Genomic DNA, 288,358 nt, shown 5'->3' on the forward strand with positions numbered 1-288,358 from the left:
AGTTTTTTTAATCAATCGCTAGGAAATTGAGAGTCCTCCAGCCACAGTCTCGGATTAAGGAAGAAGGCAGATGTGACGTTAATGGGTGACACCATCTTCACTATACGTATCACGCCAGCCCAATGTGCTGCAGGCTTTTGTTGCTACACCAGGGAGAGTGGTGTGACCCTTTTTGGGTTTCAAAAAGAATGGGCAAAACAAGAATGACAATAGAGCGTTTTTTTTTTTTTTTTATCATGTCAAATACTGGGATGATGGCACATGATTTAATAAGGCAGTGGCTTGCATTTTGTGGGTGACAATGCTCCCTGTCAACCGAGAAGGCGGGAGTAGCCACTTTCCTTGGCCAACGACTGGCGGCCTGTCGCACACCATGGTCGATGAAGGGGGGGGGGGGGGGGGGCGCTGCTCAGGCAGTCACGTCTGTGGCTCTCGATTGTGTAGAGACTTCTACCCCTCTCGGCCCTCTCCGTGTGCTGGCCGAGACAGCGCTAACCTCGGCTTGGGCTCAGGCAGCCACGCGCTCCAACGTCGGCCGGTTTGTCCACCAAGAATGCACCATTTTCGGGGTTCATTCCCCAGCTGCGTCCCCAGCTCGCCACCGGGGGCTGGCTGATCAGTCAAGGCAATCACCCCTGCCGCCAAGTGTGACATGAGTCGGGGTAGTTTTGTGTGATTTTTCATGTTCGGAAGGCGAGCAGGAGACTTGGAAGAGCCGCTCGGTTCGAGTTAGCAAGTAGCCTAGCTATCACACTCCTCTTTTGTTACCTAGTGTTGCTTTAACTCTAATTTTCAGGGTCGATGATATGATGAAAAAGATCAGGTCAAAGAATATGGCAATATTTGGAATTTGGCTTCTTAGGCGGAGTTGGGATCCCACCGGAGGAGTTGGTTGAAGTAGCTTGGGAGACGGAATGCTGAGCTGCCCCTGTTAAAGAGGCTGCCCCCGTGACCAGACCCCTGATTAAGCAGCAGATAATGGAGGGATGGATGGATGGATGAAGGCAGAGTACTGCTGTTTAAGAGCGCTCCTCTAGTTTAAAATATTTGAGTCACGAGCTCAGACGCAGAGTAAAGTCAAGGTAAAACTGCATTCATCACCACATATTAGAACTGGTTCTCCTTATATGGGGATGAACACAAATTAAAATTTAGCCTTACATAGCTTTTTGAAATGCATCTTGATGCAGCAAGAAAATGTTAAGAAGAAATACAAGAAAAAATACAATGTTGATCCAAAAAGATCGTGACAAGCTGAATGCTGCTGCATTTTTTTTACCTTGATGGAGCTATTGGAAAACCGGTTTCACTAAGACAGAAGTTTGCTCACTTTAAGAGAAAATGTAGTTGAGGTCACAGAAGTAACAGCTAGCATTAATGTCCACATTCTCTGTGTTGGTCTTCTCTCTGCCGGTAGTGGAAAAGGCTGCTGGAGTCAAGCTCACCTGCATAGCCAATTGCCTCGGCAAACAGCTTTGCAACCTTAGCCAAGGAAAGGGGGAAAACATTGTTTTGATCCATCAGAAATACAGACAGTCGACTGTACTTTTGAATTTACAAGAAGAATTTAGTCTCCAAATTGTACATTTAAAACTTTCAGTGCTATTGACAATGAAAGGAAACCTACCAGCTCGAGCCGTGTGTGGCTCTTTTTATCTGCTGTGTATTAGAATAAGTTTGTCACAAGTACATGTCCAGTCTGTCTGAGCTAAGAGGTCATATGGTTTGGGCATCTTATCACCGTCAATAGCAGTGAATAAGACGAAACAGAAAAGAGTACGAAAGACCAAACTCGAACTAACCTGATCATTTGTGATCAGAGGTACGCCGTAGTCAACAGCCATTCTGCGAATGAGGAAGTTATCCTTCAAGTGGCGTGTGTTGTTAGTAGGCAAGTTCACCACCAGGTCAATATGACCCTCACTGATCAAGCTAGATAAACACACACACAAAAACAGACTCATATGATTATATATAAACACCTATAAGCGCCTACAGTCATGTGAAAAAATTAGGACACCCGTTGAAATATTCAGTTCTTTATTAAGAAATGTTCACATATCAACGTCTGATCTCGTTTTTATCTCTGGGAAAGAAAGTGATTTAATTGTAGGTAAACAACAAAAATTACATTGTTTTACTCATTTAACCAACTATATAAACAAAAATGCATTTTCTAACTGGGGAAAAAGTTAGGACACCCAACCACCTAATAGCCAGTGTTACCCCCATAACTTCAGTGAGACGCATTTTGTAGCTACCAGTCTTGGAGATCGGTCTGAAGAAAGTTTGCCCCACTTTTCAACGCAGAATACTTTCAGCTGCGAGATGTTTGAGGGGTTTCTTGCCTGTACAGATATTCCAGGACTCTCCATTTCTTCCTTTTTAGCCAGTCCTTGGTGGATTTACTAGTATGTTTTGGGTCATTGTCATGTTGCAGGGTCCAGTTTCGCTTTACCTTTAATTTCTTTCACAGATGATATCACATGTTCCTCAAGCACCCTCTGATACACGATACAATTCATGGTGGATTTTATGATGGAGAGCTGGCCAGGTCCTGCAGCAGTAAAGCATCCCCAAACCATGACACTTCCAACTCCATGCTTCACAATTTGTATGGGGTTCTTTTCCTGGAATGCTGTATTGGGTTTACGCCAAACATGTCCTCTGTTCTGGTGTCCAAATAATTCAATTTTAGATTAATATGTCCAAAGAACATTATTCCAGAAGTCCTGGACTTTTCATGTTCTTCTTGGAGAGCAAAGGTTTCCTCTTTGCACACCTCCCATGAAGGTTAAACTTGTGAAGTCTCTTTCTGATTGTAGCGGCATGCACTTTTTTCACATCAACAGTAGCAAGAGCCTGCTGTAGGTCCCGTGATGACATTTTAGGGTTTTGGAGACTTCTTTGAGCATCTTGCGGTCTGCTCTCCAGGTGAACTTGCTTGGGCGGCCAGACCAGGGCATGTTGGCAGTTGTTTTGAATGTCCTCCACTTGTAGACTATTTTCCGGACGGTGGAATGGCTTATTTCATATTATTTTTAGATCTTTTGAAATCCCTTACCAGACTCAAAAGTGTCTGCAATCTTCTTTCTGAAGGCCTTAGAAAGCTCCTTTGATCTCACCATGGTGTTTTTTCCTCACTTCCAACAGTCAGTCCCTGTTGAAAGTATTCTGCGTTGAGGGGTGGGGCAAACTTTCTTCAGACCAATGTCAAAGACTGGTAGATGGCTACAAAAAGCGTCTCACTGAAGTTATTTCAGCCAAAGGGCGTAAGACTAGCGATTAGGTGGTAGGGTGTTCTCACTTTTTCCTGAGTTAGAATATTTATATTATACATTTTGTTGCTATGTTTGGTTTAATGAGTAAAACAATGTTAGTTTTTGTTGTTTACCTGTAATTCAATCACTTTCTTTCCCAGAGATAAAGAAAAACAAGATCAGACATTGATATGCGAACATTTCTTAATAAAGAACTGAATATTTAATGGGGTGTCCTAATTTGTTCACATGACTGTATCCTGTATCAAGTTAGCAGGTAGACTGTATGATGTGTAGTCTAACTGGGTGTGGATAAAACATAACATGCTATTGTGGTAAACAATTAAGCTCATTTTCATCACAGGTGTCAGCAGTATTGGTTATTTCTATGTTTTATGTTATGCTTCGTGGGTTGCATCACAAATAGATGCAGACAAATAGCCTATGTTAGCAAGATGAAAGTGACTTAATTGGTTCGAGAGGACACTCTCATTTGTGTCATATTGTTTTGCGGCAGCGGTTTCATTTGGGGGTCGCACAATTTTTTTTTTCTATTTTTTCTTTTGATTGTTAACTCATTGGCTGCTAATGACAGCGGTATACATCCAATGCATTTAAGCGGGAGTGTTGGAAGCGAAAGAGCGAACGTTCATTTGCAGCCACCCGCCCAGTTAAAATGGATTTTACATCTAGTGGTGCTAAAGTCACTGTAGTTCACAGCAGAATGATGAAAATAGTCACAAAAATGGACGTATATCATTGTCGACGGCAGTGAAAGAGTTAAATGTCCCTATTTTTATCCATGCATGACTTTTATACATGCATGACATGTAAAGTGGTATGAAAAAGTATCCGAACCTTTTGAAATTTCTCACATTTCTGCATAAAATCACCATCAAATGTGACCTGATCTTTGTCACAATCACACAGATGTAAAAACAGTGTCTGCTTGAACTAAAACCACCCAAACATTTATAGGTTTTCTTATTTTAATGAGGATAGCATGAAAACAATGACAGAAGGGGGAAAAAATAACTAAGTGAACCCTCTGCCTAGGGAGACTTAAAGAGCAATTGAAATCAATTTTTACCAAACAATTTAAGTCAGGTGTATGCCCAATCACTGATGAGTGGTTTAAAGCTGCCCTGTCCACTATAAAACACACAGCTGGTAAGAATTGTCTTGATGAGAAGCATTGTCTGATGTGCATCATGGCTCTGTGAAAAGAGCCTTCTGAAAACCTGCGATCAAGGATTGTTGATTTGTATAAAGCTGGGAAGGGATACAAAACTGTCTCTGAAAGACTGGATGTTCATCAATCGACAGCCAGAGAAGTTGTTTGGATGGAGAGAGTTTGGCATTGTCGCTTCTCTATCAAGGAGTGGCCGTCCACCAAAGATGACGCCAAGAGTTCGCGCAGAATACTAAGAGAGGTAAAAAAAAAAAAGAACCCTAGAGTGTCTGCTAAAGACTTACAGAAATCACTGTCACAGTCCAATATTTCTGTGCACACATCAACTATATGTAAAACTATGGACAAGAATGGTGTTCATGGGAAGACTCCACGGAGGAAGCCACTGCTGTCTAAAAAAAAAACAATGTTGCTCGTTTAATGTTCGCAAAAAGGCACTTGGACACTCCACAGAAGTTTTGGAAAAATATTTTGTGGACTGATGAAACCCAAAGTTGAATTGTTTGGAAGTAACACACAACATCATGTGTGTAGGAAAAATGGAACAGTTCACAAACATCAACACCTCATCCCCACCAAGAAGCATGGTGGAGGGATCATCATAATTTAGGGCTGTTTTGCTACCTCAGGGCCTGGACAACTTGCAATCATTAATGGAAGAATAAATTCAAAAAAATTAACAGGATGTTTTTGCAGAAAAACCTGAGGCCGTCTGTCAGACAGTTGAAGCTAAAAAGAGGATGCTGCAACAAGACAATGATCCAAAACACAGAAGTAGATCAACTTCAGAATGGTTTCAGATGAACAAAATACACGTTCTGGAATGGCCAAGTCAAAGTCTAGACTTGAACCCCATTGAGATGCTGTGGCACGACCTAAAGACATCCCAGGAATCTGTTTGAAATACAGCAGTTTTGTTGACAAGAATAGTCCAAGGTTAGTCCTGATCGATGTGCCAGACTTATCTGCAGCTACGTTAACCCTTGAGAGTCGAAGGACGCGCCGGCGCGTCCTCAGCGCACGTCGTCTTTGAAGCGCCCTCACGTTTTAATTGCGTCACCCATATGCCGTTGGTTGGTCTCGTTTTAAAGTGCGGAAGTTGCGGTTTACTCTCGTTATTATTTGAAGTCAATCGACCAACTAAAACGTGAAATATTGTCATTTAAGTTTTATAGTTTTATTGTCCTCTCAAAAAAACATTAAAACGCTGCATGGATCATTTGTTTATGTCTATATTTCCATCATTTCTTGTCCTTTTTCAAAACGGAAGCTCCATGAAAAAAACAAATCAAACGAACCCTTTCGAAGTCACAGTGGAAGCACAAAATGCGTTTTTTTTTTTTTTTTATAAATATAACTGCCGTGCGAGGTTCCACCGAACGAGAGGGAGGAGTGTTCTGAAGCAGCGAGGTGGCGAGCGACGGCCGTTTGGATCGAGCGAGGGACTTTGTGTGATTTTGAGAATGAACGGAAAACTAAATTTAGCGCAAGCAATTGTGCTTTTTGATCAACTTGAGGAAGAGGATGGTCCAAATTCGTCATCATCGTCTTCTTCGGAAGAGTCCTCGAGTGAAGATAGTGACAGATTTGAACACGTGGGTGACGCCATCGACGAGCAGAGGTAAGCCAACTCACTTTTTTTTTTTTTTTATGCTGAAAAAGTTTCTTTTGAAAGTTTCTTTTTATATTGCAAGACAAAGTTAATTTTGATGCAATATAAGTGTGTGTTTGTGTAGATAATAATAAAATGTGCATATCAGATCGAAGTCGTACGTGCACTGTGGGTATCCCAGGCAGGAATTTATAATTTGTGGTGTTCTTCTTTCTATATGAAGATTAGGGATGTAGCACATATTCAGCTATGGTATTCTTTCTATTGTCATACATATAGATTTCCATTATTATTTATTGCTGTATATATTTTTATTTTATACTTTATTATTTTCTTAAATACTGATTTTTTTTCATGTACATTTATAGTGAAAATGAAAGTAAAGTGAAATGAAAATGGAAGGGTGGAAAGAGGACCGACACCCCATGGAAGTGTGTGCTGTGTGATGTAGCCCTGTGTCTAATTCCAGGACAAAACTGCTTTTCGGAGTGGCATGCCTGAAAAAAATTTAACTTGTTTATTGTAAATATTTTTGAAAATACTTTTTTTTCCAATGTTATATATATATATATATATATATATTTCTCCCCCCCCCCACCACCAATCAGTCTTCTCAATTTGTGTATACAAATGTGTGTTCAAGAAGCTTAGTGCATAGTTTTCATCAGGTGATGGGCCGCAATACCTAAACTCATAAAGAGATGGCCTCTAAACACTTTTTGTGTTAGATGGTATATATTTTTTCACTGTTCTTCACGGTTTGGTCTGCTGTATATAACCTGTTTTGACTAGAGCATGTATAAAGGCAAAAAACGCCTATGGCTATACCTGTTGTTTATGTTGAATTGTCAAACATAAGACTATTTATTCTAAATTTTTTTGGTTGAATTTTCATCCTAACATGTTTAATAAATATTACAAAGTTTCAAAACGGTTCGTTACGCATGTTTGGTTGTCAATTGGACATCAATACTAAAAATTTTGACAAAACAATTTTGGAATTTTTGGTCTTTTTGGGCCCAAAATGATGATTTATAATTGGTCAGAGAAGGAAACAACAATTTGGACATGAAGTTCAAGGTGTCACAAAAAAAAGGTACCAAACCAGGCCATCGTAAATAATTCTTTCTTTGAAATATAAAGGCAACTTCAAAGGCATGCAAAATCAGACAGAATAGGCCCAGACCCTAAAGGGTTAAGTGTCTGGTTGAAGTCATTGCTGCCAAATGCAGGGTAAAAATATCAAATGTGATGGTTCACTTATTTATTTCTCGCCCTTCTGTCATAGCTTTCATACCTACCTATCCTCATTAAACTATGAAAACCTATAAATGTTTCTGTGGTTTTAGTTAAAGCAGAAACTGTTTTTTCATCTGTGTGATTTTGACAAAGATCAGATCAAATTATTTTATGCAGATTTTATGCAGAAATGTGAGAATTCCAAAAAGTTAAGATACATTTTCATATCACTGTATTTCTCTGTATTTTTTTTTTTTTTTTAAATACACTATTCCTTAACCACAGTCACATATGCTGTGGACGGCCTACTTTTACATGCTTGACAAAGGGTGGAATCACATCTGGGCTCCAAAAGAAGATGTGACAGACAGATGACGGTAAGAATACAGGTCATGTTCCTCAATAAAGAGTTGGCCTGTGTGCCACCTTGCACAGCTGATGCCTGCCAGACTTGTGTGTTTCAATGCGTGTCAGTGTAATCGCAGCAACAACACATTTCAAACAGATGGCATCACTGTTGCATAGTCATATTATCTTTGCGGAGGCATTGCCCTAGAACTAAAGTAACCTTCAAGGTGCGTTGTACACAGAAATAAACTTGTTCAAAACATCAAAACTGAACTGAAGCACCAATGGAGTACAACGCATTGTCATGATTACAAATATGTCATTGTGAGATTACAAATATGAAATATTTACCTTTGAGTGTATATTATAACAATTAAGTGCATCTTATACAAATTAAACATTTCGTAATGATAATAATAATGCTACTTTCACCTCCTATTTTGTGTTTCACATTGCTGTCATGCTAGTGTAGTAGAAAGAAGACTGTTTTCATTCTCCATATTCCTCCCCAAATCCAATGAAGTGGACTTCTGAGTATTCTGCTCTGACTTTGATCTTGGCAGCATATAACAGAGATAATGAAGGAGTTTGCCCTCAGATCTCAGCATCATATGCTGATCAGATATCCTAATTTGGAATTTAAAAAAGGTTTGCTTATAACTTTGGCAGCCCTTCAGGGATGTTTGGCTCTACTTGTTAAAAGCAGACTTTGTTAGTACTGTATATGAATGGCAAAGACAATAAATCAGGGTCAAGATAAATTAAACCAAACCTCTTAATACTGGGCAAACTGCTCTGTCCTTTGGTTGGCCAGGCTACTGGAGTTGCTGGCACATCGTTGGCGCAAAGCCAAGCTGAGGTGGATTCAGTAGCATAGAGCTGCAGGACAGCATAGGGGAAAATAAAAATAGTCTTAAGTAATGGCAACATAAAGTGAGAATGCTGATTCATATACACTGGAACCTCGAAGTAAAATGTGAAGTTTTATCATGGCTTAACAGGAGCAACCTTATAAGGTTGAAAGTCGATCGCAGAGCATGCGAAAAAAAAGATTAACATCCACAACTATGGACAAGTCATAGTATTTACTTAAAGTGCGTACAACATGATAAAAAAGTCTTAAATAGCATTATTATGTGAATTAGAATCATATTTTGAGACGATTCAACGATATACAACAATTTGGCAAAGCGCAGATTACGAGAATTTAGTGTTTTAATTCGCCGTCTAGCCACGCCTACCATTATAGGGCTCTAGCGTCCCCAACAGATGGCTAACGTCAGCGGGAGAATGGTTTCATCTGATTTAGTATGCAGCCCATTGAGGGGGAATTATTCAGAACGAGGATAATGCGACGAAGAGAGCCGCAAAAAGTCATTGTTTCAGTCTCTCTACTCCAATCTTTTTAAAGGATATTCTTTTTATCGAAGTATTTTTCCCAATTGCTAAATAAATGGTATGGTCATGACAAATAACATCTTGTGCTAAATGGAATATAAAATAATAAAAATGCATTTATTCAGTACGGCATGGCAAAATTACTCCATAATGGTCAAAACTGTCGACTTCACCTTTACTGTCCCATCTCCCGAACGCTATATTATGGGCAGTTGTTAGTCAGGCTTTCGACATTTCTCTGCCCCCCGCCTTCCGCGAATGTAAACAAACCAACAAACCAAGACTCGTGACAGCTAGCTGACATGCTAACCCGAAAGGAGTGACGTCTCAAAGCGTGATTTTCATTTTTGAAGCGAAAAACTAGCCCGGATCATGTCACACTGTTGCAGGGTTGTCGATTGTCTTCGCCGATCGGCAACTCGCCCGGGGGAGAGCAAGTTACAGCTCGTTCCCCTACTACTACGGACAGGAGAGCTCGCCGAGGAAGCAGCTGGAGAGTACCACCAGACAAACTGGCCGACGTCGGAGGAACGCGTAGCTGCCACATGGTCAACACTAATATAATTAAAAATAATGCTTTACTACACGGTGACGCCATAAACAAAGAGCGGCGTGCAGTTGTTGTGCAGCCAACATGACAAACAGAATGTGTCTTAGGAGATCTTTTCTACCTGCCCATCCATGATGAAACGTGAGTAAATAGTCCTTTATTTAAAGAAAGTTTTTAGTGTTTACTTTGCAATCGCTGTATTCGCGGCCATTTTTTAAACAAAGTTGCAATTTCTGATGGGGTTCAAAGTTTGACAGAACACTGGGCAAATTAGGAGGGCAATAAACCGAGTATAGTGCTCTCCTGGCGGGGGGGATGTGCGACAAGCCGCCGGTGTTGTCAGCCGAGTGGACAAGGAGCATGTCAGCCACAAAACGCAAGCCACCTACATATTAAAACGATCCCAGTATCTGACATATTACAAAACACGATGTTTACTCACTTCCTCGTAAGTCCAGTGGTCCCACAGTAGTAGGGCTTGTTTTGGCCAATATCCACCGGTGAATGGGAACCTTTTGAAACCCCAAAAAGGCTCACACGCCTCCCCCTGGTGCGGCAAAATTTTTCTGCAGCCGTTGGCTGGCGTGATGCGAAAAATAAACGGATTAATCCGCAAAATCAGCTGAATCCTTAGTCCTTCTCATACAACAGTACGGCTGGACAGTGAAGAGGACTCCTTCTACCGTACACATCACAGCGCCCTCTTTCTCAACTCGAGACTGGAGCCGGAAGTCACTCATTTTCATGTCACGGGATTCAAAAAACTAGATACAGTAAATATAGCGATCGCTTCCACACACATTCAAGCGGTCCATTTCATTCAGGAGCATAAAATACCGCGAAAAATATGAAAAAAACATGCTTTTTGCTGTCATAGGCACTTTAAGCTAATACTCCTAAAATCGTGGGTTGCAACCCGTAACTCCTGGGAACATGCTTATTTAGTTGGCCATACTGGAATTAAGGGTAACTGCACATCTACCAGACACAATGGTATCGTTGTTGCTATGGTGTAGGGATTTCTCTTTTAACATTGTGTTGTTGCTGGCATCAACTGCCGTGGACAGTTGGCGTGTTGTGTTGCACAAGCTCTTGAATAAATGATTAAAAACTTGACGAAGCTGGCAATGTCTTTGGCGATCTTACCACAATAATAATTGTCATCTTAACTTATAAAGACTGGCGAATGGAGGTCGGAGTATTGTCAAGCAGTTCACGGACACGCACCCTACGTTCATATTTTTCTATCATTTCGATCTTCATTTCAATGGTAAGCCTCACATTATGTCTTTTTTACCAACTGTTTTAACATTCTTGGAACCCATATTGATTTCTCCCACAAGAAAATCTGCAGTGCATCCGTCTTGCTGTCATAAATCGTCGTATTTGTAGTATTTCGTCGGATGTACAAACACATGGCGAGACAAATCTTACGTCGGATGTCGAAATGATCGTGTGTCGAAACGATCGTATGTTGAGGTACCATTTTTATTTATTTATTTTTTTTTTTTTTTAAGCATTTCAAATGTAATAATTAGTTTTAAGTTTTAAACATGTTACTGTCACACCGAATTATTTTTAAAAAAGAAAAAAGTAGTAGAAAAATGCTTGGCTTCATTAAATGCTTTATTAAGTGAGTCCACTCAAATCTGTTGAAGCCGCTCACTTACACATAATGAGTTGCCACAGCAACTGTTTAACAAGTTAAACGATGATTGACGCATGCGGCGCTTTGAAGTTTTGGCTTACAAGCATCTGTGGCAAGATCAAACCCAAACATCTGTCAACATCGTTAACTTTAAAAAGCAACCCCAGTGCACGAGCTGACGAACAAAGAGCAGGGAGAGGGATGGAGGGAGCGAGAGTGAGACTATGCGATCGGCTCGGGACAGCTCATCTGTATTTTGTTTTTTTTAATAATAAAAAAAAAAAATCAGCGATGGACTGAGGGCGCGAAGTTTGAATCGTGAAGTAGCAAGGGCTCACGGTTGTACTTTCTTATTTAAAGTTCAATGCTTCTTGCTTGACAGAACTGATTTGCAATGTTGGTTCGCTACAGGTGGATAATTTAAGTCTTACTGTAGTTTCATGAAGAGTGAAGGACTCAAAAAGACGTTTGATCTTCTACTTAATAGTAACCTTCACTTAAATTAGTTTTGAGTTCAAAATATTTTAGTTTCATGCAGATATAAATAGGGATGGGAATTGATACGATTTTTACGATTCAGATTCCATTATCGATATTGCTTAACCATTCGATTCTTTATTGATTCTCTTATCAATTCTAATTTGAGGAAAAAGAAGAACAAACGTTTTGATTGGCATCGAGTTTGTTTAATCAGAAGTCACAACCTTACAAACTCACAACGAGGTCAAAAGAGGCCCAAGATCTCAATGTTAACTGTGGAAATAAGTAGCATATACACGAGAATGTGTAACATTTTACATTTTTCTAAAAGAAATAAAAAATAAATGGTATATATTGGCAGAAAGATTGTTGTTATGCCTTTGGTAATATGTGTTAAAGTGTATTATTTACAATTAAATTGAAATACATGCCTTTTAGTTTTTAGTGTGCTTTCACGCTCAAGTGGGGGCGCCCTTGCGCTTCCTCACGCGAAGAAGAACGCGCTCACGTGAAGAAGAGCGCACTTAAACGCGAAGAAGAAGTGCAGCTACAAAGCATGCGAGTGAGTGAGCGAGTTAGTGAGCGAGGGAAACACTGCTACGAGCCTACGTTCTTTGTTAATGTTTGTAAAATATCTACAGAGGCAACGCCTGTATGTATCATCTTTTGTGTTGTTGTTGTGTGTTTCCACTCACGATTGGACACAATCCAGTTGTGTATTGGTTTGAATGATGTGCTAATGCAAGCTGTGTGCAATTGTTATTACTGTATTAGCATCTGATCATCGCTGATTTACGTTGATGCGAACCTGTTTGTTATTGGGGACGAAATTGATTTGTTTCATTTCTATTTTTAGTTTCACTCTTCATGTGACGGTTTCATAACCACGGCTGAATAAAGTCAGCATATTATACCAACGTCTTCTGCATTGTCATTTAGGAGTTTAGCTTGCTGTATAGCCAGGACTGAGCCTTAGCTTCTCGGTGAGGACAGTACAGTTGTATTCCCTCCCGATGCAGTTAACTCCGCCTTGCAATGACTGCAAGTCGCTTTGTTGTAATTTTTCCTCGTGTGAAGTGAAGACACACTTTCGAGCGTTTGAACCTACATGCTGTCGTTGTTATGTTTACGGCTGCAATGCTCGTGCTAAACCATCGTAACCTTTCATTTTTACCCTCTTTCCTGGTGAAGTGTAGCCAAACTTTGGAGCAAGTGGTTCTTGGCGGAATGCTAGTTTGATGCGTCTGGACAACAAGACACGTCACGTCATGTGATGACGCAGTACGCGTCTTTAGGAATCGTTAAAGGGATCGTTAAGGCTTTTTCATTGTGATGTTGAGGCCTCGAAACACTAGGAACCGGTTCGGAATGGGAATCGGAGTTCGATTCCCATCCCTAGATATAAAATATGTCCTCAACAGTAGTTCATTAATTCAATAAATGCAAAAATCACAAAAATTATTTAATCTTAATGTGGATTGGTGACTGTCAATGTTCATCTTCTTTGGGAGAGAGTCACAATGGTTCTTTGAGAATTTAAAGTTGTCAAGTTCGTATTTTAAAGACAAAATATTTCTGGAACCCACCTTGAAGCCATCCTCTTTCAGTTGATGGGCTGTAGCCAGGAAATTCGGTCGGAAAGAATGCTGGCATTAAAAAAACAAACAAACAAACAAACATAAAAAAAGGAGAAAGAAATCAACAAAAAAAGGAGCTCACATTTCAGCATAAAACCATAATGCCAGTTTTGTCAGACTACTTCAATATGTACATTCAAAGCAAATAGCCTTCATACCAAAATCCTTCTTAAAACCTCTAGGAAAACTCACATGAGCGTTAAGAGTTGTGTTCTGAAACTGTCAGTCATGTTGGAGTGCATTTGTGACCCCAGGCATTTGCCTTGAAGTGGTCCACTTCCCCAAGGGTGCCAATTACACAACCTTTGTAATGAGTGCTTTGTTAAAGTTGGATTAGTCAAACTCACAGTTTGACAGGTCACAGTGACAGCGGGATTTAATTACCCAAACTCATGTATGTGGTGACATGAAACAGTTCATCGGCAAGCTTTTGGTGACTGGCCATCTGTGTAATATTTAATGTTCATTTTTATTCTAGAGCTGTTTTAACCATTTATATATCACTCACTTAACTCATTGGCTGTCATAAATAGCGCAATATGTGCAATTCATTTTGACTGGGAGAGGCTGACAGGGAATGATCACTGCTAACCCTCCCAGTCCAAATTGATTGATTGTTCAGTGTTGCCAATGGCACTGAAAGATGAACATTTATAGCAAGTCCTTACAGTTTAAAGTAATTGTTGTCAATGGCAGGCAGTGAGTTAATTAATACACTATATTAAATAATACATATTGATTGATTGATTGATTGATTGATTGATTGATTAATTTATTTCGAGCAGTAATAACAAAAACAGCAAGAATAGCGAAAAACAAATAACAATAGTTCCAGTAATGTTGATTTTAACAAAAATTAATAATAAATACATACATACGTAGCTCGAAAAGAAGTGGGAAGAAGCCAAGCTTTTTTTTGGGTCCCGCCCCCAATTTACTCCCCAAAAATTCAATGTAAATACAGTCACTTCCCAACATCGTCATCATCATTGCACTATCACCACCACCATCACTCCCACCGCTATATTAAAAAAAAATTGTAAACAAATACTAATTAATATTAAACATTAATACACACGCACACAATGCATGTGGACATCAGCATTTTGGGTATATCAAATGTTAATCTTTTGTATTTGAGGGCCAGGTCTTTAAAGGGCTACTTTTTGTTTTTGTTATTTAAAAAAACATCTAAATAATTTGCCCATTAAAAGGTTGAAAGTGATTCAGGCAGGACCAGTATTTTAGAATCAATGATTCAAGATAGGAAAACTTTTTTTGTACAGATAATTAAAAGGGACTCATTTGCACATCTATGTTAGCTCAAAATTCTGTGGTCAAGTGATACTTGAAGTAAAACAGCCTTACCTGAATCCCAATTAGGATGCCATTTTGTGGCAGCTTAAAGCCTGTGGAAAGCATAGCCTTCAGAAAGGCTGAATAAATATTTGGTCCAAAACAGGCAACCTAAAATGAACAAATAGGTATGACTCCATTAAAATTTCTACTGAGTAAGTTGACTTACATCTTGCATGCATGACGTACAGTGGTATCAAAAAGTATCTGAACCTTTTGGAATTTATCACATTTCTGCATAAAATCGCCATCAAATGAAATCTGATCTTTGTCAAAAGCACACAGATGAAAAAAACAGCATCTGCTTTAATTAAAACCACACAAACATTTATAGTTTTTATATTTTAATGAGGATAGTATGCAAATAATGGACAGGAGGTGGAAAAATAAGTAAGTGAACGATCACATTTAATATTTTGTACCCCCCCTTCCCCAACTTTGGCAGCAATAACTTCAACCAGATGCTTCCTGTAGCTGCAGGTCAGTCTGGAACATCGATGAGGACTAATCTTGGCCCATTCTTCTCGACAAAACTGCAGTAGTTCAGTCAGATTCCTGGGTTGTCTGGCATGAATCGCTGTCTTTAGGTCATGCCATAGCATCTCAATGGGGTTCAAGTCTGGACTTTGACTTGGCCACTCCAGAACATGTATTTTGTTCATCTTAAACCATACTGAAGTTGATTTACTTCTGTTTTTTGGATCATTGTCTTGTTTCAGCATCCATCCTCTTTTAGCTTCAACTGTCTGGCAGACTGCCTCAGGTTTTCCTGCAAAACATCCTGATAAACCTTTGAAAGATTGCAAGTTTTCCAGGCCCTGAGGTAGCAAAACAGCCCCAAATTATGATGCTCCCTCCACCATCCTTCACGTTGGGGAGGAGGTGTTGATGTTGGTGAGCTGTTCCATTTTTCCTCCATACATGCCGTTGTGTGTTACTCACAAACAATTCAACTTTGGTGTCATCAGTCCACAAAATATTTTGCCAAAATTGCTGTGGCGAATCCATGTGCCTTTTTGCGAACATTCAACAGGCAAAAATGTGTTTTTTAGACCGCAGTGGCTTCCTCGGTAGAGTCCTCCCATGAATACCATTATTGGCCATAGTTTCACATATAGTTGATGTATGCACAGAGATACTGAACTGTGCCAGTGGTTTCTGTAAGTCTTTAGCAGACACTCTAGGGTTTTTTTTTTTTTTTAGCTCTTTAAGTAATCTGTGCTGAACTCTTGGCATCGTCTGTGGTGGACAGTCAGTCCTTGGGAGAGAAGCAACAGTGCCAAACTCTCCATTTGTAGACAACTTCTCTGACTTTCGATTGATTAACATCCAAACTTTTAGAGATGGTTTTGTATCTTTCCCAGCTTTATACAAGGCAGGTCTTCAGACAGCTCCTTTGACTGAGCAATGATACACATCAGACAATGCTTCTAATCAAGACATTACTTACCAAGTGTGTGCTTTATGGTGTGCAGGGCAGTTTTAAACCACTCATCAGTAATTGTGCCACACCTGATTTAAAATGTTTGGTAAAAATTGGTTTCAATTGCTCTTTAAGTCTCCTTAGGCAGAGAGTTCAATTACTTATTTCCCCCTTCTGTCATTGTTTGCATGCTATCCTCATTAAAATATGAAAACCTATAAATGTTTGGGTGGTTTTAGTTGAAGCAGACACTGTATTTTCATGTGTGTGATTTTGAAAAAGATCAGATCACATTTGACAGTGATTTTATGCAGAAATTCCAAAAGGTTCAGATACTTTTTCTTACCACTGTACGTCATGTCAGGATCTCTTGCAAACACAACAAGAGGAATACAACATGACACTAACATTACGAAAAATTGTTTCAAACTCAAAAAAGCAAGCTCAGACTGTATTCAACAGTGGCTGTTTCACTGCACATTCAGCAAACAAGACAACTACAATCTAAGAGATGAATGGGTATTGTCACTTTAAAGAATATACTTCTCCTGTTGAAGCCATCTCACAACGAAGTACAGGATCTGCTTCCCTCAGGCGCGGCCAAGAGAACATGGGTGCCTAGTGAATGGAAAGATGAAGAAAGTTGTTTTTTCATGCTTAACAGTTGAGTTTCAACCAGTCTCGGAATATTAACTTACTGTATAAAACTCTTATCAACAACTACCGGTAGTTTACAGTAAGTCTGAGAATGCAGTTCAACATATAAAATATTCCAAATACATAGGAATTTCCCAGATACTGCTGCCACCTACAGATAAAACTTGTTGAGTGGAAGGGCAGTGCAACTGAATGCCAGTGTTTGAACACACACACACAGACAGGGGCCGCCAGGAAGAGTCATCCTTGAAGTGAGTTATCTAATCAGCTGAATGTAATGTGAGCATACTAATATCCAAGGGAACAATGTGAAGGGAACGTGTTAAAGCTTATCATGGCACTGTTCAAAGGCTGCCAAAAAACTAGACTATACGCTTATTCACACAATATGAGATAAAATGACACTTTTTAACAAAGAGAATAACATTTCATCGAGGCCAAGGGGTAACATTGTGTGAATTATTAGAATTCATTGGCTGCCATTGACCGTGACAAACATTAAATCCATTTAAAGTGGGATGGATGGCGCTACCACCCTCTCACTTCAAATGAATTGGATGTCTAGTAATGACAAACTTACTTAAATTCACAGGTTACTCAACACTTGTGTTATATACTAGTGTCGGTGTCAGTACTGATACAGCACTAAAATGATGCAATCGACGAATACAAAGAAATAACGTGCAGATGCTGTGCATTTTTTACTAGTTTCCAAACGCTGGTTGCCTCGCCCAAGATACCCGCCAGCTATGCATGGACAAAAATGCACTTTGTGCACAGCCCAAGATGATGATCCAGTCGTGTGGCATTCAATCATCTTTCTGCTGTGAATTTAAATTAGTTTATCACTAGCAGACATCCAAGCCATTTGATGGATTTGGACGTCTAATGCCGTCAAAAAATAAAATTTGTTGCATCCTCTGGCCAAGATCTGCATATGTGACGCCAACTAAGTGGAAGTCATTCGCTACCAACGCTCCTACTTCAAATGGATTAGAAGTCTAGTGCCGTCACTAGCAGACAATGAGTTCAGCGGTCTCTGAACAAGCCTTGATAGCAATTACTTTACATTCAACTGAGTACTGAGTAGGAGTGGGAACCTCTTGGTACCTCACGATACGATACGATTTGTGATACAAAGCTCACAATAACGATGATCTGACGATATGTCAATACAATGATTATCAATACGTTGATCAGGAAATCATTCAATGATATTCTACAAACGACTAATAAACAGAATAACAAGCTTCTGCTGTGAATTGGAATGAGGTCTAGCAGACGTCCAATTCGTTTGAACGTCGATGGCCGTCAGTGGGAACCAATGCCAGGCAATGAGGTAATTTTGGGCCATTTAAGGTACAGTACCTTGCAAAAGTATTCGGCCCCCTTGAATCTTGCAACCTTTCGCCACATTTCAGGCTTCAAACATAAAGATATGAAATTTAATTTTTTTGTCAAGAATCAACAACAAGTTGGACACAATCGTGAAGTGGAACAACATTTATTGGATAATTTAAACTTTTTTAACAAATAAAACTGAAAAGTGGGGCGTGCAATATTATTCGGCCCCTTTACTTTCAGTGCAGCAAACTCACTCCAGAAGTTCAGTGAGGATCTCTGAATGATCCAATGTTGTCCTAAATGACCGATGATGATAAATAGAATCCGCCTGTGTGTAATCAAGTCTCCGTATAAATGCACCTGCTCTGTGATAGTCTCAGGGTTCTGTTTAAAGTGCAGAGAGCATTATGAAAACCAAGGAACACACCAGGCAGGTCCGAGATACTGTTGTGGAGAAGTTTAAAGCCGGATTTGGATACAAAAAGATTTCCCAAGCTTTAAACATCTCAAGGAGCACTGTGCAAGCCATCATATTGAAATGGAAGGAGCATCAGACCACTGCAAATCTACCAAGAACCGGCCGTCCTTCCAAACTTTCTTCTCAAACAAGGAGAAAACTGATCAGAGATGCAGCCAAGAGGCCCATGATCACTCTGGATGAACTGCAGAGATCTACAGCTGAGGTGGGAGAGTCTGTCCATAGGACAACAATCAGTCGTACACTGCACAAATCTGGCCTTTATGGAAGAGTGGCAAGAAGAAAGCCATTTCTCAAAGATATCCATAAAAAGTCTCGTTTAAAGTTTGCCACAAGCCACCTGGGAGACACACCAAACATGTGGAAGAAGGTGCTCTGGTCAGATGAAACCAAAATTGAACTTTTTGGCCACAATGCAAAACGATATGTTTGGCGTAAAAGCAACACAGCTCATCACCCTGAACACACCATGCCCACTGTCAAACATGGTGGTGGCAGCATCATGGTTTGGGCCTGCTTTTCTTCAGCAGGGACAGGGAAGATGGTTAAAATTGACGGGAAGATGGATGCAGCCAAATACAGGAACATTCTGGAAGAAAACCTGTTGGTATCTGCACAAGACCTGAGACCGGGACGGAGATTTATCTTTCAACAGGACAATGATCCAAAACATAAAGCCAAATCTACAATGGAATGGTTCAAAAATAAACGTATCCAGGTGTTAGAATGGCCAAGTCAAAGTCCACACCTGAATCCAATCGAGAATCTTTGGAAAGAGCTGAAGACTGCTGTTCACAAACACTCTCCATCCAACCTCACTGAGCTCGAGCTGTTTTGCAAGGAAGAATGGGCAAGAATGTCAGTCTCTCGATGTGCAAAACTGATAGAAACATACCCCAAGCGACTTGCAGCTGTAATTGGAGCAAAAGGTGGCGCTACAAAGTATTAACGCAAGGGGGCCGAATAATATTGCACGCCCCACTTTTCAGTTTTTTATTTGTTAAAAAAGTTTAAATTATCCAATGAATTTTGTTCCACTTCACGAGTGTGTCCCACTTGTTGTTGATTCTTGACAAAAAATTAAAATTTTATATCTTTATGTTTGAAGCCTGAAATGTGGCGAAAGGTTGCAAGGTTCAAGGGGGCCGAATACTTTTGCAAGGCACTGTACTTTACCTGTTGATTTTCAGTTACTTCCTGTTGAATTTGGGGTAATTTATGGGTCACTTCCTGTTTATTTTGTGCTACATAACAGGAAGTGACCTGGGAATCACCCAAATGAATAGGCAGTGACTCAAACTCAACAGGAAATGACCTGTAAATGTCCTAAAATGAATAGCAAGTGACCGGTAAATGCCGTGAAAATCGGACTAAATGATTGAATGCTCTGGTTTCGAACGAACGAATGTTTCTAGTCTAAATGGATTGGGCGTCGAGCACCGTCAATGCAGCCTTAGAGTTAACTGAGACACTATTATAGTGGAAGATTTTGGTAGCAACTTGTTGGTTTATTTGTTTATTTTTTTAGACATTGACACATTTTTAAAACGCTATCTCGATACTTGGCAGGAGCATATCGATAACCTTTGAGGATACAAAGTAACATGATATATCACCATTTCGATATTTTGTCACACCCCGACTACTGAGTATGAAGAATATTCAGTATTAAAGAAAAAAATATGTAATTTTTTTTCAAAAAGCGTATCGGTACAGTATTGGCATCGGCGGCTACCAAACACCTGGTATTGGAATCTGTATTGGAAACTAAAAAATTGCATAGGTGCAACAGTCACGGAGCGTCACTAGACCTAATACAATATTGGGGCACGGGGGGTACTGGCAAGTGAGCAAATTTTTTAGCACTTATCCGACATAAAAAGTCAGAAATACAGTTATAAACTATATGCAGTATAACCAAACGAAAATCCAAGTTTTTGTAATAAAGGAACATTCTTTTTTTTTTCAGCCATCAGTATTCAAAACCAAAATTGGGACATCCCTTGTTGATAGCAAATTCACCTCTGCTCATGTTCATCAACTTTCATCACTCCTTCACCTCTTCCTACACTCTGCTGCTCTACTTTGTCTGGACAGAAATGGGAATATATCACTAAGTGTTATGCAATGAATCAGTGCTTCTCAACTGGTAGGTTTTTACTTAAAACTGGTTTATGTTGCCTAGGTGGGCTACCTAGCTTACCTCTCATTCCTCCTTGCTGATTTATCCTTGCTGCAAGCAAATAACTTTCTAATATCTATTTGCAAGAGTAATGCTGTTTGAGTCAAATAGAAATTAAATTATGATACATCATGTTACAGAACACAGGGACTGCAGGAACAAATAAAAGGCTTCTAAAACAGCTGGAAATTATCGTAAGCACACACACAAAATTGTTAGACGTTATTAGGCAATTATTTCATACAGATTGATTCTATTCATTGTGGTCATATACAGTAATCAAATAGCAATAAAGAGCATCAGTGTTGATACAGTTCAAATACCACATATCATATTAACAATAGTAGACAAAGCTCGTGAGTCAGAGCTTCTCACTCAAATTGCATTTAATTGTCATTGTATCCATTGGCAGTTAGCTAAAGGACGGCAGCTAATCTGATACTTCAATTTACGACCAGAGTAGTTTACCACAGTTAACTGCCTGATACGTAAAGAGTAAAGTGAACCATATAAATTCACAATTCAACCAACCAAACAAACATCAACACTGAGGTAACGAACAAGATTGATGGGCAGTTTATCTGACACTAACCTGTAAAGCAGGTTGGAAGTTGTCATTTGTACCGTCGACTGTATGACTGGCACACACATCGTAATATTGATGCTGAATTCACGTCTTGTTGGAGTAATCAAAAAAAATATTTTCTATTACATGGTGTCTACAAACAGTCACTCAACTTGTGATGTATCACTGGAGCATTAAAATAAGTTACTGTTCTTTGTAGCAACCATGTTTTTATCCGACATCACGACTTTACAACACATCAGAACAATTTTCCAACTTAGGAACTCAGATCTCCCGACACATATGAAAGCAGCATATCTCCACAAGGTGTTTCGCGGATGTATCAACTCATATGCCTATCACAGCCAAAGTTACGTGGATAAATGACCATATTAAGCAGCCATGTGCAGATTGTGTATATGGAGTGAATAGAGTAACATGACTGTATTAAATAGGCACATTGTGTATTTTATGTTATGTAGACTGAAGAATCCAAAGTATTTTATTTATTTTTACGGGTTAAATTTATACTGGGGCAGGCGCTCCAGTGAAACATTCTGGCGACGCCCATGGCAACAGTACAGTGGTACCTCAACATACGAAGTTAAAGGCCAAATGTGAAGTAAGGTTGGCCAACTATGTTTTTGAATAATATCAATGGCTAAACAATTATAAGCATGTTTTCGTTTTTTTTTTTAAACACAACCCTTCCAGATTCTTTGTTTAACCCACAGCAACGCCCTTGACAACGAAAATGCTTTTCTTCGACAATCTTCGGAAATCTTTGGAATTGACGTCACACAGAGAACTGCGAGGGAAATCCGCCATACACACAGTATTGTTGCATTGCTTCTCGGTAAGATGCCACAGCGGTGTATGAAAGAAAAGATGTATGAGTGGCTGAAGGATAGCAGTGCACGTAAATGGACATCTTTTGTTCGCACTAAGCGAATGAATTTCAAACCATCATCGAGTAGTGTTCTCTGCTACAAACACTTCGAAGTTGCCTGCTTCCTCAACCGGTCTGCTTATGATCAAGGATTTGCCTAAAAGTAAGTGTGATTTTTGAATAGATGACTGATGACTTTGTCAAAGCAAAGCTGCCAACTGTTGTGGAATGAACAGTAGAAGCTAGCGATGTTAGCCGAAAGCTAACTCGTGGCAATCCCCGATCATAGTTGTTGTTGCGTTCGCTAGGTTAAGCGTGTTTAAATTGTGCGTCATCGACGATCTTGTCCGAAAGGGTTAATCCACTGTCAATCGGGAAAGGGGTGTGGATGTGCATATAAGCGGGTCAGCGTCGCGGTAATTCACGGTCACGTTGCCGTAAGAGACACACACCGCCGGTGAGTTTGTGCACATTTATTTGTATTTGTATTATGTATTTCCACCTTCATGCTTCAAGCGTTGCATTGCTTTTGGACGGTTCGGCGTTTCTGTCATGGTGATCGCATGATAGCCTTCTAGTTTGTGTTTTTCAAGAGCCGCTGACAGGTGACAGCTGACAACTAGCGTGTTGGTTTAGCGTAGCTATTGAATCAATCTCGCAGCGAATCAGCGAGTGGCGCAGGTCACGCAGTGAATCATGGGAACTGTAGTCTCGGGACAACACTGAAGTGGTAATCTGTTCGCTTGTGTGGAAAAACTACATTTCCTCACGCCATTAGACGCCACTTCTACAGGCTCTATCTATCGCTCCGCACAGCCTGCCGAGAGCCCCAAGCTGTGTTCGTACTGCTAGCTCCATGTGTTAATAAAGAAACAAAGTTGTCAGCACGTCGTGTGTTCGAAACCTTTGTCAACAAAAAACTCATAACAAGACACTACTGTATGCACGATCCGTTTAAGAGACGCTGGGACTGGAGAGCTGTGAGTAGTAGGAGGCGAGAGGGTGAGATGAGCATGAAGCAAAACTCTGTGGTTGAATGTGGTTGAATGCAGTCCGCTATTATTTTGTTTTCTTATTGTTGCCACAATAAAGTGGAGAAAGCCATCAACGACTCATCTCCTTCTTTCCCCCCAACGTTTTTATATTATTATTTTATATGCACGAGAGCTGCCGGATCTGCCAAAATGAACATGAAGTCTGATTATTATTTTTTTTAAACAATGTCATCAGATAGACAAAAACATAAAGTTATGTGCAAATGCCTGCATCTTCAAATCATGAAATTAATAACAGCCTATATCTTACCAATCTTGTAATCTCCATGGGTCTTGTCTCCATTCCATGTCAGGTAGTCTAGGCGCACTGTTTGCATCCTGATTAGCGTCTGGCTAACACATGTTAGGTCCAATATAAAATTCCAACCTCTTCTTTTTCCTCCAACTCTTCAAAAACTTGGATCTCCTCCCTTGTGCTCGATCTATCGCTTATATCGCTGTTTGAATCAATGTTTGAAGGGCTTTGTATGGCGGCCGTATGGAGCGCTGCCATCGCTGTTCTCGGTGTGACGTATCACTTCCGGGTTCTTCCCCTTTCAGGCTCGAACTTCGGAAACGCGATTATTTTGTCAAATATACAACATATAAATTATTTCTTCATGCTTTATTTGTTGGACAATGTTTAATTACTTTAATTGTGACCCTATTTGGCATGTTATGAAATTACTTCACATTTGGTCTTTAATTCGTTCCAGGACCTTGTTTGTAAGTTGAAATGGTCGTATGTCGAGCAGGATTTTACCATGAGAATACATTATAATTCCATTAATTCATCCACAGCCCGAAACCGACACTAAATTCTTATTAAGTGCTGCTGTTTCTATTGCAAATAGTAATTACAAAGAGCAAAACAAATACATTATGAATAAAAATCGTAATAATAATATAATAATAGTAATAACAATACTAATAATGCCTGTAATAATGTAACATTCGGGTTCTAATGTGGCAGTTGTATTTTGCATCATGCACCTAAACGCACCGCGGGGCCGACGGCAGAGTGAGAGAGAGTGCAGTTGACATATTACTTTCTCTTTTAACGTCCTGTTGTTGCTGGCAGTTGGCGTGTTGTCTTGCACAAGTTCTGAAATAAATAATTAAAAACCTGACGAAGCTGGCGATCTCTTTGGCAATGATACCACAATGAATAATTGTCACCTTAACTCATAAAGACTGGCCAACAGAGATCGGAGGAGTATTGTCAAGTAGTTCACAGACCCGCGCCTCACGCTCATATTTTTCCATCATTCCATCTTCATTTCAATGGTAAGCCTCGCCTTTTTTCTTTTTTCACCATCTGCTTTAACATTCTTGGAACCCATGTTGATTTCTCTCACAAGAAAATCTGCCGTGCCTCCGCCTTGCAGGAAAACAATGAAATTGCGATGCCGTCATAAATAGTCGTATTTCGAGCATGTAGTTGGATGTTGAAATAAATGGCGAGTCAAATTTTACGTCGGATGTCGAAAAGATCGTGTGTCGAAGCAATTGTATGTCGATGTACCACTGTAGTTCTATCACTTTAAGGCGTGTCTAATAAATATGTAATACAGTAAACTTTGCAATACACATTGCAATAGTTTTATTCTAAATACAGCCACATAAATACTGAAAACTAAAACTACTTTGTCTTGATTATAATTCTTAGAGTTGCAGTTTTGTATTTTTGTGTCTGTATTGTAAGCACAAAGCCAAACACACAATTGTAAGAACAAAGCCAAACACACAATAAAAGTGCTTCCCCATCTCCATATCCCCACTAACCACCTAGGCCTCAGAGACTGAGAAATTGTGAAAGCTTCTCGACAATTTTATCTCAGTCAAGCTGAGGAATATAATAAAGTCAAACATTTCCACTTCATATTGTTTCTGACAGTGAACCTTGTCAGAGGCGGAAGTAAGTAACGTCTTTTGAAAGACACAACAGAAGATGGGCAAGATGAATATTTCATATTTTCAACACTATAAAAACTTTAAAGAAACGGTGAAAGGATTCTTTACATGAATATATGAATAGTTTTAGGGGTTTTGGGGTGCTTTGAGAACAATAATCCTTTGGTCCTTGATCAAACTCCAGATTTTTTTTCTCCCCTATGAGCATGTTTTCTATGTTGTGAACAAAAAAACCCAACAACAACAACAATCACATCTGGGTGCATGCTATTAACTCTGTCAGTGTTTAGTATAAGCGTTACAACCTTAAGCCGCAGCAACTGTCAGATGAATAAATAAGGTCTGACCTGTAAGTGCATTATGTTGACACAATTGAGTAGTGTGTGAACACGCAGTAAGTCAAACAATATACTGTATTCTTCCTCTTCAAAGTACAATGTTAAGTATAATGACTTTTGCCAGGAAAAAACAAGTGTCCAAGTTTGTTCTCTCAGACATCAAGTAAACTCTTGAAAAGACTTAAAGTCTGGAGAGTTGCGTATTTAGAGCTCTGATTAATATTCCCCACCACTATGCAGACTATAAATTGAAAACTTTGGGTAGCTGGGAAAGAGGAGGATTATACCTGCCTGACTAGCTTCAAATGAAAACCATTGTTACAGCAGCTCAGCCGTAATTAGAAAGAGAAATTACTTTGAAAAAATGGCTTTGGAACAGCTGGTGACACATAAACGCTCTCTAATCCAATCAAAGTAGCAAGGCTCCAGGCTGGTATGGTAAAGTACCTACTACTACTCCCCATCATTCTCAGGTATTAGAACGAGTCAATGATTGCTGTCTTTGTAACGTGAGCCAGTAGAAGCTAAACTTGCAATGCCCAAAGTATGTATAATACCTACTGCCAGGAGTTCTGAGCGCAATAAAATGCATTTATGTTAACTGATTGGCTGCCATTGACTGCTATAGATGTTCATTCGTTGCTAGCCCTCCCAGTTCAAATGTATTGGACGTCTACTAGTGATGGACTAATTTATTTTGCTGCAGAAAGATAAAAAGAAACCACATGATTGGCTAATATAGAAGACAGAATTCAACAATTTTAAACAGATCCACCGATAGAAAGACTTGTAATTCTTAAATGATAAACGTTATTATGAGTTAAAATAATTTGATATTGAAACCCCTCTTGATGTTTTCATTTTTATACAATTTGAATTGAAAAAATTTAACTAGTAGGCCGCCATTGTTGTTGACGTCACATGGTTAAGCTGCCGGGTTTCCAGAGTATGACTCTAGCGACATAAACATGTCATCGGTTTAACCCTTTCAATTTCAACCCTATAGGAACGTAAACGAGCATGACAGCAGTGTAGATATTTCACAAAACGAGCAGCAAAAGCAAAATGAACAGGAAAGACGGGATGAGGCGAGAGTAGGAAAAAGAAAACGGTGTTCTGCCAAAATGTGCTTCACCGGCGAAATGTCCTATAGAGGCGAATTTGACATCCAAAGTACTACCGTACACTTTAAGCTTCTTTTGTTTAGATGCATACAGACAGAACATACTAAAGATGCCTTAAGAAAATACTTAAACGTGTCAAATATGGGTGGTTTAAATATGCTACGTGACTAATGTGGTCAACAGATCAACAATCTGCTTTGAAGCTACCATAAGAAAACACAATGCATAAAAGTATGAGAGGGAAACACATGCAAAAGGTATTTTGAGGTAATGCAGGTCAAAACATGTACAAAATATTATAGATTTTTAATCATTGGCAATATTTTTTGTTTCTAATAACATATTTTAGTAAAAGAGAACAATTGTGGCATATTAGAGCCTACAAATCTTTAAGTCCGAGGTTTCCTTTAAAAACTATCCTCGTTATTTAGGGCCAACAATCTGGCCTGGATTTGCATGAAACGAAACCAGATCATTAGTGCCTGCTTCTCAGATTTCCAAAAACATAATCATCTTATACTTGTCTTCATTTTTATTTAACAATGCCACCAATCAAGTCTCACCTTAATTCCCACGTAGTCTACAGGAACAATGGGTCGCTCTAGCGTGGGCAGTTTGGCCTCGTCCACATCCTCTCCAACCATCACTTTGGTGGCTACATTTATGAAGTCCACACCAATTGTTTTCGATACAAAGGGGAATGAACGTGATGCCCGCAGATTACATTCTATCACCTAAAAAGAACATACAATAGACAAACAACAATGCATTAGGTCTATCTTCAGTCTTTACACAGCCACACCAATGGAATTGATTACCTACCATGACATTGTTTCCTTTAACCAAAAACTGAGTGTTAAATGGGCCTGATATTTCAAATGCTTGAGCTATCTTCCGGGTCACCATCTTGACCTGAGAGGATTGAAAAATACACAGGACATATGGTGATTTTGTATTAACACCAAGTGACTATTATTGCTAATTAAATACAACAACAACAAAAAAACGCATTAATGGTGCTCACATAAATGGATATCACATTTTGAGTCATGTGGGCTAAAATATATATGCATATATACTGTATATATTTTTTTAATTAAAAAATAATGATAATACATTAGAAAGATAATACTGACAATTAGCTCATTGGCTTCAATTCGTGGTGTCCAATCCATTTTTATTGGAAAGGTTGGCAGAGATCATTTAATTGTTAAAAAAGAATTATTTTTTTGGTGGGGGGGGACTCGTTTTTTATTTAAAAACATTTTTTATTTCAATTAAAAATAATTTTAAAAAAATAATAGTTTTCCCCTTTCTATAAAAAAATGAAATAATGAATGATACACATTTTACTTTTTTTTTTTTTAAAAAGCTCATATGACAAGTTAAGCTTTTTTTAATGAATAAGCAAGTACTTACTAGTTTTCTGTTTTATTATTATTATTATTTTTTTTTTTTTTAATTTTATTTTATTTTATTTTATTTTATTTTTTTAAGACAATGCTATTAATTCACCGGCTGCCACTGACAGAGCTAGACGGCCAATCAATTTTGACTTATCGCCGCGAGTCTCTTCAATTCAAACTGGATTAGACGTCTAGCACTGTCAGTAGTAGCCAATGAGTAAAATAAGTGCACTATGTTTTGGTTCTATTTCCAACAACATTCCAGGAAAAACTAAATTTCAAATGAGGTTTATTGCAGTATGATTTAATGTTCAGTGGTTTAATGGTGGTGAAGTAATTCGGCCCCAAAACCCAAATTTTTCCAGTCTGCAAAATAAAGTCAACTCAGTATACTATATAAAATTATGTTGCAGTCATTTATCAAAAGGAACTAAAAGGTCTTTGGGGGAATTATAATTGCTCATTAGCATCGAGCCAGTATTTACCTTCTACATTGTTGAGCACAGAAAATGTGCCACTGTCTGTGCTTTTGTGGAGCATAACTGACCTTTTCTAAGGAACCTTGGCTAATGGTCTGTGTTGGCAGCATTAAGGTAGCGTCTCCTGAATGTACTCCGGCATCTTCTACATGCTCTGTTATCGCATGGACCAGTACCTAGACACAAAGATTTGGTCACACCTTGATAAATCCTATATGTGGCACTCATTTAAATCGTTGGTTGTCATTGGCGGCGCTAGACGTCCAATACAATTATCGTACAGACCAAAAGTTTGGACACACCTTCTCATTCTTGCGTTTTCTTTATTTTCATTAGTATTTGCATTGTAAATTCTCAATGAAGGTAATAAAGCTATGAATGGAATTATATGCTCAGCAAAAAAAAGGTAACAAAACTAAAAACATGTATAATATTCTAGTACAGTGGTACCCCTACATACAAAGTTAATTCGTTCCAGGACCCTGTTTGTAAGTCGAAATAGTCATATGTCGAGCAGGATTTTCCCATAAGAATACATTATAATCCCATTAATTCGTTCCACAGCCTGAAAACCTACACTAAATCCTTAATAAATGCTGCTGGTACTACTGCAAATACCAATTACACAGAGCAAAACAAATAAATTATGAATAAAAATCAGAAAAATAATATAATAATAGTAATAATAATAATAATAAAAATAATAATACCTGTAATAATGTATAATGTATAATGGGGTTCAAATGTGGCGGATGTGTTTTGCGTGGTGCACCTGAACACACCACGTGGCTGACTTGACAGAGTGAGGGAGAGAGGACTTATTACTTAATCTTTGTCCAAATGTGGCGGACAATAGGCATATTTTGTTGCACAAATTCTGAAATAAATAATTAAAACCCTGACGAAGCTTGGGACTTTTTGGCGATGTTCCCACAATAATAATTGTAACCTTAACGTATAAAGACTGGCGAACGGAGGTCAGAGGAGGAGCATCGAGATTCTAGACATTCTACGGCGGTATTGTCAAGTCAGCTCACGGATGCGCCCACCATACTCATATTTTTGTACCATTTTCATGGTAAGCCTCACCTTTTTCCTTTTTTTGCCACCTGTACTAACATTCTAGGAGACCAATTTTATTTCTCTTACAAGAAAATCCGGTGTGCGTCAGTCTTATGGGAAAACAAAGTAACTGCGGCACTGTCATAAATCGTCTTATTTCGAGCATGTCGTCGGATGCAGAAACAAATGGCCAGTCAAATTTTATGTCGGATGTCGAAAACATCGTGTGTTGAAGCGATCGTATGTCGAGGTACCACTGTATCTTTTAAGTAGCCACCCTTTGCTCTGATTACTTTTTTTTCCATACTCTTGCCATTCTCTTGATGAGCTTCAAGAGGGAGTCATCTAAAATGGTTTTTGACTTCACGGGTATGCCTTTTCAGGGTTGATTAGTGCAATTTATTGCTTTATCAATGGGGTTGGGACCTACATTTGCATTGCATTGAATGAGGTGTGTCCAAACATTTGGCCTGTACTGTATATACTGCATATTAATGCATTATGCATAATGTTCATGTAGTGCATTTTGTCACTGAAGCCAACAATAACAGTATACATAGATGCCCTAATAAAGAAAAAGCGGTAACACTTTACAATAAGGGTCCCTTAATTAAGATTAGTTAATGCATTTTTAGACAATAACTCATGTTTAAGTAACATAACAATAATTCATTCAATCGCTTATCTAACATTTATTAATATATTAACATGAATTAATCCATTAGTTAATGCATTTTAAGACAAAAACTAATGTTTAAGTAACATTACAATAATTAATGTAATTGCTTATCCAACATTTATTAATATATTAATTAATGTGAGTTAATGCATTAGTTAATGCATAACCAGACAGTAACTAATAGTTTGGTAAAATTAAAAATATACTGTATACAGGCCTATATAGGGCTAGGGTTAGTTAACATAAGCATTTATAATTTTTTAGTTTACGGACACACGTGCTTCAATTGGGGGGGGGGGGGGGGGGGTATCTTAAGCATTTATAATTTCTTCGTAAAGGGACACATGTGCTACACTTTACAATAAGGGTCCAAAAAGCATTCATTCCTTTAACCTTAATTAAACATTACTGAATGTTTTTGGACCCTTATTGTAAAGTGTAGCACATGTGTCCCTTAACTAAGAAATTATAAATGCTAAGTTAACAAACTCTAACCCTAAACCCTAAACCCTAACCCTATATAGGCCTGTATATATTTTTAATTTTACCAAACCATTAGTTACTGTCTGGTTATACATTAACTAATGCATTATCTAATGCATTAACTAATGCATTAAATAATGCATTAACTCATGTTAATTAATATAATGTTACTTAAACATTAGTTATTGTCTAAAAATGCATTAACTAATGTTAATTAAGGGACCCTTATTGGAAAGTGTTACCGAAAAAGCTCGTGTACTGTGAAGAATTTAACACAGCAAATAATATGGAAATACTATACCTTCCCTTTACTAGCAACAGCATCCACTTCCACCTCTCGAGCACCACAAATAAATTTGGTTATCACCACCGGATGCTCCTAGAGAAAAGAAAGAAGATACTTTTACTTTAATAAGAAAAGAATCAATGGATGAACTCGCTCCAAGCCATGCATTTCGATTAGGCGCATTAGAATTCCAAAGGTCATGGTATGTTTTACTTTATCTGTCATAAAACCTGAAAGAAAAATACAAAATTAAGAAAGTAATATTGAGAAAGTTTATGATACTCACAACAACAGGAAATTTACTAATGTGAAGCTTAAATCCCATTGCCTAAGAAAAGCTAACAAAACAACAAAGAGTCTCGCTTTGGTGCACTGCAGGTATAAATGTGTGTGCATAAAGTACAAGATGTGTGTATTCTTCTAGCCCCAGGTATTGTATTGGTTTTTAGAAAGGGACAGCTGCCCCTGAACCACTTGGGGGTGCAGTGAAGAAAAAAAATGGGCACACTCGACTAGCCAACAGCTACATCAGCTGCTAGCAGCAGATAATTGAAAGCAGAGGGAGAACTCAGCATGAAGTGTACATGTACTGTATGTGTGTGCGTGCACGGTACCTGTTAGTCCATGTACATTAGAACCAAGGACATACCACTTCTCTGTCTGTCTTTTTCTTGCTCTCTGTCAAAAATGCATACTCAGTCAATGGGCACTGCCCCTCACCTGGGACACCTGGGTGGCCTCCTTCAAAAAGCGCTTCATCTCATCCTCTCCATGTGCGACGTTCATTGCCGAGCCACTGATGAAGAAACACAGGCGGAAAGAAAATTATTGAGGCAGAAGGCCACATGAGAAGAGGAGATGCAAAGAGAAGCGCATAAAAGCTTCAAACACTCATTATCTTTCTGTTGCATCACCATCGGGAACAAGGTCTGGAAACAGCAAAAGTGGCGAACAAGAGATGTACCAATTGAGATGAAAAGCACTGCGGGCTCTTGAAACCAAGTTCATAAGTTTTTCTGGGAATTTGCTTTGTGATGTTAGAGTGCTCGTTTAGTTCTCCTTCTGAATAGAAAGAATGGGCTGGACAAAAGACGAAAAGTAATAAAGGCCATTGGTTTGGATGAACACAGCCTGAATTATTCACATATTCGGTAGTTCCAGAATGTTCTTATATTGTGATATTTATTCAAACCATAAATGTGTGGAACATAATGCACATTATATATTCAGTATGATATTTCCTCTTGAACAACACACATATTTTGCACTGTGTTACTTGTTTAAAATATTTGCTCTCCAAACAAAATCTTTTTCCAGTGAGTAGATTTTCACATTCTGAATCAACTTGTTTACATAGAATACAACATTATCACTACATCATGGTGGTAGCGTTGTCTTGCAGATTTGACATGTAATTCAAGTGGTTTAAATTTACCAATGGTAGATTTTTGTCTCCCTGCAGTGTCAGGGGTTTGTCTATTTTCTGAACATTCTGTCAAGCATGTTCCCAGCAAGAGTTTTGTCGAATACCAGGAAAATAAGTATTTGAAAACCCTGCGATTTTGTAAATTCTCCCACTTAGATATAATGGGTGGGATTGAAATTTTCATGTTAGGTGCTTGTCCACTGTGAAAGACAATCTAAAGAAAAAAAATCCAGAAATTCCAGTGTATGATTTTTTTTTTTTTTTTTTACAACTTATTTGTATTATACTGCTGCAAATAAGTATTTGAACAGCTGTCTATTAGCTAGAATTGTGAGACTCAAAGACCTGTTAGTCGCCTTTAAAAAGTCCAACAAATAAGTGGAGTGGAGGTAGAATTTTTGAGTCCGACTTTTTAACCTCTTTGAGACGGTTATATAAATACCTGTCCAACCCATTCAATCAGGAACTCTCCAATTACTAACATGGTCAAGACCAAAGATCTGTTCATAAACACCAGAGCCAGAACTGTAGACCTCTACAAGGCTAGAAAGGGTTATGGGGGAATTGCCAGGCAGCTTGGTGATATAAGACCCACCGTTGGAGCAATTATTAGAAAATGGAAGAAGCTAAACATGACTGTCACTCTCCATCGGACTTGGGCAAGATCTACCTTTTAGAGTCTCAATGATCCTAAGAATGGTGAAGAATCAGCCAATAACCCCACAGAAGGAGCATGCTTTGGGGGTGTTTTTCTGCACATGGGACTGGACAACTGCACTGCATTAAGGAGAGGATGACTAGGGACATGTATAGTGAAACTTTGGGAAATAACCTCCTTCCCTCAGTTAGAGCATTGAAAATCGCTCGTGACTGAGTCCTCCAACATGACAATGGCTTGAAGCAGACAACCAGAATTACCAATGAGTGGCATCGTAAAAAACATATCAAGGTTCTGGAGGGGCCTAGCCAGTCTCCAGACCTAAACCCAATAGAGAATCTTTGGAGGAATCTAAAACTCTGTTTCTCAGTGTCAGCCCAGAAACCTGATTGATCTAGAGAAGATATGGGTGGAGCAGTGGTGCAAAATCTCTACTGCAGTCTGTGCAAACCTGGTGAAAAGTTACAGGAAACGTTTGACCTCTGTAATTGTAATCAAAGAGTACTGTACCAAATATTAACATTGATTTTCTCAGGTGTTCGAATACTTTTTGCAGCAGTATAATACAAATACTGTAAAAAAAAAAAAAAAAAAAAAAAAAAAAATTAAAATCATACACTCTCATTTTGGGGTTTGTTTTTTTGTTGTTGTTGTTGTTGTTGTCTTTCACAGTTTACAAGCACCTACCATGAAATCTCAAACCCGCCCATTTCTAAGTGGGAGAACTTGCAAAATCGCAGGGTGTTGAAATACTTATTTTCCTCACTTTAGCTGTCAAATATCAGTTAAACATTTTTATGTACCGTATGTGTGTCATGGGTGGAAGCTCAAAATAACATTCTTAGTAGTAACATACTACTAGCAAGTATTAAACCTTCTAACCTGAGCACTGAAGTTTACCTGAGAACATAGGATGGACGCAGTAGGCAGGGATAGCCAACCCGGTTAGCGAAGGCAAATGCATCTTCCTGAAAAATATATATATACACACAATTATAACTCCGGTTAACTTAAGGTACATCACTTTTCGAAATATTATCTAGAATTGCGAAATATAGCTGTACTTTTTGAATTGCAATGCAAATTGCCCATTTTAAAAAAAAAAAAAAAAACTGAATTAAAAAAAATAATAATTGAAAAGGTAAAAAGGATGTACTTCATCAACAATCAAATTTAAAATACTTGAATTTGAAAGAGAATGTGCATACTTTCAAAATGTGCAAAAGATCATAAAGAAAATTCAAATACATCTATTCTGATGAAGTCTAAAAGATGTCAAGACACAACCATCTACTGCATTCTGGAACAACAACTTAACATAGTCTTAAAACTAAAGCTAATGTATGCAATTTTGACTTGGCGTAGTTTTACAGTCTTCAAAATTAAGGTCAGTTTATTCATATTGATCATGACTCAGTAATTGAATGAACCAATCTTACCACAAAAAAGTACGTTTTCGCCATCTAGTGGTATAAAAAATAAAAACACCTACATGTTCCTCCTGTTTCATTCACTTTACACGTGGAACAGAGGGTGGAAGCAATCTCGCAGTGAATGATAGTCTGACGCTCTTTATTCACATCCTCATGTATTGTGTGTGTTTCTATATGGCATAAAAGCACCAACAACTGTAAGTGCTAGTCTGTGACAATTCAAATAAAGGTTTAGCTGTTTTTAATGGCCATCTAAATTGAATCAGAGAAAAAAGATGAAACATGATTAAAGCAACAAAACAGCACGAAATGTGTTGCATGGAACTGTGTGTTTGCTTGTAGCAGGACGCACCAGATGGACTGTGAGATGAATAAACGTATGCATGAATCCATCTCATCTTCCCTGCATGCATAGTAGCACTGTGGCAGCATGAGGTGAGAGATGACAAACATAGCATTCCTAGATTTTGGATGAGACATTTACACTACTAAATACACTTATGTAAAACTGAGCCACCCAAATGGTGATGTGTAGATGTAATTTTCTATGATTGTTTTTTGTGATGTAATAATCTTGGTTTTAAAAAATCTAATTATCTTAATAAAAAGATGGTACTTTGCTCTTTTTTGCATAGCGTAATATGATATGGTCTATGTAGTTTAAGGAGTTATGAACAGCAATCTCCAGGGGCCATCTACAGTACAATTGCATTAGTTCTAATTCATCAATTCCTCTTTTTTCTTAGCCAACTCGCACCTTTGCCATTTCTCAACATTCAATCATAATCATGCAGAAAGACAATCTTGACAGATGCAAGCACGCCACAGATCAGATGACATTATTCTCGCCAAACATAAATAACCTCTTTCAGTCATTCGGGGAAATAGATAGACAGAACAGTATCTGTGTACAATCTAATAGTTTTGTGGAAAGTAGCATGAGAGAAAAGTAATTGAAGGGACTTATTTTAGAAGATCTTCATATTTTTCAGTGTCCTTTATGCTTCGCTGAATGGTTTTCTATTCCTCCCAGGAATGTGGTTGAAGTCAAATGTTCAAAAGTCAAGAAAAGACTAACGCTTGGTTGATAGTCCAAGACAAAAAGGATACAGGACATTGCAAAACCAGAATAACATAACAGCCAATATAGTACATACAGTGGTATGAAAAAGTATCTGAACCTTCTGGAATTTCTCACATTTCTACATAAAATCACTATCAAATGTGAGCTGATCGCTTTCAAAATCACACAGATGAAAAAACAGTATCTGTTTAACTAAAACCACCCAAACATTTATAGGTTTTCATATTTTAATGAGGATAGTATGCAAACAATAACAGAAGGGAAAAATTAGTAAGTGTCCCCCCCCCCCCCCCCCTTGGCAGCAATAACTTCAACCAGACACTTCCTGTAGCTGCAGATCAGTCCGGCACATCGATCAGGACTAATCTTGGCCCATTCTTCTCTACAAAGCTGTAGTAGTTCAGTCAGATTCCTGGGATGTTTGGCATGAATCGCTGTCTTTAAGTCATGCCACATCATCTCAATGGGATTCAAGTCTGGACTTTGACTTGGCCACTCCAGAATGTGTATTTTATTTTTCTGAAACCGTTCTGAAGTTGATTTACTTCTGTGTTTTGGATAATTGTCTTGTTGCAGCATCCATGCTCTTTTTAGCGTCAACTGTCTGACAGACGCCCTCAGGTTTTCCTGCAAAACATCATTTTGAATTGAACAACTTTTGAATTAATTTTTCCATTAATGATTGTAAGTTGACCAGGCCCTGAGGAAGCAAAACAGCCCCAAATCATGGTGCTCCCTCCACCATGCTTCATGGTGGGGATGTGGTGTTGATGTTGGTGAGCTGTTCAATTTTTCCTACACACATGACGTTGTGTGTTACTCTCAAAAAATGTAACTTTGGTTTCATCAGTCCACAAAATATTTTGCCGAAACTCCTGCGGCGTGCCCAAGAGCCTTTTTGCGAACTTTAAACCAGAAACAATGTTTTTGGTTGGAGTCCTCCCATGAACACCATTCTTTGCCTTAGTTTTACATATAGTTGATGTGTGCAGAGATATTGCACTGTGCCATTAATTTCTGTAAGTCTTTAGCAGACATTCTACGGTTCTTTCATTCTAGGCTTTTTTTCCATCTCTGAGTATTCTGCGCTGAACTCTTGGCGTCATCTTTGGTGGACGGCCACTCCTTGGGAGAGAAGCAACAGTGCCAAACTTTCTCCATTTGTAGACAACTTCTCTGACTATCGACTGATGAACATCCAGACCTTTAGAGATGGTTTTGTATCTTTCCCAGCTTTATACATGGCAGGTCTTCAGACAGCTCCTTTGACTGAGCGATGATACACATCAGACAATGCTTTTCATCAAGACAATTCTTACCAGGTGTATGTTTTATAGTGGGCAGGGCAGCTTTAAACCACTCATCAGTGATTGGGCACACACCTGACTTAAATTGTTTGGTAAAAATTGGTTTCAATTGCTCTTTAAGTTTCCTTATGCAGAGGGTTCAATTACTTATTTTCCCCCTTCTGTCATTGTTTGCATGCTATACTCATTGAAATATGAAAACCTATAAATGTTTGGGTGGTTTTAGTTAAAGCAGACACTGTTTTTAAATCTGTGTGATTTTGACAAAGATAAGATCACAGTTGATGGTGATGTTATGCAGGAATGTGAGAAATTCTAAAATGTTCAGATACTTTTTCATACCACTGTACTTTTGTACTGCCCTATTATGACCTAATTACACTGGGAAACAATTTGGGAGAAAAGATTCTGTAGCTTTGGTATGACAGCTGTTTTTGACTCATTTGTGGGTGCAGAATACATACTGTACCTGATCTCAGTTTTTCACTTATCACCTGAATAACACACAGTTTACCTACTTAGCCATATCCTTTGTTTAAACAGACAAAAAAAATAGTGTTAAACATTGCAGGCATGCTTGTTTCGTATTTCATTGTAATTAATGTCAATATTTGAATGAAAAAAAAAAAAAAACACATCTGGTTAGGATGCCCCCTGGTGCCTCCCTCAGGAGATGTTTCAGGCATGTCCAACTGGGAGGACAGCCCGGGGCTGACACAGGACACGCTGGAGTGATTATCTCTGTGACCCGGATTCGGAAAAGCGGGAGACAACGACGATGATATACAGTGGTACCTCTACTTACGAACGTCTCTATATACAGAATTTTCAGGTTAAGACACGCCTCAACGGGAAAATATTGCCTTTTGTTTCGAAACTAATTTTTGGATAGGAAAGGCAATATGGCTGGTACTCGCAGCTCCCAAAGTTTACTGAACGTAACATAGTGATAGCTGCTCTGCCATTGGCTATTGCCTAGCATTCCTAGCATCCAATTAGCTAAGAATGACTTCTACTTAATGTGTATGTATGTATCCCAACATCCTCTTCATTCACCCCTCATGCTCTGACAGATTTACATGAGCGCATTAACTTTTATTCTTTACTCTATTCTTGTTTTTTTTCCACATCATGCACAACTCTGTTTTTATGTTTATGCATTTATATAATTATACCATGTAAATCTTACATGTTTTGATGCATTATAAAAGATTTGCTTCTGAATTTTGCGGGGCTTGGAACGGATGATGAGCATATACATGTAAAATGGGTCTCCACTTAAGAATTTTCAAGTTACGAATCTACTTCCACAGCAAATTCATTTCGTAAGTAGAGGTACCGCTGAATATTAAAAACAAGGTTTTCCACATTTTTTTTGGGGAGCGTGCAGGGATCATGTAGTTCAAAAACATGGTGTGATTGACAAAAACTGAGATGAGCTTTGCATTCATAGCAGAACCTGAAATTTACAGTCAACCTTTTTTACTTTTCAGTGCAAGTTTTGATGGAATATGTGCAAAGTGAAGTTATCACCGAAAACTCAAAATATTACATCAGATGTTAAACTTAACTAAAGTTATGTTTAGTAAGCAGAACTCAACATTTTAAATGAACTAAACTTCTGTTAATTAAATCTAACTCAACATTTAAAGTAAACAGAACTTCTGTTGAGTAGTCTGAACTCATAATTTAGGTAAACCTGACTGAGTTTTAAGTACACACACACACACACACACAGACACACACACACACACACACACACACATACAACAATACAATATTTTAGCTCCAATCTGTGACATGGGTCTCCTCAATGACAGCGCAATGCACTAGAAACACAGGTTGAATATGCTCTTCTGAAGGCAGTGAGGCTAAGGCCAAGTTTACAAAACTTAACATTTCATATTAGCACAGCTAAACATTTTAAGTTGACCTGACTTGTCTTTTCAAGATCATCTTACTCAAAATGTTAAGTTTCACCCCTAAACTCGATCATTCATGTTAAATAATTTAACGCGTTAACCCTGTTAATGTGATGAGTTACCAATACTCAAAATAATAAGTGACTGAAGAGAACTTGAAAATTTGAGTAATGCTTACTTCAAATTTTATTTTTTACAGTGTGGATTTAAAACCCAAAATAGTTTTATACAGCTATCAGACCTAAAACAATAGCAATTGTATTCTTAGTGTTATACAGTATTATCATTATTTCTTACAAGAACATTAGATGTCAACCATTAGGGGACTTTGCAGGCCATGAATCGCTTAACACTATTTTTATTGGCACTGTCATAAAAAGGACATATTTTCACGTTAATATTTAAAATTGAAAAAAATCCATATTTTGGTTGCGTTCGCCTATTGTATTAATTATTTACGTTTCCTCTTACCAGAGAACTGAGAGCTTTCCACGGGGCTTGAGCTACACCAAGGTCATCTAAGATTCTGGAGAAAACAGAGCGCTCCTCAGCTCGGTCAATCTGTAGGGGACTTGTGCCCAAAATGTTTACCCCATTCAGGTGTAAAGGAACTGCAAGATTGTTGGGTATCTGACCTCCCACAGACACAATGGTGCCACTGCAATCCTGTAGGGCAGAGGAAGATGTGTGGGGAAAAAAAGAGTAACACAAAAGGAGGGGGAAAAAAAACAAGGAAAGAAAATAGACGGCAGAATATACTTTGTCAAGTTGAAATTCGACTGCCAAACACCTATCAAGCAAGATTTATAGACTGTGGCCAATTTTAATTATTTTGGCAACTGATGACACAGAGAAAAGATGAGACGTAAAAAAACAGTTCATCTCGGCTGTGCCATGGGTTTAGTTTATCACCCGAGGTTGTGTGTGTCAGAAGAAAAAGTGTTCTTGCTCCTTTTATTCACAGTTTGCGGCTCCCTTTTCAGTCTAGCGTATCCACTATGATGCTGTTTCCATGGCAATGTCAGGTAGATCCTGTAAATTGTCTTCATTATTCATGGGCTCGCTCCCCTGACCAAGGTTTATCTTCAAGCTCTAATGCCATACCACCAAAACCTTACACACATGCATTAAAACCAAGCCACTGGGTAGCTGTGATAATGGGAATTATGATAATGTGAGATCTCTGAACATACACACCTTTAACCCAATGACGGCGCTAGACGTCCAATCCACATTCGTGTATTCTCTCCTTTTAGTCAAAAACGGATCGGACGTCTAGCGCCATCAATGTCACTGGATGCTTAGTATTCACAGCTACACCATAAAATATGATAAGTTTACTTAAAATAAAAATACAAACTTGCTGCCTTAGAAAATGTATATTACTTAATTAGATGAAATTTATTTATTTCAAGTTTTAAGGACACAAATTAACTTAAACAACTGGATTATTGTAAATTGTTTATTTTGAGTTTGTAGTACTCAAATTAACTTGAATGAATTAGATTACATTTGGAGTTTGCAGTACTCAAAATAACATGAACTAGATTACTGTAACTTGGCCAATAGGCCCCCACATGGTGTAAACCGGAAATACATCTCGCTGACGATGGCACCAGCATATTAATAAGTAGTCTAGATGTTCTATGTATTTCTTGTTGCTGTTTGTGTATGTGTTTCTTTTCTTTCTTCTCTTGTGTTGCTTTTCTTCTGTCCCCCCATAATCCCTTCCTGTCCGCTGCTTTGTCATAATAAAAAGGTATTTTGAATGATCACAATGGGAGTATATCAGACTCTCAATGTGAAACATTAAAACTTTCAGACAACCCGGGCACTTAGACTTCCATTCTCTGTGTCAAATAGCTGAACAGGACAGGTTAAAAAAAGAAAAAAAGAAGATTACTGTAACTTATTTATTGTAAGCTTCCAGTACTGAGGTTATACCTTAATTAGCTTTAGTGCTACTCATTCATCATGTGAATTCATTTTTTTTTTACCTGCAATTATTCTACTATATACAGTGGGGCAAATAAGTATTTAGTCAACCACTAATTGTGCAAGTTCTCCCACTTGAAAATATTAGAGAAGCCTGTAATTGTCAACATGGGTAAACCTCAACCATGAGAGACCGAATGTGAAAAAAAAAAACAGAAAATCACATTGTTTGATTTATAAACAATTTATTTGCAAATCATGATGGAAAATAAGTATTTGGTCAATACCAAAAGTTCATCTCAATACTTTGTTATGTACCCTTTGTTGGCAATAACGGAGGCCAAACGTTTTCTGTAACTCTTCGCAAGCTTTTCACACACAATTGCTGGTATTTTGGCCCATTCCTCCATGCAGATCTCCTCTAGAGCAGTGATGTTTTGGGGCTGTCATTGGGCAACAGGGACTTTCAACTCCCTCCACAGATTTTCTATGGGGTTGAGATCTGGAGACTGGCTAGCCCACTCCAGGTCCAGGACCTTGAAATGCTTCTTATGAAGCCACTCCTTTGTTGCCCTGGCTGTGTGTTTGAGATCATTGTCATGCTGAAAGACCCAGCCACGTCTCATCTTCAATGCCCTTGCTGATGAAAGGAAATTTTCACTCAAAATCTCTCAATACATGGCCCCATTCATTCTTTCCTTTACATAGATTAGTCGTCCTGGTCCCTTTGCAGAAAAACAGCCCCACAGCATGATGTTTCCACCCCCATGCATCACAGTGGGTATGGTGTTCTTCGGATGCAATTCAGTATTCTTTCTCCTCCAAACACGAGAACCTGTGTTTCTACCAAAAAGTTCTATTTTGGTTTCATCTGACCATAACACATTCTCCCAGTCCTCTTCTGGATCATCCAAATGCCCTCTAGCGAACCGCAGACGGGCCTGGACGTGTACTTTCTTCAGCAGGGGGACACGTCTGGCAGTGCAGGATTTGAGTCCCTGGCGGCGCATGTTACTGATAGTAGCCTTTGTTACTGTGGTCCCAGCTCTCTGTAGGTCATTCGCTAGGTCTCCCCGTGTGGTTCTGGAATTTTTGCTCACCGTTCTTGTTATCATTTTGAGGTCACGGGGTGAGATCTTGCATGGAGCCCCAGATCGAGGGAGATTATCAGTGGTCTTGTATGTCTTCCATTTTCTAATAATTGTTCCCACAGTTGATTTCTTTACACCAAGCGTTTTACCTATTGCAGATTCAGTCTTCCTAGCCAGGTGCAGGTCTACAAATTTGTCCATGGTGTCCTTCGACAGCTCTTTGGTCTTGGCCATAGTGGAGTTTGGAGTGTGACTGACCGAGGTTGTGGATAGGTGTCTTTTATACCAATAAAGAGTTAAAACAAGTGCCATTAATACAGGTAACGAGTGGAGCCTCGTTAGACCTCGTTAGAAGAAGTTAGACCTCTTTGACCTCCAGATATCTTTTTGGTTTGTAGGTTGCCAAGTATCTCCACTCAAATTTGGAAATAAATTCTTTAAAAATCAAACAATGTGATTTTCTGTTTTTTTTTCCCACATTCTGTCTCTCATCGTTGAGGTTTACCCATGTTGACAATTTTCAGGCCTCTCTAATCTTTTCAAGTAGAACTTGCACAATTGGTGGTTGACTAAATACTTATCTGGCCCACTGTAAACAGCTAATTTATTAATAACATTTTCAAACAATATTGACCCTGCCTCCAAATATATAAAGGGAGAAAACTCAATGGATTAACTCAAACTATTTTAAAATGCTCAACAATGCATTTAAGACACAAGAGACATTGGCTTTTGACCCGCTCTCTTCAACACCTTCACTTACTTCGCATTGATTTGGTCAGTTAATAATGTGGCGAGCGACGTGGAGAAAAATGACAAGGACTGGCTTTTGTTTTTAATACTTGCAGTTCTTGTGTCCCATACACCGCACGACCAAGCAACACTACAGTTTAAACAGAACACACATGACATAAGAACAGCAATCACTACTCTCAGTGGTGGTTGCCTCAACTACCCATCATCCATTGCAGCGGAACATATAAATAACAGTCTTGACAATATTTTACTCTTTTATAAACTGCCGTGTTGCCCTAAGAAGGCAACACGACAGTTTATATAAGAGTAAAATATTTACTAACCAAATCGATGTGAGTAAGTAAAGTAAGTGAAAGTGCTGAAGAGAGCTCTGGTTGACGGCCCGGTTCACCGTGGATGTGTGCGGGAATATTTTTGTGTCAGAAAAGCACGAAATAAACGAGGCAGATCTGCACATGTCTGAAAGAACGCCTAAAGGTCACTGGGTACACAAAATTATTGGTTCGAATTTGACTTAATTGAGATCATCAAGTTAGGCATGTTTTCCAGCCCCAAATTATTAAATACTTGTTAAAAATTAGTGTTCACAGCAGGTTGATAAAAATTGAGTTTGGTTCACTTATCATATTTAATTAAGTTGTATAACAGCATTTACAGTGTAGCCCTTCCAGTCCTTTCCATGAAATTTAAGGGAAAAAAAGATAATTTTAGAGTGTTATTAGGCACCAGGACTTTATAGGGTTAAGTTGTTACCGTTAGTATTATTTAAATTAGAGAAAAATAAATACTCATTTGCCCTATAAAAGGTTTTAACTACACTTCAATCACAGCATTTAGTGGATACCAAAGGAAAGTGACACCACTGGACATCTACAATGATTAGGGAAAAGACAAGAAGTGGAATGGAGTGGAATCGGCCTTCTTATTCATTATAAAATTGGCTCAACGCATGGCAAAATATGAAAGAGATGCATCATGTGTCTTGTATTCACTCACATGGCTTTCAAATGTTACAGTGTAGCATTAAGGCATTTTGTAAATTTGAAAAATGCCACAGTGTGAGTGGTTAGTTTGTCTGCGTCAGTTATCACCTCACTGTCCTAATTTCAAAAACATGCATAGAACTAGAATACTCTAGTCTAAATTGTACAGAAAGAGTGAATGTAATGGTGAATTTGTGTTTGTTTGTTTGTTTGTTTGTTTGTTTTTGGTTCTATGTGTGCCATGTTGTTTCCTGTTTGTTAACTGGCTAACTGGTTTCGGCCGGGAAGCCTTTTGGGATCTTTTTATGATTTTCGGGCTATACTGTATACATAAATCTGACTTGACTTGACTTGATTTGAATGTTGGTGATTGTTCCTCTAGAATGGAAAAGTTAACAACAGCTATGAAAACACTGTACATGGCTAGATGAGTTTCACGCAAGGGCATATGTTTGGTCTCAACATTGGTAGGGACGATATAACAGCATAACCTGCATGTACACTTTTTGCTGGGAACGGGACATCAATAAGACCAAACAGATTATTGAACGGGGATCTGTGACAAATTTTAAAGAAACATTTAGAAGTGCAAGTTCCCTTATTAAAAATAAATAAAATAAAAAGTTTTAAAAAAAAAAAAAAAACAGGGAGCTATTCAAGAATGAGTCCACTTCTAGGGGATACTGGAGCACTCCTAGACTCAAACTAAAGTATTGTAATATAAATGTGATTTGGAAAAAACTTGATGAAAAAAAAAATCTAAGATATCTAAGGACTGATCTACATCTGAAGCGTCCAAAGCACTCTCATGAAATTCTGATGTGTGATTTCATTTCACTTTTTTTTTCGTGTCAGTTCATTATCATGTCAGTGTCCCTTTGAAATGGACCCATTCCTGGGACTTGCACTCTGAAGCCACCGTACTGCATTACAGTAATGCACATAATGCATAATAAACACTGCTCCAAATGGGGGTCAGCTCCCTTGACTTTGTTGTTCCTTGTGGAAGCTGGCCTGACCGCAGTAGTTTTGTAGGTTATCAAGTTCACAGAGATTAATGCTATGCTAACTCTGATGCAGGTCGGACTTTAGTAGCAAAGTCAGTGGTGTTTCCCCCACCTCCACAAGACTGATGTTTTTTTATATTACTTACAATGGTTTGTGCTGGCCGAAAAAAAAACTTCTAATATCCCTTCTCTACTAAGGGGGTGCAGTAGGCGGCATATTGTATTTCTGTCGGGGAGGTTGTGTGAGTCTGCATGTGTCTGTGTGGCGGGGGGAGAGGGCGGGTGGTCAAGTCATTAGCTAATCAAACGAGGGGGAAAAAATGGACCGGCATATTCAGCAGGTGAAAAGGGATCAATGTAAGTCCATAGTTAAAATAATTAATAATGGTAGGGTCTATTCTATCCTCACAACATATGGGAAGACAATCAAAATTACCCAGAAAACTGAACTCATTGTATAATGCAAATAAGGTGGCTTAAAAGTTGGTGGGGACAATTTGAGCAGCCTGAAAAGTTGCTAGTGTTATGTCCCTACCGTCCCTATGCAAACCTACGCCCTTGGTTTCACGGTGCCTAAAAGGCACACCTGTAGACTACAGTTTAATGTAAGTAAGAGTCCAGATATCCTCCTGACCATTGCTGCAGTCCATAGTTCTTGACCACCTGACCAAAATGCAGAAACCCTTGAATTGGAATTTACCACATACAAATGTTCCTTCTGTGCTGACCTCCTGCTGTGTGATGTCCAAGATGCGCTCCAGGGTCAACTCCTCAAAGTACAGGCGGTCGCACTCATCGAAATCAGTGCTCACTGTCTCAGGGTTATGGTTGACCACCACTGTCTTCCTCCCAATTTGTCTCAAGGCTCTAATGCTTGACACTGCGCACCAGTCGAACTCAACACTACTGCCTGGTGGAAAGAGCAGTTAATAAAAGTATTACACTAAGTTGTAATAAACATTACTAAGTATATTTTTTAAGATTTAAAGGGAACATTTTGCTGAGAAAAAATGTCTTAATTTGGCATTAATAAGGTGATCAGTTTGCTTTTTTTTTTGTGTTGTATTGAAATGAAATAAAATGCCTTTTTCAACAGTTAACAATATTCATCATCTACATCATGTATTATTTGATGTAGTCATCAGGCAAAATCATTTCAAATGTATAAGTGCAGTTTCTTGGGACAAGCATTGTTATACAATCAATGAGGCAACAATTAATTTAATACCACTCCAAGAAAATGTAATCATAAAACTAAATAAAAGTAATGCATGAGTGAAGTTTAGACTATTGTTAAAACATAATAACTCACCAATGTGATACGGCCCACAACCAAGAACCATAATTGACTCTGTTGAGTCTTGAAAGTCCACATCATGCTCCTATTAAATTAGATCAATCATCAGTATTTGGTTTACACTGAATGAATAATAGCAATTTTTGTATCATTATTTCGAATGTGTTTGTTTTTATAAACTTCAATATATCTAAATAATAAGAACATTTGAAAATGCTTTTTGAACCTCTTACCTGACCGTGATAGGTGCAATACAAATAATTGGTTTTAGCAGGATACTCTGCTGCCAGTGTGTCAATCTGAAAATACATTTAGATATCACACAAAAAAGATTAAAATAAAAATTGTTTCGATCATTGTGTTGATATTGTTTGTTTCCCAATACACTTAGAATCAAGTAATCACATACTTAAATGTATGAGTTGTTGAAAAATCCCTCACCTGTTTGACCCATGGTCTAAGACCATGACTGAGTCTCATCTGTCTAGCTGCTCGCTCATTGGTGCCCAAAATTAGACCAATCTGTCGGTCTGAAAAGCCTTCTTGCTTTGCTCTAAGAAGCAGGCCCTTGGACACTGAAAGACTATAAAAAATGCAAATATAACAGGTAAATCCCTTATCAAATTTCTGAAAAGAATTGGAAAATGAAAGTTTTTAAATTCATTGTATTCAAACATTATTTCAAACTGGTACAAACATGAAAAACTAAGACAAAGCATGGCTCCAAAGCACCCCTTATGATGACGAATATAAATGAAAGTATTTTTCCCTTGCAGACACGTGTAACCGGCGTCCTGGAGGTAGGGCACGAAGGTGAGCGTCTGGTGGCTGGACCTGTATCCATGGGGACATGGTGAGCCCATGGGGTTTTCCCCCTCCCATGGGCTCACTACCTGTGGGAGGGACCAAAGGGGTCGGGTGCATAGTGAGTTGGGCGTAGTGAGTTGGGCGGCAGCCAAAGGCGGGGACCTTGGCATTCCGACCCCAGCTACAGACGCTAACTCTTGGGATATTTGCTGAGCCAAAAGGCGAAGCTCTCGATTTACCAGTCGATCTACGTTCCTACCCTCACCTATGGTCACGAGCTGTGGGTCGTGACCGAAAGAACAAGATCCCGGATACAAACGGCCGAAATGAGTTTCGTCAGCAGGGTGTCCAGGCTCTCCCTTTGAGATAAGGTGAGAAGCTCGGTCATCCGGGAGGGACTCAGGGTCAAGCCGCTAGTCCTTCACGTTGAAATAAGCCAGCTGAGGTGACTCGGGCATTTGGTTCAGATGCCTCCTGGACAGCTCTCCCGGGAGAGGTGTTCCAGGCATGTCCTACTGGCGGGACAACCCAGGACAAGCTGGAGAGACTACGTCTCCCGGCTGGCCTAGGAATGCCTTTGATCCCGCAGAAGGAGTTGCTTGAAGTGGCTGGAGAGAGGGAAGTCTGGGCTTCCCTACTAAAGCTGCCCCCACATCCTGACCCCGGATTAAGCGGTAGATAATGGATGGATGGATGGATGGATGGATGGATGGATGGACGGATGGATGGATGGACGGACGGACGGACGGACAGACGGACAAACAAGAAAAAGCTATGCTACAGTAACGACCCTAATTTTCAGACTGTAAACCTCTACTTTTTTCCCCTGCTGTGAACCCTGCAACTTGTAGTCCAATGCGGATTTTATGAGGATTTAGATTTTTGTGATGAGTCGCTGTCTTTAGTAGGGTTGTGAAGAGTACCGAAAAGTATCAAAGTTTTGATACTGAAATGTTGTATTATTATTATTATCATTTTTATTTATGTAAGATCGATGTTACTATTTAAGTATTGATATCGTGTTGAAAGTTTTAGTATGGTGACAACAGTAGTCTTAGGTGGTCTTTAGGGAATATTCCTGCTGCTTATAGTCCAGTGCGGCTAAAAATATGAATGAATATGGTTTTGTTGTCAAATTTGGTCGGTTTAGTTGGGAACAGCGTTGTTATTAACTGTGTTAGAGTATAACGGTGTTTCTAACGGCGTTATTTGTTTCAGTGGCGAGTAATCTAATTAATTACTTTTCCATCTTTGCAACGCCGTTACCGTTACTGAGGATGTAAAGGAGCGCGTTGCTACAATTTGGTTAAATGAAGTGCGAGTTGTCTGATTTTATCACACATCAGCTGCATGTCTGCTTGTCTGGAGAAAGCAGAGCAGGAGGGGGAGGAGGGAAGGGAGCAGTAACGCCATTACAAATGCGGTGATGACTGGCTCTGTGGGCAAATAATGCCCTGCTTTACTGCACGCTCTAGCAAACACAACAAGACAGCGATAATGGCGACGGGCTAGGGACTTTCAAAGGTAGCATTCTCAAACTTTATTATTTTCAATATTTAATATTGTTACTTTATTTTGCTTTTTGTTAGATGTTAAAGAAGCGAAGGATAGATATCAAAATTCAACAGGGAAGCGATCTTACCGGCAAGATGCAGCTGTCTGCTGATTTACAACCGGATGTTACGTCGTTTAAATACGCACAGCGTAGGTCCAAAAATCCACAAACAATTTACCATTATAGAAAAGATCGTTCACAAATATAATTTAAAATACACACAATTAACTATTGGCCTTTTACACAGAATATTTAAGGACAGTTTTCTTCTTATTGTCCAGCATGCCTATCATACAGTTTCGGAGATATGCACTGGTTAATAGTCTGGTTACATTTGTGTTTTCTTCACAGATTGTAATATATTTGATCCAAATAAATACCAAATGTTCTAAAACACTGTATATAGTGTTTTTATTCTTCAATGAGTTAATATAAACATCTTTTAGGTGAAAGATGTCATAGAATGTATAATGTACTAAGGCGTGGAACATGAAAAGTAAAGTCAGTTTATTTGCTGAGTAACTAATTACTCTTACAGTGAGGTAACTGAGTTGCTAACGCAATTACTTTTTGGAAGAAGCAGTTTGTATCTGTAACTAATTACGTTGGTAACACTTTACATTAAGGGTCCCTTAATTAACATTAGTTAATGCATTTTTAGACAATAACTCATGTCTAAGTAACATGACAATCATTCATTTAATCCCTTATCTAACATTTATTAATATATTAATTAACATGAGTTAATGCATTAGTTATTGCATTTTAAGACAATAACTAAATTAATTAACATGAGTTAATGCATGAGTTAATGCATGAGTTAATGCATTACCAGAAAGTAACTAATAGTTTGGCAAAATTAAAGAAATATATAGGCCTATATAGGGTTAGGGTTTAGGGTTTGTTAACTTAATCATTTATAATTTCTTAGTTAAGGGACACATGTGCTACACTTTACAATAAGGGTCCAAAAAGCATTCGCTAATGGTTAATAAAGGTACAGAGGGGGGAACTTAAGCATTTATAATTTCTTAGTGAAGGGATACGTGTGCTACACTTTACAATAAGGGTCCAAAAAACATTCAGTAAAGGTTAATTAAGGTTATGGTTAATACTTATGAGGTACGTTCACGTGAAATAATGCCATACTTAAGGTTAGGTCAATAATATATAATATGTATAATACATGACTTAACATTAATTCACATATACATTACATTAGTGCATTAATAAACAGTTAACAATGTATACTGATACTAGTAAGTGATTGTTATTTTAAAATAAGAAGCTCTGTGAGTCCTTGGGTGCTGCTAACCTAACCTTAAGTATGGTATTATTTCACGTGAACGTACCTCATAAGTATTACTTAAACTTAATTAACCATTACTGAATGTTTTTTGGACCCTTATTGTAAAGTGTAGCACAAGTGTCCCTTAAATAAGAAATTATAAATGCTTAAGTCCCCCCCCCCCCCCCCCCCTTTAACATTTATTAACCATTAGTGAATGCTTTTTGGACCCTTATTGTAAAGTGTAGCACATGTGTCCTTTAACTAAGAAATTATAAATGCTAAGTTAACAAACCCTAACCCTATATAGGCCTATATAATTTTTTTTTTTTTTAATTTTACCAAACCATTAGTTACTGTCTGGTTATGCATTAACTAATGCATTAGTTAATGCATTAACTAATTAATGAATAATTATAATAAATAATGTTAATTAATATATGAATAAATGTTAGATAAGCAATATTATTAATTATTGTAATGTTACATAAACATTAGTTATTGTCTAAAAATGCATTAAGTAATGTTAAATAAGGGACCCGTATTGTAAAGTGTTACCGGTACGTTTTTAAATTTAGATTAACAACACTGGTTGTGAGAAACATTTCAGATAGTAAAATCAGTACAAACAATATTAACATTAAGTTCGACCTTTATTAAAAGGTATAAATTAGGGCTGTCAAAATTATTGCGTTAACGGGCGGTAATTCATTTTTTAAATTAATCACGTTAAAATATTTGACGCAATTAACGCACATGCCCCGCTCAAACAGAGTAAAATGACAGAACAGGGTCATGTGCACTTGTTACTTGTGTTTTGTCGCCCTCTGCTGGCGCTTAGGTTCGACTGATTTTATGACCATGAGAATTGTGTAATTATTGACATCAACAATGAGCGACCTACTAGTTGATTTTTCGACTGAAAATTTTACAATTTTTATTAAAAACGAAAACATTAAGAGGGGTTTTAATATAAAATTTCTATAACTTGTACTAACATTTATCTTTTAAGAACTACAAGTCTATCTATCCATGGATCGCTTTAACAGAATGTTAATGTTCATGCCATCTTGTTGATTTATTGTTATAATAAACTAATACAGTGCTTATGTACAGTATGTTGAATGTATATATCCGTCTTGTGTCTTATCTTTCCATTCCAACAATAATTTACAGAAAAATATGGCATATTTTATAGATGGTTTGAATAGTGATTAATTACGATTAATTAATTTTTAAGCTGTGATTAACTCGATTAATTTTAATTTTAAATTTTAATCGTTTGACAGCCCTAGTATAAATTATAGATTTTCTGAATCTGGGAGTAGAAAATATTAGCAAGGTAAAAAAAAAGCAATATGCAGTACACCGCACAAACTAATACCATAAAGGCCTGACGATTAACTCATCGGCTGCTATAGACAACATTAGACTTCAAATTTGTTTAATCTGGGTGGACTGTCTGTGATTGCTCATCTTTTAGAACCAGTGATCACTGCCAGTCAATGGCAGTGAATAAGTGAATCACATGTAGACTATCATAATCTTAATCACATTTGAACAAAAACTTTTCATTAGTGCCTTGCCAAATAATAATAATTTACTCATCCAATTACTTTCTTCTATGTTCAATCAATCACAATTTAATAACCTACTAAGTGATGCACATTTTATGATCCTTTGGACCTCAGGACGGCAAAGGACCACTTCAGCTTGACTCTGCTGGGCATTCATCTGCCAGCAGCCCACTATAATGTGTCCATCTCAATAGTCTATACCCTAGAGGCGATAGAGTATACAAGAGGCTGACATATGGAAGGCTGCCCATACAACAACTAGCCATTTATTATTAAACAGTAAGAGTGAGAAGGAAAGCAGTGCAAAACCAAATTCACAGCAGATTCATAATCAAAGGCAAAGCCGGAAGGAACGTGTCTATAAGAGACAATTAAGAATATAAAAATGAGAAGAACAATCTAGGCATTTTATGTTTTTTTTTTTTTTAATGCTCATAAATTTCTACTAATATTTTATATTGCAAGGCAATATGTGGATTCAGGTGAAATATATGTATTCACATGTATGCATAATATGATTAAAATAATAAAAAGATCATGGGGAAGATCACGCTACAACCACATTATCAGACCATTTTGTCAGTACTAAATACAAGGAGAAATTACTACACTGACTCATTATAAACGATATAAAATACTAAATTTGTGCCTTTTGACCATGAAATTCAAAAGCTGACATCACTGTAATGCACAGTGCACATGTTTATACCTTGTATAATTTGCAAGGTGCTGCTCCAGTTGTACTATCCTTTGGAGTTTATGCAGGAACCACATATCAATGGCTGTCAACTGATGGATCTCAGCTATACTCATACCACTGTGAAGAGCCTGAAGGGAAGAAACATCAAACAGATGCAGAAGTACATATATAATTCATTATAATCACGTTCATCGTTCATTCTCCTTGTTGCAAGGGCAGAAATCCAACACATTTTCTTCAATAGAACCAAAAAGTTCTTGCTTGTTCATGTAATGCTCCAAATAATGGATGGAGGACTAGATAGTATTCAGAAAAATTCATATCATTGCTCTCTGATGACACGAGTGTCCCAATGTGAACGAATGAAGACAAGTGGATGACATGGAGTTATCCGTCATATTGAGAGTCATCATGTTATATGGTACTACTTTGCATTTTCAAACGTATCTTGAAAATAATCTTAGAGAAATATGAATGATAAGCGGACCTTGGCAATGGAGAAAATTCTGGTGCTGGAGGGCACAGCAAGCTCCTGTTGCAAGTTGTGAGTGTTTGTCCAGGCCTTTTTGAGAGGCAATCGGGGCACAAAGCCATCCACTGATGGATGACACATCCTCAAGGCCTTCTGCATGCTCTCCTCAAATGTACGCCCCACTGCCATCACCTAAGTCCATTCAATGGATATTTATGAAATATAAATCAATCACACCAATGTTTGCGATGTGTCATAATACCAAATACAGTAAATGAATAAGTGACTGATATCCATCACCTCTCCAACACTCTTCATCGCACTGCCTATTTCGCTTGACATCCCCTGAAAGCGGTCCAAGTCCCAGCGGGGGATCTTGGTCACGATGTAGTCTAAACTAGGCTCAAAGCAGGCTGTAGTTTTTTCAGATACAGAATTCTTGATCTCAGGCAAGGGGATCCCAAGAGCCAACTTAGCTGCTACAAATGCCAAGGGGTATCTGTGACACATGGGACATCATGCAGAGAGACCAAAATAAACAATGAAGTCAATGCGTTTGTTTATGACCGGAAGGGCTTTAAAGGAGCGTGGCTTTCTGCTTTGGGGCTGTTTTTCTTCAGCTGTTAGCTGTGTTAGCGTGGCACTTGATGCTTCTGCTATAAAGCTAAAAAAAGCAACAATAAAGGAAACAAGGAAAGTCTCATAAAATGTATATATAAATATCAGTCGATTATAGCTGGTTAAGGGTTTTGGTAGAAAAAAAAAATATTTGAAAAATGTTTTTAAATTATTATATTATAAAAAAAAAAAAAAAAAAAAAGGCATTTGCACAGGCCCTTTTTCTTAATCCACTGTTTATGTCTCAAATGTTGTCATATACAGTGAGGAAAATAAGTATTTGAACACCCTGCGATTTTGCATGATATCCCACTTAGAAATGATGAATTTTCATGGTACTGTAGGTGCTTGTCCACTGTGAGAGACAATCTAAAAAAAATCCAGAAATCACAGTATACGATTTTTTTCAACAGTTTATTTTTTGCGGTTAATAGGGACCAGAACCCACCGCGATAAGTGAAAAACCGCTGAGTAGCGCAATGTTCAATGTATTTATTCAGATTTAGCATTAGAAAGAGATACATATTGACATGGGGGTTTTTTTTCGCTTTTTTCCCTGAGTATAATTTTAGATTTGATTTATTTATTTATTACCATCATCATCGGTATCATTGACAGTTACAAGATGTGATATGATTAACCCGAAGAAACCGAAGAAAGACAAGGGCTGACGGGAGAAGCATATGCTTATCAAGTCCCGTCCCCTGCAGCCAAGGACGCACAATCAATACATGGTAGAGTAGGCATTGTATATTGCATTACATGAGCAGCTTTTTGTTTTTGGTTTTTTTGTTGTTTTTGTATTTTGTATTTTTTTTTTATGTCTTCACATGCATTTTCTTCCCAAAAGTTATTGAAAATTTTAAAATTTTCCATAGTCTGCACGTGTAGTTTCTGCTGTCTTCCAGTAATTTACTATAATAATGTTTTTTGCAAGCGGTCAGGATGGAATTTAGTTTGTTTCTATATTTTTTGTATCTGTCCTCTGCAAGCTTTGTCTTTTGGGAGATAAAGGACTTGTATAGTGAGGGTTTTTTTTTTTGCAGGCATTGATAAGAGACTTAAACATCCAAGGTTTATTTTGCATTTGTTGTTTCATGTGGATCAACTTGACCGGGCATTGTTTGTCATATATCCGTTGAAGTGTACTGTATTTATAAAACAGCCATAAGCTGCATTTACATCAATTGCATTAAATTTCAGGCTGTTCCTGAGCGCTTCTCAGCTTTTGATAAGTTACTCAGGGGAGAGCTCAGAGGTCAGAGAATGCGTCCTTCCTCCTTAAATGTCTGTGAGAATGATGAAAAAAAATTATGTATACATATATTTTGATAAATGGTTTTTAAGCACTTCAAATGTAATAATTATGATACGTTTTAAACATGTTACTGTCCCACCGAATTATTTTTAAACAAGAATAGAGTAGTATGAAAATGCTTGGCTTTATTAAATGCTTCATAGTGAGTCTACTTAAATCCTCTCAAGCTCCTCACTTCAAACACAATGAGTTGCCACAGCAACTGTTTAACAAGTTCAACGATGATTGACGCATGCAGCGCTTCTGAAGTCTGTGACTCTAGCGAGATCAAACACAAACATCTGTCAAGATCATTAACTTTAATAAGCAACTCCAGTACAGTGTCTGACGATCAGAGAGCAGGGAGAGGGAGCTCGCTAACTCCTTGGCCACTCCTTGGTTATTCTGGCTGTCTGCTTCGGGCCATTGTCATGTTGGAAGACCCAGTCACGACCCATTTTCAATCCCCTATCTGAGGGAAGGAGGTTATTCCCAAAAATCTCAAAAGTCCCTGGTCATCCTCTCCTTAATACGGTGCAGTCGTCTAGTCCCATATGCAGAAAAACACCCCCAAAGCATAATGCTACCATGCCCATGCTTCACAGTAGGGAGGGTGTTGGGATGATACTCATCATTTTTCTTCCTCCAAACACTATGAGTCGAATTAAGACCAAAAGGTTCCATTTTGATCTCATCTGACCACATGATTTTCTCCCATGACTCCTCTGGATCATCCAAGTGGTCATTGGCAAACTTAAAACAGGCCTGGACATGTGCTGGTTTAAGCGGGAGAATCTTCCGTGCCATGCGTGATTTTAAACCATGACGTCTTAGTGTGTTATCAACAGTATCCTTGGAAATGGTGGTCCCAACTCCTTTTAGGTCATTGACCAGCTCCTCCTGTGTAGGTCTTGGCTGATTGCTCACCATTCGAAGGATCACTGAGACCCAACGAGGTAGGATCTTGCTTGGAGCCTCAGTCCGATGGAGATTGACAGTCACGTTTAGCGTCTTCCGTTTTCTAATAATTGCTCCAATGGTGCATATTACAGTATATCACCATGCTGCTTGGCAATTACCCCGTAACCCTGTCCAGCCTTGTAGAGGTCTACAATTCTGTCTCTGGTGTCTTTGGACAGCTCTTTGGTCTTGATCATGTTAGGAATTGGAGTCTTCCTGATTGTATGCGGTGGACAGGTGTTTATATGCAGCTAACCGCCTCAAACAGGTCAAAAAGTCGGACTCAAAAATTCCACCTCTACTCCACTTATTCATTGGACTTTTTAAAGGCGGCTAACAGGTCTTTGAGGCTCACAATTCTAGCTAATAGACAGGTGTTCAAATACTTATTTGCAGCAGTACAATGAAAATACATTGTTAAAAAATCATACACTGTGATTTCTGGATTTTTTTTTTCTTTAGATTGTCTCTTGCAGTGAATAAGCACCTACCATGAAAATTTCAAACCTGCCCATCATTTCTAAGTGGGAGAACTTGCAAAATCGCAGGGTGTTCAAATACTTATTTTCCTCACTGTAGGTGGACTTTATACATCCGGTAAATGTTTTTTACTGGGCAACTTAAGGAAATCACTAGAATTGTAATCAACCACGTGCAATGCTTTATGTTACATTTTGGTCTGACCAGAAGTGTTCACCTAATGTTAGTGCCACATTTCAGTCCTACAAGATCATAATCCTGGTGTCTTACCCAGTGGCTTTGGACGCAAGAGCTGAGCTTCTTGAGAGCCGAGCATTAACCTCAATAATGCAATATTCAAGAGATGTCGGGTGGAGAGCATACTGGATGTTACATTCACCAACAATACCCAGATGGCGAACCACTTTGATGGCCGTTTCACGAAGCATGTGGTACTCCTCATTGGACAACGTCTGGCTTGGGGCCACAACAATGGAGTCACCTGAAGGTAAAGAGGATTAAAGATTTGTAATGCAGTGAAGTTATGTTGCGTGTTCCCTAGACATATTTATTCTTTGATAGACTAAAGTTGTTGAAATTTGATCCACATATTTGATAACTACTGCAAAAATGCACTAAGGCAAACCAAATCTTGTTGTAGTTCAAGTTCAATAAAAAATGCTAAAATAATAACAGGATGTCAATGTGTTTTAATACCAGTGTGAATGCCCAGTGGGTCAAAGTTTTCCATGTTGCAAACGGTGACACAATTATCAGCAACATCTCTCACCACCTCATACTCTACTTCCTTCCAACCAAGCAACGACTTCTCCACCAGAATCTGACTGCTCATGGCCAAAGCCTAGAAAATGCACAAAAAAATAATGTAATACATAATACAATGAATAATAATAACTATAAGTCTATCAGAGGTGCATTCACATCATTGCTATCACATCAAATTGCACTTTATATTTAGTTGGTAGCTTTGCAATGCAAACTGCCCATCCAATGTTGTTCTGTATAGTATAAACGATTTTGAAAAAAAAAATTCAGACATTTGACCATTCTGACCTTGTTTGCAGTTTCCTCCAGTTTTTCCTTGTCGGCACACAGACCTGAGCCCAGGCCTCCCAAAGCATACGCTGATCGCAGCATTACCGGATAGCCGATCTGTTTTGCAGCTTTCAAGGCATTACACACCTGAAAGTTACAAAAGATCATTGTATTATGTGTTATATTCCTCAGTGTAAAATGACTTTGCTATAAATCTACAGCAGAACCTGTTATCACACTCGTATTCTTACAGACTCCACAGCCATACTGGGGGCTATCTTTTCATCGATTTCCTTGAGTTTTTCAGCAAATATCTGCCTGTCCTCTGTGGCCATGATGGACTCTACGGGCGTTCCGAGAACTTTCACTCCGTACTGCTTCAAAACACCCTGCTGAAACAATTCTACCCCTGAAAACAAGTCAAACAAAATATGAATAGGATATTAAATGAAGTTTAATTTCCCTTCTCTTTCAATTAAAAAAAAATAGTCTGTCTCACCACAGTTGAGGGCGGTCTGCCCACCCATGGAAAGCAAGATGCCATCAGGACGCTCAGCCTTAATTACATCTGTAACAAATTGCGGTGTGACAGGCAAAAAGTACACCGAATCAGCCTGCTTGGTGCCAACTTCGTTGGTCTGGACTGAAGCTATGTTGGGGTTCATCAGCACGGTCTTCAGATTCTCTTCCTACAACATGTTACAATAAGTTATTGAGTGATGGTACAAATGACAAGGAAGTATGATAACAAGAGGGATTAGGAATGGACCGATCACAATTTTCTGGCCAATTCCCCATTTTTGAAAAGCCGAACATGCCAATTTTTGCCAATCCTGATTTTTTTTTTTTTTTTTTTTTTTTGCATTGAAAAAAGCATGCACCTCAAGCATTCAATTCAAACTTGTTTTTTTTTTTTTTTGCAAAACAATGAACATTACCTGCAAAACAAGACTTTTTTAAACTGCATATGCATATGTTCTCTTAAAAAATAATTAGAAAGTTACAAATTTTTCTTTCCAAACTAATAAATTATAACATAATTTCCCCAAAATTAAAATAGAGCACTATTTAACTTTACAAAAAGCATCAGAGGGTTTAAGAAAATGGATAAATTGATTCATTTGGGAGAGCTACATATTTAAATTAAGTCTCTAAGGGCACTCTCACACGAGCAATGTTTGGTTCGTTTTAAACGGAAGAGAGTTCTTTTTCTCAGATAGTCTGTTTCGTTTTGTAAATGTGAATGCACATTCGAACCCTAGTTCGGACTAGGTATGGGCTAATAACCGGCCTTAAGGTATACCGTGATATGAAACCGCAAAAATGTTCTGTCATACCTTCCCTAAGGTATTAACTATATTTTATGTACCATAAATGCACGGAGAAATGCCTCGCTTGCAGCTGCAAAGCTCATCCCTCCCCCATTGGTTGTTGTTCAGTGTCAGTGAGTCAGCTGTGCTCTACGATGGTTGGAGGAGGTGAAACTCATGAACTTTTTCCCCCATTGAAGAAAATGAAATCACTGGTATGTGAATACTTCGGCTACAGAAAGGTTACAGATGGCCGCGGCTTAGAGGAGGAGTGCCAACCGACATGTAAAACATGTTTGAGGAGTGCGGCTGGTGAGGAGGCAGTACCTCCAATATGATTTCGCATTTTATACAAAATTAAAGGTTAGTAAACACTATCATGAACGTTTCTCACCAGCTACGAGATAACTCCAGCGTGTTTAGTGTGTCTAGCGGTGGTAAAACGTGTTTTTATCTCTCTGACAATTGTCTGTGTTGAGAAAGAGAGTGTGAATAATGTAAACGTGTTCTAAGTTATACACACGTGCTTTTAATGGAAAATAATTCAATTATTTTTGTTCTGATTATAATAATGTTAAGCTGTTGGTTTGTGCTTAAGCTCACCTAAAGGACTGCATTTACTGTATTTTAATTTTATTTAGAATATTTGTTATTTTCTTTTATTTATTTTAACTCCATTTTATACTAATGTTCCAATTTACTAATATGTTTAGAAAATTAAAAATCCTGTTCAATGGAAAAAAGATTTTTTGCATTTTTTTTTTTTTTTAACCCTGATATCTCAAAGTAACACATTTTAGAGCAGTAATTGCATTACCCTGAAACCGTGATATTTTTGCCTAAGGTTATCATACCGTCAGAATCTCATACCGGCACATGCCTAGTTCGGACCAAACAAACGAACCCTCAAAAATCGTTTTAAGCGCACCCTCCTTCTATTGCGAATGCAAGCATACCAGGGTGCACGAATGCTACATTACAGTGTATCACAAAAGTGAGTAAACCCCTCGCATTTCTGCAGATATTTAAGTATATATTTTCATGGGACAACACTGACAAAATGACACTTTGATACGATGAAAAGTAGTCTGTTTGTGGCTTGTATAATAGAGTTAATTTATTTTCTCCTCAAAATAATTCAAAATATAGCCATTAACATCAAATTGTTGCGTATGGCTGTCACCCCAGGAGGAAGTATCTTCCTCCTGGGGTGACGAAGGAGACGGTACACAAGAAAGCCTGCAAACAGTTTGCCGAAGACATTTCAACAAAGCACATGATTACTAGAACCATGTCCTATGGTCTTGTGTACCGTCTTCTGAAGAGGCTTCCTCTTGGGGTGACAGCCATGCACACCAGTTTGATGTAGAGTGCGGCTTATGGTCTGAGCACGATCAGGCTGACTCTCCACCTCTTCAATCTCTGCAGTAATGCTGACATTACTCCTGTAATGGGTCACATGACATTTTAGAGGGAAAATGACAAGCGGCACTCAATTTGGACATTTAGGTATGTACGAGGGGCATTCAAAAAGTAATGCACTCAAGTGCATTGCTCGTACAGGGTTTTACCAATCTTGTTTATATTTGGCACAAACATGATAGGACACACCTTTTTGTGATTGTTATATGTGTTTTTCTTTTTTTGAGATTTTTAAATCTTAAACTGGCTTCCAAAATGGCCGCCCCTCTTAAAGCTCGTCAGAAACAAAGAGCTGTTATCGTATTCCTTGTTGCAGAGGGAGAAACACCCCTGAGGATTCACAACAGGCTGGAAAATGTCTACAAGGATGATACCATAGACTATAGTACTGTAAAAAGATGGGTACAGCGATTTAAAAGCAGTACTGAAGACAATGAAGAGGTGGGTAAAGCCAGCATAGCCAATAAGCCCCGTAGTGGTCGGCCATCCACCTCTGACGAGCTTCAAGAGGGGCAGCCATTTTGAAAGCTACTTTAAGCTTTAAAAATCTAGAAATAAGAAAAACACATATAACAATCCCAAAAAGGTGTGTCCTATCATGTTTGTGCCAAATACAAATAAGACTGGTAAAATCCTGTACGAGCAATGCACTTGAGTGCATTACTTTTTGAATGTCCCTCGTACATATTTACTAATGGGTGTACTCACTTTTGCTGCCAGGGGTTAGATATTAATGGCTATATTTTGAATTATTTTGAGGGGAAAATAAATTAACTCTATTATATAAGATGCACACAGACTACTTTTCAGTGTTGTCCCAAGAAAAGATATATTTACTGTAAATATCAGCAGAAATGCGAGGGGTGTACTCACTTTTGTGATGCACTGTATGTCTAGCTGCTGTGACGCTCCACGCTCCCTCCCCTCCCAGGAGGGCGGTATTTTCTCTTCTAAATGTGTCCAATCAATGAGTGCGCCTTTCATCCACGTGATGCTACACAGAAAGTTCGGTTAGCGCAGTGTGAATACTGAACCTTTTCAACAAGTCATTTGTAAGTGTAGTTGCGAGGTAGCTGTCCAAACCCTGGTCGAATGTGAAGTGCCCCAAGACTTTCTCTGTTGTTTTTTTAATGCTGGAACAGTTTGATTGTGAGTCAAATGTGTCCATTCACTTAACAAGTATTATTGGGCTGACTCATAAAAGAAAGAAAAAGTAATAAGCCCCTCTAGCGGCCGCAAAACAATTACCGAGCAGTGACTACAAGGAACTTCGGGACAAATTCCATGACTGGTCTGCTTAATCTACATGTGCAGTGTACATGAAAAATGTACTCAACTTCCTGACGATAAACATCTGAGGTGTTTCTTGCCAATTAAACCTCCATAACAAATCGTGCCATTAAGTATTAGTCAGCCCCAAGGCTTTTATTGGCTTTTAAACTTTGAGGTGTATATGTACTCCTGGTATTTAAAAGGTATTTGTTCGGGTAATCCAAATTCAGCACCTCAAAAGCTGACATAACGTCCTTAAAAAATGTTTGACGCAACAAATATGGAACCGTCGAACCAATGTGGCTAATCTTGTCAAAGTACCACTAATTGTAAATTTTGGGACAACACAAATTTTTTTCATGTAGATTTACGTCGAGTTGATTTGCCAAAACAACCCGGTAGATGTCCAAAATGGCAGGAAGTTGTTGTCAGGCCGGAAACACGTCACGAGCCTTGTGACAGTGAAAAACCGCTATAAAACCGATCGACGGACAAAATCAGTTTTTTTGTCATTGACCGATCAGCGATTCGCCAAAATGTATTAAATCAGACAATGGATTGGGACCGATAACCAATGGATTGGTGTACCTTTACTAGTAATACCAATAAGTTTCCTGCTGTTTTTACATACAAAATATTCTATATTTCATAAATGTTACAATATTTTTGTCACCTTCATCGCTTTGACAGCCTGTGATCCAGAGTAGTCAAACTCTCCAGCCTGACCAATCGACAGGCCTCCAGAACCCAGCACCAGCACCTTTGAAACCTTCACTCGTAGTGTCAATAAATTTAAAAGCAAAACACAAAGCAGTTATTACAAAATTTTAACAAAAAAGGCATTTAGGACAATAAGTCATTCTCTGCCATTAACAGCTACAGATTTAGCTGATATTGAATAATCATGTTTAAGAGCCTTTGACTGCATATCATGCGATCATTGCCAGCCTCTCTCAGTCAAAATGGATTGGACATCAATCACAGTCAATGGCAGACAAAAAAATTAACTTGATATCACAAATCATACCTGCACTCTAGGAGGGATGCAAGGTTTCTTTGGCATTACTGAAACTATGTTGGAATCTTTTCCCTTTTTTATCAGGGCTATAAAGGTGTCAAAAAGGAACTGTAAATACAAAATAACAAATACAATACTAAAAAGCCGTAATAATGTGAGAATATTTTGAAATGCACTTTATTCAGTAAGGCATCCTAGAATGGTAAGTCTTTAAATACCTCTGTGTCAGTGGGGCCGCCTTTAGCCTCTGGGTGGAACTGAGCTGTGAAAACAGGTTTAGTGTTGTGCATGATGCCCTGCAAAACATCCAAATTTGATGTGAGTGCGCAAAATCAAGTCAACAGTATTATACTCTCCCCCACGGAGATTTCTCCACTTTCGCTACATATTTCATGAGACCAGACTAGAGCAATGTTTATTCATGGAATAGAAAAATTCATATGGCATCTTTTCCTGAAAGTCATTTACAATGAGTGAAACTAACCTCATTTGTGCCATCATTGGCGTTGATGAAAAGCGGGCTCCACCCTGGGGGCAGGGACTCGCTATCTATGCCGTAGCCATGATTCTGTGCAGTAATGAATGCCTGGCCTGTCATCACATTCAGAACCGGCTGGTTCTGACCTCTAGGGAACATACATACAAATTATACACTTTGCATCTATATTTTATTTCTGCCTGATGGAATTTAAACATTTGTGAGATACAGCCATCAGTTTATAGCACATATAACACAAAATCCAAACACACTTTTGTGTTCAGTATTGACAAACTTTTCAAGCTTGTGAGAATCAGAGAATCCACTCTGAAAATGAAATATTCTGTTGCTTAATTCTGAAGATACCCACCTGTTGCCCATTGGTAGTTTATAAGACTTCGCCCCAGCAGCAAGAGCAGTGATCTGATTTCCCATACAGATACCAAACACTGGCTGGGGGCGATTGCTCTCCAACACCTACACAAAACAAACAAGATCATCATGATTTATGATATACAGCGATTCCTCGTTTTTTGCAGTTAATGGGAACCAGAACCCGCTGCGTTAAAAGGAAAACTGCAAAGTAGCGCCCCAAAATTTTATTTTTGTGTGTGTGTCTGTTCAATTTATTTATTTATTTATTTAGAATTAGAAACAGGTACAGATAAGACATGTTTAATATTTTTTTTTTAATTAAATATATTTTTTTAAATGATAACTTTATATGTATATATATATAATTATATTTTATTTTATATCTATTATAATTTTATGTATTTATTTATTTTTAATAAATAGTTTTTAAGCACTTCAAATGTAATAATTATGATATGTTTTAAACATGTTACTGTCCCACCCAGTATAGTTTTTGGCAGCCCTTTCAATTTTCGTCTTAGCCTTTTGTACAATAATTCTTAATGGTCTTAGTCGTATTGTAGTCATTTCAAAATGTGTTCGTCTTTTTTTGTTGACGAAAACAAGACTATTTTCATCTACTTTTAGTCGACGTTTACTCAAAATTTTTTCGTCTGTAAATTTCTCAAGTTTTACTCCAAAAATAAATAAATAAAGGTTCTCAACTATTTCAAATGAACATCAAGTAATACTAGTGATGGATGATAATACATTTTTCAACCGATACCGATAACTGATAATTTCCTCCTCGTTCCAACTGATAACCGATAATGTCAACCCGATAATCCTAATAAAAGATACAGTGGTACCTCTACATACGAAGTTAATCCGTTCCAGGACCTTGTTTGTAAGTCGAAATGGTCGTATGTCGAGCAGGATTTTCCCATAGGAATACATTATAATTCCATTAATTCGTTCCACAGCCCAAAAACCTGCACTAAATCCTTAAAAAAATACTGCTGGTGCTATTACAAATAGCAATTACACGTAGCAAAACAAATAAAGTATAAATCAAAATTGGAATAATATAATAAAAAGAATAATAATAATTCCTGTAATAGTGTAACGAATCGGGTTCTAATAAGACGGACGTTTTTTTGTGTACCTGAACGCACCGCGTTGCTGACGTGCCTGGACCGGTGAGCTTGAGTTTCACTTTCACTTTGAATGTTCTCTTGAGAACACCGTCAGTTGCGGCAGACAGCAGGCGTTTTGTGTTGAATAAGTTGTGAAAGAAATGATGAAAACGTGGCGAAGCTGGCGATTTCTTTGGAGATGTTACCACAATAAGAATTGTCAGCTTAACTTATAAAGACTGGCGAACGATGGTCGGAGGAGGACCGTGGAGATGTAATGTTGAGCCATTTCACGGATGCCCACCCCACGCTCATATTTTTCTGTCATTTGCATCTTCATTTAGAAGGTAAGCATCAACTTTTTCCTTGTTTCACCACCTGTACCAACCTTTTCTGAAACCTGTGTTGATTTGTCACACAAGAAAATCCGCCGTGCATTCGTCTGCGGTGCTGCCATTGTCGTCGTATTTCGAGCATGTCGTCGGATGTAGAAACAAATGGCGAGTTAAATTTTACGTCGGATGTCGAAAAGTTCGTGTGTCGAAGCGATCGTATGTAGAGGTACCACTGTATATGAAAATATTACCGTGCAAAAATATAATTCATTGCACTTTTTTTCCAACATCAAATGTGAACAAGTAGTAAATTCCAACATCTAAATAATGACAGATTGTCTGACATTGTGTAATAGTAAACCTTTGGCAACAATTACTTACAGAGTAATTACCTTAGTTGCACAAAAATACCTTTAAATGTAAGCCAGTCCTAACATACGTAGGTATATAACATTACTACACTGCAAAAACACACCTCCTTAAAACTAGTCAGTTTTAAGTGTAAATCTATTGGAAATAAGTGAAATAATAAGTGAAATTATCTCCCAGCGCTTCAAGTGTACTTCATTCAGATTTCTTGAAGAAAAATAGTTATCTGAAAATAAGATTAACAGCCTTATTTTAAGCAATAAAATATACTAAAAAAAAGTTGTTCATCAGAAATGTTCTTTATTCACGATTAGGTATGGTTCAAAACATTATTTGAAACATTTTTTTTTTCTTGATTTAGGTGAAAAATGACCGATTTGTTTAGATGTATGGGCTTAATAGGAACAAATGGCAGTATTTACGTACTTCAAGTACATGGAAATATCTGGTGCAATTATTCGCCTAGATTTAAGAAGAATGATCTGATAAATTTACAGCGTACTGAATGCATTACTGACTGGCTGACTTCTTGTGTGGTTTTGTGCATGTTGAAATTATCATCTAACCACTATGCCGTCATAAGAAGCATGCTTACAAGACATCACTTGTCCAAACGTCCGTGGTGAAACTGATGTGATCGGCATGTTGTTCACGAAGAATGGTGGTCATATAAACTGCATTATTCTTTTATCTGGGCTTTGGCTCTCGGGTCATTTCGGTAAAAAAAAAAATTCTCGTCCGGCATCTCCTCCCGCCTGTACCCTTCAGTCAGTCTGTCTGGCCGTGGTGCTCGATGAGTTGAACCGCAGTGGCGGCGGCAGCTACGTTCGTACCGGATATCCGCCTGCCTCGGCCGGCTCGCCGCGGCATGTTCAGGGCCTGGCTCTGCTCTGGATGGAGACACACGCCTCGTGTCCCACACGCCTCGTGTCCTGCACGCCGTGGGGGAACGCTCGAGAAACCGGGGTGTTCGCCGTAGGTCACGCGGCCTGCCATACCAGCCAAAGCGGCGGGCTACATCGGAAGACGGCAACTTGTCGACTATCGGTCTCGTGCCGGTGATTAGCCTTAGATGGAGTTTACCACCCGCTTTGGGCTGAATGAGGACGCTTTTTTCCACCTCGTGGAACTTCTGCAGTGCATGTTTTGCAGATAGCGAGAGCGTCGTTTTTTTCACACACGGATAAATCCAGCCACGCTGGTGACAGTGCCGGCATTATCTCCAACTGCTTCTTTTGTGTAACTCCGCTTCCTCAACCCCTCCTCCCTCAGGGGCTTCAGAGAGGGGAGGGGTTGAGGAGGCGGTGGTGCTGAATACTTCGGTTGTGCACATTTGGGAGCTAAATCAGTTTAGCACCAACTTGGTGATAGGAGACACCCAGCAGGGAAGCTACATTATTTTCAACTAATTATACCTACCTGGACATCACGAACTGTATTTAAAAAAAGTTGCGCGAGAGGTTTAGAGGACGCTCCCAATGAGCATTAGCCTATTACTCGAATGTGAATGCTATGCTAACACTACAAGTTATATTTAGTGTGTGATGATCACGCAGCACAGACCTTTAAAGGCTAAAGCAACACTGAATATTCTCTCTTGCCAAGATAAGAAAATAAATCTTACTGTGTGTGTTTCAACACAAGCAAGCCTGGAGAGTGGAGAAGACGCCGGCACATAACCTCAGTGACACAACCACACACTGCTAAGATGCAGGCTAACGACACATAAAAATGTCACACACTGTGAACACGTGACGGAAACTGTGGCACATTTTCATCTTGTTTTCGTCACACGAAAATTGGCATTAGTCTTGTTATGTTTTAGTCTCCCAATACGTGTTTTTAGCTCATTATCGTCTCATGATCATCACGAAAAAGTTTATAGTTGTAGTTATAGTCATCGTTGACGAAAACAACACTGGTCCTACCAAATTATTTTTAAACAAGAATAAAGTAGAAAAATGTTTGTCTTTATTAAATGCTATATTGAGTGAGTCCACTCAAATCCGCTCAAGCTGCTCACTTACACATAATGAGTTGCCACAGCAACTTTTAACAAGTTAAACGATGATTGACGCATTCAGCGCTTTGATGTTTCGGCTCCCAGGCATCTCCAGCGAGATCAAACCTTAAGGTCTGTCAATCCTCGTTAACTTCAATAAGCAAAACTCCAGTGCACTGCCTGACCAAGAAAGGGAGCAGGAGGGAGAGTGAGACTACGTGATCGGATTGGGATAGCTCATCTGTTTTTTTTTTTTTTTTTTTTTTTTTTTTTTTTTTTTTTTTTTTAAACTGCGATGGACTGAGGGCATATGAAGTTTGAAGCGCGAAGTAGCGAGGGATCACTGTATAATACAGTGGGACCTTACCAAAAACACCTCCAAGGTCTTTAATTTTTAGTGTCCAAAGTAACTTTTACAGTGTGTCTTATTCTTAACATTTGTATAAGTCTTAAAGAATGGAGCAAAATCGATTACCATAATTTTTGGACCATAAGGCGCACCTGACTATAAGCTGCAACCACCAAATTTGACACAAAAACAGCATTTGTTCACAGATAAGCCGCACTGGACTATAAGCCGCAGCACTCCTCACTGTATTATGGAATATTTACACCAAAAGATAGTAACCGGTAACACTTTATTTGACAGCGGCACCGTAAGACTGTCATAAGACCAAATGAACCACCATGAAGCTTTGAACCAATGGGCTGAAAAGCTTCATTTCTTCGAGAAGCTTAATTTGCCCATTACTGCTCCACCTGCTGTCAACACTGTTGTCATCCAACATGCCTCCTAGCATGCATTGCAGCACTACAGATGTAAATAACAATCAAAATTCATGTTCTCTGCTAATTATTTCTTCAGTTACTGTTTCAGTTTCATTTATTGCTAGAGATGGTATTTGATAACTCTTTATTTGAAAATGGCCCCATAAAACTGTCATTAGACAATCATAATCATAACATGACACTGTTATGACAATTGATGAATGCTTATACCAGATGTCATTTAGTGTTATCCGGCAAATTATCTCACTTTTGAATGGATGTAAAAGATCAGAGCAGAACATAAATGGAGATAGTGACAGTTTGCCGGATGACACTTAATGACATCTGTCATAAGCATTCAGTAATGCCTGTTAGGTCCTCTTCCCCTTCTTTCTGAGACCTGCCCACCTCCGGCAGGTGTGCATGTTTTTATTGATTGCAGGTTGGACGACAGACGGGTGGAGCGGCCACAGGTGCTGGCAATGCCAATCAGCCATCCATAAAAGCCAATGGACGCTGCCACCTCGTCGCCCGATCAACTTGTCTGCTTCACACGTCAGTTGTATCTCGCCTTGTTCGCTATCTTTTGATCCCCGGCTTACGACTACATTGCTTTCGTCCCAGGTCCTGCCTTCTGCGCGCCCCTCATCGGATTACACGCCTGCCTCTCTTCCGAGCCTTCTCATCCCACGTCAGCTCCCCAACTCCGCTCCCAGCAATCTACACCCGAGACAGCCTTGTGATCTTCAATAAACGATTGCTCATTTTTACCACTGTGTGTCCACTTTGGGATCCCCTATTGCTCTCGTACCTTAACAGTTTGATCGGGCCATCGTGGATCCCACGGACAACACAGCCAGCTCGCCCACGTCACTCCTTGACCACCACCAAGCAATCGAATATCTATTCAGTAAGGTAACGGACATTTCTGAGTCACTTCAAGCCATCCAGGCACAACTCACGCCGCTGCCTCACGCACAGCCCCGCCTCCCCTCCACCACACCGCCGCTTCGCCGAGTCATGTTCCCGCAACTAACCTGGCGTCAACAGCTGCGGCGCGGGAACCCCACGTCCCGGCTCCGTCTCCTTACGACGGCAACCTTGGTACATGTCGTGCTTTTTTAGTCCAGTGCAGTCTTGTCTTCGAACAGCAGCCATCCATGTACCAGGGGGACCGAACAAAGATTGCTTATTTGATCGGATGCCTACGCGGAGCGGCTCTCGATTGGGCTTCCTCTATATGGGAGCAGGGGTCCGCGCTGTGTAGTTCGTACGCCCACTTCACCGATGAAATGCGAAAGATCTTCGACCATCCTATCCGTGGTAAAGAGGCTGCCAAGCGGATGATCTCCATTCACCAGGGGTCACGGAGCGTCGCCGAATTCTCGGTGGAATTCCGCACGTTGGCCGCTGAGAGCCGTTTTAACGATGCGGCGCTACAGGAGATCTTCACCCGCGGCTTAACGGAGTCCCTCAAAGACAAATTGGCCACGCGGGATGAGCCCGGGTCTTATTAAATTAGCGATCCAAATTGACAATCGCTTGCGGGAGCGAAGAAGACAACGCCGGGAACCGCCGAACCCCCCCGGCCCGCGCCTAGCTGCCCTTCCACGCCCGTCTTCGCTCCCTGTTCAGGCCACTGATGCGGCTCAGGCGACACCGCCCCCTGCTGACAAACCTGAACCAATGCAGTTGGGCAGCGCCAGGCTATCCCAGGAGGAACGCACTCGCAGGTACAGCGCTCAGTTGTGTATTTACTGCGGGCAAGGGGGGCATTTTATTCGCAGCTGCCCGGTGCGTCCGGGAAACTGCTAGGCTCACCATTAGAGGAGGGACTACTGGTGAGCCACATGTCCCACAGTTCCTCACGCCGGCTCCAGCTCACCGCCACGCTGTCCTGGAGGGGCCAATCCCGCACTGTCACCGCCCTTGTAGATTTGTGGTTCCGACGAAAATTTCATTGATCAAACCTTGGTGAGCCAGTTGGGGTTGAGTACACACCCGCTTCCTGCCCCTTTAAAGACTACTGCGCTGGATGGACAGCCCCTGTTCAGCGTGAGCAGACAGACCGAAGCCGTTGATGTCCTCTTATCTGGCAACCATCGAGAGGTGAGCTCCTTTTTTGTTTTCCGTAGTCCCCGCACACCTCTGGTCCTTGGTCTGCCTTGGCTAAGAACTCATAACCCCGCCATAGACTGGACCCACCCTAAGTTAACTGCATGGAGTAACTATTGTCACTCACACTGTCTTAAATCTGCCTTAGTGCCTACCTGTTCGGTCCAGGAACCGACGCAACCTGACCTCTCCGCTGCGCCAGAATGCTACCATGACCTTGGACTGGTTTTTAGTAAGGACCATGCAGTGTCACTCCCTCCTCACCGTCCGTACAACTGTGCCATCTCTCTCCTTCCTGGTGCGACCCTCCCCAAGGGACGACTTTACAACATCTCTCTACCAGAAAGGGAGGCAATGAAGTCATACATCACGGAGTCCCTGGCCACAGGTATTATTCGCCCTTCCTCCTCCCCTGTCGGGGCAGGGTTCTTTTTTGTGAATAAAAAAGATGGCGGCCTCAGACCCACCATCGACTACCGGGGGCTGAATGAAATCACAATTAAAAACAAATACCCTCTTCCTCTTATTGATTCCACTTTCACCCCCCTCCACGGGGCTACCATCTTTACGAAGCTCGACCTACGTAACGCCTACCACCTCGTCCGTATTAAGGAAGGCGACGAATGGAAGACTGCCTTTAACACGCCCATGGGCCATTATGAATATCTTGTTATGCCCTTCGGGCTCACTAACGCCCCTGCCGTCTTCCAAAACTTGGTGAATGACGTCCTGATTGATATGATTAACAGGTTCATCGTGGTGTATTTGGATGACATTCTGGTGTTCTCTGGCACCCCATCAGAACATGAGGACCATGTCCGCCAAGTACTCCAGAGGCTGCTAGAGAACCGTCTGTACGTAAAAGCCGAGAAATGCGAGTTCAGTGTTACCGAAACTGCCTTCCTTGGCTACATTGTGGGGCATTGGAAGCTACGAATGGACCCGGCAAAAGTGACTGCTGTTCTGGACTGGCCTCGCCCCTCTGACAGGAAGCAACTACAACGCTTTCTCGTTTTTGCAAACTTCTATAGGAGATTCATTCGCAATTATAGCCGGATTGCAGCTCCCCTCACGGCCCTCACCTCCACCGCCAAACCATTCCTCTGGTCCGACGCTGCAGACGCCGCTTTCAGCGACCTCAAGAGTCGTTTCACCTCAGACCCCGTGCTGGTCCACCCCGACCCGTCACTCCAGTTCATTGTGGAGGTTGATGCCTCAGAGTCGGGGGTGGGCGCAGTGCTCTCCCAACGCCAGCCCGCCGATAGCAAAATCCACCCATGTGCCTTTTTCTCCCGCAGGCTCTCACCCGCTGAACGCAATTACAGTATCGGGGACAGGGAGCTCCTAGCAGTAAAACTGGCTCTGGAAGAATGGCGTCACCACCTGGAAGGCACACCACAGCCATTCCTCGTACTCACTGACCATAAGAACCTGGAGTACCTCAAGGCGGCTAGGAGACTGAATCCACGACAGGCCAGGTGGGCTTTGTTTTTCTGCCGTTTTGACTTTGTGCTCTCTTACATCCCAGGCTCCAAAAACACAAAACCCGACGCCCTGTCACGCCAATTTCAAACCATTGAACCTAAGGAAGAACCCGCGCCGATTCTTCCTCAAACCCGCTTCCTGGCCTCCGTGGAATGGGAGATAGAGCGCAAAGTAAAGGATTCCCATGCTGAGCACCCAGATCCTCAAGCCGGTCCCCAGTCTAACCTGTTTGTGCCCCAGAGTCTCCGTTCCCAGGTCTTGGAGTGGGCTCACTCATCCCGGCTGTTCTGCCTCCCCGGCATCCGTAGGACATTGGCTGTCCTACGCCAGCGGTTCTGGTGGCCATCCATGCCAGAAGATACTAGATCCTATGTCCTAGCCTGTACAGTATGTGCGCGCAGCAAAACGTCCACCAAGCCCAGTTCTGGACTCCTTCGCCCACTACCTGTCCAAAGCCGACCCTGGTCATCGGGTATGTCACCTTTCATGTGTTCCTTGGGTTACCAACCCCCGTTGTTCCCCTCCCAGGAAAGTGAGATAGCCGTCCCGTCTGTCCAAGGCCACATCGACCGTTGCTCCAGAGTTTGGGAACAAGCGCGCGCCGCTCTCCTCCGCGCCTCTGAGAGGTCCCGTACCCAGTCCGATCGTCGCCGCTCGCCCGCACCGATTTACACTGTCGGCCAAAAGGTGTGGCTCTCTTCCAAGTCCTTGCCCTTGAAGACAGGGTCCGTGAAGCTCACCCCCCGGTTCATTGGGCCCTTTGAGATCACGAAGGTGGTGAACCCCAACGCGGTGCATCTCCGGCTCCCTGCACATTACCGGGTCCACCCCACGTTCCATGTCTCCCTCGTGAAACCGGTCTCCACTAGTCCCTTGGCCCCCCCAAGTTGTATCAGTTGTATCTCGCCTTGTATTTGCTATCTTTTGATCTCTGGCTTACGACTACATTGCTTTCGTCCCAGGTCCTGCCTTCTGCGCGCCCCTCATCGGATTACACGCCTGCCTCTCTTCCGAGCCTCCTCATCCCACGTCCGCTCCCAGCAATCTACACCCGAGACAGCCTTGTGATCTTCAATAAACGATTGCTCATTTTTACCACTGTGTGTCCACTCTGGGATCCCCTATTGCTCTCGCACCTTAACAATGCCCATGATAGTGTCATGTCATAATTATGACGGTCATAAGACCAAATGAAACACCATTGCTTCAAGAAGCTTCATTTGGACATTACTGCTTCCTTGGAGAGACAGTCAACCTCTGCTGCCACCTCCCATCAACACTGTTGTTGTCCAACATGCCTCCTAGCATGCATTGCAGCGCTACAGATGTAAATAACAATCAAAATTCATGTTATGTGCCAATTATTTCTTCAATTGCTGTTCCAGTTGTTTCATTAATTGCTAGTTATGGTATTTGGTAACATTTTATTTGACAGTCGTGCCATAAGACTATCATAATTATGACATGACACTGCCATGAGCATTAATGAATCCTTATGACAGATGTCATTTTGTGTCATCGGCAAATTATCTCACTTTTGAATAGATTTAAAAGATCCGAGCTGGACATAAATTGAGTTAGTGACATAGTTTGCCGGATGACAATGACATCTGTCATAAGCATTCATTAATTCCCTTGATAGTGTTATAATTATGACGGTCTTATGACGCCGCTCTCAAATAAAGTGTTACCTATTAACCCAAATAAATCAACAAATAAGCCGCGCTGGACTTTAAGCCCAGGATACTGAGGGAGGGAAAAAAGTAGCGGCTTATAGTCCGGAATTTACGGTAATTTTTTTTTTTCAATTCAATGGATTAATCAAGAAACGGGTTCATTTAAGCAATTTCTTTGGTTTGTATTGAAGAGTGGTTTGTAAGCAAGTACTGGTATATGTATAAATATATTAAAAATTTTACAAATGTATTTATTCATTATTTATTACTTACTTGGTGGCTCGGTGGCAGGGGGTTAGTTCGTTCGCCTCACAGTTCTGAGATCAAGGTTTCAGTCCCGGCTCCGGCTTTGCTGTGTGGAGTTTGCATGTTCTGCCCGTGCCTGCGTGGGTTTTCTCCGGGTACTCCAGCTTCCTCCCACATCCCAAAGACATGCATGGTAGGCTGAATGAACCCTCTAAATTGTCCCTTGGTATGAGTGTGTGTGTTTGAATCATCCCCTTGCTGCGATTGGCTGGCAAGTGATTCAGAATGTACGCTGCCTACTGTCCATAGTTAGATGGGAGAGGCTCCAGCACCCCTGAAACCCTCATAAGGATAAGTGGCTCGCAAAATGAATGAATTATTTACATCTCCCCGTAAAAGACAAAGCTCAAAATAAGTTTTGAAAAATTGTTAATTAAAGTAGTGTAAGTAAGTGCAAAACGTCTGCATAAATATTATCACCCCCCACCCCCCTATCTGTGCTGTCAGCCAGAGGTGGACTGGCCATTGGGGGTACTGGGCACTTCCCAGTAGGCCGACACACATTTTGGGCCGATGACGCCGTTTAATAATAATTTTTTTAAAGTTTCTCGGCCATGGCACACGGCCTATTCGTTGCTCTAATTTTTGTTAGTCCAATGAAATATCTCAGTGGTCCGCTCATCCCGCCCCTGGACAACTGAGACGGAAATGAAAGAGAGGGAGGTGCATAGACATGGCTGAAAAGACTAAAGGTTGATGGGACAAAATATGGAAAAATAACTGACATTTTTATTCACGCAAAACCCTGTACAGCATTAGCAAAAGCGGGTCGACAGGCGCTGTCACTAAAGCTTTGGCTCCTCCATGCTACGTGTGCGTGCGTGCGCACGCGCGTACATGTGTGTGTGTGTAAAAAAAAGACTGATACATATAAAAATTTGCAGCAGCAAATAATGCAACACTGATTATAAAATGAATAAATAAGCAATATATAAATGAATTATATACAGTATATGGAAAAAGAAAATGCGCTTGCTCTTTGGATAGGGCGTACCTGCTTTCACAGTTGAGTTACTGCAGCGCAATTCAATTTGGGCTTGTTCTGAGTGGGCCAGGAGTTGGTTATTAGTACTGTATTGTTCTACAGTTATCAGGGTTCAGCTTAAATTAATATTCAAACATGTTATGTATAATTCCTAAGTTCCTTATAAGTTGTAAGGTACATATGATTTGTACCTCTCTGCACAACAGGAATTTTATTTCACTGCATTCGTTGTGCAAATTTCACCAAAGTAAAGCCAGTGTTGTGAAAATAAGTGTTTACTTGTCTGTCAAGGTTCATTTGAAATTGTTGGAAACCTTTCTATTTTACTAAAACCTTGTGTATCTGTCAACTAATACTAGACTATTTTTTTCTCAACTAAAACTAGACTAAAGCTTGTTTAAATACTTGTCGACCAAAAAAAAAAAAAAGACTAAAACCAACACACTAGACTATTTTTTTCTCAACTAAAACTAGACTAAAGCGTGTTTGAATACTTGTCGACTAAAAAAGAGACTACAACCAACACATTTTGAAATGACTAAAATATGACTAAGAGTAAAAAGTATTTTCGTCAAAAATACTAAGACTAAGACTAAAATTAAAAGGGCTGCCACAAACAACAAAAAAAAAGGTCAGCTCTTGTCATACCTTGCGGACATTGTGGATGAGTGCCTCAGCAAGCGATGGATCTCCTGGTCCATTGGAGATAAACAGGCCGTCATAGTCTAGACTCAGCAAGTCCTGGTCCCATGGTACTAAGTGAACTTCTGCACCCCGCTAGCAAAAACAAGTCAAATTTAGCTAAAGCAGCATCATAGGAATTAGATATTGTATTTCTATTTTTGTCCACGTAATGTGACATTTGGAATGCGGTACATACGTTGTAACTGCATAAAAGAGTGCATGTTCATTGAGCAGCTAAACATTCAAGACAAATAATTTAATGTTACATGGACATACTAGTGAAGAACACAGATGGACACTGAAACGATTCCAGCGACCCCCCTCCCCCAAGATAAAGTCTCGATTATGAGTAGCGATGAATTCATGGTGCGACACCAATGAGAAGCTAATTTTCACTCCAGCTGGATAACCATTAGCAGCAACTTTTACAGACTGACATTATCATTTCAAATTTCCTGAATCATGCTGTGAAATGTTCCTAACATTATACGGGGAAGATGAGGTTAAAAGGCCATGCGCTTTCTCACCTTAACAAGCAGACGAATTATGTTATGCTTAATGCCACAATCAACTGCAACCACTTTGACAGGGTTTCCTTTTCCAAAAACTCTGGATTCCTGGAGAGTAAGCGGACATATAAGGGGAAATTAGCATTCACCAGAGAAAACAAAGGAGCGCTCCATGTAAAAGCTGCCCTTACTTTTGTTGAGACCTCCGCTATCAGATTTTTTTGGTTGGGGTCTAATATTTCAACAGGTTGCCCATCAAACTGAATCTTTCCAAGAACAGTGCCCTGAGGTGAAAGCAAGAAAAGGGACATTTTAATACAGTCGCTGAAATTTTGTAAGACACTTGAAGTTTTGTCATTTATAGTGGAGAAATGTATTCATATATTAAATTTAACATAAAGATGTGTCCTTTTAGTAAATTACTCTTTGAGGCAAAACAGAAGATAATATCTACAGCACCTTATCTCTGATAATCTTGGTCAACATTCTGGTGTCTATCCCAAAGAGTGCAGGAACCTTTCAACAAGTCAAATATAATTTTACATTAGAACCAACATATCTAATGTAAAGTATTTAATAAACACACAGTGCCATGAGGGCACTTACCTTCTCTTCTTGTAGCCATTGACCAAGAGACTTAACAGAATTCCAGTGGCTGTACTCATGACTGTAGTTTTGAACAAGAAGACCAGATACCTCGAGGCACAAGAACAATTTGAGCCTCAGAAACAATTAACTAAAAATCCCCAAGAATTCCAATACATAGCCTAACTTTAATGTGTGCTGTACAAAAGAGCATTTATGGCAGCATGTCTAGAAATTGGAATTCTACACCGCACTGATCAGTGCACTTAGCAAAGTATTGCACTCATTGTTCAGAAGTTGAGGGTTTCAAATCAGAGCTTCATACCTGGATGCCATCCGACTCCACATGTTTTCTCAGTCCAAGTTCGTCCTGCTCTTGAGTGTTTGGTACACCATAGTTCCCCACAATCGGGTATGTTAAAGTCAGGATTTGCCCTCTGTAACTGGGGTCAGTCAAGGCCTCAGGATATCTAAAGACAGAGAAATTATTCTAATGTGAAGATTCAGGAATACTTAGTCATTAGGAAATCAACTTAAGTTCTCACGTACCCAACAAGACCTGTATTGAAGACGAGTTCCCCAGCTACAGAAGCATCATAACCAAAGGAAACCCCTTTCATCTGGGTGCCATCTTCCAAAACCAGATGTGCTGTCTGGGCCTACAATAACAAAAATAATAATAATAATAATAAAAGGTTTACCATGACCTCAAAAGCAAATTGTGAAAGCAGCACCTTCATACTATAGAACAACGTGATTCTGCTTTTAATGCTCAAGCAGATATTTTCATTATTCACTGAGTGTGTTATGAACATAGACAGGTATTTGAACATGAAGGTTGCTAACCGACTCTAAGCTAAAACCAGGCTTATATAGTTGTTCTGCTCTTTTTAAAACTCCATATCTTCAAATGCTGGCCAAAAGTATTGGCACCCCTGCAATTCTGTCAGATCATGCTTAATTTCTCCCAGAAAATGATTGCAATTACAGATGCTTTGGTAGTATTAGCTTCATTTATTTTGCTTGCAATGAAAAAACACAAAAGAGAATGAAAAAAATAATAAATTATTATCATTTTACACAAAACTCCAAAAAATGGGCCGGACAAAAGTATTGGCACCCTAAGCCTAATACTTAGCAGCACAACCTTTAGACAAAATACCCGCGAACCACCACTTCCGGTATCCATAAGTGAGTTGCATATAATGTTCTGCTGGAATTTTAGACCATTCTTCTTTGGCCAACTGCTCCAGGTCTCTTAGATTTGTAGGGGGGCCTCTCCAAACTGCCATTTTCAGATCACTCCACTGGTGTTCTATGGGATACCGGTCTGGACTCATTGCTGCCCACTTTGGAAGTCTCCAGTGTTTTCTCTCAAACAATTTTCTAGTGCTTTTGAAGTGTGTTATGGGTCATTGTCCTGCTGGAAGACCCATGACCTATGAGGGAGACCCAGCTGTCTTAGTCCGGGCCCTACATTATGCTAAAAAAATTGTTGGAAGTCTTCAGATTTCATAATGCCATGCACACAGTCAAGCAGTCCAGTGCCAGAGGCAGCAAAGCAACCCCAAAACCCCAAAAAAGGGAACCTCCGCCATGTTTGTCTGTGGGGACCGTGTTCTTTTCTTTAGAGGCCTCGTTTTTTTTTTCTTCCTGTAAATTGTATGTTGATGCCTTTTCCCAAAAAGCTCTACTTTTGTCTCATCTGACCACAGAACATTCTTCCAAAATGTTTTTGGCTTTCGCAGATAGTTTTGGAAAACTCCAGCCTGGCTTTTTTATGTCTCTGGGTCAGAAGTGGTGTCTTCCTCGGTATCCTACAATACAGTCCCTTTTCATTCAGACGCCGGACGACGGATAGTAGGGGTTGACACTGTTGTACCCTTGGACTGAAGGACAGCTTCAAGTTGTTTGGGTGTTAGTCGAGGTTCTTAATCCACTATCCGCACAATCTTTCGTTGAAATCTCCCGTCAATTTTTCTTTTCCGTCCACATCTAGGGAGGTTAGACTCAGTGCCATGGGCTTTACACTTATTGATGACACTGCGCACGTCGACACAGGAACATTCAGGTCTTTGGAAATGGACTTGTAGCCTTGAGATTGCCCATGCTCCCTCACAATTTTGCTTCTCAAGTCCTGAGACAGTTCTTTGGTCTTCTTTCTTTTCTCCATGCTCAATGTGGTACACACAAGGACACAGGACAGAGGTTGAGTCAACTTTAATCCATTTTAACTGGCTGCAAGTGTAATTTAGTTTAGCCACCACCTTTTATGTGCAACAGGTAAGTAACAGGTGCTGTTATTACAGAAGCATCACATGATTTTTCAAAGGGTGCCAATACATTTGTCTGGCCCATTTTTGGAGTATTGCGTAAAATGATAATGATTTTTCTCTCTGTCTCTCTTTTGTGTTTTTTCATTGCAAGTAAAATAAATGAATATATCACTACCAACGCATTTGTAATTGCAATCATTTTCTGGGAGAAATTGAGCATTATCTAACAGAATTGCAGAGGTGCCAATACTTTTGGCCAGCACTGTATCTACATATTTTGGGCATGAGGGTGTAAGAAATGAAAACTCCAATCAGGAACGAGTTTCAAACCCTAACCTAAGAACAGTGCGGGATATGTAATAGCAACTAGGTCACTATGATGCCCTGACCTACTGAACCCCACGGCAAATAAATAGTGTTTTTTAATATACACTTCAATGAAACTTGAGCTACTTTTACAAGAATGGAATCTTAACTAAGTGCATAGCAACGTTCCAATATTGAAATAGTAGCCTAACAACCCCTCTGCTATAAATCATGGCTTTACATGTTAACTTAATTCATAACTGTTTATGTATTTTGTGTTCACTTAACTGAGACCATTGAAAGAGTACAGAAAGTTAGTTCGGATTTCATTCCAGAATAGCGTTTCCAGACGTTTCTACGCGTGAAATGAATGGACCCTTGCAAAACGATTCCCTTACCTTGACACTAAAAAGTTTTGCAGTTTGAAGTTTCAACCATACCGGCGTTCTTCCAACTACGAAGCAGTGTCTCAAAGACTTGACAGCGCTGCAAGCTAGCAGGATTTTGGTCATATTATCCGACAATGTGACTCGCAATACGACAGGTCTCGACAATCTGCTTTGATGTTAAAACGATGATTACGTGGTGTGTTGAAAAGTTGACTGCGAACAAGTTCGAGTGATGCTATGAATGAATGAATTCAGGCGGAGCAGCACCGGCTGCTCTGACAGTTTAGTAAGGTCAAGTAGGGTGACAGCTGATTGGACGACAGCAAGTTATGTTACGCTTCATTGGTGCGCATGACGATTTGATTGGTGCTCTGTGTTCAGTCCAGTTGCGTTCAACCAATCATAGTTCACAGTACTATTCATCATTTTTGACATGATAATGTCAAAACAAGCCACTTATTTAAGGTCAAATTGTACAAATCTCCATTTGGGATGAAGAAATACTCTCATTTAGAATCTTTTCTTTCCAAGTTTCTTTTCGAACCTATGTTTTATAAGTTGACTGGTTTTAATTATGGAAAAATTACTGAATTCGTTAATTCAATCCATTAACACATTGGCTGAGCTGACGTCCAATGGCGTACCGCAACCAATACGTCACTTCCGCTCATTAATATTCATGACATTAGCAACTGTTGCTAAGCAAGGACAAGCTACCGTTTGTCCCTAATAGGAAATGAATGGAAATCGTGTACCAAGGAGATGTTTACAGAGCTACCCCCTACCAATTCTCTCCGAAAATGATGTGCCTGGTGCCAAATTGACTGGCATAGATGTGGAAGAACATTAAAATGTTCAGTTAAAGAGATGGCTTTTGTGTCGAAGGCTGAAAAAGACGGGAAAAAAACGAGCCGACCTAAGCATAGATTTAGCTTTTTTTTATCAACTCGACTGACAATGACATTCTCCAGTTTCAACAAGCTATCCTTTACCATCAGCCCTGTCTTTCTTATATATCCTCTGGTTGTCCTACGTCTCTTACTGTTCTTGGGGGGTAATTTAGTTAGCTTTGTGTAGCGATCGCAAATGCTACTCAGTGACGGCCAATGAACACTTTTAATTTTTTCATTGATAACACATCTTAATCCTATAATTTATTTACACTTCCCCCTTACGAAAGTTGTTTTATATATATATATTTAACAGAAACTGTAACAGTGGCAGTCAGATACGATTGTAATTTTTTTCAGGTCATTCATTGTCAGACAGAAGCAGTACGGCACGACATTACACTAAAAAAATTAAGTAAAAATATAAAAATGGCTTACCTCTTTGTCATCTGAAAGACCATGCCAACCCAACATAATGTTTACTACATATGAAACGTGAATGAATTCGCCGAGCTGGTGTTAAAGTCCGCGCAAGTTGATTCGGTCTTCACATTTTTTCCTCCCGAGTTTTTGGTTTCCGGGAACGTATAAAGAAAACATCCTTCATGGTCGTAATGTTTAGAGTCGTTTCTACAAGTTCCAAAAAAGCAATGCGTGATCGGCATGTTCGTTTTTGAAAGATTACCGGCGAAAAGTAGCACTAATTGCGTTGTGTCTATGCGAGGGCGGGTCTATAATGTCCCACTTCGGCTTTACTTCCGCTTTACGATGCGACGTCACGGTCTAAAAATAGCCTGCGTGCGGTACGCCATTCATGTTGACTGGGAGATGCTGAAAGCATAGGCGGAGTTTGACTTTTGGGCCAGGAGGGCACAACATGTTGATGACCCCAAAACGCAGTGTCAGCAATAAAATTTACTTACAAGAATATTTATAATAATAAGCTGAAAATGAGCATTTTTTTTTTGTTTCCCATCATTCTTGAGCTGAATTATAAATCAGGCTGATTAGGACAGCTAAACATTTCTCCAAGATCGTCATCCATTGAATATGGTATGCCCGCCGGTGACATTCCAATGTAGTTACCCCAGTCAAAAATTGTATCCCCTGGCCGGAGCCATATGGAGGTAGATTTGTGTCTTGTTCGATTAAAAAGCTTGTGTTTGAATGCAAAAATTAATTTGAAACTCAAAAAACATGCATTTGAAAGCTTTTTTTCTTTGGATTGAAGCAACTTTTTTGATTGAAGTAATGTTGTTTTGCGTTTAGGCCACATTTTGGCTAGGACATTTGTGTCTTTATTCAATCAAAAAATAAGTTGCTTCAAACAAAAAATATATATTTTCAAATGAAAAATCACTTCAATCAAAAAAGAAAAATTTCACTCATAGAAAAAAAAAAATTGGAATGCAAAATAAAGGCCCAAATGTTTGCATTTGAACACTTAATTTTTAATTAAAATTTTTTATTTTAGCAATCCTTTTTGTGTGTTTGGGCCAAATTATGGGTAGGAAATTTGTGTCTAAATCATTCAATCCCCCAAAAAGTTGCTTCAAACAAAAAAAAAATATTTTCAAACTAAGAAAAAAATCATTTGAAAAATAATATTGCCCTCCCCTAATTTAAAAAAAATAATAATAATATGCAAAGCAAATGACCGTCTAAGGTGCTGGTAACATGATCTGTTCGAAAAATAATTTTGACCAATTTTAAAAATATATATATTTGTTCATTTCATTCATTTTTTTTTGTTTGCTTTATTGCTTTACACGTTAGGAAAGTCAGTTAAATGCAAAGACACTTTTCGGCCACTGAAAATGAGCATGTATTGCCAGATCTCCCAGTTTAAGTGAATTGGACATATATCATTGTCAATAGCTAGCATTGAGATAAGATGATGGTTAAGATGAGGTGTCTTATCTAATTCACCTTACAGACAGTTATTAAATAAAATGTAAAACTGTAATGAATATAAATGTATTGTATGCACATGTATTAAATGTAAATTTATTTTTCGATATGTTATTCCATCCGGCCAACAAATTTACGTGCCAACTTTTCTATCTAGCTCAGGGGTGTCTAAACCACAGCCTTGGGGCTATTCATGACATCTCTTCCATTTTTTTTTGTGGCCCGCCACATCCAGAAAAAGAACATTTCAAACTGCCTACAACACTATTTGGCATGTGCGTTGAAAACGTGGTAGGCTGTGAACAGAGTAATTCCCACATATAATAATGATACTACTTTTAATAATCGATTTAAGTACAGAACCTTTTATTACCAAGCAAAAAAAACAAAAACAAAAAAACTACTTATGGAAAAAGTTAAATCATCATTGACAAAGATAATTCAGTTTGATAAACAAAAACATGTTACTGCAATTTCAGCTTTGTTTCAAGTTTTGATTCGTGAACATACCAGATTAACTATGATAGTTTAAAAAATCTTTAAACTTGTTGTGGCACTTGTATTCTCTCATTTTCTGTAAGTGTCCCCAGATGGGTGTAGGTGGACATTCCTGATTTGTATCACTGCCGTGAATCATTCCATTATAATCAAGATGCAATTCAAGGTTAATAAACGATGTGTTGTGCTTTTATGAGAGAGTAACATCCCTTTTGGGGGGTTGTTGCTTGATTTCAAAAGATAACAAGACCAAAAAGGGACCATGTGGACACTCCATGGCGGTGGGATTAGAGTGGTCTGTGTATTTGCTGATCACTGCAAGACTAGTCCTCAGAGGAGAAGGCTGCCTGACTGCCACTCTGCTGGGTTCAGCAGTCTGAACAAAGTGTGTGTGCGTGTGTATGTGAATAAATGCTGTGTGGACTCGGGAAGTAGCACCGGGTGTGAGTGAAAAATAATTTCTATGTTCAACTCATTTTTCTTAAATTACCATGGATTACCATACACTGTACAAACTGGAGCTCCCGTACATTAAAGACAAATATGTGAATTTCCCATGTTCTTTTTCCTTGTCTGCATTCAGGCAGTTTCTGTGTGAAACCAAAATTATGATTCCATGGAATAAATTTAGCTTCAGGTTGAGTTTTAGACACTGGTGCTCTACTGACATCCAGTGGTAAAAATTGTTGCCTACTCTAAGCTTGTGATCTGATTAAGAGGTTCAATCAGTTTATGATTCACTCTAAGCACATCATGTTTCATTTTATACTTATTAGTCTATTTCCCAGTAGCTGAAAATAGTGTGTCAGTATTTCAATACCAAAAGATGAGTTATGACCTGTGGATTAACATTTCACAATTTTTTCATATCAATATATCTATTTGAAACTGTCAAGTCAAAGGCAAATAGTTTTCCAACCCCTGTAAATTTCCATGTCTCAAAAAAATGTTTAGCAATACAGTAAGTGGACGTGATATGAGGAACCAGCGTAATGTACTGTACAGTACAGGCCTGTATTATTGTGCAAACTGTGATTATGTGTTCTGAATTCCTTCGCTGATTGGCTTGCTTGTGGTCTAATGAGCTCAAGTGTCTGTCCTCAGTGAAGGGACCCCACATTGTCCTCTGTTTCAAGGGGGCTTTCAGATGGTGGACCGAGCTTAAGAGAGGACCAAAATAGACCAACAGGCTCTCTTGCCTCTCTTTGCCAGATTTACAAGCCCAGTCCTGGCCCAGAGATGAGAGAAAGAACTTTTCTTTTCCTATTATCCATTCAAGTAACATTATCTACATTTAATTAAAGAATACAATGGGTACTCAGAGTTACAGTCCTATAAAGAATTCTTTTTGAGATGTAGTTCAAGAGTACTCTATATGGAAATAGTGTATTGTAAGTAGAACAAGTATTGTAGTATAGTACAGTCTCATATTAGAACAACTTTTCAGTTTCAGCTGCTGTCCAGGTTACTAGCACATATCTGTTACTTAAACATGTGTTTCTCAGTGTTATTTTCCAGGCATTGGCAGATTAATCACTCAAGAATTCTCTAATAGAAATAAAATAAAATAGGAGCACTGCCAGCGAATTGGGGCTGGGTCAAAAAAGGGGGATAATAGACTATTTTTGGTATTTAAAAAGGAAGGGAAAAAATCTTAACTCGACTCATAAAGACCCCGTGTCCATCAAATTTTGGGTCATGTGGGCCACAATATTAATATTTGGTATACAAATGTGGCTCAAACGGCCCAAAATGTGACGTCCACATATCTAGACGCTAGGTATCAATTATATACATCTGCGCATAAATTAATTGGTTCTAGAAGTGGTTTCGTGATCTGAAAATGTCATAAGTAGGGATGCGTTATCCATGTAGAAGCCCTAATCATGTTCCAAGCACCCAAAAATTCAGACATACAGTGGTATGAAAAGTATCTGAACCTTTTGGAATTTCTCACATTTCTGCATAAAACTATCAAATGTGATCTGATCTTTGTCAAAATCACACAGATGTAAAAAACAGTTTCTGCTTTAACTAAAACCACCCAAACATTTATAGGTTTTCATATTTTAAAGAGGATAGCATGCAAACAATGACAGAAGGGGGGAAATAAGTTAGTGAACCCTCTGCCTAAGGAAACTTAAAGAGCAATTGAAACCAAATTTTACCAAACTATTTAAGTCAGGTGTGTGCTCAGTACCTGATGAGAGGTTTAAAGCTGACCTACCCACTATGAAAAACACACCTGGTAAGAATTGTCTTGATGAGAAGCATTATCTGATGTGCATCATGGCTCGGTCAAAAGAGCTTGTCTGAAGACCTGCAATCAAGGATTGTTGATTTGTATAAAGCTGGGAAAGGATGCGAAACCATCTCTAAAAGTCTGGATGTTCATCAATCGACAGTCAGAGAAGTTGTCTACAAATGGAGCGAGTTTGGCACTGTTGTTTTTCTCCCAAGGAGTGGCCGCCCACCGAAGATGACGCCAAGAGTTCAGCGCAGAAGACTCAGAGAGGTAAAAAAGAACCCTAGACTGTCTTCTCAAGACTTACAGAAATCACTGGCACAGTCCAGTATCTGTGCACACATCAGCTACAGTGTGTGTACACCCCTCGCATTTCTGCAGATATTTAAGTATATCTTTTCATGGGACAACACTGACAAAATGACACTTTGACACAATGAAAAGTAGTCTGTGTGCAGCTTACATAATAGAGGTAATTTATTTTCCCCTCAAAATAACTCAAAATATAGCCATTAATATATAAACCCCTGGCAACAAAAGTGAGTACACCCCTTAGAAACTACGTACATCCCTAAATGTTCAAATTGAGTACTGCTTGTCATTTACCCTCCAAAATGTCATGTGACTCGTTACAGGAGTGCAGTCAGCATTGCTGCAGAGATTGAAGAGGTGGGGGGTCAGCCTGTTAGTGCTCAGACCATACGCTGCACTCTACATCAAATTGGTGTGCATGGCTGCCACTCCAGGAGGAAGCCTCTTCTGAAGACGATACACAAGAAAGCCCGCCCGTCTCATCAGACCATTGGACATGGTTCCAGTAATCCATGTGCTTTGTTGACATGTCTTCAGCAAACTGTTTGCGGGCTTTCTTGTGTACTGTCTTTACCGTCTTTGAGTTATTTTGAGGGGAAAATAAAATTAATTCTATTATATAAGATGCACACAGACTACTTTACATTGTGTCAAAGTGTCATCTTGTCAGTGTTGTTCCATGAAAAGATATACTTAAATATCTGCAGAAATGTGAGGGGTGTACTCACTTTTGTGATACACTGTATATGTAAAACTATGGCCAACAATGGTGTTCATGGTAGGACTCCACGGAGAAAGCCACCGCTGTCAAAAAAAAACAAAAAAAAACGTTATTGCTCGTTTAATGTTCGCAAAAAGGCACTTGGACACTCCACAGAAGTTTTGGCAAAATATTTTGTCGACAAAGTTGAATTGTTTGGGAGTAACACACAACGTCATGTGTGGAGGAAAAGTGAAACAGCTCAGCAACATTAACACCTCATCCCCACCGTGAAGCAATGTGGAGGGAGCATCATGATTTGGGGCTCTTTAGCTGCCTCAGGACCTGGACAACTTGCAATCATTAATGGAAGAATGACTTCAAAAGTTTATCAGGATGTTTTGCAGGAAAACCAGAGGCCATCTGTCAGACGGTTGAAGCTAAAAAGAGGATGGATGCTGCAACAAGACAATGATCCAAAACGGAAGAACAAAATACACATCCTGGAGTGGCCAAGTCAAAGCCCAGACTTGAACCCCATTCAGAAGCTGTGGCATGACCTAAAGACAGCGATTCATGCCAGACATCCCAGGAATCTGACTGAACTACGGCAGTTTTGTAGAGAAAAATGGGCCAAGATTAGTCGTGATCGATGTGCCAGACTTATCTGCAGATACAGGAAGCGTCTGGTTGAAGTTATTTCTGCCAAAGGGGGTCCCCACAAAATATTAAATGTGATGGTTCACTTACTGATTTTCCCCCTTCTGTCTTTGTTTGCATACTGTTAGGTCTAAACTCACTTTTGTAATTAATTAAAGACCCAGAAAGGGACGACGGGAGAAGGATCAGACCAGGAACGGAGGAGATATGCTGACTGCCGTCAGGAGAAAAAGGTTGATGGGAGCGCGTGGCTCCCAACAAGCTTATCTGACTTTCACCCTGAGGAGCGCAGCTTTTATTGACAAGTGAGAAAGTTTCAACATACATGTGTGAGTTTCACATCTTGAGAAATAGCTGTTATCTTGAGAAAAGAATGCGGGCAGTTATTTTTCTTGTCTCATTGTGTTGAAACTTTATTGTCAGCAATAGAAACTTAAAACAGGAAATCTACCCCTCTGGGTCAAGCTGGGCATCTGTCCTTCAGTTGAATGTGACCTTCCGCGACACATTCTTTCTTTTCTAAGGCCTTAGGACTGTTAAATAAGACAAGTAGCTATAACTATTAGTTTTAAACACACATTATTAACCTTAGCATGCAAAAGCATTAGAGCACATCTTACACATACTATCCTCATTAAAATATGAAAACCTATAAATGTTTGGGTGGTTTTAATTAAAGCAGACACTGTTTTTTCATCTGTGTGATTTTGACAAAGATCAGATCACATTTGATTGTGATTTTATGCAAAAATGGGAAAAATTCCAAAAGATTCAGATACTTTTTCATACCACTGTAAATCTTTTTATAAAGCATTAAATGCATCAAAACATGTAACAATTACAGTACATGTTACAATTAGATTATTGCGCAGTAAACATACAATCAAAGATGCACATAATGTAAAAAACTAAGAGCACAGTAAAAAAAGTTAATACACTCATGTAAAGCTGTCGGAACACTAGGGGCGAATGAAAAGGGTGCTAGGATATACAGTACATATACACGTACAGTATAGGTCCCGCTTAGCCAATTGGATGCCAGGAATACTAGGCAATAGCCAATGGCAGAGCAGTTATAAGTATTTACGTTGAGTAAACTTTGGGAGCTGCGAGTACTAAGCACCCTGTATTTTTCCCTTTCGTATCCTGAAATTTCTTTCACAACGAAGCAATATTTTCCCGTTGAGGCGTGTCTTAACCAGAAATTTCTGTATGTAAATATGTTTGTAACTAGAGGTACCACTATATACAGTATATATATATATATATATTTTTTTTAATAATTTATACAATATTGCTAAATTTATTTTCTAATTTATGAATAACCACTTTATATACTTTAATTTTATAAATGGTTCATTTAAAAATAATAATAAAAGTAAAATGAATAAATACAAAAATACATCCAACACGCGAAAGTTTATTTTTGAATTTCAATTGCCATTGACAACACTAGGTGTCCATTAGTTTAAACTGCGAGTACTGGCTGTGAATGCTCATCTTACAGTGCCATTGACGGTGCTAGACATCCAATCCATTTAGACTGTGAGGGCTGGCAGTGATCATTTGCTCCCAGCCACTCCCAGTCAAAATGAATTGACGTCTAGCACCGTCAACGGCAACCAACGAGTTAAATCAGTGCCCTATAAAGGGATAATATTTTCTACAACCACTGTCAGTGACAGGATCTGAAAATTGTCATCGCTCTTATAAGCCTCGCGCTGTCTTTAGTTGGAACTTTATTGCATAAATTTGACCATATTAAAGATCTCAATTGCCTCTCATTTATAGAAAAGCATCTCCCCAAACGTCACCATCCTTGTTTTAGCCATAGCATCATGTCATGAGAACACCCAAGAGTCAAAGGAAGAGGACACTCTTAAAGGGTGGAGTTGTAGGACTGAACCCTTTGGCTTCTATCACATTCCCAACCTCTATCATGAAGTCCTCAATAAAAAAGGCTAGCGAGAAGCTTTGTTTACTCTGACCCCTGGCTAATTCCTGTGTGGCCTGTAGAGGGATATTGGGAGAGCGAGGTTGCTAAAGAGAGCATGTGGTGAAGAGCGAGCGCATCGCCCCCCTTAAGGAGTCATGCCCCTCGCTCTTAGAAATCCCAAGAAACTTCACACCTCTCTTTAGGGACTATAAATAGGGCCCATCTGTCCCCCAGGCTCAGTTACAGCCTCGTTCCGGTGTGGAATGGTTGGAGGGCAGTAAAGGAAGCGCACAGTGTTTGAAAAGTAAGCTATGAGTGATGAAGTGGGGCAGGAACCATGGTCACAACTCCTTTTCTACAGTCATCACACATGTCTACCAGGATGACTTACTGTGGATATAAAAAGTCTATACACCCTTGTTCAAATGGTTTAAGTGTGAATACCCTCGTATTTTTATGAATGTGGCTATGTTCAGAATTAGCCCGTCACTTTAAATGGACCATAACAAAATCTCTCTCTGTTGGAAAATATATTTGGATACAACAAAACTTAGATAAAGTTTTTGGCTATGAGTACAATGGCTCATTGATATAAGAACATTTGAACAAGTGTATGTAGACGTTTTGTTGCAGGGCACATCATAGTAAGAGTTTCCTTTAGACGGCCATAATGTTCAGAGACATTGTTGACCTAAAAATAATGTCCAAATCCTCGTTATTTGAGACTCTAAATATCTAAAAAAATATATATTTTTTTTAATTTTGTATTTAAAAAATGGGAAAGTGAAATCCATTTTTCTTTCTAAAGTTTTGTTCCAAAGAAATGTTATTCTAGTGAGAAATAAAAAGTTGAAGCAGGCCAAAACTAGAAGATGCGGCGGGCCAAATCTGGCCCCTGGGCCTCAAGTTTGACACATAAGTTGCAGCTTGACTGCATGATGCATGTTACGTTCCGAAGGATATGCATTTTCCTTCCTCTACTGCAACACTGTCAACACCTCACTTCCCTTCGGACGGTGAAGCATCTGCCATCTTTGAGGTCTTACACCACTCATGCATACTTTTTCCACTGGCTCAAGTTCTTCACATTTCATTAAGCAGCAGGACGTCACGGTTGGCAAAGAAGTGTGTCTCCTAATCGGTGTCCTTTTCACTTTGTCCTTCACAGTATAGACCCAGCCTGAGATTTCATGCTTGCTGTGTTTTAATGCTACTACTGAAACACTAACCTCAAGAGTTCACATAAGGATGCCACCCAAAGATTTTGGGGCAACGGGATTGATTGCTGGATTCCTAAAATATGATAGCTCTACAAACCTGAATGTGTTTAATCAAATATCATGAAATGTAAGGGTTGGATTGTAAACTCAGATGTTTATTTATTTATTTATTTTGCATTCATAATCTTACTTTAAACATTTCATGCACAAATTGTGTTTCTTTTTAGACCTGACAGGCCACTTATATACAGTGCTGGCCAAAAGTATTGGCACCCCTGCAATTCTGTCAGATAATGCTCAATTTCTCCCAGAAAATAATTGCAATTACAAATTGCTTTGGTAATAATATCTTCATTTATTTTGCTTGCAATGACAAAATACAAAACAGAATGGGGAAAAACATTAAATCATTATCATTTTACACAAAACTCCAAAAATGGGCTGGACAAAAGTATTGGCACCCTTTGAAAAATAATTTGATGCTTCTCTAATTTGTGTAATTAACAGCACTTGTTACTTACCTCTGGCACATAACAGGTGGTGGCAATAACTAGATCTCACTCGCAGCCAGTGAAAATGGATTAAAGTTGACTCAACCGCTGTCCTGTGTTCTTGTGTGTACCACATTGAGCATGGAGAAAAGAAAGAAGACCAAAGAACTGTCTGAGGACTTGAGAAGCAAAATCGTGAGGAAGCATGGGTAATCTCAAGGCTACAAGTCCATCTTCAAAGACCTGAATGTTCCTGTGTCTACCGTGCGTAGTGTCATCAATAAGTGTAAAGCCCATGGCACTGTGGCTAACCTCCCTAAATGTGGACGGAAAAGAAAAATTGACGAGAGATTTCAACGAAAGATTGTGCGGATTATGGATAACGAACCTCGACTAACATGCAAACAAATTCAAACTGTCCTGCAGTCTTAGGGTACAACAGTTTCAACCCGTACTATCCATTGGCGTCTGAATGAAAAAGGACTCTATGGTAGGATACCCAGGAAGACCCCACTTTTGACCCAGAGGTATAAAAAAGCTAGGATGGAGTTTGCCTAAACTTACCCGAGAAAGCCAAAAATTTTTTGTAAGAATGTTCTCTGGTCAGATGAGACAAAAGCAAAGCTTTTTGGGAAAAGGCATCAACATACAGTTTACCGGGAAAAAAAACAAGGCCTTCAAAGAAAAGAACACGGTCCCCACAGTCAAACATGGTGGAGGTTCCCTGATGTTTTGGGGTTGCTTTGCTGCCTCTGGCACTGGACTGCTTGACTGTGTGCATAGCATTATGAAGTCTGAAGACTACCAACAAATTTTGCAGCATAATGTAATGCCCATTGTGAGAAAGCTGCGTCTCAGTGGTCATGAGTCTTCCAGCAGGAAAATGACCCAAAACACACTTCAAAAAGCACTAGAAAATGGTTTGAGAGAACGCACTGGAGACTTCTAAAGTGGCCAGCAATGAGTCCAGACCTAAATCCCATAGAACACCTGTGGAGGGATCTGAAAATGGCAGTTTGGAGAAGGCACCTTTCAAATCTCCTGGAGACCTGGAGCAGTTGGCCAAAGAAGAACGGTCTAAAATTTCAGCAGAGCATAGTAAGAAACTCACTGATGGATACCGGAAGCGATTGGTCACAGTTATTTTGTCTATAGGTTGTCCTACCAAGTATTAGGCTGAGGTTACCAATACTTTTGTCCGGCCAATTTTTGAAGTTTTGTATAAAATGATCATGATTGTTTTAAAAAAAAATCTATTTTGTGTTTAATCATTGCAAGCAAAATAAATGAAGATATTACTATCAAAGCATGTGTAATTGCAATCATTTTCTGGGAGAAATTGAGCATTGTCTGACAGATATGCAGGGGTGCCAAAACCTTTGGCCAGCACTTTAACTCACTGGCTGACACTGACAGCACTAGGGGTCACTGACTGGGAGTCAAAATGGATTGGAAATCTAGCACCGTCAATGACACTGAAACAGTGAGTATTCACAGCCAGTCTTCTCGGTTTAATTGAATTGGATGTCTATCGCCATTAATGGCATGCATGTTAATTACTATGGGGGAAAAAAATCAACTTTCGATTGTTACTTCGTATCAGTGTAACAGTGTATATTTCTGTTTTTATTCATTTTAATTTTATTAATTTAGTTTTTGTTAACATTGTATTAATTTAACTGTTTATAATTCATTAAAAAATATTATATGTTATATTTAAAAAGATTATTATTATTAATTTAAAATTGTTTATAATAAATAAATATGTTTATATATAAACCAAAAAAATCATTATTCATTTAAAAAAAAAAAAAAAAAATGCTAACATTTAGTTTAATTGGCGGCACTGTAGCAGAGTGGTTAGCACATCCACTTCACAGTTCTGAGATCAAGAGTTCATCCGGCCTTCCTGTGTGGAGTTTGAATGTTCTCCTTGTGCCTGCGTGGGTTTTCTTCGGGTACTCCGGTTTCCCCCCTACATCCCAAAAACATGCATGGTAGGCTAATATAACACCCTAAATCAGCACTTGGTATGAGTGTGTACGCCAATAGTTGTTTGTCTCCTTGTGCCCTGCGATTGGCTGGCAACCGATTCAGGGTGTACCCCGCCTACCGCCCATAGTTAGCTGGGATTGGCTTCACCACCCCTGTGACCCTAGTGTGGATAAGCGGCTCGGAAAATGAATGAATGAACATTTTAAAAAAAAACAAAAATAGTGACTTTCCCAATAAAAGGTTAAAGGTCAGTGACAACTGTTGAATAATTGTCCACTATAGTGACTACTGTCCCTGAAAGGGTTCAAATGTTTTTATATCAGTTTAATCAAGAGAAACAGGATCTGGAATTTAATTTTGTAATTTTCCCATGCATGTAATGTGAGTGTGACTGGTTGTTTGTCTAAATGTCCAATTTGATTGGTAGGCGACCAGTAATTTCTCCGAAAGTCATCTGGTAAAAGCTCTAGTTACTTGTGACCTGAATAACAGGAAGCGATACCGAAAACGAATGGATGCATGTTTTACATTTTGCTGGATCTGGTTTGCATTTTTCTTTTTTAATGTCCCAGATTGACCCTTATGGTGCATCGCATTTCCCCTGATCCAATTTTAGGGCTCACAAAATTATGGTCACGTTTGGCACGCAATTAGAAATGCTAACGCGGCTTACAACAACAATAAACATACCTTTTTAGAAATAAACACTTTGGACTACTACAGTATGGTGTTTCTTAAGGCCGAGTTATACTTCCGCATCAGACTTGCGCCGTCAAGGAAGACCCGATTTATGACCCCGCGCCGTAGCCTGACGCTGTCCTATTGATTTTTCAAACCCTAGTGTCACGTCAACGCATATGACGTGGCGGAAATGGATTGTTATTGGTTCGCTCAGACTGTTGTTTCCGGTTCAGCGCGAAATCACTACCACTGTAAAATATTATTTTTCTAGACGCAAAAATTGACCAAGCCAACGGGAATATCATCGAAGAGCATGTCTTGTCAAGACATCATAAAGTTTGCCAAATGGCAGGGTCAGCGATTGAATAAAAAATATGGAAAAACCGCCGAGACGTGTGTGTTCGGAATCGAGTTGCCAAACGAAGCGGTGACCCAGTCGGCCAAAAACTGCCAGCTTTTTATCACTTTATGTCATGTTTTTGGTTGGTGCACTTAATCATTTATTGTGTACATATGTTTGCTGTGAGTCTGTGACTTATTTACAAGTCACACTTCAAGTATATGAAGAATAAAGCACAGGTTTGGTGTCAAAAGAGTTGTTTTGATCTTTTATTTTCAAAAACAGACAGTTCACACACGATACATCATCACTGAGTGAGAGTGCCTCGGTGGTTTTTATGATAACGTTAACATCAAGGCTTCCAACGCAGTTTGGGAAGTTCCATAGACGCCAGAAATCTACTATGGCTTCCCACTGGCTGGTTGTAGGACACGGCAAACAAATCGGGCTGGAGGGCTTGGCAGACCTCGGACAAAACGCTGGACGCAGTGCTCGACGCCAGTTTGAAGCTAGCCGCCACAGCTAGCTGGTTTTCACCCGAGGCTAGACGAACTATGCGGCATCAAAAGTTGGACAGACCACCTCGAAACAGTCTTCTACGTCGCCTGCGCCTCAATATTTGTATGATCAACTTTTATTCAATGTTGATGAGCTGAAGATCCACATTCAAGCGTTCCATCTTGCATTGTTAATTTTTTTCTCCGTTAAACTAGACAAGAGGAAGTCAACAAGCATCCCCCAAAACTGTACAAACATAACACAACACCCCTCTAGTCGCTTGGTGGTGAATTACAGAGCAACGTGTCCCCTGGCCGGAGAACCATCGAATGTCGAATGACGACGTAGTCGCTGCGCCGTCACCGCAATGCGGGAGCATAACTCAGGCTTTAGTGCGCAAAGTGTTTTTTGAGGAGATACTTGGTGTCCAAACTGCCCTATCTAAAATGCCTGACTTTGGTGTCATTTTATTGTACTGTACCTTTTTTTTTTACTGAGCAATGGATACTAATAAAATAATACTAATAAATGTGTGTTATAATTGCTATATTATTTGCTCCAACCAACCATTTCCACGTCTGTACAGATGCAAACCTTGGTGTATTTAGTGTAGTCAGGCTTGTGGTTGGTATTTATGGATGTGACTCAGTGGACTTGCATGTCTTGCCACACATTTTTTATCATTCCTCCTTATCACACAACAAGAGTTTGATTTTTATTCAAGAGTCAACTTTTAAAGACATTTTAAATATTTGTCCCTTTTCTGATGTGGCTTACCCGGTATATGGAAATAGTAGTTTATGAAGCATTAAAATGGATGTTATGATGGAGTGTATTACAACACCAACGTACACCCCACCCTCAACAATCTGGCATCTCATATGGCCTCCCAAAAGGAACTGCGTCCTGTTTACGAATAAGTAAAGTGTTACATGTTTAGTCGGAGGTGAAAATCATTCATCCTTTGCTAATGTCTCTTCAGAATGACTTGGTAACATTAAACCAAAACAAATTTAGAAACCGATTGACGTGATTACAGCATGAGATTTATCTACCTTGGAAACTGACATGGGCAGGAAATGTCCAGAGGTTCTATATTGACGTCAAACTGTACTGTACTCTGTTCCCATACATCCATTTTAAGAGAGGAAAGAGGTGTGGCTAAAGTGCCGAAAATAATAGTATAGCGCAAAAGTCTCTGCATTTATCCTTTTAGGGACATTTTTCTTAGAATACCAAAAAGCAGATAAATTACAAATATTGCCATCTATTAGATGTGTGGTACTTGAGCTAAACAAGAACCAATGCAATTTTAGTATGGAGTGGTCATGAATCTACCGAGCCCCTAGGGACCACGACAGAAACGGGTCTCACTAGGTTTTAGGAACCGGGGGGGGCTTAACCCCAGGAGTTACACAGGATGTAAGTGAACGTAGCATACAAACACAAAACTTCACAAACAGCTAACAAAGACTAATAGTATATATATATGGCGGAAAACACTCAGGTGACTTGAAGTTCCGCTCTGAGACCCCCAATTTGGCCAAATTTCAAAATTGTCCGATAGGCACGTCTGATACATCATTGGAAAGCTTAAAATCTCAATTTTCTGGGGGAAGAATTGTTTTTAACAGGAGGGGATTTAAAAAAAGAACAAAAATTTAAACAGTGAAACCCTAACTGGAGGTGAGAGCATGAGAGAGCAGAATTAAAGATGCCATGATTTTAACGAGATATTATCGCATACTTACCATGTTTCGATCCAAAAACTCCATGTACACAGCTATGAATGGCTACAGCTGGATTTTGGGGGGATTTTATGGGTGAAACATGCTAATATATCAAGGGTCGCTATGCAGAAATTGCAGACATCAAGGAGTGGTCGAGATGTTCTTTTTCATCTATTTACCCTTTTAAACTTTTTTAATAATTTTTCTTTGTTTGGATCGATTATTTATCAAACATATCAGGGAAAATGTGACAGTAAAAAAAAAAAATACATGTAAGCGATAGTTATGAGGTAGATATAGATTTTTTTTTTTTTTTTTAAACGAAATATTAGACACCAATTAATCATTCTAAGCTAAAAATGACAGACACTTTGAATAATAAATATAATTACTTCGCTTCTTTTTATGACTGGGTTGAAACAAAAGCGTTTGCGCGACGTCTGTAAATGGGGGTTTCCAGGGTAAAACGGACAAATTAAAAATAGTTTGGGGGCTTAATGCACCATTAATCTGCTATGGCAGGATATGGACACGTTTCTATCAAACACAACAGTTCTTTTGGCTTAAAATGCAGTAGTTTATTTTCAAGAGGGGAGCAAGAGCAGAAACTGATTTTTCAGTCTTGTTTGTGTTTTCCGCCATATATATGTGTGTATATATATATATATATATATATATACATATATATTTTTTTTAAAATAAAACAACACCAAATTATTTAGGGGAGCTTAAGAATTATTTAGGAGGACTTCAGCCCCCCTAAATTAAGCCTAACGACGCCCCTGGACAAAAAAATAATTAATTTTAACCATCTGCATAATATACTGTAGCATTTAAGCTCGCAGACTTTTGCTATGCAAGTTAGCCAATTGTTCCTTTGTTGTACTTAGATCCTCATTGATTTTTTTTTTTTTTTTTTTTAATTGTTTGAGGCTATACTCAGACTCTCGTCGAGTCCATGATGGATTATTATCATTTTTAGTACACCGAAACTGCTGGTATCCGATGCTAGTTGAGTCCAGAAGTAAAGGTCAACTAAATCCTGTATTATCATTTTTACCACACCAAAACTGCTGGTGTGCGATGCCTGCTTGAGCTTAGCAACAAACAATACATAATAAAATAAATAAATTAGGGCTGTCAAACGATTAAAATTTTTAATCGAGTTAATTACAGCTTAAAAATTAATTAATCGCAATTAATCGCAATTCAAACCATCTCTAAAATATGCCATATTTTTCTGTATATTATTGTTGGAATGGAAAGATAAGACACAAGATGGATATATACATTCAACATACGGTACACAAGTACTGTATTTGTTTACAATAAATCAACAAGATGGCAATAACATTATTAACATTCTGTTAAAGTGATCCATGGATAGAAAGACTTGTAGTTGTTAAAGATGAATATTAGTATAGTATAGTATAGTATAGTATAGTATAGTATAGTATAGTATAGTATAGTATAGTATAGTATAGTATAGTATAGTATAGTATAGTATAGTATAGTATAGTTATATAAATTTTATATTAAAACCCCTCTTAATGTTTTCGTTTTAATAAAATTTGTAAAATTTTCAATCCAAAAATAAACTAGTAGCCCGCCATTGTTGATGTCAATAACTACTTACACAATGGTAATGGATGCTGAAGCCAATAAAAGCAGTCGCACCCGAGCGCCAACAGAGGGCGGAAAAACTCCATAAAACACAATTAACAAGTTGGCCTTTCACTATACTGACACTTAAATCTGTTTGAGCGGGGCTAGTGCGTTAATTGCGTCAAATATTTTAACGTGATTAATTTAAAAAATTAATTACCGCCCGTTAACGCGATAATTTTGACAGCCCTAAAATAAATAAATGAGGATCTTACAAAAGAACAATTGGCTAACTTGCATAGCAAAGTCCGCTAGCTTAACTGCTATATAATGCTAATGTTTGTTGCGCCAGATAGTATGTGGTGCGCACTAGATATTTTTTAGTGCGCACTACATACTATTTTTAAAACAATTGGTTTAAATTTATTTATTTCTAGCGATGTCCCTTTAGGGGCACCATATGAATCACATTTTTGTGTTTATTTTTGTCACCAATGGAAGCATCCAAGTCTCCGTTCACTGAGTGGCATTTATGGTTATTACAACATTGACAACGAAATGTTGGTTTAATGATTTTTTTCACATTAACTTACATTAATAAATGCGTTTAATTCAAGATTACACATTTACATGAAATTTTTGGAAACAGTGCCTGTTTAATAAACCTGAATTAAATGCACGAGTGATCCTATTGGGATTCCATAGTGGAGTTTAAAATGGAATGGAGCACAGGTGCAAGGATTGGAGGCCACAATTCCTACAGAGGTGAAGGGACGCTAAATCTGAGAAGGTGCAGCACGGTGCCAGCGGGTGAGCCTCCCTGACAGCTGAGGGACAGAGGCTTGCCCTAGTGGAGATGGGGTCAGGGAAAGCAAGTGTGTGTAGAAGTGTGCTGAGGGCAAGGGAGCTCGTCTGCACCGCTGGCACTGTGACGGATATAGACAAGAATCAAGGAGAGCAGAGTTTGCACACTTATCCTTGTCTGTGTAACAGGCATTGGCAGCTGAATGTCTTGTGTACGTCATATCCTCCGGGAAGAGATGGCCGTGAGTTGAACACAGGTGTACACGCAATCTCAATGACCTCAAATACCCAATCAGTGTGTCAATTTAAGCAGATAGACACACCCAAGTACTTTATTTGGAACATGGGTTCTTGACGTTGCTAAAGGTACCGAACTCCACGAGTTTCACAGGTGCATTCACCGAACCCTTTGGAATTTCACAATAAAGCCTTTTTTTTTTTTTTTTTTTTTTTTTTTTTACAAATTTCACAAATTCAAAACCAAGCGTGTTAACATCTAAGTGAAATTTTGTTCAAATTTATTAAGAATAATTTTGCCTTTTGCTGTAGATTTCCAAGTTGGAAAATAAAACTCATTTCATTTTTTCACTGTTCCTTTTTTGTTTACATGTCTACAATCTCATTTTATCATCGCATCCTTGCATCACATGCTATTTTCATGAAGTAAAATTAAGCAAATGTTGTTGTTTTTTTTTATTTTTATTATTTTTCTTTTTTTATATTATTTACGCAGTTCACGTCTGTAGGTCTGTTATACTTCCTCATAGTAAGTGCCAGTAAACCTTCCACTGAGCACTGATTTCTCCTCCCATTAGATGGAGCGCTAGCAGTTGAAAGGAATGGAGTAAAGCAAAGGCGTAGGGACCTGAAACTACCAACTTCTCAGGATGCTCAAATTGTCCCCACCAACGTTTAGGCAACTTTATATTCAATATAGCTATAATGAGTTCAGTTATACAGATAATATAGATTATCTTCCTATATGTTGTGAGGATAGAATTGACCCAACCATTATTAAGTGAATCATTTTATTTATGTTCAAACTTACATTTACACCTTTTCACTTGCCGAATGTGCCAGTCCACCCCCCCCAAACGCACATTTCATTAGCTGATGACTTGACCCACCCCCGACACACATACACATACGCACGCTCACACTCACACAGCCCCGATAGAAATACATGTTGACAACATTCCGCCTCCTCCGCCCCCCTTGAAGAGGAGGAATATTAGTTTTTTTTTTCAGCCAGCAGCAGCAGCAGCAGCCACTATAAGTAATGTAAAAAGACATCATTGTAGTGGAGGTAGGGAACACACCACAAATTCTGCTACTGGAAGTCCGACCTGCATCAAAGTTAGCATAACATTAAACTGTGAATTTGCTAACCTGCAAAACTCGAGTAGGAAGCTGCTTAGAAAGAAGTGTCCTTTTGTTTGTGATTTCTACTGTTAACGTTAATTAAACTGTGAGGAATGTAGTGAACTCTGCAGAAAAATGTGAGCAATAAGCTGCTTATAGAGAGACGGGTGCTGCATAAAGTCATATGTTGCTCACACAACACAACATGCACAGAACAATCAAAATTAACCATTAACATAAAAAATATTTTTTTGGGGGTGGGGGGGTGCCGTTAGCAACACAAACTAGCGTTGCGATCGATTGGTCGATCGTGATCAACGTAATGAGCACTCCTGATTTAGCATATCAATTAATTAGGTTCATATTCGTGAGAAATGTAGCCCTGAACCCCATTCACCCAATTTGTTTGGTTTTATTAATGTCCCATCCCGAGCAAAGAGTGTACAAGCAGGTTATGCTTTTATATTGTCCCTACCAATGTTGAGACCAAACCTACGCCCTTGGAATAAAGCCTGTAAATTGAGGGTAAACCAGTGCAAAACCTGGTCTAAAACGCCCCTTTGCCTAGATTAAGGAGGCGTACAAAATAGGGCCCTGGGTATCTTAACCTTAACCGAACCCCTGAGGCTTAGTCATCGAACCCCAGATAAGAATCACTAACTTAGAATCCGCTACTTTGCCCTATATTAGACAAGAAAACAAAATATAATAACTATTAATATACTTTTCTATGAAACACATGGATTTTACCAAGTTAATAGAGGCATCTAAATGAAATACAAATTCTAAAATGCTTTTCCTCACAATGTTTGCGGGGGTGCTAGAGCCTATCCCAACTGATATACCCTGAACCAGTTGTCAGCTAATCGCCAGGGCACCAAGGGACAAACAACAATTTACGCTAACACTCACAGCTACGCCGATTTTGGATTGGACAGTCAACATAGCGTGCACATTTTTCAGATGTTGGAGGTAACCAGAGTGCCCTGAGCCCTGAACTGAACCGTTGATTCTCAGAAATGTGAGACAAGATACTGACAGATCAGCCACCACGCCACCCTAAAAGAAGTCAATACAAACATACGGTATACTGCATGTATTGTATTAGTTTTAGTAATGTTATCACATTTATAATATTTGGGTTAAGAATGATTATTATTATGATGGCAATGAATGATGACATAATAACTTATTATTAATACTATTATAGTTGTTGTTGTTAATATGACTAGTAGAATATGTTTTCTTTAACTTATTATTACTTATATATTGCATATTTTAAAGAAATCTTCCCTCACCTTACCCCATCACCCCCTGATAGGGTAGGTGGCTGTTCATCTCAAGATCAGGTCCTCTACCAGTGGTCTGGGAGATTGAGGGTAGATTTGCTCTTCCTAGGACTGGACTCTTCTGGACTGAGATGCCTAATGTTTCTCCTGGTATCTGCTGAAGCCACTTCTCCAGTGTCGGGGACACAGCCCCGCGTGCTCCAATGACCACCGTCACCACTGTTGCTTTTACCTTCCAGGCTCTCTCCAGTTCTCCCTTGAGCCCTTGGTATTTGTCTAGTTTCTCCTGTTCCTTTTTCCTGATATTGCCATCGTTGGGGATAGCTACATCGGTCACACCAGCTGTCCCCTGCTGCTTGTCCATGATCACGATGTCTGGTTGTTTGGCGACAACCATGTTCTCCTTATACTGTATATATAATATATGTATAATGAATGAATACAATAATCAATCATAAACTTGTTTAAAAATAAATACATAAAATTAATAAATACAGAATGACACTGGTTATGGTCCCTAATAAGCACTGTCCAGTTGATTTTTATATTTTGAAATTCATAATATCTAACAGACATCCATTTTAAACTGGGATGACTGGTATTGAATGCCTGTTTCAGGACGTCTAGTGCCATCAATGGCAGCCAATGAGTAAAAACGAGCGCCATATATAGGGTTAAATAGGTGAAATTTACATTGAGGTTAAAATTTGAGGTACCTCGCTACACTGTATGTTTAAATAAGCTATAACCGCATGCAAGTTTATATTTTAACTTATTGTTTTATGTTTTTTGAAGATAATGTGACATAAGGCCAGTGTGCCATGTTTAGAGAGGTGCCACACAAATACACACACCCCTCCCAAGGACTACCCAATCCTCACACAAGGTCGGCCCTACGGGGGTCCAGGCAGAAAAATAGCCTCATATATATACGCCCAAAGGGCTGCTTGCGTGCTCTGAGTCTCTTCCACTTTGTTTGCACTCCTTGTGTTGTTACCCCTTTCCGGGAGTTGTTTGTCTTTGAAGGAGCACGCTCGTTTGACTTGAAGCTAAAATGGCACCCAAGAAGGACCCTAAGGCTCCCGTCAAGAAGGCCGAACCAGCGGCAGCGCCTGCACCTGCAGCTGCACCCGCCCCCGCGCCTGCTCCTAAAGCCGCTGCTGTGGACCTGTCCGCCGTCAAGGTAGAAGAAAAACAGTGATTTCTTCTGCTATGGGGAGGGAGGCTACAAATATAACTGTTCATTGGGCATATTGCAACTAATTAGATACCAGTGGCGGTGCAAGACGTCCAATCCATTATAACTGGGAGAGGCTTGAAGTAAATAATTTCTGCCATCTCTCTCAGCCGAAATAGATTGGACGTCTAGCACCATTGATGGCATCTAAAGTGTTAATAGTAAACATTTTCCATTTAATGTTATTTATTTAACATTTTAATTATAAAACAAAAACAGAAAAGCAAAATATAAAACAGTAAATATGATTTTTTTTACTTTATTCTACTAATTAAATTAAATATATATATAAAAAAAAAACAACAAAGTAAAAAAATCAGTAAAATATTGCCTTTTTTTTAATTAATTTATTTATTTTATGTTTCATTTAAAATCTTTAATTAAAACTAAATGAAAATTCCGAACCGTGGCCCTCAATTTGAATTGAAAATATAAATAAAAACTAAATTTTCTAATGATTTAAAAATTTAAATGAATAATAATTTTTAAAAATATATACTTTAGAGTGTTAATGTCATTTATTTAAATTTTATTAACATGTTTTCATTAACATTTTATCCATTTATAATTTTATTTATTCATAAAAAAAATTGTATATAAATAATAAATATAAATAAATAAATGAATAAATATAAATAATGATTGATAATTAGAATAGTAAACATTTAATATTTAACATTTAACAATTTAAGTTTGACCTGGTCTATGTACATCACATTTTGGGGCATGTTTGTTTACCAAATGTTAGTATTACTGCCTTCATGACCCATAATATGATGTCCACATATGTGGACGCAAGGTCTATAGTAGGTATAATTTTTTTTTTTTTTTTTTTAATCCCCAAAAATAGTCATTTGCCCTAAAAAGTGTTGAACTCACAGTTGTATGTTTAACAGTGATAATAGAGACCGTTAGTTATGTGGTTACAATATTTGGAAACAAGGGCCACTTTCTTAGTGAAGACAAGATACCATAAACGTGTGTAGTGTGTGGGAACAGGTTGTGTAGGGTGAATATGACTGTTATCATATACGTATGTGACCTGCAATTGACAGGCGAGAACTAAAATGACTGGATGGGTTTATCTTGTTTCTTGTAAATTGATGCTTGTTTGTAATTGGTGTTTTGAGCACCTCACATTAGAATTCTTAGAACCATGGCTAGCTCATTACTGACATCTTTGATCCCACCCCCAGTCACTCAAGTGGCGTGATGACACCAAATGAGGGCATCTTAATGTAGCTAAAGATGGACCCCCACATATCGGGTGCCACCATGTGACGCTAAATTTGGCCAAGAGGCAAATATAATCCCAGTTTAGACTTGATTTATTAGTCCAGATTAGGAGAAAGTCCTTGTGAGGATGTTCTTGTGCTTGTAAATTATCTTGAGACGTCTATTTTGGTTCTGAATGCTAACTAAAATATTTATTCTCTGCTCACCTCCAGATTGAATTCAGCGCAGACCAAATTGAAGGTATGAATCCCGATGAAACACTGCATTTTTCCATGATCACTGTACATAATCACGTGAATTAAAAAATATATATAACACACAAACTAATAGAACTCGGTGGCAAATTAGACAATGCAAAGAACTGCTTCCCAATGGTCTTGAGAACCAAATGCTCATGAAAAATGGTCACATTTGCCATTTTTACATCACAAAACAGCCAATTTCTGCTTTTTGGTCTATTCCAAGTATTGATAGTTGATTGAAACTGTAGAGGAGCACTAATCAAGTGGACCTGTCTGGATGACAGCTAGTCACTCTGCTGTCAGCACATCCACACGCACAACTTGCCTTTAAAAGGAGGGGGGCTCATATTCTCAGCTATCAATTCCAAGGTGGTCTTTTAAAAGAGCCCCTAGCCTTGCTTAGAGTGAGAGAGACAGCTGAAATGGAAATAGTCTGAAGGGTGACTGAGCTGTGCAGCAGTCTATCCATTCAGCCAATAATATCACAACCTATAGAGATTTCCCCTGAGGAGCTGCCTCCACCTGCTGTCACGCAGTCTCGGCGAGCGCATTGCTCAACATTGTGTTCAAAATGAATGTTTCTTGCCTTTTGAATCGGCATCCGAAATAATCAATCACGATGTTCAGCATTCCCTGTAAAAACAATCAGATAGTTGGTGTTTGTACAATTACTTCCAAAATTTTGAGGGAATCCCTATAATGGACTTAAAAAGTCAAATGAACCAAATCCATGTTTAAAAATACGCAATCAATAGTCATTATTCAGTTTGAATATACAGTATGAATATAATCTTGTGTTGTGTGACCACACAGACTACAGGGAGGCCTTCGGTCTGTTCGACAGGGTGGGTGACAACAAGGTGGCCTACAACCAGATCGCTGACATCATGCGCGCTCTGGGACAGAACCCCACCAACAAGGATGTGAACAAACTGTTGGGAAGCCCCTCCGCTGAGGGTAAGATTGATTTTTGCTTGCAATTCTACAAAAGGGGCAGAGGTTGGTAGAGTAGCCAAAAATTTTACTAAAGTAAGAGTAGCGTTCCATCCAAATAATATTACTCAAGTGAAAGTAAAAGTAGTGGCCTGAAGTATAAGTAAAAAAGTATTTGGTGAAAAGAATACTCACGTAATTAGTAAAATTGTAACTGTTTGTACTTTTGTTGGATTTTTTTTTTTTTCAAACAATGGTATTTTTTTCTGAGCACAAAGTTATCTATATATGAACTGTTGTTAGAATCAAACTTTACAATAACCCATTACATAACCACATTAAGCCAAAGAAATAAAAAAAAAAAAAAAAAAAACATTGAATTCCGACGAGAGAAATTACATAAATGAAGCATTATTTGTCCAAAGAGCATGAGTGCCATCTGGTGAATAAAATAGTTCCAGTTTGAATAGTGAGAGTTCCTTCATAATTAATATTTTGAAATTAAAAGGATATTATCTCCGGTTTTCCGTGATCATTTGGTGCCAAATAAAAACTGGGACATAGATTTAAATCCACACTTTCGAGTCATGTACAGGGCAGCGCTGTATTTTAAATACTTCATTTTTTAAGGTGCTTTAAAGACAGCGCATGACTGAACAGGTTGGCGTGAAGATAGAACACCAAGCTTGCATCTGATTGGTTTAATGGAGTCATGTGATAATTTATGCAACGTCTCATTGGTGAAATCGGTAGAGCTATTCTTGGCATCACTGGCTAAAAAAAAATAAATTTAATATGTAGAATAAAGAGGAAAAATGTAACGACTCTTGTGTAACCCTTCTGATATGCAATGGAAAAGTGATGTATCACGTCGTTTCCTATAGTTGGATTTGTAGAATAAAATGCTTCCTTTGCAATTATTCGCAAAACTCTCCCACATCACAGTAAGATGAAAATAACATATGTGTGTCGTATAGCATAGGTTAATCACCATAGAAAATGAATGGAAAAAAGTTCAGTTTTGATTGCCATAGTCGATTATATAAATACCATTTTCCGGGAGTGATTTGTAAGAGAATATCTTTTTTTTACATTAATAACACAATACCTATAGAGGTGGGTAGAATAGCCCAAAAAAAAAAATCACTCAGGTAAGAGTAGCATTACTTCAAAATAATTGTAATAAGTAAAAGTACTCATCCAAAAATGTACTCAAGTAAAAAGTATTTGATGAAAAGAACTGCTAAGGTATTTTTTTTCTTAGCATGAAATCACCTATATGAACAGTCATTATTATATTGCATTAAAACCTATGACATCACCACATTAAGCCAAAGAAATATCGTATTGACCCGAATATAAGACGGCCCTGATTATAAGACGACCCCCTCTTTTTCAAGACTCAAGTTTGAAAAAAGGCTTTTAGAACACCAAATTAATTTTTATACAGAAAATGATTACAGTACATCTGAAACAAATGATTATAACAATACATTTGAGAGAAAAAGCATGTTATTTTGCCTCATTCAAATCTTAATATCTGAACATTTAAATATGTAAACTACAGTGCAATCTCATTCGTAAATGAATGGTTCTGGTTTTTGAAATGTAAATAAATCTATTGTGATAAAACAACAAAATTTCAATAACTGCATTAACCATCAAAGTGAGGTCTAACTGTAACTGTAGTCTTGAAACAAATCTGAATATGGAAAAACATTGCAATAAAATAATGCAAACTGGTTAAACTTCAGAGTAGCTGAGATCTGTCATGTCAGAACGTCGCTTCAATGATATCTGGCGCCATCTAGCGGCGCGAATTGGTATAACGTCTAGACTGCGAATATAGGACGACCCCCACTTTTTCAGTCTTATTTCAATGCAAAAAACTCATATTCGGGCCAATACGGTACAAAAAAAATAAATAAAGCATCATTCGTCAAAAGAGCATGAGTGCTCTCTTGTGGAGGAAACATATGTCCTATCATGAAATGAAAAGGGTCATATTTCTGGTTTTCCGTGGTTAATCATCCCAAATAAACACTGGGAGAGAGCTTAAAATCTGCACTTTCAAGTCATGTTGACGGTACTTAAATTTTATTAAGGTGCTTTAAAGATACCACATGATTGAACAGGCCGGTGTGATCATAGAACGGCTAGCTTAAGTCTGGTGTAATGGAGTCATGTGAATGTTATTGCGACGTCTCATTGGTGAAACTGGTAGAGCCACTGTTGGTATCGCTGGCAGAATAAGTAAACTCTATTATGTAGAATAAAGAGGAAAAATATGACAGCTAGTGTTGCCCAAAGTAGCAGAGTAAGAGTAGCGTTTCTTTTTCACAAATCTACTCAAGTAAAGGTAAAAAGTATGGCTTAGTACGACTACTCTTAGAAGTACATTTTTCTCAAAAAGTTACTCAGGTAAATATAATGGACTAAATGTAACGCGTTATTACCCACCTCTGAGCACCTCTGGCATATTAACACGTGCAATACTCAAACTAAGTAAGCAGATGAACAACCTCATGTTCTTGTGGCTTTAATAATATTTCATAAATTTACTTCTTCGCTGCCTCTGGCGGTGATCGACGTCCAATCCATTTGACTGGTCATTCGCTGCTAAATGAATTGGACGTCTATCGCCGTTAAGCGAGCGAACCATGATCATTCAATGCCATTCATACCAGTTCAAAATGATTTGTTATCTACCACTGTCAAAAGCAGTGAATGAGTTAACCTACTTATCGAAATGGTAACTTTCAACTTGCTACTGATAAAGTAGCAACAATTTAAGTAGGCATGTCAATTTATGCCATGACTGTCGATCGCTTTACTGCACATAGACATGGCCAACAAGAGAGTTGAGTTCGAGGGTTTCCTGCCAATGCTTCAGACCATCATCAATAGCCCAAACAAGGCCGGCTATGAAGACTACGTTGAGGGTCTGCGCGTGTTCGACAAAGAGGGTAACGGCACAGTGATGGGCGCTGAGCTGCGTATTGTCCTGTCAACACTGGGTAAGTGATACTGCCCTAGTTGTTGTAAGTGGATTCGCTACAGGCTTTTACGATATTGTTTGGCTTTTGCTCCCCTTGCAGGAGAAAAGATGAATGAGACTGAGATTGACGCTCTCATGGCGGGTCAGGAGGATGAAAACGGCTGCATTAACTACGAGGGTGAGACATGATCCGCATGTAATGTATTTTCTATCTAGCTGCTACGTAACTATTTTTTACTCGCTAAAAAGTTCACAAGTAACTTAAAAAGTTCTTAAAAATGGAGAGTTCAAACCGTCCTATCTGGAGCAACCAGAGACAACACCACATACTGTTTGTTTCTTCTTCTAGTGGTACACCAAAGAATAACTGGATTATATGTTTGAACTGATTTAACATTTTTAATCCTCTACAGCAATGGTCCCCAATCTTTTTTGCACCACCGACTGGTGTAACGTGGGCCTTTTTTTCACGGACCGGCAATGTGTGGCAGAAAATGACAGTAAATATAAAATAACACATCGAGCCTAAAAACAAATATTAAGTGCAGGGAAAATGTCACTCACCATACACTGAATCAACCTTTTTTACACAGTGGCCTCTCCTAAAACTTGTCGACAAATATCCGTTGTCGCAAGCATAATGAGTTCTTCTCCAATCGTGAAAGGTTTCTTAGCTTTAGCAATACGGTTTATCATGAGGTATGATGCTCTCAAAGAATTTGCATTTGTTGCCTCGTTTGCTAGCTTTTGTCCACACATTATGCAGAATGGACTTGGTTGTAGGCTCCTCTTCTGGGTCAGCAGGTGGCCTTTTCCCCGTAAAAAAGCTGTCAAAAGACGTCGCCGCCCGCAGCACAGTCAACAGCAGCTTAAGTTACTGTTTACATTGACTGGCACTGGACTGCTATAGGTATGAAAACACCTTTGTAATTGCGGCCAACCACTAGATGGCGACCTTTACAAATCTTTACTCGGATTAGTCTATAGACCCCAATTACCAACGTCACACAATCACGTGATCGCTGTATTGTGCCGCCATATTGTCCGTCATTGTGTGTCCGTATTGTCAATGATCGTAGTTTCTAAAGGTGGTTTCACTTGCAAATTATGGAAGCCCCGATGCTTTCAGACGCTGTAAACTCATTGGATGAGTTGCATAAAAGCCGTTATTTGGAAAAGCTTCGGTCGATCCAGTCGCCAGATCCATATTTGATGCCCAAATCGATGTTTCCTCATATCCGGTCCCGTCCCGTGCAAAAACCTCCAGTCATACTCTAGTCACGATGAGCGTCACCATTGTCACGATTGTAAAATGAAACTTGATCGGCGGTTCGACAACGGGCCGGTGTGTGCCGAAAAAAAGCCGCCCCGCGTGAAATGTACCCTCTGACGGGAGCGCTTATTTATAACGCTTTATTGAAGTGAAAACATCAAATTTTTTCACGGACGCATTACAGTAATGGATTTACGACTGTAAAATCAGTTTTAAATAAATAATTAAATTACACAAAATATTAGTACTGTATTTTAGCAACAAACCGGGGACTGGGCCGCATAACCATCTTTGAACAGAAATGTATTAGTCTACAGGTTTTCACAACCATATCCCAATGACAACCACACAGGTATGAAATTCATTAGATCAAGCAGAGTAAAATAATACATATTCAGAGTACAAGATTTATTAGTTCAAGCAGAGTAAAACAATACATATTCACAGTACAAGAAAGTCGTTTTCGTATGGGCGCTCCCGTCAGGGGAGACATTTCACGCGGGGCGGCTATTTTTCGGCACAACACCAGTCGTTGCGCTCACCTTCTTGCTGCGCGACCGTGGCGACGAGCTTCGTAGTCTCCATCTGATGATCTGATGTTTTCGCCGCTGTCTGACGGCTTTCGACACAAAAGCACCATGGACCGAGATAAACAAACGGTGCTGCTTTAGAGATTTGCCCTTTTAACAATGGGCACACAGTAACTACTAAAATGACCGTTTATCTTCTCTGTTACTGCAACCAACAGCCACACATGCCTTCACCATTTTGATTAATCAATGTTAACGATTGTCAGAAAGGTTTTGGGGTTCGTTTACTAGGCGGTGATTCCTTAGACAAGCATAAAAACACATAGTAATAGGAGGAATGTACGTAGCGGTAATATGTAAACACGATGAGTTGACGGACAATATGGCGGTACAAGTCAGGGGGGCGGAGTTGTGACGTCACGTGAGTGGGGTCTATATAATAGACAGGGCTATTGATGTGTCAAGAGTCACAGGCCAGATTGCAGTCGTTATTAAATCATTTATTTCTCTGCGGCTCGGTAGCAAATGCGGCACGAACCAGTACCGGTCGGCGGCCCAGAAGTTGGGGACCACTGCTCTACAGTACATTTTTCAGAACAGTTAAATTTTCCAAATATGTGGATGAAGGTTTTAGTGAGTTTTAAGTCAATTTACCAATGAAGGATTAATGAGTTATTTTAACTTTTGTTCGAACATTTATGAACAGTGGCGTTTTTAGGGGTGGGGCCAAAGGGACACTGGCCCCACCTCTAATTTGAATGGCCCCTGAAGTACCTCTATTCCCATTTTAGCAAAACGCTCAGCAATCGGTGAATTCTTGTTTACTGAAGTGAGAATGATGTTTCTAGAGTAGGCCTGAACGATACATCATTTGAACATCGTTATCGTGGTATTACATGGTAATACTTGCATAACAAGGACGACATATATTATATACATATATACATATGTATATATATATATATATATATATATATATATATATATATTTATTTTTTTTTTTTTTTGAACACGCAAACCTGTCTTTCTTCTTCTTGCTTCGGGTTCCTGCAATATCCCAAAAAAACGTGCATGGTACGAAGCTTGAACACTCAAAATTGTGGTGTGAAGGCCGAGTTATGCTTCCGCGTCAGACCTGCGCCATCAAGGAAGACCCGATTTACGACCCTCCACCGTAGCATATCTTGCTCCTTCTCAATTGTCTGACTTCGCGTCGTGTCAACGCGTGTGACGTGGCGCAAATCGACTGTGATTGGTCCGCTCAGACTGTTGTTTCCGGTTCAGCGCAAACTCACCGCCATTGTCAAACAGGATTTTGCTACACGCAAAAATGGACCAAACCAACAAGAGTATCAACGAAGAGCAAGTACGACAAGTTCTACAATATCTAGTGAAGACATTATGAAGATTGCCAAATGGCAAGCGATTCGTGGGAGGAGATTGTAGAAAATACAGGGCTGGAGGTCAGCCACAGACTGAATAAAAAAATGAAAGAACCACCGAGACAAGTATGTGTGTGTTCGGAATCGAATGGCCACACGAATCGGTGACCCAGTCGGCCAAAAACTGCCAGCTTTTTATCACGTTATGTCGTATATTTGGGTGTTGCACTTCATCATTTATTGTGTACATATGCTTGCTGTGAGTCTGTGACTTATTTACGTGTCACACTTCAAGTATATGAAGAATAAAGCACAAGTTTGGTGTCAAAAAAGTTGTTTTGATGTTTAATTGTCAACAACACACAGTTCACACTCGATACATCATCACTGATTGAGAGTGCCTTGGTACTTTTATGATAATGTTAACATCAAGGCTTCCAACGCCGTTTGGGAAGTTCCATAGCCGCAAGAAACCTACTATGGCTTCCCACTGGCTGGTTGTAGGACACGGCAAACAAATCGGGCTGGAGGGCTTTGCAGACCTCGGACAAAACGCTGAACGCAGGGCTCGACGCCAGTTTGAAGCTAGCAGCCACAGCTTGCTGGTTTCCACCCGAGGCTAGAACTCTCTGTGCGGCATCAAAAGTCAGAAAGACCGCCTCGAAACAGTCTTCTGCGTCGAATCCAAAAATTAAGTGTTGAGCCTTGTCAATATATATATCGCAATGGTAATTTTTTCCAATATCGCTCACGCCTATCCCAACAGACTAACTAATACAAGTTATCTGGTGAAAATGCTTCTAGTTTTAATATCGCAATGTCACGCAAACCCCCCAAAAATCGCAATGATTGTTTTTTTTTTTTTTAATTATTATTATCCTTCAGGCCTATTCAAGAGTATGTTCGATATTAATGCTGCTTTTCGTGTTTAAAATGGCTTTTCAAAAAAGTTATTAAAATTATCGTTGCATGTATTGTATGCTTACTTGCACATTGGTATGATTAAATACAAATTATTACAAACTTTACTCTGACTTTATCTCCAAATCCTCTAACATGCACTGTCCCTCTGATATGCTCATTCCTGATCCTATCCATCCTGGTCACTCCTAATGTTTTATTTTAAGTACGATACAATTTAATTGACTGCTTGTGTTATTAGTTATCTACATTACAATATTTATGTTTAGTGTTAATGTTCAAACTATTAGTGACTACAAAATTTACAGTATAGTCTACCACCTTTTGTAAGAAACTGCGTGACGTGAAGCTTTAAAAATATACATACAGTTTTTTACCATTAGACTAGTGCTAAACTATTTTTAATCGTTATATTCATAGCTTATAAAAATTAAGTGCAGGTATTCCGGGATGTCTGTTTAGGATTCTGCATCATTACACTATAAGGGATCCAGAATAGAATTCATATATTGTGGTTAGAATACATTAAATTCTACATTCTATTTACGAAGCCTGCATTAACTGACCTATTTAAATTCTTCTTTTGTGTCCTCCCTGTGTCCTGATCTTCAACATGCAGCCTTTGTCAAGCACATCATGTCAGTGTAAGGACCCCCCCACCGTGTTGGAGGTGGTGAGCATCGAGTATGTGCAGACCCCATGGTGTCGAGACATTCACTCGCTGCTTCCTGGACCACCTGAGGAAGCAGAGCAAACAAAGGACTATGAGAGGCCATTTCTAAATCCTTTTATTGTTTTGTTCCACACGTTTTTATCCTCGTCTCCAACTGGTGCTCTTTCAGCTTCTTCAGTTCCGGACGTGTTCCTAAATTCCTATCTTCCAAAATCCCTCCGCCAGATTGGTGGTGGTCGCTAGTTTTTGCAGTGCAGGAGGGGGTGGTGGGAGAATGACGACCCTCCCCTCCTGTCACTCGTTGGCCGGCAGTCCAAGCGACTGCTTCGGCATAGGACTGGCCACTGACGTCGATCACCTGATCATCTCACCCATCCCGAGTCTTAACTTATTGTACTCTCCTCTGCCATTTCACAATAAACTTTTCACAAGTTCCCATTTTATTCCCTGATCTCTGACACTTTCTGTTTATCCCAGTTTTTATCTGCTGCACTTCTCAGTTTCCACACTCAAGCCAGCTAGTAACTTAAACAGTGCCTCTCCGTTTTCCTGCAAGGACAGAGTGATTCCTCTCATGTCTCCTCTCTTTGTGTAAACATTTTATATTTGAACTTTTTATAAACAGTTACCTCAATCAATACATCTCAGCCAAACTCAAAGTAACAATTCGATTAATGTTATTCATGGTCATTTGGTATCAGAAAAAAAAAAGGTAAGGGCTTAGTCTTTGACATAATTGTTGTGATTGGCTGGTTCGTGAGCAGGTCCTCTATCTACTTTAAACAGACCACGCATACATCACTAATGAAACAAAACACAGCTAGACACACACAAAAAAGAAATAACAAAAAATAAAAATAAAAATAAAAATAATAATACAAGAAAAACAAAGAAACACAAAAAGCACAGTTTAATAATACTTTGGTAGCATTGAAATTATAATGAACAAAAAGTAAAATTAAGTATTAACTAAACTAACTAAATTTTACAAAATAAAAGGGAAAGAGGGGGAGCAGGGCTTCTAGTCACTTTCTTGGGAGAGTCCATCCACGTAATCTTAAAGGGCTGCCAGGTTTTTTGGAGAGTACTTCCCCTGCCAGAGAGTGAGAATCTCATTTTCTCTAGCTTAAAATGAGTCAGAACCTCTTTGAGCCAACTATTATATGATGGGGGATGTGCATGTTTCCATTTGAATAAAATGAGCTGTCTCGCAAGTAAGGTTGTGAAGGCGATTGGTGCCAATAAAACAGGTGATAGAGGAGGGCAACCAAAAAGTGCTATGCATGGGTCATTCCCCAAGTGTGTGCTAGACACGATTTCCAGAGTATTGAAGGAATTCGGTTCCAGCGGCAGCCGAACCAGTAGGCATCCTGCTGGCGCAGCCCCAGCAAGTCGGCCGGAAAGGCCAAACTTCGCGCGTCCACTCTGGTGTTAACCCTTTGTACTGACTCCATTTTGAATGGTTTAAAGAAGGCTCACCGAAAACAGGTTGACAATTTATTCGTCAACAGTGATCAAAAATCAAGGCAAAATAGACGGAGAGGCAATGCTGGATCCAGGGTCAGCAAAACAACGGATACATTGAAATGTCCCCGAGAAGCGACAGTTGTTATCTAAATGTTCATTCATTCATTCATTCATTTTCCATGCCGCTTATTCCTCACGAGGGTCGCGGAGGTGCTGGAGCCTATCCCAGCTAACTTCGGGCAGTAGGCAGGGGACACCCTGAATTGGTTGCCAGCCAATCGCAGAGCACAAGGAGACACACAACCATTCACGCACACACCCACACCTATGGACAATTTAGAGTGTTCAATCAGCCTACCATGCATGTTCAGTCTTTTGAAAGTTGCAGTGGAATGGGCCGGGGGAAGGCTTGCCTGGGTGTTGTCTTGGGATCATCCTTCTGTGGCAGGTTTGGGTGGTCAAGTTCGTGGCATGTCTTGACATCTAAGGAGCTGCGCTATCAACTTGTTGCATTGGTAGGGCGAGGGTGTTCTGACCCCACCGAAGAGACTGTGGCTGACATGCTTTCCTTATCAGGCGAGGGCTAATAGGCTGGTCAACTTTACTGTGTCAAATGGCATGGAGTAACATCTCCTTAAATGCTTTACTTAAGATCTGCTGCAAGAAACCAGAGAGATTAGGACAGGACCAAAACATATGCGTATGATCAGCAGGTGATTGTTTACATCTATTGCAGCGATCAATGATAGTGGGGTAAATTTTTGATAGTCAAGCATTGGTGTAATGTACTCTAAAACTACTATGCACGGGAACAGACCATGCCTGGCACAAATGGAGGAGGAATGGACCTTACAAATCTGCTTTCAACGATCGTCCGATATTGCAGTCCCGATCTCATCCTCCCACTTCTGCTTTAAAGATTGAGTACATAGAAGGCTCCGGCAATCTGAGGAATTCAAGATGAATGAAATGGTTTGTCTATGGGCATTGTCTAGGTTAAGCACAGAATCAAAGAGGTTGGTGGCTGATTGGGAAAATCTGGATGAGTAGATTGAACGAAGTGCCTAATGGTGGAGTCGAAGTTAGATGGAGGTAATACATGATTTTTTGATATTGCTGCAAGACTTGAACGACCCACCAGACCATAGTTTTTACAAAACTGAATCCAAATAGTCTTAATTGACTGGTCCTCCTCCTCTCACACAAGGCTTTTGGCCTTCATGAATAAGGCGCTAGCAGTTAGCCATGTATGTAAATTTAGCATTAGCAAATTAGCAAACTATGTTTCCACATCTTACCGAGTGGTCTCTGTTCAAAATTTTCACCACGCGACCGTCTGAATTCACTTTAAAATGCATATGACACCAAAAAGCATGTTTACTTCATATTTCACGCGAGGTTTGATGCTCCTGAATGAAATGGACCGCTTGGATGTGTTTGGAAGCGATCGTTTTATATATTCAATTTTTTAATCCCCCGCCATAAAATGAGTTACTTCGGGCTCCAGTCTTTGGTTTAGGACGAATGTGAATGTGACGTCACCCGGGTCAGCATCTCACAATACAGCATTGCTTTGTAGCATGCAGATGGACTGCAGATTCAGCTGATTTTGCGGATTAATTTGTTTATTTTTCGCATCACGCCAGCCAAACGGCTGCAGGCTTTTGTAGCTGCACCAGGGAGAGGCATGTGAGCCTTTTTGGGTTTCAGAAAGTTTACCCCGAAAGGTCACCCGAAGATCGGCCAAAACAAGTGTGCAACAACTGTGGGACCATTGGAATTACGAGGGAGTGAGTAAATATCGTGTTTTGTATTTTGTCAAATACTGGGTTCATGGCACACATTTTAATACATTTTGCATTGTAATAATAATAATTGCATTTTGTGGCTGACATGCTCCTTGTTCACCAAGAATGACACTCGGCCGACTACCGGCGGCTTGTCGCTCCCCCCCACCGCCGGGAGAGCGCTGTACTCGGCTTATTGCTTCTTCGTGTGCCCGGTGTTCTGTCAAATTTTCCGCCCCATCAGAAATTGCAACTTTGTGTTAAAAATGGCCTAGAATACAGCGATTACAAAGTAAACACTACAAAATTTCTTTGAATAAAGGAATATTTACTTATGTTTGATCATGGATGGACATGTAGAAAAGCTCTCCACAGACACATCCTATGTTAGCTGCACAACAACTGCACACCGCTCTCACACTGTTTACATCCTTCGCCGTGTAGTAAAGCATTATCTTACACCATACTCGTGTTGCCCAAGTGGCAGCTATGCGCTCCCTTACGCCATACTCGTGTTGCCCAAGTGGCAGCTACGCGCTCCTCCGACATCGGCCGGTTTGTCCGGCAGTCATTCTGCAGCTGCTTCCCCAGCAAACGAGCTCTCTTGCCCGCAGCAGGGGAACGAGTCCGATAAGTTGTAACTTGCTCGCCGCCGGGCGAGTTGCCGATCGGCGAAGACAATCCACAACCCCGCCGCTGTGTGGGATGATCCTTTGGTTGTTTTGTGTGATTTTTCGCTTCAAAAGCCGAGAATAAGACTGAAACAGCACTCGGTTCGGGTTAGCATGTCGGCTAGCTATCACGCCTCCTGATTTGTTTACGCTCTCTGAAGCCGGGGCAGGGAAATGACAAAAAACTCCGATGGCATAAAATATAGTTTAGGAGGTGCAAGAAGTGGACAGTTTTGACCATTATGAATTCATTTTACCATGTCGTACTGAATAAATGCATTTTTAATATTTCATTTTCCATTTAGCACAAGACTGTTATTTGTCATGACCATACCATTTATTGAGCAATTGGGGACAAATACTTTGATTAAAAAAAAAATACCCTGTAAAAATATTGGAGTAGAGAAACTGAAACAATGACCTTTTGCGGCTCTCTTCATCGCATTTTCTTCGTTCTGAATAATTTCCCCTCAATAGGCTGAATCGTAAATCGGATGAAACCATGACCCTGCCGACGGCATCCTCCTTTTGGGGACGCAAAAGCCCTATAATGGTAGGCGTGGCAAAACGGCAAATTAAAAGACAAATTTCTTGTCATCTGCGCGTTGCCAAATTGTTGTATTTAGTCGAATCGTCTCAAAATATGGTTCTAATTCACATAACAATGCTATTTGACTTTTTTTATCCCGTCGTACGCACTTTAAGCAACAGACGCCACACAGCAGCAGTTGATGCATCTATCAATTTGCTTTTCTTTATCTTTTTATTTCTTTCTGGAGTGAACAAAACTTTTTCCCCTCAGAAACATTCTAAATGGAAGTGCGCCTGCGATGACGTCACAGTTGTAAGCCTCTGAAAAACAATTACTTTTTTTCATCTCGCTCATGCCCTCTAGTGTTGTTATTGGATGTAACGCTTCAATATTTTTCTCTGGGCTACATTTGCCTCTTACATCCTCTGAATCTTCTGAAAGCGGCCTTCGGAAGAAAAAGTTTGGACACCCTTAGGTTATTTCAAAGAAAACAACAACACTGTTAATTTTCTTATCTCATTTAATTTAATGAATTATCGTAATTGGAGTCATACCAGCGAGAGCAGGAAAAAAAAAATGCATACATCTACTTGACCGTTTAAATACATTTACAGTTGCTGCAGGGTGGGGCAAGAAGGGGCATACAGAGATGGGCAATGCTGAAAAAACACAGAAACGAACAAATAAGTGTCCTCCGGAAAACAAAAAAGATCACTTCATTTTTTTCCAATGAAAGCATTTTTTTCTCCAAACTTTTTGCACATATTGCAACAAAACAGTCACAAACAGAATCCATAAAACTCAACGTCACCTTCGGAGCTCCATCTGCACACCTTTAAGACGCTTCAACATCAGCATTCAGGTCAGTCCTTGCATTGCTCAGCAACACATTAGCGATGCTTGACACCAATTAAACACTGTAAATAACTAAGAACTACAAAACATGAATTTATTTGTTTCTTCGCCGATGAATGAGGAAATGACTTACTAAAATCCCTTTTCAAATTACAAAATAGCCTCTTTTATTTGAGAATCGATACATGCTTGTCATACATGACTTTGTTCTTATTTATTATGGTCATGTTACATGTACAATTAATGGTTAAGAACTTGTATTCTTATATTCGTTTCTCTATATAGTGATATTTGTTTGAATATAGTATATATATTAAGAGGAAAAGAATGACTAGCAGTAAGGATGCTCGGCTTGTTAAGGGGTCTGCCGTCCATGCACGTTAGCAAGAACAACACGTGCAGCAGGATGTGCTGGCCACATGAAAACAAAAGCTAGAGATTCTTTAACGCATTTTGTTGCCATTGATGGTGATAGATGTCCAATCCATTTCAACTGAGAAAGGCTGGCAGTGATCATTTGCTGCCAACCTCTCCCAGATTATTGTACAGTGGGGCAAATAAGTATTTAGTCAACCACTAATTGTGCAAGTTCTCCCACTTGAAAATATTAGAGAGGCCTGTAATTGTCAACATGGGTAAACCTCAACCATGAGAGACAGAATGTGGAAAAAAACCCAGAAAATCACATTGTTTGATTTTTAAAGAATTTATTTGCAAATCATGGTGGAAAATAAGTATTTGGTCAATACAAAAGTTCATCTCAATACTTTGTTATGTACCCTTTGTTGGCAATAACGGAGGCCAAACGTTTCCTGTAACTCTTCACAAGCTTTTCACACACTGTTGCTGGTATTTTGGCCCATTCCTCCATGCACATCTCCTCTAGAGCAGTGAATTTTTGGGCTGTCGTTGGGCAACACGGACTCTCAACTCCCTCCACAGATTTTCTATGGGGTTGAGATCTGGAGACTGGCTTGGCAACTCCAGGACCTTGAAATGCTTCTTACGAAGCCACTCCTTTGTTGCCCTGGCTGTGTGTTTGGGATCAGTGTCATGCTGAAAGACCCAGCCACGTCTCATCTTCAATGCCCTTGCTGATGGAAGGAGATTTTCACTCAAAATCTCTCGATACATGGCCCCATTCATTCTTTCTTTTACACAGATCAGTCGTCGTGGTCCCTTTGCAGAAAAACAGCCCCAAAGCATGATGTTTCCATCCCCATGCTTCACAGTGGGTATGGTGTTCTTCGGATGCAATTCAGTATTCTTTCTCCTTCAAACACGAGAACCTGTGTTTCTACCAAAAAGTTCTATTTTGGTTTCATCTGACCATAACACATTCTCCCAGTCCTCTTCAGCAGGGGGACACGTCAGGCAGTGCAGGATTTGAGTCCCTGGCGGCGCATTGTGTTACTGATAGTAGCCTTTGTTACTGTGGTCCCAGCTCTCTGTAGGTCATTCACTAGGTCCCTCCGTGAGGTTCTGGGATTTTTGCTCACCATTCTTGTTATCATTTTGACGCCACTGGGTGAGCTCTTGCATGGAGCCCCAGATCGAGGGAGATTATCAGTGGTCTTGTATGTCTTCCATTTTGTAATAATTGCTCCCACAGTTGATTTCTTTACACCAAACGTTTTACCAATTGCAGATTCAGTGTTCCCAGCCTGGTGCAGGTCTACAATTTTGTCTCTGGTGTCCTTCGACAGCTCTTTGGTCTTGGCCATAGTGGCGTTTGGAGTGTGACTGACTGAGATTGTGGACAGGTGTCTTTTATACTGATAATGAGTTAAAACAGGTGCCATTAATACAGGTAACGAGTGGAGCCTCGTTAGACCTCGTTAGTAGATGTTAGACCTCTTGACAGCCAGAAATCTTACTTGTTTGTAGGTGACCAAATACTTATTTTCCACTTTAATTTGGAAATAAATTCTTTAAAAATCAAACAATGTGATTTTCTGTTTTTTTTTTCTTTTTTCCCCACATTCTGTCTCTCATGGTTGAGGTTTACCCATGTTGACAATTACAGGCCTCTCTAATCTTTTCAAGTAGGAGAGCTTGCACAATTGGTGGTTGACTAAATACTTATTTGCCCCACTGTATATCAGTGATGAAATAATTTAAATTCACAGCAGAAGGCTGAGAGAGCCAAATGTGGCTCTGGAGCCGCATGTTGCAGGTCCGATTGGACGTCTGTCATTATCATTGGTACAGAAAGTGTTAAAATGCAGACCCAGTATCAGTAAGGCCATTACGTGGCTCCCCCCCACCCTCCATTTGTATGTAAAGGTAATTCCATTTAGCACTAAAGGTGAACTATTCTATGCAACATTCAAAAGGAGAGGGTAAAATTAGGGAAAGTAGTGCTTATCAGGGATGAAAACAGACAGATATAAAGAGGGTCAAAGTTTAGGAGTCTTTGAGAGACAGAGATATGAAGCAAAGTCGTGATCACCCCGAGTGTGCCTCAAGGCGGTGAGTGGGTGGATGCTGAACAGGCTTGCGATAAGAGCATCGGTGATGCATGTTCACAAACCCTGCTTGGCCAGAGCGGCAGTGACGTCCTCAGCTAAGGTGGCTAACTGCGGCGACTCCAACATGTTGAGACTGCCGGACGACGAAAGGTGGCTGTCCCTCTGGCGGTGCGGGGACATGGAACGAGAACGGCCCGGCGACCGGACGATGATGTCTGCTCCGTGGTCCACTCTGGCCTTGGCGTGGTCCCGGAACGTCAGTCTGTGGCTCTCAATCTAGTTGTAGTGAAATCATAATAATACTTTTGAATGACACTGTCAATGATGTACTCATTTAACTGAGAGCCGTTTTAAATATCTTGTAAAATTATAAAGCTAAACACAGAGGTGGGTAGAGTAGCCAAAAATGTTTACTCATGTAAGAGTAGCGTTACTTCAAAATAATATTACTCAAGTAAAAGTAGCCATCCAAAAATGGTACAAGTAAAAAAGTATTTGTTGAGAAGAATTCTAAAGTGATGAGTAACATGGTGATTAACTGGTTAAAATGTCTGTTTGCTTGTTTGTGTGTTTGTTTGTTTTTAAATAACGGTAGCCTATATTTTTTCTCATGGCATGAGTGCCATCTAGTGGAGAAAAAACATTGTTACCGCTGAACGATATAATGGAGTCACGTGGTTATTAGAGGTGGGAATCTTGGGGCACCAAACGGTTCGATTACGATTCAGAGGGTAAGATTCGATTATAAATCGATTATTGATGCCCTCCCAGCTGTTAGCTGCTTTTAATGTTTCGTACATTAGTTACAAAAATTGTACAAAAATCCTCCGGGGCTTAAATATATGACTATTTCTGGATCAAGTTAACAGTTCAAAATAGTAAATAAAATACTCAAGTCCCCTTTCTGTATCAGCAGCTTTAAACTACATTCAATTAATTTAATGCTGTGAATCAACCGTTAAAGTTGTTAAAATCCCGTTATTCCATAATTTCCTTTCTCTCTACTTTCGACATGTGAAAGTTTTAAAACTGTTTTATTTAAAGATAGATTCAAGTCAAGATTTTGCCGATTTAGGAGTATTTAAGATAAAAAGTTAATTAGGTACACTTGGAGTTTACTGCTTTAAGATGGCGGCTGTTTACTAACACCGGCGAGTCTGTCATTTCGCATCTAGCTCTATATACATGTGATATCTACCGTAGCATTATGTGGGCATAGTTTGTTTCCTATCTAGCGGCATGAGTTGAGCATGATGTTTACTTTTGGTCCGTTCCTCATTAGGTCCCGACCGCGCTGGCTGTGTTTTAGTTCCACTTTACTTGGCATATTTCAATAATCGGAATTTGGATGTTTGTGAATCGTTCTCGAATCTTCCACGGCCGAATCGCGAATAATCTAAGAAATTTTGCACACCTCTTGTGGTTATTGTTGCAACGTCTCATTGGTGAAAAAGAGGCCACTTTTACACGACAGCGATCATACAAGAATACTCAAGTAATGAGCAGTGTTGTTAATAACGGCATAATAATATAACGGCACTACTAGCGGCGTTATTTTCTTCAGTAATGAGTAATCTAATTAATTACATTTCTCATCTTGGCAACGCCTTTACCATTACTGAGGCGGGAAAGGCGTGCGTTACTATGTGTTACGGTGTTGGTTGACTGACGCGAGAAAAGTCTGAAAAAGACGGACTCACGGAGACGAGAGAGCAGAGCAGGAGTGGGGAGCAGGCTAGGGAGTGTGACGCCGTTGCAAACGCGATGCTACAATGCTAGGTGGCTCCAATAATACCTGACTGTAGCCAATAGCCTACAAACTACGTCCACATGATGCTTCGGTAGATATCACATATATACAGAAGTAGATGCAAATGATAGACACGGCGGCATTAGCAACATGTATAATAAAGAACTAGATGCGTTAGTAAACAGCCGCCATCTTAAAGCAATAGACTTCTCAAGAAGGCTCTGCCTTCCTAGCAAACGTCAGTAACTTTTTATCTAGAATGCTCCTAAATCGGCAAAACTTAATGCACTGATACAATGCAATGCAACTAATGCAATAACCAGAGCAATTTTAACAACTTTAACAGTTGCTTCACAACATGAAATGACTTCCGCACATAGCAAAGTTTACTATCTAGTTATCGCACTATCCGCAATACCCCTGTGTCTAGTTAAGTTTAAGGTAAAGAATTGGGCTGGGGCCAATTGTCCCAAAAACCCTTTAAACTTCACATTGTGTGACCTGTTTTGTTTTTTGTGTTTTTTTTTAGAAAAAAAAAAAAAAAACATGAAAATGATCACCAGTTACTTTGCAAAATAACTAATTACTCTTACATTCAGGTAACTTAGTTACTAACGCAATTACTTTTTGGGAGAAGTAATTTGTAACTGTAATTAATTACTTTTTTAAAGTAAGATTAACAACATTGGTAATGGGTAACGTTGTGAGTAGCTGCTTATAATGTCGGATTTTTAAAAAAATAACCGTATATTTTTTTCTATGCACATCTTCATCTATATGAACTCTTATTGTACTCTCCTATAACTTATTACATTATCATACTAGGCCAATAAGATGACACAAGAATCATCAAATTCAGACCAAAACAACACTATGAAACATCACCCGCCCAAAGTGCAACATGGTGAACCGCTTCAGGCTGTAATTAGAGTAGTGAAATGTTGACTATATCGTTGTATAATGTTGAATGCAGTAAAGCCGTGTGCAAGGTTGCTGCTTGAAGACATGTCTTCATACACTCTCGGACTGTCCAATTGCACTGACGTCATCAGTGGGTTCACCCTCTTCACTGACAGATATAATGGAGCTATATTGTCACTGAGTGTTACGGATTACGGAGGTCAGTTGTCACTCAAAGCTCACTGAGACGGACACTGTTGGCATCAAATGTAACGACTCTAGTGCTGCCCAAAGTAGCAGAGTAAGAGTATTGTTTCTTCTCACAAATCCACTCAAGTAAAGAGTGGTAAAACTACTAAGAAGTACAGTTTCTAAAATAGCTACTCAAGTAAATGTAACGGAGTAAATGTAATGTGTCACTACCCACTCTAGCTACACACAGTAAAATAACAAATAAAAATTCGAATCAACCTATTTCATTTGAATTTTCAACTTTTGATGGAAAACAAGATCACTGAATTACTTATATAAATTCAACCAAGCAAGATTCAAACCTAGACTACCTTAATGACAGCACAATGTGTAGACAACTGAGCTAAAGACTAAACTGAGCTGTGATGTTGCCAGTACACTCTTTAGAAGGCATCAGGACTGATTTCTTACTTAGAAATCTTGTTTTGGCTTGAAATGTGATAATTCAAGTAAATACAGTACTACATTTAGCTTAAAAACATGAGGAATACTGAAAAAAAAAAAAAAAAACATTACTGAAGAAAACAAGTATTTGAATTATGTCTATTTATCATTTTAAACATGAATTATAGGAACTTGATAAAATATTAGACCTTTTTGTAGATTGCAAAAAAAATAGCAAGCTCTTACTGTAACACGTCCTCCTCCTGGAGTGTGGTGAGCATTATCCAATGATCCCACTTTGGCTTGGGCTTTGTCTTTGAAATCCAACTTCACACTCTCAATACGTACATTACCACCCCCTAAACATAGGCAAAAACATAATTTACATTTTGTTTGTTTAAGCAAACAAAGAATGCATGGTATTATAATTAGGAAATTTTCCATGAGAAACCAAATCTAATCTCAAACAGGAAAAACACGACCAGAATACAGTACAATAGAACTATGATATAAAACACCAGTAGATGGCGCTCCAACACCTCAAACTGTCAATGAGGTAAAAACCAAGGGGATTTGCTTTAAACTCCATTATTGGCAATCTGTAAAAACAGGTCTACACAATATCCTGCAGATTAAAAACTAGCAAATAATTACAGAATTTCCTTTCACGTCTGATTGATTATAGATCCAAGTAAATAATCATGTGTGGGTGCAAGTATTGCACCTTATTCATTAAATACTTAGCCACATTCAGTGTTATCATCTTCAAAATCACAGATTCAGACAAAGCTAAACCAGATCCATGGGCGTTACCATGGGAGGGTGTCAGGGGTGGGCAGTGCCCACTCACCGACACGCTCTGCCCACCCACAGAAAACTGGATGTAGTACTAACGGCAGTCTGGGCACCGCGAATGGTATCTCATTCATATAGTACTGGTGTGTTCTATGTTGGTTTTGTTCCTAGGGGGCGCTACACACATTTACGCATATTTTGATTTTTTTTTTTTTTTAATACATTTTATCAGGGCTCAAAGCGTCGGCGGGAAAAAGAATGACTGCTAGGGGGCGCTACATAGTGCAACGATTGCACCTGTCTTGACCTGCCTGCCGATTTTGGTGCATTTTGAAGCATTTTAAGGAGGTCAAATTGAGCTCAAAGGGGCTGCGGAACAGAGAATAACTATAAATGGTAAATGGTGTTATACTTATATAGCGCTTTTCCACCTTAATAATAATAAAACCGAGGAACCACAATAGGTTACCTAAAAAAAAAAAAAAAAAAAATCGTCACCTGCATGTCCATACTGTTCAGTTATGGATGTGTTCTAAGTCAAATAAAATCAAATCAACTTTTATTTGTTTAGACCAAATCAAGACAACAGTTATCTCAAAGAGAAAACAAAACCTGTTTTAAGGTCCTACTCGAGCATTGTAGGTTTTTTTTTTTTTTTTGCCCACCCAGGTAAGACTAATGCCCACCCACACCTGGCATCCTGGTAACACCAATGTCAAGAGCTTTTTATATTGTGTGTGATATAATATGTTACCTGGGCGATGATGAATGTTGTCTAGAGAGCCACACTTCGAGGTCACATGACTCAGATCAATCTTCTTGTTTTGTATATGTACCTGTAAAAAAAAAAAAGAGAGAAATCAGAGCAGTCAGGTCAGAGGACTGACTAAAGTGATCAAGTAGTTATAATACAAAAAGATGGACATAGTCTATGTGTTTGCTCTCCTGGCTACCATTCTCTTTTAAATTAATTAATGAAATTAAAGAAATGTCTTGTGTTGTGTATAGTGGTATCTCCAAGATGGAAAGAGGTGTCACATGTCACAAGTGTTCTTAACCCACTCTGTACTTGAATTAGCTTTAAGTACTCTACATTTTATGAGGCCAAAGCTTTAGCAGCTGTTACTGTGGCAACCCACTGCTGTGAAGCTGAAGTGAAGCTTGGCAAAATAACAGGACTGTTTAACGGGAATTCAGCAAAGATCATTATGAAGCATTGATAAGCAGAGAGCAGATATAAGAGTGACAGCCAAAACACAGCACAAGCACGCCAAGGAGACAAACACCAAAATGATGACATTTCGTGACACAAGACTCACATTGCCACCTCCTGCTGAGTAGCCCCTCCTGTCCAACGACCCACACCTAGACTGAACATGGCTATAGTTCAGCTTAACACTGGGGATGAGAACCTGCAGGATGGAGGTGAGGAATGAGCTGGGAATGGGTTTTAGTGGGCTTTCTTGAATCCACATTCTTCAAAATGCCTCATGAATATACGTCTCTGGATTCAGTCAATTACAGTAAATTATATATTTTTTTGACCTCTCAAGATATCATATCACACTGCAACATGATAAGCCTTGTTAAAGCACTGTGCATGTACTGTAGCCACCCTTACAAGACAGCCATAGCCAGACACTATTCATTTAACTTGCAGTGATGATAAAATGTTAGTACGCTGCAGTGCTTAATGGCTCTTGAAGCTGCAAAAGAGAAGAAGCAGGAGTGAAATGCAGACACAGAAATCTGGTGCAGCTTGAAACAACGAATACATTTCAGCCAGCACAGGAAAAGCAATGGAGCCACACTGATAGAAAATGGATACTGTATATTGAAATAAAACGAGGGTGCCAAAGAGTAGAAGGGGAATATTCAAAGTCATTTCTGATGCGATTTAGTGAGTAGGGACAATAAAATAAGAGTTGACTCCATGACAAGATAAAACAAAATCTAACATGTGTAACACCCCAAAACTTAATGAAAGGCCGCAGTATTCCATGCCCTTTTACTACAGTGGGAGATCATCATACAGACATCTGAATACAGCAGGCATTCTTTCCATATACCTGTAGAAACCTCTTCTTAAAGGGATCCACCGATAGAAAGACTTGTAGTTCTTAGATAAACGTTATTATGAGTTAAAATAATTTGATATTGAAACCCCTCTTGATGTTTTCGTTTTTATACATTTTATAAAATTAGTTTAACTAGTAGGTCGCCATTGTTGTTGACATCGCAGGGCAGTGACGTCACTGGGTTACGCTTCCGGGCTTCCAGAGTAGGACTCTAGCGACATAAACATGTCATCCATTCAACCCTTTGAATTAGAACCGGAGAGGAACATTAATGAGCATGATAGCACTGTCGACATTTCACAAAACGAGCAGCAAAAGCAAAATGAACAGGAAAGACGGGATGAGACGAGAGTAGGACATAACCGGTGTTCTGCCAAAATGCGCTACACCGGCGAAACGTCCAACAACGGGCGAATTTGACACCTAAAATACCACCGTGCGCTTTCAGCTTGTTTTGTCTAGATGCATACTGACCGAACATACTAAAGATGCCGTAAAAAAATACTTAAACGTCGTAATATCAAATAAAGGTGGTTTAAATTTACTACTTGACTAATGTGTTTAACAAATCAACAATTTGCTTTGAAGCTACCACAAGAAAACACAATGGTTAAAAGTATGAGAGGGAAACACATGCAAAAAGTATTTTGAGGCAATGAAAAGGTAGCGAAAGACTCAGTAAAAACAAATATATTAAGTACTTGCTGCTTTTAACCGATGAGTTCATGTGTTGGATGTCTCGCCGAGCAGAAGGAATTGCAGTAACCCGGTAGTATTCGTCGAGTGACAGTGGCAATCTACGCCATCACCCTGAGCATCCATTGCAGGTATAAAAACATGGCGCCCGCCGTAGGTCAAAACATGTACTAAATATTATAGATTTTAATCAATGGAAATATTTTATGTGTTTTTAATAACATATTTCAGTAAAAGAGAACAATTGTGGCTTATTAGAGCCTCCAAGTCTTAAGTCCGAGGTTACTTTAAACACCAGTTTATTTGCATGTTTGTGACAGTGCCCCATGTGCAATACAGTAGCTACATTCAGAAACGGTGAGAACAGTTGTTGCACTTATGTGTGTTATGTTGCATTAACCCGTTGGCTTTCATTGACATTGCTAGATGTCCAATTCATTTGACGTGGAAGAAGGGAAAGAAAAATGAATATTCATTCATGTGCTGCAAGCTCTCCCAGTTAAAATGGATTGGACGTTCACTAATGACAAACTCATTTATATTGTCGGCAGAAGGATGAAAAGAGACAAATTAATTCACATATAGCATCATCAGTGGTACTTAAATAGTTAAAATGTCCCATGCTAACAAAACGGTAACAGTAAGAAAATAACACTACAGTGATCCCTCGTTTTTCGCAGTTAATGGGGACCAGATCCTGTCGCGATACGTGAACAACTGTGAAGTAGCGCACCCCCCACCAAAAACATATACATACATATATGTATATATACATATATATATATATATATATATATTTTTTTTTTTAATTTATCTATTTTTGGTGTGTGTGTGTGTGTGTGTGTGTGTGTGTGCGCGTGCGTGCGTGTGTGTGTGTGTGTGTGTTCAATGTATTTATTCAGATTTAGCATTGGAAAGAAATAAAATAAATAAATATAAGACATGTTTTTCACTCTTTTTCATATGTATATATTATATATATATTATATATATATGTATTATATATATATATACTATGTATATAGTATCTAATATGTATATATTAGTATATAGTATGTATAGTATATAGTATATAGTATGTAATAATTATGATAAGTCTTAAACATGTTACTGTCCCACCGAATTATTTTTAAACAAGAATAAAGTTCTGTACTGTAGTAGAAAAATGCTTGGCTTTATCAAATGCTTCCGTTACCTCCCTTGGCTGTGACTCTTGGAGTGACATGTGGAAATTACAAACTGCTCAAGATCACTTTTAACAGGTGGCGTTTATTGCCGCAAACACATCACACCCGGCAGCCTCGAACGTTGCCACACACACACATTCATTTCAGCGCGCGTTTCTTTATACTCCCGCCCGCGCAATGCCCACACAGAGCCTGTCTGCTCCAAGGCAGCACTTAATTGCTGTGGCAACATACAATGAGTTGCCACAGCAACTGCTTAACAAGTCAAACAATGATTGACACATGCAGCGCTTTGAAGCCCAGGACTCTGGCAAGATCAAACATGAACATCTGTCAACATTGTTAACTTTAACAAGCAACTCCAGTGCACGTGCACTGCCTGCCTGGAGAGGGAGCGAGAGCGTCGGCTCAGGACAGCTCATCTGTATTTTTTTTTAATTGAAAAAACATCCGCGACGGACTGAGAGCACGAAGTTTGAAGCGCGAAGTAGCGAGGGATCACTGTATAGTGTAGTGTAGGGCAAAATGATAAAACATTAGGGTTACACACCACTTATAACTAGTCAGGAGTTTTGCACATTGGAAAATCTATGTCTAGACTTCAGAGGGTGACTCATCTGCTTCAAGGAAGGATCACAAGGGAGTGAGAGGATTAAACAATGAACGCTACATACGTTGCCTCCACTGGGAGGTTGCTTCAGATTATCCTTGGAGCAGCATTTTGATTGTATGTACCTGAAGTCCAGCTTCTGGTTTAAAATTTGATTCTACAAATAAACAAAAAGGATGAAATGGGAATGAAAATGCTTATTACTACAAAGAGGGAATTAATGATGATAACATACATTATATTGTATATGGACAGCACTGCCTAGTAAAGTACAAATTAATTTTGAAAGAAACTATCTTATGGTAATATAACCAACATATCATTCTGTCTAAATGCCTCTACAGTATCTGAATAAATGCTTCAATTTGTCTTTTTATATTTTTTTGTACTCTTATTTTTTGTTTAACAGTAAATCAAGCTTGGGGATCGTGGCTCCAATCCCAGCTCCAGCCTTTCTTTTGGTGAGTTTGCATGTTTTCCCAGTGCTTATATGGATGTACTCCGGCTTCCTCCCACATCCCAAAAACATGCATGTAAGGCTGATTGAACACTCTTAATTGTCCCCTGCGATTGGCTGGCAACCAGTTTGGGGTGTACCCCACCTCCTGCCCGGAGTTAGCTGGAATAGGCTCCATCACCCCAGAAGATGAATGAGTAAATCAATCAAAGAATAGGCTCCTTTTACGCCTGGATCACTGTAATTATGTATTTTTCTTCCGCATAAACATGACTCCATGCGAGACTTTGAGCTTTCCTCATTTAAAACGTATAAGAGGACCCACTTTAATTGGCAGCAACTTCAATTGGGTGGCTATATCCAGTGGGGCAAATAAGTATTTAGTCAACCACCAATTGTGCAAGTTCTCCTACTTGAAAAGATTAGAGAGGCCTGTAATTGTGAACATGGGTAAACCTCAACCATGAGAGACAGAATGTGGGAAAAAAAAAAAAAAAGAAAATCACATTGTTTAGTTTTTAAAGAATTTATTTCCAAATTAGAGTGGAAAATAAGTATTTTGTCACCAACAAACAAGCAAGAATTCTGGCTGTCAAAGAGGTCTAACTTCTTCTAACGAGGCTCCACTCGTTACTTGTATTAATGGCACCTGTTTTAACTCATTATCGGTATAAAAGGCACCTGTCCACAAACTCAGTCAGTCACACTCCAAACTCCACTATGGCCAAGACCAAAGAGCTGTTGAAGGACACCAGAGACAAAATTGTAGACCTGCACCAGGATGGGAACACTGAATGTGCGATAGGTAAAATGCTTGGTGTAAAGAAATCAACTGTGGGAGCAATTATTGGAAAATCGAAGACATAAAAGACCACTGATAATCTCCCTCGATCTGGGGCTCCATGCAAGATCTCACCCAGTGGCGTCAAAATGATAACAAGAACGGTGAGCAAAAATCCCAGAACCACACGGGGGGATCTAGTGAATGACCTACAGAGAGCTGGGACCACAGTAACAAAGGCTACTATCAGTAACACGATGCGCCGCCAGGGACTCAAATCCTGCACTGCCAGACATGTCCCCCTGCTGAAGCCAGTACACGTCCAGGCCCGTCTGCGTTTCGCTAGAGGGCATTTGGATGATCCAGAAGAGGACTGCGAGAATGTGTTATGGTCAGATGAAACCAAAATAGAACTTTTTGGTAGAAAACAGGTTTTCGTATTTGGAGGAGAAAGAATACTGAATTGCATCCGTAGAACATCATACCCACTGTGAAGCATGGGGGTGGAAACAACATGCTTTGGGGCTGTTTTTCTGCAAAGGGACCAAGACCACTGATCTGCGTAAAGAAAAGAATGAATGGGGCCGTGTATCGAGAGATTTTGAGTGAAAATCTCCTTCCATCAGCAAGGGCATTAAGGATGAGACGTGGCTGGGTCTTTCAGCATGACAATGATCCCAAACACACAGCCAGGGCAACAAAGGAGTGGCTTCGTAAGAAGTGTTTCAAGGTCCTGGAGAGGCCTAGCCAGTCTCCAGATCTCAACCCCATAGAAAGGAGGGAGTTGAAAGTCCGTGTTGCCCAACGACAGCCCCAAAACATCACTGCTCTAGAGGAGATCTACATGGAGGAATGGGCCAAAATACCAGCAACAGTGTGTGAAAAGCTTGTGAAGAATTACAGAAAACGTTTGGCCTCCGTTATCGCCAACAAAGGGTACACAACAAAGTATTGAGATGAACTTTTGGTACTGACCAAATAGTTATTTTCCACCATGATTTGCAAATAAATTCTTTAAAAATCATACAATGTGATTTTCTGTTTGTTTTTTTCCATATTCTGTCTCTCATGGTTGAGGTTTACCCATGTTGACAATTACAGGCCTCTCTAATATTTTTAAGTAGGAGAACTTGCACAATTAGTGGTTGACTAAATACTTATTTGCGCCACTGTACCCTTAGTAGTGCTCATGAAATGACCAAAACCTGATCTATCCCACTAAAAGAAAATACTGCGCTTTTAGTCCACTCTTTTAAAACACTGGCTCTGCCTCATTTATTCCTTCAACAGATCCACTTTGGGTATAATCGCAGCCTATTTTATGATGATGCGCATCAAGAAGAGTATGTCTATATGTTATATATGTTTTATATTCAACATTGAGTACTAGTTAAATATTGACCAGCTCTTTGGAGAAGTATGCAGTTTTTTGACAAGATACTGAAAATATGGAAGCATTTGGAAGGCCATTAAAATCCATCTGTACAGTGGGTAAAAGTATTAGTTTACTTTGTTAGAAGTGGTGCACTTTTATCTCACTGGACCAAATGAGACGCGAATATTTACTTTACTCAACAATTTTTTACAAGTTTGTTGCCATGGCTTTTTCCCTATGTAAGATCTGCATCATATTGGCTCGTCTTTTCTTTGTACTACCTCGGGACACATCGCAGCCTTTTGAATTGTTGTGCATATTTTTAACTCAACATTTAGTGACTGCCAAGGAAAATATAACCGCTAATTAAAAGCCTCCATGAGCTGCCTTTAATTGCTGTGGTCTATCACTACACATTTTATCTTTAGGCAGTGACCTGATTTTATGGATTGAAGCAGGTTTTAGCAAGTCTAATTACAATATCTAGTCACTGAAAATGTCTTTAGTTGTCCCTACACAAGCTTGTGAGATCCAGTTTTACACCATTGCAAGCCACACATTAAAACCAACTTTGTATTCTGCTCTTGTATTGTCTCTCATTAGGCCAGCCTCATTGAAATGCAAATTTTGTCACTTAAAATCTCACGTTATAAGTCAAGTTATTTACATATTCATTGAGATGAAATAGCTTTAATCGTACGAGTAGAATTTGCATACTATTAAATAATGATAAATGGTGTAGTGGTGTACCAGCAGGCCTTGGGTCCAGGTCATACTGTGAGCCGCTGACAGACACAAAGTAAAGGAGATGACGCGAAGCACTGAGTTCCAGATCCAGGACGAGGCCTTGTGATTGACCTCAGCTGCCATTATTTGCTCTTTGTGGGTCTATGGTGACAATGACAGGTGGCAGGTCAGTGGCCAGGTGAGGCCTTCTGGAGGATGTGCGGCTAGCTCTCTAAGGACCAACCAGGAGTTACTAAAGGTCAAAGGGGGGTGATGACTACACTCTAAAAGTGAAATACAACGCCTTTATTATGCTCATCGTGGAGGGAACAATATTCTGTTATACAGTGAAAATACACAGAATTAAATTTTTCTGATGTAGTAGAGAATAAAAGCCAATATTTCCAGGAAGTGGCCGCCCAACGTGGGGCCAGACATTTTATCAATGCCGGTCAATGTTCCATCTAATTTTCCCTGTGTCTGAGCAGACACACAAGCTATCTGAGCACACTCCGGACCACGGTGAGCAACATCAGATTTGTACACAGAGGCCACACACCAGTACCACGCCTATTCATAACTTTGGATCATAGCAAGTTACATGGCTTATTATAAGAACGAAATTACAGCAACAATGTTCAATAGTTTACTTTTAGTACAGTATAATTGATTCGGCCCACTTAAAATGAAAAAGACCAAGATCTAGTTGTTCATGGGATGTGTACCATAGACTTCATAATTGTACATTATGAAGTCTATGTGTGTACTGTTCTATGTGAGAGTCCTGCTTTAACCATGGGAGAGTCCTGCTTTGGCCTAGGTAAGGTCCAATTGTGGCATGCATGAGTTAATAAATAAAACATAATGAACAACCACAATGTATCACACTATGTGACTCCCTCATTAAAACTGTTCAGACAATAAGGACACTCAAGATTCCTATTCTCTGTGTCTGAGCAGCTACACTGCAAAAACACACCTCCTTAAAACTAGTTCATTTCCCTCGTTTTCAGTGTAAATCTACAGGAAATAAGTGAAATTATCTGCCAGTTCTTCAAGTTAATTTTTCCTCAGATTTCTTGAAATAAGAAAAATAGCTAGCTAGCTTAAAAGATATTTTAAGCAATAAATTAGTATATTTAATCTTTAAAAAGCTTTGAAAGGTCGGAAACGTTCTTAATTCAAGAATAGATATTGTTCAAAACATTATTTTAAAGCATTTTTTTCGACACCTGTCACTTATTGAGTTACGTTGCAAAAAGGTACAGAAAACAATTTTGTTGGTCTAATGAACAAGATTAGTTCAAAAATTAGATATTAATTAATACTGTCGCGCTTGCAAAGATTGGCAGCAGAATGTTGCTTTAGTAAATCAACAGAGGAGTCAAACTCACTTTTCTCCACCAATGGAAGCGTTGCATTGCCGTATCGAAAGCACCAATGGGAGCGTTTTTACATACAGTATGTGATGTAGTATTCATTTATATTGTATATTTTATGTTGTATAACTTTAGTTCCTATGTGAATATTATTTCCTACTTTTTTTGTTGTGGTAGGAGGGTTTTGTATTGAACACGGGGCCGTGTTGGTTATTATTATAGCAGAGAAGACAACTGTAAAACAACAAAGACAAGTCAACTGTGCCCCGATCTACCACTCAAGAGATCTGATGGACTCAAAAAGTGGGTTACGATTGCATATTAGTTTGAAAATCGACCGGATCTACCGTATTTTTACACGAGTGACTTCCAGTCTCCCCGGTCTGCTAGCTAGTAGTATTGATGCAGCAGGGCCGTGTCTCGCATCAAATAAGAAACTCTGCCGTTCTTTTCGCCTGCATCGCGTTGAGCCGCTTCTGGGACACGTCTAACACGCGGCCGCACGGCAACTGGTGTGCATTGGCTGACTGACTTTAACGGCCGCGTTTCATTGTGTTCTCGCGGCGGCCACGTTGTCGCGCCACTGACGTTTCTTACTGTCCTACCGTGTTAGTCCTCATTATAGTAGAGAAGACGGAGTAAATATAATCTACACAAAGAAACTGTAACCCGATCGACTCACAGCCTTGAAAAGTAAGGGTTACATTACATCAGAAACTCGTTCGGTATGCCTCCGTTCCGAACCGAGCACCAAGTACCGAAACGGTTCAATACGAATACATGTACCGTTACACCCTTACTTTCTGTTGAATTTTAATTTTTTGCGCTTCATAGATTTTCTTGTGCGCTGAGTGTGTGCAAGCAGTGCGCAATTGCGCACGCGCGCAGCTTAAAGGGAACATTGATGACGGCACTATTTTAGCTAATCAAATGTGATTATCCCTTTCCCGTTATGTCATTAACAACCATCATCACTTGCACTTTTGCTCGAGTCTAGTACTGTGTATGTGCATGGGTATAACTGACTTCACAAAATGGCTACACCCATAAGCTGTGTCATATTTTGTGCTCAAACATTGTTTTCTTCATTATCAGATTCAGATGTCCTACAAATTTGCAATTTGCACACTCGAATAATAAATTTAACATCAGCAGTGAAGTACATCAATGCCAAAGTTTTTTTACAGTGGCCCATAATTCAGCGGTATCCACTGACAGCCACAGAAGTCCAATCCATATGAAGTGGGAGGGCTGGCAACAAATGAACAAATGTTTATTTGCTGCCAGTACCTCAGTTCAAATGGACTGGATGTCTACTAACTCGTTTGAAATCACAGCAGAAGGATGAGAACAGTCAGATGATTGGATGTCTATCATCATCAATGGCAATGAACTTTAAACCGTTTTCAGAAACTACTCACTTCTTGCAAACTACTGCCACCTACTGTTTAAATATGTTAAGAAATTTGTATAAAAAAAGGATCCATCTATTTTTTTAAGATGGCAAAATCAGAAAGATCACTCTATTTAGATCTTATTGGCTGCAATTGACAGTGATAGACATCCAATCCATTTTAATGCCAACCTCTCCCAGTAAAAATTGGACGTCTATCACTGTAAATAGCAACCAATGAGTTAATTTCAAATGGTAAGGGAAAAAACAGGTGAAAGTCTCCCAGGGTCATTCTAAAAAGTTTTTAAAACGCATTTGACATGGCAGCATCTGAAGGATGAACTGTAGCAATTTGAGGCTGGCTGCACAAAGCAGCACATGGAAAGTCAACAAGACAAGCCAGTGCTCTCAATCAGGTCATCCTGAGAAATGTTGTCTAAGCTGATGACTTTGAGTAAAGTGTTCATTGAACCCTTTTTGATGCAGAACTGACTTCGTCCTTCAGACACCCATTGCTATAGTATAATTGTCAAACATGTGCAAATGCTAAAGTTCACGCCTCTGTTTGATTCAGGAGACAAGTTTTTGGAACCAAAATAATGTTGAGGACTGCATAAACATGATTACCTTTAGTGTAAGTTAAAAAATGTAAAATGCAAGTGTAAAAAATTCTACATATTATGATATACCTGTAAAAAGCTCTTGTGAGTGGACAACTCATCATTATGGGCAGAAATGAAATTCTTCAAACTGAATTATCCTTTCTTAATAGTCAAAGTTTGGTCCAGTTTACGTGAACTAAATAATAAATACATTTTTGGGGGATTGAGGTGGTCTTTGCGTACACAGACATCACGTTTTGCGCCATGTTGGCACTAAGATTTACATTTGCTCTACAAGTGTGGTTTACATGACATAAATGTGATGACTAGATGTGTTGATGCTAGGTCTCCCTTATAATTACATCTGCAAGTAGGTGAAACTTAGGGAAAGCGGAGGTGACTTATTTAATTCTGTATTCTGTGTTTGTTTGTCTGTATATTTGTGTTTAAAATAACTGAAGAATGAAAAAGGGATAGTATCAAACTTGCAGGATATGTTTGTGATGTGGATCGGGGATGATTTAACTTTGAGGTAATGAGGTCAAATGTCAGACAGGATTGAAAATGAGTCAGAGGTCTGCTCTGAGTGCTCTGCTGGTTACAACGGTATGAAAAAGTATCTGAACCTTTTCGAATTCCTCACATTTCTGCATAAAATCACCATCAAATGTGATCTGATCCTTGTCAAAATCACACAGATGAAAAAACATTGTCTGCTTTAACTAAAAACACCCAAACATTTATAAGTTTTCATATTTTAATGAAGATAGCATGCAAACAATGACAGAAGGGAAGGGGGAAAAAATAAGTAAGTGAACCCTCAGCCTAAGAAGACTTAAAGAGCAATTAAATCCAATTTTTACCAAACAATTTAAATCCGGTGTGTGCCCAATCACTGATGAGTGTTTTAAAGCTGCCCTGCCCACAATAAAACACACACCTGGTAAAAAATTGTCTTGATTAGAAGCATTGTCTGATGTGCATCATGGCTCAGTCAGAAGAGCTGTCTAAAGACCTGTGATCAAGGATTGTTGATTTGTATGAAGCGGGGAAAGGATACAAAACCATCTCTAGTCTGGATGTCCATCAACCGACAGTCAGAGAAGTTGTCTACAAATGGAGAGAGTTTGGCACTGTTGCTTCTCTCCCAAGGAGTGCCCGTCCACCCAAGATGATGCCAAGAGTTCAGCGTAGAATACTCAGAGAGGTAAAAAAGAACCCGAGAGTGTCTGCTAAAGACTTACAGAAATCACTGGCACAGTCCAATATCTATGTGCAAACATCAACTATATGTAAAACTATCGCCAAGAATGGTGTTCATGGGAGGACTCCACGGAGGAAGCCCCTGCTGTCTAAAAAAAAAAAACATTGTTACTCATTTAATGTTCGCTAAAAGGCACTTGGACAATCCACAGAAGTTTTGGCAAAATATTTTGTGGACTGATGAAACCAAAGTTGAATTGTTTGGGAGTAACGCACAACGTCATGTGTGAAGGAAAAATGGAACAGCTCACCAACATCAACACTTCATCCAGACCGTGTAGCATGGTGGAGGGAGCATCATGATTAGAGGCTGTTTTGCTACCTCGGGGCCTGAACAACTTGCAATCATTAATGGAAGAATGAATTCAAAAGTTTATCAGGATGTTTTGCAGGAGAACCTTAGGCCGTCTGTCAGACAGTAGAAGCTAAAAAAAGGATGGGTACTGCAACAAGACAATGATCCAAAACACTGAGGTAAATCAACTTCAGAATGGTTTCAGAAGAACAAAATACACGTTTTGGAGAGGCCAAGTCAAAGTCCAGACTTGAACCCCATTGAGATGCTGTGGCATGACCGTGATTCAAAAGACAGCGATTCATGCCAGACATCCCAGGAATCTGACTGAACTACAGCAGTTTTGTCGAGACGAATGGGCCAAGATTAGTCCCGATCGATATGCCAAACAGATCTGCAGCTACAGGAAGCGTCTGGTTGAAGATTTTGCTGCCAAAGGGGGGGCCACAAAATATTAAATGTGATGGTTCACTGATTTATTTTTCCTCCTTCTGTAATTGTTTGCATACTAACCTCAATAAAATATGAAAACCTAGAAGCAGACACTGTCTTATTCATCTGTGTTTTTTTGACAAAGATCTGATCACATTTGATGGTGATTTTATGCATAAATGTGAGAAATTCCAGAAGGTCCAGATACTTTTACATACCACTGTATATGTATGTGTATATATATGTATATATAATAGTGATGCACGATAATACATTTTTCAACCGATAACCGATATTTTCCTCCTCATTCCAACCAATAACCGATAATGTCAAGCCGATAATTCTATTAAAAGATTTATGTAAAATTTTAAAGTATACACAAAAGAAAATATTACAGTGCAAAAATATAATTTATTGCTTTTTTTATAACATAAAATATGAACAAGTCGTCAATTCCAACATCTAAATAATGACAGATTGTCTGACATTGTGTAATGGTAAACTTTTGGCAACAATTACTTACAGAGTAAATACCTAAGCTGCACAAAAATGCCTTTCAAAGTAAGCCATTCCTAACATATATAACATTAATACACTGCAAAACACACCTCCTTAAAACTAGTCAGTTTTAAGTGTAAATCTATTGGAAATAAGTGAAATTATCTGCCAGCGCTTCAAGTGTATTTCTCTCAGATTTCTTGGAAGAAAAATAGCTAGCTGAAAATAATCTTAACAGCCTTATTTTATGCAATACATTATTATACTTAATCCTAAAAAAAAAAAACTTGGAAGAAGAAAAGATTTTGAATAATATTTGTGGCTACAGAATATTATTGTTATTTCATTACAACAGGAATGTGCATATTTAAATTGATAAGTGTTAATAAGTGCCAATAAGTTTTGATTATCTACTGTGACTGTAATTCAGCAGACAAATATGTTAAATTAATTTGAAAAGTGATTGCTAATGTTATATGCTTTGTTGCACACTGTGAAAATGATTAACTCAAAAGAGCGAGATGTCATGTACCCATTCTGCAGCGCTTTGTTTACATTTACGGCACTCACGACATTTGCTTTACAGCAGCTAAACTGATACACGGCAGTACTATTTGGATGGAGTTGGAGCTCGCATCTCCGTGCGTGTTGTTTTGTGCCTGAGTTTTGTTAAGCCGAAAATAAAGGCAGCGTGACAAAGTCATCTGACCGCTCGTCATTTTACATACTGAATGCATTATTGACTGGCTGACTTTGTTTTCTCCATGTTTAAATTGTCATCTAACCACTTTGCCGTCATGATAAGCTTGCTTACTGGACATCACTTTTCCAAATGTACGTGGTGAAAATGTGATTGGCATGTTTTTCATGAAGAATGGTGGTCGTATAAACTGCATTATTTTTTTATCCAGGGCTCTCGGGTCATTTCGGTAAAAAAAAAATAGTGTCTCGTCTCGGCAGCGGCTACGTTCGTCCAGATAATCCGCCCGCACCGGCCGGTTCGCCGCGGCGTATTCGGGGCCTGGCTCTGCTCGCACGCCGTGAGGGAACGCTCGAGAAACCGGGGTGTTCGCCGGAGGTCCTGAAGCCGGGGAACCGGGGTCTGCCCGCCCCGCCAACGGCGAGGCGGCGGCCTGCCAGACAGGCCAGAGCGGCGGGCTCCGTCGGAAGACAGCTACTTGCCGACTATCGGTCTCCAGTCGTGCCGGTGTTTAGCCTTAGATGCGAGTTTACCACCCGCCTCGGGCTGCTTTCCCAAATAACCCGACTCTGTATCGTCACAGGCTCTGTACTTTAACTTAGTGTTTACAATAGCTTTAGCATTCCCGCTAGCAGCAGCCTCGTATTCGTTCCAAAAATCTTTGTGATGCAGTTTTAAATGGATGCTTGGTTAGTGGTTTTGAATGAGGACGCTTTCTTTTGGCCTCGTGGAACTTCTACGGTACATGTTTTGCAGATGGCGAGAGCGTCGTTTTTTTAGTAACAGCCGCCATAATATTCAACTACTTCTTGTCTTGTAACTCCGCCTCCTCAACCCCTCCTCCCTCAGGGGCTTCAGAGAGGGGAAGGGTTGAGGAGGCGTCGTGCTGAATTCTTCGGTTGCGCACATTTGGAGGCTAAATCAAGTATATAATTAACGGATTGCATTATCGGTAGAATTTTTTTATTATCTCGATTATCTGTGTGACGTCATAATTGCCATTATCGGCCGATAATTATCGGCAACCGATATTATCGTGTATCTTTAATATATATTAAAGATATTGTGATATTGTGTATCTTTAATATATATTAAACATATTGTGATATTTAATATATATTAAAGATACACGATAATATCGGTCACCGATAATTATCGGCCGATAATGGCAATTATGACGTCACACAGATAATCCAGATAATAAAAAAATTCAACCGATAATGCAATCCGTTAATTATATACTTGATTTAGCCTCCAAATGTGCGCAACCGAAGAATTCAGCACGACGCCTCCTCAACCCTTCCCCTCTCTGAAGCCCCTGAGGGAGGAGGGGTTGAGGAGGCGGAGTTACACGACAAAAAATAGTTGAATATTATGGCGGCTGTTACTAAAAAAACGACGCTCTCGCCATCTGCAAAACATGTACCGTAGAAGTTCCACGAGGCAAAAACAACGCGTCCTCATTCAAAACCACTAACCCAGCAGCCATTTAAAACTGCATCACAAAGAATTTTGGAAAAATACGAGGCTGCTACTAGCAGGAATGCTAAAGCTATTGTAAACACTAAGTTAAACTACAGGGCTTGTGACGATACAGAGTCGGGCTGTTTGGGAATTCAGCCCAAGGCGGGTGGTAAATTCGCATCTAAGGCTAAACACGGGCACTACTGGAGACCGATAGTCGGCAAGTAGCCGTCTTCCGACGGAGCCCGCCGCTCTGGCCAGTCCGGCAGGCCCGGGGCGGGCCGAGCCCGGTTCCCCGGCCTCGGGACCTCTGGCGAACACCCCGGTTTCTCGAGCGTTCCCCCACGGCGTGCGAGCAGGGCCAGGACCCGAATACGCCGCGGCGAACCGGCCGGGGCGGGCGGATTATCCAGTACGAACGTAGCTGCCGCCGAGACGAGACACTATTTTTTTTTACCGAAATGACCCGAGAGCCCTGGATAAAAAAGTAATGCAGTTTATACGACCACCATTCTTCATGAAAAAGTGATGTCCGGTAAGCAAGCTTATCATGACGGCACAGTGGTTATAAGATAATTTAAACATGGAGAAAACGAAGTCAGCCAGTAAATAATGCATTCAGAATGTGAAATGACGAGCGGTCAGATGACTTTGTAACGCTGCCTTTATTTTCGGCTTAATAAAACTCAGGCACAAAACAACACGCACGCGGATGCGAGCTCCAACTCCGTCCAAATAGTACTGCCGTGTAGCAGTTTAGCTGCTGTAACACAAATGTCATGAAAGCCGCAAATGTAAACAAAGCGCTGCAGAATGGGTACATGACATCTCGCTCTTTTGAGGTAATCATTTTCACAGTGTGCAACAAAGCATATAACATTAGCAATCACTTTTCAAATTATTTAACTTATTTCTCTGCTCATTTACAGTCACAGTAGATAATCAAATTCTTAAATCAATATTATGTAGCCACAAATATTATTCAAAATCTTTCCTTCTTCCAAGTTTTTTTTTTTTTTTAGGATTAAGTATAATAATGTATTGCTTAAAACAAGGCTGTTAAGATTATTTTCAGCTAGCTATTTTTCTTCCAAGAAATCTGAGAGAAATACACTTGAAGCGATGGCAGATAATTTCACTTATTGCCAATAGATTTACACATAAAACTGACTAGTTTTAAGGAGGTGTGTTTTGCAGCGGATTAATGTTATATATGTTAGGAATGGCTTACTTTTAAACGCATTTTTGTGCAACTTAGGTATTTACTCTGTAAGTAGTTGTTGCCAAAGGTTTACCATTACACAATGTCAGACAATCTGTCATTATTTAGATGTTTGAATTGACGACTTGTTCATACTTTATGTTGAAAAAAAAGAGCAATAAATTATATTTTTGCACAGTAATATTTTCTTTTGTGTATACTTTAAAATTTTACATAAATCTTTTAATAGAATTATCGGCTTGACATTATCGGTTATCGGTTGGAATGAGGAGGAAATTATCGGTTATCGGTATCGGTTGAAAAATTCATTATCGTGCATCACTAACATATATATATATTTATTTATAAGTAATCATTTTTTGAAATAATACTTAAATAACATTTTTTTTATAAATAAATAACACTATATTTATAACTAATCATTAGTTTAAAAAAAAAAAAAATTAAAAAAAAAAAAATATATATATATATATATTTTTTTTTTTTAATGAATAAATAACACTATAAGTTAGTAAAATGTTACTCAAAACAAAATTCATATGATGAATAAAACAAAGCAATAAACTCTAGTTATGGCCCCCAATAGCACTCTAAGGCTAGGTTCATACTGCAGGTCTTGATGCACAATTCAGATTTTTTGTAATATCTGTTTTTTTTTTTTTTGCCGTGCCCGTTCAGACTGCCTTTGGTCATTGAGCCTGTTCATGTATCAAGCAGGCGCACTGATTCGCTGTCCGAGATGTGCTGAGTAAACTGACCCGTATGCGCAGGAGCATCAAAATAAATGACACATTAACAAAATGACACATGTTGGCTCAACGTCATTCAAGGGTGATCATATATTGATTTCCAAAAAGAGGACACAAATAACACATTAATAATACCCCGTTTAGTCTTATATTCATTCTTATATTCAGTTCGACTGTTGTCAAGCCCGCCTCTTCCCTAAAAACCACGTTCAAGCTAGGCGCTAGTGCTAACGCTCCATCACTACCGTAGCGCCATGTCTCGCTCACTCTTTGCTGACATAATTGCTGCATGAATTCTGATTTGGGGGACTTGACAGTTCAGACCACAACCACATTCTGGAAAAATGTGGCCCAGATCGGATTTCAACCACATACGAAAGTGACCTAGATCGTATTTGAAATGGTTCACTTTTATGCGACTATTTCCGTTCAGACCGTCAAGTTAATGCCTCACTTGAGTAAGAAAAACACGAAAAAATCGGATTTGTGCATGAAGACCTGTGGTGTGAACCTATGGAGGTAGATTTGTGTCTTTATTATTCAATCAAAAAAAAAGTTGCTTCAATCAAATAAAAAAATGCTTCAATCAAAATATATATTTTCAATCGAAGAAAACGTCTCTTCAATCAAAAAAATGTGTTTGAATGCAAAAATAAATTTGAAACTCAAAAAAATATATTTGAAAACTATTTTTCTTTGATTGAATTTTTTTTTTTTTTGATTTAAGTCAAGTTTTTTTTGATTGAAACACCATTTTTGATTGAAGTCATGTAATCTTGCGTTGGGACCACATTTTGGCTAGGACATTTGTGTCTTTATTATTCAATCAAAAATTAAGTTGCTTCAAACAAAAAATATATATTTTCAAAAGAAAAATCACTTCAATCAAAAATTTTAAAAATATTCAATTGTAGAAAAAAAGGTTTGAATGTGAAAAAATATTTGAGACTCAGAAATTCGCATTTGAACACTTTATTTTTCATTCAAACTGTTTTCTTTGATTGAAGCAATCCTTTTTGTGTTTGAACCATATAAGGGGTAGGACATTTGTGTCAAAATCATTCAATCGCAATAAAAGTTGCTTTAATCAAAAAATTATTTTTAATCAAAGAAAAAAATCATTTGCAAAAATATATTTTTTTTGAAAATATTTTTTTAAATTTGAAATATATATATTTTTTTATTGAAGTGTCACTTTTTTGAAAAGCAAAAAGTTTTAAACTCTTTTTTTTTCAAAGTGGAAAAAGTTTTGAACACACTTTTTTTTTTTTGAAGTGGGAAAAGTTTTGAAGGCACTTTTTTTCGATTGAATCATTTTGACACAAAGATTCAACTTCAACGCTAGTTCCGGTGTGTTTGAGTGGCAGTTGATTGGGCCAATGGCATAAAAGTATGAAGCAAGAATAATGGCCATTGGCCACCAGGTCTCCATCCAGCCATCGGAGTCTCCTGGAGTCCAAGCCGATTATAGGGCACTGGTACGGGGGTGTAACATCAATCAAAAATGGTGTTTCAATCAAAAAAAACTTGACTTAAATAAAAAAAAAAAAAAATTTTTCAATCAAAGAAAAATAGTTTTCAAATATATTTTTTTGAGTTTTAAATTTATTTTTGCATTCAAACACATTTTTTTGATTGAAGAGACGTTTTCTTCGATTGAAAATATATATTTTGATTGAAGCATTTTTTTATTTGATTGAAGCAACTTTTTTTTTGATTGAATAATAAAGACACAAATCTACCTCCATATGAACCCAGCCTTAGGTTGACTTTAAAAAAAAAAAATGTACTATTGAATTATTGGCTGCCATCTACAAAGATAAGCATCCAGTTCATTTTACACTGGGAGGAATAGCTGTGAATGCTCATCATTCAGTTCCATTGAAGGCTGGAAGGTTTAGCAGCACTGCCAGCCTCCCCTAGTCACAATGGATGGGACGTCTATGAATGGCAGTCAATGAGATGAACAAGTGCCTTTTAAAGGGTTAAAGTAGGTTGAAATGTTACATCATCATTATCTTACCAGTTACTTTTTTTTAGATGTTTATGATACAACCAAAATTAAAGGTGCAGAAATGTGAGATGGAAGGCAAATGCTTTGAAGAAGAGTAAAACAAAATGAAAAAAACATCTAAAATCTACATTATGAAAATACAGTCCTAAAGAAAGAAGTTCGGTACTAGTTAGATGATGGACGAGAGTGGACTACATACAAGATTTGAACGTTACCTGTCCCCCTTTTGGCTGGTACTTGATGTTGTCTATGGAGCCGACCTTGGACCGGACCTTCTTGAAGTCAGGTAGAGGTTGGTTGATAACTCGAAGCTGCTTAGGAGTGGTGGCGGGGGATTTGGGCGGCGTGCGGGTCACAGCCACCCTCCTCTCATGGGACATCAAGCTGAGGGAGCGAGGGGTTCCCGGGGTCCTTGAGGATGATGAGCAGCTGGGAGGGGTCCCGGGGGTCATGGCGCTTGAGCCAGGGGTACGTGGCGTGGAGTGACCACTGCGGGCTGAGCGGGAGCGTAGTGGCTCTGAAACTGTTGAAAAGAATGCTGTAGTTAGGACCTCCTCTTTTAACTCATTGGCTGGCATTTACGTCGCTAGACGTCCAATCCATTTGCATTGGGAGGGTAGCTGCGATCATTCATCATAAAATATAATTGAATCCTTACATAAAAAATAAAAAAAAACAACAACACTGTGCAGCCCCGTTTATTGATCTGTCGAAGGCTTTTGACACAGTTGATCATTGTATTCTTTACAGCTGAAACGGTTACTCAAATAATTCGAGTAACCGGTAACTGGATTTTAAAAATTGATCGAGGAATTTTCTCTGCCTCAAGGAATTGTTTAATTTCCCTGCTCTAAGCATGACGTTTTGCCCGGACTACTTCTAATGCGGCACAACGCGCTGACGTCACATGCGTACAGGAAGAAGACAGAGGCGGCGGATTTATTTGTCATTAATATAGATATAACAACGAAGACATCAACGAAGCGAAAAGAAAGGCACCAAAAAAAAGCTGAAAATGTCAAAAGTTTGGGAGCATTTCAAGCTGAACGTAGCGCTAATAAATAAGATTAACATTACTGTACCTTGCTAACGTAACGTTAGCCCTGCAGAGGGCTAGTTTTCTGTTAATTATGACTACTGTTGATGCGTGGCTAACATGTTTTACATACAGGCTTTATTTAATCTGTAAAAGAACACAACACTGCAGAGCGATGAGGGTGTTAAATAAAAACTTAATAAAGCTTACTGTCAATTTTAGCTCAGTTGTCATTGATGGATAAAACTTAAAAACTTAGATCTTAAAAATAGCTTGACATAAATGGAAATTTAATGGAAACACGTAGGAAAAACTTTTAAGTGATGTGTGCTATTCATTTATTTTTTTATTTTTTGTAATACCTAGTAAGTTTTTTGAGTGAATGCAGTGAATTTGTTTTTTCCTTTTAGTCACATCTGAGATTCAATTGTTGGATGTTTTCAACAATGTACATCTAAAATTAAGACATTAATTGTCTAAAAATGGTTCAATACTAGGTGAAATGTCTTGTTTTCCCATGTATATTTATTTACCTAAAAAAATATGTTCTATCCAATTACTCGATGAATCGACGGAATTTTCAGTAGAGTACTCAATTACTAAAATATTTCGTAGCTGCAGTCCTACAATTATTCAAAGACGTGTGAACATTGGCATCTCAAAACAGACTGTTTTGTTGTTTGAGCAGTATTTATCAGGCTGATCACAGTATGTGCAGGTCAAAAGTGTTACCTCCAGCCTTTCAATACTAAAACTGGTGTGCCTCAGGGCTCCGTCCTTGGGCCTTTACTTTTTATTATCTACAATGATTGTGTTCATCAAAATGCTGTTGAGGCAAATTTTCATTTTTATGTAAATGAGACTGTAATGTACTGTTCTGCATCTACTCTAAATCAGGCACTCTGCCAGTTACAGCTTGACTTTAACAATGTACAGTGTACCCTTTTTACCCTGAAGCTTCTTATAAATGCTGATGAAAACCAAATTCATGACTTTTACAAGGGCGAAATACAGGCCCATCAATTACTACTGTTCAGGATATGGAAACTGAAACAGTGTCACAGTTTAGGTATCTTGGATTTATAATTGATTATTCGCTGTCTTTTAAATCTCATATTTAGCATTTGGTCAAAAAATTGAAGCTGAAAGTGGGTTTTTATTTCAGAAACAAGGCCTGTTTTTCCTTCGATTCCAAAAAGAGGCGTGGTGAATCAACTTTTATCTCTGTACTTGACTACGGCGATGTCCTTTATTTACGTTCATCTGCTCATTGTCTTCATGCATTGGATACTGTCTGCACTGCTCATTGGATGGTCTGCTCTGTCCACCTGTAAACTCCTTTCACTGCTATCTTTGTTTATAAGACCATTCTTGGCCTGCTTCCATCTTACTTAGGGAATTATCTCACACGAAAAAGCACTGGAAGTCAGAACCTTCGGTCTCAGGACTAGTTTTTATTGCCTGTAATGAGGGTCCGCAGGGCTTTTAGCTATGCTGCCCCTTCTGCACGCAATGAGCTACAAAAAAACCCTAAAATTACAGGATATAGTGTAACTTGATGCTTTTAAAGGGAAGCAAGGATAGAAAGACTTGTAGTACTTAAAAGATTAACGTTATTATGAGTTAAAATAATTTCAGATTAAAACCCCTCTTGATGTTTCCGTTTTTATACAATTTGTAAAATTAGTTTAACTAGTAGGTTGCCACTGTTGTTGTTGTCGCAGGGCGGTGACGTCACTGGGTTACGCTGCCGGGCTTCCAGAGTATGACACTAACGACATAAGCATGTCATCTGCTCAGCCCTTTCAATTTGAACCCGAGAAGAACATTAATGAGCATGACAGCACTATCGATATTTCACAAAACGAGCAGCAAAAGCAAAATGAACAGGAAAGACTGGATGAGATGTGACGAGAGTAGGACATAACCGGTGTTCTGCCAAAATGTGCGACACCGGCGAAACGTCTACAAGAGGCGAATTTGACACTCAAAGTGCGCTTTCAGCTTGTTTTGTTTAGATGCATACATACAGAACATACTAAAGATGCCTTAAGAAAATACTTAAACATAGTAATATCAAATAAGGGTGGTTTAAATACGCTACGTGACTAATGTGGTCAACAGATCAACAATCTGCTTTAAAGCTACCACAAGAAAACACTATGCTTAAAAGTATGAGAGGGAAAGACATGCAAAAAGTATTTGGAGGCAATGAAAGGTAATAAAAAACTCAAGAAAAACACAAATAGTAAGTACTCGCCGCTTTTAACCGTTGTGCACATGTGTTGACGTCTCGCAGCGTAAGAAGGAATTGCAGAACACCGGTAGTGTTCCTCTAGTGACGGTGACAAACTACGTCCTCATCCTGAGTGTCTATTGCGCGCATAAAACATGGCGCCCTCCGTAGGTCAAAACATGTACTACAATTAGAGATTTTTAAATCAATGGCAATATTTTATGTGTTTCTATTAACATATTTTAGTAAAATAGAACAATTGTGGCTTATTAGAGCCTACAAGTCTTTAAATTCAAGGTTGCCTTTAAGGCTCTTCTGAAAGACCTGGAAGCAAGTACATTTGGCAGTAGATGCTATGAGAGATGTAGATGCTGATTCTGTTTTTTATTATTATTATTTTATGAACTGCTTTTAGTGCTTTGTTTTTAACTGTGTTTGTTTGTGCAACTCTGTGTTTGTGCGGCCCCCGCCTGTCTTGGCCAGGACTCTCTTGCAAAAGAGATTTAAATAAATAATAATAATAGTAGTAATAAATAAATAAATAAATACATTTGCATGTAGTGTTTCCCTTATATAACCCAAAAGGTCTTGTCCACATATGTGGATGCTATGGGCTAATGATAGACGATATTGCTTTTCAGCATCACTGTCATAGGAAGGTGCTCATCACTAACCAAGAACTCCATGAACTAAGATGCCAAAAATACTAAAGTCTCCCTACCTGTCATACTGGGAGCTCGACCTGTCCTGTGTTCTGCCCTCATTACAGCACGGCAGGCTGAAAAATGATGAAAAAAAAATTAATTTCAGGACAAGAACATTTTATGCAAACGTGTGACATCTTGGTGATTATCTATTACACAACATAGCAAAGCTTTTTCACACAATCTACCATGAGCCCTCACATACAGTATTAATATTCATGCAAATATTGACTGAAGGAGTAACTAAAAACCAACATTAGAGGAACAGCAGTCTACCTGTGGGTCTACGTGGCGCTGTTGAACCAGAGCTGGTAATGGAGGTTGAACTGTCTTCATGTTCATGGTATGCACGGCGAGTAAGAGAGGAGGCTTGCCGTGGCATTGAAGATCTCTTATGAGGGCTTTGTGATCGACCATCCTGTGATACAAAAACAAATGCTCTCTTTAGCTGACGACAGACACTCTAGACAGTTTGTTTACAGTAGGCTTATTTATGTCTTTCATTCATTCTTGGAATCCTTGCAGTTAAATGCCACATTACAGTCCACCTACCTTGGCTTTGAGGGTTGTAAATACTGATGTTGTGGGCGGACGTGGTCCATCTAATGAGGTAACCATTGTGGACATGAAGGTGTGTGGCTTTGTTAGGGCAAAATGCTGAGCATGGCACTGAAATGGTACACAAATGAGGCCCTGGGGGGGAGGGTGAGTGGCACAGCACCAAAACACAAGGCACAGGATGACAAGGGTGAAGATAACGCTGGTTCATGGAGCTTTTTTTTTGGTGAATATGTCAAAGAAATTTAAAATAGCTTCAACCAAAAATATAAACAATGAGTTCCCTTGGCAAATCTGCTGCTTTGAGATTACCAGCAGATATTGGTGAAAGACAGATAGATAGATGGCCGCACAACTCAAAATTGAACAAAATGATGCCTGATTATTGTTCTTCAGTGACATTTAGGATATGCATGCATTCAGTTTTTTAGACACAATAATTGTCATAATGATGTTGGAGGAGTGAAGCAGTCACAGAAAAAAATGTCACAAGGTAATTTAACACCTACTCAGTGACTTTAAATGAATAACTCCTGCAAACAAATCCATTAACTGTGCAGTCAACACAGCCATTTTGTAAAATAATGAGTAAATACTTAAACCTACAATATGAAGCAAAACGCATCAGAACTGACATGTGATGTCATATTTATGCAGAGATGAGGACTTTAAAAGCAACAAAGGTCGGCAGTATTCCCTACAAAATCATAAAATATGATCATCACATCAGTTTTCTGAATTTGATCTTTCAGAAAAAAATAGCGAGAAAAAAAAAAAATCCAATAATCAACCTTTGAGGCTATAGATAACATAATAAAATCAATACCAGTGTTATTTTTGAAAAAAGATCTGTAACAACAAACTAAAGAACACAGACTGAAGTAGGGGCATGAAAGTCCACCAAAATAAAATGCCCCCCCCAAATGTCTTAATACCCCAGTAAGGTTGTTTAGAAATATTGGAACAAAACATTCTTATTGCCATTCTGCGTAGGATGGTTGGCAACAAAAACCTGCCTGATGCCAAAATGGTGGCTGTAAAAATAACTGCCATTTTTTAACAATTCTTGGCAAAATACTGAGCTGCGCACTAAAATAATATGTTGAACTCCTTGGCAAAACACACGCTTTCAATTGGAAGTACCAATGTGTGTGACCAATGAGGATTCTAGAATTGGAACATAAATAGAAATGCCAAAGCGTATTAAGGACAGTTAAAATTTGAATGTACTGTATATTAAAAATCCAAACTGAATACAATATGAATTTTTCCTAAATGGTCTGTTGCCAAATCTAACACTAAATTGTTAGGCCTAACGGAATTCACTCACCATTGCTCTGTCACAGGACCGTCTTGCAACTGTGAGAGGCTGACGATTGTCAGAAACTGTCTCTGAAAAAGACAAAGACTTCATGTTGATAAAACTTATCCATGTAAAGAAAGATGAAATTATTGAATCAACACAATGTTGCGCCAATCTTGCAAAGTATGCTGAATGATACAGTATAGTCCACGGTAAAGTCATAAATAAGAACTACTTTGTAGGCTTTGACCCTTTATTGCCCACTCATTGGCTGCCACTGACAGCGCTAGACATCAAATCCATTTGGACTTGGAGAACAACAGACAGAACAGAAAAACAATAAATATTCTTATTTATTTAAGGTATTATATTTTATTTTATCTCTTAAATGAAAAGATAAAACTACAATTAATCTCTTCGCACCGAAAATGTTTATTAATTTACAAAATATATATATTAAAAATAAAAAAAAGTGAATTACAAAAAAAAAACCAAAAAAAAAAAACGTTATTTGTTATTAATGCTATTTTATTATTTGTTAACTTTAACTATTGGGGCCATAACCTGTGCCATAGACTTCACTATCAGTTGACAAGACAGCTCCCACAAACATTGCGCCACGCCTTCCTGTTGGGGGCCAACCCAGACAGAGCTGAGTTGGCGTTCATTGTGAAAGACTCAAACACAAACGCCGGATTTAGGTGGAAACAGGATGAATGTTTTACTCCATACAAGCAGGCAGGATTGTCTTAAGAGTGATTTGGTCGAAGATTCAAGGTAATTATTATATAACGAGCCCCATGCATGCACTTTCAACTTAAAAGGCTCTTTGTTTTGTGACTGCTGCCACATTGGATCACACAGTAGCGTAATTTCAGCTCGAAATATTTACGTAAAATGAATGATAAATGACCGTTTTTTTGCTTTTAGCCAAGACTCTAGACTGTTCTATGTTCATATCTATAGAAATTTTGGATATGTGCGCATTTATTGACAAAATTTGCAACTTAAAAAGCTCTTGGTTTTGTAATGGCCGCCATATTGTATCCATTCACAGTAGCGTAAGTTTACATTCAAATGATCAGGTAATTTTCGGCCAAATGCCCGTTTTTTGGGCAAAAAAGTAGTAATTTGGACATTTCTGCGTCCATACAAAAAAAAAAAAAAAAACGCCTTTCACGTGTTTTATTTTATGTAACCTTTCAATCTAGACAAAGGCCAGAAAGCCGACTAGACGATCCTCCGTGTTAAGGTAATAGTAACATCTGAATTCAACCTAAATAAGTTTTGCTTTTGTTGAGTAAAATTAAGATGATTTTGCATGCTTTACTCAAATATTAAGTTTCTGATGTGAAAACTGAGTGATTTACTAGCTGTTGAAAAATTGCACCAAAAAAAAAAAAAAAAAAATTAAGTTGCTATTTTGGGCAAAAACTTACATGATTTGTTAAGTATTGCAATCGATCCTGAAAATATAGCTGATTATCTCCGCATTTGGTGATTTTTGTCCATCTAGCGTAAAATTTGATAATTTTATAGTTATTTTAAGTATTGCTATACTTGAATAAAAAAATATTAAACTGGATTTCATTAGGGAAGAACTTTTAACTTTTTTATGTCGCTTTTCATGGAGATTCGTATATGCCAAAGGGAGGTGCCTGTTTTGGTTTTAGGTCGCTAGCTGCTTTGGTTTTGAAAATATTTTAAGTTTTTGAAAATACAGATCGGACCTACGGATCGGCCGAACCTCGTTTCCCATCAACTGATAGTGAAGTCTATGCCTGTGCATTTCTGTTTTTATTCATCTAAATTTTGTTTTACTGACATTATATTCATATATGAATACATCATTTAACTGTTTACATATTTACTTAAATAATATATACTAATTTTTAATTTCTTTTTTAAACTTAGTTTTTTTTTAATGTTTTTCAGAAAATTCAAAAAGCCTAAAAAAAGAGTAGATATTCTCATATTTAAATTTCTTTTATCTAATGAACGTTTATATAATAATAATAAACAAAAAGATAACACTGAAATTATTTTCTTTATTTAGTAAAAATTGTTATTATTGTTTTTTCTTAATCAATTATTACATACCTGGCATACGCTCCAGCACAATACAAAACATACACCATATATGTGGACACCAGGTTTTTATGAAGCTAAGTTTTTAAATTACTAAGTGTAAACACTTGCCCTACAAAGGGTTAAACAGCACTCGGGTATGCAATAGAAGCATGCAGAGAATATTATGCATGTTACAATCACAAACATGTTAATCCTGTGGTTAAATAAAGAGTATTAAGGACAAAAGAAGTGCTTCTCATTGGAAAAAATGAAAATATGAAAACACAAATGAAGCCAAATTAAAAGATAACACGATAAAATGTTATTATAACAAAAAGCAAGAAACATTACTAGGATAAAAAGCAGAAACCGATATAAGGAAAATATAGCCTTAAAAACTCCAACAAGAATTCCAACACCAAATGTAACATACAGTATTTGCGGATCTTGCCCTTAAGAAATGACTGCATGCATGACAGTAGAAGTAATGCATCACCTGTGGGTCTCCTTCTAGGACAGGAATGATGTTGGGTGGGGCGGGTTTGCCGGACAACTTGTTTCGGTCCAATCCTCTTGGATGGGGAAAGAGTTTGAGCTTCCATTTTTTTGGTGCACTCGGTTTTCTTTATCACAGCTATATTAATTAGTTGCATGAACCAGGAGACATCAAAAAGAAAAAAATCAAGCCATCAAACACATTTGCATGTTTTATCAATCAACAAATCATCCTTTTCAGTTGTACTGTTTTTCACTTTACTATTAACCCATTTTCTGCCATTGACAGCGGTAGGACATTCGTTCATTTGCCCCTCCGAGTCAAAATAGATCGGACGTCTTACTAGTACCGCCAATGGCACAAAAACATGAGCAATCACAGTTAGCCCTCCAGGTCTATCTATTGTTGTCAATGGCAGGCAATGAGTTCAAGTCCAAAAGCTTTACCAAGTACTGCAATTTTCGGACTGTAAGCCACTACTCTTGAACCCTGCAACTTTTGTAACAAAGCGTTTTTATTTTTTAAACAAACAAGCTTCAAGTTTTCTCGTAAAATAAATAAATACATAAATAAATAAAACAACTTTTTATTGTAATTTAATTTTGCTCCGTGGCCGGCCACATCACGTTGACACTTGAAGTGCATTTATACCACAGATTGTTATATATCTCGCCAGCTACCACTGCTGACAAAGCTTGCCAGCCGCTTCGTCAAATTTCATCAAAAACTGGGGATTTTTGTCCACTGTTACAGTGGCATTAAAAAGTTTCTGAACCTTTTGGAATTTCTCACATTTCTGCATGAAATCACCCTCAAATGTGATCTGATCTTTGTCAAAATCACACTGATGAAAAAACAGTGTCTGCTTTAACTAAAGCCACCCAAACATTTATAAGTTTTCATATTTCAATGAGGATAGTATGCAAACAATGACAGATGGGGGAAAAATGAGTATGTGAACCATCACATTTAATATTTTGTGCCCCCCCTCCCCCCTTTGGCAGCAATAACTTCAACCAGACGCTTCCTGTAGATGCAGATCAGTGTGACACATCGATCAGGACTAATCTAGGCCCATTTTTGTCTACAAAACTGCTGTAGTTCAGTCAGATTCCTGGGATGTCTGGCATGAATCGCTGTCTTTAGGTCATGCCACCGCATCGGACTGGGGTTCAAGTCTGGACTTTGACTTGACCGCTCTCGAGCGTGTATTTTGTTCTTCTGAAACCATTCTGAATTTACCTCTGTGTTTTGGATCACTGTCTTGTTGCAGCATCCATCCTCTTTTTAGCCTCAACTGTCTGACGGACGGCCTAGGGTTTACCTGCAAAACACCCTGATAAATTTTTGAATTCATTCTTCCATTAATGATTGCAAGTTGTCCAGGCCCTGAATTCAGCCCCAATTCATGATGCTCCCTCCACCATGCTTCACCGTGGGGATGAGGTGTTGATGTTGGTGAGCTTTTCCATTTTTCCACCACAAATGACATTGTGTGTTACTCCCAAACAATTCAACTTTGGTTTCATCAGTCCACAAAATATTTTGCCAAAAATTCTGTGGAGTGTCCAAGTGCCTTTTTGCGAACATTAAACGAGCAACGATGTTTTTTTCAGACAGCTGTGGCTTCCTCTGTTGAGTCCTCCCATGAACACCATTTTTGGCCATAGTTTTACGTATGGTTGATGTGTGCACAGAGATATTGGACTGTGCCAGTAATTTATGTAAGTCTTTAGCAGACACTCTAGGGTTCTTTTTTTACCTTTCTGAGTATTCTGCGCTGAACTCTTAGCATCATTTTTGGTGGATTGTCACTCCTTTCGGAGATAAGCAACAGTGCCAAACTCTCTCCATTTGTAGACAACTTCTCTGACTTTCGATTGATCCAGACTTTTAGAGATGGTTTTGTATCCTTTCCCAGCTTTATACAAATCAACAATCCTTGATCGCAGGTCTTCTATCAGCTCTTTTCACCAAGCAATGATGCACATCAGACAATGCTTCTCATCAAGACGATTCTTATCAGGTGTGTGCTTTATAGTGGGCAAGGCAGCAATAAACCACTCATCAGTGATTGGGAACACACCTGACTTAAATTGTTTGGTAAAAATTGGTTTCAATTGCTCTTTAAGTCTTTAAGTCTCCTTAGGCGGAAGGTTCACTTACTTATATTTCCCCTTTCTGTCATTGTTTGCATGCTATCCTCATTAAAATATGAAAACCTAAGAATGTTTGGGTGGTTTTAGTTAAAGCAGACAGTTTTTACATCTGTGGGATTTTGACTAAGATCAGATCACATTTGATGGTGATTTTATGCAGAAATGTGAGAAATTCCAAAAGGTTCAGATACTTTTTCATACCACTGTTTGTACTGGTACAAAGGAAGAATTTTGAATGGATTGATATCCACTGGTTGATACGACAAGAGGAGGCTATGCTAGCACCGATTATCCATTTTCAACCAGCACTCAGAAGATTTTATTGCCGACGAAGGCTCCGTCGGATGCTTGATACCATTACACAACAATTTACGGCTAGCTGTGGGTTTTTTGCCATGCTATACTACTGCTAGCTGTTAACCTTGAGTTAATTAAATAGCCTAACATGGGGATTTGAAAGAGGACTTCACCCGCTGCAAGCATAGGGGTCAAGGTAAAGTGTTTTTTTTGTTTGTTTTTTGTTTTTCTTTTTTTTCTCTTTGTTAATGTAACGACTCATTTTAAAGGGTTTCATGGTTTCAGAATGCCTCAGAGAACAAGAGTGGTACTTGTGTGTGGCACCCACTACAGACCACTGCATGCAAGCGGAAGGCCCACTCAGCATGTTAATTTTGTTAATAAATACATATTTGATCAATCAAAGTTTCTGTGTAACATCCCTCTATGTAACTATCCCATATTAAGACGTACAAATGCGGCTTTTAGTCAGGTGAGGTGTATTTACGGTATAGAGTGTGGAAATTACGGCAAATGATCTGCAACAGAAAACATCTGTAGAGAGCGTATTAGAGTTACACAACTGAAAAGGAAATAACCTTTTTTCTTTTCTCGAGGGATGTAAACTGGTTCCTTATGCAGCGGTTTGCGTTCTGGAGTGGAGAGTCTGCCTTTGACCCGCCCGCCCTTCGTTTTAGGCTTGACTGGCTTTTCATGCTTCTCTGTTCTCTTCTGCTGCGTCTGCTTATTTGGGACCACAGTGGACGTTTTCACAGGGCTAGGCACCTTTGGCAAGGGTTGTATATGCTCTGTAGCCATGCTCTTATCATCATCTGCTACCCAAAAAAAAAAAAACAACAACAGCACCACTATTATTTTTTTAAGTTATTCATAGACATTGGAAAACATTTCAGACAGCCTCACCATGTGTGTCCACCCAAGAGCTGTCCAGGATGGAGTCATCCATGGTGGTTTCATCTCTGTCAAAACTCTCAGTTGGCTCTTCTGTTTCGATGTTTGGAGCTTCTCTCTGAGGAGATGCAGGAGTCTCAGGAATGTCGCAAACCTCCTCAAAACTGCCAGGCTCAATGTCTGCCTCCTGGGCTAACTCCACAGACTCTTCTTCATCACCCTCTTCTTCCTCGTCCTCCTCTTCTTCTTGCTCTTCCCCACCAGGTATGCACAAGGCTTCAGGGGGAGCAGAGAACCGAACACTGTGTCCTGGTTCATCGGTTTCATCAATGGTTTGGACCACAGTGATGAAGTCGTCTTCCACCATAACCACGGATTCGATGGCAGCACGAGTCTCAACCATCTCCTTTACCGCAACTGATCCAGCAGCTAACTCTTCTTCCTTTTGCTCTTTCTCGACAAGTTTAAGCTTTGCCTCTTCAACATTTTGCGTCTCCTTTAACTTTTTGTCCTCTCTTTCCTTTTCTTCTTTCCTTGCTTCCTCTGAATTTTCTTGCTCGTCCTTTTCTTTCACCACTCTCTCCGCTTCACTTGTCACTTTTTCTTTCCTCTCGTTTTCAGTCTTCTCTGCCTCTTCCCTTTCCCTCATCTCCTGCTCTTCTTTTTCTTTCCTTTCTTGCTCAATCCTTTCTGCTTCTTTCTGTTGGCTCATCTCCCTCTCCTGTTTTTCTTTTCTTTCTTTCTCAATTTTCTCTGCCTGTTCCCTTGCTCTCATTTCACTTTCCTCTTTTTCTTTCCTTTCTTTCTCTATTTTCTCTGCCATTTCTCTCATTTCCCTCTCCTCTTTTTCTTTCCTTTCTTTCTCTATTTTCTCTGCCATTTCTCTCATTTCCCTCTCCTCTTTTTCTTTCTTTTCTTTCTCCATCCTCTCAGCCTCTTCCCTCTCCCTTTCTCGTTCCTCCTTTTCTTTCCTTTCTTTCTCCATTCTCTCTGCCTCTTCCTTTTTTTTCAGCTCCCTTTCCTCTTTTTCTTTCCTTTCTTTGTCTATTTTTGCTGCCTCTTCCCTTTCTCTTATTTCCTTCTCTTTTTCTTTCCTTTCTTTCTCCATTCTTTCTGCCTCTTCTCTTTCTCTCATTTCCTTTTCTTCTTTTTCTTTCTTTTCCTTCTCCATTCTTTCTGCCTCTTCCCTTTGTCTCATTTCCTTTTCTTCTCTTTCTTTCTTTTCCTTCTCCATTATTTCTGCCTCTTCCCTTTGTCTCATTTCCTTTTCTTCTCTTTCTTTCTTTTCCTTCTCCATTCTTTCTGCCTCTTCTCTTTCTCTCATTTCCTTTTCCTCTCTTTCTTTCTTTTCCTTCTCTATTCTCTCTGCTTCTTCTTTTTCTCTCATTTCCCTTTCCTTCTCTTTCATTTCTTTCTCAATCCTCTCCTTCTCTTCCTTTTCTTTAGCCCTACTTTCTTCTTTTTCTTTTTCGTCCCTTTGAATCTTCTCTGCTTCTTCCTTTTCCCTCTTTTCCTTCTCCTCTCTTTCTTTCTTTTCATTCAGTTTCTTTTCCGTCTCCTCTCTAGCTTTCTTCTCGGTCTCCTCTTTCTCAACCTCTTTCTTCTCCTCAGCTTCTTTTTCATTAGGTTCTTTCACTTTTTTATCTAATTCTTCTTTAGCTTCTTTGTTTACTCCTAGCACTGGTGACACAGCTCTTTTGGGGGAACCGTAAAGTTCTTTTTGTTTAAGTTTGGATGGTGAGAGCACTGGCGAAAGTAGTTTATCATCATCAATATTGCTTTCCACTGAGGAAGTGGGTGATGTTTTGACAGGCCTGGCAATGCGATCCTTGGCCACCCCAGTTAACTGGTAGACATCTTCAGCGTCCACCTCTTCGTACGCCTCCTGGTGTACTAGCTTTACCTTCTCCCGAAGCTCCTGCAACTCTCGTTCTTCTTCCAAACTGAGAGGCCTGTCCTCCATCTCCAGTTTACGAATTTGCCTTTCGTAGTCAGCAATCTCACTTTCAGAGGCAGAGCCTTCACCACTGGCTTGTTGATCTGTCTCGCTACCTGACCTCCCTCCTTCTTCTAAAGTCACAGTGACAGTGGGTGTCACAAATGTCTCCCCTGGCAGGCTGGGTGATTTTAACTGTTCGCTCACAGATGTAATCAGCTGGTCATTGATATTCTTTTGACATTCTTCGGATGAATCTTTTCTTTCTGCTTCACTCTTTTCCTTTTCTTCACTGATATCCAAGCCTACAGTCTGGTTCGTGTCTTCCACCGATGCGTCTCGAACTGCTAATTTCCTGGCTTGCGCGGCAACTTTCTCCTCAAGATCAGCAGGAGTGAAGACTTGTGTAGAAGTGTTTGTTGGGCTAATCACGTCAGCAGGAGACGGCATAGGGCCTGAGTATTCACTGAATACACAATAGCCCATTTCTTCCAGCTGACTGTCACTCTTTTTGAGTCCAGGGCTTTGCTCACCTGTGGCAAAGCTAGACAGCATGTCATCAGGGAAGCCCTGAAATGACTTTCTCCTCACAATCTCTGGGTCAGTGTTTTCAGAGGACAACCTCGAGCGGGACTCCGCAAGATCTAACATCTCAGGCAAGTCCTGAGCCATGACTGGTTCATTCTTCGGGCTGCTCTCGCATGGCTGGGGTGACACGGGGGACTTAGGGGACTCTGGTTCAGGGCTGGGGTCTGAAATGCCTTCAGCAGTCCTTGGAGGAGATGATGAATCAGAAGCGATTGAAGCTGCTGTCTCCAGGATTAGTGGAGGGAAGGGAGGTGGCTTTTCTCCAGAGGGGGTTGTGATTGGGAGGTAATCTGCTGACTCATCGAGACTTCCACTAGTGTACGTCAGGATATCAGTGGCCAATGGAGAAAAGTTTCTCATTTTCTCTTGGCCACCTTGAGCCATTGCTCCAATGGTAATATTTAGTGAGTAGCTCCTTTGCTCCAAGGCCAGTTTACCCGGAGAAAGCTTGCAATCATTACTCCTTTCAGAAACTGAAAAATTTGGAGTGTCGACATTTTGCCTTTCACTACACTCTTGTACTGTCGAACTAGGTTTCTGAGTCTTGGAATCAGCTGTATTCATTTCTTCACTGACTCTGCTTAGTTCGTAATAACCCTCACCTTTACCCTGAGGGGACACATGCAGATCAGTGGCTGATGTTTCAAAATATGCTGACATTGCATCACCTGTCAAGTTTCCACCTTCGACACTGACTCCCATTGAAGAGAAATTAGAAGGGGAGCCGAGGCTGCTGAACTCTACTACCTCCACAGATGGCTGCTTCTCTGAAACTGTGAGTGGCTCACCATAAAGGGGCTGAAGAGTGATTGGCTTTGCAGATTCTTTGGCTTGGACGTGAACATTCGAATGCGCAAAACTGGGCAAATCCGCGGTGGGGCTCTCTGGTACGATTCGTTCTCCGGCAAAGAATCCTTGGGTCTGATGCTCCGAAAATTCCTCTGGACGTTTCTCGGACCCAATGCTGTCTGGACTCATGGAACCACTTTTCTCACTTCCAGGTTTCTCCGAGTCCATCTTCACAGCTGAAAGGAGATCTGTAAGTTGGTTGTTATGAACACATAGGAAAGGTTTTGCTTTGGCATGCGGTGATATTTATATAGCCAGGCTTAAGACAGGCAAAGCTCTCCTCAGAAACTTACAGCACAATGATACGGCCATCGCCGAAGAAGAACGGCCAAAGAATGAGGTCCACCAAGTCAGAGATCGATGGAAATATGGCATGATATGTAATAGTACCGGCATGAGGCAACTGTCAGGTGGACTGATGGAAAACAAACAATCATTCATGGAATGGACATCCATGCAAAAATGTTAATTTCAGACATTCTTTGTCAAAAATGAGAGCTAAAAATATTTTAATTTTGACATAGTTTTGATCAAATGAACATGCAGGTCAATAATAACTGCCATATATCATTAACTCATTGGCTGCCATTGATGGCGCTAGACATCTAATGTGTTTTGAATAGGAGGGCTAGCAGCGATCTGTGATTTTAGAAGTGCTCCTCTTAAGTTAGTGGCCACCATTGACAGAGCAAGACGTCCAATCTGGAAGGGACAAAGAACATTCGTTCATCCGCCCTTCCCAGTCAAAAAGGAATTGGATGTCTACTGTCCTCTATGGCACTGAAAGAGAAGCATTCAGATGCAGTCCTCCCAGCTTAAAAATATATTGGACATCTATCGTTGTCCTGCGACTAGCTGGCAACCAGTTCAGGGTGCACGCTGCCTCCTGCCCATTGTTAGCTGCGATAGGCTCCATCACCCCCATAACCATCGAGAGGATTAGCGGTTCAGAAGATGAATGAATGAATGACTGAATGAATCTATCGTTGTCAATGGCAGCCAACAAGCTAATAAGTACAAAAGAGGACATTAAGATAAATTAGCTTTTAATGTTTTAGAAAGTTTTTAAAAAGGGGGAAAAATAGTAAATATTCTCTGATTTCAATGCACATGATTTCCTACTGCAGGCCACACAAAATGAGGCCTGGCCCCTAGGCCTTGAGTTAGACGCCTTTGGCCTTGGACGTCCATCGCCGTCAATGGCAGTGAATACGTTACGTAATTTAAAATACTGTATTATATGCAGAAACTGCTGAATGGTTGTGAATGAAAATGCAATATGTAACAAACTGTAATAAAAGCTAACCGGATGACTTGGTATTTTGAAAAACGATAAACACCGATAAAAGATGCGACAAACAAGGTGGCGATAATAATGTCTGAAAAATGAGAGCCAACGTTAAATCCCCTGCCAATGAATGAACACTGATATAATTATGAAAGATTGTATAAATGCAATGCACTGGCATACCAGCACTAAGCCATCAGTGTATACATGACAATTCCGGAAGCTTACAGCTGGTGATCCGAAGCATGATTGCGGGTGCAACACATACTAATACCAGTACAGAAGAGCCAGCCTCAAAAAAAGAGCAACAATAAGAAAACACAGGCATAGCTATGACAATGTAACCAGGTTAAAGTTAAAATAATGTGTATTTTTTCCACTAACAGGCCTGTGTTGCCTTGCAGACACAGCAGTGCATGGGGCTAATGATTTGCCATTCCGCCTAGAAAATGCCAAAATTCCCTGCCTCTTGACACATCGGGCATTCATATACAGTGTACGAGCTGGAACATGCAGGCAAGGTGTGCAGAGGGGAAGACACACCTGTCTCAGGGCTCTCCTCACCCTCTACTTCCTCTTTGTCCATAGAGCTTTCTGAAGGCGCACTACTTGCCTCAGCCTGGGCCTTGTCTACGTTCTCTCCCTTCTCTAAAAGTTCTGCTTCGGGGATGTCCAGGTCAGACTCTTCCCCACTCCATTGTTGCTCATCAAGAGCTGCCTCTGCACTCTCCTCCTCCTCTTCCTCCTCCTCAACATCATCATCCTCTTCAACCTCCTCCTCGTATTCAGCTGTAAGAGCCTCCATGGTCTCTTCTTCTCCAAAACATGGTGAGAGGGGTACACATTAAGACTACAGGCAACACAGACTTGGGCAGTGTGAAAACACAACCAATGAAGGCACACTTTGAGATGATCCAAAGTGTTCACACATATATCACACTACTGTTGGCACGATACTAACATTTGTAACTTGATATCGATACTTAAAAACTCACTGTATAAACTACTGCACTACTGTATAAATTAAAATAAATACTTTTTAATGAAGTCTGTCAATCCAATAATACGGCTCTTAAAAACTTGATTTAAAAAAAAATGATTTTATCACTATTAGACATCCAATCCATTTGGACTGGAAGGGATGGCAGCGAATGAACATTCGTTCATTCGCTGCCATCCCTCCCAGTTCAAATGGATTAAACATTTTGCGCCGTCACTGGCAGCCTAGAAGTTAACAAGGAAAATTCAAAAATATCTGCATTACTATCAAGTGTACAAAATCAAAATTTACCCCATGACAAAAAACTCCTGTGGTCGTGTAACGTATCCAGATCCAACATTTCAGTATCAATACTTCGGTACTTTTCAATACGTCTGACAACCCTACATCACACATTGGCATGGTCTATTGCATATGAGTATGAATTCTAGGTAGTCCCTTCAGGTTCAGTTCAGGTAGTCCCTGGTTAATAAAGGAGTTCCGTTCCTACGCAGGCACCGTAGCCTGAATTTCCACGGAAGTCGGAATTAACCCTTGAAATACTCCTAAATCTTAAAATAACTATCCAAAAAGTCCTAAGGTATTGTATTTTATTTAATGATGAATGATACACTGCCCTCTGGTGGCAGCGTTGGGTCTGGCTGGACTGTCGCCTTCTATGACTGAGAAGCAGACTCAAGACTTCTGACATGGATAAAGGATAGCTGCACATCCACATAAGGCTGTAAGTTGTTTCAGCTAATATATGTTTGTGTATGCATTTGTAATTAAGTTCACATAGGGTGACCAAACATCCTCTTTTGCCCGGACATTTCCACTTTATACATCTTGTCCGTGGCGTCAAGCAGGGTTTTTTAAAATCATGAAATTGTCCAGTTTTCATTATTTTTCACGTGACCAATTAGCGTGTGTTGAAATTGACTGACGCTTTGCACAGAATACTACTGTACTGTGCTGCCTGTGATGTGTTCCCAGAGAGCCTGCCCAGTTGTTAAGACTTTTATTAAGATTAATAGGTATATAATCAAATGCTCCTGTACCCAAAACAGTAATTAAGTCGAAAATATATTTATTCTACTTCGGATACCAATTTGCGCAGAGACTGGCTTTATCATGGCGTCATTCCCAAACAAACCTTCGTCACGCCAGGGGCTCACAGGCTATCGATATGTACACTTGCTAAATTTACCTTTCCACAACTGTTGACTCCTGTTTGAGCTTTGTACTGGTGTGATTTGTAAAATCCTATTTGGTGTCGCATCATTGCGCTGCCGATGATTGTAAACTTTTATAGCAATGTTTGACTTTTACCTCGGCTACAGGTGCTCGCTAATAGGGTAGTTGTCAGTGAGCTAAGCCACACTAGGCATTATGGGAAACGTATTTTTGTACTGCTGCGTTTGGAAACATGCTGGTTGAATTGTTTGTCAGTTTATTTCGGTTATTGTTTGTGTGCAATCTAGAACATTTAATGAGGATAATAATTGAGTAGTAATAACATTTTGTGTTTTTAACAGTTGTATTGATTGTAATTTCTAAAAATGTTTAGTTGTCACATAGCCTATTGCGTGTGTGTATTGACTGTACTACACTTCCATGGGTCTGCATTATATTTATAAAATATTTAGCTACCGAAATTTTCGCACTATAAGGTGCACCTGATTTTAAGCTGCCACCCACCAAATTTGACACGAAAAAGACATTTGTTCATATATAAGCTGCAGCTGTCCTCACTGTATTATGGAATATTTACACCAAAAGATATCAACCGATAACACTATATTTGACAGCGGCATCATAAGACTGTCGTAAAACCAAATTAACCACCATGACGCTTTGAACCAATTGGCTGCAAAGCTGCATTGCTTCAAGGAGCTTCATTTGGCCATCACTGTTCTTTTGGGGGAGACAGTCAACCTCTGCTGCCACCTGCTGTCAACACTGTTGTCATACAACATGGCTCCTAGCATGCATTGCAGTGCTACAGATGTAAATAACAAATCAAAATTCATGTTCTGTGCTAATTATTTCTTCACTGTTCTAGTTGTTTCATTAATTGCTAGTTATGGAATTTGGTAACACTTTATTTGAAGGTGGCACCATCAGACTGTCATAAGACCATCATAATTATGACATGACACTGCCATGAGGATTAATGAATGCTTATGACAGATGTCATTTTGTGTCATCCGGCAAATTTTTAATGGATGTAAAAGATCCGAGCTGGACATAAATGGAATTAGTGTCATAATTTGCCGGATGACACTTAATGACGTCTGTCATAAGCATTCATTAATGCCCATGATAATGTCATATCATAATTATGATGGTCTTATGGCAGTCTTATGACGCCGCTTTCAAATAAAGTTTTACCTATTAACCCAAAGAACTCAACAAATAAGCCGCACTGGACAATAAGCAGCAGGATTCAAAATGAGGGGAAAAAAGTAGCAGATGATAGTTCGAAAATTACGGTATTAAATTTTGAACAACTTCTGTGTAATGATGAGGTTGCGGACTGATTATACGGGGGTAGATTTCTGTCTTTATTATTAAATAAAAAAAAACAAATCTAAGAAAAGAAGTATAAATAAAACTGAATTTTCCTATACAGACGGAGGAGACACATTTTTAATATGTTTAAGTATTAAGGCATCTTTAAGTGAACTTCAAGTAAAATTTAGGGTAAGGTATCTTGAGGTGTCCTCTTTTTCGGAAATCAAAATATGGTCACCCTAGTTTACAGCTACAGTTTGTGGAGTTATGTGTGAGCGATTTGCTATGAGAACTGTAAATATCATTGGCAGTCATGGCATTTAAGCTAGCAGACTTTTTTTCATTCATTCATTTTCCATGCCGCTTTTTCCTCACGAGGGTCGCGGAGCTAGCAGACTTTTGTTTGGCAAATTAATCTAATAAATCTACACAATTTACATATTGATCAGACTAGATGGACATTTGAACACCAATTGTTTTGTGTCAAGTGTTTTATTGTTAAAATGCGCGTCGAACATAAGTTGAACATAGGTGTACATACTGTATGTGTGTTACAGCTTTACAAATTGTCAAAAGTGAAGTAAGTTAAAAAGCACAATTGCCTTGTTTGCTGTCTGTCAAGCTGAACAACTTCATGTTTAGTGAGGACAGAACACGTCATATTAATAAAGTAAAGTAAAAATAAGATACTGTGAGGTACAATAAGGTAATGTTTATGCGACTAAAAAAAACGATTTGGGACAAAATGGCTGACGAGACTCCGTCGTAAAATCAAAATCATGTAAGTCGAGTACGTCGTTACCCAGGGACTACCTGTATGGCACTTTTAATTGACTGCTTATTATTAATGTCCTTAAGACTCTCTAAAATAACAATCTTGGATGGGAAATTAGCTTTTTTTCTCACTAACCATTCCTTATCCAATTGACTTCACATCAAGTATGAATATATTGGTCAGAGAAAAGCAAGATATACATCAAGTCAAGGTAAAACTCATTCTCTGAGCCACAGACAATATTTAAAAGTAAACGACAGACAACAGCAAACTTTTGATGTATTTAATCCATGTTTGTGTATGTCATATATGAAGCTAAGTCAAAAGCGGGCTCAGCTGTTAATTAATTGTTATATAACCCCGCTGTTATCGCCACTGAAACCACCTTAAATCACAAATCTTGTTTCATTCTACAGATTCAGATTCGAACTACACTCTTCTCCTTTACAGGATGGCCCTGCAGTGTGTTAAACTAAATATGATTGCAAACACAAGTAGCAATGGTTTGGGTGGAATAAATGATTAAAATTCTGATGTTTTAGAAATCTGAAATATATCAGATTTAGAGCAAATGGACATCACAAGGACACGCAAACACACAAAAATGACATACAGTACGAACTGACGGATGGGGAGACGCAAGGATGGAGGGATGCTAGTAAGAAGGCACAACACAGATGAGGGAGATGTTGAGAAGAGAAAAAAGGAAAGAAGGGGTGGTGGGGTTGAGACGGTAAAGAGGAACCGTGCGTGGTTCACCTTCAATTTGTCTAAAGGCCACAGCCTGCCCCGTGGGGCGGGCGCCCGAGTGCGTCCACTCTGGGCTGAACAAGGGGTGCTCATAGTACTCCTCGTCGGAGTGGTAGGGGTCGTCCTCAGGCACAGAAACTGAGATGGAGGGGGCGAGGAACTTGCACCTCTCCCGTGAATTTTGGAAGCGGCGGAGAGGGCCTGCCTCCTCCTCATCCCCTACATCTACAAACAAGACAGACACAAGGAGAAGAACTGCAGGGAAATCTAGACACGCACGATGAAAGAAAAAAAAAAATCAAAGAGGACATAAAGGAAGGGAAAATATGGAACGGCTTCAACAAAAATGTCCATTTTAAAATTGAATCAACAGAAAAATACTGTATCACTTCTGACATAATGAATCTCTTTTATTCTAATCCATACATTTTTTTCCTGAAGCGTTTTCTGTAGATTTAATAATTGATCAGTTTATAAATTATTTCATGGACATATGGAATCTTGAGTTAAAACTAGCTACACTAATGCACAGAAAGTGTTTAATTATACAGTAGGGGAAGTGACCACTGTGAACTCCAAAGACTATTTGGAATTTTACTAAATTGAACTTTACTTTTTTAGATACTTGCTTGATCACCTTGCTTTCTTGATGTACCAGTACTAAAAAGTACTAAAAACATCAACTGTCCCAGTTATTACAATATGTTGCTTAAAATGGACATTTTCTGTCAAAGACTTGAGGAAAACATTAGCAAAAAATAAAAATAAAAATAGTAAAACATTGGTAAATCAGCTTCAAGGAAATCAGAAAGGGGTTACAAAAAAGAGTCATGACACACAAAGACATTGATGAGGTGACTGCATAGTAGCAACTGATTCGAGACCAAGGTTGTCAGGCCAGCTATACAGTATCATTTTTTAAGACAATTTCTCTTCCTGTACTGCAATAATAAAGAATAATATTGTTGCTTACTAGGTAAGATATACAGTAATAGTACTTGTACTTTAAACACCAACAATACTAAAACGTGAAAAACAACCATCTAACAATAGCACAAATTATTTAATCAAATTGAATGCTGCTGCCACAAAGAAATCGTACCCTAGCCAATTTTTCCTTTTTAAGTCATTTAAAACAAAAAATGCAAACCTCTTTGACGATTTTTAACAATTACATTTGGTAGCTGGTCAATCATGACAACACACTATCAAACAAATCCACATTATATTTGACAAATCAATTTCCTGACATAAAGGAAAATTCTGTCCTGTCATAGATTTGATCTTGAGTCAACACACAACCAAGCTAACTAGCTTCATTACGAAACCATCTTGAATCTTAATCCCATTCTCTACCTCGACTCATGATTTCATACAAAGATCCTCTTCAACATGAGTCTTCAATGCTAAGCCAGTAAATGCCAGAGTCACACAGAAAACACTGACAGCTGCCAAAAAACAAACCGCACACCGTGAAGAGACAAGTAACAAGGACAGCTACAAGGTTGTCATATTAGTATGTCGGGAGACAGCGAGTATGCATGTTAGTGGGAGAAATGGAAGAAAACTTGGATCAAAACTCATCCTAACGGTGGTTTTGCCATTCCTTCTTTTAGAGATAAACAATGTAAAGGAGACAACCTGTGTTATTTATTGATTCAAAATACAGAGTGAAAGAAATTAAAATTAGTTCATTATAAATCAAGATGGTCTTTTGTGCCAGACAGATCCCTATTTTCATAATTCCAATCTGATGAAGATGAAAGAAGAGAGAAAAAAATTCAAAACACATTTTTATTTACAAAACATATTACCTTGCTCAAGAGGACCAAACTGTTCTGCGGCAGGTGAGGGAGGCGGCGATGGAGGTAAATTGGTGGTGTCTTCAACTACAATTGAAAATAAAGACTGATGATGAAATTTTATTAAATGTGTAAATATCGTTTAAAAGCAACGCTATGTCTAGGGATGGGAATTGATACGATTTTTACGATTCCAATTCCATTATCGATATCGCTTAACGATTTGATTCTTTATCGATTCTCTTATCGATTCTAATTTGGGGAAAAAGAAGAACAAACATTTTGATTGGCATTGAGTTTAATCAGAAGTCACAACCTTACAAACTCACAACGAGGTCAAAAGAGGCCCAAAGTCTCAATGTTAACTGAGGCAATAAGTGGCAAATGCACAAGAATGTGTAACATTTTACTGAAATATTTTTCTAATAGAAATTAAAAATATCTGTGTATATTGGCATATAGGTCGTTGTTCTGCCTTTGGCAATATGTGTTAAAGCAGGGGTCCCCAAACTTTTTCCTGTGAGGGCTACATAACTTTTCCCTTCTCTGTTGTGACAGAAAAAGTGTGACGATTGCAGGAGTGCCTAAATGTAAAAAATTATTGTTTTTCACAAAGCCACACTCAAATAACCCTTTCTGGATTCTTCACGTAACAAAAGTAAATAAAATTTAAATAATAAATAGAAAAAAATAAAATAAAAATGATAATATAGTATAATATAATATATAATAATAATAATAAAATAATAGTAACACTATTAATTAAATAGCTAATAACCAAATAACCCTCTCTTCACAGATAAAGGCCAGGCCAGGAAATAAACAACACTACTGAGAAAAAAAATAAAGATAAAAAAAAATGGTATTGTTCAGGGGGGCCATAGTTTGGGGACCCCTGTGTTAAAGTGTATTTAATGACATGCATCCCTTTTAGTTTTTATGGTGCTTTCACGCTCAAGTGGGGGCGCCCTTGCGTTTCCTCACGTGAAGAAGAGCGCGCTTACACGCGAAGAAGTGCCGCATCCAAGCGAGTGAGCGAGTTAGTGAGAGAGAGCATTACTGCTACGAGCCTACGTTCTTTGTTAATGTTTGTAAAATATCTACAAAGGCAACACCTGTATGTATCATCTTTTGTGTTGTTGTTGTGTGTTTCCACTCGCGATCGGACACTTAAATCCAGTTGTGTAGTGGTTTGAACGATGTGCTAATGCTAGCGAACGCATGCTAACAGTTTGTGTTATTAATGTATTAGCAGCTAATCATCGCTGATTTACTGTGATGCAAACCTGTTTGTTATTGGGGACGAAATTGATTTGTTTCATTTCTATTTTTAGTTTCACTCTTCAAGTGATGGTTGAATAAAGTCAGCATATTATACAAACGTCTTCTGTATCGTCATTTGGGAGTTTAGCTAGCTGTATAGTCAGGCCTGAGCCTTAGCGTCTCGGTGAGGACATTGCAGTCGTACTCCCTTCCGATGCAGTTATATCCACCTTGCAATGACTGCAAGTCGCTTTGTTGTAATTTTTTCTCGTGAAGTGAAGACACACTTTCGAGCATTTGAAGTTTTTGAACCAATGTGCTGTCATTGTTATGTTTACGGCTGCAATGCTTGTGCTAAACCATCGTAACCTTTCACTTTCACCCTCTTTCCTGGTGAAGTGTAGCCAAACTTTGGAGCGAGTGGTTCTTGGCGCCATGCTAGTTTGATGCGTCTGGACAACAAGACACGTCACGACGCAATATGCGTCTTTAGGAATCGTTAAAGGGATCGTTAAGGCTTTTTCATTGTGATGTCGAGGCCTCGAAACACTAGGAATCGGTTCGGAATTGGAATCGGATTTCGATTCCGATCCCTAACTATGTCACTTTCCAGTTTTGGTCGATTTTAGTGACACCGGTGGACATAAGCGGTATTTCTTTGCCTTAAGGAAGACTGTGTTTCCAGCAGCTATGTGAAATATGAATAGTAATAAGGTGATGCATCCAGTTCTGGCTAAATAATAGCATTTGACGGCTAGCAACTGTGTGGTTTAGTGTGGCCAAAAATCTAAATCAGCAAAATCTTGACTTGAATCTGTCTTTAAATGATGAAACAGTTGTAAAACATTCACATGTCAAAAATAGACAGAAGGGAACTAATGCAAAAACGGGACCAATTTTAACAACTTTAACGGTTGATTCACAACATTAAAAGACTTCCAGGTTACTATGGGTTACTATGTTTTTTCAATTGTTTTTCTTTTACATGGTTTTTTTTTCATTAAAAAAAAACACATGAAAGGTAACACCAGTTACTTTGCCAAGGAACTAATTACTCTTACATTCAGGTAAATGAGTTACTAACTCAATTACTTTTTGGGAGAAATAATTTTTAACTGTAATTAATTACTTTTTAATTACTATTTACGAAAGCGAAGATTTTATTCTGCCAATTTGTTGCCGAACACAATTTGCCTGCAACTATTGCTGATCACTTCTCAGAATTAGCAAAAGAAATGTTCCCTGACTCAAAGATTGCATCGGTAAGTAATTTTATCAATTGACCTTTTTAATTTATAATTGGACACATTAACAAACTACCTTCAAGTCAAGCTGAATTGCGAGCTGAAGTGCAATGAAGTGCAGCCATCAAAAGACATGATAGAAATTGCCAAAAGTGCAATATACAATTGTAACAAAAGTCACTGTTAAATTTTAGTAATCATGATGTAGCTGAAGGTATTGATTGTTCTTTGATTGCACCAGGTTATATGTGACAATATTACCAATAATTTAATATTATTTTAAAAGTTGAGTTTTATTTTTGTTTCATATTGCACATTATATAAAACGTAAGATTAGTCACCAATTTGTAAGGGCATACGTCACTATTTGCAAGATTGCCAACGGCCTCGGGTTGATAGGTATGACCAATTAAACGACATTTATGTTTCCAGCGGCTGTGTGAAAGACGAATAGTAATAAGGTTATGAATCCAGTTGTGTCGAGACAATAGCATATGACGGTTAGCAACCATGTGGCTTTGTGTGGCCAGCGAGTGAAGAAGGCTTTGTTTATTCTTGAGCCTCCTTTTCTTTTTCCTCCTCGGACAAAACTTTTTGTCTCTATTGTTGCTCTGCCATCTTGGCTGAATTCGTGGGAAAGCGTTCGCCTCAACTTCCGTCTTAATATTATAATATAATGAATGGGGTAAGGGGGAAGTGACGTATGACGTAAAGCAGTCAGCACATTTGTAGTTTTTTTGTGTGTTTTGTGTGTGTAAACCCTCAAGATGTAAAATAGGTGTCATTTAACTAGTTGTCAGTCGACGTATCATCACAAATATTGTGAAAATATTTTATAAAGGTTGAAAAGTCATATAATGTTGCTTTAAATCGATCAATTGATCATTTCTCTAGGGCAGTACTTCTCATTTTCTCTAAAGACCCCTCTGGAAGATGTAAACGTTTTTCAACATGTGGTGTTTATTGCCACGAACATAACACGTCCGGCTGCCTCGAACGTCGCCACACACACACACATTCCTTCCAGCGCACACTTCCTTATCACACCGTGCACACAGAGCCTGTCTGTTCCAAGGCAGCACTTCATTGAGTAAGTCTACTCAAATCCTCTCACTTACACACAATGAGTTGCCACAGCAACTGCTTAGCAAGTTAAATGATTGACGCATGCGGCGCTTTTGAAGCCCGTTACACTGGCAAGATCAAACATCTGTTAAAATCGTTAACTTTTATAAGCAACTGAAGTGCACGTGCACTGCCAGCCTGGGGAACAAACAGCAGAAAGAGGGAGGGAGGGAGCGAGAGTAAGACTAAGCAATCAGCTCGGAACAGCTCATCTGTATTTTTTTTTTTTTTTAATTGAAAAAAATATGCGATGCACTGCAGGCGCAAAGTTTGAAGTCCGGGGGGTGTGCTCCACTATTTCAGAAGTACTGCTCTAGGGATAGAGAGAGAAACGCAATTTCTTTTTCCTTGTATGGTCTGTGCATATGAAGAAAATGAATGAATAAAGCTGACTTTGACTGACTTTGACAAAGGCCCTTTAATTCAACCTACGTAATTAACTTGTAGCAGACTTTATAGTACAGGCAAACATAATGTAATGTTGGTGGTGCATCTTTTGGTGAAAGCATGTGACTAACCTGATGGCAGCCTTTGACTCTCCTGTTCCCCCTTTAGAACCGCCACTGCCTCGGCAGTCACTTCTTGCACGATTCTTGCAGAGACTTGCTCTAAACAAAGAAACACAAACATAAATAATTTCAAGAAAAAAAGAGTCTCTCAAAAGGTTTAGAATTGAATAATTTTGTTTATAGTTGTGTTGATATGAAGTACAGGGTGACCCAAAAAAAAGTTTACACTCAGTTGACTGCTTGTTTAAAAGCCATTGAAACATATCTAAGTAGGTTGTCATGGTTAAGTGATACATTAAGGTCACTCAATGCAGCTGGTAATCTCTCGTCTCTACAATTCCTGTGCTTCTTCTGAAAATGAAGAAAACTTTAGCTGTACCTGAATTGCTGCGTGCCGGTCTGACACCTACTGAGATTGCAGCAAATCTGAGAATATCCAGATGTGCAGTCTACAAAGTTAAAAAGAAGCTGAAAGATACTGGAACAGCCTCACGAAAACCTGGGTCTGGAAGTGAAGATCTGTGCGGACCAAAAAGTTGATTGACAAGGTGATATGTGGCCACCCCAGAGTCCAGATCTCAATCCCCTGGATTATAGCATATGGGCAACTGTGGAGGACAGTGCGTGTAAGAAGCCACAAACCTCTGCGGCAGCCTTGGAGAGGTCCATTGTTAGATCTTGGGGAAAAGATGACAGCATCCTACATAAAGAAGACCTGTCAAGCGTTCCGCAGGCGCCTGGAGGCTGTTGTGACACTTAAGGGAGGACACATTGAAAAACAGAGTGTACTGTACATGTTCTTTACAATAATGTATAATTTGTGATTCAATTCTAATTCTAAGATGAATAAACATGGCATTTAAGTTGTATTATGGCAGTGTAAACTTTTTTTTGGGTCACCCTGTATAAGAATTGGCCTATTAGGGATTAGCAGTCCAAGAATATAGATTTCTTCTGCATGCAGCAAACAGTTATGACAGCCATTTCTATGATATTTTATATACTTTTACAGATGTGAACATACACACACTGATCAGTACTTATAAGGACACTAAAAAAAAAGCAAAAAAACACACAATTCTGTTTGCACAATGTAGTGTTACCAAGCAACCTCTGAGTATATCAGCCCAGGAGATGTTCACCTTTGGAGTCCACCAAACATAACTTGCTAACATGTACAGTCATGTGAAAAAAATCAGGATATCCTATGGAAGCCTGTGTGCTTTCTAACATATTTGGTAATATAGATATTTAATTTCAATTTCAACAATCTTGAGAGATTCTAGTAATAGAACTAAACAATTAAAATTGGAAAAAAAGTGTTTTGTTTTTTTTCATAACTCTGTAAAAATGTAATTTTAAATAAATGCAATTTCTATTGAGGAATATATTACGACACCCCAACATTCAGTCCCACTTAAAATGGTTAAAATCACACACAGGTGTATCATATCAGGTGCACATGAACATAAATACCCAGTGTTTGAAGGAAGCTTGCCTTATTTAAACCTCACATTTACTGTGGTGTGCCCCTGACTGTTGAAGTGAGAGAAAACACCATGGTGAACTCAAAGGAGCTGTCTGAGGCCTTCAGAAAGAAGATTGTAGACGCGTATGAGTCAGGTAAGGGATTTCAAAAGATCTCATAAGAATATGAAATCAGCCATTCCACTGTAATAATAGCCCATAGTGGAGGACATTCAAAACAACTGACAAGATGCCCTGGTCTGGCCGTCCAAGCAAGTTCACCCTAAGAGCAGACCATTCCACTGTAATAATAGCCCATAGTGGAGGACATTCAAAACAACTGACAAGATGCCCTGGTCTGGCCGTCCAAGCAAGTTCACCCTGAGAGCAGACCGCAAGATGGTAAAAGAAGTCTCCAAAAAACCTTAAATGTCATCATGGGACCTACAGCAGGCTCTAAGTTGCTACTGTTGATGTGAAAGTTCATGCCTCTATAATCAGAAAGAGACTTCACAAGTTTAACCTTCATGGGAGGTGTGCAAGAGGATGCTTTGCTGCAGCAGGACCTCGCCACTCACCATCATAGAATCCACCATGAATTCTATCATGTGGAACATGTGAGATTATCTGTGAAAAAATTGAAGCCAAAGCGAAACTGGCCCCCTCAACATGACAATGACCCAAAAAAAAAAAAAAATACCATTAAATCCACCAAGGAATGAATGAAAAGGAAGACATGGCGAGTCCTGGAATGGCAGAGTCAAATCCCAGCTCTTAATCCCATTGAGATGCTGTGGGGTGACTTGAAACAGGCTGTACATGCAAAAAAAAAAAAACTCCTCAAACATCTCACAACTGAAAGTATTCTGCGTTGAGTGGGGCAAAGTTTCTTCAGACCGATGTCAAAGACTGGTAGATGGCTACAAAAAGCGTTTCACTGAAGTTATTTCAGCCAAAGGGGGTAACACCACCTATAAGGTGGCAGGGTGTCCTAACTTCCTCCTCGGTTAGAATATGCATTTTTGTTGATATATCTGGTTTAGTAAAACAATGTTAATTTTTGTTGTTTACCTGCAATTAAATCACCTTCTTTTCCAAAGATAAAGAAAAACAAGATCAGAAATTGGATATATGAACCTTTCCTAATAAAGAACTGAATATTTAATGGTGTGCCCTAATTTTTTCACATGACTGTATATTGTTCAAACATTTTCTGATTTAAACGTTGATATTGAAAAGAATGGTGAATGTGGGGTCTGAGGCTGTAATGTCAAAACTAAATTTTATCAAGGGGGGGGGGGTTGAAAATTGAAGAAATACAGAGCTCAAGGTTTCAGTAACATTGTATTCACCTTTATATTTCATGCTTTTGTATTATTTTTTTCAAAAATTGAAAATGCAGTATTGTACAATAACCAATTATGATTAATACTGTACGTCAAATTTTAAAATGTCGCATAAACATAATACAGGTGGTCATGTTTTCGCATTTGTGCTGACACGTTGTCTATGTTTCAAAGTTTTCAGGTGTCAGTGTGACAGAGAGGTCACAGATTCACAAAGTGATGGCAGATTTAAAAAAAAAAAAAAAAAAGACCTTGTCACTTCTGCAAAGCATGCTGGCAGTGATGAAAACATGCTTGATCCAACTCGGTCAGCATGTATCCAACACAAACATGTCAAATAATATAATGACCTACTTTATCGCGAGGACTCAAACACAGAAAGGTCACATCATTTCGGGAATGGAAAATGAATACTTAAATCCTATAGAGAGATTTAAAGACCTATGTGTATGTGCTCGATTTAAAGCAGAGAGTATTACTAAAGACCTTGAGTCAACACAAACAGAGGATGTGCTACATATGCACACAGATGCTCAAATATACACAATGAGATGGCACAGAGTGCAATTGGATGCAAAACCAGTCAGCAATCAAATTGTGTAAAGAAAGTTGTTTCCTTGACAACAGACTGCTGAGCTACTGTGGTTTTGGTGCCTGTGGTGATCCTGAGGACAGAAACATGATGATGATAATGATGACGAAGTTAGGGTATTTTTAAAGGAACAAAATAGTTGGTGAGAACGTACAAAAAAACGATGTCTATTTTTTCCTGGCAAAATTGGTTGGGTAAGAGAGGGATGTTATATTGAGAAATAACTGACTCATTATAAAATGATAAATTGATGGATAGCTTGAAATATTTCATTGTCATTGATAAAAATTAAAATAATGTGCAAATTTCATAGAGATGTTAGAAAGAAAGTAAACTCATATTAATGTCTGCCTCTGAAAACAATACAATTAGCTGTATTTTGGCTACATTTTAATCATGGCAACAAGGTTCGACTATGACTGACATTAAAGCTGCAACTAGCGATTATTTTCATAATCGATTAATTGAGCGATTAATTAAAAGTAGGGCTGTCCCAAACAACTAATTTTCTCCCGATTAGTCAGCCAACTATTTTTACGATTAGTCGACTAATCTAAGAATTTAAAAAAAAAATTTTTTTTTTTCTTTCTTTTACTAATTTAGCAATGAAAATTTTGTTGACGCTTATCAATTCACAAAAACATTTTGGAAGACTTAAATTATTTATTAAAGTACAAATAAACAATACAATGAATACAATAACAATAATAAATCGCAAATAAACAATGAGTTCAAATGCTGGTAGAATTAACTAGTGCAAAAGAATGGAATGTAAACAGATTCAGAACACTGACTTCGCCTTTCCAACATGATTCAAAACAATTCTTAAAAAAAACACTAAGCATTAATATTATAGTATAGTACTATATATAAGAGTATTATAATAATTATTCATTGCCAATCAGATTTTTCATAAAGGGTGTCATTTTAAAGGTACTCTTAGTGTAGAATCTGAATGTATGTGGGATTAACTCCAGAAATTGTTATTTATAAGACGAACATGACATGCCTTTATTTGGAAATGTTCACCGGGAGTACGTTCGCTAAACAGTTAACTTCAGCTTTACACTCCGTAAGAAAAGCACTTTTAGTCATTGCATGTAGTGTCAGTAATAGATTTTTTTTTTTTCTTCGTTTGCAAATGCTGTTTACCAGCGATTTTTCATGTTTGAAGTGTCACCTTTTAACCGCAAGTTTGCTTTCACGAGACGACTGCCAATGTTTTATAGCAGGCCAAAGTAGGTTGCCTTTTTTCCCCCATTCACCTCAGTGTAGCAGTGCTAACGTTATAGTGTTTAATATGGATGTGTTTTCTTATTTTGTAAGTCTGAACTTTAATTCTACAGCGTGTTGATAAGAGAAAGGAACTGGAGTCTCGTATGCCATCAGCACGCATGCACCAATGTACGCACGCACGCACACGCGCAGCGATAAAACGCAGCCGTGAAAATTACCACCCTCATTTTTATTTGCCGTGCGATAAATGGACTCATTGCATATCGTGACAGGCTCAGCAACTTCAACAAAACTTGGCATTGAAGAGACAGGACACAAAAGAGTACCCTCCTTTGTTTCTTTGAAATAAGTCAATGTTTCGGACTCTCTGGTGCGCTTTTTTGGCTTTGTGCCGCTTTCCCCGCTTGCATACAGAGCGTCTGACATTCTGAACTGTCAACGCATATAATTTTTTAACCCTTCATTAACCGTCGACGGGATGTTATGCTCGTCGACGGATTTACGTCATCGATGACGTCGACAATGTCGACCAGTCGGGACAGCTCTAATAAAAGATTAATCGATTAATCGGATAAATGAGACTTGTTTCAGTTATCTTTACAATTTACCTTGAAGTTTTTTTCATCATGTTGTAAATAGCAATGGAGACAACATTGATGACTATTTCCTTCAACTGTTTTGATTATCAAATTTGTTGGCCACTAAGCCTTATTAGTTGTTGATTAATCGATTCATTGTTGCACCTCTAACTGACATTGCATGTATTGTAATTTTTCAACCCAGTAAATCACCACTGAATATAAAAATTATGTTTTGTGAAAGACAGCACATTTTGTTTAAAGGGACAATATACAATTTGTTTGTTTTTTTTTCCTTTCGTAACTGCCACCTCCGGCCTAAAGCGTAACTGCAGCCTGTGTTAAGCTCATTCATGGCGTGCATACTTGTACGATCACGAACATAAAGCAACGAGCATTTGACCCATCCAGCACCATAAATGTAAATACAGAAAACATGATTGTTTACTGTTAGTAGCAAGTGTTGTTGTCACGCGGGTACTGTCGCAGGGAAGGCTTGGGCGTGCACAAGTGCGTGCTCACCTAGAACAGTTGTCGGCAACTCAAAATGTTGAAAGAGTCATGCTGGACCAAATTAATAAATACTGCACAAATACTGGAGCCGCAAAAAATTAAAAGCCTTATAATGAAGGCAAAACATGCTGTATGTATCTATATTAGCTATATTAGCGTCTTATCAAAATGACTACGTTGGCTACAAATATATAATGAGCATTCATAATTAAATGTTTATTTTCCCAGCAGTGAACCCGAAAGAGATTAATGCAACACGTGACTACTCTGTTGTACGATGCCGCCTCAAGTTTAACTTCATTACAATACTAGTAATAATGAATTAGAAGAATGTTTGTGTTATGTTTGTCCTCCTACAGAAACCATATTAAAAAATACACTGCTGGCCAAAAGTACTGGCACCCCAGCAATTCTGTCAAATAATGCTCAATTTCTCCCAGAAAATAATTGCAGTTACAAATGCTTTGGTCGTAATATTTTCATTGATTTTGCTTGTAATGAAAAATCAAAAAAAGAGAATAGAATATAAATAAATCATTATCATTTTCCTCCAAAAATGGGGCAGACAAAAGTATTGGCACCCTTTGAAAAATCATGTGATGCTTCTCTAATTTGTGTAATTAACAGTACCTGTTAGTTACCTGTGGCACATAACTGGTGGTGGCAATAACTAAATCACACTTGCAGCCAGTTAAAATGGATTAAAGTTGACTCAACCTCTGTCCTGTGTCCTTGTGTGTACCACATTAAGCATGGAGAAAAGAAAGAAGACCAAAGAATTGTCTGAGGACTTGAGAAGCAAAATTGTGAGGAACCATGGGCAATTTCAAGGCTACAAGTCCATCTCCAAACAACTGAATGTTCCTGTGTCTACCGTGCGCAGTTTCATCAATTAGTTTAAAGCCCATGGCACTGGGGCTAACCTCACTAGATGTGGACGGAAAAGAAAAACTGACGAGAGATTTCAACAAAAGATTGTGCGTATGGTGGATAAAGAACCTCGACTAACATCCAATTAAGTTCAAGCTGTCCTGCAGTCCGAGGGTACAACAGTGTCAACCCATACTATCTGTCGGCATCTGAATGAAAGGGAACTCTATGGTAGGATACCCAGGAAAACCCCACTTCCGATCCAGAGACATAAAAAAGAATGGCTGAAGTTTACCAAAACTTACCTGAGAAAGCCAAAAACCTTTTGGAAGAATGTTCTCTGGTGAGATGAGACAAAATTAGAGCTTTTTGGGGAAAAGCATCAACATAGATTTTCCAGGAAAAAAAAAAAAAAAGGCCTTCGAAGAAAAGAACATGGTCCCCACAGTCAAACATGGCGGAGGTCCCCTGATGTTTTGGGGCTGCTTTGCTGCCTCTGGCACTGGACTGCTTGACCGTGTGCATGGCATTATGAACTCTGAAGACTACCAACAGTGTGAGAAAGCTGGGTCTCCCTCAGAGGTCATGGGTCTTCCAGCAGGACAATTACCCAAAACACACTTCAAAAGTCACTAGAAAATGGTTTGAGAGAAAGCACTGGAGACTTCTAAGTGGCTAGCAATGAGTCCAGACCTGAATCCCATAAAACTCCTGTGGAGAGATCTGAAAATGGCAGTTTGGAGAAGGCACCCTTCACATCTCAGAGACCTGGAGCAGTTGGCCAAAGAAGAATGGTCTAAAATTCCAGCAGAGCATTGTAAGAAACTCATTGATGGATACCGGATGCGGTTGTTCGCAGATATTTTGTCTAAAGGCTGTGCTAACAAGTATTAGGCTGGGGGTGCCACTACTTTTGTCCGGCCCATTTTTGGAGTTTTGTGTAAAATGATAATGATTTGAAAAAAAAATTCATTCTCTTTTGTGTTTTTTCATTGCAAACAAAATAAATGAAGATATTACTACCAAAGCATTTGTAATTTCAATCATTTTCTGGGAGAAATTGAGCATTATCTGACAGAATTGCAGGGGTGCCAATACTTTTGGCCAGCAATGTATATATTTCCCTCCCCCATCTTTTTCCATTTCAAAACTTTTTTGAAAAAGCTCCAGGAAACCACTAGGTCAGCGCTAAAGAGCAGCGGGTTGCTGATCCCGGCCTAGAGTGTTCATCCCAAAATATTCAATTGAAGGGGAGAAAAATACTTTTTGTGGCAGACTCAGTAAAAATGTCAGGGCTATGTGTTCTCATCAGGGCATTGGTGGAGCATGCGTGGAGTAGAAAAGATTTAAATGAACTCTAAAAATCCTGCATAGTCCCTTTATTTAATTTCATAATAATATCATGAATTGATAGATACCAAATTACGGTAATAAAAAAAATTTACAAAACGAGTAGGGCTGTCAAAATTATCGCGTTAACGGGCGGTAATTAATTTTTTAAATTAATCACGTTAAAATATTTGACGCAATTAACGCACATGTCCCGCTCAGACAGTATTCTGCCTTTTGGTAAGTTTTACAGCAAGGCTTTTTTTGCTGTCTAACAGCGAACTCTTGTGGTCGCTTTGCGACATGGTTTATTGTTTTCTTGCCAGTTCGATATGGCTGCACGACGTCTCGGGCTGACGCCTACGTTGTAATGTTGTGCTTATATGATCCTTGGACAAGATTTGTCAGTAAGTATGGTTGTTGTAAAGCATGTACATATTATGTTAGTAAGCGAAATGTTATATTTTTTGTATGAGACGCTTTTTGTTTATGTTTAGTGAACCTGTATAGCGTGCTAAGCTAACGTTGTTGCTAATGCAATGCTTGTGTACTTTTTTTTTGTAGTTTTACGACGGTCTAAAGAGGACAATGGTTTGAGGCCATTTTATTAATAAATCAGATGAAAAAGGAAGAAGTCTGATTATTAAGGCGTCGTTCACTAGCTGTCTAGCTTTGGAAAAAGTAGACGCATAGACAGATTTAAATGACAGTACAGTGAAATGCCCACTACAGTCCTTATGTACCGTATTTTGAATGTATATTTCCATCTTGTGTCTTATCTTTCCATTCCAACAATTTATTTTACAGAATATATATATAATTTACAGAAAAATATGGCATATTTCATAGATGGTTTGAATTGTCATTAATTGCGATTAATTACGATTAATTAATTTTTAAGCTGTAATTAACTCGATTAAAAATTTTAATTGTTTGACAGCCCTAAAAACGAGAAATACACTCTGGTTACGGCCCCCAATAACACTCGATCATTCGCTGCTAGCCTCTCCCAGTCAAAATGGATTTGACGACTAGCGTTGCTTATTTTATTCTGCACTAAAGTACTAAAGTAAAGTAGAGGTTAGCATGTTGCTCTTGACCTATTTGAGGCACATACACAAAAAAGAAAAAAAATCAAGACAACATGGTGAGCTCTAGGCTTAACATAATGTCAAGGGGGCAATTTAGTGCTTCACAGGTTCTTGTTGTATCTGAAGAGCTGACTCTCAAAAGGCTGAAGCCTTGAGGATTATCGGGTGTCAGCGATTCTCTGCACTTATCCGCCGCATGTTGGAGACACCTCAGATTGTGTGGTAGGGATGGGAATAAAAATCGATTTGTCAATTGACTGTCTCTTGAGAATCTTGTTGATGGTGTGGAATTTTCGCAATCGAGTGTTCGTGTAAAAAAGACTATATTAGGGAGTCAATTATGTCTTGATGCAGCAGACACCAAAATGAATGCCAAGACGAATTGTTTTGACAGTTATTTGGTATGAAGCCAAGATGTCACATGTGTAGAAGGTATGTACAGTGATGGACGGTTTTCCCGAGCGTGATGCAGTTTGAGTCCTTTGTGGTTTGCAATAGTGCTAAATGGATTTGATTTAACAGACACCTGGGCTAATTCAGTAGAAGTGGGAAAAGGTCCTCTAATGAGCAGTCTCTAATGCGAGAGACATCTGAAAAATAAGTCACTTTCTTTCTGTTCTATAATTTCTGCATTATAATAGCAGGACTAGTTAGTACTGGTTTAAGTAAAACTTTAACAGTAAGATTTCCTAAAACTAGATTCTGGAAATTGTTCATTTCAAGTTTAGATGTTATTTAGAAATCAAAATCTTAACATTACCAATGTAAAGGTTGAATCTAAAAAAACAAATTGGAGGGGGAGGTGTTGTCATGGTAACACCACTGGTGCATCACTGTTTCACCAGGGTGAGATACGGGGGTTGAGGGCTAGAGTAACATTTAACATTGTAATTAGGGCACGTTTAATAACAGCATGTGATTGGGGTTGGGACTCATTGTGCTGCAAACCCACGCAACCCAAATACCCACATGCACAAGCATCTGCTTCATGTAAATGTGCAAATAAAGCCAACATCTATATCTCTTTCTTAAAAAAATATAGAGAAAGGATAAACATCTGATGAGGTGATTATAGTTAATACATACCTGCAGTTATAGCATGAGCACCAGTTAACTCCCCATTGAACCCGTTTTCTCTTGCAGAAAAGGGGGGAGAGGTCGCGTGTGTTCCACCAGTCTGGCATGTCCTGTACGAGGAAGATGAGAAACCATTGGCCCCATGGGTACCAGCGGGCGGCTGTGCCCCCGAAGCGTCCCACTGAGCGGCACCGTCTTCTGGCTGTCGGTCATCTGCCATGCTGGTCCAAGCTCAGGGCAGGGGAAGGGGGAAATTGAGGGTTGACTTTCGTTCTGTGTGGCGAGATGAGAGGCAAACATGGTAACAACTCAGCATGTTATTAAGTGCGAGGTTAGCAATGTCAGCTAAAGGAGAGCGATGGGAGACAAGAGAAGGCCGAGGAGTCAAGAATTTGTTCATCAGAATTCCTGCTTCAGACTCACTAAAATGCAAACCTCAGTCTACCTGTCAGAGAATGGCTCTGTTAATATTTAATGGAGAGTGTTTAAGCTTTTCCAGCTAATGAATAATCATCAGGTTTTGCATGATTAAGCTTCAAACGGATATAAGCATGACAGCCCAATAGAGACTCTGCAATGAGCACAACACACTGACTCCTCCACTCAGAATGCCATACTGGTACAGTATATCTCACTTGATGACTCCTTCCCTGTCACAGCTTGTCATCCACCACTGTGACCCTGCTTGGGGCTTCATCTGAACAGCACTCCGATTTATTAAAAGCCGTAAAATATAAAAATGAGGTTGTCATCCTGTCTTGCTCCTGCCTTTCTGTTGATGAGGGTCACTTTGTGCTTGGTCGCTGACCTCCACAACCAACTTGATCAACCTCAGTCGTAGACTGGCGGACAAGACAACCACCTGTGTATATTCTTGCCAGGGAGTGCAAGGCTGACACATATTCTGCAGGGTCTGAGCAAACTTCTTTCAAGGAAATCCAAATTACGTCTTATCTTGAATGGAAACTGCAGTTTGCATAGTTATGAATGTGTTTTTTTGTTCCATTTTTATTTTATCAAATGAAACCATCTCCTGCCCCAAAATAACATATTGCAATGTGAATCACATCTGAAGTGTTACACATGCTCAAGAGGCTGACTGATCTGCTCTTTGCACCTGCTGCATGGTGGCACCATGACGATGCATTTTCTGTGACTGAAAAGAGCAGTCACGAATCACCTTTTTAGAAGGTACTACAGTCTAATATTCTGAAGTTTCTTGTATAATACAGTTTTGTATGGTATATCTACATTTTTTATACCATTAATTTAACCTTTCTTAGAGCATTCATTCAACTTTTTGGCTGCCATTGACATCCAATCCATTTTGACTGGGAGGGGTTTAATTATTATTAAGACCTTGTCGGGGACAGTGCCTTTGGATTGGCAGGCCACGGAGGTGGTCCCCCTTTTTAAGAAGGGGGAACAAAGAGTTTGTTCCAATTATAGAGTCTATTCAGTGGTGCTGGAAAGGAGGGTCGGTCGGGAAGTCGAATCTCGGATTCAGGAGGAGATGTGTGGTTTCCATCCCCGCCGTGGAGCAGTGGACCAGCTCTACACCCTCAGCAGGATCCTTGAGGGTGCATGGGAGTTCGCCCAACCGCTTTACATTTGTTCTGTGGATATGGGGAAGGCATTCGACCTTGTGCCTCCGGGAGTCCTGTGGAGGGTGCTTCAGGACTACTGGTACCAAGCCCCTTGGTAAGGGCTGTTCGGTCCCTTTATGACCGGTGTCAGAGTTTGTTTCGCATTGCCGCCAGTAAGTCGAATCCGTTCCTAGTGAGGGTTGGACTCCGTTAAGGTTGCCGTTTGTCACTGATACTGTTCATAAGTCTTATGCACAGAATTTCTAGGTGCAGCCGAAGCGTTGAGGGTGTCCAGTTTGGTGGCCTCAGCATTCGGCTCTGCTTTTTGCATATGATGTGGTGCTATTGGCTTGATCATGCTGTGACTTCAAACTCCGACTGGAGCTGTTCACAGCTGAGTGATGAAGATCAGCACCTCCACATCCGAGACCACGGTCCTTAGTCAAAAAAGGGGGGAGTGCCGTCTCTGGGTCTCGGATGAGATCTTGCCCCAAGGGAGGAGTTCAAATATCTTGGGGTCTTGTTCACGGGTGAGGGTATGCGGGAGATCGACAGGCTGATCGGTGCAGTGTCTGCGGTGATGCGGGCTCTGCACCGGTCCGTAGTGGGGAAGAAGGAGCTGAACCAAAATGCTAAGCTCTTCATTTACCAGTTGTTCTACGTTCCTACCCTCACCTGGAGGGTGAGAAGCTTGGAGGGACTCTGTGTCGAGCCGTTACTCCTCCACCTTGAAGAGGAGCCAGTTGAGGTGGCTCGGGCATCTGGTTCGGATGCCTCCCTGGAGAGGTATTCCAGGCATGTCCCACCGGTGGGAGGCCCCAGGGACGACCCAGAACACGCTGGAGACACTATGACTCTCGGCTAGCCTGGAAACGCCTTGGGATCCTGCCGGAGGAGCTGGTTGAAGTGGATAGGGAGAGGGAAGTCTGGGCTTCCCTGCTAAAGCTGCTGCCCCCGGAACCTGACCCTGGATTAAGCGGTAGATGATGAATGGATGGATGGACCATGTCCACATATGTGTGGGCATTATAATTAGGGTCACGTAGGCCACAATTGTATACCGAAATGGTAATATTGTGGCGCTATAAGGTATTAAATATTGTAAATACTAACAGTATATTGGAGGTGTGCCTTACAGTGTTCTCCGCAGCAAACTATATGGTTCTTCAATTTAATTTGAGCGTTGTTACCTTGGATTTTTGCAAAGTTAACATTATCATTTGAGAATTCTTTTTTTATAACGCACAAGGACAAGGGTACTATTTTCACACTTCAGATATCGAAATCATTTGGTTTCTGGCCACACTTTTTGATCCATCAACTTATATTTCTTTACTCAGATCTCTAAGTATTTTTCCATAACATTTTGCAAGCCTGATGTCTCTTCTCATCTTCCTAATGCTAAGGTTCTTCTTCGAAGCTAAGCACCATTAAGATAAATTATTGCAAATTTGCTGATTGGTCTAACAGATGCTACTAAACGTTCAGTCTCCTTCTGGAGAGATTAGCACAGAAGGTTCACCACTTTGATGAAGGGCACCTTTAGAATAATTGACAGGGGTTGGAAGGGAGTCATTCTATCACATTCCCCGGCAAGACAAAATCTATAAGGAATGACTATTCTGGTCGATAGAGTTAAGACCGTCCTAACAGGACTTAATTGCAATTCTCAAACAATGCATGCACACGCACACACATAATCCAAATTGTTAGCTTGAACTACGTCTGGTACACAGTCTGTTTTGTTAACGTGAACAAATGACAAGGCCAACAAGGCACTGTTTTTCTTAGTGGCTTCGATATGTGTCATTAGTCTAATTTCTTAGCTTTTTTTCTTTCCACCCATGAGTCTTCCTCCCACCTGCTATTTCTTCCTACCTCTTTACCTGCCTCTTAGTATTGTCCTTCCACCTACACACTCCTCCCCCAGCTTCCATCAGCCTTCATCTTTCCCCTCCTCTCCGCTTTCGCTGCATTTTTTTTTTATCTCCCTCCTACGTTCTGAACACATTCACATGCCAACATCTCAGTGTGTGTGTGCGCGTGCGTGCGCGTGTGTGTGCACGTCACACAGATGCTGCATTGCAGGGCTCTACTCTCAGGGCCGCCTCACTGCAGGAGCTAGAGAGCTGCAAAGGAGCTTAGGGATGCACAGCCTCTTTTTATGTTAATAATAATATTTCTACCTCGATCATCCAAGTAAATATGACAAATGGACCATTTACATAAAGGCCCAACCGACCTGCTATAATAAATGTTGACTGCAAAAAGGTAACACTGTCAAGGCAGCTAAAGTGAGCTTAAGAGGCCTAGCGGGTGTCCTGTCTTAGAAATGACTTCACCATGGTTTCTGAGTAAAAAAAGCCACTGGCTCCAGCTTCATATTCACAGTGTATTAGTGAGTGCAAACTTATCAGGGCAGTACAGTGGTATGTTACCAGATTTGCTTTATCCCAATTATATGGTTGTGATGGAAGTTAGGGTCTTGGTTTGCACCCTGTTGTGTGGAGTACCTCTGGGTTCTTCGGATTACTTTCACAATTTAAACACATGAACACTAGCATACAAACTTCCTTTGGTCCAGCAATCGTTGTGCTTAATTTTTGCCACATGTGGCATCTTGTTGTCAATTACTGTAATTTTTGCATTATAAGGCGCACCTGACTAAAAGCCGCCACCCACCAAATTTGGCACGAAAACGGCCTTTGTTCATTTGTTGACTACAAGCCGCAACTGTCCTCACTGTACCAAAAGTTATTAACCGGTTACACTATTTGACAGCGGCATCATATGATTGTTATAAGACCAAATGAGCCACCATGAAGCTTTGAACCAATTGGCTGCAAAGCTTTATTGCTTCAAGAAGCTTCAATTGGCCATCACTGCTCCCTTGGTGGAGACAGTCAACCTCAGCTGCCACTGTCAACACTGTTGTTGTTATTATTTCAGTTTCTTCAGTTAATGTTCCAGTTGTTTAATTAATTGCTAGTTATGGTATTTGGCAACACTTTATTTGACAGTGGTGCCATAAGACTGTCGTTAGACAATCATAAGTATGACATGATACCGTCATGAGCAATTATGAATGCTTCTAACACATGTCATTTAGTGTCATCCGGCAAATTTTGAATGGATGCAAAAGATCCAAGCTGCACATAAATGGAGTTAGTGACTTAATTTGCTGGATGACACCTAACGACATAAGCATTCAGTAATGCCCATGATAGTGTCAGGTCATAATTATCTGTCTTATGACAGTTTTATGATGCCGCTGTCAAATGAAGCATTAACAATTTACCCAAATAAATCAACAAATAAGCCACACTAGACTATAAGCCGCAGGATTCAAAACGAAGAAAAAAAAGTAGCGGCTTATAGTCCGAAAACTACGGTAAATAAGAGGAAGTGAGTTCAGGAGCTCTATTATAACATAATGTCTTGTTACCAACTTTTTTTCATGGTAGTGCTAAAGAACTATGGTGTAGTTATTTTAGAAGCCTTATTTGAAGAAAAAAAGAATGTACAGCGGTACCTCTACATACGAAGTTAATTTGTTCCAGGACCTTGTTTGTAAGTCGAAATGGTCGGATTTATTGCATATACTGCATATAATTTTTTTACCCTTTTATTTGGACAGTGACTATTTTTGGTAATATTAAAAAAAAATTATTTAAAAAACTCTCCCTGTGGCCTACATGACCCAAAATGCAATGTCCACATAGTGTATGTGGATGCCAGTTCTTAATTCTTTTTTTGTTTTTTTAAAATATTTTTAATTAATAAATATAATTATGAATTATAATTATAAGACATTGTTAATACATTAAGAAATACATCGAAGCTAAAAAAAAATACATCAAAGCAACACTAGGGAACTTTTCAACCTTTATATAATATTATCATAACATTTGTGATGACATGTCGACTGACAACTAGTTGAACGACACCTCTGTTATGGCCTGAGGGGTTCTGTATCGCTTTCACCGGCACTAATTACCTTTGAGGAGAGTGGTAGGAACACTGCCACACAAAAAAACTACAAGTGGTGTGAGGGCTTTATGGCATATGTCACTTCCCCCTTTTCCCATTTGATATAAAGACAGAAAGATGGCAGAGCAACAAAAGACATGAAAAGTTTTGTCCGAGGAGACAAAAAAAAAAAAAAGCAAAAGGGAGGCTACAAGGATAAAAGGACACTCAAGAATAAACATTGGCCCTGCTTTCACTCACTGGCGTGACAGGGGCGGAGGGCCGGTGGGGGAATTATTATGTAACAAATCAGGTTCTAATGTGGCGTTTGTGTTTTGCATGGTGTTCCTGAACACACTGTTTGACTGACAACAGAAAGAGAGAAGTGTTTTTATTTTCACTTTTCATGTTCTGTTGTTGTTGGCCGTGTTGTATTTCACAAGTTCTAAAATAAATTATTAAAAACCTGACAACTTCCTTGCCAGTGTTACAACAATAATAATTGTCACCTTAAGTAATAAAGTCTGGCGAACGGAGGTCGAAGGAGGACCATCGAGATCGTAAACATATTTCGGCCGTATTGTCGAGCCAGTTCACTGACGCGCACAGCACGCTCATATTTTACTATCATTTCCAATTTAATTTAAATGCTAAGCGTTACCTTTTTCCTTTTTTTCACCACCTGCATTCACCTTCTTGGGAGCTATGTTGATTTCTCTTACAAGAAAATCTGCCGTGCGTCCATAAAATTGAAATTGCGATGCTGTCATAAATTGTCGTATTTTGAGCATGTCGTCATGTCGAGACATATCACGAGTGAAATTTTATGACGGATGTCGAAAGGATCGTACAGTGGTACCTCGACAAACGATCGCTTTGACACACTATCTTTTCAACATCCAACGTAAAATTTGACTCGCCATTTGTTTCTACAGCCGACGACATGATCTAAATACGACGATTTTTGACAACACTGCAGTTTCTTTGTTTCGCCGGAAGACGGACGCACAGGGAGAAATCAACAATGGATCCAAAAAGGTTAGTGCAGGTGGAGAAAAAAACAAAAGGTGACACTTACCATTGAAATGAAGATGTAAATGAGAGCAACTGGGTCGACAATAGGGCCGCAGAATGTCGATCTCGGCCGGCAGTCCTCCTCCGTTCGCCAGTCTTTATAAGTTAAGGTGACAATTCTTAGCGTGGTAACATCGCCAAACAAATCGCCAGCTTCGTCAGGTTTCTAATTATTTATTCCATCAACTTGTGCAACACTGATGCCAGCATCAAAACACAAAGTAAAATAGAACTGCGCTCTCTTGCTCAGCGTCACGTCAGCCTCACGGTGCGTTCAGGTACAGCAAAAAAAGTCCGCCACATTAGAACTTGATTTATTACATTATTACAGGTATTATTACTATTATTAATATTACTATTATTATATTATTATTATTATGATTTTTATTCATAATTTATTTGTTTTGCTCTTTGTAATTGTTATTTGCAATAGTAACAGGAGTATTTATTGAAGATTTAGTGTAGGTTTTGGGCTGTGGAACGAATTAATGGAATTATAATGTATTCTTATGCGAAAATCCTGCTCGACATACAATCATTTCGACATACAAACAAGGTCCTGGAACGAATTAACTCCGCACGTAGAGGTACCACTGTATGTCGATGCGATCGTATGTCAAGGTACCACTGTACAATCTGGTTATGGTTCCATTAAACCTCAAACATTGATTTTATTTATTTGGTTTACCGTATTTTTCGGACTATACATTTTTTTTTAGTTTTTTTCATAGTTTGGCAGAGGCTGCGTCTTATACTCTGGAACGACTTATGTGTGATTATTTACGGGTAGGTCGGGCCGACTTCTCTCTCTCTCATGTTTTTGAAAGAAATATACACTCACCGGCCACTTTATTACGTACACCATGCTAGTAACGGGTTGGACCCCCTTTTTCCTTCAGAACTCAATCCTCAATTCTTCGTGGCATAGATTTAACAAGGTGCTGGAAGCCTTCCTCAGAGAGTTTGGTCCATATTGACGTGATGGCATCACACAGTTGGTGCAGATTTGTCGGCTGCACATCCATGATGAGAATCTCCCGTTCCACCACATCCCAAAGATGCTCTATTGGATTGAGATCTGGTGACTGTGGAGGCCATTTGAGTACAGTGAACTCATTATCATGTTCAAGAAACCAGTCTGAGATGATTCCAGCTTTACGACGTGGCGCATTATCCTGCTGAAATTAGCCATCAGAAGTTGGGTACATTGTGGTCACAAAGGGATGGACATGGTCAGCAACAATACTCAGGTAGGCTGTGGCGTTCCAACGATGCTCAATTGGTACCAAGGGGGCCAAAGAGTGCCAAGAAAATATTCCCCACACCATTACACGACCACCACCGGTCTGAACCGTTGATACAAGGCAGGATAGATCCATGCTTTCATGTTGTTGACGGCAAAATCTCACCCTACCATCCGAATGTAGCAGCAGAAATTGAGACTCATCAGACCAGACAACGTTTTTCCAATCTTCTATTGTCCAATTTCGATGAGCAGGTGCAAATTGTAGCCTCAGTTTCCTGTTCTTAGCTAAAAGGAGTGGCACCCAGCGTGGTCTTCTGCTACTGTAGCCCGTCTGCCTCAAAGTTCGACGTACTGTGCATTCAGAGATGCTCTTCTGCCTACCTTGGTTGTAACGGGTGGTTATTTGAGTCACTCTTGCCTTTCTATCAGCTCGAACCAGTCTGGACATTCTCCTCTGACCTCTGGCATCAACAAGGCATTTCCGCCCACAGAACCGCCGGTCACTGGATATTTTTTATTTTTCGGACCATTCTCTGTAAACCCTAAAGATGGTTGTGCGTGAAAATCCCAGTAGATCAGCAGTTTCGGAAATACTCAGACCAGCCCTTCTGGCACCAACAACCATGCTGGTGCAAGTCACTCAAATCACCTTTCTTCCCCATACCAATGCTCGGTTTGAACTGCAGGAGATTGTCTTAAACCATGTCTACATGCCTAAATGCACTGAGTTGCCGCCATGTGATTGGCTGATTAGAAATTAAGTGTTAACGAGCAGTTGGACAGGTGTACCTAATAAAGTGGGCGGTGAATGTATATTCATATATTTACAGTAAAACGATGTATGAATGTTCAATAAAATAAATAATTTGGATAAAACAGGGAAGGCGCTGTGCATGCCTGCGCACGTGAACGGAGTGGCCCCGCTTACTTTTCAATCTTCACCGCCCTCCCCAAGCATCCTGGTATTTCGTTTTCGATATGGAGCAGCTATAGGAGTGAAAAACAAACGAAAGACAGGGAAATTGAAAAGCAAACAACTGCAGCAGGAGTGGGATATGGAAAGGATTCAAATTGATTGTTGAAGTTGCTATATGGAAACCAGTATCGGCTTCGCTGAATGTAAACAAAAGAGGCGCTTTGGTCTCATACGAGAAATATATCTAATAAACTTTTTCAGCGTTATTTTGATGAGTAAATGCATTTTTTAATGATCATAAAAATATTTAGACTATTTAAACATTGAGAAAACGTGTGGGTTTTTTTTTCTGCCAACTCGAGGAGATTAAAATAAATGTCAAATCCACTATCCGCCTGTTAGAATAGACACGCAAATATAAAAGATATAAATGTTTATTGAATATCACGATCTAACTTCTAGCGTCATGTAATGTTAGCATACCGTACACCTATTCAGCCTGTTGTTCTCTATTGTATTTTAAATTGCCTTTTATGATGACATATCTGATAGAATCCAGCACCAAGAACAAATACATTTCCCTCAAAAAATGTGACTTATACTCCGGTGCGACTTATATATGTTTTTTTTTCCTTTTCAGCGCGCATTTTTTGGCTGGTGCAACTTATACTCAGGTATGACGTATCATCAGAAAAATACGGTAATTCCATTTTATTTAACTCACTACATGCCATTGACAAGGATAGAAGTCCAATTCATTTAAACTGGGAGGACTGGCTGTGAATGCTCATGTGCCCCATAAATGGTTAACTCAAAACGAAAACAGCACCCGCCCACGACACCAAATATTAAATAGACTCCAGAAACCACGAATAAAAAGCCCCTTATCCAACCCCCATCGCCAATCTCACTACCAGGAAATTTGTGCAGGAAACAATGAGAGCTCATAAATGCGTGACTGCCTTTCAGCGGACCTTGGTGTTGATCGTCTCACTGAAGCGGCTCTTCTCTTCCCACTCAATACCCACTACCCACTCAGCTCCTAGCAGCCTGCACTCACATGTGCATCCACCCACATGACCATTTCTTTTATGGAGGTAACAGACATCCTCTTTCTTGCCTTCTTTTTCTTTTGCACTCATTATATTGCTCTTTTATTTCAATAGAAAGTTTTTCTTTTCATCAATGTGACAGGTACATAGCATATTATTGTATATACATTTTTACAGGTAAAATTGTATTAGCGAAGGGGGGGGGGTTAATTTGTCACATATTTCACTCAAGAATATCTTGCAATCAATACATTTTATATTTGATATTCTTTTTGTTTACTGAAATCTATTTTTTCAAGTGATGTATTATCGAACAAAGACAGCCTGACAAATTGACACATTATGGGGTTGGTTGTTAATTCTAATTCAGATTTTTTTTTTTTTTTTTTTTTTTAAATGATGACAACTTGAGAATAAAATTTAAGTTATTTCTAAATAATAATCTTAATAAACATGGAACGTTACAAAGAATACACTATAACGTTACTATAAAATTAGAGCAGATTTACAATATTGCTTCAACATAACACAACAAATATCCTAAGAATCCTTTGAAATGTTGATGCCCTGAAAACCAACCCCATCCAAATTGTGACAACAAACTCCCACCTCTTTTTGGGTGGGCTAAAAGCTAAGCTAACATTCCACTGGTTAGCTTGAAAATCTGAATAAAAACTAGGTTTGTTCTCATACTTTTGAATGGTAACCCTTACATAACTATAAACCTATTGTGTAAAAGGAAGGGTGAAAGTGCTATAGTTTCTTGCTGGAACTCCCTAACATAAAGGTTGCCACGGAGCCACAATTTTTTTCTTTTATTTGGTGGGTGGAGGGGGGGGTCAAACCTCCTAAAACCACAGAAATGTAAAGAAAACTGCTTTTGGCAGGTACCAATAGCACACAATAAAACACAACATGTTTTACACATGCATTAGGCACTGCACAAGGGCGTAGGTTTGAAAAGGGACGGTAGGAACATGACACTACCAACTTTTCAGGATGCTCAAATTGTCCCCACCAACTTTTAAGCAACCTTATTTGCATTATATAATGACTTCAGTTATAAAGGTAATTGAGATTGTCTTCCCATATGTTGTAAGGATACAATTGACTCTACCGTTTTTAAGTGAATTATTTTCATTATGTTCATTTACCCCTTTTTACTTGCTGAATGTGCCAGTCCATATTTTCCCTGAAACACAAGTTTGATTGGTTGATGACTTGACGCCCCCCCCCACACACACACACATGCACTCACAGCCCCGACAGAAATACAATGTCGACAACATGCCACCTCCTCCGCCCCCTTCGAAGAGGAGGGATATTTGGAGGTTTTTTTCAGCCAGCAGCCACTGTAAGTAATGTAAAAAGATGTCAATGTTGTGGAGGTGGGGGAAACACCACTAATTTTGCTACTGAAAGTCCGACCTGTATCAGAGCTTGCATAACATTAAACTGTGTGCATTTGCTAACCTGCAAAACTCAAGAAGGAAGCTGATAAAAGAGAAGTGTCCTCGTGTATATATTTTCTACTGTTAACATTAACTAAACTGTGAGAAATGTAGAGATCAGAGGTTTACCTGCTTCTCCCCAATTTTAGATTTTTATTATTTACTGTAGCACCTGACTAAATTTATATTATATTTTATTATCACATTTGAGACAAGCATTTATGGACCTCATTGCAGTAAAAAATGTTTAAAGCGTTAATTGTTCAATGTCACTTTAGTTATATTTGTTTTACCACGGGAGGAGGTAGCAATGTAGTAGTAATGCTTAATCTATCATTTACCATACAAATTAGAGAAAATATACACAAATTACAGTGGGGCAAATAAGTATTTAGTCAACCACCAATTGTGCAAGTTCTCTTACTTGAAAAGATTAGAGAGGCCTGTAATTTTCAACATGGGTAAACCTCAACCATGAGAGACAGAATGTGGGAAAAACCCACAAAATAACATTGTTTGATTTTTAAAGAATTTATTTCCAAATTAGAGTGGAAAATAAGTATTTGGTCACCCACAAACAAGCAAGATTTCTGGCTGTCAAAGAGGTCTAACTTCTTCTAACGAGGTCTAACGAGGCTCCACTCATTACCAGTATTAATGGCACCTGTTTCAACTCATTATCGGCATAAAAGACACCTGTCCACAATCTAAATCAATCAGAATCTAAAAAAATGTTTACTTTTTTTTTTTAATCTATAAATGTCATGTACGAGACGGAGGACCCAGTTGCGTATCGCAGACACAGGATTTTATTGATGTTGACAGGCAAGGGAAAACTATCAGGTCAAGCGATAATGGCAAGTTGACATGCAGACCTATGTTTAATCGCTGACGACCTGACACTGGATGTTGTCTGCTCGAGGCTTATATAGTGTTCTCAGTTATTCTTTATGACATAATAAAGGACTTTGTGATGCATGAGTGTGAAGCGACATAATAAAGGGCTTTGTGATGCATGAGTGTGAAGCAATATGATGAAACATTTCTAGCTGAAATATTACACATGCAAGAAGATGAAACATTAATGGCAGAAACATTAATACGTGAACATTACTAGCTGAAATATTACACATGCAAGAAGATGAAACATTAATGGCAGAAACATTAATACGTGACAATAAAGACCACTTAAAGCTTTCAAATTTTATTTTTTCTGTTGGAAGAACATCAGAGCAAATAAAATAGAATAAAATAAGCCTATTTCCTTTTTCTTAAAGATCTGATTAATTTTCCGTTGCATTGCCCTTTAATGTCGCATTTATTCAACAAGCCATTCTTTTTTTCCTTTTCTTGTTGTCCCAGAAACATGCATTTCAACCAATCAGAGCTAACGATCCATGCTCATCATGTCAGTATTTCAGCCAATTAAATGGACAACCGGAGTCCAGGCAGGGTGGTATGCTTAGCGCATGCCCACATCAACGCGAGTCGACTGTCTCATCGGACTCGGATACACACGCTGGGAGAACTCCGTGGAACTCAGTGGAATAAATAAATAATAAATACCGGTGGAAACGGATAACGCTACAGAAGCACTTGGCTTCTTGTTAACAACTGTGCATGTAAATCTGTTAGTAATTTGTTTTCTTTTTGGACATGCATGTGTGGCAGTTTTTTTGTTTGTTTTTTTTCTAACATGGAGGTTTGACAGTTGCCGTCATATTTTCAGGATCAAAGCACCGTTCCGCACCAGAATTTTATACCCGAACAGCGTTCCGGACCGTTCTGGCCCACTATCCCCCCTGTGTAAAAGTCAATTAAAAAAGCTTAGTAAAAACCTTACATTGTTATGATTCACTCAAAAAATTGCTTTTTTTCCCCCTCTTGCCTCAAAGAGACGTGTGATTATACAGTAAAAACAATGTAGATTTTTTTTTTACCCTGGGCACAATTATGAGAATTTCGAAACTGATACTCTGCAACACTGGCGGATGGTGATCAAATTATAGCAAGTGTGCCAACAAAGCTATGGGACAACAAACCACATATCCCCAATTACAATAACAAAACCAATCAGAGCTAGTCGGAGATATTCAACCACTAGCTTAATTAAACAAAATGTACAGTTTACAGTTTACAGTTTATGTAAAGTTTTTTCTCTACAATCAATCAGTCAATCAATCAAATCAATCAATCATAAATTATTTATTTTTATAAACGTAAAATGAAATTATACTCTACCAAAGGAGTTAAAATATTACAATCATTTATAACAAGAGTAAGTGTATTTACCTGATTCTCAGGTGTGGGATTGGCAGTGAATTGACCTCTAAAAATAATTTTAAAAAACTTTTAAAAAATAAAAATAAAAAAAGGATGTCCTCCTTCTTTTGACGATTGAGTTGAAGACTGTCACACAGTTTCTTCGAGGAATCTAGAAATTATTTTAAAAAGAGAAAAATAATAGCTAAATAGTTCATATTCTTTTGAATTTCCAGCTGTTTATTTCCAAATAAACAGAATAACTTCTGTCACGCACCTGTGTCAGTACAAAATGATCATTTAAGGTCATTTTGTGTTAAAGATTACAAAAGAACTGGATGAAATCAACCTGGTTTATTATTTACAATAAACATTTGACTGTCAATTTTATGGAAACTGAGCTTGTGCTCTGTTAAACAATCAGCGACAAAAAGAAAATCTCCCCACATGTAATATTCGTAATATTTTCCCATCCAGCCCACACACTTTGACCGATTCTCATCCTTCCAACTTTGAAACAGTCCAAAAGTTCAAGAGACAGTCCCTCTTTCAGTTTCGATTAAAGTTTATGGTCGCATCAAAAACGCAATGTTTTATATATATATATATATATATATATATATATATACAGTGCCTTGCAAAAGTATTCGGCCCCCTTGAACCTTGCAACCTTTCGCCACATTTCAGGCTTCAAACATAAAGATATAAAATTTTAATTTTTTGTCAAGAATCAACAACAAGTGGGACACAATCGTGAAGTGGAACAAAATGTATTGGATAATTTAACCTTTTTTAACAAATAAAAAACTGAAAAGTGGGGCGTGCAATATTATTCGGCCCCCTTGCGTTAATACTTTGTAGCGCCACCTTTTGCTCCAATTACAGCTGCAAGTCGCTTGGGGTATGTTTCTATCAGTTTTGCACATCGAGAGACTGACATTCTTGCCCATTCGTCCTTGCACAACAGCTCGAGCTCAGTGAGGTTGGATGGAGAGTGTTTGTGAACAGCAGTCTTCAGCTCTTTCCACAGATTCTCGATTGGATTCAGGTCTGGACTTTGACTTGGCCATTCTAACACCTGGATACGTTTATTTTTGAACCATTCCATTGTAGATTTGGCTTTATGTTTTGGATCATTGTCCCGTTGGAAGATAAATCTCCGTCCCAGTCTCAGGTCTTGTGCAGATGCCAACAGGTTTTCTTCCAGAATGTTCATGTATTTGGCTGCATCCATCTTCCCGTCAATTTTAACCATCTTCCCTGTCCCTGCTGAGGAAAAGCAGGCCCAAACCATGATGCTGCCACCACCATGTTTGACAGTGGGGATGGTGTGTTCAGGGTGATGAGCTGTGTTGCTTTTACGCCAAACATATCGTTTTGCATTGTGGCCAAAAAGTTCAATTTTGGTTCCTCATGACCAGAGCACCTTCTTCCACATGTTTGGTGTGTCTCCCAGGTGGCTTGTGGCAAACTTTAAGAGACTTTTTATGGATATCTTTGAGAAATGGCTTTCTTCTTGCCACTCTTCCATAAAGGCCAGATTTGTGCAGTGTACGACTGATTGTTGTCCTATGGACAGACTCTCCCACCTCAGCTGTAGATCTCTGCAGTTCATCCAGAGTGATCATGGGCCTCTTGGCTGCATCTCTGATCAGTTTTCTCCTTGTTTGAGAAGAAAGTTTGGAAGGACGGCCGGGTCTTGGTAGATTTGCAGTCGTCTGATGCTCCTTCCATTTCAATATGATGGCTTGCACAGTGCTCCTTGACATGTTTAAAGCTTGGGAAATCTTTTTGTACCCAAATCCAGCTTTAAACCTCTCCACAACAGTATCTCGGACCTGCCTGGTGTGTTCCTTGGTTTTCATAATGCTCTCTGCACTTTAAACAGAACCCTGAGACTATCACAGAGCAGGTGCATTTATACGGAGACTTTATTACACACAGGTGGATTCTATTTATCACCATCGGTCATTTAGGACAACATTGGATCATTCAGAGATCCTCACTGAACTTCTGGAGTGAGTTTGCTGCACTGAAAGTAAAGGGGCCGAATAATATTGCACGCCCCACTTTTCAGTTTTTTATCTGTTAAAAAGTTTAAATTATCCAATAAATGTTGTTCCACTTCACGATTGTGTCCCACTTGTTGTTGATTCTTGACAAAAAAAATAAATTTCATATCTTTATGTTTGAAGCCTGAAATGTGGCGAAAGGTTGCAAGATTCAAGGGGGCCGAATACTTTTGCAAGGCACTGTATATATATAAATAAGGCACACAGAACAGAACCAGAAACATACGGTATCTAAAAACATCCCCATTTATTTTCAATGGCCCCATTAATTTCCAACTGGAACAAAAAAAAAACAAACATCAACGGAAAAGGAACTGAAACACTAAAAATCTACAGCAAGTAAGCCAGAAAGGACTTAAAATCAACAGGAGATTATTGTACGGGAAGTGACGCCAGAATGTCCCAAAAAGTGCAGGGAGCGACCCAAAGTCGAGTAAGAAAATTAACTCATTGTCCACTATTAACAATGGTGGACAACCTATTCAATTAAACTGAGAGGATTGGCTGTGAATTCTCATCTTTCAGTGCCATTGAAGGCACGAGACACCCAATCCATTTTGACTGGGAGTCCCAGTCAAAATGGATTCGACATCTAGTGTCATCAACGGCAGCCAATGAGTTAACAAGGAAGTGACCCAAAAATGCCCTAAAATTAAGAGAAAGTGACCAAAAATCTACAAAAAGTGACCCATGGGAGAACAAAGCATCCCCACCCAATTCTCCCAGAAATTGAGTTTTCTAGTTATATTATTAAGTTCCAAGTTGTTGCTATTGCATCAAAATCATATGATATGAACCCGTTTCCCCACAAAATATTGGCACAATACGGGTCGTCCCCTGGTTACAAACAAGTTCCGTTCCTAGGCTGGGGACGTAACCCAAATTTCCGCGTAAATCGGAATCAACCCTTTAAGTAAATCTCAAAATAACTATCCAAAAAGTCCAAAAGTATTGTATTTTATTTAATGATGGTGGATACACTGCCCTCTAGTGGCAGCGTTGGGTCTGGCTGGACTGTCGCCTTGTATGACTGAGACGCAGACTAAGACATCTGATATGGATAAAGGATAGCTGCGCTCTGGTTTGGCAGACATAAGGCTGTAAGTTGTTTCAGCTAATATATGTTTGTACACGCATTTTTAATAAAGTTTACAGCTACAATTGGTGGAGTTACATGTGAGCGATTTGCTATGAGAATTGTAAAATCGTTATTATTCATAGCATATAAGCTAGCGGACTTTTGTTCGACTATATTCACATACTGATGCAACTAGATGGACATTTGAACACCAACTGTTCTGTGTCAAGTGTTTTATTTTTAAAATGCAGGTCGTTTTGAACATAAGTGTACACATGTGTGTTACAGCTTTACAAAATGTCAAAAGTTAAGGACGTAAAAAGGTTCATATTGCATTGTTTACTGTCTGTAAAGCTGAACAACTTCCGTTTATTGTGGACAAAACATGCCATATTAATAAAGTCATGCAAAAAATAAGATACTGTGAGGTACAATGAGGTGCTGTTTATGCGACTAAAAAAAAAACAACAACAACAAAAATGACTGGAGACAAAATGGCAGACGAGACTTCTGCGTCGTTAAGTCGAAATCGCGTAAGTCGAGTACGTCGTAACCCGGGGACTACTTGTATATGGTGTAGGCACTGTTGATATTTCAGACAGTAACATTGAAATCAGCCTTCGTAGGTTGGACAGTGATGAGTGATGATGGATATATATGCACACCCCTGTCACGCTTCCACCATAAATACCCACCAAAAGTCAGGGAAGGACTAGGTTAATTCAGCATTAAGACTTCAATCGCTTGACGGGTACACAAAATCCCCTTAACTACAGCTCACTGTGAACGTGTGAAGTGCTTGAGGCTGTGGTTCTTTTACATCTTCTCTCAGTCTGTCTGAACAGGTAATTTAAGCTTTTCAAACAGCTATTTTTGAAGCAGCAGCTACAAGTTTTCTTCCTTCGGGTAAGGTTCAAGCGCACACAGCGGAGAGAATTTTCTGTTTTTCAACAAGTCCTCGCTCCTATCTCGCGCTACACTTTCATCTGGCAAGTGAGCCATATTTAAGTGAGACGAGAGCAGCAGGATTTGGAAACTTACTTTTTTTCCTGCAACACGAAGTTTTTTGACCAGGAGAAGTGCAAAAAAAAAAAAAAAAAGAAAAGAGAAAAAAGAAAAAAAGAAAGAAAAACTATCGGTTTTCAGCCAATAATAGTCTAAATGTGGTTTAAGGCACTAGGTTTGAATGACAAACTAGACATTCCCCGTCTGTAAGAGCTAGCTGCAACGGGAATTCAGTTGTTTGGATAGACAAATGAATCATTGAAAATTATTATAACACAATGATGAATCATTTAAATTGTGGAAAAACAATGTGATAAACAGTGAGGGGTATTCTGAGTCTTGTTGTCTGCTACTAGCCTTTTTACTGGAATTGATGAACAGTTAAAATAATTTAGGTTGTATTATAACAATTGTTCAACCTTCTATAAATGTGGTTATGTTTATTAAAAACAAAATAAACTGTACAGGTAACCACACAAGACTTCCGTTTATAGTTCGTAGTAAATAAACTGTGACTCAGCAGCACCACCACTGTTTTTGTTCGAAGACTGACAATGCCCTTTAACCATGCTAAACAAAAGAGGTAGAAGTTCTATAGGAGAGGCAAGAAAAAATATGCTGCAGCCATGCCAAAGGGAAGCAGTAATCTCACAGAAACACTGCCATGCAATTTCACTGCATTCATCTTGAAATCTATTTGAAGTGCTTTAAAAAAAATAATTAATTTCAATTCAGACATTGTCAAGGTCGCCACGGGATACTTTTGTCGCCTGCTTGCAATGCATACAATACATACACAGTAAAGAACTGTATTTGTCTGCATTATTTCTTCCAATACCTCCCTTGGGCAAAAAGTGAGTCAGTGAGTGAGTCAAAACATACAATCATAGACTTCATAATGTATTGACGGGACACAGGGCGTGGGGCCAATTCATAGGGGGCTTATCGCCGTCAAAACTTAACAAGTGGAAACACAGACAAAGCTTTTTCCGTTGAAAATTCTTGTGAATAAATGCCTAAATCCCTGAATTGTTTATAGATATGGATATAAAACAGTCTCGATTCTTGGTTAGAAAAAAAAAAAAAAAACGGGCAGTTAGCATTTATTTTATGTAAATACGTCAAATGACCTGCTAGACTTTAAGTCCCCCTTAGTACAACAGAGAGCTTTTTGCGTTGAAAATTCTTATGAATAAATGCTTAGATCCCTGAATTCTTTATAGATATTGACGTAAAACAGTCTCGATTCTTGGTTAAAAGCAACAAAAAAAACAGGCAGTTATTTTACGTAAATATAATGTGTGTGAAGTATAATACTAATTCTGTAGCGGTTAATTGCTCCCATTGATTTTTTTCACAACGTTTCAAAATGCATGCATAGTACGAAAAATATAATAATTACCTTGAATCCTCAAAGAAATCGCTCCTGAGATAATCGTTCCTGTTTGTATGCAGTACAGCTTTCATACTACAGCGGTACAGTACCTCGACATACAATCGCTTCGACACACGATCTTTTCGACATCCGACGTAAAATTCGACTCGCCATTTGTTTCTACATCCGGCGACATGCTCGAAATATGACGACATGACAGCATGGTGGATTTTCTTGCGTGACAAATCAACACAGGTTTCAAAAAAGTTAGTACAGTTGGTGAAACTAGGAAAAAAGTGATGCTTACCTTTGAAATGAAGATGTAAATTATAGAAAACTACTGTATGAGCGTGGGGTGCGCATCCGTGAACTGGCTCAACAATACAGCTCCACGGTCCTCTTCCGACCACCGTTTGCCAGTCTTTATAAGTTAAGATGACAATTATTTTTGTGGTAACATCGCCAAGGAAATCGCCGGCTTCGTCACATTTTTATCATGTATTTAAGAACTTATCCAACACAAAATGCCCATTGTCCTCCGCAGTTGACTGTGCTCTCAAGAAAACGTAAGTATTATCTCTACCGCACCGACCTATCTCACTATGACGTCAGACACACACGTCCGATTCGTTACATTATTTACAGGAATCATTATTGATTATTATTATTATTATTATATTTTTCCGATTTTTATTAATAACTTATTTGTTTTGCTATGTTTAATTGCCATTTGTAATAGTACCAGCAGTATTTATTAAGGATTTAGTTTAGGTTTTTGGGCTGTGGAACGAATTAATGGAATTATAATATATTCCTATGGGAAAATCCTGCTCGACATACGACCATTTCGACTTACAAGCAAGGTCCTGGAACGAATTAACTTCGTATGTCGAGGTAACACTGTATTTCAACCTAAATCCAGCATTAGATCGCTGCATGTGACCGACTTCTAAAAAATGAAGCAGAGTGTGGGACGGCCCCCTTAGGGAAGGCGTGACGCAGTGACTGGGGAATGTGTCACGTCAATACATTATGAAGTCTATGACACAAATAATGACGCAATGCGTAAATAAAAAATCTTACATAATTATGTGATTACTCTGGGACTGCATCATTGGCATAGCCTGGTTATTAACACCTAAGGTAATAAATTTGTTATACTAAAGAATTCTACAAGATTGATGCTTGTACTAAGAAATTACAGTTTGGAATATACAGTCTTTAATATCGATAATACTCTTAATATAGACAGATTGAAAATATTACCTATGTATTCAGAACGTGAGCTTTATTAATTCCAAGTGTCTTGTAATAATACTAAAGACTATTTCTTTTATTTTGTCCAGCATCTTTGCTGTCTACATCATCTTGAGGGAAGGCTTTCTAACACATACACACACAAAATTCACACTGTTAAGGACGCAATCAAAGCTCTCTGTTTATCTCTTGGGACTTCGCATCCAGCAGCCACCTGTCATTTTCAATACAATCAGCAAAGTGTACTGGTGTACGCAGGCTTGTGTGTTGTTGTGCTTCAAAGGGTAAACTAACAGGTCATGTACATGATTGATTCATGTAGCAAATTGTTTATTGTAGTATAGTTGGACAAAACTACATCTGATTTCCCGATTGATGGAAATGGGATTGTAATGGGTTAACTCATAGAAAAAAAATATTCAAAAAAGATTAGAGAAAATGATCGTCAGAACAACTTTAAGTCGTGCAATTGTTTTCTTTGCAGGCATGTGAAAACATGTTAAAATAATACCTGAATTGAAGAAATCACGTGTCATTCAAATAAGGAGCAGTTCATATGAGAAATGTTTTTAGTTTAATAATCATTTACAAATCTTCTGCCCACAATGAGCCGCAAATGGTGGATAATCTTGAAGTCGTGATTGATAAAGAAAAAAAACGTAATTTTTGGACTATGCGCCGCTACGTTTTTCCCCTCATTTTGAATCCTGCGGCTTATATTCCAGTGCGGCTTATTTGTTGATTTATTTGGGTTAATAAGTAACACTTTATTTGACAGCAGCGTCATAAGACTGCCATAAGACCTTCATAATTATGACATGACACAATCATGGGCATTAATGAATGCTTATAACGGTTGTCATTTAGTGTCATCCGGCAAATTATGTCACTATCTCCATTTATTTCATTCTTTCAAAAGTGAGATAATTTGCCACATGACACAAAATGACATCTGTCATAAGCATTCATTGATGCTCATGGCCGTGTGATGTCATAGTCATGGTCTTATGATAGTCTTATGGCTCCACTGTTAAATAAAGTGTTACCAAACACCATAACTAGTAATTAATGAACCAACTAGAACAGTAACTGAAGAAATAGTTAGCACTGAACATTAATTTTGATTGTAATTTACATCTGTAGCGCTGTAAAGCATGCTAGAAAGCATGTTGGATGACAACAGTGATGATAGCAGGTTGCAGCAAAGGTAGACTTTCTCCCCCAAGGGAGCAGTGATGGCCAAATGAAGGTTCTTGAAGCAATGAAGTTCATGGGGTTCATTTGGTCTTATGACAGACAGTCTTATGATGCTGCTGTCAAATAAAGTGTTACCGGTTAATACTGTATCTTTTGGTGTAAATATCCCATGGTAGAGTGAGGACAGTTGCGGCTTATATTCCAGTGCGGCTTATCTATAAACAAATGCTGTTTTCGTGTCAAATTTGGTGGTTGGCGGCTTATAGACCCCAATCACCAACGTCACACAATGACGTGTCGCTGTATTGTGCCGCCATATTGTCCGTCATTATTTGTCCGTATTCTCAATGGTCTCAATTTATCGTGCAATTTATAGTGCAATTCATGGAAGCCCCGGTGCTTTCAGACACTGTAAACTCATTGAATGTGTTGCATAAAAGGCGTTATGTGGAAAAGCTTCGGTCGATCCATATTTGATGCCTAAATCGATATTTTTCGACCCGCTGTCTTCGCCATCTCTGCCTGACATCTGCTACCCTGATGTCTACAACTATCTTGTCCACAGAAACTCAGCCTATTCTCACGAAACTTTGAAAAACTTTAAGAGCAGCACTCTAAGCAACATTACCCCATGTGACCCTTTACTTCCAATTTTCTAAAATGGCGACAATCAATAAAAAAAAAAAAGTTGACAGCGATGGCCGACGCTTCAAGTATAGGTGGTTATTGGACTATTTCTTCACATGTACGACAACATTACAGGGAAGATACGCAGCGAGAAATTATAACAACTTGAAGCTAGTTTAATTTCACAGCAGCAGTATTTCGCAAGAGCCCGAGAGTCGAAAGAGAACGCCACAAGGGCGAGATTGTTGAAATTATTAATTTAAAAAATAATAATAAAGCAAATGTGACACACAGAAGGGCTTGCTAATTTTTTTTAAAATATATTGTTCTACGTAAATCAGCCAAGGTAGCCCCCCAGATTTTTACCACACCAAATCTGCCCCCCTTTGCAAAAGGTTTGGACACCCCTGTTTAACTGATGATCCGTAGACGAGGCCAGCTTCTTTCACATGGTACCAGCTAAATATTATTTAAAAAATAATGAAAAATATACATCTTGAATTTGAAACTGTATGTTGTCGGCGATTAGCAATGATCTTAATTGTGGTTGTCAGCCCCAAACCCTTTAAATATATATTAAATGCATCTTACCAGCTATAAAATGACTACTACATAGTCTGTGGTGATCGTTTGGTGCCCAGTTTTCTCGTCGAATTGCAGCAGTCCATCTCGCTCTCCTCTTCGGGTCTCTCGGAATACGGTAGAACTTTAAGTCCAACCGTCACACATGCCTTCACCATTTTGATTCATGTTAACGAGCAGAAAAACACGCCGCAATAGGAGGCATGTACGTAGCGGTAATGTGTAAACACGACAAGCTGACGGACAGTATGGCGGCTCCAGTCAGGGGGGCGGAGTTGTGACGTCATGTGATTGGGGTCTATAGTGAGGTGCGCCTTATAGTCTGAAAATTCCGGTAATGCAGTCACAGTTAACTCAGCTTTTAAGACCCAGAAGGAGACATTATTTTGTAGTGAGCGTGAATTGAGCTAGCTCTATTTACTGGTCCGTTTAAATGGTGTTGGTTTTGACAATGTTTTCATTCTTATATAAAACAAACAAACAAAACCCCACAAATAAAAAAAAAAATTTTAAAAACTGTTTTCACAATGGCATGCTAATAGAATCTCAATCTAGTCCCAATTTCTCCTGGGCGAAGATATTTTACTCTATTAGCCTAACCTCAAATCACTAACTCATTGGCTGCCATTGACTGCGACAGACATCTCATCCATTTGAATTGGGAGGGATGGCAGCAAATGAACATATGTTCATCCTCTGCCACCCCTCCCAGCCTTTTACCAGCACTTACACTGAAAGAGTTAAACTTAAAGCATACGATATGTCTACAGTATAACGCAACTTGTCTGGTCATTAAAGCGTATCTGCTATGAAAAACTTCCAGTGCCCTTACATTTTGTACATATGCCAAAAGAGAAACATTGCTCATTAAATCAAAGAGCTGTGCAAATGAGGTTTTGAATTCTATGCAAAACAAAACAGAATTCCTGGAAACTCCAAACCACTTCAATGCATGCTTCATCATTCACCCTTTGTAGCTATGCAGACTACTTAAAGTTTATATTTATGGACCTTGATGAAAAAAATAAATATAAAACTTCAAGAAAACAGCTGAAACAAGCTAGTTTTAAGTACCAAACACCTTATTCAGCACAACACAAAAAAGTGTCTGCTTTACTAATGTCCATCAAACATTTTTTTTAAATTTGTTCTCACAAAAAATGTTCAGAAGGAATTAAACTGGAATTCATGACAGTGTTCGGACGACATATTAGCATTCAAAATTTTATAATACTGCATTACTACAGCCAAACTTTAGAATCACAGGAAATATAATAAGCAAAATGTTGCTAAATGTGCAAAAACCTGACTGCTCAAGCGAACAGAAGTGAGTACCAAGAGAAGTTGTGCTATATAAACATAAAAAAAAAACAACAACAACTCCATAACATCTTACTCTTATCTACATCTGGATCATTCAACTCAATCAAACTGTGATATTTAGTACTGTCCTCAACCGAAGCACTTTTTGCAAGAGTTCTGCACCAGGTTTAACAAATTAATATACAGCAAAGAGAGAGAATCAAATTGTCGGGCAGGTGTGAAGAGAGAAGACAAAATGAAAACGCACAACGATGGGAAAGGATGTGTAGGTGTAGAAACTCAAGGAGAAAGACAGGGAACAAATAAAACGGTGGTGGGGAGAGGTGGTGGGTCTGGTCATTATATCACTGCTCAAGAAAAAAAAGAATGAATAAACAGTTTAAACACTGAAAATATTATATCTTACATTAGTATATGTGGGTAGAATTAAAATTATGTACTCATGACTCATCAGTATTATTTGATGTCTACAAGATGCTAAACCTCAAAAAACAGTTGACTAAATGTAAACATCCATGACGATAGCAATATAAAGTCATTTCGACGCCATCCATCCACTGGTTTTCGATTAAATACCACTTATTTTAATTAAGTTTGAGAGTGAAATAGTATAGTATATCCTAAACCAGGGGTGTCCAAACCGGTCCTCAAGGGCCGCTGTGGGTCCTGGTTTTTGTTCCTACCGATCGAGCACAGACTGTTTAACCAATGAGGTGTCTGCTAAAACAAGCAGAAACTGACTACTGTCAACTGATTACACTTGTAAGACACCAGATTGGTGCAAAGGTGCCGTTCTGCTTTCTCAGAAAGAAATCCTGCAGCGACTGCGGTCCGATGTGGAATACTTTAGGCAACCGTCTTAAACCAACTGACTGGGTTGGGTGAACTCTGGATTGGTTACCATCCAATGGAAAAACAAACATTTACAGTCACATTTACACCTATGCGCATCCAAACACCTTACAGGCCGGCCGGAAAAGAGATTCGAACTAGAACCCATAACTTCACAGCTCTAAGTTAAATTTTCTAAATAATTTCACATACCCCACAAAAATATATAATTTAAATAATTTCTATGAAGATGAGTTATTGAGTTATTGCATATGCGATTAACATGAGCTTACACAGTTGTATATTTTGGGGGGTTTTGGTTGGCGAGCGGGAATCAGAAAAATAAATACAAATGAAAATGTTAAGTTGACAGGAATTTTTAAATTTACTATTAGGTCTTATCATAAGCCAACTATTAACAATAGTAAAATGTAGAGACTTACAAAAAGAACAGTCTTTAAAATACTGTTTTAGCAAACAAAAATATAATGCAATTCATTGCAACGGCAGAGAGCTGTCAACGGTTTGTTCTCATATTGACCATGAGAGGTCGTCATTGTGCTTTCAAGCATATCAAACGTGGTTAATATATATATTTTTTCTTTTGTATATTTGTTTTACACTGAGGGTAGAGGGTTCAAGAAAAGCCTGGAAGCCCGCCAGGCTTGTAAAGCACTGCAGGAGAGGCTAAATAGTGTACCGCAGGAATGCTATTTTTACACCGTGACGTCACCATCGTAAACCTGAAGCGGGTCAACATAGAAGCGCCCTCACATACAACCCATGTTAATACTGTTTGTTTTCTGCCGGTGTTCTTTCAAAAATGAACATGCTGAGCAAACACTGTTGCTAAGGAACTTGTACAAACAACTTTAGACATTACGATATATGAAGGATGTTTCTTCATACATTTCGCCCAAAAACTCAAGAGGAAAAAAATGTGAAGAATGGATCAACTTTTGTGGACGTCCAAAAGACCAGATTAACGCCAGCAAGGTGAAGCCATTCACCTTCATATGCAGTAAACATTTTGTTGGGGACCATGGTCCTACAGGTGACAATGCTGATCCATTGCCTTCCACAGCCTGCCCCGAAGAGGTAAGCCATTTTCATATTTTTACTTATTTTACCCCAAAGAATGGTCAGAGACGTAAAACAACCAGAGGATATAATATATAAGAAAGACAGGGCATATGGTGGTGAACGATAGCTTGTCGAAACAGGAGAATGTCACTGTCAGTGGCATAAGGCAACGCACATTAGAAAAAGGTGCCGATAAAAAAGCTTACCTCTGGATCAGGTCGGCTCTTGTTCCCGTCTTTTTCAGTCCTCGACACTCAAAACATCTCTTTAACTGTACATTTGTATGTTCTTCCATATATTTACCAGTGAATTTGACACCAGGGACATCATTTTCAGACAGAATTGGTAGGTTTAGCTCAGTAAACATCTCATTCATACACTATTTAGCATCTAGCATGAGGGACAAACGTGAGTTTGACCCGCCTAGCAACAGTTGCTAACGTCATGAATATTAATGAACAAAAGTGATGTGTTGCATGTGGCACGCTATTTCCTATCAAAATAACTGTTGACTACCTTGATAATAGATTTTGTTGAGAATTGTTACACTTCTAGTTTAATCCAAAACCTTTTCTGTATTTACAGTAGGTATCCTTAGAATGAGACGTAGTGTATGTACTAGGAGTGTGACAAAATACAGTGGGGCAAATAAGTATTTAGTCAACCACTAATTGTGCAAGTTCTCCCACTTGAAAATATTAGAGAGGCCTGTAATTGTCAACATGGGTAAACCTCAACCATGAGAGACAGAATGTGGGAAGAAAAAAAAACAGAAAATCACATTGTTTGATTTTTAAAGAATTCATTTGCAAATCATGGTGGAAAATAAGTATTTGATCAATGTCAAAAGTTCATCTCAATACTTTGTTATGTACCCTTTGTTGACAATAACGGAGGCCAAACGTTTCCTGTAACTCTTCACAAGCTTTTCACACACTGTTACTGGTATTTTGGCCCATTCCTCCATGCAAATCTACTCTAGAGCAGTGATGTTTTGGGGCTGTCGTTGGGCAACACGGACTTTCAACTCACTCCACAGATTTTCTATGGGGTTGAGATCTGAAGACTGGCTAGGCCACTCCAGGACCTTGAAATGCTTCTTACGAAGCCACTCCTTTGTTGCCCTGGCTGTGTGTTTGGGATTAATGTCATGCTGACAGACCCAGCCACGTCTCATCTTCAATGCCCTTGCTGATGGAAGGAGATTTTCACTCAAAATCTCTCGATACATGGCCCCATTCATTCTTTCCTTTACACGGATCATTCATCCTGGTCCCTTTGCAGAAAAACAGATGCAGGATGTTTCCACCCCCATGCTTCACAGTGGGTATGATGTTCTTCGGATGCAATTCAGTATTCTTTCTCCTCCAAACACGAGAACCTGTGTTTCTACCAAAAAGTTCTATTTTGGTTTCATCTGACCATAACACATTCTCCCAGTCCTCTTCTGGATCATCCAAATGCTCTCTAGCGAACCGCAGAAGGGCCTGGACGTGTATTTTCTTCAGCAGATGGCAGTGCAGTGCAGTGCGGGATTTGAGTCCCTGGAGGAGCATTGTGTTACTGACAGTAGCCTTTGTTACTGTGGTCTCAGCTCTCTGTAGGTCATTCACTAGGCCCCCCCGTGAGGTTCTGGGATTTTTGCTCACCGTTCTTGTTATCATTTTGACGCCACGGGATGAGATCTTGCATGGATCCCCAGATCGAGGGAGATTATCAGTGGTCTTGTATGGCTTCCATTTTGTAATAATTGCTCCCACAATTGATTTCTTTACACCAAGTGTTTTACCTATTGCAGATTCAGTCTTCCCAGCCTGGTGCAGGTCTACAATTTTGTCTCTGGTGTCCTTCGACAGCCCTTTGGTCTTGGCCATAGTGGAGTTTGGAGTGTGATTGACTGAGATTCAATATCGGTATAAAAGACACCTGTGTCTTTTATACCGATATTGAGTTAAAACAGGTGCCATTAATACAAGTAAGGTAGGAGTGGAGCCTCATTAGACCTCTTTGACAGCCAGAAATCTTGCTTGTTTGTAGGTGAACAAATACTTACTTTCCACTCTAATTTGGAAATAAATTCTTTAAAAATCAAACAATGTGATTTTTTTTTTCCACATTCTGTCTCTCATGGTTGAGGTTTACCCATGTTAACAATTACAGGCCTCTCTAATCTTTTCAAGTAAGAGAACTTGCACAATTGGTGGTTGACTAAATGCTTATTTGCCCCACTGTAACTAAATAGTGATGTACCACGAAACTTTGTGTGCCAAATGGCTATAGATATGTTCCTGCAAAGAATCGATTTATCACTTTGAAAAGGTTTCACTGTTGAAAAAAATAAAAGTAACTAAAAGGTTGCTACCAAAATCTTTCATTAGAATGGTGTCTGTGTTAGCTAACTGGCTTTCGTTGATGGCTCTAGACGTCCAATCCATTGGACTGGGAGCGTCAAAGAAAGACTGGGCGTGTAGTGCTGCCAATGGCACTGAAACAGGGCATTCACAGCCAGTCTTCCTGGTTTTGGGGGCATTTATGGGTCACTTCCTGTTAATTTTATGGCATTATCAGGGCACTTCCTGTTGATTTTGAGTCACCTTCTATTCATTTGGGGACATAGCCTGGTCACTTCCTGTTCAGTAACCCAATAATCAACAGAAAGTTATCTGTAAATGCCTCTAACCATCAGGAAGTGACCAAAAATGAATATATTGTATATTACAATTTCCTGACCCATGTGTCGATAATTGTTATATCGCCATATCGTAAGATCATCATTATCATGAGCCTTTCATCGCAAATCCTATCGTATCGTAAGGTACTCAGAGGTTCCTACCCTCATTGTAAGCAATTTGACACTACAGGACAGGAAAAGGGTGTACGTAATACTGTGAATGTACACATTTCGAGTAAATATACAACAGCCCTGTGGTCTGCCGATAACTGCTTCTGCAGCTGCTGGTTGTATAGTAAAACCCTTACAGGGCGTTTTGGCGGCACAGTGACGCAGCAACTTTACAGCAGCACATACTGATGCAGAAAAGAACAATGAGTATAAGGCTTGAATGACTAAAAAGAAAAAGAGTGAGACACTCACCTGACTGACCGTGGTATGGTCAGTCACTCAGGCGAAAGCTTTACATCCAAGTCGTGAAAAGTGACAGTGGAGAAAGGGTACGAGCAGTTGTGAAGGTAGAAAGGCAGAGAGACACATTTGCCTTTTATTCCTTTGGGAGTGCAATGGCAGGTGGTGTCTCTTAATACACACGCACGCGAACTTGCACAAACACACATAAACCTGGCACCTGCAAATCTCCAGGACAGATGGAGAGAGGGTGAGGTGGAGGCTGAGGGGAGAATATAGTAATCAGTCAATAGCTGTCTCTAAAGAGAGCTAGTTGAGGAAGTTGCAAAACAAAATACTGGGTTTGTGTTTGTCTGTGTGCTATCCATGGTTGTTAGTGTGACAGTTCAAACACAGTTCCACTGTCCTGCTGCTGTCTTGCACGCGGGTGCACACCCCCACGCTTTCAAATGCCTTGTTAAAGGCAGAACAAATGCAGTCTCACTGTGTGGTAGGATTCTGCCACTAGTGTAAGACTGGAAAATACTACAGTACTGACACCACCACACTTTGACAGTAACAGGTTACTTCATGTATACTTACAAAGATACTGTCAATAAGAAACCCACAGCAGAGTATATTCTGCATGCCAAATGCTAACCATTTAATGAGAAATTACTCTTGTTCATCATTAATGTTACAAATTTACGGTGGCCCTGAAGTACAAAACACAATGGCAAATAAAAACGGAAAATAACAGAAAGAAAAAAACAAAAATCAAAAAAACAAATAACTAAACGCCAAATCACTCAACAAAAAAAAATTAAAAACAACGACAGATCACATAACAAAAAAACAATTCAGAACACGCAACAACAAATAAAAACACAACGGCAAATCACAGAACAAAAAAACATATCAAAGAAACACAATGACAAATCCAAAAATTACATTACATTAAGGAACCGGAAAAACAGTAAACCAGAAAAAAATCATCGCTGATTGGACGAACCCACCGGAGAGGGTAGGTACTGATGAACTAGGAAGTTAAAGACCAAATGTGAAGTAATTTCATAAAATGCCAAATAGGGTCACAATTAAAGTAATTAAACATTGTCCAACAAATAAAGCATGAAAAAATAATTTATATGTTGTATATTTGCCAAAATAATCGCGTTTCCAAAGTTCGAGCCTGAAAGAGGACGAACCCAGAAGTGACACGTCACACCGAGAACAGCGATGGCAGCGCTCCATACGGCCACCATACAAAGTCCTTCAAACAATGATTCAAACAGCAATGTAAGCGATAGATCGAGCGCAAGTGAGGAGATCCAAGTTTTTGAATAGTTGGAGGAAGAGGTTGGAATTTTATGTTGGACCGTACATGTATTAGCCAGACGCTAATCAGGATGCAAACAATGTGCCCAGGCTAGCTGACATGGAATGGAGACCCATCGAGATTACAAGATTGGTAAGATATGGGCTGTTATTATTTTTATGATTTGAAGCATGTCAGGTAAATAAACCACCTACTATTGCCTGGGATAAAAGAATTTATAAGTGTAGGCAAAATGAACTCAAAACAACTATGATCGGGGATTGCCATGAGTTAGTTTCTACTGTTCATTCCACAACACGATCAGGGTTTTGCCTCGAGTTACCTTTCAGCTAACGTCGCTACCTTCTACTGTTCATTCCACAACAGTTGGCAGCTCTGCTTTGACAAAGTCATCAGTCATCTATCCAAAAATCACACTACTTTTTTGCAAATCCTTGATCATAAGCAGACCGATTGAGGAAGCGGGCATCTTCGAAGTGTTTGTAGCAGATAACACTACTCGATGATGGCGTGAAATTCATTCGCTTCGTGCGAACGAAAGATGTCCATTTACGTGCACTGCTATCCTTCAGCCACTCATACATCTTTTCTTTCACACACCGCCGTGGCATCTTACCGAGAAGCAATGCAACAATACTGTTAAATGGCGGACTTCCCTCACAGTTCTCTGTGTGGGGTCTCTGTATGGGTTAAATAAAGAATCTGGAAGGGTTGCATTAAAAAGAAAATAACGAAAATAGGCTTATAATTGTTTAGCCATTGATATTATTCAAAAACATGGTTGGCCAATCTTACTTCACATTTGGTCTTTAATCCGCTTCTGAATTTCAAAATGAACATTACCAAAGACACAAATGTAGCTGCTTCTATGAATGAATAGTGTATGTTTATTTGGCACATACATATGAAGTAAAATATTCACATTCATTCCACTATTCATTTTCCGAGCCGCTTATCCTCACTAGGGTCATGGGGTGGTGGAGCCAATCCCAGCTAACTATGGGCAGTAGGCGGGGTACACCATGAATCGGTTGCCAGCCAATCACAGGGCAGAATGAGACGAACAACCATTCACACACACACACTCGTACCTTGTGCCGATTTAGAGTGTTCGATTAGACTAAGATGCATGTTTTTGTGATGTGGGTGGGAAACCGGAGTCCAGGATTGAACTCTTGATCTCAGAACTGTGAAGAGGACGTGCTAACCACTGTGCCACGTGGCAGAGTCTTTGACGTAAAATATTATTCCATAAGTATGTTCCGGATAAAAATATTAATTCATATGAATGAATATTTGATTGTAGCGTCACTAAGAGTATTGCTAGTGCCGCGATGGTGTGTCAGCGCGACTTTCCTATTGGTACGTTCCATGTGCCAACGCAACGCTCCCATTGGTTGTAAACAGTAAGTGTGGTGTACAGTGGGGCCAAAAAGTATTTAGTCAGCCACCAATTGTGCAAGTTCTCGCACTTAAAAAGATGAGAGAGGCCTGTAATTGTCATCACATCTATACCTCAACTATGACAGACAGAATGAGAAATCCAGAAAATGACTGTCCGATTTTTAAAGAATTTATTTGAAAATTATGGTGGTCGGCAACGGATCGCCGCATACGTTTCTTCAACACAACATGGCCATGTCAATAAAAAAAAAATCGGTTTATATATATATATATATATATGTATATATAGATAGATATATAGAGATATATAGATATATAGATATTTCTGTCTCCATCCATGTACCCGTGTATAATGCGCACTATGATTTTACAAGTTGATTATGGGGAAAAAAAAGTGTGCGTTATATTCGGGAAATTACGGTATTACAAAATGTAAAATATACAAGACCACTAATAATCTTTCTCGATCTGGGGCTCCTCTCAACCTGTGGGGTCAAAATGATCACAAGAACAGTGAGCAAAATTCCCAAACCATACAGGGCGACCTCGTGAATGACCTGCAGAGAGCTGGGACCAAAGTAACAAAGGCTACTATCAGCAACACACTATGCCACCAAGGACTGAAATCCTGCAGTGCCAGACGTATCACCCTGCTTAGGTCAGTATACGTCCAGGCCCATCTGAAGTTTGCTAGAGAGGATTTGCATGATCCAGAAGAGGACTGGGAGGATTTCAAATGGTCAGATGAAACCAAAAATGTAACTTTTTGGTAGAAACGCAACTTCTTGTGCTTGAAGGAGAAAGAATGCTGAATTGCATCCAAAGAACATCATATGAAGCGATGGGGTGGAAATATCATGCTATACGGCTGTTTTTCTGCAAAGGGTCCTGGACGCCCGATCTGTGTAAAGGAAAGGATAAATAGGGCCATATATCGTCATATTTTGAGTGGCTGGGTCTTTCAGCATGACAATGATCCCAAACACACTGCCTGGGAAACAAAGGAGTGGCTTCGTAAGAAGCATTTCAAGGTCCTAGAGTGGCCTAGCCAATCTCCAGATCTCAACCCTATAAAAATCTTTGGAGGGAGTTGAAAGTCTGTGCTGCCCAACAACAGCCCCAAATTATCACTGTCCTCGAAGAGATCTGCATGGAGGAATGGGCCAAAATACCAGCAACAGTGCGTGAAAACCTTGTGAAGGCTTACAGAAAATGTTTTGACCTGTTATTGCCAACAAAGGGAATATGACAAAGTATTGAGATGAACTTCTGTTCTTGACCAAATGCTTGATTTCCACAATAATTTGCAAATAAATTCTTTAAAAATCAGACAGTGTGTTGTTTTTTGTTTGTTTTTTTGTTATGTGATTTGCTGTGTTTTTTAATTGTCGTTGTGTTTTTTTTTATTTTTATTATTTTTTTTTTTGATTTGTTGTTGTGTATTTTAATTTTGTTAGTTTTTTGTGTCATGTAATTTCTTGTTGTGTTTTTGTTTTCTTGTTATGTGATTTGTCGTTGTGTTTTTTGTTTATTGGTTATGTGATTTGCTGTTGTGTTTTTTGATTTGCCGTTGTGTTGTGCACATCAGGGCCACCCTATAAATCACCAATGTCCAGATACAGATTTTTTTATACAGATTTCAAGATTGCATGTTCAAATACACGGGCCCATTGGAACCTGACAGTGTAAAAAAGTTTCCTAATGTTTGCTAACTTAGCACAAAAGGTATTTTACAAATGGTAAATTTGAGAATTAAAAAGAAAACATCCCAAACAATCAGGCCCTAAATATAAAACATTCCTGCAGGCAAACATGCAACCATCAGTTTGTGCCCTCAAGCTCTAGTTCTCTTAGGTTACCCTATGCTGGCTAACGATCCAAAACATAACTTAAATGGTTCAAAATAATAATAATAATGATGATGATAATAATAATGTCTTAGGGTTGGCAAGTCAGAATCTGGACATACTAAATTGAGATGGTGAGGTTAGGTATGACCTCAAGTTGGCCTACCCAAAAATCCTCTAATATGACTGAGAGATGTGTTTTGTAAAGGTTTGTAGAAGACTTTCAATTGACTGGTCTCCTCAGGAGGGCAAGTTGAACTTTACAGCACCGCAAGTGAATGCTGATGCGCTGAACTCTTATCTGCTCGAAAAAAAGGCATAGTTGTCATTGGGGGGTTGTGAGCTGCTTTTATCTGTTAGAGTGCTAACAGTATACGCTTTCAAATGTATTAGTTGGATTTAAAGCAGTAATGTGAAGTAAGGTTGGCCAACCATGTTTTTGACTAATATCAATGGCTAAACAGTTTTAAGCATATTTTCGTTATTTTTTTTAACGCAACCCTTCCAAATTCTTTGTTTAACCCATAGCAACGCCCTTGACAACGAAAATGCTTTTCTTCGGCAATCTTCGGAAATTACATCACACCGGGAAGTGCGCCATAGAACAGTATTGTTTGTTGCATTGCTTCTCGGTAAGATGCCACGGCGGTATGTGGCGATGTTTTGTTCTCACTCAAACGAAAAGTTGTATGAGTGACCAAAGGATAAGAGGGCACGTAAATGGACATCTTTTGTCCGCACTAAGCGAATTAATTTCACGCCATCATCGAGAAGTGTTCTCTGCTGCAAACACTTCGAAGATGCCTGCTTCCTTAACCGGTCTGCTTATGATCAAGGATTTGCCAAAAAGTAAGTGTGATTTTTGGATAGATAACTGATGACTTTGTCAAAGCAGAGCTGCCAACTGTTGTGGAATGAGCAGTATAAGTTAGCCGAAAGTTAACTCGTGGCAATCCCTGATCATAGTTGTTGTTGCGTTTGCTAGGTTAAGCGTGTTTAAATTGTGCGTCATCTACGATCTTGTCCTAAAGGGTTAATTCACTGTCAATCGGGAAACGGGTGGGGATGTGCATATAAACGGGTCGGCGTCGCGGTAATTCACGGTCACGTTGCAGTAAGAGACACACACCGCTGGTGAGTTTGTGCACATTTATTTGTATTTGTATTATGTATTTCCACCTTCATGCTTCAAGCATTGCATTGCATTTGTACGGTTCGCAGTTTCTTTCACGGTGATCGCTTGATAGCCTTCTAGTTTGTGTTTTACATACAAAAGCCGCTGACAGGTGACAAGTGTTGCTTTTAATGTCTGGCAGCGAATCAGCGAGCGCGCAGGTCACGTAGTGAGTCATGGGAAATGTAGTCTCGGGACAACACTGAAGTGGTGCTTTGTAATCTGTTCGCTTGTGTGAAAAAACTACATTTCCTCACGCCATTAGACGCCACTTCCTCCCGAGAGCCCCAAGCCATGTTGTAGCTGTTGGAGCTGTTAGCTCCATGTGTTAAAAAAGAAACAAAGTTGCCAGCACATCGTGTGTTCGATAAATTGGTCAACAAAAAGCTCATAACAAGACATTATTCACAATCCGTTTAAGAGACGCTGGAGTAGTAGGAGGCGAGGAGGAGATCAGCGAGAAGCAAAACTTCGTGGTCGAATGTGGCAGCAGTCCGTTATTATTTTGTTTTCTTATTGTTGCCACAATAAAGTGGAGAAAGCCATCAACGACTCATCTCCTTCTTTCCCTCCAACGTTTTTATATTATTATTTTATATGCACGAGAGCTGCCGAATCTGCCAAAATGAACATGAAGTCTGACTATTATGTTTTTTTAACAATGTCATCAGATAGACAAAAACATAAAATTATGTGCAAATGCCTGCATCTTCAAATCATGAAAATAACAACAGCCTATATCTTACCAATCTTGTAATCTCGATGGGTCTTGTATCCATTCCATGTCAGGTAGTCTAGGTACATTGTTTGCATCCTGATTAGCGTCTGGCTAATACATGTTAGGTCCAACATAAAATTCCAACCTCCTCTTCTTCTTCCAACTCTTCAAAAACTTGGATCTCCTCCCTTGCGCTCGATCTATCGCTTATATCGCTGTTTGAATCATTGTTTGAAGGGCTTTGTATGGCGGCCGTAAGTATGGAGCTGCTATCGCTGTTCCCGGTGTGACGTATCACTTCCAGGTGCGTCCCCTTTCAGGCTCGAACTTCGGAAATGCGGTTATTTTGTCAAATTTTCAACATATAAATGATTTTTTCATGCTTTATTTGTTGGACAATGTTTAATCACCTGGTCTTTCCTTTGGAAAGATCAGGTAGTGAGATTCTACAGCCTCCCCCTATATGTTATTCTGTTTTTTTTTTTTAATGGGAATCCTTCGGCGCGCTGCGCAGCCCGAACCGCTTGACCGATCGGCACCATTCAAGTATCGAAACATCCAGAATTTTCGCGCGACGCAGGGACTTTTTCAAAAGTCCCCCAAAAATTTTCCGTTTGCCCGTAAACGGCAATTTTCCGAAAAAAAGCAATTTTCAAAACGCTACTTGTCCTACAATTTTTGAGTAAATCGCATAATTTGGGCATCAAAAATTCTGGGACGGTGAGGGGCATAAAAGTTGTATACAGAATTTGGAAAAAAATTACGGTTCCCCAGAAATTTGACAAAAACTTGCCCATTCATTTTTAATGAGAAAAAAAAAGTTTCAAAATGTATCTAGTCCTACAATTTTTCCCCAAATCACACAATTTGGGCATCAAAAATTCCAGGACAGGTAGGGGAATAAAGGTTATTAATACAATTTGGAAAAAATATACAGTTCCCCCGGAAATTTGCCAAAAACCTGCCCATTCAAACTGTTACTAGTCTGTCAATTTTTGACGAAAACACACAAGATGGGCGTCAAAAATTCCGGGATGGCGAGGGGCATAAAAATGACGGCAGTAAATTTTTTGATAAAATGTACGGTTTCCCGGCAATTTGCCAAAAACTGGCCCATTCATTTTTAATGGGAAACAAAGAAAAGTTTCAAAATGTATCTAGTCCTTAAATTTTTGACCAAATCACATAATTTGGGCATCAAAAATTCCGTGACGGTGAGGGGCATAAAAGTTGTATACAGAATTTTGATAAAAAATTACGGTCCCCCGGAAATTTGCCAAAAACTGTCCCATTCATTTCTAATGAGAACATTTCCCATTCACTTACAATGGGATTTCCAATTGAATTTTTTACATTGCATTGATGCCATTGACGGCCATGCATGTCGAATCTATTGATGCCAATGTACTTGGATTCAATTGACTTTATGGATGTCGATGCCATTGACGGCCATGGACGTCCAAAATGTTTCCCATTCATTTTCAATGAGGAAAAAACTAAATTTCCCCAAATCAACAGAAAATGACCAGATATCAATAGGACGTGTCCCCCAAATGTCCCCGACTGCATTGCCGCTTATGGAGGGTGATGCCATTGACGTCCATGGACGTCCAAAAATTTTCCCATTCATTTTCAATGGGATTTTTTTTTTTCCCCAAATCAACAGAAAATGACTAGATATCAATAGGACGCGTCCCCCAAATGTCCCCGATTGCATTGCCGCTTATGGAGGGTGATGCCACTGGCGTCCATGGACGTCCAAATTTTTTCCCATTCATTTCCAATGGATTTTCTTCATGTTTGTTCATTCGATTGATGCCAATGTACTTGTATTCCATTGACGCTTATGTAAATTGATACCATTGACGTCCATGGACGTCCAAAAATTTTCCCATTCATTTTCAATGGGAATTTTTTTTTTCCCCCAAATCAACAGAAAATGACTAGATATCAATAGGACGTGTCCCCCAAATGTCCCCGATTGCATTGCCTTTTATGGAGGGTGATGCCATTGACGTCCATGGATGTCGAAAATTCCCATTCATTTCCAATGGCATTTCTTCATGTTTGTTCATTCTATTGATGCCAATGTACTTGTATTCCATTGACGCTTATGTAAGTTGATACCATTGACGTCCATGGACGTCCAAATATTTTCCCATTCATTTTCAATGGCAAAAAAAAAAAAAAATGCCCAAATCAACAGGAAAATGACCAGATATCAATAGGACGTGTACCCCAATTGCATTGACGCTTATGGAGGGTGCTTCCATTGACGGCCATGGACGTCCAAATTTCTCATTCATTTCTAATGGCGTTTACTTTGTTTCATGCCATTGTTAGGCATGTTTGTCCATTCTAGTGATAGACCTGCGTGGGGCTAAGATTTGTATCTCCACAGAGGAAAGACCAGGTGTAATTTCTCCCGAAATTGCAGTTTCTAGTTACTTTATTGTGACCCTATTTGGCATATTGTGAAATTACTTCACATTACTGCTTTAAGATAAAACATGATAGATACAAAGTAATGTAACTGAAAGAAAAGCTATGATGTCATGATTTTCAAGATGAGTTGGGGAAAAAGTGTTGTCTGTATTATCTATCACAAAAAAAATGAAAAAAAGCATGCCATCAAATAATATACCAGAATAATTTAAATGTTTAATTAGTAGCAGAAAATGACTTTTCTCAAAGTCTGTGATATTACACTAAACAGCAACAATATTAAAAAAAATCATCGAAAGATTATTGCAGTTCTTGCACTATTGGATGGGACATCCTATATTCAATAAATGCTATAAGATGCAGTTATTATCACAATAGGGTACTATCCTATTACGAGCTGTGGTAATCGAAATGTCAGCTTGAATAAACAGAAATGAGAAGTGAATAGTTGTTGTCCTTGTCATGTCCTGTCTGAGAGCATCCTTTATATATTACACTATACTGCTCTATGAATACATATTGCAGCACTGAAACAGCTCATCAGTAAACACTTGAATGTAATCCAAAGTGTATATTTTGAGCCGTACACACACTACCATATGGTACTCACTGCATATTATACTCGGTGCTTGTGTGTTTTGGAATCCCTGAAACCACCAACAAGGATGCCAAATATTTTTACATTATTAACCTATTGGCTGCCATTGACGGTGCTAGATGTTAGGGGTGTAACGGTACACAAAAATCTCGGTTCGGTACGTACCTCGGTTTTGACGTCACGGTTCGGTTCATTTTCGGTACAGTAAAAAAAAAAAAATTACAAAATATAAATGTGCTAGTTGTTTATTATACACTTTTGTGCTTTCAACAATAGGAACATTAGCCTATACAAAGCTAGAATTCTGCTCAAAAAGTAGCGGATATTTAAAGATAATCCAACAACAATTTGCTTTTCAGACCACACGTATTGGTCAGCTTTCATTCTGAAAGAAAGAAGAAAAAAGAAGTCCTGTGCTAAAGAGAAAAGCAATCCCAATGACAAAGATTTTAACATGCATTTTACAAATGAAATGCCTCAATGAATCTTTTTTTTTTAAGAACGGTTTTCAAAAGCTTTATTGGTGGATTTTCTCAAGAAAGCGCCACACAGAAATTAATACATTTAATTGTGTAAGTAGGATCTGTATTATTCTTATTATTTAATGACAGGTGTTTTAGCTCATTTCATTTTTTTTTTTTTATTTAAATGGGGTATTCTTTATTTTATTATGTGTTTATATTTCCCAAATGTGATGTAGTTTTCATTTATATTGTATATTTTATGTTGTATAACTTTAGTTCCCATGTGAATATTAGTTCCTACTTGTTTTGTTGTAGTAGGAGGGTTTTGTATTGAACACGGGGCCGTGTTGTTGTGCCCCGATCTACCACTCAAGAGATCTGATGGACTCAAAAAGTAGGTTACGATTGCATATTAATTTGACAATCGACCGGATCCACCGTATTATTACACGAGCGACTTCCAGCCCGATCCTAGCTAGTAGTATTGACGCAGGAGGGCCGCGTCTCGCGTCAAATAATAAACTCTGCCGTTCTTTTCGCGTGTATCGCGTTGAGCCGCTTCCGGGACGCATAACACGCGGCCGCACTGTGACTGGTGTGCATTGGCTGATTCTAACGCCCGCGTTTCACTGCGTTCTCGCGGCGGCGACGTTGTCGCGCCATTGATGTTTCTGGACTGTCCTACAGTGTTGGTCCTCATTATAGTAGAGAACACGGAGTAAATATAATCTACACAAAGAAACTGTAACCCGATCGACTCACAGCCTCGAAAAGTAAGGGTTATATTACGTCTGAAACTAGTTCGGTACGCGTCCGTTCCGAACCGACTACCACGTACCGAAACGGTTCAATACTACTACGTGTACCATTACACCCTTACTAGACGTCCAATCCATTTTGACTGGAAGGCGCCAATGAACATTCGTTCAGTTGAGCATTCACAGCCAGTCCTCCCAGTTTGAATGAATTACAAACATAACATAAACAGCAAAACATTGTAAAATGCAAGAGAGTCTCATTAAAACATGAGTAGTTTTAACCTTGCTTATTATCGTGCATCAGCAGACCGTCATCCTCTTGTGTGTATTTTTCAGACCACAGTACGGTAATACAATGCATAAGGTATTTCCTGAGGGGGTACTGAAATCTCTCCTGTTGCTCCAATTACTACTACAAGGCTTCTGGAAAATTGAGATTCAGCCAAAAGTCATTTTCATGAATGATTAATCTTGTTTTACTGATTAGAATTGTCCATCACCCTGTCAGCACGATTAATTAAGTGATAGACCTATTGTGGCTCAAGCAAAGACGGTTTTGGAATGAATCTTTTTCACAGAATGAATGTTTCCCCTTAACAGACGTGCTACCTTTTCAGTTGAATTAAGCAGCTGTTTTGTCTGGGAAAATTTGATTTATTGTGGTTTCTCTCATTTTAGAAAGATGTGAGTTATATCAGTACTTTTTCAGTGAAACGAATCAAGCCATACTATGACTAGTGTTGTCAAAAGTATTGAAAAGTTGTATCCGGATAAGATAATTCATGACAAAAGTATCGATAGATAAATCTGCTCAGGTATCGATATCAAGTTGAACATTTTTGTATTGTGACAGCAGTAATACCAAATCCTGCTACGGATGCAAATAATCTGACCTTTAACAACTATGCTAATTGGGATTTTCTTTGAGCGAAGCAAGAGTATTGATTGGCTCATGTGATTTAGAAATTAATTTTTGATTTTTAAGTGATTTTCCTCCACATTCACTCACGTTCTGTGAACTGTTAAACTGCGTTTCAAGAGCTGGGTTTGATTCTCCCCGTTTTACGCTCTTATTTCATTACAATGGCGCAAAAATATGCAGTACTATTCGTCAAGGGTTAAGGGAACATTAATTCATTTAGGTTAACCAATGAACTCCACACTTTAAAGTTAATGCAGCTATCGCTATAATTACGATTACACCCTTTTGTATATTGGGATTAAAAAAAATAACACCACAAATATCTTATTCAAACCACAAAAACATTCATCTGTGTTTATTGTGCGCAATTGTCGTGTCTTTTGTGCAATACCAGTTTGCTCGAGGGAGTGGTGACGCCTGCTGCGCGCAGTGATGAGCAGCCTCCCAGTTTCCATAGCAACACCCTAACTCAGTCAGTCTCCATAGCAACTAATAATGGCATTAGCTGATTCAGAAAATGTTCATATCAAAAGGGCTGATAGCATTCATGGATGATGACTCCAAGATAATTGATCCGAACCCACACCCACCTTCGTAAACCTTTGTTCCTGTTTCTTAAGTACATATCAATCATCTAACATGTGAAAGTTCAAGACGGTCAAAACCTAAATGGGGACAGTTATTTCACTATCCAGGAACAACTGCAGCCACGACCCCCAAATGACTTGAACAAAAAGCATTTTTTTTCGATGCGTCCCACACAGAATGTGTCAGGACAATGTCTTTCCGCAAATGTTCCATTTTATCACATACTGCCAACCAACAACAGACTGGGGTAAACTTCTAAAGGTACATGTCCTGAACCTTCTATAATAAAAAAATGCCTCTAAAGTTGTAAGGCGACTCGAATGAAGCTCACTGGTGATAGGTTGCCAAACTGTCCAATAACCCAAACTCTGGCTGAGACAACTGTCAACTGGCTAATATGTGCAATTTACAAAGATAACAATACACACATTAGGCTTATATTTCAAAGACTTTGCTCGGAAACCAGAACCGATATCTGGAAAACACTTCCACCTACTGGATTCTTTCACGCTTTCAGTCATAGCTGCTGAAAAAGAGATGAAGGGACATAAAACAATGTGGTGCAACACAGCAGTCCACTGCATTGAGCAAATCCAAGAGTGAAATGCTGCTGACAAGAGTTGCATGTATTGAAGGCTGTGTGTTAGCTCACAGGCGTGCTTAAACAATAGGAGGTATTGCTAATAGAGATGTCCCGATCCAATATTTGGATCGGACGCCGATATCGGCAAAAAAATGCGCATCGGTATCGGATTGGCCAACACAGAAAAATTCCGATCCAGACTTCCGATCCAGTTTTTTTTTTTTTTTTTTTTTGAAGTCCGGTCCGGGTTTTCCAGCGCACTGATTTACATAATCCATTCCAGTTTTTGCTTCGGTTTCCCTAAAATCCGGTCCACATTTTACAGCACACCTTCAACACACTACATTTACATTACCGTCTCCCAATTTACCGAGAAACTTTATCGGTAAAAATGTCAGCTGTGTGGGATCATTTCACCTTAAAGGACGACAAAGACGAAGAGGCAGAGTGCAACATATGCACAATAAAGTCAAGCGTGGTGGTAAAGCTGTAAGAAGTTTTAATACAACCAACCTAATCAAGCATTTAGCGAAATACCACCACAAACAATATAAGAAGTATGTTAAGAAAACCGAAGACAAAAAGAAAGGTCCTACGCAACTAACACTGGCAGAAACTTTTGCTATGCGTAACAAACTGGCACTCGACGGTCCCAAAGCCCGGGGAATAACAAGAGTCATTGCCGAAGAATTCATTCTGGATGACGAGCCATTATCTCTCGTGAGTAAAGACGCACCATCCAACAATTAAGACCCATGGTACAACATGCCGAGCCGTCATTACATCCTTGAGCGATTCGGCCATGGAAGACTCGAGAACGATTCACAAACATCCAAATTCCGATTATTGAAATATGTCAGGTAAAGCGGAACTAATACACAGCGCGGTCTTCGGGATGCAATGAGAAACGGACCGCATTGCGTCCCGAGAGTAAACATCATGGTTGTTATAGAACCGGGTAATGCCAATGCTCAACTCACGGCTTTAGCTCATCTCATGCCGCTGGATAAAAAACACAAGAATACCTGACTGCTGCTGACAGCCGCTACAAACTACGTCTACATCGTTTTACTGTACATAATAGATATCATATGTATATAGAACTAGATGCAAAATGACAGACTCGACTGCGTTAGCAACATCGAAGTATTGAAAACTAATTGCGTTAGTAAACAGCCGCCATCTTAAAGCAGGAGACTTCCCTAGTAGGCTGTTGTGAACCTTCCAAGCGAACTTGATTAACTTTTTATCTAAAATACTCCTAAATCGGCAAAATCATGACTTGAATCTATCTTCAAAACAGTTTTAAAACTTTCACATGTCGAAAGTAGACAGAAGGGAAATTATGGAATAACTGGAGCAATTTTAACAACTTTAACAGTTGATTCGCAAAATTAAATGAATTGAATGTAATTTAAAGCTGCTGATACAGAATGGGGACTTGAGTATTTTATTTACGGTTTTAAAAAGTTAACTTGATACTGAAATAGTCGTTTATTTAAACCTGAGAGGCTTATTATACAATTTTTGTAACTGATGCACAAAACATTAAAAGCATCTAATAGCTTGGGGGGGTTGTGGGATTTTCCACTGAGGTTTTTTGTGTGTTTTGCTTTTTTAAGACAGTTTACAATATTATTTGCACGTTTTACTGACTGACTATGCCATTTCTGTTTGTTATTTATAATGTTTTGTGTTTGTCACTGAATAAACAGTGGCCTATACTACGAAGCCGGTTTTCTGGCTTAGCAGGGTAACTTCGAGAGTAACTTTATCACGTGCGACGTAAGTTCGCGGCTATGCGAGACTACGAAAGGTGGATATGTTGGAACCGAGAAGTGTTGCCATGGCAACACACGCCACACGCCAAACCTGGTCGTGTCAGAGTTAGATCTTGCTTAACATCAGGATTCCAATTAACCACGCTCTATTTAAACAGCACTCCTCCGCGGACGTGTCCTCCTGACAATGACAGCGTACCTGGACGACCCATACGACATTGGCGCGCGGATTGTGAAGGGCTCTCTTCGGAGTGCACAGGTTTTTGGAGACTGCCAGAATCCGCTGGCGTACCCGGAAGATGTTCTCCATGAAAGATCGAGGCGGACGTCACTATAATGTAACCCGCCGAAGTCAGGCCCTCACAAACGGGCAGATTGTGTGCCTCTCCGTGCGCTCTTTCGCCAGGGACAATATATGCATTCCAATGGTGATGCTGAATATCTGCGTAAGAACATTTCACTGTATGCCGTGCGATTCGAAGTGGGGTATGGAAACGCTTCAAATTGATCGTTGAAATTGCTGAATGTAAACGAATGCGGAGCTTTGCTGTCATATACAAGAAATATATTTAACAGACTTTTCCAGCGTTATTTCGTTGTGCAAATGAGTTAATAATAATCATAGAAATATGTAGACTATGTAAACATTGAGAAAACTTGCGTTTTTTTCTGCCAACTCGAAGAGATTAAATTAAATGTCAAATCCACTGATAGGACAGACGCACAAATATAAAAGATATAAATGTTTATTGAATACTCATCTTACAGTCTTGTTTAACTGAAAATTCGTTACAAAAGACGGGCTTTAATTCACGCAACAACGCATGGCATCCCCGCATTTCCTTCTTCTCCTGAGTCCTCACAAAGATAAAATAAAATTTTGGGGGGGGGGGGGGGGTCGTGTCGGGCTCGGGCCTGCAAATCAAGTTAATTGATCGGGCTCGGGTCGGGCTTGATTTTTTAGGCCCAAATTAAGGAAAAAAAAAAAAAAAGGACATACGTATTCATACAGTCAATGGGACTAAACATACAATTATCCTGCTTCATGTGGTGATGCGCGATAAATTATTTCTTACTGTTAACGTACCAAATCTTATTTTATTGTCCTGACAGCAGGCTTTATTTCTTTGCATGGACATAAGTAAACTGGCATTTTGACGCATTCACAAATCACACGATCTGTAAATTCGCTGTCAACAGACCCGTTGCGTTCTACTCGCTGAAACGGTGTTCGATTTCGCGGTGAGGGTGGATTTTAATTCCTCATAACTCCGCATGATCATCGCGCATTCCTCCTCCGTGAAGTAAGGTGCCCGTGCCGTCGTCACAAGTAGTGTTTGACTCTGGTGTCCGCCCCCTTTTATGTGAACGCGCAGTAACTCTGACTGGGTTGACACAGGTTCGACTAATCAACCTCATAATCAGCGTCGTAGCACCGACTGACCACAAACTAGACAACCAGGTTTTGTCAACTCCGGTTACCCGCTGGTCAACTGGATTACTTCTGGGGAGGTTGAACTCCGTTCGTAGTATAGGCCACAGGTCTGTTTCTTGTTATCAACCGTTGTGTGTTATTTAAACTCACCTAATTCAGCTGGCTAGTTGTTATCAAGAGTACTAAAACCTTTTTCAACATGAGTCTGACAACTAAGTAAGGAGGCTAAATAACTTTAAACCTTAACACATGCTCAGATAGGCCGGTATCAGTTCGGCCAGTATCGGATCGGAAGTGCAAATAATATCGGTATCGGATCGGAAGTGCAAAAACCTGGATCGGGACATGTCCTACGTTGTAGACTTGATGCACATTTTAAGATGCCATATTAGAGAAATCAAACCTCCGCCCCTCTCTCCTGAGACCTGACCCACCTTGGGCAGGTGCACGTGTCTTTATCTCATTACGGGTTGGGACGTCTGACGGGTGGAGAGGCCACAGGTGCGGGCAACTAACAATCAGCATTTTTTAAAAAGCCAGTGGACGCCACCACCTCGTCGCCCAATCAACTCGTCTGGTTACCTCCGTCAGTTGCATCTCGCCATTTTGACTCACTGTTTTAGATTACTGGTTTTTGACCATTGTTGCCCCAGGACCTGTCTTATGCGAGCCGATTGTCGGATTCCACGCCTGCCTCTTTTCGAACCTTCTCTTCGCCTCCCGGCTACCTCCTCCAAGACTATGGTCACCCGCCTTCTGCCTTGGCTCTCGCGTCATCTACGATCTTGTGTTCACCATTAAAATATTCATTCATCTCAACAGGCTGACTGTTTTTGGGGACCCCCCTCGCTCACGCACCCCTACCAGTTTTGATTGGGGAAGCATGGATTCCGCGAACAACACAGCCGGCTCCCCCAAGCCATTGACTATCTCGTCAGCAAGGTAACAGACATATCTCATGAACTCCAATCCATCCATCCACTACCTCAGGCACGCACAGCCCCCGTCACCCCTACGCCACGCCAAGCCACATGCCAGTTACTAACCCGGCGTCATCAGCTACGGGCCGAGAACCCCACGTTCCCGCACCGGCTCCTTACGAAGGCAACCTTGGCACATGTCGGGCTTTCTTAGTCCAATGCAGCCTTGTTTTTGAGCAACAGCCATCCATGTATCAGGGGGACCGAGCAAAAATCGCTTCCCTTATTGGTTGCCTACCCGGAATAGGTTTGGATTGGGCGTCCTCCGTATGGGAGCAGGGTTCCTCCTTGTGCATGTCATACTCTCGCTTCACAGAGGAAATGCGCAAGATTTTCGACCATCCCGTCCATGGCAGAGAGGCTGCTAAACGAATAATGTCAGTGCATCAGGGGTCTAGGAGTGTCGCGGAATTTTCGATTGAATTACGGACGTTGGCCACTGAAAGCCGTTTCAACGACGCGGCACTCCAGGAGATTTTCACCGGCGCATTGAACGAATCTCTTAAAGACGCACTGGCTACGTGGGACAGCCTGATTCTATTATCGATTCAAATCGATAATCGCCAGCTGGAGCTCTTGCCCCAGGACCAGTCTTAAGCGCGCCGATTGTCGGATTCCACGCCTGCCTCTTTCCGAGCCTCCTCTTCGCCTCCCGGCTACCTCCTCCAAGCCTAACGTCACCCACCTTCTGCCTTGGCTCTTGCGTCATCTACGATCTTGTGTTCACCAATAAAATATCATTCATCTCAACCGGCTGACTGCTTTGGGATCCCAACCTTGCTCACGCACTCCTAACAAAACTGAGTAGTACCAACACAGATTGGTACAGGTTTGATTCAAGTTGTCACAAGGGACAGGGCAGTGTTTAGCTCTCATAGTGGTCAGCAAGCCAGCCAGTTCTAATGAATTTGGCACGAAAACTAAGGTCAGCCCTTAATAGAAACCTACGACCTTTTGAAACCTTTAGGATTAAAATAAGGGGGTTAATGAGGTTTAGGTTTTTGTTAAGGTTAGGAGGGGTAAAGCACGTCAACTACACTTGATTTGGCATCGGTTTAAAATCCTAAATAGCAGCTGCTCTGGTATTAACAGTAGGTGTTCGCCAAGCATGTTGCTTTTACTATTTTAATAGCGTTTTGATTTATGAGTTTATTTTGTAACAGTTTTCTCCATTCAATAAATGGCTGAAAGTACCGTATATTGTAATCACACTTTAAAATAAACAAATGACCATTGGGCGCACAGGATGGTGTACTGCAGTATTTGTAAAGAATCCTCACAGAAAATGGGCTTTTTCCATTGACCATTGACCAAAAAGAAACGATGACATTTATCCATGACGTACCTTCACTGCAATTAACCTATCGTGAATGTGAATGAATGTCAGCAGTGTGTAGAGACCTTTTCTGTGAAGTAATCCTGTTTTCTGGTACAGTGTTATAATCCTTTAATTTCCACCATTTTAGAGGAACCAATCCACCTAAACATTTAGAATACAACACCTAATCCCCATTCCTTAAAACCAAGGTAAAATACGCTCAGTGATTGTCCTTTTCTGTGTTGGAAGATTGCTGGGAAATATTTTAGGAACAGCAGATGCCACGGTTGTTTGTACTTTCATTTTTAACAGCTCAAGCGGAATTTCATACCATCTCAAGTCACGCAAATACAGTGAATGCTCTGAAGTCAAATGCCCCGCAAGGTCACATTGACTTCAAAGGAGAAAGAATCCATTGTCACTACAAACAACATCAATCTAAAAACTATTAAAAAATAAGGTAGAGCAGTAAAGTTGAATAATTTTTAATAGCAGCAGTAGAACTGGACAAAGATTTCCATTATTTCATTTCTCGATTTGTCATTGAAAATCCGAAGAAATTAAAGGTTGGCATGGTCCAAGGTTAGCAGCCCACTAAAACTGTAAAGGTCACGTTTGGATCATTTGTGCTTTACTGAATCTCATTATATCAAGAACACATACTGTAGGTATTACAAGTTCTAGGGCTTGTTTACAGTGCCGTGATTTGATTAAGATCATGTTAATAAATGAGCTTTAAACCATTCTCAAGGCATAAAAATCTTTTGACATTTCAAAGCATGACTGAGATTTCCATTTCCTGTGAAATTAATGAGCAAGTTCAAAAATTCAAGTTATAATTTCACTGAAGATTACAACAGCATTAAGTAAAGCGAGGTGTCATGTTCCGTGTGGCAAGGCTTCACCAAATTAGGGTTTGGCAAGAGCAGATGATCCTAGATTACAGGTGCTAAGGAAAGACGCTCACATATAACGGACTGCTGTAATGGATCTAACACTTATAAGGGGAACATAATTGGTTAAAATACTAGTAAGGGAATTTACTGCAAAGGAAATGGATTGACCTGTTAAGCAACACTGACAAACACAAAGCTAAACTCTGAACAGAGTTCAAAGAGAACTTGCATTAGCATATTAAAGTAATACTTGCTTTGTGTCTGACAGGTTATTTTGAGTTATTTCTCTACTTTCTTCTGTTTGGTAATGCACACATTGGTGTCAGAACCGATTACGTAACAAAAAGAAGGACACGCCGCTTACTAAAGTGCTCAAACACTTCAATGCAATGCTTAAATAATTCATTGTCCCGTTCAAGAATGATAAACATTGTGAATCTTAACAGAACATCAACAGGTTGAGAGCACAGTCTACAAAGCATTTGGTGACACCATCAGCAATATAGGGGCTGTTTCTTGAATTTTTAGAGTAATCCATCATCCATTCCTCAGTACCATGGCCTATGTAAAAACAAAGTTTAGTTTCGACAGAAAAACTTTTGGTAACACTTTACAATAAGGGTCCTTTAATTAACATTAGTTAATGCATTTTTAGACAATAACGAATATTTAAGTAACATTACAATAATTAATATAATAGCTTATCTAACATTTATTAATATATGAATTAACATGAGTTAAAGCATTACTCAATGCATTAGTTAAAGCATTAGTTATTGCATAACCAGACAGTAACTAATGGTTTGGTAAAATTAAATATATATATAGGCCTATATAGGGTTAGGGTTTATGGTTTAGTGTTAGGGTTTGTTAACCTAAGCATTTATTATTTCTTAGTTAAGGGACACATGTGCTACAATTTACAATAAGGGTCCAAAAAGCATAAAAAGCCCTATAAGCCTATATATTATTAATTTTACCAAACTATTAGTTACTGTCTGGTTACGCATTAACTAATGTTAATTAATATAATACTAAATGTTAAACAAGGGATTATATGAATTATTATATGTGACTTAAACATTAGTTATTGTCTTAAAATGCATTTAACTAATGCATTAACTTAATGCATTAGCTCATGTTAAAGAATATATTAATAAATGTTAGATAAGTGATTAAATGAATTATTGTTACTTAAACATGAGTTATTGTCTAAAAATGCATTACCTGATGGTAATTAAGGGACCCTTATTGTAAAGTGTTAACAAACTTTGAATGTTATTTTTTTTTGTTTGGTTTGGGCCAAGAATTTGGACGGTAACATAGTTGTCAATGCTGCCTTTATACACCACCACAACAGATTTGAAATAAACAAGTTAAACTGTGTTTGAGGTATAGTCTTTGAACATAGATAATCTGATAGAGACGGAAAACCTAACAGATATATTAAAACAAATGCTGGACTCGAGAAAGTTGGTGTGGCTGTACATGTTGTCCATAAATTCTCTTTACCATTTCAAAAATTTATTAAATATGTAATTGATTAGATATTTTATTCAGATTTGTTCTATTGTATTCAGTGTTTATTGAAGTTTTTTTTTTTTTTTTTTACTTCTTTTAATACACATCTACATGGGCACAATTAGTTGCACGGAGCACATCAAGATGGTACTCGATTTCTTGCCATGTTCGCTGTAGCTCAATTGTGGCAATGGCATTAGTAATCCTTCGCTTAAGGTCAGTAATGTCCCTTATATTTGTTCGATACACGACATCTTTAACATAGCCCTATAAAAAGAAGTCATTTCCAGACCGATGGATTGGAAGGGATGGGCCAATTCCTTGGCCGCTACATTCACCAGATATCACTCCCCTGGACTTCTTTCTATGGGGCTATGTTAGAGATATTGGGTATCGAACAAAGATAAGGGAACATTACTGACTTTAAGCGAAGGATTACTGATGCCATTGCCACAATTGATGAGGCTATGCTACAGCAAACATAGCAAGAATTCGAGTACCGTCTTGATGTGCTTCGTGCAACTAATGGTGCCCATGTAGAAGTGTATTAAAAGAGGTTTAAAAAAAAAACTTCAATAAACGCTGAATACAATAGAACAAACCTGAATAACATATCTAATCAATTGCATTTTTAATAAATTTTAGAAATGGTAAAGAGACTTTATGGACACCCTGTACCTTAAATACGTAAAGTTAATCTGAGGGGAAACTAAAAGAACTGTAATTTTCGGACTATAAGGCGCACCTTACTATAAGCCGCCACCCACCAAATTTGACACGAAAAGAGCATTTGTTCATAGATAAGCCGCACTGCACTATAAGCCGCAGCTGTCCTCACTATATCATGGGATATTTACACCAAACGATATTAACCGGTAAGACTTTATTTGACAGCAGTATCATAAGACTGTCTTAAGACCAAACGAATCACATGAAGCTTTGAACCAATTGGCTGCAAAGCGTTATTGCTTCAAGAAGGGTCATTTGGCCATCACTGCTCCCTTTGGGGAGACAGTCAACCTCTCCTGCCACCTGCTGTCAACACTTTCGTACAACATGCCTCCTAGCATGCATTGCAGCACTACAAGTGTAAATTACAATCACAATTCATGTTCTGTGCTAAATATTTCTTCAGTGACTATTCTAGTTGTTTCATTAATTGCTAGTTATAGTATTTGGTAACACTTTATTTGACAGTGGTGCGATCAGACTGTCATAAGACCATCATAACTATGACCCACGCTAATTCGAAGATTAAGACTTATTTGAAAAAAAATCTGATCTTTCCCTTTAACAACACTGGTCACAGCCTCTATAAAGTAGCATGTATCGAAATGTGCTGTATCAAAAAGTACCTTTCTACCATAAAACTAGTTAGAAAACTTTTAAAATGTTGCCTCATTCAAACAAATACATTGGTGAGTTTAACCAAAGGAAACAATTGCCTTCAATAGATTCTCTGAAACTTAACCATGTGAGCCATAAAGCCAGCATGCATAAGGAATACTTGTTTTCTTCGATCATCTTTTTCATCCCGCTATAAAAACTAAAAGATCAGAGATAATATGCTGAAAGGAATGAGACTGACATCTAGCTGCAACCAAAGCTCATCCAAAAAGCCTGTATCACTATCTTCCATCGTATAATTATATTGTATCGCAAGTTAGTCAGCATTTCTCACCCCTACAGACAGTTCATACGTTTTCCATCAATAGAATTATCGTGTCTATCACTAATCTACTTAGAATCCCAGCAATGTAGTTACACGTGTAACAAAGTCAATTAGGACAGGCAACAGTTATCCAATTAGGGCGTTAGGCTTTTTTTCCCCCAAACCATTTAGCACGAGTGTTCACTGGTGCTTTCCTTTCACAATGTGTATTGAAATGCTGCAAAAGAACATGTGTGTAGAAGTCTCTAAATCCATTTAGAGCTCAGACAAAAGAAAATAATCCATCTTTACCACTCTTTCTTCTTGGTTCTCTATGTCACAGTCCCTGTTTGTTTTAACACTCCATTTTAAAAGCATCGCATGTTTGAGGAGAGCTTTTGAATTGACACTTACCTCTGACTCGGCCACTTAGGGAGGTAGTCTCATTCTGCATGCAAGCAAACCCTCGTCCAGTTTGGTTCACTTAAAAGGATCCATGGATAGAAAGACTTGTAGTTCTTAAAAGATAAATGTTATTATGAGTTAAAATAATTTGATATTGAAACCCCTTTCGCAAAAGTAGTTTATCTAGTAACAATAGGAACAATAATGAGCATCACAGAACTGTCAATATTTCACAAAACGAGCAGCAAACGCAAAATGAACAGGAAAGACGGGATGCGATGAGACGAGAGTAGGGGGAAAAAATAGTGTTCTGCCAAAATGTGCTACACCGGCGAAACGACCTACAATAGGCAAACTTGACACCCAAAGTACTACCATGCACTTTTAGCTTGTTTTGTTTAGATGCATACAGAAAGAACATACTAAAGATGCCTTAAGAAAATACTTAAACGTAATAAAATCAAATATGGGTGGTTTAAATATGCTACATGACTAATGTGGTCAACAGGTCAACAATCTGCTTTAAAGCTACCACAAGAAAACAATGCTTAAAAGTATGAGAGGGAATCACATGCAAAACGTGTTTTGAGGCAATTAAAAGATAATAAAAGACTCAATAAAAACACATAGTAAGTACTCGCCGCTTTTAACCGATGCGCATGTGTTGGACGTCTCGACGCGTAGAAGGAATTGCAGTAACCCGGTAGTATTCATCGTGTGACAATAACAATCTGCGTCATCACCCCGAGCGTCCATTGCGCGTTTGAAAAATGGCGCCCTCCGTAGGTCAAAACATGTATTAAATATCCTAGATTTTTAAATCAATGACAATATTTGATGTATTTAAAATAACGTATTTTAGTAAAAGAGAACAATTGCGGCTTATTAGAGCCTACAAGTCTTTAAGTCCGAGGTTCCCTTTAAGCACATATGGACTAGTATTCGAAATCAAAACATACAGGCTGCAGTAACATATGTATGGAATATTAATCACATTACACCCTACATCTCTGGAAAATTGCCAAATCAGAGTGTAGTGGACCATCCATACACGCGGACACTGTTGTTTCAACTTAGGTAAAAATTCCATTTAATAAAGTCACAAAACAAAGAGTTTAACACAAACCTTGGGCCCAACATGAAAGAGGCCAACATAACAAAAGGCTTCAACAAACTGAACTCACCCCCAGACACATCCCTGTGGCCGTTTAAATCAGGGCGGACTCTACTAACGACCACCTGAAGGAGGTATGACAAATTAACCAAACATTGTCAACCTTAATAAAACAACAACAGAGGGAAAATATACATATATTCAAACAATATCTAATGTACATTTAAACAAAGTGAAAACTTTACTCCAAACAATCAAAATTGAATCAACTTTAATAACCCCCCTTCAGAATGGTAGGTGCCAGATCTTACACAGCTGTGGTCGTAACCTCAAATTGGCAAATAAAATCTAATAAGCATTCAGACAAATATTAACTAAAGTGTGCACCCTTTAGCAAATACATGTCCAAAAAATATCACAAATAATTAACTAAATCTTGAAACACTAAATTGAGGTGGTAGTGGTAGCCACCACACACTCCCCCTCCTCGGAAAGTCCGGTTCCACAGGTCCCACCATATTCATACCAAGTCGCAGAAATTGTGTACTCACAACTGGCAGAGGGTGGAGGGGAGCTTTGCAAGGACGTCCGGCTGATGTTATCTGGCACTCCTGGACAGCGCCAGGGTGGGTCATCACTGTCCCACGAAACGTCTCTCACCTCCGTGTCGTTTGGATTAGTGCCCCTTTGCCCTTGCAACACTTGGTAACGGGGGGCTGCCCAAAGCCATCCTTACTCCAGCTTTTATGCACCAATTGCTGGTTCTTCCCTCTTGCAGCTACACAAACAGTCGCCAATGTGGCAGCCTCATCTGCTAACTCCGGATCATGTTCCCTGATCCATACCTGAAGCGCTCTTGGTTGGACCCATCTCCCATACAGCTCCTCCAGCCTGAAGTAAAGCTCTTTGAGTTTCCTCTGGGCCCACCCGAAGCGAGCAGGACCTCTGCCTGTCAGTTTCGCTGTTGCTCTCATTTCAGCAAAACAGCTACTTTGACCTGGTCATAATTTATCGCCAAGTCAAAAACAAACAAAGGCGCTTCTGGCTTTGCCAGTTCACAATGGTATTAAATAGAAATGTTCAATATCATCGTCCTCACTCAGCTTCTGCAGCTTCGGCAACTGAGGCAAAGATGAGGAAGCAGGAGGGAAGTCATCAGATTGCCTCCGCACCGGTGTGGCCAATTCAGGTTCTGATGACGATGACCGCCGCACTCTGGGCGTGGCTCGAGTCCGGACCTCCGTCTTGAGTAAAGTGACCCGCTCCTCTAGCTCTCCAGAGTTACCGCCAGTTCAACCGCCTCCCCATCCCAAAGGGCCTCAATTGCTTTGTTGGCCTATATGGGCTTTGAGAAGGTTGGAGAATTCGGTTAATTTGGGTTCACTTGCCTTCTCTTCCATAACCGGTAGTCCACCAACAGCCCCTTCCTCGTCATGGCTATTTCTCCCACTTCCAGATGACCCTGGTTTTGGGCTGGTACAGTCATTGCATCCTCTTCCTCTTACGGGCATAGTTGAGGGTGAACGGCACAAAAATAATCAAAAAAGGGAAAAACAGGGAAAGAAAATACACCACTGTCCGACTAGAAAGATCCCACCACTGCCACCAAATGTAGTGGACCGACATACACGCGGACACTGGTGTTTCAACATAGGTGAAAATTCAATTAACAATCATAATTGAATCAACTTTAATAACCCCCCTTCAGAATGGTAGGTGCCAGATCTTACACAGCTGTGGTCGTTACCTCAAATTGGCAAATAAAATCTAATAAGCATTCAGACAAATATTAACTAAAGTGTGCACCCTTTAGAAAATACATGTCCAAAAAATATCACAAATAATTAACTAAATCTTGAAACACTAAATTGTGGTGGTAGTGGTAGCCACCACACAGAGGCATGACAAAGCATTTTTCACTTGAGTTTGTCAGACAGAACACAACGAAAGCAGCTTCCCAGTGTCAGCTTCTAAATACTGGTAAAATAGAGACAATTTCTTCCGAAGTAGTGACTCGTGTTTGAATGTTAAATTTCAAATCATTCCCTTATCCACTTAGCCATCAAACCTAATTTGAGCATTTTCACAGTTTTAGTTTGGTTATGAACCTTTTGGAGGTGGTCAAGTATTTACAGATAATTAACGCTGACAGGATTTTAAACTTAAAGAAACAGGCCATTATGTCATACTGACAAACATATATTTGATGGGAATACTGTTACTACGGAATTTGGTCTGTAAGATGTCCGAAAATTGTTTAACGAACGAAAAGCAAATTTTAGGGAATGTCTTGTAGTGATTAAACATAACATGATTATTCTGCTTGCGTGGAGGACTACCGAAATCAGATAGTATAGACTGTTAAGAGGTTCAGATTTTAAGGATTTTGAAAATTCTGTTATACTAACATACAACCTCTCCAAAAAAAAAAAATGCTTGTGAAAATTGTCGATTAATTTGACAAAATTAATTTGCCATTCCATTATTCACCAGTCCTCTCTCTCTTTTGACACTTTCAAATTAGCTCTTTAGTGTTATAACTAGGTGAAGACAAAGCTGCATTCAAACATGAAGCGCACCTGTGCTTCATCGTCTCTGCTGGCTGACTGACAGTTCACCTCCTACATCAGCGTGCGCCCACGACACAGGCGCTGATTCATTGGCACAGGTCTTAGCCACCCAGGCATTACCTTGACATTTCAACGTGTGTCTGAAAGCTTGTTGGTGAACACAGGAATAGCAAAAACAAGCTTTTGGCACATCTAAATGTCTATTTTTCCCCTATTTGAACACAGCTATCTTAACAATGTAGCTATAGGCATGTGCCAGTATGGTATTCTGACAGTATGATAACCTTAAGCCAAAATATCATGGTTTCACCATATCAAAGTATTGCAATTACAGCTCTAAAATGTGTTTGAGATATCTGGGTTAAAAAAATAAATACATAAAACTTTTTCCCATTGAACAGGAGTTTTATTTTTCAAAACTTTTTTTCAAATTTTTTTTTAAAATTTTTAAAAAGTGGAACATAGGTATGATAACTTAAATTTAAAAAACATAATAAATGACAAAACTAAACTAATAATAACTACTAAATAAAATTAAGATAATTGCAGTCCTTAAGATGAGCCAAAACCCACAGACACATCTCAACATTATTACTATCAGAACAAAAAAAATGGAATTATTTTCCATACAAAGCACATGTGTACAACTCGTATCACGGTTTACACTATGCACACACACTCTTACTCAACACAGTTGCCAGAGAAAAAAACACGTTTTACCACTACTAGACATATTAAACAAGCTGGAGTTAACTCTTGTAGCTGGTGGGAAACGTTCATGACAGTGTTTAGTAACCTGTAATTTTGTATAAATGCAAAATTATATTGGAGGTATGGCCTCCTCGGCAGCCACCCTCCGCAAACATGTTTTAATTGTCGGTTGGCACTCCTCCTCTAAGCCATCTTTTCTGTAGCCAAAGTATTCCCATATTAGCGATTTCATTTTCTTAGATGGGGGGAAAAAGGTCGGGAGTTTCACCTCCTCCAGCCATCTGTTGCACAGCTAAATCACTGACACTGAGCAACAAATGGTAGGGGACGGTTGAGCCTTGCAGCTGCAAGAGAGGGATTTCTCCCTGCATTTTTGGGACATAAAAAATAGCTAATACTTTAGGGACGGTATGATGGAAAAAATTTTAGATTTTGATACCGTGATATTTTCATACTACGCTACATCTTGAAACCGGTAATCGGCAGATGTCTATGTAGCTATACTAGTATACTGTAAAAGGGTTGTTAGTGGGGGGCCGGCAACGATCGTTCGTTTGCTGTCAGCCCTCCCAGTCAAAATGGATTGGATGTCTATCACCGCTAATAGCAGCCAAAGAGTTAACACTTAAGAAAAATAAAACATTTTAAAAACCCGATTTTTTAACCTGAATCCTATCCACTGAAAATGACATGATCGGACCTGATTTCCAATCACGTGATCGGATTGGAGACATCTCTAGTATAGAACATATAAATCACAATAGCAGGCCCCACTCAGTTTTATATAATCTTCTGCGTCACACTGTATACTCAGTCTCTGCAAGACGTGTCACACCTAATGGCCATTCGTCACATCTGCAAACACTCCAATCTTCTGTTGTCCTTTAGATTTCCATGATGTAAAAAACAAAAGTGAACGAGGTGGTCGGCCTTGTCCTCCAGACATATAGGCCCCATCCCAAACAGCAAGGCGGAGCCCACCCGCCTGTCTGCCAATGACTAAATACATCGCAAGATCATTGTGAAGGCATCAGGCATTTAAAGTGTCTCCATTCACTGCAGACCAGTGGACACAGATAGAGAAATCAATAGTCAGTCCCTTTATGGAAATGAGACGTGACTATAAACTGCATCAATTGTAGGAAAGATGCATGCTGCGTTCCATTACTCTGCAAGATTTATTTAGGGGAATCTTTAATGGAGCTGCCACATTATATTTTAAATTACATAAAACCCTATGTATCTGCTATATGAGATGTTTTTTTTTTTTTTTTTTTTTTTGTCCTTACTGTGTGGGTGTGTGGCCAACCACAAAATGACTCAGCTCATGTCAGCCATCAGACCACACCAAGTACTGAATATTTATATGTAAGGGAGCTTATTTCATTGATGAATAGATTCAAGACATCATAACTTCCCGCAATGTCTCTTGGAGGTTTAATGAGGTCCAATGCAGAAATTCTCTCCCTCCAAGCCATTCAATCCGAATGAACACGCGTGATTAAACCAAAATGAGCCAAGCATTGAAGATGACCAATAGAGCTCACTCTCCATTTAGATGTCACAAAATCAGAGGAAAATACAGAAGAAAAAAAGAGACGAGACGGCACGAACTAGCAAAAATCAGAAACAGCTTTCCTGTAGACGGACATGACTGTTTAGTCTACTCAACGGCTGTAACAACCCGTTTAACTTTCTTTCAGCTTCTAATTTTATTCATATATTTTCAAATTATGACATTAATAATAGCGTAATTGATTTTTCTTTTTACCTGTTCGGCGCAGCGTCCTTCAATATGCAACACCGGCTCTGTCAGACAACACAGGCACCGCAGGCTGCACGTACCGTAATGACGATAAAAGTCACGCCCCTGCATTTGTTTTATGGCCCATTACGGTATTAAGTACCGAGCTACACAAGCGAGAGAGAGAGAGAGAGAGAGGAGGCACACAGTTTCCGATTTTTTGTGAATGTTCAGACATGTTTGCAGAGGATATCATGTTGAAATAGATTTTAGCGTTCTTTAATAATTCATCATAGTTTGCAGTTTGGTTGTTAGGCAAAATACTGCATTACAAATTCAATTTAATTTGCAGGGGTGTAGGTTTAGTCTCAACATTGTAGGGACGATATAACAGCATAACCTGCATGTACACTTTTTGCCTATAGGTCAGGGCTACGTTTAATTGATAGGCTAAATGATCAATGCAAAATAAATCTGTATTGACTATACAAACTTTTATGTGTATTGGTTCAGGTGACACACAGTTTGATTAAAACCTGTGTTTGCAAAAAACTACTAAAGAAACATTTTGAAGACTTCCTGAATACAGTTCGGGATTTGATTAGCAAATTTAAATTGCAATATTTGAACATACAGTGCCTTGCAAAAGTATTCGGCCCCCTTGAATCCTGCAACCTTTCGCCACATTTCAGGCTTCAAACATAAAGATATGAAATTTAATTTTTTTGTCAAGAATCAACAACAAGTGGGACACAATCGTGAAGTGGAACAACATTTATTGGATAATTTAAACTTTTTTAACAAATAAAAAACTGAAAAGTGGGGCGTGCAATATTATTCGGCCCCTTTACTTTCAGTGCTGCAAACTCACTCCAGAAGTTCAGTGAGGATCTCTGAATGATCCAATGTTGTCCTAAATGACCGATGATGATAAATAGAATCCACCTGTGTGTAATCAAGTCTCCGTATAAATGCACCTGCTCTGTGATAGTTTCAGGGTTCTGTTTAAAGTGCAGAGAGCATTATGAAAACTAAAGATACACGATAATATCGGTCACCGATAATTATCGGCCGATAATGGCAATTATGACGTCACACAGATAATCCAGATAATAAAAAAATTCAACCGATAATGCAATCCGATAATTATATACTTGATTTTGCCTCCAAATGTGCTCAACCGAAGAATTCAGCACGCCGTCTCCTCAACCCCTCCCCTCTCTGAAGCCCCTGAGGGAGGAGGGGTTGAGGAGGCGGAGTTACAAGACAAGAAGTAGTTGAATATTATGGCAGCTGTTACTAAAAAAACGACGCTCTCGCCATCTGCGAAACATGTAACGTACAAGTTCCACGAGGCAGGAAGAACGCGTCCTCATTCAAAACCACTAACCCAGCAGCCATTTAAAACTGCATCACAAAGAATTTTGGAACATATACGAGGCTGCTGCTAGCAGGAATGCTAAAGCTATTGTAAACACTAAGCTAAACTACAGGGCTTGTGACGATACGGAGTCGGGCTGTTTGGGAATGCAGCCCAAGGCGGGTGGTAAATTCCGACGGAGCCCGCCGCTTTGGCCAGTCCGGCAGGCCGCCGCCGCCTCGCCATAGGCGGTTCCCCGGCCTCTGAACCTCCGGCGAACACCCCGGTTTCTCAAGCGTTCCCCCACGGCGTGCGAGCAGAGCCAGGACCCGAATACGCCGCGGCGAACCGGCCGGGGCGGGCGGGCGGATTATCCGGTACGAATGTAGCTGCCGCCGAGACGAGACAGTTTTTTTTTTACCTTAATGACACGAGAACCAAAGCCCTGGATAAAAGAAATAATGCAGTTTATACGACCACCATTCTTCATGAAAAAGTGATGTCCGGTAAGCAAGTTTATCATGACGGCACAGTGGTTATAAGATAATTTAAACATGGAGAAAACGAAGTCAGCCAGTCAATGATGCATTCAGAATGTGAAATGACGAGCGGTCAGATGACTTTGTAACGCTGCCTTTATTTTCGGCTTAATAAAACTCAGGCACAAAACAACACGCACACGGATGCGAGCGCCAACTCCGTCCCAATAGTACTGCCGTGTAGCAGTTTAGCTGCTGTAACGCAAATGTCGTGAAAGCCGCAAATGTAAACAAAGCGCTGCAGAATGGGTACATGACATCTCGCTCTTTTGAGGTAATCATTTTCACAGTGTGCAACAAAGCATATAACATTAGCAATCACTTTTCAAATTATTTAACTTATTTCTTTGCTCAATTACAGTCACAGTAGATAATCAAATTCTTAAATCAATATTCTGTAGCCACAAATATTATTCAAAATCTTTCCTTCTTCAAGTTTTTTTTTTTTTTTTAGGATTAAGTATAATAATGTATTGCTTAAAACAAGGCTGTTAAGATTATTTTCAGCTAGCTATTTTTCTTCCAAGAAATCTGAGAGAAATACACTTGAAGCGATGGCAGATAATTTCACTTATTGCCAATAGATTTACACTTAAAACTGACTAGTTTTAAGGAGGTGTATTTTGCAGCGGATTAATGTTATATATGTTAGGAATGACTTACTTTTAAACGCATTTTTGTGCAACTTAGGTATTTACTCTGTAAGTAATTGTTGCCAAAGGTTTACCATTACACAATGTCAGACAATCTGTCATTATTTAGATGTTTGAATTGACGACTTGTCCGTACATTGTGTTGAAAAAAAGAGCAATAATTTATATTTTTGCACAGTAATATTTTCTTTTGTGTATACTTTAAAATTTTACATAAATCTTTTAATAGAATTATCGGCTTGACATTATCGGTTATCGGTTGGAATGAGGAGGAAATTATCGGTTATCGGTATCGGTTGAAAAATGCATTATCGCGCATCACTAATGAAAACCAAGGAACACACCAGGCAGGTCCGAGATACTATTGTGGAGAAGTTTAAAGCCGGATTTGGATACAAAAAGATTTCCCAAGCTTTAAACATCTCAAGGAGCACTGTGCAAGCTATCATATTGAAATGGAAGGAGCATCAGACCACTGCAAATCTACCAAGACCCGGCCGTCCTTCCAAACTTTCTTCTCAAACAAGGAGAAAACTGATCAGAGATGCAGCCAAGAGGCCCATGATCACTCTGGATGAACTGCAGAGATCTACAGCTGAGGTGGGAGAGTCTGTCCATAGGACAACAATCAGTCGTACATTGCACAAATCTGGCCTTTATGGAAGAGTGGCAAGAAGAAAGCCATTTCTCAAAGATATCCATAAAAAGTCTTGTTTAAAGTTTGCCACAAGCCACCTGGGAGACACACCAAACATGTGGAAGAATGTGCTCTGGTCAGATGAAACCAAAATTGAACTTTTTGGCCACGATGCAAAACGATATGTTTGGCGTAAAAGCAACACAGCTCACCACCCTGAACACACCATCCCCACTGTCAAACATGGTGGCGGCGGCATCATGGTTTGGGCCTGCTTTTCTTCAGCAGGGACAGGGAAGATGGTTAAAATTGACGTGAAGATGGATGCAGCCAAATACAGGAACATTCTGGAAGAAAACCTGTTGGTATCTGCACAAGACCTGAGACTGGGACGGAGATTTATCTTCCAACAGGACAATGATCCAAAACATAAAGCCAAATCTACAATGGAATGGTTCAAAAATAAACGTATCCAGGTGTTAGAATGGCCAAGTCAAAGTCCAGACCTGAATCCAATCGAGAATCTGTGGAAAGAGCTGAAGACTGCTGTTCACATATACTCTCCATCCAACCTCACTGAGCTCGAGCTGTTTTGCAAGGAAGAATGGGCAAGAATGTCAGTCTCTCGATGTGCAAAACTGATAGAAACATACCCCAAGCGACTTGCAGCTGTAATTGGAGCAAAAGGTGGCGCTACAAAGTATTAACGCAAGGGGGCCGAATAATATTGCACGCCCCACTTTTCAGTTTTTTATTTGTTAAAAAATTTTAAATTATCCAATAAATTTTGTTCCACTTCACGATTGTGTCCCACTTGTTGTTGATTCTTGACAAAAAATTAAAATTTTATATCTTTATGTTTGAAGCCTGAAATGTGGCGAAAGGTTGCAAGGTTCAAGGGGGCCGAATGCTTTTGCAAGGCACTGTAATTTAAATAACATTAACATACAGAACAAACGTGTTAATCTCTTAATTATCTAGGAATGCAAAAAAAAATTATTTGTCTTAAGAGCACTCAACATTGTCTGTTTAAATAAATACATTAAATATAACTGAAAAAAACTTCTTAGGGTATAACACACAAAAAAAAAAAATTTTTTTAATGGAACGTTTCTTCAAGTAAAACACTACTACTTTTGTCCACAAACACAGCCAAGCTCAGCTAAACTCAATAAAAAATGAAAACTTTTTACCTTAAATATGGTTCATGAAAGATTATCTGGGGAGAAAAAATGTCTGCATAGGCTGCAAATAAAAATAGTTCAAAATAAATAATGTAGAAAATAAATAAATACATTTTAAATAAATGCAAGTCATCAACCAATCAAATGTGCTTTTGAGGGGGAAAATGGACTGGCACATTCAGCAAGTGAAAAGGGATAAATGTAAGTCTGAACATATTGAAAATAATTCACTTACTAATAGTATGGTCAATTCTATCCTTAAAACATATGGGAAAACCATCTCAATTACCTATGTAACTGAACTCATTATATAATGCAAATAAGATTACTTAAAAGTTTATGAAGACAATTTGAGCATCCTGAAAAGTTTTATGTCCCTATGCAAACGCCCTTGTTGTTATATATTAGCACTACAACATCAATTCCGTTTAAACTGGAATGGTCGGCATTGTGATTCACGGCGACAGACGACCAATCCAATTTGACAATTTGATCCAAAATGTACCGGAAGTATTTGTACAAGTGGTGTTAGGTCTGTTAAAGCATCTGTTTTTAAAAAGACATTTGAACGGAAATGCAAGATTCCTTCACACTATTCAAGCACATAATTAAGTTTATCTGCAGCCTGTCTGGTCTACATTTTGAAGAAAAGAAAAAAAAAAAAAAAAACTCATATGTGCTACTATAGGGTGAAGGATGTCCCCGCAACACTGAGACTATGCTAATCAAAGTCCTAAATGATATTCGACAGAACAATGATGCAAGCAAATCATCTATTGTTGTAATACTGGATCTCAGTGCCACATTCGATACGGCCGATCATAACCAGAGGTGGGTAGATTAGCAAAAAATAGTTATTCAAGTAAGAGCAGCGTTACTTCTGAACAATATTAGTCAAGTAAAAATAAAAGTAGTCATCCCAAAATGTACTCAAGTACAAGTAAAAAAGTATTCGTTGAAAAGAATGAGTACAATTGTGAGTAACTGGTTACAATGTCTGATTTTTTTTTTTTTTTTTTTTTAATGGTGTATATTTTTTTCTTAGCACTTCATCTATATGGATAGTTATTATTAAACTGTACTATAACCTATTACATGACCATGTTAGGACAAAAAGATGACACAACAATCAGACCATTCAGACAAGAACAAAACTATGAAAAATGACCCGTCAAAAGTGCATGAGTGCCCTCTAGTGGAGAAAAAAACAATGTTGCCTCTGATTGTTATAATGGGGTCATGTGGTTATTGTTGTGACATCTCATTGAAACTGAAGTTGTCGGCATCTCTGGCAAAAATGAAGTCACTATGTAGAAAGAGGAAAAATGTAACAACTCTAGTGTAGCCCAAAGTAGCGGAGTAAGAGTATTGTGTCTTATTCACAAATCTACTCAAGTAAAAAGTATTGTGTGGTAAAACTACTAAAAAGTACATTTTTCTCCAAAAGTTTCTCAAGTAGATGTAACGGAGTGAATATAACACGTCACTAGCAACCTCTGATCATAACATAATACTCAGAAGACTGGAACAGTAGGTGGGGATCACCAGCACTTTGCTTCAATGTTTTAAATCTGATTTACAAGGTAGGGATTTCTTTGTGTCAATTAGAAACCATGAGTCTCAGCGAACCAAATTCACATGTAGGGTTTCTCAAGGGTCCAATCTCGGACAACTTTTGTTTAACATCTATGTTTCCTTTAGCTCAGATTATGGAACAGTACAATGTCTACTATCACATCAGTGCAGATGGGACAAGACTCTACAATTCAGTGTCCCCACATGACTATCTTAGTCTCACTGAGTAAATGTATTCATCAAATCAATGAATAGATTTGCCAACATTTGCTCCATTTAAATATAAGCAGGAAAAACAGAGGTCATCATTTTGAAGCCAAAAAAAGAAAGGTCAACAACAACTCACCTTACCACAATGTTACTAACAGCTACAAATCAAGCCAGAAGTCTTTAATCATAACTATTGAGTCAAACCTAAATTTTGACAGCCATCTAAAGTTTGTGATTAATCTGCCTATTACCACCTAATACAAGTAAATATAGCAAAAATTAAGGGGCTTTTGACGAAACAAGGCATGGAAAAAAATATCTATGCACCTATTTTTAGTAGATTGGACTATTGCAATGGTTTATTTAGAGGACTCAACAATAAAAAGAATCAGTCAGGAAGCACCAAAAAGTTATTGCACTGTGCACGCATGCCTTCTACTGGCAAATCCCTATCCTGGCTAACTCCTAACTATAATTCTGCAATTAATTTATCAGCCATACCACACCATACCATACCATACCATAGTATTTTAATATATATATATATATATATATCTTTGGTATTTAAAAAAAAAAAAAAAAAAAAAATTTAAATAAAAAAAATTTTAAAAATTAAAATAATTTAAAAAATAAGAATAAATTTAAAAAATAATAAAAATTTAAAAAATAGAAACATTTAAAACAAAAAAAAAACAAAAAAAAAAGTATTTTAAAAATCAGCCTGAGAAGCAATAGATACTGGCCCATGCTATGCCATGCAATCTATTCACGAATGATGAAGGAGTAGGACTTCAAAGTTAGCGTCCACAAGAACAACAACCCAAGTGAAAATCAAAAGTAAAATCAGGTAAACAAGTTCAGTCAGACTTATTTTGGAAATGATCTGATATCCACTTGTTCTGCTATAATTAACTAGGATCAGTGGCATAAAATTAAGGAGTTGGTTTCAGTAATAAACATAATTCACAGGATGAAAAAATAATCGCTGGAGCTTAATTCAAAAGACTGACTGCTATGTCTAGATTGCTGAAACTATGACACACCTTTTTCTTTCAGTGTAATACATTCTCTTCCTTTGTTTCTTAAATATGGGAGTGTAAAGGTATTAATCCAACAATATGTAATATGTATACTTTCATGAATGAATTACATATTTTTTAAAGGTTTTTATTACCCACATTCATATAGGACAAGGGTCTCAAACTTGCTGCCCAGGGGCCAATTGCAGTCCACAGGACAATATTTTGTGGCTCCTGTTTTACATCCAATTGTAGTATGTCCGCGCAGATTTTGCGATGGGCAATAAAATGATTATAATTTCAAATAAAAATTAATGACTCAATTGAAGGATCAATTTTAGATAAAAAACTAAAAATAAATACAACAAAATAAGATAAAGAGTAAAGTGGACTATGAATTAACATGATTTTTTGGGAGGTGAGGGCGATCAGGGCCGGGCCCTGGGAAAAGGTGAGCTAGGTGGTTTCCAATGGCACCATCTAGTGGAGAGGGCGCCAAATTGCTTTAGGAGAAAACTCATGCTCTGCTTCCAGAACGTCTTCTAGCATATCAACTACATTTCAATATGCTACATGTCAGTAACATTTGCGGTTTCCGACCTCGAATTATATTAGCCAACTGCTATTTTATGGCACTAGCGAGGCAAGGGGGAACAGTTTGTATTGACAGTATGTAAGCAGATCCACTTCACAAATAACGACAAATTATGGCAGGTGATTCAACCTAAGGTCATTTAAACTCAGTTTCGGAACTAACCTTAACTAAACTAGTGATAGCAACAATCTAAATAGTATAACTAGCAATTAATGAAACAACTGGGACTGTAACTGAAGAAATAATTAGCACGGAACATGAAATTTACACATAATTTACAGCTGCATGCTGGGAGAAATGAGGCACGAGTGGCAATATACTGTATCTCTCCAAAAGGAAGTGAGATTACAGTGAGCAGTAATTGCCAAATGAAGTTTGTTGAAGCAATGAATCTCTGCAGCCAATTGATTCAAAGTTTCATGTTGGTTCATTTGCTCTATGGTGCTTTAAAGTGGTCTTTGAAGTCTTAGAGAATATCGTTGCGAATTCTATGGCTATGAATTTAAGAAAATGAAATTAATGTGCTTGTTTTACTATATGAACAATACTCAACAAGTGCTTTAAGAATTATTTATTTACTATTTATTTCTATTCAGAAATAATAGCTTTACCGTAGTGCTTTGGCTTTAAACTGTACACTCATTAAAGTAACACTAGGCAACTTTTGGGTTTTGGTTGATTTTAGTGACGCCGGTGGACAGAAGCGGTAGTGTTTTGCCTTAAGGAAGACTGCGACTCCCACGAGAACCAGCGCACACCCGCAAAGTGTCGTAAAATCATGATCTCCTGTTTGCCTGCAGATGGATGAAACATTTCTGTGTCCAGCGGCTGTGTGAAGGATGAAAAGTAATAAGGTAATGAATCCCGTTGTGGCTAAACAAGAGCATATGACGGTTAGCAACTATGTGGCTTAGTCAGTGCTGACGGGTTCGGTTGAGGGGGGTGATGGGGGGGTATCACGTCAGGGAGTGAAAGCCGGGCCAGTGTTTATGCTTGAGTAATCTTTTATCCCTGGTAGTCTCCCTTTTTCCCCCCTCCTCAGACAAAATATTTGTCTCTTTTGTTGCTCTGCCATCTTTGCAGAATTCACGCGAAAGAATTTGCATTGACTTCCGGCTTTATAATGAAAGGGGGAAGTCACGTAGGCCGAAACACAGTCAACATATTTGTAGTTTTCTTTTGTGTGTCGGGGTTCCTGCCACCCTCCTCAAATTTAATAAGTGCCGGTGAACGCGATACAGACCCCCTGAAAATAGTCTACATATCACAATTGTTATGAAAATATTTTATAAAGGTTGGAAAGTTACCTAGTGTTACTTTGTGATAAAACAATATTTACAAAATACACATCTACTGTAAATATATACATATATATGGCGGAAAACACAGACAAGGCTGAAAAAGCAGTTTCTGCTCTCTGACCCCTCGATAAAATAAACTACTGTATTTTAAGCCAAAAGAACTGTCATGTCTGATAGAACAGAATGTCTATATGCTGCCATAGCCGATTAATGACGCATTAAGTCCCCGAACTATTTTTAATTTGTCAGTTTTACCCTGAAAACCCCCTTTTACAGACGTCGCGCAACCGCTTTTGTTTCAACACGGCCATAAAAAGAAAGTAATAACACTATCTGGCTTTGCCAAAAAGGCAAAGACCAGATAATTATATTTATTATTAAAAATGTCATTTTTAGCTTAGAATCATTAATTGATGTCTAATATTTTGTTTAAAAGAAAAACGACTTTAAAAAAAATATTCACTCGCATATTTTAAAGTTTTAAACAAATTACGTCACAATGAAAAAATTGGCGTCTGGAAAAAAGCCACGGATATCTATCTCATAACTATCACTTAATTGTATTTTTTTCGTTACTGTCGCATTTTCCCCAATATTGTAGATGATAAATAATCGATCCAAACAAAGAAAACTTTTTTTTTTTTTTTTATGTTTAAAATGGTAAATATATGAAAATGAAAATCTCAATTACTCCTTGACGTCTACGATTTCTGCATCGTGACCCTTGTTATATTACCATGTTTCACCCGGGAAAAAAATCCAGCAGTGGCCATTCACATCTGTGTCTTGACACACGGTAATACATGCTATATGGAGTTTTTGGATCAAAACAAGGTAAGTACACGATAATATCTCGTTAAAATCATGGCGTCTTTAATTCTGCTCTCGCGTGCTCTCACCTCCTGTTAGGGTTTTGCTGGTCAAAAAACATTTTAAACACCTTGCTTATCTTGTTTCGATCCAAAAACTGCATGCATCATCGAGTGTCAAGACACAGCTGTGAATGGCCACAGCTGGATTTTGGGGGAGATTTTATGGGTGAAACATGGTAATATAACAAGGGTCGCGATGCAGAAATCGCTGACATCAAGGAGCGGTCGAGATGTTCTTTTTCATGTATTTATCCTTTTAAACGTTGTTTTTCAGTTTTTCTTTGTTTGGAACGATTATCATAAAAAATATTGGAGAAAATACGACAGTAACAACAACAACAAAATAAATAATAAATAACAGCGATAGTTAAGCGAAAGTTATGAGGTCGATATCCGTAACTTTTTTGCTGACACCATTTTTTTCATTGTGACATAATTTGTTTAAAATATGCGCTTGAAATTTTTTTGAAGTCTTTTTTTTTTTTTCAAACGAAATATTAGACATCATTTAATAATTCTGAGCTAAAAATGACAGACATTTTGAATCATAAATATAATTACCTTCAATTTATGGCTGGGTTGAAACAAAAGTGGTTGCCCGACGTCTGTAAACGGGGGTTTCCAGGGTAAAACACAATATTTCTTTTTGCTTAAAATACAGCAGTTTATTTTAAAGAGGAGTGCAAGGGCAGAAACTGCTTTTTTAGTTTTATCTGTGTTTTCCGCCATATCGCCATATAAGCACACGAGAACAGAATTACAGATGCCATGACTTTAAAGAGATATTATCGCGTACCTACTTTGTTTCGATCCAAAAACTCCATGTAGCATGTATCACTAAGTGTCAAAACACACCTGTGAATGGCCACAGCTGGATTTATGGGGGATTTTATGGGTGAAACATGATAATATAACAAGGGTCACGATGCAGAAATCGCAGACATCAAGGAGTGGTCGAGATTTTCTTTTTCATATATTTACCCTTTTAAACTTTTTTTTCAACTTTTTTTTTTTTGGATCAATTATTTATCATCTAACATATCGGAGAAAATGCGACAGTAGCAAAAAAATACAATTACGCGATAGTTATGAGGTAGATATCCATGACTTTTTTACAGATGCAATTTTTTTCATTGTGACATAATTTGTTTAAAAGTTTAAAATATGTGAGTGAATAATTTTTAATATATATATATATTTTTTTTTAACAAAATATGAGACATCAATGAATGATTTTAAGCTAAAAACAACAGACATTTTGAATAATAAATATAATTAATTACCTTTGTTTTATGGCTGGGTTGAAACAAAAGCGGTTGCGCGACGTCTGTAAACGGGGGGTTTTAGGGTAAAACTGACAAATTAAAAATAGTTCGGGGGGTTAATGTGCCATGAATCTGCTATAGCAGCATATAGACATATTGTTCTATCAAACACAACAGTTGTTTTAGCTTAAAATACAGCAGTTTCTTTTAAAGAAGAGTGCAAGAGCAGAAACTGGTTTTTCAGTTTTGTGTTTTCCGCCGTGCGTGCGTGCGTGCGTGCGTGCGTGCGTGCGTGCGTGCGTGCGTGCGTGTGTATATTTAGAAGGCTTCCCAGAAGGCTTGTAGCTACACTTTCGGCTAGGGCACCTATTCACCCAGGTCCAGCCCTGTTTGGGACAATATGGTCACAGATCAAGGGCCTCATGGCAGGAAATCTTCTTCTTACAACAGACTGAGAGTGACATCACAAAAAGAGGGAAAAATACTTGATACCAACAACATTTATAAGTCACGAATGAGAAAATTGTTGAAAATGTTCATTGAATGTATGAATGAAAGTGGTAAGGCACCGCTTGCTAAACTGCTGTTAGTTGTAATGCATGCGTGATGACCATAAGAGGGCGTAGTGTCTCCATGTTGTCGAGCAGGGCTTTTTCTTCACTCATTTTTAAAGGAAAATTCCTTAGCTTCCAGTTAGTCTAAAGGCACAAATGACAGAACACAGCTTCATGAGAATTCATAATGACATTAGGTTATGTGCTCATATGAGCAGAATAGTCGTGCCAAATGGATTGATATATATACGGTATATTGTGCATCCTTCATCTGAATTTTTATATAGTGTGTGTGTGTCTGTGTGTTGTATATGTAATGCTGCACTTGTGTTCGTGTGTGCAAGTGTATGAACACAGACTTGCAGTGGGTCTCTGGTGCTCGAGAGGAGACTTAACAGCAAACATAATTTGAGTTCAATCAAAATGAAGTGATGCAATCAGTGCATCATCAGCTGCTGAGACATGGACTTTCTTGTGTCCGGCACTTGTGACTGTTATTCTTGCTTCAGCTTTGAGAAGAGTATAAATAGAGTGTTTATCCAATTTGTGGCAAATGTATATTACCGTATATTATGGATTATAACGACAGCTCCATGAACAAACAACCCCTTAACTCATTGGCTGCCAATGACAGCGCTACACGTCCAATCCATTTGAACATGTGAGGGTTGGCAGCAAATGAATTTGATCATTCAGTGCCATCCCTCCCAGTTCCTAGTTTTATCTCACCGGCATCTGCTCTATGTTCAGCTGTTCATCCTCATCCAATTTAGAATGACTCCACTTCACAGAGGTCTCCACTCCATATGTGCACGGCCCACCTACACTGCCTCGCAATCTGGTTCCAAATCTAAAATTGAGTGGGACAAGCATGAAACTATTAGAAAACCACTCAACATTCCACTTTCAAAAGAGGTGGACTCAGTGGCAATATAGAACAAATTAAAAACTAGCAAACCTCAGCACCCTTAACTCTTTACCTATGTCCCAATTCAGGTTCTGCACACTCGGAGTATGCATTGGAAGGCCAGTTATGTCAACTGTAAAACTGCAGAAGGGCCTATCCCAGTCCATTAAAACTCAGAGGATGCTCATCTCACAAAGTGAGAATGGGTCCTCCTCTTTCATCATTTTGAGCCGATTTTGGAAAACGTATCACTTCTGCACTTGGCTAAGAGACATATCCTAGCATGTGTTTCGTGCTGCTGCCAGTGCTGACATGACTTATAAATGAAAGTAACAATTTTATGTAAATTTTTAACAGTAAGGTTTTTTCTTATTTGAACACCCAACGTCATATTAAACCAAAATCCCCATATTTAAATAAATCATGACTTTCAGTGCTAAACAATTATTAGGTTGTCGCTATAAAAATATTTGCAGTTCAGAGGTCGCTTCATACGTTTGTATTATTTTCTTATATTTTAGATTTCTACATGACACAACCAGGAAATACACTGAATGTTGTTAGATTGTCCCATTTGGTTACCAGGGAGGAGGACCCTCCAACAACAGGAAGGGTGCAGACCCTGAATTGGGATGCAGTTATTGACCCAAGTCGTGTCCAAATGTCTTTGTTCTCAGGATGTCCAAAATAATTTAACATGCATAAAAACAACTAGCACAAATTACCTTGTAGGGCGCCTGCAGCAAGTTTTCCTTCCCTCGGATGTGGAGTGTAATTTTTCCTTCAGCTCTGAAGGCAAGTGTCTCTGGGCAAAGACCGCATCAGTGAGAATCTCCACCTAGAGAACACACACAAAATAAGGTATGAGGATGATTGTTTCTTCACAAAGGAAAATAAAGATCTCATATCCAAAGTATGAAACTGAACCTGCCTCAGTGTCTTTTTCAGGCTTCTCCGTTAGACACTGGATGTCAACAAGACGCCAACTATAAAAAACAGGGAGACTTTGTCCGTGATGTGCATACAGTATTAGTAATGTCAGGTTGATTATTTACAATTGACCGATACCTTGGCGTGAGAACATGCTCGGAGGACATTTTCTCCACTTTGCTGACTGGCAAGCCCTGTGAAGAAAAGTGGCCACAAGGAATGTAGTGTATGCAGTTAGTCTTTCAACAGAGTACAACATTTTTTGATTCAATTAAATTACTATGAATTGTATAACATTAAACTTCAACATACAGTTTAAAAATAAATTTTGAAAAATTAAAAATAACATTTGAACGGATGTGTTACCATTTTCTCCAGTCCATCATCTAACGTTGCTGTTGGATCCGACAGATAAGCTTCAGACATTGCATCTGATAACAAATATAAGCTATTAGACATTTAATTCGCCAGCAGGCAAAATAAATGTGATAACCACATCTTCAAGATTTCAGCTAATTTGATTCATACTAGAGATGTCCTGATCCAATCACGTGATCGGAAATTGGGCCGATCGCGCCATTTTTCAGCGGAGCGGAATCAGGTGAAAAGGATCAGGTCTTTAATTTAAAAAAATATTTTTTTCATCTTTTACAGCCTCTCTATCTCCCTCCTGCTACTTTCATTGATCAGCAGTAAGGTTGGGCATCGAGCATCGATGGGACCTGGTTCTAACACTAATGATCCCGGAACCGTTCGAATTTTTAAATTTTGATTCCATGTTTCGATGCCCTGACCGCCGAGTGGAAAGAAATTGCTGCCGAAAACCATGAAGAAAAGAAGCCACAAGAAGCGTGTGTTTGTGCATTGCAACTTGATTACAACCATGGACACGGTGCGGCAGCCCTCAAATGTTTGGCACAACTTTACAAAAAAAAAAAGTGACCAGTGAGCTCAGTGCAACATTTGCAACACAACTATATAATGCAAAAGTGGCTGCATGACCAATATGATTAAGCACCTCCGGCTTCATGGAATACAAGTGCCGAGTGCCAAGTGCATAGCTGAGTGCAGTTTGCCTGGCTCTACCAGACTATTCTCCCTGTATTTTTCAAACACTGAGAGTATAGACCCTACCCACGTGACGTCACAACTCTGCTCTCCTGACTGGTGCCGCCCACTTGTCCGTCAACACATCGTGTTGACCTGTTACGGCTACGTACATTCCTCCTATTTACGGCGTGTTTTTCTGCTCGTTAACATTAATAATCAAAATGGTGAAGGCGTGTGTGGCGGTCGGTTGCAATAACAGAGAAGATAGACGGAGAGACTTGAAGTTCTACCGGATTCCGAGAGACACGGAGAGGAGAGAGCGAGATGGGCTGCTGCAATTCGACGAGAAAACTGGGCTCCAAACGATTACCACAGATTATGTAGTAGTCATTTTATATCTGGTAAGATGCAGTTAATATATATTTAGAGGGTTTTGGGCTGACAACCACAATTAAGATCATTGCTAGGCTAATCGCCGACAACATACACGTATGTATGTCGTGAGAGTGCTATCGCTAAACCATATAAACATTAAAAGCCCTAGCTCCATTGACAAATGACATGAAATACATTAGACTTGACAGTGGATGTTAGCAAGAACAAAAGATTTTGAATTGAAAATTTCGTAACTCACCTTCCGAGCACAAGATTCCTGCAGAATTTTCGTGTACGAGGACCTGTTTCACCCAACCAGCAACGTAGCATTTATAAGCCTCCAAGCTCTTAAAGTTTTTCAAACTTTCGTGAGAATAGGCTGATTTTGTGTGGACAAGATAGTTGTAAATATCAGGGTCAGGCAGAGACGGCGAAGGCAGCCGGTCAAAAATCATCGATTTAGGCATCAAATATGGATCTGGCGACTGTATAGAACGAAGCTTTTCGACATAACGCCTTTTATGCAACACATCCAGTGAGTTTACGGCATCAGAAAGCACCGGGTCTTCCATGAAATGCATTTTAAATTCCTCGATCAATTGAAACCAATGCTAATACAGAGACAAAATGACGGACAAGTGGGCGGAACCATACAGCGAGCACGTGGTTTTATGACGTCGGTGGGTAGGGTCTATAGTCTGGGAACCAGCCCATTAACGGCCTCTCGAGCAGGTACAAACGTGTTCTTAACGAGCAACGTCACTCTTGCGCGTCGAAAGTCGTCTCCACAACAACACAGATGGTGAACGGGTGAGCCGAGAATATGTTCCAATCCACGGTAAAATCAGTTTTAAATTACCAAAAACACATCGACACGAGTCATTGACAACAGTCTGTCTCGCGCTAGCCATGTTGAATAAACTCCGCTCTCTTCGTATGTTTACTTCCGCGCGCAGGTCCCTCGTCCTTCCCTCGTCATTTTACTAACGTCACGTCTGCCCGTCGCTGATTGGTCCACTCCGCTGTCTGTTTGCTGTGGCTTGCTCCGCCCTGGAAATTGCATCCGCGTGAATGGTGGCCAGACTCAATAGCTGGAACAGCGGTGAGTCTGGTGTACCAGGCAAGAGTGCAGTGTATTTGACATGCTGCGCCATCAGAACCAAGTAAGTAAACTAATAAATTAAGTAAAACAATAAATTGCGTCCGTCTTCTGCTGTCCCCACGAACCCAACCCGGATTAAGAAGTGGATGGATGGATGGATGGATGGATGGATGGATGGATGGATGGATGGATGGATGGATGGATGGATGGATGGATGGATGGATGGATGGATGGATGGATGGATGGATGGATGGATGGATGGATGGATGGATGGATGGATGGATGGATGGTCTGACGGAATAGTACGAGAAGAAGTCGTATTATTACATCGGGCCATGGTAGATGTCACGTGTTTATAGAACTAGATGCGAAATGACAGACTCTGTGGGGTTAGCACATGTGTAGAGAACTAGATACGAAATGACGGACTCGCCAGCGTTAGTAAACAGCCGCCATCTTAAAGCAGTAGACTTCTCGGTCTATAAAGCCAATATACTGTATATAGAGCAGTTACGTACTTTATGTAGCGCGTTGCCGCCTCTGTTAAAATCAACAGTAATTAACTCATTCACTCCCATTTTCACCGGTGCAACCCCCTTCGCTCCCGGCCGTTTTACTGGATTTTGACTGATTTTGCAAGGCCCACAGAAAATTCTGTTCTATTGCTATATAAACATGGAACCCACCAAAAGAAAGATTAGACTCTCTTCTTTCAGCAGGAAAAAAGTTACCGTAGTTCATATCTTTTTCTATTCTTTAAAAATCAGCATTAGAAATAGCTTAGTTTGAGCAATTTTCCAATTTCTGATGAAAAAACAGAAATTGAGCTTTTTGTGAAAGCATACATTTCCAACATAACTTTGACTTTAATACAGCTATTTTTTGCTTTAGTTACATCCCAAACATCTGAATAATGTTTTCCTTTTACAAAATAACAAACAACAAGACAAATAGACCTTTTGATAGCAAAGTAAAAATGTATTTACACATAACTAACTGAGAGATGACGCTGTTCTAGCCGCGACAGTGGGGTAAACTTTTCCCTCATCGCCACCTGTCTCTGCTCGGCGAGCAGCACGGACTCAACGGCATCGTCCACTGCACTGGTGGTCCCGGTCGTTCTGCTCGGCCGTCTAGCGCCTGGCATTGCGGGCGTCCTCCCGGTTGTTCTGCTAGGTTGTCCGCCGCCTGGCATCCTGGACGTCCATTTGGTCGTCTTCCACCACGCCCTGGCCGTGCGGCCCGTCCGTTCGTTCCGTTGAATCAGGTTGTGGGTCTTACCAAATGTGCTACTGCCCTCCAGTGGCAAGTTTTATTGCTTTAAAATGGATTTCAGCGTTGTGCTTTGGAGCTAAGTTGAATCAGAAACCAGAGATGTATCTTGTGAAAAAAAACGTGAAAGACGTATAAATTTGTCTTTGGGACATTGAAACAATTAAAAATAGAATGTATTTTTACTTTTTTGGGAGCAAATGTGTTAAAGATAATCAAATTATAATCAATAGAAGAATTCATACTAATGCTTCGTCGTAGCTCCCAGCTAAGGTACAGTATATGTATGGCAAAAGAATATGTGTAAATGTTCTCTCCGGGAGCTTTTGAAAAATAAACATCTTTGTGAAATTGCACTCCTGTGGAAAGAAACTACATCTCATTCAAGTTTAAAGACTGATATTTATATAGAAGTTTGAAACAGCCCTGTGAGAAGTTCATGTGATTTAAAAAATCATTGAGAGGTTAAGACATTAATATGAACTATGCAATTTTTTTTTACCCTGCCTCTTAAAAGAATCGGAATCAAGAATCGTTCGGAACCGGAATCGAAACCGGAATCGTTCAATTTCAAATGATGCCCAATCCTAGTCAGCAGTACCCTGGAGTTAGCCATTTAAAGTTAACGATGATTGACAGGGGTGTAGTTCTGATCTTCCCAGAGAAGTTTGGTAGCGCTATCATCAAAGGTGCACATGTGTCAAGCATTGTTTTAGCTTCTTAAACACTAGCGGTAGTGTGCTGTGGCCACTCATTGTGCAAGTGAGGGGCTGTTCTCAGCAGTGTGAGCATCAACTCATGAGTGGATTTGTGTGGACTCACTGAATGAAGCAATTAATAAAGACAAGCATTTTTTTAGGGCTGTCAAAATTATCGCATCAACAGGTGGTAATTAATTTTTTTAATTAATCACGTTCAAATATTTGACACATTTAACGCACATGCGCCGCTTAAACAGATTAAAATGACAGCACACTGTCATATCCACTTGTTACTTGTGTTTTTTGTCGCCTTCTGTTGGCACTTGGGTGCGACTGATTTTATGGGTTTCAGCACCCATGAGCATTGTGTATTGCCATCAACAATGGCGAGCTACTAGTTTATTTTTTGTTTGAAAATTTTACAAATTTTATCAAAACGAAAACATTAATAGGGGTTTTAATATAAAATTTCTATAACTTGTACTAACATTTTTCTTTTAAGAACTACAAGTCTTTCTATCCATGGATCGCTTTAACAGAATGTTAATAATGTTAATGCCATCTTGTTGATTTATTGTTATAATAAACAAATACAGTACTTACAGTGGGGCAAATAAGTATTTAGTCAACCACTAATTGTGCAAGTTCTCCCACTTGATAATATTAGAGAGGCCTGTAATTATCAACATGGGTAAACCTCAACCATGAGAGACAGAATGTGGGGGGGGGGGGAACAGAAAATCACATTGTTTGATTTTTTAATAATTTATTTGCAAATCATGGTGAAAAATAAGTATTTGGTCAATACCAAAGGTTCATCTCAATACTATGTTATGTACCCTTTGTTGGCAATAATGGAGGCCAAACGTTTTCTGTAACTCTTCACAAGCTTTTCACACACTGTTGATTGTATTTTGGCCCAGTCCTCCATGTCCTCTAGAGCAGTGATGTTTTGGAGATGTCATTAGGCAACACGGACTTTCAACTCCCTCCACAGATTTTCTATGGGGTTGAGATCTGGAGACTGGCTGGGCCACTCCATGACCTTGAAATGCTTCTTACGAAGCTACTCCTTTGTTGCCCTGGCTGTGTGTTTGGGATCATTGTCATGCTGAACGACCCAGGCAAGTCTCATCTTCAATGCCCTTGCTGATGGAAGGAGATTTTCACTCAAAATCACTCGATACATGGCCCCATTCATTCTTTCCTTTACACAGATCAGTCGTCCTGGTCCCTTTGCAGAAAAACAGCCCCAAAGCATGATGTTTCCACCCCCATGCTTCAAAGTGGGTATGGTGTTCTTCGGATGCAATTCAGTATTCTTTCTCCTACAAACACGAGAACCTATGTTTCTACCAAAAAGTTCTATTTTGGTGTCATCTGACCATAACACATTCTCCCAGTCCTCTTCTGGATCATCCAAATGCTCTCTAGCAAACCGCAGACGGGCCTGGACGTGTACTTTCTTCAGCAGGGGAACACGTCTGCCAGTGCAGGATTTGAGTCCCTGGCGCGCATTGTGTTACTTATAGTAGCCTGTGTTACTGTGGTCCTAGCTCTCTGTAGGTCATTCACTAGGTCCCCCCGTGTGATTCTGGGATTTTTGCTCACCGTTCTTGTTATCATTTTGACGCCACGGGTTGAGATCTTACATGGAACCCCAGATCGAGGGTGATTATCCATGGTTTTGTATGTCTTCCATTTTCTAATAATTGCTCCCACAGTTGATTTCTTTACACCAAGCGTTTTACCTATTGCAGATTCAGTCTTCCCAGCCTGGTGCGGGTCTAAAATTTTGTCTCTGGTGTCCTTCGACAGCTCTTTGGTCTTGGCCATAGTGGAGTTTGGAGTGTGACTCACTGAAGTTGTGGACAGGTGTCTTTTATACCGATAATGAGTTAAAACAGGTGCCATTAATACAGGTAACGAGTGGAGCTTCGTTAGACCTCGTTAGAAGTAGTTAGACCTCTTTGACAGCCAGTAATCTTGCTTGTTTGTAGGTGACCAAATACTTATTTTCCACTCTAATTTGGAAATAAATTCTTTAAAGATCAAACAATGTGGTTTTCTGTTTTTTTTTCCACATTCTGTCTCTCATGGTTGAGGTTTACCCATGTTGACAATTACAGGCCTCTCTAATCTTTTAAAGTAGGAGAACTTGAAATTGGTGGTTGACTAAATACTTATTTGCCCCACTGTATGTACAGTATGTTGAATGTATATATCTGTCTTTTGTCTTATCTTTCCATTCCTACAATAATTTACAGAAAAATATGGCATATTTTATAGATGGTTTGAATTGCGATTAATTGCGATTAATTTTTAAGCTGTGATTAACTCGATTAAAAATTTTAATCGTTTGACAGGCCTAATTTTTTTTATGTTAGTCTTGTTTAAAAATATTTCACATTATGAAGGTGGCACAGTGGGTCACTATGTTTAAAACTTTATTTTAGTTTTTTACAGTATCGGATCAGGACTTGGTATCGACAGATTCTCAAAATCAGGCAAGTCAATTGATACAAATATGTCCCTGCATTACTTAGAGCTGTGCATTGCTTGCCACAGCAGAAAGTTTTTATTTTTAATTTCAAATCAACAAAATAGGTAAAAAGCACAAGGACCTACTTCTACGTACAACTTTTATATTAGTGCGCCGTCTTCTTTTCCGATGCTTGCTTTTTCTGCATGGATGTGCAATATCCAGATCAGCTAACTTGATCGATGGCAGACACATGCCAAGTCCAGCTTGGCATAAGTGTCTATAGCCTGGAAAACAAGCAGGATCTGAATCAATACAGGCAACTAATCTAGCCTGCCGTTTACAATTCACTTCCTGCTCAGGAATTTAGTTTAGTTTAGTTGATGTGTGTCAAAGCTTCTTTTAACCATTCAACCTATTTCTAAGCAGGAAATTACCTCTTTTGTTAACTATTATTAGCATAGCAACTTTGTCTACTTTACTCATGGCCCAGGAAATAGGAATATACACATATACCCATTCAACGTCTAAATTACAGTTGTCAGACATGAGGCCCGGGGAGACATATCTGGCCCACCACATCATTTTGTGAAGCCCGTGAAATTAAATCATGTGCCATCTCTTCAACTTTCTAATATACAATGGTACCTCTACATACGAAGTTAATTCATTCCAGGACCTAGTTTGTAAGTCGAAATGGTCGTATGTCAAGTTGGATTTTCCTATAAGAATACATTATAATTCCATTAATTCGTTCAACAGCCCGAAAACCTAAACTAAATCTTTAATAAATACTGCTGGTACTATTGCAAACAGCAATTACACAGAGCAAAAGAAATAAATTGTGAATAAAAATTGTAATAATAATATTATAATATTAATAATAACAATACCTGTGATAATGTAACGAATCGGATTCTAATGTGGCAAATGTGTTTGCGTGGTGCACCTGAACGCATCCCGTTGCTGACTTGACAGAGTGAGATGGGACTTTGTTCTTTCATTTTGTTTACCTTTTTCAGCTGCGGGCAACAGTAGGCGTGTTGTGTTGCACAAGTTGATGGAATAAATGATTAGAAACCTGACGAAGCTGGCGATTTCTTTGGCGATGTTACCACAATAATAATTGTCACCTTAACTTATGAAGACTGGCGAACGGAGGTCAGAGGAGGACCGTCAAGAGTAGACATTCTACAGCCGTATTGTCGAGCCAGTTCACATATTTTTCCATCATTTCCATCTTCATTTCAATGGTAAGCATCACCTTTATCCTTTTTTTCACCACCTGCACTAACATTGTTGGAACCCATGTTGTTTTGTCTCACAAGAAAATCTGCCGTGCGTCCGTCTTGCGAGAAAACAAACTGCGGCGATGTCATAGATCGTCACATTTCGAGCATGTCGTCGGATGTAGAAACAAATGGTGAGTCAAATTTTACCTCGGATGTTGAAAAGATCGTGCGTCGAAGCGATCGGATCATGTCGAGGTACCACTGTATATTATTTTTAAGAAAATTATAAGGAAATGTTTACTGCTATTGTACTTTTAAGATTAATGTATTTTTAAATTAAAAAAACAGAACGTTCCATAAATTAAAAAAACAGAACGTTCCAAATAATCAAAGTGAATATTAAGTCTTCCTTTTTGTGCTTTTTAAATCAAAAAAATGTAAATAAAAGAATTAAACATAAATATTATTTTTAAAAATAAAATAAGATTTATTGCTTTCACTTTTTTTAATTTAAACATTTACATGAATTAAAAGATAAAAATGAAAAATAAGAGAATATTTGCTTTTAATGGCTCATAAAAAGAGGATTTCGGCAATTTTTCAGTCAAAATGTCTTTAAAAGATTCATTATATTCCAAAAGGGTTGCCGATTCATTTGATAATCGATTAGCTGTTGAGTAGTCGATTAATCATCAGGCAGACCTAAGGGCCCTCCAGAAGAAACCACAGCTACTATATGGTCTGCTACAAAGATCAATTTGATGCCCCTGGTATAAATAGAAAAAAAAGGAATGCGTCAGAATCATTAGTTTGCAGGGTGTACAATCCTTTCATCAATTTCTACCGTGTTTCACCTCACTTGGTTTATGCTCCCACACTAATTCAAAATATTTGATCAAGTGCAGTGACAAATGGTTACTAAATATTAGCTAAGACTAGGGGTGTGACAAAATATCGAAATGATGATACATCGTGATACTTTGTGTCCCAGAAGGTTATCGATATGCTCCTGCCAAGAATCGAGATATCCTTTTAAAAAGGTGTCAATGTCAAAAAATAAAAAATAAAAAGGAACCAGCAAGTTGTTACCAAAATCTTCCACCATAATAGTGTCTCAGTTAACTCTTAGGCTGCATTGACGGTGCACGAAGCTCAATACATTTAGACTGGGAACGTTCATTCGAAACCAGAGCATTCAGTCATTCTGTCCGATTTTCAGGGCATTTACAGGTCACTTGCGGTTCATTTTAGGGCATTTACAGGTTATTTCCTCTTGAGTTTGAGTCACTGCCTATTCATTTGGGTGATTCCCAGGTCACTTCCTGTTCTGTAACTAAAAATAAACAGGAAGTGAACCAAAAAATATCCCAAAATCAACAGGAAGTAAGTGAACATAAACAGGTAAATGACCTTAAATGGCCCAAAATTACCTCATTGGCCACTGGCGGCCATAGACGTTCAATCCGTTTGAAGTGGGAGGGATGGCAGCGAATGAACGAATGTTAATTCGCTGCCACCCTCCCAGTTCAAATGGATTGGACGTCTACTAGTGATAAACTATCTAATTCACAGCAGAAGCTTTTTTTTCTGTTTATTAGTTGTTTGTAGAATATCCCAGAATTATTTCCTGACCAATATATTGATAATCGTAGTATCGCCATATCGTCAGATCATCGTTATCGTGAACTTTGTATCGCAAATCGTATCGTATCATGAAGTACCAAGAGGTTCCCACTCCTAGCTAAGACTATGCGGCCCTATGTGGAATAGTTCGGAGACCACTGGTGTAAACCATTGCTCTCTCCTGAGAAAACTTATGTGGATTGCCTAAAGAAATTAAAGACATGTTTCTAATTTTTAAAAAAAACAGCCTTCATAATCCAAAATTTCCAAATTTATTTTAAATTTTACAAAAATTTAAATGTGGCATCAAATTCTTGGTAAAATCAACACATGACACTTGCCTATCCAGTACTACAAGAAAGTTGAAATAAATTTGTTTAACTGTTAACTTATCTTTTGATTCAAGAAGAAGGTCAGTATTTATTATGCTAAATTGATGTTTCTCTTACAAATTTTACCTGTCGTTCTGAGAGAGGCGAAGGTACTGCTGGTGCTAGAGTTTGAGGACGAGACCTCTGAATCACATGAGAAACGACACGAGCAAAAGAGTGGAGCATCCTGCATGAAAAGAGTGGGAAATTGAAAAGGTTAAGTAAGGAAAATATTTCCTACAGATTTAAATAGTACATAAGTATAAAGGCTACTTTGTACATTTAGAATTAGACCAAATTCAATTACTATTAGGGGTGACCCAATCCAATCACGTGATCAGAATTTGGGACGATCGCGCCATTTTTCAGAGCATCCAAATCGGATGAAAAGGATCGGGTTTTTAATGAAACAAATATTAATGTTTTTCTGCTTCATGCTCGTACAGCCACACACTCTCCCTCCTGCTGCTTTTCTTGGTCAGCAGTGCATTGGAGTTTGCTAGTTAAAGTTAATGATTATTGACAGGTTTGTAGCTTTGATCCTGCTAGGAAAGCTTGGTAGCTCTACGATCAAAGATGCAGAAGTGTCAATCATCGTTTAGCTTGTTCCACACTAGCGGTAGTGTGCTGTGGCAACTCATTGTGTATGCGAGAGGCTGTTCTCAGCAGTGTGAGTAGATTGAGTAGACTCACTCAATGAAGCATTAATAAAGACAAGCATTTTTCTATGTTATTCTTGTATAAAAATAATTCACATTTCGAAGGTGGCACAGTGGGACAGTAACATGTTTAAAACCTTTGTTCAAAAAAAGAAAATAACAACAACAACAAAAAAAAAACACTTTTTGGTATTGGGATCGGGACTCGGTATCGGCAGATTCTCAAAATCAGGTGACTCAGACTCTGGTCCAAAAATATGCGATCGGGACATCCCTAATAACTATATACAGTTGGGCAAATAAGTATTTCGTCAACCACCAATTGTGAAAGTTCTACTTGAAAAGATTAGAGAGGCCTGTAATTGTCAACATGGGTAAACCTTAACCATGGTAAATGGTAAATGGTGTTATACTTATATAGTGCTTTTCCACCTAACTGAGCGACAGAATGTGAAAAAAAAAAAAACAGAACGACGTCTAACGAGGCTCCACTCATTACCTGTATTAATGGCACCTGTTTTAACCCATTATCAGTATATAAGACACCTGTCCACAATCTCAGTCAGTCACACTCCAAACAAAGTATTGAGATGAACTTTTGGTATTGACCAAATACTTATTTTCCACCATGATTTGCAAATAAATTATTTAAAAATTTAAAAAAAAAAATTTTTTTAATTTTAATTTCTGGGGGGTTTTTCCACATTCTGTCTCTCATGGTTGAGGTTTACCCATGTTGACAATTACAGGCCTCTCTAATATTTTCAAGTGGGACAACTTGCACAATTAGTGGTTGACTAAATACTTATTTGCCCCACTGTATTGAATCTAAGGTTGGGAATCTCTGGCATGAAGCCGATTCGATATGTATCTAGATACACAGGTTACGATTCGATTAAAAAACGATACATTTTTAAGGGCGAGCGATTCGATACGATTCGATACTGTGTAAGAACGATACGGTTTGATAGAGTGAAAACAATACGATAGTAACTATTTGTTGTGTGTGTTTGTACAGTATTTTAAACATATAAAAAGACCACATTTCTAATATAGCAAAATTAAACAAAATTTCATACCAATGTTATGTATTATTTTTTTTTATGAAAAAAAAAAAAAAAAAAAAGGCTTACTATATGATCGTCATTTTGTTGGATGGGATTGATAATAAAATAAAACTCCAGTGACACAACAATAGAGTGCAGTAATTCAATTACTGTATTTCCTGGTGTTTTTAACACAAGAAGTAAGTAATTTAAGTGCAAACTTTCAACGTAAACATCTTACAAACAAAAAATATTAATTATATGCAGCAGTTCTAGAAAAAAAAAGAATTAAACCTGCTAGTGTTATCATAAATAAATAATAAATTATGCTTTACGACTGGTATAATTGGGGGAATAAAAACATGGCATAGACAGGTCAATAATCATTACTTTAATCTAATAGACAGCAAAGTCATTCACTTACGCCTGTGCTTCCTCATTTTTTATTCCTCATCACTGTCCATATCTTTTTTGAAGGGCAGATTTTTCTTGAGGAATATGCCGCCCTTTCCACCATTGTAGTGGGTTATTTTTCAGGGTTGAAAACTCACAATCTCTGTACCGCTCCACACTTCACACTAGTGATGTACCCTACTGTGCCGAGGCGCCGATGCGTGTGCAGAGTAAACCGGAAAAAAAATCAGCAAAGCGCGCATCGAGGCATGTGTTGATTACGCTTGCGGCCACGCCCGAAGCCTCGGAAGGCACGTTGCTACGTCCGAAGCCTCACGAGACGGGCTTCCTACGTCATCGCTAACACATAGTTTCGCCGGTGATTCGAAATGAAATGGCGCACCGAGACGACAATGAGCTGACTGGTGACACTGACACACTCAACTCGCATCTTCAAACCTAAATTCAATCGGATTCGTTTTGCAATGGACGCACTGTCCAACATCGAAAAATAAGAGAACATCCGCTGTCTGGGATCATTTTGAGCAGTTCTCTCCTAAAAAGGTACGAATTATAATAACCAGTGTGAATATATATTGTAAATTATTGTGACAACACAGTGTATCCCTCGTTTTAATGTCTTTCTTCTACTTGCTGATTTTTCAAAAGGTGAAGTGCAAACTTTGTTCTAAAGAACTTGGGTACCAAGAGAACACTTCATCTATGTTGAGGCATTGTACCCCGGCCTCATCCGTCTCTTGCGAAAGAATATTTTCAAAAGCAGGAGAAATCCTATCTAAAAAAAAAAAAATGAAACCGTTTAAAGCCAAAAACTTTGGAAATTAGGAAAGTTTTCCTCAATAAAAATGAATGAAAGGTGTCTTGTTCTTTGTTTATATGTCAATGTCTAAAATAAAGCAATCATTCTTTCAAGTAGAGCCTAGATCTTGAGCTTGGGTCAGGCCCAAAATGTCACTCATTTACGTTCGGGTTGGGTCGGGCCGGACTTCTTCTCTCACTAACTTTTTTTTAGAATAAATGTATATTTGTATATGGATGTTAAACTAAGGAATACTTGTTCATTCATTCATTCATTCATTCATTCATTTTCCATGCCGCTTTTCCTCACGAGGGTAAAATAAATAAATGGGATAAAACAGAGAAAGGGCGCTGTCATGAGCCGCAGGAGAGCCAGTGCATTGTTTGCGCACATGTACGCTCTGGGGCTCTCCGCGAGTCTGCAACTCTGCATCCTGATATTTCCTTTTCGAATTTCGATATGGATATGATATTAGTCAAACATCTTTATTATCATTTGTTTCGAGGGCTGCATCTCTTTGTGCAAAGCAGGACTTTGTGGTGTTCTTTAAAATGTTATTTTGTTTCAGTGCTCCTTAAGGCAGGTTCTTTTGTTTGTTCTGAATAAAGAATGTTATTTAAAGGTATTTTAGTTTATTTTTGTATTTGTTGCCTTTCCTCTCCTTGTCAGAGAGGTGCGTCCATGAGAGCACAATATCCCACACAGAAATATATTTAACAAACCTATCCAGCGTTATTTCGTTGTGTACATGCATTTATTATGATCATAAACATATGTAGACTATTTAAACATTAAGAAAAATTGCGTTCTTTTCTGCCAACTTCAAGAAATTAAAATAAATGCCTGTTGCTGCATTTTGCCAAGGAAATGACGCATGAACTATCCACCTGATAGAACAGACACACAAATATGAAAGATATAAATGTTTATTGAATATGCATTTTACAGTCTTGTTCAACTGGGAGAATTTGTTACAAAAGACAGGCTTTAATTTGTTATCATTATGCACATAGGTGTTGTCACAAATGTGATCACACAAAATGCAACCATTTTCGAAGCAGTGCTCTGTCCAGGTCTGACTGACGCATTGCATCCCTGCATTTCCTCCTTCTGGGTCCTCACAAATAAAAAATAAAATTTCGGCTTTTTTTCGGGGTCGGGGATACAAATAAAAAAATACAATTTCAGGTTTTTTCGGGCTCGGACCTGAAAGTTAATTGCTCGGGCCGGGTCGGCTGGATTTCTTAGGCCCAATCTAGGCTGTACTTTCAAGTAACACACGCACATTCATTCACATAACAACTCCCTGCCCTTTTGACCCCATCAAAGCCATGGTATTATTTTAATCACTCTGTCTGTCATGACATTTATTTTCCACATAAAGGCGCAATAGAACAAATGAAGCCTCATGATGCTTCGGCCCAGGAGCGAACCAGTTTGATGGAAAGCCTCATTGCTTCATGATGCTTCAGTTTGCCATTACTGCTTCACACAAGCTCTGTCCCATGTGAACAGATCTGACTGCCTTCATCACTTCAAAGTCCGAGTTTTGTTTTCCTGGGTGCGTTGAAAATCAATCACTGACTGCACGTCGCTGGCGTCGGTGATCACACTGTCCATTGTTTTAGCATGTTGCTTCGTTGCCACTACTAGTTTCGTTTTGGGCTGTGAAGAAAATGCTACGGAGGGTGCGTTACAGTGGTTTCGTTAGCTCTCGCATTGTTATGGCAAGCCCGTGACGATCAGGTAATGACAGCAACTAGTAGCGGTTCTGCCGGAATGCATGGGAAGTTGAGGCAACCACGACTGTGAGTAGTGCTTGTCCATATTATATCATGCGTGCAGTCTCGAGCTAAGTGCGCTGTGTGGTGAATGACACAAGCGCAGCATGTGAAGTAAAAGCTAAATTATTATCATATTAAGCAATGCATTGAACTAGGCATTAGAAGCCAATTCTTGTGCTCGCGACAGTCGAATTCTATCTCTGCTTCCAGTAATTGAATATTTAATGGCTAATTACTGTCGAATGGTAACTTTTCTATCGATACATCTGTATCTCTCACCTGTAAAACCGGATATCCGGTCGTATCGGTTTATCGTTCTCAAGCTTAATTGAATCCCATTCTAAAGTGCAAGTGGACATGATGGTATTGTCAGATAGGACACAAGAGCAATATCTAACGTTGTAGCGGCGTACACACCTTTGGAATAGCATTGTAGGAGTCGAAAAAGAATAATTTGGGCTTTCGGTGGGTGATCAGAGGTCTTGTCCGAGCACATACACACGACACTTGAGACTTGTACAGCTGCTTCAGACTGCTGTTAGTCCCCCGTGGCATGAAAACTCCTCCTCCGGCCAGACTGTAGGAACACAAAAGAGCATTGATTGATAGCAAGATTTTAATAGTCACGCATAGATGAAAAGACAGGTCATCAAGGTGTTGGTTCTTAGATCATATTTCTATAGAACCACCAGAAGCATACAATATGAGCCTGTGTCACCTGCATAAGAAGACACTTTTTATTTTGCGTGTGGCTTTCATCTTCCCAGTTACATTTGAAGTTGAAATGGCAGCAGGGAGGAAGTATATGAAGGAAAGATCAAGCTATGTCACATGGGGACAGAGGTGTTATTTTACAACCAAGAGTCATCTTTCAGTAAGCATTGCATAGACTCCAGCAAGGAGTAGATATCAGCTTTGTCGGACTGGTTTTTAATGTTTGTAGTATACCTGAAATAATCGCCAATGGAAAAATTGACTACAAGTTGCAAAGAGTGAAGAATAAATTATTGTGTTTTTGCTTATGTTGGAAATTTTCAGATGTGCCTATTCTACCTAAAGGGGTTTCTCCCGCCTTTCCACATCTGTTGTTTTGAAGGTGGCAAGAAGCTGAGAGGAGGCATCAGACTGCTGATGATCTGGCTGAGCTGAGCACTCTAGAAAGACAGCATCAATCCCATCATAAGACAGCAAAAACACAAGTTTCAGCCTTGAATAATAAAGCGAAAACTATCCACACTGTTTATGCGTTATTTTGTGACAAAAAAGCTATTTTTTCCAGTGGGCCCAATCACTTAATGGTCCACATTCTGCCATACTTGGAATTCGAGTTGACAGTTAAGTACACAAACTTACCTGTCTCTCAATGTTGTAAAGAAGACGATTGGGGCTGCATTGTTCCAAGTCAACGTCCAGTGTTGAGGAGGGAAGACCAGCCATTTCGTTGAAGAGGTTTTGCTGGATTTGCCTGTCAGTGGGTGGTTGGGACTCAGCAAGTACCACGCCTCCCTAAGAAAGAAAGAGTTCAGAAATATGTTTGACATGGCAAATACAAGAAAACATTGACTGCCAACACCAAAAACTATTACAGGAAATACCCGGCTCAAAGTTGTGTTATGACAAGTTTTCATTCACCTTGTTGGAACAGATATTTTTATGGAGCTCCACAAGTTGCTTCAGCTTTCCTTCAAGGTCAACCAGACGTAACTGCAACCAACTCCATCTGCTGCCAATTTTTGCTCTCTCTTCCAGCCACATGTGTTCACAGCTGCTGCATTTGCTGAGCAAGGAGATGCATATAAATAGACAAAAATAGTTTGCTTTCAGCAAATGTTTGAATTAAGGCAGTTTTTGTAACTCATTTATGAGAATTCTACCTAAGGGACCTTTTCTATCAAAGAGGTTTAAACATCAATGATTACATTGACTCAAAGTAGGAATATATTTTTGGGAGCAGCTTATCGCCTTGAGATAAAAGCTAAACAATGGCCAGAAAAGAACTTGCAAAAACTGTTTAAAATTAAGAAAATTAATAAATACAGCCTTTTAATCCTTAAATTGACAAACCCAGTAGTGGGAATTTAGATTAAATACAACAACACATAGTTAGCTAGAGGCTAACTTTCTTTATTTCATTTAAAAATATCTTTACAAGAAGATGCAAGACTGGGAAGTGAATAGTTAAACATGTTAATAAGTAGTCTTAGACGGTTGATACTGAATTTGACGTTTAATATGTTTCCATGGCGGTAACGCTTGGGGGGGGGGGGTTGTGCGTCTGTGGAGCCTCAGTTGCCAGGGTAGTGATCTTGGACCAATCTTAATAATTCAAAGATAAACTCTCTACTGTATATAAATAAAATTGATTGATTGATTGATTGATTGATTGATTGATTGATTGATTGATTGATTGATTGATTGATTGATTGATTGATTGATTGATTGATTGATTATCCTGGATTAAACGGTATGATATGAATATGTATGTCCCGATCGCATATTTTAGCACACCTTTTTGAGTCACCCGATTTTGAGAATCTGCCCATACCGAATCAAGATCCGATACCGCAAAAAAAAAGGTGTTGTTTTTTTGCTTTGACGCTCACACTGCCAAGAACAGCCTCTCACTTACACAATGAATGAGTTGCCACAGCACACTTCAGATTGTAGACGCATCAAGGCGTCTCAGGCCGGATCAAAGCTACAAACCTGTCAATCATCATTAACTTTAAGTACCAAACGCCAGCTGCACTGGTGACTCGGAAAAACAGCTTAGTCACACTGCTTAGCAGGAGGGAATGTGAGGGGCTGTATGAGCATGAAGCAAAAAAACAAATACATTTTTTAAAATTAAAAATCTGATCCTTTTTGCCAGATTCCGATCCTCTGATAAATGGCGCGATCGGCCCGATTTCCGATAATGTGATCAGATTCTAAGGAATACAATGTGGTCATAGTGGGTCAACCAAAGTCTTCACAAACAGAGCTATTGAATTCATCTGGTGAAAATTTTTCTAGTTTTAATATCGCTGAAATAAATAAATATAAATTTAAAAAAATAAATAAATATTGAGATAAATATTGACATAAATAAATAAATATTGAAATAGAAGCATTTTAATGACACATTTAATATTTTTTTTATTGTGTTTTTTATTTTTTATTTTTCCACTCCTGGTCCTCCATATACACTACCGTTCAAAAGTTTGGGGTCACTTTGACCCCAAACCTTTGAACCAGATTGCACATAATGAAAAAAGACCCCAAAATTTTGAACGGTAGTGTAGCAGGGGTATGCATGTGAGTTTTAAAAGGTTTGTCACTTATGTAACAAACACACTTGGTTGGTCAAAAGACAGAGACTTAAGCACAAACCAACCATATCTTGGCAAAAAAATATTGTTTGTTGTGCGTGTGTTTTTATTTAAATGTTTTGGAACAAATCAAACTTTGATCTCACAAGGCACCACTTTACAGTATTCTCAGTTTGTGATACTCACATCATTTTGCTTTTTCTATGCAATCTGACCTCATCTTGCCCTTCATCAGAGCTGCTGCTGGCTGTCTCGTCAGAGTCCAGGTCGGACTGCAGGTGTCTAAACTGTACCCGCCTAGAGGAGAATTGAAAAAGTGTTCATGAAGAAAGCTTTCCAGGGTTTCTGTTGTCTAAACCCTTTTGTCTTGACCTGGTTTTCTCATTCCTTCCAGCTGCTGTCTACAGTGGAGTGAGGCAATCGCTGTGAGCAAGGTCAACACCCTCTTTAATCCCAGCGCTCGGCTGTTTAGTCTTTCATACCTGGACTGGAGTTTTTTGCCGCTTTCTCTAGCACAATTTTCCATTTTGCCTTCCTCAAATCAAAAGAATGACTACTTATTAGGCACGTGCCGGTTACCGGTTTACCGTGGTACGAAAACGGTTTCGAATTCACTCAAATTTTCAGTCATACCGTAGTACGGTATTAGCTATTTTTTATGTCCCGAAAATGCAGCGAGAAATGGCTTGGACCGGCAGCGCTCACCCCTTCCGGTTTTTGCTCTGACGGTGACACTGCTGTTGCTGTCGACACTAAACCTGAGCCCCCCCACCCCACACACAAAAAAGTCGCTAGTATAGGAGTATTTAACTTAAAGTACGTATGACACCAAAGCATGTTTATTTCATATTTCACGCGGTGTTTTATGCTCCTGAATAAATGGACCAATTGGATGTGTATGGAAACGATCGTTTTATATATTCAATTTTTGAATCTCGCGCCATGAAAATGAGTAACTTCCGGCTCCAGTCTCGGGTTTAGGACGAATGCGAATGTGACATCACCCGGTTCAGCATTTCACAATACAGCATTCCTTTATAGTATGCAGATGTACTGTGGATTCAGCTGATTTTGCGGATTAATTTGTTTATTTTTCGCATCATGCCAGCCAAATGTGCTGCAGAAATTTGTTGCTGCACCAGGGAGAGGCATGTGAGCCTTTTTGGGTTCCAAAAGGTTCACCACGGATATTGGTCAAAACAAGCCCTACTACTGTGGGACCATTGGACATACGATGAAGTGAAGAAACATCGTATTTTGTATTATGTCAAATACTGGGATCATGGCAAGCGATTTAATATGGAGGTGCCTCGCATTTTGTGGCTGATCATCCACCGAAAATGCCATTCGGCTGACGACTAGCGGCTTGTCGCATACACCCCCGCCGGGAGAGCGCTATACTTGGTTTATTGCACTCTTCATGTGCCCGGTGTTCTGTCCAATTTTCAACCCCATCAGAAATTGCAACTTTGTGTTAAAAATGGCCGCAAATACAGCGATTACAAAGTAAACACTACAAAGTTTCTTTAAATATAGGACTATTTACTTATGTTGAATCATGGACGGACATGTAGAAAAGTTATCCTCAGACGAATCCTCCCACGTTAGCTGCACAACAACTGCATGCCAGCTCTCTCACTGTTTACCTCTTCGCCGTGTAGTAAAGCATTATTTTACGCCATATTCGTGTTGACACTGTGGCAGCTATGCGCTCCTCCGACGTTGGCCGGTTTGTCCAGCTGCTTCCCCGGCTCGCCTGCCCGCAGCAGGGGAACGAGCTGACAACTAGATCAGTATCATAAACTGATATATCGTTCATCTGTCCACAAGATGTCACTATTGTTAACTCCACACTCTCCAGACTTCTTTGGTTTTGCTATGTGCGCTTGGCTTCCCCTAGTGGTGACTTACTAGAGGCAGCAGGCAAAAAGAACATTAGTTGGAAAAGAATCCCTGAGGTGTACAGACGCCACACACCTCCTCAGCACTACACATCGTTGGGACCCCTCGATAAACCAGTTTGCAGGTTTTAACAGAGGGTCTGATATCATTTAGGTGTGTTTATTCTGTTACTTTGTTGTCATTTATTTGAAGTAAAGCAACACGTTCTTGTGCTAAGCCAAATTTGCCACTTCATATGATTTGCTCATAACGGAGCTAGTCTTCATGTGGCTTCTTCTTCGTGGTGTTCGGCAGCTATTTTTTTCGATCGGCGGTCAGGGCATTGAAACTTGGAATAAAGTTTTTTTTAAATCATCGAACGGTTTCGGAAAAACCGGAGTGTTAGTCTCGGATCCCATCAATGCTCGATGCACAAGCCTAGTTATCATCCCGTCAAAATCTCATAGAAAGAAGGATGGGAAGAAGGAGGAGAATGCGATGAAGATGGAGGGATGTAGGGCTGCAGCTATCGATTATTTTGAGTAGTCTATTAATCGATGAACTAGTGGCTTCGAATAACCGAAAAATCGGATAAGAAACATAAAAAATTAAAATACCTGAGCTGAGCCTCAAACAGTATTAAAAAAATGAATGAGGATCTATGTACAACAAAAGAACAATTGGCTAACTTACATAGCAAATGTCCGGTAGCTTAAATGCTATAAAATGCTAACATTTTTTCACAATGCTCTTAACAAATGGTTCAGACACATATTCCCACAAAAAACGGCTAAATATACCCATAATCTACATTACGAATGCATTTTAAAAAAAAAAAAAAAAAAAAAAAAAAAAAAACATTAGCCCAAGCAAAAACTTAGCTTATGTTGGTCTTAACAGGGAGCAGCTGGATTCAGCCATGTGAAATGAGGCAGACTAGAAGGCAATTTATCCTCCAAATAAAAAAACAAAAACAAAATGTAAACACTTTCAAAACAAACCATTACAAAGCCACTTTAATTAAATGGATACTCGAAGCAGCAAAATTTAATTTGAATCTTTTTTTCTAATCGAATACTCGAGTTAATCGATTAATCGTTGCAGCACTACAGGGATGTATCGTGTACATCAAGGAAATCTGGCCCACACCCAGATGCATTTAGTGGACAAGCCTCATGACTATTTGAGTCAGAGAATATGTAATATGTCTGATGCACCTGGGATGAGAGACCCGTGGAGTATTTATCGGTTCATTAGATTGACCTCCAGAGAGAGGTTTAAACCACAAAGGGGGAACTGATGTCCACTTCGGTACCCTGCATTTAGGCTACTCGCATACATATTTGAGTTTACAAAAAGAAACACGTGCGTAAAACAAGTCAGTAGTATCATAAATGTGACTAGTGAGTGTAATTATTTCAACTCAACAAAGTGTCCAACAAACGTCTCTCGCTTAGTAAGATGATATGTTTTGCTTATTTTGTCGTCAGACTATCAAGCTATTCTAGTAAGATGCATAAAACACATAAACAAGATGTTTTTGTCACCAAAGTAATAATTGATACGTCTGAAGGAGGAAAAGAAAAAACGCTGACTTACATGATTGACGTTGCTTGTAGTTCAGCTCATAGGTCCATACAAATGGCGCAGATCCGATTTTTTCTCATGTTTTCGATGTTTCCCAAACTTCAAAGATGTTTGGTAGGTCTGCGGGTATTCGGCAGTAAGTGTGGTACTGGCAATTTGCCACGAGTTGATCATAAAAACGTCCACCTCTCTCCGCTACGGCGCTACCTCTTGGTGCCTTCAGAGAAACTCGGAATTTGTACATCTTCAACTTTCTATTCATGAATGCAATAATATTGGGTTGCTTTATTCTGATTCGTTCTTATTTGTCTTTGACCCACCAACACCCCCCACCCCCACAAAAACATCTTGCTTTAATTTTAAAGTGCCAACGACAAGATTAAAAAAAAAAGTCTTAAATAGCATTATTATGTGAATTAGAATCATATTTTGAGACAATTTGACTATATACAACAATTTGGAAAAGCGCAGATGACGGAAAATTAGTCTTTTAATCTGCCGTTTAGCCACGCCTACCATTATATACCCCAATCACCAACGTCACACAATCACGTGGTCGCTGTATTGTGCTGCCTTATTGTCCGTCATTGTGTGTCGTATTGTCAATGATCATAGTTTGTAAAGGTGGATTCACTTGCAAATTATGGAAGCCCTGGTGCTTTCAGACGCTGTAAACTCATTGGATGAGTTGCATAAAAGCCGTTATTTGGAAAAGCTTCGGTCGGTCCAGTCGCCAGATCCATATTTGATGCCCAAACCAATGTTTCCTCCCGTCCAGTCCGGTCCCGTGCGTGAGAGCTCGTCCTGAGACCACAAAATTTCCAATCATACTCCAGTTTATGTCACGATGAGGAGTCGGGTACCCAAAATCGGCACCGGCCAGGATATAAACCGACATTTGGTCAGCTGAGCGTCACCGTTGTCACGATTGTATAGTGAAATTTGATCGACAATGGGCCTGTGTGTGCGAAAAATAGCTTCCCCATGTGAAATGTTCCTCCTGCCGGGAGCGCTTATTTATAACGCTTTATTGACGTGAAAACATCAAATGTTTTCATGGACGGATTACAGTAATGGATTTACGACTGTAAGATCAGTTTTAAATAATTAAATTACACAAAATATTAGTCATGTATTTTAGTAACAAATCGTGGACTGGGCCACATAACCATCTTTGAACAGAAATGTATTAGTCTACAGGTTTTCACGACCATATCCCAATGACAATCACACAGGTATGACATTTATTAGTTCAAGCAGAGTAAAATAATACATATTCACGGTACAAGAGAGTCGTTTCCGTGTGGGCGCCCCCGTCAGGGGGGACATTTCAAGCAGGGCGGCTATTTTTCGGCACAACACCTGTTGTTGCGCTCACCTTCTTGCTGCGCAACCGTGGCGACAAGCTTCGTAGTCTCCGTCTGATGATGTCTGCGATCGTGTTGGCATCATATTGATGTTTTAGCCGCTGTGTAACAGCTGTCGACACAAACGCATCATGGACCGAGATAAACAAACCGTGCTGCTTTCGAGATTTGCCCTTTTAACAATGGGCACACAGCAACTACTAAAATGACCGTTTACCTTCTCTGTTACTGCAACCAACCGCCACACATCCCTTCACCATTTTGATTAATCAATGTTAACGATTGTCAGGAAGGTTTTTGGGTTCGTTTACTAGGTGGTGATTCCTTAGACAAGCAGAAAAACACGCAGTAATAAGAGGAATGTACGGAGCGGTAATATGTAAACACGATGAGCTGACGGACAATATGGCGGCACCAGTCAGGGGGGCGGAGTTGTGACGTCACGTGATTGGGGTCTATAGGGCTCTAGCGTCCCCAACAGGAGGATGACGTCGGCAGGATCATGGTTTCATCTGATTTAGAATCCAGCCCATTGAGGAAAATGCGACGAAGAGAGACGCAGAATTTCAGTCTCTCTACGCCAATATTTTTACAGGATATTCTTTTTATCCAAGTATTTTTCCCAATTGCTAAATAAATGGTATGGTCATGACCAGTGTTGGGCACATTACTTTAAAAAAGTAATTAGTTATCGTTACTCACTACTTCTTCCAAAAAGTAACTGAGTTAGTCACTGAATTACTCTACAGTAAAAGTAACTAGTTACCAGGGAAAGTAATTATTTCTGTTACTTTAAAAAGAAGTTGTTGTATGTCAAAGAATTTGAAATTTTCTGAGCAGTATTAGAGTCAGTTGAATAGAAAAGAACAGACAGGTAGTTGTGTTACAGAACCATGTAATATTTATTGCACCTCACCAGCAACAGATTTGCCCTACACTTGAAGTGCAACAAAAATAAACAGTAAACAATATAATAAAATAACAATCAGCAGTAAACAATATAAAGTGAGTTTAATCAATTAAATCTAACTCTCACTACCTGAGACAACTGGTCAAGTAGACATAGCCTACTGTACTTCAAGTATTTTGACTTGAAATAGTGTTTATATCTCCACCTCGTAAAGGACAAATTTTCCTCTGAATGCTCTGCCATCATATCCCTCTGCATCTGTTTTGCGTGTGTGTGTTTGCCGCACGCGCTGTTCCGGTTTCTGTGTGAAAACACCGGCTGTGATTGCCTTACAAAAACACATGACTGTAACCCTCAGCCAATCACAATAACTTCCATCGCATCTATCCAGGTGGTGCATTCAGGTAGCCTCATCCCCCTACTCCTCCCGTCACCTTCAAAGCATCTACCGTCCTCAAGATGGAAGCAGCATTCTTCCTGGCTGACAGTGGGGCATGGGAACGAGGCTAGCATTCAGGTGTAGCAAAAACAGAAACGTTAGCAAGCTTTGGAAAGCATTGTCTAATTGAATGAGCAGGGACAAATAGTCTTGGATGACAAATAAACAGAGCAGAGTAGACTCGGTACGGCTGGTAGTTTCTTCAATTTATTCAGAGTAAGTAACGCACCGCTTTTGACCGTCAGTAATGGTAACGGCGTTGTAACGGTGGAAAAACTAATTAGTTAGATTACCCTGTTACTGAAAAAATAACGCCGTTATGTAACGGCGTCATTCATAACGGCGTTATTCCCAACACTGGTCATGACAAATAACTGTCTTGTGTTAAATGGAATATGAAATATTAAAAATGCATTTATTCAGTACGACATGGCAAAATTACTCCATGATGGTCAAAACTGTCCACTTCTTGCACCTCCCAAACTATATTTTATGCCACAGGAGTTTTTTGTCATTTCCCTCCCCCGGCTTCGGAGAGAATAAACAAACCAGGAGGCGTGACAGCTAGCCGACATGCTAACCCAAATCGAGTGATGTTTCAAAGTCTTTTTCTTGGCTTTCGAAGCGAAAAATCACACAAAACTACCCAGGATCATGTCACACGGCAGCTGGGTTGACGATTGTCTTCGGCGATCTGCAACCCGCCTGGCAGCGAGCAAGTTACAGCTCGTCTGACTCGTTCCCCTGCTTCGGACAAGAGAGCCGGGGAAGCAGCTGGACAAACCGGCCGACATCGGAGGAGTGCGTAGCTGCCACATGGTCAACACAAATATGGCGTAAAATAACGCTTTACTACACGGCGAAGACTTAAACAATGAGACAGCAGCGTCCAGTTGTGCAACTAACATGGCACGGTGTGTCTGAGGAGAACTTTTCTACATGTCCGCCCATGATCAAACGTAAGTTAATCGTCCATGAAGATTAGCTAAATATTACTCTGAAATTAAACTCATTTTGTCGTCATAATCATCTTCGTCTAAACGAATGTAGATTTAGTTTTCCAAGGTATTTAAAACTTTATACAGACTACAATGAAGTATGTTGTTACTTGGATTAAGCAGTTACTGGACATTTTATGTCCTAATCAATTAAAGTTTAAATAACTCATATGCAAAATACTAAAATAAATCTACTTGTCTGGATAACAAAATTCTAAAGAAGTAATAGAAAATAATGCTTGAAAATGTTTAAAAATACTGTGCCCTGTACAGTGACAATACTGTAAATTGCAATAAATCAGAGATATTTGCATAATGCAAACTCCACAATGCAAAATGAAACATGCATGATTGTAAACCAACAATGACAAGAAGGTATACAGGGTAGTCCGGTTTGAATATGATTTTGAGTTTTTATTCACTGATTTTGAGTAAGTTTTATTGAAATGGACAGAAACGTATTAAATGCAAACGTCATCCAAGAAATTGCTTTCAAAACCATATATTTAAGTCACACAAGTTCAGGATTCACAACGCTAACCCTTTGTTTTGGGAAATATGTACTTTTACAAGAGTTGCTAAACACATACAACAGCTAATCTTGGACAACAGCTCTAACCGTATTGGCTATTTCATTCAATCAGAGCTCACCACCAGATCATTTGTTTCCCTGCAAGCACTGCACATGGATTTGAGAGCCCTCCATAAAGTCACAATCCTTTGTCTAAAGGTTGACTGTCCGATACTTAAGTTGATTGTTGTGCCGAGTGTATAAACTGTGGTAATTGTATAACTAATATAGGGACCCATGTAGAAAGTTGGTGATAATACAATAATGAAATAATCAACATAATAATAAGACGCCCAAAACCAGAAGACAACACATTGAGAAATTCCAGTTACAGTGAGCCATAAGTGAATCCGGAGTCTTGCAGTAGGGATGGCGATGCCGTTTTTTGCCGCATTTGTCAAGTGACCTCTCAGGTATCGAAAAGTGCTACAGCTGGTAATGATCTTAATGCAGATAAGTGTAAATATGTACCCCAATGCGATGAAAGAAGAGCCGTTTAATAAAAGTTTCAATGGAGAATTGACCTGAGTCTCGGTCCTTGTCACATTGTGGTTGGTAGGGACCGGGAACAGTGAAGACCCAACAGTTAAAAAAACTACAAGTCCAACAATCCAGTTGTTCAGCAAAATTGCAAGACCAAAAAGACCAGCCATGAAGATTGCAACCTTGATGTTTCTCTTCAACCAAATGAGCAGATTGCATCGTACAGGGACAATATGGAGAAAAAAGTAGAAGTCCAGGCAAACGTAGAAGCTCATGCTCTTTTGCACTACAAACTGCATTGTCAACCACATCGCATATTGTGCTGTGGAGGAATGTTTACCCATGACCACAGCTAGTAATAAAATGACTGAATAAAAAATGGACAGCCACATGATGAATTCCAAGAGTATTCTCAAAGGTTGCTTGAGTCTTTTGTTGTTACCTGGTGGCTTGGCCAAGCAAAATAGTAGGAAAATGTTCACCGTGAGGCTGATAAGGTTAAGGGGACTGTTGATTAAAAAGAATTCCAGCCCATTAATATCTATATTTCTAGCCATCGGTGGCTTTAAAATGTCAAGCAATCTTAACAAATGTGAAAATTCCTGAACATGTCAGTCTATATTACATGCGTCTTTTGACAGATGACTTTGCAGGGAAAGCAGGGGACTGGCTCTAATAGGCATTTACATAATAGGCTGTCCCGTCAGAAGGAATATCGGTGAAGCATTCCCAGCACAGAGAGAGAGAGTTAACTTACTAATGTACCCTTTATGAGTTGCATCGGACATGGAAAACATGCTCATCTTCCTGCTTTTTATACAATGTATGACCAATGGCATTTTATGAAACAGTAATGCCATATTTGTTGAAGTTGACATTTGTAAATATGCAAAGCAGCGACCTAAAACTTCGTAACTCTGTACAAGTCAAGTGATTATTTTTTTGTAATTAAAAAGATAATTATAGTAACCCATAAAGACCTGGTGTTCACATACAGTATATGAACATCATATATTGTGTCAAGTCTAGAGGTGGGTAGTGAAGGAAAAAAAAGTCTTTTTTTTTTCTTCTTCTTTTTACAGGTTCTTTTAGTCTCTTAATGAACAGGAGATGACAACACACAATTCAGGAACAAAAAGAAAGTAATAATCACCTCAGATACAGTCATGTGAAAAAATTTGGACACCCCGTTGAATATTCAATTCTTTACTAAGAAATGTTCACATATCAATGTCTGATCTTGTTTTTCGTTATCTTTATTTTTCTTTCCTTTGGCTGAAATAACTTCAGTGAGACGCTTTTTTTTTTTAGCCATCTACCAGTCTTTGACATTGGTCTGGAGGATGTTTGCCACTCTCCCCAATGCAGAATACTATCAGCTCTGAGATGTTTGAGGGGTTTCTTGCATGTACAGCCCGTTTCAAATCACCCCACAGCATGTCAATGGGATTAAGATCTGGGCTTTAACTTGGTCATTCCAGGACTCATTTCTTCCTTTTCACCCAGTCCTTGGTGAATTTATTGGTATTTTTTGGGTCATTGTCATATTGCAGGGTCCAGTTTCGTTTCAGCTTTAATTTTTTCCACAGTTGATCTCACATCGTCCTCAAACACCCTCTGATTCACAATAGAATTCATGGTGGATTCTAGATAGTGAGCTGGCCAGGTCCTGCTGTAGCAAAGATTCCCCAAACCGTGACACCTCCATCTCCATGCTTCACAGTTGGTATGAGGTTCTTTTCCTGGAATGCTGTATTGGGTTTACGCCAAACATGTCCTCTGTTCTGATGTCCAAATAATTCAAATTTAGATTCATCGGTCCAAAGAACATTATTCCAGAAGTCCTGGTCTACATTCACTCTGGCAAACTTCAGTCTGGCCTTCATGTTCTTTTTGGAGAGCAAACGTTTCCACCTTGCACACATCCCATGAAGGTTAAACTTGTGAAATCTGTTTCTGATTGTAGAGGCATGCACTTTCACATCAACAATAGCAAGAGCCTGCCATGATGACATTCTAGGGTTTTTTGGAAACTTCTTTCTGTCAGGGAATGCTGGGCAGGCAGGTGTGTGTGGACCCAAACGCAGGAAACAAAATGCAAGGCAGGAGGCAGAAGGCAATGAACTCAAAAAACGTTTTAATTATAACTAACAAAAACACAAAGTACAAACAAAACCACTGGGGATCAAAGGGCAAGATTAAAACAAAACTTACTTAAATCAGAGGGACTGGTACACGAGGGCTTGGAACGGACTTGAAGTTTGGCAGAGACGGACATAGACATAGACAATGACGCAGCAAGGAGTGAACAGAAAATGGGAGCATATATACACACAAGCAGACAAGGGATAACGAGACAAGGAACAGCTGGGTAACACAGGTGGATGCAGATTGCAGAATACACTGGGAAAACACACACAGGTGAGAGCAATGGGTAATCACAGGACAAGTCACACAAGGAGAAACCAAACACAAAACCTAACAGTACCCCCCCCTCAAGGGACGGATCCCAGACGTCCCGAGGAAACAAAAAGTCAGAAGGTTGCTCGGAGGAGGGAGCAACACCAGCCCGTCACGGCCAGTCAGGCGGGCGTCCAGGACGCCAGACGTGGGCCGATCGCACGGGTCGATCGGGAGGGCGCCCGGGGCGCCAGACATTGGGCGACCGCACAGGCAGATCAGGCGGGCGTCCCCGACGAGGTAGTGCTCGGTTGTCCATACCGCCACGTTTTGGCAGGAAACGGGGAGCAGCATCATCGGGGCGAGGGTCAGCAACAGAGTCGGAGTCGTCGTGCGGCCCAGGAACGGAGTCGGAGTCGGAGTCGGAGTCGTCGTGCAGCCCAGGAACGGAGTCGGAGTCGTCGTGCGGCCCAGGAACGGAGTCGGAGTCGTCGTGCGGCCCAGGAACGGAGTCGGAGTCGTCGTGCGGCCCAGGAACGGAGTCGGAGTCGTAGTGCGGCCCAGGAACGGAGTCGGAGTCGTCGTGCGGACCAGGAACGGAGTCGGAGTCGTCGTGCGGACCAGGAACGGAGTCGGAGTCGTCGTGCGGACCAGGAACAGAGTCGGAGTCGGAGTCGTCGTGCGGACCAGGAACAGAGTCGGAGTCGGAGTCGTCGTGCGGACCAGGAACAGAGTCGGAGTCGGAGTCGTCGTGCGGACCAGGAACAGAGTCGGAGTCGGAGTCGTCGTGCGGACCAGGAACAGAGTCGGAGTCGGAGTCGTCGTGCGGACCAGGAACAGAGTCGGAGTCGGAGTCGTCGTGCGGACCAGGAACAGAGTCGGAGTCGGAGTCGGAGTCGTCGTCGTGCGGACCAGGAACAGAGTCGGAGTCGGAGTCGGAGTCGTCGTCGTGCGGACCAGGAACAGAGTCGGAGTCGGAGTCGGAGTCGGAGTCGGAGTCGGAGTCGTCGTCGTGCGGACCAGGAACAGAGTCGGAGTCGGAGTCGTCGTCGTGCGGACCAGGAACAGAGTCGGAGTCGGAGTCGGAGTCGGAGTCGGAGTCGGAGTCGTCAGCGGTGTCGTCTGCTGGCGGGACAGCAGCGGTGTCGTCTGCTGGCGGGACAGCAGCGGTGTCGTCTGCTGGCGGGACAGCAGCGGTGTCGTCTGCTGGCGGGACAGCAGCGGTGTCGTCTGCTGGCGGGACAGCAGCGGTGTCGTCTGCTGGCGGGACAGCAGCGGTGTCGTCTGCTGGCGGGACAGCAGCGGTGTCGTCTGCTGGCGGGACAGCAGCGGTGTCGTCTGCTGGCGGGACAGCAGCGGTGTCGTCTGCTGGCGGGACAGCAGCGGTGTCGTCTGCTGGCGGGACAGCAGCGGTGTCGTCTGCTGGCGGGACAGCAGCGGAGTCGTCTGCTGGCGGGACAGCAGCGGAGTCGCAGGAGACTGCTGGCGGAGCAGCAGCGGAGTCGCAGGAGGCTGCTGGCGGAGCAGCAGCGGAGCCGCAGGAGGCTGCTGGCGGAGCAGCAGCGGCGTCGCAGGAGGCTGCTGGCGGAACAGCAGCGGCGTCGCAGGAGGCTGCTGGCGGAACAGCAGCGGCGTCGCAGGAGGCTGCTGGCGGAACAGCAGCGGCGTCGCAGGAGGCTGCTGGCGGAACAGCAGCGGCGTCGCAGGAGGCTGCTGGCGGAACAGCAGCGGCGTCGCAGGAGGCTGCTGGCGGAACAGCAGCGGCGTCGCAGGAGGCTGCTGGCGGAACAGCAGCGGCGTCGCAGGAGGCTGCTGGCGGAACAGCAGCGGCGTCGCAGGAGACTGCTGGCGGAACAGCAGCGGCGTCGCAGGAGACTGCTGGCGGAACAGCAGCGGAGTCGCAGGAGACTGCTGGCGGAACAGCAGCGGAGTCGCAGGAGACTGCTGGCGGGAGAACAAGACTGCGGGGAGTCGGCGCGGGAGCCACTTGACTGCGGGGAGTCGGCGCGGGAGCCACTTGACTGCGGGGAGTCGGCGCGGGAGCCACTTGACTGCGGGGAGTCGGCGCGGGAGCCACTTGACTGCGGGGAGTCGGCGCGGGAGCCACTTGACTGCGGGGAGTCGGCGCGGGAGCCACTTGACTGCGGGGAGTCGGCGCGGGAGCCACTTGACTGCGGGGAGTCGGCGCGGGAGCCACTTGACTGCGGAGAGTCGGCGCGGGAGCCACTTGACTGCGGAGAGTCGGCGCGGGAGCCACTTGACTGCGGAGAGTCGGCGCGGGAGCCACTTGACTGCGGAGAGTCGGCGCGGGAGCCACTTGACTGCGGGGAGCCGGCGCGGAAGCTTCGGGAACCCACGACGTCAGCACTGCCGCGCGCCGTCGGCGTTGACGGCCACGCCGAGGCTTTTGCTGAGTGCCTTCAGGTGGCAGGGGCGGCAGAATAGCCCCATTAGGCCGCAGTGAGCCTGGGCGTCCCCGCAGACCACCCCGGGGGGGTCCCCGATAGATGGCCCAACGGGATCCCAGGTAGGAGTCTTTGGCCAAGATTTCAGAACGGGACACCAAGTGCGACGGGTGGAAAGAAAAATTACCAGGGGAAACAGAGGGCGTGAAATCAAAATCCAGGTCGGAGTCAGAATCAGAGTCCAAAAATATATGCCGAGGGAACACAAAATCGGGGGAACGGGCAGAAAGCCGTCGGCGAGCATGCCGGTGCCGGTTGTTTCCCGCTGGGTCCACTAGTGGCTGCGTCATTCTGTCAGGGAATGCTGGGCAGGCAGGTGTGTGTGGACCCAAACGCAGGAAACAAAATGCAAGGCAGGAGGCAGAAGGCAATGAACTCAAAAAACGTTTTAATTATAACTAACAAAAACACAAAGTACAAACAAAACCACTGGGGATCAAAGGGCAAGATTAAAACAAAACTTACTTAAATCAGAGGGACTGGTACACGAGGGCTTGGAACGGACTTGAAGTTTGGCAGAGACGGACATAGACATAGACAATGACGCAGCAAGGAGTGAACAGAAAATGGGAGCATATATACACACAAGCAGACAAGGGATAACGAGACAAGGAACAGCTGGGTAACACAGGTGGATGCAGATTGCAGAATACACTGGGAAAACACACACAGGTGAGAGCAATGGGTAATCACAGGACAAGTCACACAAGGAGAAACCAAACACAAAACCTAACACTTTCAGCATCTTGCGATCTGCTCTTGGGTGAACTTGCTTGGGCGGCCAGACCTGGGCATGTTGGCTGTTGTTTTGAATGTCCTCCACTTGTAGACTATTTTACAGACAGTGGAATGGCTGATTTTTGACATCTTTAGAAATCCCTTACCATACTCATAAGCGTTTACAATCTTCTTTCTGAAGGCCTCAGACAGCTCCTTTGATCTCACCATGGTGTTTTCACTCCCTTCAACAGTCAGTCACTGTGAAAAGTATTGTGCGTTGAGAAATGGGGCAAACTTTCTTCAGACCGATGTCAAAGACTGGTAGATGGCTACAAAAAGCGTCTCACTGAAGTTATTTCAGCCAAAGAGGGTAACAATAGCTATTGGCTGGTAGGGTATCCTAACTTTTTCCTTAGTTAGATATGCATTTTTGTTGATGAATTTGGTTCAATGAGGGAAACAATGTTATTTTTTGTTGTTTACCTGCAGTTAAAACACTTTCTTTTCCAGAGATACAGAAAAACAAGATCAGACATTGATATGAGAACATTTCTTAATAAAGAAATGATTGTAATTAGAGATGCCGATCAATCGGGTCCGATCACATCATTTTCAAAGTATCGGAATCGGCAAAAAAATATCGGCCATGCCTTTTTTAAAATATATATATATATATATATATTTTTTTTTAATTAAATCGTTTTCTAATTGTATTTAACGTTACAGACATAATATGTTACACTCATCCAGAGTCTTTAGTTTAGGCTTAAGGTAGGGTTATAAACTTTCGGCGGTAATTAATTTTTTTTAAAAATGTATCACGTTAAAATATTTAACGCAATTAATGCATGCGCTGCACGACCCACTCACGCATTGTCGCGCTCAATCTGTAATGGTGCCGTTTTACCAATAGAGAGAGATAAAAGGCAGTGTAAAATGAGTAGAGTGAATTTTGGCAGCCTTTGGAGCCTTTTTTTAATTTGCTAAAGCCTTACAATCCCTCTACCTACGATTAGAAATATCATGGGAAGCAATGTGGGGAAGCAAGGTAGCAATTGATCTTTTTCTTAACACCTTATGGTATTTCCCAACGCAGAGAAGATATATCAATGCCGTACCGTAAGCAACACGTCACTTCCGCTCATTAATATTCATGGCATTAGCTACAGTTGCTAAGCAAGGACAAGCCACTGTTTGTCCCTAATAGGAAATGAACGGAAGTCGTGTACGAAGGAGATGTTTACAGCGCTAAACCTACCAATTCTCTCCGAAAATGATGTGCCTGGTGCCAAATTGACTGGCATAGATGTGGAAGAACATAAAAATGTTCAGTTAAAGAGATGGCTTTAGTGTCGGAGGCTGAAAAAGACGAAAAAAACGAGCCGACCTAAGCATAGCTTTAGCTTTTTTTATCGATGCGACTGACAATGACATTCTCCGGTTTCAACAAGCTAACCTTTACCATCAGCCCTGTCTTTCTTATATATCCTCTGGTTGTCCTACGTCTCTTACCGTTCTTGGGGGTAATTTAGTTAGCTTTGTGTAGCGATCGCAAATGCTACTCAGTGACAGCCAACGAACACTTTTAATTTTTTCATTGATAACACATCTTAATCCTATAATTTATTTACACTTCCCCCTTACTAAAGTTGTTTTTTTATATATATATAACAGAAACGGTAACAGTGGCAGTCAGATACCATTCTAATTTTTTTCAGGTCATTCATTGTCAGACAGAAGCAGTACGGCACAACGTTATGCTAAAAAAATTAAGTAAAAATATAAAAATGGCTTACCTCTTTGTCCTCTGTAAGACCATGCCAACCCAACATAATGTTTACTGCATATGAAACTTGAATGGATTCGCCGAGCTGGTGTTACAGTCCGCGCAAGTTGATTCGGTTTTCACATTTTTTCCTCCCGAATTTTTGTTTTCCAGGAACGTATGAAGAAAACATCCTTCATGGTCGTAATGTCTAGAGTCGTTTCTACAAGTTCCAAAAAAGCAATGCGTAATGTGTTGTTCGTTTTTCATGTTCGTTTTTGAAAGATTACCGGTGAAAAGTAGCACTTACGTTGGGTCTATGCGAGGGCGGGTCTATAATGTCCCACTTCGGCTTTACTTCCGCTTTACGATGCGACGTCACGGTCTAAAAATAGCCTGCGTGCGGTACGCCATTGGTAGCACTACGCACAGTCATGGTTCCACTTCCCATCATGCATTTGGGCATGGCTACAGTATCATTTACTGAAAACTCAACAAATACACTAGATGGCAATATTTAGTCACAATATACAAAGTCACAAGTCTTTCTATCCATGGATCCCTCTCACAGAAAAAATCTTAATAATGTAAATGCCATCTTGAGGATTTATTGTCATAATAAACAAATACAGTACTTATGTACTGTATGTTGAATGTATATATTCGTCCGAGTTTTATTCATTTTTTTTCTTAATGCATGGCCAAAATGTATACGATCGGGAAAAATTATCGGGAATGATTGGAATTGAATCGGGAGCAAAAAAAAGCAATCGGATCGGGAAATATCGGGATCGGCAGATACTCAAACGAAAACGATCGGGATCGGATCGGGAGCAAAAAAACATGATCGGAACAACCGTAATTGTAATTACAAATGCTTTGGTAGTAGTATCTTCATTTATTTTGCTTGCAATGGAAAAAAAAACAAAAGAGAATTGGAAAAAAAATAAAATCATTATCATTTTTCACAAAACTCCAAAAATGGGCCGTACAAAAGTATTGGCAGCCATAATACTTGGTAGCACAACCTTTAGACAAAAATAACTGTGAACTACCGCTTCCGGTATCCATCAATGAGTTTCTTACAATGCTCTGCTGGAATTTTAGACCATTCTTCTCTGGCCAACTGCTCCAGGTCTTTGAGATTTGAAGGGTGCCTTCTCCAAACTGCCATTTTCAGGTCTATGGGATTCCGGTCAGGACTCATTGCTGACCACTTTAGAAGTCTCCAGTGCTTTCTGTCAAACCATTTTGTATTGCTTTTTGAAGTGTGTTTTAGGTCATTGTCCTGCTGGAAGACCCATGACCTCTGAGGGAGACTTAGCTTTCTCACACTGGGCCCTACATTATGCTGCAAAATTTGCTGGTAGTCTTCAGACTTCATAATGCCATGCACACGGTCAAGCAGTCCAGTGCCAGAGGCAGCAAGGCAAACCCAAAACATCACGGAACCTCCACCATGTTTGACTGTGGGGACTGTGTTCTTTTCTTTGAATGCCTGTTTTTGTTTGTTTTTTTTTCCCTGTCACGTCTATGTTGATGCCTTTTTCCAAAAAGCTCTACTTTTGTCTCATCTGATCAGAGAAGATTCTTCCAAAACCTTTTTGGCTTTCTCAGGTAAGTTTTGACAAACTCCAGCCAGGGTTTTTTATGTCTCTGGGTCAGAAGTGGGGTCTTCTTGGGTATCCTACCACAGAGTCCCCTTTCATTCAGACACCGTGGGATAGTCGGGGTTGACACTTTTGTACCCTCGGACTGCAGGACAGCTTGAACTTGTTTGGATGTTAGTCGAGGTTCTTTATGAACTATCCGCACAATCTTTCGTTGAAATCTCTCGTCAACCTGAGTCAACCTTAATTCATTTTAACTGGTTGCAAGTGTGATTTAGTTATTGTCACCACCTGCTATGTGGCACAGGTAAGAAAAATGTGCTTTTAATTACACAAATTAGAGAAGCATCACGATTTTTCAAAGGCTGCCAATATTTTTGTCCAGCCCATTTTTGGAGTTTTGTGTAAAGTGATAATGATTTCATACTTTTTTCCCCCATTCTATTTATTGTTTTTTTTTTCATTGCAAGCAAAATAAATGATAATATTATTACCAAAGCATTTGTAATTGCAATAATTTTCTGGGAGAAATTGAGAATTATCTCACAGAATTGCAGCGGTGCCAATACTTTTGGCCAGCATTGTAAATCTATTTGGGAAAAAGTAATTAAAAGCTGGTCGACCATGACACATGTCCCGTAGCACAAGAGGTGCTCCTCAGAAAAAAGTGCTTCGACCTTCAAGTTCATACCGTTTATATTTGCCATCTACACAACAGTGGAAAAAAAACAGGTAGCCTATTGCAGGCCCCTACCTAGATAAAACAAAGGAAGAAAAAGTCCTTGCATGCAAGCGGAACTGTAGATTAACACACAGTTATGAGAACAAAGAATGATTATGTGCAACGATGTGAAAAAAACAGACATATGTTCATTTGAATAAATGGAAATATACTGTATATCTACAGTAGTAACGCGTTATATTTGCTATGTTACATTTACTTGA

At 39.4% G+C, this 288,358-nt stretch overlaps 4 protein-coding genes across 9 annotated transcripts; 1 reads left to right on the top strand and 3 right to left on the bottom strand.

The window, feature by feature from the left end:
* Window positions 1-559: 559 nt before the first annotated feature.
* On the bottom strand, window positions 560-78,675 carry LOC130927172 (carbamoyl-phosphate synthase [ammonia], mitochondrial-like). The gene is made up of 38 exons (XM_057852802.1): window positions 78,541-78,675; window positions 76,110-76,219; window positions 75,886-76,030; window positions 75,582-75,671; window positions 75,435-75,491; window positions 75,167-75,259; window positions 74,994-75,083; window positions 74,431-74,559; window positions 62,622-62,728; window positions 62,258-62,399; window positions 61,992-62,069; window positions 61,783-61,881; window positions 61,429-61,524; window positions 57,251-57,440; window positions 57,003-57,160; window positions 56,770-56,898; window positions 56,413-56,557; window positions 55,987-56,197; window positions 52,662-52,860; window positions 52,377-52,553; window positions 51,899-52,017; window positions 46,404-46,545; window positions 46,196-46,261; window positions 45,978-46,047; window positions 45,394-45,575; window positions 39,365-39,559; window positions 34,048-34,115; window positions 31,784-31,859; window positions 31,079-31,156; window positions 28,622-28,729; window positions 27,491-27,580; window positions 27,232-27,402; window positions 16,687-16,761; window positions 14,733-14,831; window positions 13,314-13,373; window positions 8,424-8,530; window positions 1,803-1,932; window positions 560-1,482 (listed from the first exon to the last, which is right to left on the bottom strand). Exons 1-38 carry the CDS (start codon window positions 78,652-78,654, stop codon window positions 1,375-1,377), a joined length of 4,503 nt encoding a protein of 1,500 aa, XP_057708785.1. The 5' UTR covers window positions 78,655-78,675; the 3' UTR covers window positions 560-1,374.
* Window positions 78,676-100,658: 21,983 nt separating this feature from the next.
* LOC130927171 (myosin light chain 1, skeletal muscle isoform) lies at window positions 100,659-111,566 on the top strand. Its single transcript, XM_057852801.1, has 6 exons — window positions 100,659-100,881; window positions 102,384-102,411; window positions 103,227-103,370; window positions 106,190-106,363; window positions 106,445-106,522; window positions 111,070-111,566. Exons 1-6 carry the CDS (start codon window positions 100,753-100,755, stop codon window positions 111,096-111,098), a joined length of 582 nt encoding a protein of 193 aa, XP_057708784.1. The 5' UTR covers window positions 100,659-100,752; the 3' UTR covers window positions 111,099-111,566.
* Window positions 111,567-118,472: 6,906 nt separating this feature from the next.
* Window positions 118,473-238,517, bottom strand: LOC130926717 (microtubule-associated protein 2-like). Of its 6 annotated transcripts, XM_057851817.1 has the most exons (21): window positions 238,423-238,459; window positions 193,969-194,110; window positions 180,392-180,655; window positions 170,293-170,382; window positions 166,155-166,229; window positions 164,350-164,565; window positions 159,863-160,132; window positions 154,671-158,207; window positions 154,346-154,582; window positions 151,312-151,449; window positions 148,773-148,834; window positions 147,437-147,577; window positions 147,161-147,302; window positions 146,902-146,958; window positions 143,124-143,431; window positions 130,922-131,059; window positions 127,623-127,715; window positions 124,307-124,399; window positions 123,742-123,823; window positions 122,439-122,551; window positions 118,473-119,182 (listed from the first exon to the last, which is right to left on the bottom strand). In XM_057851817.1, exons 3-21 carry the CDS (start codon window positions 180,600-180,602, stop codon window positions 118,961-118,963), a joined length of 6,225 nt encoding a protein of 2,074 aa, XP_057707800.1. In that variant the 5' UTR covers window positions 180,603-180,655; window positions 193,969-194,110; window positions 238,423-238,459; the 3' UTR covers window positions 118,473-118,960. The 6 variants fall into 6 exon arrangements, with proteins under 6 accessions (XP_057707800.1, XP_057707803.1, XP_057707802.1 ...); XM_057851820.1 differs by lacking the exons at window positions 159,863-160,132; window positions 193,969-194,110 and having other exon boundaries at window positions 118,474-119,182; window positions 238,423-238,517; XM_057851819.1 differs by lacking the exons at window positions 147,437-147,577; window positions 193,969-194,110 and having other exon boundaries at window positions 118,474-119,182; window positions 148,773-148,828; window positions 238,423-238,517.
* An 11,554-nt stretch (window positions 238,518-250,071) lies between these two features.
* Window positions 250,072-273,903, bottom strand: LOC130927205 (KAT8 regulatory NSL complex subunit 1-like protein). The gene is made up of 14 exons (XM_057852860.1): window positions 273,698-273,903; window positions 270,404-270,514; window positions 268,539-268,683; window positions 268,260-268,412; window positions 267,960-268,060; window positions 267,324-267,483; window positions 262,292-262,391; window positions 259,125-259,265; window positions 252,363-252,427; window positions 252,135-252,190; window positions 251,998-252,052; window positions 251,792-251,904; window positions 250,889-251,009; window positions 250,072-250,303 (listed from the first exon to the last, which is right to left on the bottom strand). Coding segments are annotated over exons 1-14 (1,446 nt in total). The 5' UTR covers window positions 273,700-273,903; the 3' UTR covers window positions 250,072-250,180.
* Window positions 273,904-288,358: the final 14,455 nt, after the last annotated feature.

Source organism: Corythoichthys intestinalis, chromosome 12, assembly GCF_030265065.1.
Source record: "Corythoichthys intestinalis isolate RoL2023-P3 chromosome 12, ASM3026506v1, whole genome shotgun sequence".
NCBI lineage: Eukaryota > Metazoa > Chordata > Actinopteri > Syngnathiformes > Syngnathidae > Corythoichthys > Corythoichthys intestinalis.

Bases quoted from the DNA above. Each gene is read 5' to 3' on its own strand.
- LOC130927172 (XM_057852802.1), bottom strand. From the start codon at position 78,654: ATGACCAAAATCCTGCTAGCTTGCAGCGCTGTCAAGTCTTTGAGACAC. The intron at 76,220-78,540 runs GTAAGGGAATCG...TTGTTATTGTAG, and splicing joins CAAAACTTTTTAGTGTCAAG to GCCCAGACAGCACATCTGGT. The intron at 75,492-75,581 runs GTAAGTGCCCTC...ACTTGTTGAAAG, and splicing joins AATGGCTACAAGAAGAGAAG to GTTCCTGCACTCTTTGGGAT.
- LOC130926717 (XM_057851817.1), bottom strand. From the start codon at position 180,602: ATGGCAGATGACCGACAGCCAGAAGACGGTGCCGCTCAGTGGGACGCT. The intron at 160,133-164,349 runs GTGAACCACGCA...GTTTTGGAGAAG, and splicing joins GGCCTTTAGACAAATTGAAG to AAGAGACCATGGAGGCTCTT. The intron at 143,432-146,901 runs GTAGGGAGACTT...TCTTTTCAACAG, and splicing joins TCGAGCTCCCAGTATGACAG to TTTCAGAGCCACTACGCTCC.
- LOC130927205 (XM_057852860.1), bottom strand. The intron at 252,428-259,124 runs GTAGGTCCTTGT...ATTTGTTATCAG, and splicing joins TATAAAAGTTGTACGTAGAA to ATGCAATGTCTGAAGCTTAT. The intron at 251,010-251,791 runs GTAATTTGTGCT...ACTCAATTTTAG, and splicing joins TGCTGCAGGCGCCCTACAAG to ATTTGGAACCAGATTGCGAG.
- LOC130927171 (XM_057852801.1), top strand. From the start codon at position 100,753: ATGGCACCCAAGAAGGACCCTAAGGCTCCCGTCAAGAAGGCCGAACCA. The intron at 100,882-102,383 runs GTAGAAGAAAAA...GCTCACCTCCAG, and splicing joins TGGACCTGTCCGCCGTCAAG to ATTGAATTCAGCGCAGACCA. The intron at 106,364-106,444 runs GTAAGTGATACT...CTCCCCTTGCAG, and splicing joins TATTGTCCTGTCAACACTGG to GAGAAAAGATGAATGAGACT.